Source organism: Eublepharis macularius, chromosome 6, assembly GCF_028583425.1.
Source record: "Eublepharis macularius isolate TG4126 chromosome 6, MPM_Emac_v1.0, whole genome shotgun sequence".
NCBI classification, from domain to species: domain Eukaryota; kingdom Metazoa; phylum Chordata; class Lepidosauria; order Squamata; family Eublepharidae; genus Eublepharis; species Eublepharis macularius.
This window is the reverse complement of record NC_072795.1, coordinates 65,517,907-65,783,545: the sequence shown is the minus strand read 5'-3', so window position 1 is coordinate 65,783,545 and position 265,639 is coordinate 65,517,907. Positions and strand designations below refer to the sequence as shown.

The 265,639-nt window shown below is 43.9% G+C and overlaps 4 protein-coding genes across 10 annotated transcripts; 2 read left to right on the top strand and 2 right to left on the bottom strand.

Annotated features, from left to right (window-relative positions):
• The first annotated feature begins 1,390 nt into the window (after positions 1–1,390).
• Positions 1,391–35,535, top strand: LOC129332680 (solute carrier family 2, facilitated glucose transporter member 9-like). The gene is made up of 12 exons (XM_054983910.1): positions 1,391–1,426; positions 10,051–10,149; positions 17,477–17,637; positions 18,483–18,607; positions 20,840–20,985; positions 21,982–22,114; positions 23,021–23,208; positions 25,909–26,019; positions 29,025–29,126; positions 29,967–30,042; positions 34,179–34,306; positions 35,290–35,535. The coding sequence occupies exons 1-12, from the start codon at positions 1,391–1,393 to the stop codon at positions 35,533–35,535; spliced, it is 1,551 nt and encodes a 516-aa protein (XP_054839885.1).
• Positions 35,536–115,384: 79,849 nt separating this feature from the next.
• On the bottom strand, positions 115,385–131,322 carry POLL (DNA polymerase lambda). Of its 6 annotated transcripts, none has more exons than XM_054984054.1 (9): positions 131,266–131,322; positions 128,273–128,439; positions 127,693–127,990; positions 126,842–127,025; positions 125,439–125,747; positions 123,735–123,908; positions 122,878–123,006; positions 118,723–118,891; positions 115,385–117,933 (listed from the first exon to the last, which is right to left on the bottom strand). In XM_054984054.1, the coding sequence occupies exons 2-9, from the start codon at positions 128,385–128,387 to the stop codon at positions 117,569–117,571; spliced, it is 1,743 nt and encodes a 580-aa protein (XP_054840029.1). In that variant the 5' UTR covers positions 128,388–128,439; positions 131,266–131,322; the 3' UTR covers positions 115,385–117,568. The 6 variants fall into 6 exon arrangements, with proteins under 6 accessions (XP_054840029.1, XP_054840031.1, XP_054840030.1 ...); XM_054984056.1 differs by having other exon boundaries at positions 122,878–122,955; XM_054984055.1 differs by having other exon boundaries at positions 127,693–127,987.
• A 38-nt stretch (positions 131,323–131,360) lies between these two features.
• On the top strand, positions 131,361–139,751 carry DPCD (deleted in primary ciliary dyskinesia homolog (mouse)). 2 transcript variants are annotated; one of them, XM_054982372.1, is made up of 6 exons: positions 131,361–131,440; positions 131,944–132,024; positions 132,720–132,844; positions 135,755–135,888; positions 138,749–138,851; positions 139,577–139,751. In XM_054982372.1, exons 1-6 carry the CDS (start codon positions 131,377–131,379, stop codon positions 139,679–139,681), a joined length of 612 nt encoding a protein of 203 aa, XP_054838347.1. In that variant the 5' UTR covers positions 131,361–131,376; the 3' UTR covers positions 139,682–139,751. The 2 variants fall into 2 exon arrangements, with proteins under 2 accessions (XP_054838347.1, XP_054838348.1); XM_054982373.1 differs by lacking the exon at positions 131,361–131,440 and adding an exon at positions 131,471–131,593.
• Positions 139,752–147,043: 7,292 nt separating this feature from the next.
• On the bottom strand, positions 147,044–258,761 carry FBXW4 (F-box and WD repeat domain containing 4). The gene is made up of 9 exons (XM_054982370.1): positions 258,438–258,761; positions 245,907–246,002; positions 242,660–242,845; positions 241,205–241,337; positions 225,696–225,790; positions 170,385–170,450; positions 148,548–148,688; positions 148,240–148,381; positions 147,044–147,665 (listed from the first exon to the last, which is right to left on the bottom strand). The coding sequence occupies exons 1-9, from the start codon at positions 258,659–258,661 to the stop codon at positions 147,552–147,554; spliced, it is 1,197 nt and encodes a 398-aa protein (XP_054838345.1). The 5' UTR covers positions 258,662–258,761; the 3' UTR covers positions 147,044–147,551.
• Between the last annotated feature and the right edge of the window lie 6,878 nt (positions 258,762–265,639).

Below are 265,639 nucleotides of genomic sequence, written 5' to 3'. Positions count from 1 at the left end.
GAAAGCACTGGTGTTTGGAGATAAGGGGACTGGGGTACCAGGTCCAGCACTCCTAAGAGAAAGAAACAGAAATGATACTAGAGGAGTTTTTAAAACTCAAAAATAACTATTTTAGAAGGGAAAGGTCATGTGAAATCTGGTAATTCAACATATATATCTCTGAGGGAAAATCAGAACATAAACAGACCAGTTCTTATGCTCTTCACAGATACATAAAGGCTTGTATTTTGAGGCTTTTGTTCCCTTATTTTTCCACAAGCATTCTAGTGTCCTTTCTTTTAGTATTCTCTTTCTCTTCTGGAGTTAGGAATGCTGGTACCCACTTTCTAGTACCCCAATCTCTGTATTGTCGAAGGCTTTCACGGCCGGAGAACGATGGTTGTTGTGGGTTTTCCGGGCTGTATTGCTGTGGTCTTGGCATTGTAGTTCCTGACGTTTCGCCAGCAGCTGTGGCTGGCATCTTCAGAGGTGTAGCACCAAAAGACAGAGATCTCTCAGTGTCATGAACTACAATACCAAGACCACGGCAATACAGCCCGGAAAACCCACAACAACCACCCCAATCTCTGTTTGTGCAGCCTTTCCAGGTTTTAAAAAAATGTGCAATCTGTCACACCAACAAAAGCCCTGCATTCCAGAGGCAGAGCACAGAAGAATGTGTGTGAGACCCATGGACATGCATGTGGAGCCCACCTCCATAAATGTGAATGTGAATCTGTCAACAGGTGCAGCAAGACAGTGTGAGAGGACAGCCTTGCGAGGCCTGCAACTTCCTTTTCTCTAGCCCTGTTTAGAACATGGATCTGACCCTCGATCTCTGCAGAAACACCTTAGCTTCTCAGTGGCATCTGATTTTGTGTTTTACATTTTTAAGCTGCCAAACCCCACAAACCTCAACTTCAGCCATCTTCCAAACACACAGAGAGTTAATAGTGCCTCGGGCAGCTGCCTGTACAGGGAGGTCTTAGCAGCTCTAGCTCTTGTTCATATCTCTTTTTCTCAAACAGCCTAAGTGAATCACATTAACCATCATGTGATTGCATGCTGCCTCTTAAGGCTTAGCTAAGGAGAGCCTTCCACCCACCCACCCCCCGCCTTTTTCTTCCCCTGTTTTACTGGCTTGGCCCAACGCCAGTAGCGTCTCAAAACTATGTCCATCATTTGATGAAGTCTGGCGGATTACAGCCTCTCCCTGGCCTGGCACTCTCTAGAGGGCCTTATAGAATCGAGCATTATTTTGCTTTGTTTCCAGAAGCTTTCTTCTCTCTCCCTCCTGAGACAGTTCCATTCATGGGTCACTGAAATGAGCAAGCACACCACAGCCAAACTGCTTTACTTCGTTTTGCATCATACTGTTTGGACATAAGAGACGAAGCGTTACCTTTCTCAAATGGATGACAAACCCTGCCGCGGGAAGATGACTGGGGTAAGTCATTTCCAGAGCTCTCAATATGCCAGAGAGCTGCCTCCTTCCAGTCTGGTCTGCTTCTGCGCCTGGCATTCCTCAAGGAATTAGTCAAGATTTTAATTGCACATGACTTGAGGATGCTGGCAAGGGCTATATTCTTAGCTACTGTGCTTTGGGCTATGTGGAGTGACAGTTTCCTGCTCTCTTAAGTCTGGGGCTTGATATCTGGCTGAGGTATCTAAAGCAGGGAGGGAGTATTTTCAATCCAGATAGAATTCTCATCCAATATAAAAAGTCTTTCCAGCTGAAGTTGCAGATGTGCATCAGCCATGCTGCTGGGTAGATCTTTTAGTAAACATTACTGCAACCTTGGTGCATTTCATGCCCCATTTCACTCCGCCTGTTGCATGTTTTTCTATTATAGAAATGAAGCTTGAAGATTGCCAGTCTTGCTTCTAACTTTGCCACCCAACAAAGTTCTTGTTTGTCATGTGTAAATTTCCTTTGGGTTTCTTTAGATTTTTCTAGATCGTGGGTTCTTTTTAATTTGCACACATTCTCAAGGATTTGTTTTATGCCAATGAGCAGCTATTATTGTTTGGGAGGGGGTGGGGGGTCCTTTCAGGAGAGCAATCCAAAACTCTTCCTTTCCCCTTAGAGGTTTAAATTCATATATCTTCCCCACGTGAAGTCCTGGGCTCAAAATAACTCATAAACTAGAAAAGCAGAGAAGTAAACCTAGACAGGTTGCAGTTTTAAAAAAGCAGGTTCCGTTTAGCCTGGAATGCTGATAACCCCTGGTTTATATAGCTCAGAAGGTAGAGGGCAGATTGACCATCTCCCACTCACTACAAAGCAATCCTGAATTCCCTGCAAAACGATGCCAGCCTGGTTAGTTGGTTCCATATGAATGTAGCCATGTCAAGTCCTAAATGTGTGTGTGCACGCTCTCAGCAATATTGCAAGCCCTTCTTCAACCCGTTTCTATATGAATAGTATCCAGTCTGAGACTGTGGATACTTGAATGCTGGGGAATTTTCTTCTATCTGTTCCCATCCAATGACTAGCTTCTCTTCAGAATATATTTTTATTTCAGTGCAAATTTATCCAGTTATTGGGGCGGAGGATCTACCTGTATGTGTCCCTCCTTTCCTTATATGCAGTAGGTGTCATTTTCATTACTTAGTCAAGTTGTCTTCACTTTTGCTGTAAAAATAATCTATTCTGGCTGGTATGGCCACATTCAGATATCATGGAAAACTTCTTTTTGCACAAATGAAGCTTGTGTATCATGCCCATGTGCTCCCCTTCTGCATGGAGAGAGTTTGAAAGTTTCCTGATTTGGGAAGCAGTTCCATCTAACTCCTATTTGCTGTGATGTTGAAATGCAGGTGTCTGCATTTCAACATTCATTTTATTTTTATTATTTTTTATAAAGTAAAGATTTTATTTAAAAAGAAAAGAAATAACAATAGAAAGTACGTAGAAACTTATACATGCACTACATTTGAATTTAGATGATACAGTATATTTAGAGTATCTAACAGCACAACAAGATTATATAATATTTCTCATTCCCTCTCCTTAGTTGCTTATACCTAAACTTTAATATCAATAATTTTTAATCAGTCATTTCTCCTGTGTTTTATCTTTATAACATAATTACCTTAATTTATCTTAGTTTTAACCTAAGTAATCAACAAAATCTTTCCATTTTTTCCAGAATTCCACTATTAGTCTATTGTGCACATAAGTTAATTTGGCCATTGATGCATATTTGTACATTTTGTCTTTCCACTCTGGCATGTCAGGGCACATCTGTTTTCCATTTTGTTGCATATAGCACTCTTGCAGCTGTCACCATATATTGGAAAAGATCTCCCTGTTCTTTTGTAACATTATTCTGTAAAATGTTTAGTAACATATTTTTCAGGTTTAGCTCAAATCTGAGCTTGAGAATCTTTTGCATCTCCTCTTGTATCTTTATCCAATATCTTTGTGCTTTCTTATATGTCCACCACATGTGATAAAATGTTGCATCCGTGCATTGACATTTCCAACACTGTCCACTATAGTCCTTACTAATTCTCGTGATGTCTTTGGGGGTAGTATACCATCTAAAGAACATTTTATACCAGTTCTCTCTTAACAACTGACAATCTGTACAGTTAATATCTTTAGTCCATAGATCTTCCCATTGATTCATGGGAATAATTTCTCCAAAACTTCATCCATTTTAACATACAAATTTTCACTTGCTCCATTTCTGTGTGGTATTGCAGTAAATTTTTTGTAAATTTCCCCTAATAAATGCTTCAGGTCACCTCTTATTAATGATTCAAATTCTGTTTTTTCTCTTAATCTACCGCCTTCTTTGAGAGTTTCTTCTTTAAACCTAGATACTGTTTGAAGGTACATCAGCCATGGAATATTTTCCCCTTGAACTTGAATTTCTTGCCAAGTTTTCACATTTCCTTGCTTGTCTATCATAGATTCATAGCTGAGCTGATCAATTTTGTTTCTGGTGGTGGAGTCACAGTGAGCATTTATGGGCAACATCAGTGGTGAGATTGGTGGGCTCAATCTATTTCTGCATTGAAACTATATTTTAAATAGTCCATCTCTTAGTATATGGACCCCATCCTGCTTTTGAATGGATTTTAGTGATTTCTTAAGCCATAAATAATTATGAATCCCTGTTTAGCATCCGTTGTCTCCAATTTGATGTGTCTTCTACTCTAATTTATAATCCAATTGGTTATCCAAATGAATGCTGCCACCTGGCTATACAGTTTAATATTCAGTACTGCCAATCCTCCTTGTTTTTTGTCATCCTGTAACATTTTAAACCTTATCCTTGGTTTCTTCCCTTTCCACATGGAGTCATTTATTACTTTCTGCCACTTGTATAAAATCTTTTGCTCTATATGAATTGGGACCATTTGGAACAGGAAATTCAATTTTTGTAGTAAATTCATTTTAACAGCAGAGATTCTTCCTAGCCATGAAAGGAAGTCTTTGCAAGTCTTCAGTAATGCTTGCCCACACTTTTTGATAATTATCCTTATATAGGTTCTCATTTTGTGATGATACATTTATTCCTAGATATTTTACAGGCTTTGCAGTGATGGCATAGTCCATTATTTTTCTTCTCATTCCTCTGTCCTTGTCGAAAGTAACATTATCTTTGTTTTCTTTTTGTTCAACTTATATCCAGAGTACTGTCCAAATTTATTAATATGAATATAATATTAATATTTATTCCATCACATAAGTCAAAGAGTTGTTTGGATTTGTCACTGATACAACCACATCATCCACATAGATTTTCATTTTATATATCTCTTTCCCCTCCTTTATTCCATCAATTCTACTGTCTTGCCTGATTCTCACCACCAGAATTTCCAAGGCAATAATGAACAGTAATGGTGGGGATGGGCATGGAAGGCTCCAGCTGGGCCATGGCCTGCCCTCTCGCTGTCTCAGTGCCCGACTGGAAGTCCACGGAGCAGGCGAATGACCCAGCCATGCGCCTTTCCTGGAACTGGTGCAGGAGCTGGCCAGGCATGGTGGCACATGCAGCCTGGCTGGGTCTTGCGGGTCTCTGCGTGGCTGGGATGGTGCATGCCCATCCCCGGCTCTCCTGGGCAGCACAGCACAGGGATCTGGCCGCTAAGTTCCCAAGCATTTTTCAAATAGTTCCTTAGGTGGTTGCCTACTTCCAATAAAAAAGCTTTCTTTCAATTAAGACCCTCATATCTCCATTCAGAATTAAAACAAGATCATTATATCAGCACCCAGAAGAAACTCAGAACTGTAAATCACAAACATGAGTAGTTTGCTTCCATGGAGAGAACCTGATTTATATAAGTTCTGTCTCCCAAACAACCAAGTAAAGCAGTGCTTATAGTTTTCTATTTGTTCCTTATATAAATTTCTTATATGAAGTAAAGAATTACAAGAGGAAGGAAAGGATCTAGCACAATCTAAAAAGTATCTAACAGAAAATTATAGAAATGATCCAGGCTGGTTTATCAGCTTTCTCAGCTGCTTGGCTCTGTTCCTACTGGTTGTTTTCATGTCTTCGGAGCTCCAGGGATTCTTCTGCCCTCTTGTTAGAAAGAGCTAAATAATTCTCCACACGTGTCCCTTATCAGTAAGGGACAGGTTTCAGGTTGTTTTGTTCGCAACCCTACCTAGCAATGCAGCCCAGGACACAGAGCCACCTCAGGAGCTTATCTCAGGGGTTCCTTGTCAGTCACCGTATTGGATCAGAGTCCAACATTCATTTATTTAGTGCATTTCTATTAGTTTGTTTTTGTCCACAAACAGAGATTCCAAAACATGGAGTTTGATTGAAGGCTTCCCAAACCAGGAAGCATTCAGTCTTCCTCTGCACATAGGATTGCCAATGTCCCAGTGGGGCCTGGATATCACCCAGAATTACAACTGATCTCCAGATTCCAGAGGCCAGTTCCATTGGAGAAAATAGTTGCTGGAGCCAGGGCTGGATTCTACAGCATTATACCCTGCCTTCTCCAGGTCCCACCCTCAAATATCCAGTAATTTCCTAACCTAAAGTTGGCCACTTTATTCTTCACATGAAAGAAGAAGGCAGGGGGAGGTAGCATACAAACCATGTTCATTTCATCATGAACAGAAAGAGTTTTTTTCTAAACAGGTGTATTTGAAGATGTGGATGTGGATGCTAACCACTCATTTTCTGTTTTAATATGAGTGAATATTTTTAGCTTTAGGTTACCTTCCTGAACACACCAGTCTCTTCCATCTTTCCCACAGGTGTTTTGTATTGTCTAGATGAACATTTGTTTAAGACACCCAGAGGCTTCCAAACAAATGCAAGATGAGTACCTTCCTCCTTACAATCATACAGATCTGCTCTGAGCTTCTTCATGCTCACAAAAATATGTTTAAGAATTTCTCATTTTTCTTACTGGAACAAAATTATTACGGAAATATAGCTTTAATCATTTTCAAAACTGAGGTTTCTCTTTGAAATGGAAGGTGGCATTTTCTTTGTAAGACTGCTTTTTAAATTCCAGAGTGAGATGCTGAAAGAGAAACTTGTTTTTGCATTCCTGACAAGAATAATTACACATGCCTGAAATGGATTACTAATCATTACTACTAGTCTAAATACTGCACCATTCCTCAACCTTCTACCAAACCAATATAATGCATTACATTATGAGCATACTATTTCTGTTTATTTTCATATTTGACTTATGTTCTCTCTGTTTCTACTGAAAACATTTAAAAGTACTTCTTAGATTTCCCCTTGGCTGTTCAAGATGTCTGCCCTATGCTTGCACACTCTCTACTTGTTCTGCCCAGTCTATTTCCAGATATGTAGATTAATTATTCTTTAGGGAGCTGGGTGGTCAGATTCATAAACACTCATATTAAAACAGGAAAAGAGTAGTGAGCATCCACATTTCCAAATTCACCTGTTTCTGCTGTGCTATCCAGTGCACTGTTACATAGCAGGAATTACCTACCAGGACTTCAGTTAGAAAACTAGGCCTATATTTGTCATGATTTCTGAGGTATGGCCTTTTCCCAGTTTCTCCAGGGCCAAAGCTGCATTGTAGAAAGCCGCCTCACTGGCAGAGCTGTTACCTCCAACTGGCCTGTATGTCAGGAATAGCTCCAAGTCTGGGATGGAAAATATGGCCCCTCATGAAATGCTCCTGTCTCCTTGTGCATACAGACAGAAACCTGGAGGAGGGACGGGAGCACAGCTGTTTCACACTCCTTGAAACCCTATTGGTGCCAGTGGCTAGAGTTCAAAAGGAATTTACATGTCTTAAATGAGCATGAAAGAGTCATTCTTCCTCCTTGCACGTTCTTAATCTGGACTAAAGAGAAGCTGTTTTCAGAGATCTTTTGAGATAGTTTTATACTTTGAATTCCCTGTGATTCTGAATACCTTAAAATGAATTCATTTTATTTTTAACTGCATTGCAATGTCTTGGATTTGGTGCACAGTATCTATTCCACACTTCAATATTTTTCTGTGTTATATTATTCTGGAAATTAGATATTTTAAATTCTGCAAGAAGCTGAAGCCTCTTTAGATGCCTAGAAAAGCTGAAGTGATAAAGTGGGTTTTTGCTGTGGAACAAGTTTAGTAGGCTAGTGAACACTCAGGACTGCTAGGGGCAGGGGATCCCCCACCCCTGGTTCCTGTTTCCCACAGTCTCTTTGATGGTTGGCAGGAGAAGAAAAGTTTTTAAAATTGCCATTGGCTGATGACATTAGATCATTGATAAATATATCATTATGTAGGCCCCAGAAACCTAATTAAAGGATTGCATGTTTGGGCCATTAGCAGAGTCTATCGTTTGGCACAGGAAGCATGATTATAGGTGGTTGAGAGCTAGTTCTGCTGGCTGGTGTGTGTGCAGGATTGAAAATAATAAAATCATACACTTGCTTTATATTTAGAAAATAAATGAGAGTTCTTTATTGTAGGAACTCCGTACTCTGATAGGAAAGGAGGAGAGACAGATCCTAACTGCCTATCTAGTCTAAGGATGGACATGGATGCTAGGACAAGGCCTGCATCCATGCTGACAAGATGGAGGGAGGAGAAGGAGAGAGTGTTGCTTGGAACAATGCCAGAAAGAGAGAAGTGAGAGGGAGGAATCAGGAGGAGGAAATCCTGAGAATAGCAATCTACATATCAAAGGACAGTCAGAGCAGTAAACAGAGTGCCCTGACCTCTCTATCTTTCTAACCCTTTGGTTTGTCCCGCTCTGAAACCTGAGGAGAGGGACAGGACTGAATTCTCCTCTTCCAACAACCATTTCCACAGAAAACCAAAACATGACATCTGCGTGCTCTAGGCAGAGTTTCTGGCAATTCCTAGAGCACAGACATCACTTCGAAGTTTTCTCTGGTAGTGATGTAATGCCATCTGGCTAACAGTGCCCCCCATGTCCCCACCCCCTCCCAGACTTCTGTCAGGTGCTCGTCTATGACAACCCTACAAATACTTCATCTTGGCAGCACTAGGTTCTCTTACTAAAACAATATTTTAACAATTTTATTTATTTGTATATTGTTGTATTCAATTCCGAGATATGATCGATAGATAATTAATGTATCTCTCTTATAGTATTGTATACTACTGATTTAGATTCTGATCCTGGATCATCATCATCATCATCATCACCACCACCACCACCACCACCACCACCACCACCACCACCACCACCACCACAACAACAATAATAATAATAATAATATGCTTATTGCTTTTCCGGCCGAAGCCATAAGCCATACAAACACCAACAAAATATGAACTGTACACTTGAACATACCCAATTCACATAGACATAACTCGTCATTATCACTTTAAACTATCAAAACTCATGAAAATCTTGTTTCTTTATCACCGTGGCTAAAAAGGAAGCCACTATAGCAGAGGTTTGATTGTCAGGAAAGTTATCAGACAATAACACTGAGATTGCCCAAGGAAGGAAGGGAAGCTTTTCTTTTAACATAATAGGAATAATAAATCTCTCTTTCCTTACTCCACTTAGGGCAAAAAACTATTATATGATCCAAGGTCTCTAACTTTCCTTGACCACATTCACAAACTCGTTCAGAATAAGGGAGTCCAGAGAAACGACCAGAAAGCACTTTAGAGGGGAAGGAGTTAAGTCTAGCCAATGTGAAGGCTCTGCGTTGAGCTGGAATCTTTAAAGAATAGCAATAAGATGGAAGAGCCTCTGGGGGTGAAAGTCCTAGGGATAAGCCCGAACATGCACGTCTGGCTCTCTGGAGAGTACTGCTGTAATCGAGATCCTTTAGTTTTAATTTTATAACTCTTAGGGCCTTATTTGTCTGTAAAGATGTTATATATTAATAATAAATTGAACTGAATTAAGTAAATAAATAAGTTAAACTGTCTAGCTCTTTTTTGTGCTTGTTAAAAGTCACCTCAGGCCTGGTTCTGCATGTGAGAAGTGAGTGTGATGTTTTCCTATCAGCTTTTTTAACAAATAGATTAATAATAAGTTTAATTGAGCCCAAATTCCTTAGCACTTGGGCCACTAATTCTGGGTAGATATTTTTAAGTTTAGGCTGTACATTTTTATTTTCTAGTCCTCTGTGCGTTATTATAGCTAAGGTTGCCAACTTCTGTTTGGGAAATTCTTAGAGATTTAGGGCCAAGCTACACATGACGAATGACACTTGAACGGCAAGTGGATTGAGTGGAGGGCAAGTGAACAGGGAGAAATACACTTGCTGTTCAAGTGTCATTCGTCATGTGTAGCTTGGCCCTTAGGAGTGGTGTCTGGGAAACAAGTATGTGATTCCATAGTGTCCACCCTCCAAAGCAGCCATTTTCTCCAGGGGGACTGAATTTTGTAGTCTGGAGATCAGTTGTAATTCCAGAATAACTCCAGGTTCCACCTGGAGGATGGCAATCCTACTTGTAGCTCTTGATTCTTGCCTTCTGGAGTTTTTTTCAGTCCTATTTTTTTAATCATCAGTGTTAGTAAGCTCAGCAGTCTAAGACAACTTTTGAGAGTGAGCTGAGTTATTTGGAGTTTTCCATGGCCCGTTTCCATTCCTTTCATGTCTCACATGCATATTTCTGTCCCTTCCAGCACCTCACCTTCCCTCTGTTGGCTGTTACACTTCTGTCATCCTTTGGATCTTCCATGCTTTATGGCTACAATCTGGCTGTAGTAAACTCCCCAGCCATGGTAAGATGTTTGCTTAATCTTTTGGAAGCCTGATGGAGTCAAGGAGGCTACCACACAAAACTCCAAGTTAGGCATATTAATGAAGTATCCCAATACTAGATGTATTAGATAGAATTGCCACTGAACTGATGCTACCTCTAGGGAACAGTGTGTGTGAGAGAAATCATTTTATAGTTTTTGCCCCTTGTTTGATAAAAGGGGGTTGGGTAGGAGTTACAGCACAGAAGGGATGAGGAACTGCTCTTCCAGTCACCACCATGCTTATTTCTTGAAGGATTTTGTAAAGTATCTCATAAGAAGTGCCTGCCTTTGTTCAGGCATATGCTATCGGTAGCTCTACTTACACTGACTGGAGTATCAGGCTTGGTTCTGATTCACAGTTGAATAACTGCCTATTCAGTACCACATCCTTCTTCCTAACAACGTTACATCAAAGGTGGCAACTTTGGCGGGCTCCAGACTAGACATGGGCACAAATGGGGTGGGGGGGAACTGGACACGCTGTTTGTAGTTCATTGCTGTCGACGAACACAAACAGACGAACAGTAACAAACATGTCCCATTAACTAACATGTTCAGTCTTCGTTGTTCATGGGGGCCAGAACGGCCCATGTTGGACTTAGAGAGCCCATATTCACAGGGAGTGATCAGCAGGCTCTCCTACAGCCATCACCTAAGTTTGGTCAAGATTGCAATACGGATCTTGGACTTATACATTCCCAAATCTGATGCCCACAGGAATCTCCCATTTGATATAATTGGAGCCACCAGTTGACTTTGGCCCCGTGTACAAGTGGTGGACTTGAAGGCAGGCTGCCTCCCCTCTGCGGGCAGATGCTGTTGCCGCTCACCGGCAGCACCCCCCATGTGCCCGCCCGCCAGGCCTCCCAGAAGCTATTTTCCGCCTCAGTATAGAGGTGGGTGATGTTTGTGGCTGCTGGCCCCGGCAGGCTGGGGCAGGCAGTGGCATGCCCCCTCCCCTCTAGGGGGAGGGGGTGTGGCCATTCACCAGCAGCACCCCCCGTATGCCCACCCACAAGGCCTCACAGAACTTGATATTTCCGGTGTAGGCCGGAAGGAGGGTGATGTTTGCGGCCACTGGGCCTGGCGGGCTTGGAGAGGTGGTGGTGTGCTGCCTCCGCTCTAGGGGTGGGGTGTGTGGGTTCTCGCTGGCAGCACCCCCCTGTACCTGCCCACCAGGCCTCAGAGAACTTGCTATTTCTGGCATAGGCCAGAAGGAGGGTGATGTTTGTGGCCACCGGGCCTGGCGAGCTTGGGGAAGCAGTGGTGTGCCACCTCCCCTCTAGGGGGCGGGGTATGTGGACACTCTCTGGTGGCACCCCCCCTGTGCTCACCCACCAGGCCTCCCAGAGGCTGCTTTCCGCCTCGGTATAAAGGTATGGTACAGACAGGTTTTTCAATAGACAGGTGCATAGCTGTACAGGATAGAGGGATGCGTGGATACATTGAATACCTGTATTGGATTGACAGGAGAGACAGATACCATGTACAGGGATATTGGGGAGACAGGTGGATTGCATAAATATCTGTGTTATTCTGTCATTAGAAAGTTGGAAGGAAACAACCAAGGGTGGGAGGTGGAGCCTGCCCCTAACATGTAGAAGCGGAGGCTCACGTGCCGGCCATTGAGGTGGTGGAGGATGCCTTCCCCCCCCCCACCGTGGGGGAGGCATCGGTTCCCCAAGGAAAGGGGATTGTGAGCAGACTGGTAGGTGTCCTCGTGGGGAGTTGTGGGCTGCCCCCTACATCACCCACCAACCTGCTTTCACAGACACGGCAGTCTATTCAGCATCAGCACCCTATGGAAGACAGCAGTTCCACATAATCCACACCACTCAGAGAAACTTCATCTGTGCAGGCAGTAAGTAGTGTAGGCTGCTGCCAGTATTACCTTCCTTCCCGCCTTCATGAAAAGGACAGGATGGACAGGACAGGAGAGGTTGCAGGCCAGAGGCAGGGTGGTTCCAGAAAGGGAGAGGTCGAAAGAGGGAGAGGGTACTTGTATGGGAGAGGAGGGCAGAGGCTTCCTGGCCGCATTGCCGAGCAGGACCTGGAGGACCCCAAGATTTGCGAGCCATGAGCCGAGAAACGCACTGAGCTTCTCTTCGGCGGCAGTGAACGTCACCCACCTTCCTGCCTTCGCAGAAAGGACGGATGGACAGGACAGGAGAGGTCGCAGCGGGGTCGGGACGGTTCCAGAGAGGGAGAGGTCGAAAGAGGGACCAGGTACTTGTACGGGAGAGGAGGGCAGAGGCTTCCTGGCCGCATTGCAGAGCAGGACCTGGAGGACCCCAAGATTTGTGAGCCATGAGCCGAGAAACCCACTGAGCTTCTCTTCAGCAGCAGCGAACATCACCCACCTTCCTGCCTTCGCGTAAAGGATGGGATGGACAAGACAGGAGAGGTCGCAGGTCGGAGCAGTTCCAGAGAGGGAGAGGTTGAAAGAGAGACTGGGTACTTGTACGGGAGAGGAGGACAGAGGCATCCTGGCCACATTGTGCAGCAGGACCGGGTCGGGGGACCCCAACATCTACCATGTTGGATTGCGCAGACTGCTGCTGGAGAGGCTTGTCCACCCCTCCTGTGTTGAACTGGAGGCTACTGCCAACATCACTCACCTTCCTGCCTTTGCAGAAAGGATGTGAGTCTCAGGACCCATTCCTCCCATGCACAGGGGGAACAGCAGGTTCCCATGGATAGGGGTGCACTGTGCAGCACAACCATATGTGCAACAGCTCGACCTGGTCGAGACCATGGATCAGAGGGATGACCTGACCCAAGCTGGCCTCGTACAAGCACAAGAGCTCGGTGGCCTCCTTAAAGGGTTTCAGCATCTGGGACATCTGGGCAAGGACTCTCCATTCCATGGAGCTGAGGCTCAGCTCCTCTCCCCCCCCCCTCAGAACGTCTGCAGATGACAGGATGTCCTGCAACGGACCCTTCTGCTCCACCAGACAACATATCATGTCATAGGTGGAATTCCAGCGGATGGGCAGGTCCTGAAAGAGTTGGTGCTTGGGGTCCTCCCTCCCCCTGCCTCTGGAACAGCTCGCGGGAAGAGTTGATGTTGCGGGAGAAGTGGGAAGCGATGCGGCGGCAGCTGTCCAGCAGATTGCGTGTCCCCAAGGTTCCCTCGTCCCAGCTGTCCCTTGGCTTGCTCCCCAGCCTGAGCACTTCCCTCATCACCAGGTGCAGCTTGTGCGTCATGCACACCAGGCCCAGGAGGGATGACTCTTTCAGAGCTGCCAACATGTTGCTTCCAGCGTCTGTCACCGTGAAGCCACAGACAAACCCTCCCCCCCCCCAGCCATCCACTCCCTCAGTGCTCCCTTTACAGTCCTGGCGTTCTTCCCGGTATGGACCTCGTCCATCTTCCATGTCTGGAGAAGAACTACCCTGTAGCCTGGTGTCAAGAATGGCACCTTTTCCCGGGTGCCAGTTCTTGGCCTGGGGCGGCAGAGGTCCTCTGGTTACCACCAGTAGGCAGTGATGGCAAGGTAGCCATGATGGCAGCCACTCCAGATGTTGGCCATGAAGTGTACAGTATGGCCTTTGGCAGCTGACAGCTCCCTAAGCACTATATCTCGCACAGACTGGTAGAGGGCAGGCAGGACTCAACACCCAACGGTGTGCCGTGACTGCATGGAGAACCACGGGGCAAAGTGCTGAAGCAGACTTTGGAAGCAATGCCCTCCACAACAGATAGGGGGAATCCTTGCAGGGCAATCGTCTCTGCCACGACATGAATGCCCACCTCCTGAGCCCTTGACCTCACCCTTTTCAACAGCACTATCCCTGACCCCGATAGAACAACCTCCCCAAGGGCAGCCTGCCTGACCGTTCAGCTCCCACCAGCAGCACCCTTGGGGCAAGGCTTCTTGCTTGGGGTGGATTCCGGTGACCCTCCCACTGATCCCAACTCAGAGGAGCTGGTAGCCCTCTGTCTCCTCCCGCCAGATGTTTCACTGGCTGAGGACGGAGACCACAGGACCGGGTGGCGCGTCTTCAGGTGCCTAGTCAGGACCGTCAATGACAGGTGCTTCAGGTCATTGCCCCTATGCACCAGGCCATCACAGACACAGCACCGCTTCACACACGAGACAATCAGAAGGGCCCGAAAGTGCCTCCATACGGAGAGTTTGAACCGTGGCCCACTAACTGTTCCAGGGGAGGGAGGACGAAGGGTTACTGGCTGCACCGCAGAGCTGGCAATGGTAGATGGAGTGAGGGGTGGAATGCAGGCAGGGACAGCACTGGGAGTTTGAGATGGGGACAGGATGGATGTTTCATCGAACCCCAACCATTCCTCCATGGATCCCTGACCCCCCTCCTCCTCAAACAGTTTAAAGAGTTCCTCCTCCCCTGGCAACAAGAGCTCTTCGGCCTCCTCCACAGCCCCGCAGGTGATTTTTGGGGAGCGGGAGCCTCTGCTGCCCCAGAGCCCTGCCCAGTACTGCTTCCCACAGGGCAACCGGGACAAACTTTGCACTTTTCCCCACAACCACCCTTGCCCCCCACCCGAAGCCTCATTGTGGAGAACACTGTGAGCCCTCAGCTGAGGTGCCCGCTGAGCTTGGACCCAGGGCCTGCCAGCAGCCCTGGAACTAGAGGGAGGGGCTAGAGCCCTAGCCCAGCACTCCCAGAAACCTGACCGGATCAGGCACTAATAATCTGGGTGAAACCTCAGCTGAGGTGCCCACTGAGCTTGGCCCCAGGGCCTGGCAGCAGCCCTGGAACCAGAGGGGATAGATCCCTATCCCACCCACCATACACAGAAAAAATCCCAGCTCCAATGCACTCAATCTCTCTCCCAAAAGGCTAGAAACAACTCTGTCCCACTCCACTGCCTGCTGAAACTGAAAGCCAGAACTGGGAGCACAGTGCCCTTTTATAACCAGAGGTCTCATAGAGAAAAGCAGGAGCTCTGTGGTTGGCAGTCAGAACTGCCTAACAGGGTTTGCAGGGATGAGATTGGAGTGCCCATGGCTACGGAACACCCACCTCCCCCCTGGTCTCTGGTCCCATGTAACCAATTGTAACCAATTTGGAGCTCCGCACTTGGAAGGAAGACCTGCTCATCAAGCTAAGTTGGGCTTAGATTGGGGTTTCCAGGGCAACAGAAGGAGTGTAGACAGAGTTCAGGCAGTCTCTGCCTCCATTGCCAAGGAATTGATTCAAGGTGCCTGACTGTCTGGCTTCACGAACAGCGGATGAACACAACGAACCAGGCTTGTGATGACCACTTGTTCGTTTACAATGGCGCCTCACAAACAGCTTGTTCGCGAACAGACGAACGGGCTGTTCATGGGGTTTTTTTCATTCATATTGCTGTTCATGCCCATGTCTATTCCAGACACAAGGCCTTTTCTGTTGCGGCATCTCACTGTGGAACTCCCTCTTCATAGAGATTGCCCGGCACTTAACTTGAAATAATTTAGCTGTCAGGTAAAAACATTTTTATTCCCCCAGCACTTCTGTTGATTTTGCCCTCACCTTTCCTCTTATGCTCTTGGTGGCCCTGAAGAAATACTGCTCTTATTTAATTGTAGCTTTATTTGTAGTCAAATGCAGCTTTTATATGAATTGAATTTTACTCTTTTTAAGATGCTGTGATTTTGCGTTGGTCTTCTATTGTATCTTAATTGTTTTTGATTGTTGGAAGCCGCATCGGGAGTGGAAACTGAAAATGCAGGGGGTCAGTGTTTTAAAGAAATAAAACACAACGGCTAGCACTTTAAAAGCTCTGAATGAACATTCCATCCTGCCCCCAGTTAGAATAGTGCACTGGAATGTCACTTATCCCAGTGGTGGGGCGGATAGAGAATGGAAGAACAGCCACTAATTGTTTGGATATAGTCATTCACTTAAAACTACACACCTGTGAAATAGATAATACAGTATTGTGTCATTAAGGCAAAGCTGAAATAAAGCTCCTTGGTCCAATGTGGGGATATGGGGAGGGGGCTGATTTAAAACTGGTATGTGACAGTATAGCCTCAGTTGACTGTGCTGGAAAACTCCCCAGACAGGAATGAAGGATCAAGTGAAACGGCTTTAGGTCTCTAGAAATTATACAATTACTCTCTTTATTACTTCACTGTATTCTGAAACTCATGCCCAAATTTTCCAAATGCTATGGCTTTCAAGGGACTTCATCAAGGCCAGCCAACAACAACAACAACATTCAATTTATATACCACCCTTCAGAGTGGCTTAATGCCTTCTCAGAGTGGTTTACAATGTTATCATTATCCTCACAACAAAACACCCTGTGAGGTGGGTGGGGCTGAGAGAGCTCCTAGAAGCTGTGACTAACCCAAGGTTAGAGTCCCATGCTCTTAACCACTACACCACTTAACCACTACATGGTTGGCCTGGGACAATTCCAGCTTTTGAGGTCCCTATTTAATATGACAAAATATGTATCATTTAACAATAATCACATCTTACACCAAATCTCCTCTTATTTGCTTAAGTTTGTAGCTTTCAAGCTGAGATAGTGTATCACATTTTGGTTCAATAGGGGGTTCATATAAACAAGTTGTGAAACTCAAATGCTAAAAATTAACCACTGTCTTTATTTCAGGCCTAAAACTGTCAGTTTGCCTGATCTGGTGGGCAGTCTTCTGCAATTGGGGCCATGATTCTATCACCACTCAATGGAACAGTAGGAACAAAATGGGGAGAGGGGGACTGGCATCATGCAAAACCGTGACATCACTTCCAATTTCAAACTAGGAAGTGGCATCATGGTGTCATGTAACACCCTAGAATTTTCCCAAATCTTCACTGTGAAAACCATGGAGTTTAGGGAAATTCCTAGACCATCATTGACATCATTCATGATGTCTCTTCCAGTTCAAAACCAAAAGTGTTATTAGGGTGCTGCGTGACGCCAGTTTTCAAAGTCTCTGCTAGCACTGTTGTGGCCCTTTTGAGCCCTCATGGCCCCTATACTAGATTTATTCTTCATAAAAGAGGCATAGTCTTCCCTTAATGCTGTCCTGGGGTATCAGACACAGCATTAAACTGAAACAGGAACTATGCATGTGGGCATGTGCACACAAATGCTCCATACAGCCCTCCATCCCTTTCCAGAAACCATACCTTAGTTAGGAAGCACATCTTTATGTATCTCCAGACCTTGCTAAACTTTATGTATCTCCAGACCTTGCCTCTCCATTCTGGATGCTACTTTTCACTCCTAACATCACAAGATTCCAGCTGCTTTGTGGTGAATATGGGCCTAGAACTCACCCAAATTTCTGACACCCCCTTCTCCACATTACATCTTTCTCCCTTGCAGCACATCAAAGCCTTCTATAATGCCACATGGTCCCAGCGATATGGGCAGGGCCTGAATCAGGGCATGCTCACCCTCATGTACTCCCTGACTGTCTCAGTCTTTGCCCTGGGAGGCCTAGTGGGGTCCTTCCCTGTTGGAATGCTGGTCACACGATATGGCAGGTAAGAACAATGCCAAACAAAGCTGTGATTCTCCAAACACAGGAACAGAAAAAGGTGAGTAAATGCATCATATAATTTGTGAGAAAGTAAGAATTCTTGTTGGTGCCTCCAAGAAGTTAGGCTTCAAAATGTGTATCATGAGAAGGAAGAAAGAGCTAAAACTGAGTGTAATGATGTAATCAAGGCAGAGAAGAATTTGAAAGGAGAAGAATTAAAAATTGCAGACAGTTTCTAATTTTGTTAAAGGAAGAGTGGGTTGCATCTGCCCCCAGTAATGGTAACAGTGGCATCTTCTCTTTTTGTCTCTGCCATTCTATATTTGTAAAAGTCTACAATCAGGATAAAAATACAGTTTTAACAACTGTATTTTTATCCTGATTGTAGACTTTTACAAACCACTCACTCCTTTTCCATGGCTATCAATTTGTAACATGGATTTGAATTTGGACTATTATCACATTTCATCCTTCCCACAAGACCAATTTGTACGTGTTCTTGTGAATATCCCTACCTCCTTTTAATCTCTGAACATCACAGCCAATCAGTTCATTGGGGGATCACTCTGTGACATATATTCTGTCTGGCTACTCCATTCTTGCCTACATGTTAAGACAGTTATCAGAGGGACTGAGAAGGAGGAGGAGTATCCTTGCTCCTTTTGGATGTCAAGGAGGAAAGGAATGACGTAACTGTCACAGATTCTTGGGGCAGCTGGTTTTTATGCTACACTGGAAACACTGGGGCTTGGAACAGCAGTGTTAGAGAAATTAAAGAGGAGAAAATTCTGAGGTAGGATGTAAAACTTTCTAATGTCAAAATATCTCATTCAACGTCCTCTCTAACAGGAACGGAACCTTGATAGGTAGCAGCTTCCTTGTCTTCCTGGCTGGTGCACTAATGGCGTCCAGTCGATACCTGGAATCCCCTGAGATGGTCATCATTGGGCGTTTCATTACTGGAGTCCACTCTGGTAGGCAAGGCCACTTTCTCACCATATTTATGGGAGGGGGACATACAGAGATATCCAGTTGCACCAACATTCAGGTGTAGTTCTCACGATCAGTAGATGAAGTAGGTAAGCCTATTTCTGAATTGCAGCTGGGGTTCATATGACTGAAGTTGCTAGATATTAAAATACATATATCTTTTCACATAAGAAACTAGTCAAGTCAGGGATCTAGCCTGACCCTGGTGGGAACATGCTTGTTTTCAGTGTGTAGGATTTCCCCCCATAGTATTTCATCATGTAATCCCCATATGATGAAGTGGTACAATCCAATCCAGAAATATATTTGCCTTCTTATCACTTGAATGCAGCCAGACTGATTTTTTTTTTTTGCTATTCAGACAAGGACAAGGAATGATTGTGCCACAATCACTTTTTACCACGTTATTGTTCTGTCTGTGTGCAGGGTAAAAGTCTGCACTCAATGTGAAGAGGAGGGTTTAACACTGTCCCTTTCCTCAGGTTTTAGAGGGGGACAAAGTTAGAGAGGTCAGGGCATCTGTTTTCTCCTTGAACTATCTTTTTTTTTTAATATGTAGATTGCCAATCTCAGGACTTCCTCCTTGTGACATCCTTCTCTTCCACCCTTGGTCACACAACTATCTCTTCTCTCCATCTTGCACCATGGATGCAGGACTTGTCCTGCAATTCATGCCTATCCTTAGACTAGGTTGGTAAATAAGCATCTATCTCCTCTTTCCAATCAGTGTATGGAGTTCCTATAATAAAGAACTCTTATTTCTTTTCTAAACCTAAGCTAAGTGTAAGTTTGTTATTATCTCTCACACACTTGCACCAGCCAGGAAGCTCCAAACACCCATCACATTCTCTCTGCGATTGGTATATGCTGCCCAGATTAATATAACTTCCAGATCCAGGTTTTTTAATAATTAAAAACAAACACACTGTTGCATGATTGTTTGAAGAGATGTGTCATGGTTTCCCACTTCCAAGCCATCGTCCACCCCCAGGTTTCATCTATTCCTTACCTTGAATCTCTGTGTTTGCGTCCATTCACAGTATACGTCTTGCAATTATTATTATTTTTTGTCACTTCTTCACGATCCCATCACAGGCATTTTCCCCTTCACACTGTTCCAAGCTTATCAGGTGAATTATTCAAATGTAGCTTTTATTAAGGAAACAAATCCAGGTACAAAATTTGGGAGGAAGAGGTACAGAAAAAGCATGAAGATTAATGCTAGGCTAAAAGGTGTTGAATGTGAAGTAATTGTGGCAAGTTTCCTGGACTTGGCATGGTTTTTTATAGCATAGTAATAGGTTAGTGGCGGGCAATCTCCCAGGGTTTGCCCAGTTGCCTGCCAATTGCTGGCAATCAGCAGGAGGTGGCAAACCACCCCTCCCCCAGTGATCACCCACCACTGGCAGGCAACCCAGGGAAGTGTGCTCTGGGTGCTCTCCCAGCAGGGTGCGATGACATCATTTCCTGAAGTGACATCATTGCACCAGCTATAAGTGTGCTCCTGCACTTCATTGGGGCCTATTCCCAGATGTGACAGCAACTTTGTTCTCTTCAATTGACCGGGTAATGTACAGTCATTGACAGCTTCTTCTTAAAGTCATTGCTGTCTCTTTTGCTATGTTGAACTTGACTTCAAAAAGTTCTGGTTTTTTTATCCAGGAGTTAAGCTCTGGCCTTGAAAATGCTCACCAGTTGTTGAATGTGAATCCTTCTCTGTTTAATACATTTTCTGCATTGGGCTGCTGCTTGTGAAATGTCATTTCATGCAGCCTTTGTACGGCACAGAAAAACATGGCTGCTTCTTTAGAATTAATGTGTTTATTTACTCCTAAAAACAGGGCTTTTTTTCTGGGAAAAGAGGTGGTGGAACTCAGTGGGTTGCCCTTGGGGAAAATGGTCATATGGCTGGTGGCCCCGCCCCCTGATCTCCAGACAGAGGGGAGTTGCGGAGGACAATCTAAACTCCCCTCTGTCTGGAGATCAGGGGGCGGGGCCACCAGCCATGTGACCATTTTCAAGAAGTTCCGGAACTCCGTTCCACCGCGTTCCAGCTGAAAAAAAGCCCTGCCTAAAAATAATTAGCTCACATTACCTGAAGCTCTGAGGCTACTGGGTCTGCATTGTCTTGGCCTTGTAGAATCTTTTCCCCTCCTTTGCTTCATGTGTTCCCAGTTGCCATTGGTCCTCATGCCACCTACCCTCCTTCCTCTCAGGGATCTGCCTCAGTGTTGTGCCCATGTACCTTGGAGAAATTGCCCCTAAGAATCTGCGTGGCTTCCTGGGCCTTGTACCAAGCATCTTCATCTGCTTAGGAGTCTTCTCTGCACAAGTCCTGGGCCTTCCAGAGCTGCTTGGAGAGGTAAGCGCATGCTAGCCCACGCTGAATGGCTGCGACACAGCCATCTCCGTGCCCCTTATCAGCAATCCCAACTTAGTTGCTGTCAGAAAGTAAACTATACTGTTCAGTCTACGCTAGCATTTTAATAGAATAAAAGATGGAGGATACTCTGTCTCTGCCACAGGGGAAGGAACTGCTGCCTTCAAGGATTATACTGGAGATAAATAGTGAAGAGTCCAGTAGCACCTTAGACTAAACCAACTTTATTGTAGCATAAGCTTTCAAGAACCACAGCTTTCTTCGTCAGATGCAGAGATAAGCAATGTTGAATTGGAGGGGGAGTGCTGTCAGCCCAAGCATAATGTGAAGGACTTAGGGTTGCCAACTCCAGGTTGGGAAATTTCTGGAGGTTGGGGGAGGAATCTCAGCAAGGATGTGATGTCATAAAGTCCACCCTCCAAAGCAGCCATTTCCTCCAGGGGAACTGATCTCTGTAGTTTAGAAATCAGTTGCAATTATGGGACATCTCCAGGCCTCACCTAGATGCTGACAACCTTAGGAGGAATGGATGTACTTTACTGTGGCCCAGAGGGTTGCAGTCATCCAGGGTTACAAGCCCAATACTATGGTATGTTCTGTTTATGTCATTTCATCAACAAAATATTTTATGACTAGTGTATATGATTGCATGGACTGTGGGCGTGTGGTGGAATCTGTGCCACAATTTAATACCAGGCTTGGAGAAATTAAGTTTTGGCCTTCATTCCAGTACTTTTCTTTCTCTCTGTACATGAAGGTTGTGTAGATCACAACCTTCTTTGCATTTAGAATGTTGACCCTTTACATTTCCTGTAGTCTGGCCCCAGGAAACGAAAAGCAGGAAGAAAGAGAGAGAGAGACCGGGGAGGGGTGGCTAAAGAAATTTCTGCTAACCATTTGTGTTTCAAGTCCTGCCTCACATGTCCTCCTCCTTGCCAGCATTCCTCCCACCTCTTGGGAAACTCTTTTCCCTCCTAGGATCCTTACTGGCCTCTCTTCCTGTCGGTGGTGGTTGTTCCTGCCTTCTTGCAGCTCTTGCTGCTGCATTGGTTCCCAGAAAGCCCTCGCTACCTGCTTATTGAGAAGAACAATGTCCATGGGGCTACTGAAGGTGAGTGGAATGTCTCCCACTATCCACCTGCAACAGAGATACACTTGTAGTAGCCAATCCTAGGTTCAGGGGGAAGCAGGCCTCACCTTCTCCAACACGTGTCAGATTTGATAAGACTAAATACCAGATTATTTGGGGCAGCTCCCCACCCCAAGCCCAGTGGGTATAAACCATCAAGCTCTGCTTGCTTCATTCAATACAGCACCAGAGGCATTGTTAAAGGCAGCATAAGAAGGAAAGGAGCAACAGCCTGGGAGTAGAGTTGCCAGCCTCCAGGTGGTGGCTGGAGATCTCCCAGAATTACAATTGATCTCCAGGTGACAGAAATCAGTTCCCCTGGAGAAAATGGCTGCTTTGTAGGGTGGACTCTATGGTATTATACCATTCTGAGGCCCTTCCCCTCCCCAAACCTTGCTCTCTTTAGGTGTCACCCCCAAAATCTCCAGGAATTTCCCAACCTGGACCTGGCAACCCTACCTGGGAGAGAGGGAGACTCTGAGCCAGTCCCTCTTTCTCCTTCAATATAGTTTTTTACCTGTTGAGAGTTATAGAAATAGGAGTGTTTTTACATGTTTGTACCTTCTATCTGCCCTCCTCTAGAGCAGATATGGATGACTTCTCTAGTTCAAGGGCACACTATTCTCCTAAAAGTGGCCCTAGTATCAGAAGTGATCAGCTCTGTGATAAAATTAGCACCTGTAGCAGTTAGTGTACATGAGTACATGTATCCAATAATAGAATTTTATTATAAATACATAGTTAACCCCCCACAAAAAGATATAACATTAGAGTGTGAAATGTGTACACTTACAAATTGGAAATGTTTTTGGCATTGGGCAAGCAAATTTGGAGCTACTATTTGGCCATTACATCATTGTTCTCATCCCATTCACCTTATCATCACAGCCCTGCGCTGGTTTCTTGGCAAATACGATGTGGAGGATGTCATTGAAGAGATGCGGGAAGAGCAGCGTTCACTTGCTTCTGTGAAGACTGTGTCTGTGTGGCATCTGCTAACAGATCGTTCTGTGCGATGGCAAGTGCTCTCCGTTGCTGTGATCAACATGGGCATGCAGCTTTCAGGAATTGATGCAGTAAGAGCTGCTTAACTCTGCTGTGGGGCTGCAGGCTGGGTCCGGGGAACAGTAAATGCCTACTGGAGTGAGGGGGTGTTTGTCCGTCTTTAAGCATGCAGTGGTGCATCCATTCCTAAAGAAATTATGTTGGATCCAGGAGAGTTGAATAAGTACCGTCCAGTCTCAAATGTACCATTCTTGAGCAAGGTGATAGTAACCATATCACTCTAGTCTTGTTCCAGGTACTCTGGCTCCCAATTTGTTTCCAGGCCCAATTGACATTTACCAGTGCTGATACTGACATTTAAAGCCATATATGATTTGGCTCCAGCATACCTCAAACACTGCCTTCTCCCATATGAACCAGACTGTTCTGGTAATCTTTGGAAGCCCTGCTTTGGGTGCCCTGCCATCTGAAGCTAAACAGGTGGCAACCCAAGAAAGGGCCTCCTTGGTTGTGGCACCAACATTTTGGAACTTCCTCCCCTGGGAGTCTCGTATGTCTCCCTCTGCTGTTGTCTTCCACTAGCAGATGAAGACTTTCTTGTTATGTTTGGCATACTCAAGAACTTACTGACATTCTTCTAGGTTTTTATATTAAGTCTTTGTATGTTTTTATTGAAATATTATATATTATAATACAATAATAATAGTATATACAGTTTATTTTAAATGTGTTTAATGTTGAAATGTTTTAATGTTTGATGTTTGCCATTTGGGAGCCCTATATGGGTGACAAAGCAGCACAGAAAGGTTTTAAATAAATAAATAATAATTCTCAAACACTTGTTCCATCCACAGATCTCCATGTTGCCTCTCTCTTTTGCCTTCTACATCTTTATACTGAGTGGTGTTCTTAACATACTCCTTTTGTCATACTTATATCAGTAGACCTATCTATCTACAGCATCTCTCCTAGCTGGAGCTGAATAAATCTGAGCCACCAAAGACATGATTCGCAATTGAGGGAAAATTACCCACCTCCAAATTATTTCTTCTCCTTTATGTGATGTGCTAGGTGATATTGTGGCTGAACAGGGGTCCAATGGCATGTTTGAATGGTGGCAGTCTATGTGGTACAGAGAACAATGACCAACATTCAAAATTATAAAACATTTATTAAAAATAAAATGTCAGCACAGCAACAGATTGAGAAAACAACCTGAAAGAAATGTGTAAACACACAGTTCTTCTGTATCACATTGTCTTCATGCCCTAGCTGATCTTATTCTAAGGCAGGGCTTAAAAGTTACAGTACTCTAAATGCTTCCCATTACCTTAGTATCTTTGTTCAAGCAATGGTGGCCATCAGCTGAAGTTCAGGTATGAGAGCTCCTCTCTAGATGGAGTCAGACAAAAAGAAACCTCCCCCTCCATGCCAAAGGTTTTTATTATTTTCATTTGCCCACCCATCTACTACTCCCTGTAGTCAAAGAAGCCTTTCATGAAATCTCCATGAAGATACATTTTAGCCTCTTAAAACTCTCTAGTCTCTGTTCCCTTCTAGGTGTCAGCTTCTTCTAGCTAGATGTGAGAGCTGGCCATTTCATTGTCTCTGACCAGGGAGAGCATTAGCAGTTCTAAAACATTGCTGGTAAGGCTGGAGAGCAATCAACTTTCTCGCTCCTGCCTGTTCTCTGGTAGGATAGAGAACTTTTTAAAACTAAAGGTGAAGTCAGTGTACAGGCCAAACCTCCAAAGTAGACTGTACTTCTTTACCATGTCTAGAAGATCATTATTTCCATTTTACGAGTGGAGTACAGAGAAACACTATCTTGTTTATAGCTACTCAACCCTTACCCCCAATTATATTCATTATTTATCTCTTGTTTGCATTAAACTAAACAGAAATTGTGTATGGGAGCTTATACATGTGTGTACAGTTCCAAACTCTGTATCAGTTCCCTACCTTCCTAGATACCTGGGCCGTCGTCACACGGGCTTTTATTTAACGCTAAAATGGCGCTATTTCCCGGCAAACACCCACCTTATTCCAACACTGATGCGATTTCCTCATTGCTGTTTTTTGCTTGATAGTTGCGATATTTTGCGCCTCAGTGTGAATGCCTCACATCGATGTATTTCGCCTCGCAACGTCCTATGCCCTCCCTTCAATCCCAGAATCCATTTCTTCCTGCGACTCCCCTTTTTAAAATTTTATTATGTCCTTATAACGCCATAACGACATAACACAATGAAAACTTTCTGCTGAAGTAAAAATGACTCAATTGCCATGGCAGAGTCTTCAGCGATGGGGATCACGTCAGACAGGGAGTTTTCTGCGGGCAAAGGGCTATTTATATAATTTCAAAGTTGGAAAAACAAAAGGGTCGTAATGTTTTGCTCTAATGGAATGTTTATATGCTGTTATTCCGTTATAGCGGAATTAAACGCCAGAATAATTTTAAAAAGGGGGGGAGGAGCTGCTTCTGCGTGGTTAGAGAGAACAGAACAGAGTGCTTCGGTGTGGACAGCTGGTGGCGCGAAGAGCCGTTAGGTGACCCAAAGAAACGTTACTGTGCCGATAACAGGTAGGACGCTATATGCTGTAAATTTAACGGAAGAGATGCCCGTGTGACGTCGGCCCTGGTATAATTATTTCCAGGATGGACCTATCATTTCTATATAACCAAAGAGAAGAAAAGTTGCCAAAATATATAAATAAATATATATAAATTAGGTTTGCTTGAGCTCATGGCTTTTTCTCTTCCTCAACAGATCTGGTTTTATACAAATGTCATTTTTGAAAATGCTGGCATTCCTGATCCAGAGATTCCCTATACCACTGTGGGCACTGGAGCCATTGAGGTTGTTGCTGGCTTGATAGGTGTAAGTGTCATCATCATTATATACATCATATAATAAAACCACATTAAAACAGATAAAAGCATACAATTTAGTACAAAAGACAGCAACTCTAGATAGCAACCCATACTGCCAAACCCAACCTAGTACATCCCATGGGGTGGGAGATGATGTACAACATTAAGCAAGTTGGCAGAAAACCAGGGGAAGGGGAGTTTCAATCCCCCCCTCAACAGGAGACCAGCAAAGGAGCTTGCCCACACCCCAACCTCAGCCATATGCCTGGTGGAACATCTTTGTCTTACATGCCTGGTGGAAGGATAATAAATCCCACTGGGCCCTAGTTTCCACAGACAGAGAGTTTCACCAGGTTGGTACCAGGACTGAAAAGGCCATGGCCCTGGTTGAGGCCAGGCAAGCATCCTTGGAGCCAGGGAGGGACCACAAGCAGCTGTTTATTGGCCGACCGAAGCACCCTCCGTGGGATATATGGTGAGAAGCAGTCCCACAGGTATGTTGGTCCCAGTCCGCTGAGGGTTTTTTAGGTTCTGGATTGGGTGCTGCTTGCCCTTATGGTGATACAGTTCTACGGCTACACTTTGGCCTCTGTAAATTAATTTGTGTGTCTATTTTATAGTGAGCTGGGACATTAATCTCCTATCTTAACACCAGGCCCTTTCCAATGTTTAGGGCACACCCTTAGCCAGCAAAGATTGCTCTCTACCATTCTTCAACAGGAAAGAAAGGACTGGGCAGGACTGTGTTGTTCACTCTGTGCTTTTAGTTTTAATGGTTATTTCCTTATGCCAATAATAAGGGAAAGATTGCTGGGCTGGATGAGATATCAGAGAGTAGCTGCAAAATAGATCTAGCTCTGAGTTTGTAGGCTAGAGTGACCTCCACTGGCTGCAAAGGGTCAATGCCAGGTAAGGGAATGAAGAAAGCTGTGGACTGGTATAGATGAGAGGCCTGGATGATAGCCAGAGATGCTCAGGGCATTTTGGAAGGGAAGCTATGATCGCATTTTAAGAGGATCAAAAAGTGAAGAAATGCAGTTGTGCAGCTGTTGAGTTCAAGGTGAAACTGACAAAGAGGAAATTAGTAATGGTTAAATAGGGATTTGAGGAAAGTAAGCTTACAGGGTGGCTGTAAATGGAGTGGAAGGAGAGGAATATCCCCAGTGTCAGCTTTGCCTGGGAGAACTAAGCTGGATCTTTCACTGAATCATGAATGGGTCCCCTTGTCACTGCCTGTTCCTAGCAGAGAGCCCTTTCTAACACTCATTCTCATTATCCTCTCATCTTGCCCCCCACTGCAGCTGGCCCAGGAAAAAGGTAGCACTGCTCACTAACCTGGCCTCCTTTTACCGGACACTGCAGGGTGGCTCGAATCATTTGCAGCTCAACCTGTTCTTCTTCTTGGCTGCTTCTTCTCCATGAATGAAATAGTGCTGTCCTGGCCAGAGCATCAGATAGGGAAAAGGGTGGCTGGCTGGAAAGAGATGTGCTTGGAAAGATCCTCTAGGTGTCTGTTATTCTCCACTAGTGGTGGGGGGAATGGAAGAGGAGGAGCGTGTGGTAAGCGTGATTGTCTGCAGAGTGGAGCTCGGTTTTGTTTCCTCAAGTGGGGAACTTGTGAACTTGTCCTTAGACTTCCCGTGTCTAAAGAAAACGTTAACATAGGGGTAGGTGGCATCAGAGGCTGTAGGTGTTGCAGGGCCATCTTCTCACAAACTCAGGGGTCCAATCATAATGCAGTTAGTCATAGCCAATCAGACTTTTTTATCCCTGGGAGTCACTTAGGCACTTAATTATATACATTATCCTTGTCATTGAGAGGAAGAAGGGTAATCAATGGCATCTTCTACCTACAAAGAGGGACTTGTCAGTAACACTGAAGTACAGAAATAATTTATTGAGTAAATAACTCGCTTCCCTCTACAGGAAGAAATTTGTAACACTGACTTGCCTTGGAAGGTGATTCAGAGGGCTCTTCTGATTATTGTTAATAGCCCATAAATCTGCATGGAGCAGACTGGTAGAACAAGAGCTTCTGAGGGAGACCAGAGTCACTGTCAAATGCAGATGAGCTCAACTACAGGCTCACTGGTTGCATCAGATAGGCAGTCTTTTATTTTTTGGTCACATTAGACCGGAAGAATGCCTAATGCATCTTGAAATTACCTCTTTGTAACAGAGGTGTTACACTCAACTCTGCCACGGCCTCTTGATTCCAAATCTCAGCATAGCTGGGACAAGTTTTCAGCCAGATATCACCCAGGACTGTTTAAGTGTCAGACCTGAGCCTCCCACTATTCCACAAATGCACAGCTCCCCCGCCCACCAACCGCCTTTGCTGCCCATCAGCAATGCCTGACTCCGGCAAGCTCATCGCTCCATCAGCCTGATTGCTCCTGAGTGCCGACAAAAACGGCCCCCAATGGATGCACTGAGGTTGGTTATAAAATTACAGGCATTTGTTCTGCTGTCAGCAGCTTTCCTGCTTCGGCTTCCTTCTGGCAGCTTCTTTTCTCCCATCCTGGCAACTTCAGGCTCTTGGATCCCAGAGCACCCCCTCCCCTCCTCCACCAGATCCAGTCCCCTCCTATAGCTGGACCAGTGCCAGGGTCCTATCTTCCAGGCCACAGCTAGTCTGCTGAACTCCATTCCTTCTCCATAAATAGATTCATAAAGGACTGTGCCTGAGCCTCTTTACTATCAGCTTGAATCAAGCAGGTCCTTCTTTCAGATTTTGAATCTAATGTTTCTGGTTCTTTATACCACCTGCATTTAATGTACCAGATTTCAGGCCCTTCCCCACACAAGAAATAAAACCAAGGAGTAATACACTCTTTGGATTTAACATATTCAGGCTTGGAATGCATAACTTGGCACGCTCCCATTAGTCCTTCACTGGATCCCACCCTCTTCCTTGGTCTGAAGCTGAACCCCCTAATGACTAGACATCCGCATTCTGGCCCCCATAGACAAGCAGAGGGATGCATAACTAACTTCTTCACTTTTTTGCAGTGTTTCACCATTGAAAAACTGGGGCGTCGGCCTCTCATTATCATTGGGTTTTTCTTCATGGGTATCTGCTGTGCAGGCATCACCATGTCCTTGGAGCTGCAGGTATGAACATCCTCTGAGCTATGGCTATGCTTGTCACATACATTGGTGAAAGAATCCCTGCCAGTAACATACCCCCACCCTACCTTATACATGATTTGGTGGTCCTCAGTAGCTCCTTCCTGTCCTCTGTGCAGCTCTACACGGAGAGGTTCCACTGGGTTTTCTCTTTGCTCAAACACCTTGACTCTTCTTTAGAGTCAAGGTGTTTGAGCAGGTGATAGTAACACACCTCTAGCTTTTGGTTGTTATTGTTTATTTGAATTCTGTTGCCCGCTGGACTGGGGACTTCCTCAGGGTAAGTTATCATGATTTAATCTGTTCCTAATATTCCTAAAAATGTTATCAAGATCTTTGTTGCTAATGTTCTTGTTTTAAAATATTAACTACTGTTCGATTCTCTGATTTTTAATTTTTGCTCTTTGACCATTTAATCCGCAACTATTCTATTGTAATGTTTTTATTGTGATTGTTTTTAATATACCATATGCTGCTTTAGATGTTAGATAACAGTGGGGTGCTAATGTTTTAAATAAATAATATATGTGACATACTTCTTGAAATATGTGAATCGTGAAGTTTAAGTGGGGGTACCAGGAAGGGACAGAGAAGCTCAGAGCTGGGATAGTAAAGAGCTGTGCATCAGAATGTTAGAGCTAAGGTGTCCAGTCAAACAGGCATAGGATACCCTGCATTATGCAATCTGGAACTGAGTGTTATCAGTGGAACTGTTGCATGTAGAATTGGCTGGGACAGTGGTGGAATCTGAGAGCAGGAGAGAGGCGGAAGATACCCAGTAGCACTTCTGCGAACTGTTCTGCTGACCGACTATTCTTCCTGCAGGCTACAGTGTCCTGGATGCGTTACGTCAGCGTGGCATGTGTCATTGGGATCATTGCAGGATTCTGCATGGGACCAGGTGAGTCCCTGGTGGCAGTTTGGAAAATATCCAAGGAACAGCAGTATGTCAAACCTGCCCTTGGAGTTCATGGGGTGTCGGCAGAACTGTGGGATTGGGGAGTTGGGGCTGAGACATCAGAAGGCCATTAGTCAAGCCAGAAGGTCCTCAGCCAAGGATGAAGGCCATCAGCCAAGCCGAGTCTGAGGATCTCAAGAACAGGACTGTGTGGGACAAGGGATGAGAAGTGAGTCATAGAATATAGGTCAAGAAGAGGGTCAGGTCCTAGGAAATGAATGGTGAGGAACTTTCTTCTTTTTATTAAATAAAACTTTCTTGTGAACTGTGCTGTGTGTGCATGCTTTACACACTTAGATTTGGTTGACGAAACGTAGGCTTGGCTGTGGAATTTCGAGCACTCTAAGGACAATGGCAGGAAGTGATCTGTGCTTTGATATGGTTCTGTGGCCTCTTGTCACACCCTAGAAGCGGCAGGATGTGGATTGTCACATGAAATTCCAAAGGCCCAGTGCCATCTTGCTGTGGATTGCAGTCAATTCCTTTGCTTGCTGCTAACAAAGGGATAAAAGCACAGCACTCTAAATATGATGGACGAGGTGGTTGCTGGTTTACCCAATTGATGTATTAGTGCAGCCGCCAACAGATCCATAACTCATTGTCGGCCCAGAATTTATTCGCTGTAATTACATCTTTAATTAGGATTTTAATGGCTCATTGTTCACAAACAATGATGAATCTGACTTTTAAAATAAAAATATCTCTCTTCCCACTTCGAGTGATCTGTGAGCAATGCTTGATCAGGGGTTCTCGTAAAACTCCCTGGATGGATTTTTTGTTAAAGTTTTATTTTTTAGTAATTTGAGGAAGGAAATCTATATGCTCTTGGAAGAAAGGGATGGTGCTTGAACTGCCACCGTCAAAAAAGGCTGTTCTTAGTACACCAGAGCAATTAGTATGGACCTGGAAAGTTACTGAGCCAAAGGTTTTCACTCTCTGTTGGATAGACAAAAGAAGACACTGGTTATCAGAATGTTGCACCACTAAGAGTACAGCTGAGCCAAATCAGAGGTGGGGAGGAGACAATGAACATTGGAGGAGCATGAATGTGTTTTTCCATGCTGAGATGTGGCAATGAAACTACAGTACCTTTCCTCTAACACTCAGTTCAGACTCTAGTTGCACCACAAAATACACTGGACTGTATGCATTGGGTGCACATTGTAAAGCACATTCATTCAAGCATACCACCCTCTGAGAACAGTATAGTGTAGACAGGGCCAGAGCCAACCCAAAGATTTTGGGGACTCTAGGCCAAAGGACTTTGGTGCCCCACAGTTCAGGGAAGCCACCACCTGTCCTCCTCAGACTGAGGGAAGGCCGATGCTGTCACCCTCTCCCCTCTGCATCATAGAGAGGTCACCCCCACTCATCATGCCACCCTCACTGGGGCCAGGGCTGTGGCTTGCTGTGGTGCCATGTCTTCCAACAGAGGCAGAGGTAAAAACAGTTCTGGAAAAGGACCCTCTCTCCAGCCCATCCATGGGCCTGCTCCTCAACAAAGAGAAGGAGCCTCTACTACCACCCCCTAATGGAGGGAGGGAAATAGCGGGCTCATTGTGAGCCAACCCACTAGGGCTGTGGGCATCACCTGGGGCTGCTGCTTGCTGTGGCATGGCTTGACACTGTGGATGGGGTGGTGATAGGGCTAGTTTGACATCCCCTCCATTTCAGGCACCCTAGAGAATCACCTAGGTGTGCCTAATGAACAGGACGGCCATGGATAGGCCACATACACACTCAGATGTATACATCCATGTACATCCAGTGTACTTATACATGTGCATCTGCATGTGGTTGTTTATCCACAGTAATACGTATGCTTGAATGCATCTTCCAACATGCATTCTGGCACAGTAAGAGCTGGATCAGGATTTTAGACAATGCAGTTTGGTTTGTTCTCATCATGTCATTACGTAGCCAGATCTGATTGGCTCCATCCAGCTCAGTTTCATCTGCTCTGATTGTCACAGCTTCTGACCTTCTGAAAGGTCCTTCCTACTTTAGCTGCGTGCAAAACACCTCTTTTCCCACTGAGCCACAGTGCCCTCCTTTATATGACACCTGATTGGCTGGGATCAAGAGAAAGAAGGAACAGATGTCCGCTCGCCATTCTTTGGTATGCGGCGTACCTCAGGGGGCGATTCTTTCCACGATGCTATTTAACATCTATATGCGCCCCCTCGCCCGGTTAGCCCGCAGCTTTGGGCTGGGTTGTCACCAGTATGAGGATGACACTCTGCTCTATCTGCTGATGAACGGCCAGTCTGATCTCACTCCGGATTCCTTGGCCTTGAGGCTGTGAGGGTCTTGAGGCTGTGACAGTATGGTTACATCAGTCGCCTGAAATTGAATCCCCTGAAGACGGAGGTTCTGTGTCTGCGTCATGGAGCAATCGAGCTGGGGACCCAGCTCCCAGCCTTCGACAGGGTATAACTGAAACCTTCGCCGACAGTGAGGAGCCTGGGTGTGACCTTGGACGCCACACTTTCAATGGAGGCCCAGGTCACGACCGTTGCCAGGTCTGCTTTTTTTCATCTTCGACAGGACAGGCAACTGGCGCCCTATCTTTCGCCCTGGGACCTGGCCACAGTCATCCATGCAACAGTCGCCTCCGGGCTAGACTACTGCAACTCACTCTACGCTGGGCTGCCCTTGGGTCTGACCCGGAAGTTACAGCTGGTCCAGAATGCAGCGGCACGCATCCTTACCAGAACGCCAATCCGAGCGCACATTCATCCTGCGCTGTGCCAGCTGCACTGGCTCCCAGTGGAGTTCCGGATCCGGTTCAAGGTGTTAACCTTGGTGTTTAAAGCCCTTCACGGATTGGGACTTGCATACCTGCGGGACTGGTTCTTCCATTACATCCCCTGCAGGGCATTGCATTCTGCAGACAAACAACTCCTGGTGGTCCCCGGCCTGAAGGACATCCGTCTGGCCTCAACCAGGGCCAGGGCTTTTTCTGCCCTGGCCCCAGCCTGGTGGAACGCTCTCCTGCTGGAGATCCAGGCCCTGCGGGACCTGTTACAGTTCCACAGGGCCTGTAAAACGGAGATGTTCCACTGGGCCTTCGGCTGAGTGCCAGCGGGTGTCCTCCTTCTTCCATCTAAGACCGCCACTTCTTCTGGGGCTGCTCTTGGCCATCTGCTATTCCCGTATACGGACTCCCAATATTTGTCTAAATAGGCTGCTCCTGGACTATTTTAATTATTTTTTAAAAAAATATTGTTGATTTTATGTTTTTGTGATTTTAATGTATTTTTTAATGTTGTTAGCCGCCCTGAGCCCATCTGTGGGGAGGGTGGGGTATAAATTGAATAAAATAGATAAATAAATAAATATTAACATTTTTTGAACAAATTCACACACACACACACACACACACACACACAAAGGATCGGCAGTGAATTTAGCAGGAAAATTGGGGAAATAATGGTTTCAACCATGCATGAAAAACAGCACAACATTGAATGTAGGGGGCAGAGGATGTTTTTTGCACTCCTCAAGGGCTCTTCTGCCTGAAAAAATATTCAGAGATGAAGACTTGGTGCAAATCTATTTAAGCTGGCCTCTTTTTACAATTGCTGTTCTAATTTGTCTCTGCAAAAAGCAGTGCTTTATAAATATCCCCTCTCGTGCCAATAAGAAAGGTGGGCTGTAAATAAAGAAAATAAATAAATAATCATGTAAGTATGGCTGTTGTGGGTTTTCCGGGCTGTATTGCCGTGGTCCACTGAGAGACACTGAGAGATCTCTGTCTTTTGGTGCTACACCTCTGAAGATGCCAGCCACAGCTGCTGGCGAAACGTCAGGAACTACAATGCCAAGACCACGGCAATACAGCCCGGAAAACCCACAACAGCCATCGTTCTCCGGCCGTGAAAGCCTTCGACAATACAATCATGTAAGTAATTGCAATCTTTTGGGAGCCTAGGATTTAAAATTGCTTTCTTCCATTGAAATTGAAATTCTTCCATTGAAATTGAAGAGACCCCGGTAGGATCCAGTTTTGTCTGGCCCTACAAGCAGCGACTTTGTCTAAAGCCCAGGTTAGCCTAAGCCATGTCTTTCTCATGCAGCCGGTGTCCCCTTTTTGATGACAGCTGAGCTCTTCAAGCAATCCCATCGGCCATCTGCCTACATTGTGGGTGGGTCCCTCAACTGGCTCTCAAACTTCACTGTTGGCTTTGTGTTTCCATTCCTGCAGGTAAAACATGGCACTTTGGGTGGGTGGTGGAGTAAGGATCTGGGGACAGAAGTTCTTGTGTGATAAGTACTTGGATAACACTGAAATGGCCAGTGTGCTGTATCTTATGTCTGATCCAGAGCAGTGTAACACCTTGGAAGAACAGGGTTTTCTATCTTTATGAACTGAAAGCAACAAACAGGTGGTTATAATATACACTACAACTGTAGATACTGAAAAGGGACACAAATTACTACAGAAGAAAACAATGGTGCCAATGAAACATTAAACTGGGTTGTGTCTTTCCAAACTTCATTTTATGTCTTATACTGAGCCTCCAAAAGAGCATGGGAGGGCCAGTCAATAATATTTAGACGACAGGGAGAGAGAACTTGCAACAAACCCCAGCTGGTCTTACCAGACCACTCTATAATCCAGGTAGCAAGAATGCACCAGATAGCAAACCAGTCCCACTTCAGGCAGCGTGTTTTATAAATGGTATTCACTGCCTCAAGACCAGAAATCGTGTGTTCTAAAGGTGACTGGATCTTCTCTCAGATAAGCAGCATTGGAAAGCTACACTGGAGGAGGGAAAGATCCCAGGTTGTTTGCTGCAGGGCAAGAAAAAGATGCTGGCATTTCTCAGGCTAGAATTGCATCTCTGGCTTGACTAGCTGGCTGCCATTGGAGCTTGCAGGCACATGGGCATCAGTTGGAGGATTTATCTGTTCAAAATCATGCTAATTTATTCCAGTCACCTTCTGGCTCCAAATTTTATGGCTGTGCATTCTAGAATATCAGCTTACCCTGCTGGTGAGTCACTGTCAGTGAGGAATACATCAAGACTCTGCAATGATTAGGAATGGTAATCATGTCTGAGTGCCCTAAAATCCTGAAATACTGCTTCCAGTTGTGTTGGACATAGTGAATGTCTGACGGGACTGGGAAAAGCCTGGGTTTGTTTACCTCTGATTGTCCTGACTTTGCATTTTTTCCATCTCTAGATGTCTGCTGGTGCCTTCTGCTATCTGGTCTTCTGTGGCATCTGCCTTCTGGTTGCTTTGTATGTTTATTTCATTATCCCTGAGACCAAAAACAAGACATTTATGGAAATCAGCCACATCTTTGCCTCTCGCCAATCCTTCTTCTCTAGCTTGCCTGACTATGTGAAGATGGTCAAGTTCAATGGCTATGGTGCCTTGGAGAACAGCTCCCTGGAGTTCTCCCATTCTGAATGCAGCCCAGCATAATGTGCTCCCATTTGCACTTTTTGGACAGGGCTGTCCTTCCATTTGGGAAGCCTTAATCTTCTGCCATTAAGCAAAAGGAGATGAGAGCTCCTGTTGATTCTCTTCCTTTAGTGCCTTTCCTCCTATCTTGATCAACAATACAAAAGGGAGTTTGGAAGGACTTGCGAAGAAGTCTGTGATTTGAATCTAGTGAGGCTGCCTTCTCTCCCCGCTCCCCCCAGCACTTTCCTTCTCCTGGAACCTGGAAATCAAAAGAGCTAGCGGACAACTATTTTCAGGAAAGTGGTCTAAACAAACATTCTAGAAGGTCAGAAGTAGGCTTTATTTTCTTTCTGTTGGATGAAAGTTTAGAGGGCTTTAGGAAGATGTACTGATATACTTGCAAATTTGGACTGCCTGTAGCCACTCTAGCATATCAACGTGCAGTTTGAGACCATAGAAATAATCTATGAGACAGCTCTCTCATACTGCAACTAAATAGCAACCTCAGAATCTCACTGATAATCCAGCATAAAATTTACATATATTTCTAAGTGCACAGTAATAGATATACATCCCACATTTGTCCCCAGTATCATGTGTACATATGCAGTCAGCCGTTTAGACACTGATGAGCCCCCCCACACACACACACTCAATCAAGATCAGAGGTTTTTTAAAAAATCCTTTCAGATAGAAGCTGAAATAAATTTCATCACACAAGAAGAATTTATCTATACTCTTCCTAATCCAGTAAATACAGAGATAATAAATGAGACCTACTCAGAACCTATGCCGTCCTCTGTTAAGAACAATCTGCTTTGTTGATATAAGGAAATAGGTCCAGAACACAGAAGGTTGCAGCCCAGGTCTTTCTGGTCTAGTTTTATGAGTGTGTTGGCATCCATACATATCTCTACAGTAACAGACTTCAGCAGCTTGATTGCTAATCACTTTCCTTTTTAAAAAATGAAGTGAGATATTGGCTATTGTCTCTCAATAAGAAGAGAGAGTAAATGAGGCAGACTTGCTCTTGCCTTTCTAACCTTGCATATCCTAGGCAATGGAGGGTACTGGACCAGGTGGAGGTACCTATGTGAGAGACTGGGCTAGAGGTACCTATGAAATGGTTTGTGACTTTAAACTATTTCCATCCCGTTGGTGAATTCTCCCTTGTGTAGAAATGAAGCAGGGATACTGGCTGTTGCCCCAAGTAAAACCAGCCCTTCCAGATATCGATTGCTTTTCCTCCTCTCCATTCAACTTCTTTGTCACTTTCTTCATACTTTCATGGTATTGGTAATAAATTCAATTTACTGAGATTTTGCAAAGCAGAAATACCGGGCTAGCTCCTCTGAACAACAAATGTATTAGGAGTGAAGTGAGGGACTTTTGCTTTTTTCCCCTTGCTCACCTGTTGGAATAAGAGTGTGTACCATATGTTTTGAACATGAGGGCAGTTAAGCAAGTATCTTTCCCACACTATTGCATGACATTTGGAATGTGCAGACATTTTGCCATTCAAGAAGGTCTGTCTGACTTTGAAGTTAGATGTTCAGTGATTATTGGATGGTTAGAACATACTTTCTGCGTATGTTCAGGGACACTTATTTGATGCTGAGACTTGGCCCAAACTAAGTAAGTAAAAGGTAATCCTGAAAGAATATCCAAAAGGTAGCACTGAGAAAGGTGTATGCATAAAGAAAGAGAGAAAGACAAAATAATGTGGCCCAGGGAAGGTATGTTAAGAGGTACAGGATTGTGACACTGTGGAAATGGGCATGTTTGCAGGAAGAAGAAAACTTGCACAGCACTTTTTTAACAAAAGGCACACATTTGTAGGAAAGGGGAATGGACTGTATCTAACTTGAATGAAGTGCTGAGAAGCTGCAACATGTAGTAGAGGGCAAACTGTATGAGAGAGCATTAGTGTGAGTTATATGACACAGAGCAAGGAAATCCCAGGAAAAAATGTTTGTATAGAAAAGCCAAGGCAAGGTGACATGAGAATCATCAATATATCGGGGAGGCACAGGCAAAGTATGCAAATATCCATATCCTCTTTGTGTGGATTAATACTGAATGGGTCTCGTGCTCCAGACTGTGATTAAGGATGAGTCTCAGGACTAGAAGAAGGAAATCTTTGACATACATTGTTGGCAAGTGATGGGTAAAAATGCCTTGGCTCAATTTGGAATCAGACCAGCAATTATGAGCTTTCTAGGTAAGAGCCTGGAAAAAGCTTTCCATAATGTTAGTGTGCCCATGCTGGTGGTACGACACACACACACAGCCACAACAAAGAATCACTACTTGGAAATTCAGCCAGCCCTTCTTCCCAAGATAAACACACCCAAGAAGACTAAGAGAGAGTTTTAGGCATGGATGGGGGGTGGCAACTGCATAAAACATTGGCAAGAAACAGTAAAGAGACTCCAGTAGAGGAGATACCCAATTGTGTGTATGGCATCAGTCTTCATTATGACACATCATAAGATAGTAGGGCTATCTGATGAAAGCAGATATGCTCCTTACTGTCTGGATTAAAATTCCTGTTTCATTCCGTCAACCTTATTATGTTATGGTAATCCAAGAAGTAGAGGAAGTGGACCATTCATGTTGTTCTCTAATCACGCTACTGTGCACTCCAGATGGCTGTTACTACTCCTCAATAGGGGCTACTTCTCAGTAGTGGAATCTGATAAGAGAATATTTGTCAGGTCAATGGAACAAGTGAATGGATCAAGCCTTACCTCTGGAATGGTGACATAACAAATTCGGATTGACCAGGGCTTTTTTTCTGGGAAAAGAGGTGGTGGAACTCAGTGGGTTGCCCTCGGAGAAAATGGTCACATGGCTGGTGGCCCCGCCCCCTGATCTCCAGACAGAGGGGAGTTTAAATTGCCCTCCGCGCCACAGCGTGGAGGGCAATCTAAACTCCCCTCTGTCTGGAGATCAGGGGGCAGGGCCACCAGCCATGTGACCATTTTCAAGAGGTTCCGGAACTCCGTTCCACCGCGTTGCAGCTGAAAAAAAGCCCTGGGATTGACTGGATTCCAGGGCCAGGTTGTATGCCAGGTAGACAGTTGGTGAGAAGCTCCCAGTGCCTGAAGCAGCCCTACTAGGAAAGATCCTTGCTGAGTCATGTCCAAGAAACAGAGGTTAAGGCAGTGACTGTTGAGCTGGCAATGAGGTGAGGCATCCATGTGTTGGCTAAGATAGGAGAAGTGGAGGGTGACATTCTGGTTCCTCTGGTAGTGAAAATGCACATCTTGCTCCTCTGAGACTTGGATGTCTGATGGGACCATATATAAAAACAGAGGAATGATGGACCAGGAAGGATTCCCCTATGGCTCAGTAAGGTGGGGTGTGCAAGCTCAAGGAGAAAACATGTAGCTGAAGATGAATGCCAAGGACAAGATGCATTCCTCCTCCTCCTAGTGCCCGAGCCTTATTATAGCTAGTAATCTGGGAAAGATTGCTTTTACAAGACTGACATGACACAACACAAGGTCCATCTCTCCCAGTATGAGGCAATGCACAGCCTGATATCATATCAGCCTTGATTATCTGCTCCCTCCATAGGATCCACACATCTTCAAGAACTCAGGATTTCCCTATCATTTCTTCAGCACTCTGGAATCGTTTACTGGAGGATGTGCCTGAAACTGTTCGTTAATCATCTGTCGGTGCATACAACAACTTAGTAACAGTGGGTGTTTCTGGATTTTGATTTGTATTTTTAGAGATGCTGAAGTAGGTCTTTGGAGAGCATTCTTTTTGTGTGATTCTTACTGTTGGAGATTTCGTCTTTTCAATGCATGTATGTGTTTTGATTTCAATGTTATTTACTGTAAACTGCCTTGAGTTTTAGAAAGGTGGGTCAAATTTTCAATTTTTTTAAAAATAGAAGATAGTGATTTTTAGCAAGGGGGTGCCTGTTGGTTAATGTAGTCAATAAAAATCTAGGTGTACTGTAGTACATAATGCCTTTGTCTTGTATGAGTCAAACTAATTTACACAAGCAAAAATGCACATGGGCTACCTTTCCCTTACCTATATCCAACGTGTGTCTTTGTTGTATGGAAAACCAAGTGGGAGAAAATGTCTCCTACCATATTTTTCCCCTGAAGGTCCCCCCAACTTGCGCTCAGGTTTCTGATTAGTAATGGAACAAGCACCCCTCTCTTCAGATTGTAAGCAGAACTTTTGAACACTTGAAAAATTGTTTGCTTCCAAATTGTTCTAAATAATATTGCAAATGTTTTGCGCCTGCACATTATTTCGTTGCTTTCTTGCAGCTGCCTCTTTCTCCCTCCCCTCCAAAGTTCGCTCAATCTGCTTAGCAGAAAAAATGCCTGACATAAAAAGTGCTTTCTTTAATGGAGGAGGAAGCTTGTGGTGATTGTCTCACTATTTTATGAACCTCATCCATTCCCTGAATGTTAGACACTTGGTGCAACTTCTCTCTTAACTATAAAAATAACAGTGGCCTGATCCAAAAACATCATACTGCATGGTCTTTATATTTATTTTAAAAGTTATATGTAGTTATACTCCACCGTTCCCATTCAAAGTAACAACTTAAGGCAGGTATAGTCTTGGGATTCCAGTCTCTTGAAATGTCATCTCACTTGAATCATTACTTTCTTACCATTATTTATTTATTCTGTGGAATTTCTGTGCTGCCTCTCCTAGTGAACCTGCCCAAGGCCGCGTACAAAATAACATAATAAAAATAACATTAAAAGTTATAAATTAAAACAGCATTAAAATGCTCAGCTAGAGAATAAAAAACAACTGAGCGGCTTAAAACGAATTTAACAATTTTCAGACTAAAAGCGTACTATAAAATTATTATAAACAAATCAACCACTTAATTAAAAGCCTGAGTAAACAAAAATGTTTTGGCCTGGCACCTAAAAGCGAGTTACATAGACATCAGGCGAGCCTCAAGGGGAAGGGCATTCTACCAATGAGGTGCCACCGCTGAAGAAGCTGTGTCTCTGGCTGTCACCCATTTCACCTCTGAAGGAGGAAGTGCAGAGGGAAGGGTTTGTGGGGCAGATCTTAACTGGCAGGCTGGACAATATGGGGTGGAGGCCATCCTTCACATTGGCAATACCCTAAAGTAACTTTCTGAGCTTTCCCTTTTACTATTGGTACTATATGTGAATAATGTTGATGCATAACAGACTGTGGAAGAGAGAACAAATTGATGTTGGTTTGTGGGTGCACAAGGGAGCAGCCTTGCTGAATCTAAGCAGATCTGTGTCTTGTTAGTGCTTGCGTGAGAAACTGCTGGAGAACCCTCTGTAAGTTCCCTTGAAATCCATGAGGAAGAAAGACAGGATATCAATGCAGAAAATAAATCATCATCAATGTAAATATAACATTAACATTATAGACTGGTTTAAACACAGATTTAAGCCTCAACGGTGAACATAGCCACAGACTGAGAGCCAGTCTTGATAAACATAAGAGAAGATGTACATCTTAGAACTCTGTCCTATACAGTGGCTAGGTGTGAGGCAATTTGCTGTAGACAAATAGAGAAAGGAGGAGGATTAAGCACCTCTCCCCCCTTTCCCTCTCTATTTCATATTATCCCCCGCTACTTTTTGTTAGGAAATAGGGCCATGGGGGGAAGAGTTTTTGCATGCATTTGCACTTTATTCTAGTTCAGTCATGAGATCTCTTGAGACAGAGTTTAAATGCTCCAAACAGTAATTTTCTTCATGCTGAATGGATTTACAAGGAGTGACCACTAGATGTCCCTGTTGGTCAGTAATCTCAAATAGATGCTTGCAATAAAGGGCTTAGGCTACAATTCAAACTGAGCATACTTATTTAGGATTGAGCTAATAGAATAGCTACTGGTTTGGCAGAGTAGGAATCTGCAACAATTCTCTGCAAGGATGAAGAATAGACAAAGGAGTGGGGGTTATACTGGTGGGTCCTAGGCTGAGTCACTGACAGGACATTGGAGGAAGATTTAGGAGAGTCGAGCGTCTTAGGGGGCATGGAAACAGGCAAGACTTGTGATTTGTTTTCATAGATTGTTTAGGTCTAGGTTGGCCTTGAGGGTAGAGTGAGTCTTTGATGGCTTCTGGTGGTTCTTGTTGGCCCTGCCTCCAGACTCTTTTCCAACTTTGCTGATGTTGCCATGCTTCTGGGCAGGAGCATCAGCTATGTGAAAAGGTGGGGCACAGCATATTGAACAGAGTAATATCCCCAGCAGCCATTATTACATGCTGCTGTAATCTAGCTGGAACACAGACAGCTTGCTGTCATCCTATGGACAGAGATGCCCTGACCACATCCATACCCTGAGATTTACAGCACAATCCTAAGAAGAGTTACTCCAGCCTAACCCCACTGATTTCAATGGGCTTAGACTGGTGTAACTCTTCTTAGGATTGCACTATAAGTCTATGATCTCCATTCAGAGAAAATTGTTGCAACTGACTAATTTAGTGATACTCAGTAACTTGGGAGGCACCAGTGGCTCCTTGGCATGTCATCTATGGCTCCTCTGACCACTATTCTCTGTGGCACCCATCCTGTGTTCCAGGGCAATTTCTTTAGAAATCAGAATAATTTTCATCATTATATGGGTCCAAGATAAAACTAACAGCTTTATTTTTTAAACACAACTGTAATGATGATCATATCAAGGTTATGAAGATATAAGAGTTCTGTGTATGTTGCTGGGGTCAACATACACAGCTGAATGAGGTGGTGGAATGGGACAAACCAATGTTAAATGCCAGTCCATAAAACAAAATTCCTTGCAAGTAGAAATCTAAGCATTGAAAAAGGTTGTAACCACCCCTCCTGCTGCCGAACTAGGGTAATGCTTGAAGGCAACTTAACACAGAGAAGCGTTTATTTTTAAACATCCAAATAAAGAGTTCTGGAGAACCTGAAAGCTTGCATGCTTTTTTGTGTCATCATCACTATGACTTGCAAGCCTTTCAACATACTTCCGAAATACAAGGGCTAGAGATCAGCAGGGAAGCTAAATTCAACAGCTCTAAGTGCTTAGAGCTACTCTGGTAATTAAAAGGTTATTATAATTATTCCTTGGAGTGGTGCACAGGGCATACAGTAGTCATGTGGCTCTTTTGGCTGATGGCAATTGTGAATGTGGCTTTCCATGATCCATGGAATGAATAACATTGTACTGACTGCAAAAATGGATGCTTCTCTTGACTGTGGCTCATGTCAGCAACCATCTACTTACCCAGTTGTGGCTTGTGCTTACGGTTACTTATACAAGCAATCCTACAAGACTTTCCCTTTTAAAGATATCCTTGGTTCAAAAAGGGCCATCTGCTGCATCCACACCTCATTGGATATTGTGCTATCATTGTGCTATAGCAATCATTCACTTCCTGGAAATCCAGCCACAAATTATATTGCTATCACACAATACCCCAAGATGTGTGGATGCAGCCTTGTGTTAGAAGTCTTGCCCACCCTTCTTATCCAGGTATAATGATGGACATGATCTTTTGGTCACAGCCTTGTCTCCTGCCTATGGAATATGGATGTATGTGGGGGTTAAATTCACTAAATTCAGACATATAGTAGTCTCTCTCTCTCTCTCTCTCTCTCTCTCTCTCTCTCTCTCTCTCTCTCTCTCTCTCTCTCTCAGGAACATATTTGCTTCTCTTACCAGATTGCCAGACTCCCTACAATGCTTGTGACTGAGATACTATGCCATAACTGCTTTGAGGTGAATAGCTTTGCAGTTTGGGACCAAACTCTGATCTGTTCCACTTGCATACATTCAGCCTGTGAGGTCCAGGATGGTACAGTGGTTAGAGTTTTGGACTAGAATCTGGGTATCCAAGGTTCAAAACCTCACTCTGCCATGGAAGCTCACTGGGTGACCTTGGGCCATCACACACACACACAGCCTAAACTACCTCACAGGGTTGTTGTGAGGATAAATGAAAGCTGCTTTGGGTCCACAATGGAGACAAAGGCAGGGTATAAATGAAATAAAAATAAAAATAAAAGGCTAAGTGACAGTGTCAGGCCTAGAGGTGAACTAATTATAGAGGAAAGAGGACAACATAGGTCTTGAACATAAAGTGCTTGCCACATTTCAGAGCTAAAGGCGCAGAGCTACACTGCGATGGAGCCAGGCTGCTCTTTCCCCATCTCTTAATGAAACAGAAAGCAGGCCACACAATACTTGGATCGTATGGTTCCCTCCTGCTGCCCCCCATGGAGTGGTGTCATTCCTAGAAGAGGGGGTGGGGCGATAGAGGAGCGGCTCCCTCGGACCCTCCCCAATTGCTCTGTTTGCCACTGAGCCAAGCGGTAAATATGTGCAACATTACATATGTATAATGGAATGTAAATAATCCCAAAAAGTGCCTTGTAAATAGACTCCAAGTTTATCCTTTATTAATGAGCCGCTGAGCATCCTGCTGCTTTAGAGCAGCAAGGCTTTCATAATATCAAACCCTAAATTACACTTGGTGTCTCTCATTCCCTGCAAACGAGAATCATTTCAGGCCTCTTTGCTGCTTGTATTTATTTATTCATTTATTGATTTTTGCCAGGCTGAGCCCAGCATTCTCTGCGCTGCCATTCAGCAGTGTTGCAACCTCTGTGAACTGGAACTCTTTCCCCAGAGCATGCACAACGGCAGAAGCTAAGGGGGAAAGAGAGGTTGCTGCCTGCTCCCTTGTTCTGTGCTTGCTAGATCTAAGGCCAGATGCACCATCCATTGATGCAGCTGAAAATACTTTATGCAGACCAAGAGAAGAGTGGCAGGGCTGACATAATCCCAGCAATTCTTCCTCCTTGCCAGGCCTTATGCACATGCCAGCATAGCAATGGCACTGCTCTGAAGTGCGGTATAGCAGTTAGAATGTTTAGGCTTGGGAAGCCTAAAAGAGGAGCAGCTGAACCACCCACACCTAAGTGGCCCCCCCAGCCCAATCCAGAGTGCCCCACCTGGACTGACCCAGGACTAGGAGGTAGAGATCAGCAGCACTGGCAGGGCAAACCAACTCCGTTGAGGTGGAGCCTGGTGCACCTGCGGCTTTGTGCTTTTCAAACCGTGTTGCTTTTATTGTTCCAGAAGTGGCCACCACCACCTTTTCCCAGACCCTCACGGCTTTTGCATTTTTTAAAAAATAATGATTTTTGCAGCAGATTCTCTGAATTCCCAGCTTTTATTTTTTTTAAAGTAAGTTTCTAGCCCCTTCCTTTGTAGAGATATAAAGGAAAAGGCACATTTCCACAATGGAACAGGCTAGAAGCTAACTTAAAAAAAATGAAATCTGGAAATTCAGAGAATTTGCTAAATGTATTGTTGCAGTGGTAGGGCACTATGATGCTATGAAAATGATGATTAAAAAAAAAAGTTAGAAAACAAACCAGGAGGAGAGGAGAAAGCGAGGAGAGGAGTGGTTTGGTTATGGTGAACATCCAGTCATCAAAAAGTGGTTGGAAATGGGTGAAAATGGATGGGACAACCAAAACTGAAACTTTATGTACAGGGGGAAAATTAATTCAAAACTGGCTTCCAGAAAAAAGATCAAAGTAAAAGTGGTCTCAAAAGAACCAGGAAAAAAACTAGGAAAACCCCAAAAACCAAAGCGAAAACTAAAGTTTAAAAAAATGCATATGGAAACCAAGGAATAAATCAAAGCAGCTTGGGGCCAGAATCAATGGGGAAAAGCTATCTCTGAAAAATTGGAGAATGGGTCTTTGGGGAGTAGCTATGGTTCACTGGTAAAACATTGGCTTTGCATGCAGAAGATCCCAGAAGGTCTCAGGTTCGATCCCTGTCATCATGTCTTGTTACAAGACTCAGGAAACAGCTGATGTGAAAGACTTCTTCCTTGACACCCTGGAGAGCCACTGCCTTTCAGAGCAGAGAATTCTGACCTAGATATATTAGTGGTCTGACCCAGTATAAGGTATCTTCAAGTGTTCATTTAATTTTGCACAAAGTTGTGAAGTTAAAATTGTAATTTAACAGGTCGGATACACTATGTCATGATCAGAACTCTGCTTATGGACTGGAGGCGTCCTACTTCCTGATGCAGCCCAGCGTACCCCCTCCCAATACTGTCCAGGGTTTCAAGGAGCCCTATGGCCTAGTTTGGGAATCTGCAGCAGGAGGGCGAAAGGAAATTGTTTGTTCCACCTCCACTGGTGAAGTGCCCTTCTGGTGTCAGAAAACTTAAATCTAAGCCAATGTTTTAAAATGTAAACATTTTTTTCCTTCGAAATGTAACTAAGGCAACTTTTGAAAATAGAAACACTTGTTGATGAATTTTAAAGCAATAATGTTAATTATGAGATTGCCAAATCCAGTGGATTTGTACATCAAAAGAATAGTTGCTAAAAAATGTTCCAGTAAGTATGAATTCAAAAAATTTGCTTGAAGATTCCCCTCACACACAAAGAAATATCAGTTTTAGTACTAACAGCATATAGGCAATTTATTTATATATCTATTTATTTTTACTTACTTACTTACACCTAGGGTTGCCAGCCTCCAGGTAGTGGCTGGAGATCTCCTGGAATTACAACTGGTCTCCAGGCCACAGAGATCAGTTCACCTGGAGAAAATGGCTACTTTGGGGGGTGGACTCTATGGGATTATGCCATGCCAAGGGCCTTTTCCTGCCCAAACCCCACTTTCTCCAGGTTTCTCCAGGTTTCACCCCCCAGATCTCCAGGAATTTCCCAACTTGGAGCTGGCAACCCTACTTACACCCCACCTTTCTCTCCAATGGGCACCCAAGGTAGCTTACATCATTTTCTTCTCCATTTTATCCTCACAACATCACTGTGAGGTGGGTTAGGCTGAGAGGTTGTAACTGGCCCAAGGTCACCCAACAAAGTTTCCATGGCAGAGTGGGGATCTGAACCTGGTTCTTCCAGTTCCTAGTCCAATGCTCTAACCACTACACCACACTGACATCCAGTGACAGGGTACTGATTATACAAGATGCATTAGCTAGACAGAAGAGGTGGGCCTGCTGTCCTAGTCAAGGCTCAACAGGAACAAGGAAGTGGAGATCAAAATGCTTTTCATGGAAAATGAAGGTTGCAGAAAGATATTCCCTAGCCCCTGTTCCATCATAGGGTTGCCAGATCCCGCAGGAGCCAAACCAGGAGGAAGGGGGGTGAGGCAGCGGGGTACTTACCTTCCCAGAAAGCTCCCTCGGTCCCCTATCATGCCAGAAAATGACATCATTTTCTGGCATGATGGAGAAGCTGCAGGTCATGCTGAAGCCAGATTCATTAAAATTCACCTCCAAAGAAGCAATTTTGTAATTAATCTGGCTTTAGTGCAATCACAGCTCCTCCATCACACTGGAAAAGGTCCTTTCCCAGCCTGATGGGGGAATGCTGGAACGCTTTTCCCCTCGTGCCTTCCTCCCCCCCATACTGGCCAGGTGAGCAGGGCCAGGGGGGTGGCAGGTGGGGGCAAGGGATTTACATTGCAGCTTGGGGGGCTGGCAAGCCTACTCCATCCTGTTTTAGGCTCAGAATTCAAATTATACTATCTGTAATTAACTGAAACAGATACATAATTTTTTTAACAAGGAAGGAAGGAAGGAAGGAAGGAAGGAAGGAAGGAAGGAAGGAAGGAAGATTGATGGATTGATGGATTGATGGATGGATTGATTGATTGATTGATTGATTGATTGATTGATTGATTGATTGATTGATTGATTGATTGATTGATTGATTGATTGATTCTGTGGTTTAAAAAAAGGCTTACCAATTTTTCTAGTACATTTACCCTGACCATCCTTTAGGGAAGCTGAGTATGGATTTGAACTCTGGTCCTCCTAACGACCACATCACACTGACCACCATCTCTAGAAAATCTTTATGGAAAGAACCTTTTCAAGGAAGTCCTTCTGACCTTGTAGCATAAAATGCAGAAAAATTATACAGATACACCACAGCTGAAATCTTTAGGAATCCAGACAAAAGGCATAAGAATTGAAAAAAGCAATTATGATCCCTAACAAAATCTAAAATAAAGGCCATGTAATACTTTTTTTATTAAGACTTGTCATAACAACACTACAAAGAATGCAGCCTTTTGAGGGATCTACAACTCTTCATCAGACTAGATCTTATAAATAAAAAATGGGATGGGGAAGAAAAATTGATCTTCCAAGGTCCCATTGTCTTCATCTTGGGCAGAATGTTCACCGGATTTCAGTGCGTACAGGATCAGGCTGTGCCCATGGCATCCCAGGAAGAAGGAGTAAAAAATTAAAATCATTCAGCTGAAAATACAAGAACCTAATTAAATGTTTATCAGATGTCAAACAGAACACCTGGATTTCTTAAAATGTCCTAGGACATTTTCACATGGGAGGTTTAAATTGATTTTTAGCATCTTGAGTGCTGTGTACTTAAAATGTCCGATGCAATGCAAAAGTGCATCCTGGCCAATGTTCTATATTCAATAAATATTCAGATCATACTTCCTGCATTTGATTGGGTGCCTTAGAGTCACCCTTTCTGGTTTGAGCTCAGAAAAGCCGCCATCTCTATATTATTCAGAATGAGGTGGTAAACACTGAGCTGGTTGCAGCTGTGGATTACAAATAGGGATCATTTTAAAATGTTCCTCCACTGAGCCCATATTATAAGCTTACCACGTGTAATAAACAAGTATACCAGATAAAAGAGCAATGCTCAACTTTTCTTCACAATTGTGCTTGTTTGTTATAGATGAAACTTTTTATGTGTATGTGTGTGTGTGTGGGGGGGAATACTAAAATGGGATCCCACCCCTCTTTGCAACCTGAAATGGTTGGTTCCAGAATAACATTGCATCCTCCATAGTCAGAGACTTTATGAGGGAAGGCAAGGCATTCTTTCAGTGAGGTACTCAATGCTGATCCCTCTGCATAAACAAGAAATATGTTTTAAACTGATGCTCAGCATTGCTTAACTGTTTTGCTTGCAATTAGGGATGCTTGAATATACCCTGGTTCAACTCATGTTGTGCTCACTAAACATGAACAGGTAGCTGTTTTTTTTTTTTTTTGGCAAACTGGCTATTTGGGAGCAGATTGAGTCTGTTTGGGTTATTTTTCATGTATCCAAATCGTATAGTACAATGCAATCAGCAGAATTTCACCTGTGCATGTTGCTGCCCAGCGCTGAAGGGTGGCCGAACGGGAAAGGAAGCAGGGGCAACAAAAAAAACCACAGAGACAGAAAATGGATTTAAAAGAAGGACACAACTTTATTGAAGTACAGCATTAGAAGCATTGGCAAGCATAGGGATCAGATCCCACATCAGCTGACCCGCCTGTCAGCTGATGACCTCCAGCCCCCACAGGCCCCGGCTGTGGAGGGGAAACCAAGGGATGGCAGTTAGCAGGGTACACTTGGGTGTATGCCCCTTAGTGTTCCCCCTGCCACTTGGGAGTGAGCCCTTACCGGCAGCCCCCTGAGCTGGGCCTGCCTCCTTGGCTCACTCCCAAGATTCCTTATGGGAATCCCCCAAAATGGGAGTAGATATGGCCCTCAGGCCCCATCTCTCCCCAGAGGGATCGGATCCCAATGCAACACCACCACAAGAGCCCCAAAGCGGCTCCCGTCAAAGCTCCTAACCCTGCACCCAGCCCAAGAGTCCATCCTGGATATCCTGCAGCCATAAGTCCTGCCCCCAGCTGGATAGGTGCACACCGTCGGGGCGGAAAAGCGCTTCAAACTTAAAGGATATATCAGGGTGCAAGATCAAAGACTCCCTGCCTCGCAGATGTAATGCCTCATGGCCCTGGCCAGTCTCTGTCTTATTCTGTCCACTTTTTCCGCACACCGTGCCCAGCGCCAACAGCGCCTCTCTAACAAGTCTGACCAAAAGAAATAGGTTTTCAGCAAGAGCCTCATGAGGTGATCCAGGTCTGCTGTCATAGCGCGCCTCAGCTCGGGCCCTTCCCACCCTCCCAAGTTGTTCTCTCCAAGCTGGATGACCAGTGCATCCAGAGGACCCCGCCAATGGACTTGCCTAAGCACAGCCGGAACCATTGACTCCCATAGCATTCCCCGTGTGCCTATCCAGATGACTCTGATAATGTTGTCCAGGCCAAGATGTCTGCCCCATCCTGACGATGCCATGTACACTCCAGCCCAGTGCACAATGCTGTGCCCGCAAATCCAGACTTACTTGCAGAGACCTGCTATGGGATGAACAGTAAAACAAGGATCATTAATGAACCCCGCCGCGTGATGTGCAAACATAGGATAGGTAAGCTGCCGACCTCCAACACCCGATGGCCTAGATCTGGGGAGCCCTCAGGCCCCACTCAGCGGCTGAAGTGGCTGCTCCAATCCTGAAGGAATGCGTCCCAAAGTCCTCTGGGTTGAGGCCAGCGGCTGCCAAGCAAGACCACAGCACCGTCGTGAATTGGAAGCAAGAGACAGGGGAAGTGTTAGCATGGAGGAAGAGGGGACCTCGGTGGAGTGGGGGCACTGCCAGGTATTCCTTGGTGGCTCTTACTGGGCAGATGGAGGTGTTGGAGGAAGGCTGAAGATACAAACTAGCCCCCCGCCCCAGCTGATCAGTTTTGGAATGGCGGATCCTGATGCACAAACCCTGGGGTGAAATAGTGATATCACTCCTATTTAAGGCCTGGCCAGAGGCGTCAGCCTGGGATGCTACCACTAGCTCCCCCACCCAAAGGGCCCCAAAGAATGTGAGAAAGAAGGCTGCTTGGAAGACACGGGCCTCAAAAGCCGATCAGCAGACACTGTGATCTAAGCCCATGATATCCTGTAGCATAGGTGGCGTGATGGGCTGCCGCCTGTCCGGGAGGGGGGGAGCCAGGCATTTCCAACCCTCAATGGCCCATTTAGCTGTGAAACAGTCGCCCGGGTCTGGAAAGCCCAGGGCCCTGCTAAAGAAGGAAATGGTGGCGAGATCCCTCCGCATGGTTGTGGGAGCCCGCCCCAAGTCCCGCAGATGTGCCAGGTAGCGGAGAACCAATTCCTGAGATGTGGGCCAAGAAGCTGCCCCCCCCAATCCTGGCCCCAAAGGCCCAGAAGTGCTCTACCACCGACGAGTAAGCACGGAGGGTGGAAGGGGCCACCAAGCTAAGTAGCCCCTGCATCACTGATTGCTGCCAAGAAGCCACAGGTCCTTGGGAAAGTCCTCTGGGTTGTGATGAGCTGCTGGCGCCAGGCTGAAGAACCTCCCCATCTGGAATCGAGACAAGGCGTCCGCAATGCCACTATCCACACCTGCCACATGCCGTGCTGCGAACATAGTGTTAGCAGAGAGACAAGAAAGAACAAAACGGCACACCAAACGCATGACCCGCTCAGAGCGAGAGGACTGCCTGTTGACTACCTGGACCACTGCCTGGTTATCACACCAGAAAGTGATCCGCTTGTCCCTAAGAAGATCCAGCCATATGACCACGGCTACCAAGATAGGAAAAAGCTCGAGGAAAGTGAGGTCCCCTAGAATGCCCTCGTCGGCCCAGGAAGGGGGCTAGCGCTGGGCTCACCAATGCCCCTTGAAATAAACCCCCAAACCAAGACTGCCCGAGGCGTCCAAGTGGACCTGAAGGTCTGATCTTAGGTCCCACAAGCCCTGCCACATGGAAATCCCATTGAAGTCTGAAAGAAAGTTGAGCCACACCATGAGGTCTTCCTTAATGCCCTTCATGATGCGGATATGGTGGTGGGGAGGAGAAACCCCTTTGGTGGCATGAGCCAGTCTTGCACAAAAGGCTCGCCCTGGGGAGACCACCCGACAGGCAAAATTAAGGTGGCCAATGATGGACTGTAGCTCCCTGAGTGTGCATTTGCTGCAAGATAAAGCAGATGAGAGCATAGACAGCAGGTGGGCCAATTTGTCAGCTGGTAGGTGAGACATCCCAGCGACTGAGTCCAATTCAATTCCCAGGTAAACCAAAGAGGTGGAGGGGCCCTCTGTCTTTTCCTGCACTAATGGCACCCCCAGGTGGCTGGCCAGGTCCTGGAAAATGCGGAGCCGGCCAGCACATGCTGACCCCCCAGGGAGGCCCTGATATCAAAAAGTCATCCAGGTAATGCGTAATTGGGGGGGGGCATGCACGCTTTTGCTGCCCACTTCAAAAAGGTGCTAAAAGTTTCAAAAGCCGCACAAGCAACGAAACAACCAATGGGCATGGCCTTGTCCACGTACTACCCACCCTGAAACTTAAATCCCAGCAGGCAGAAATCCAAGGGGTGGACGGGCAATAGCCAAAACACCGATTGCACGTCACACTTTGCCATAAGGGCACTCTGGCTGCAGGACTGGACCAGCCTGACAGCGTGATCAAAAGAGGCATATCTAACTGAGCAAAACTCCTGTGGGATGGCCTCGTTAACGGACGCACCCCGTAGAAAAGACAGATGATGAATAAGGCAGAATTCCCCAGGGGCTTTCTTTGGAACTACCCCCAAAGGTGACACCCTTAAGTTGGGCAGAGGGGGTGAGGAGAATGGGCCTGCGATGCACCCCGCCGCTATCTCTTTGGTTAGCTCGGCCACCACCACCTCCGGCAATTCCCTGGCAGATTTCAGGTTGCCCAACGTGATGGAAACCCGGGGGCTGATGAACGGTATGTGGAAACCTGCATAAAACCCTCAGACAGATAGCGGGCAGCCCACTTATTGGGGTAACAGAGGAGGAGAGAAAACAGAGGCCTGAGCCTGATCGGGGTGGGAGCCAAGCCTGCAACTCCCAGCATGAGACTACTTATTGGCGGAGGAGGCCTGTGCAGCACCAGGGCTGGATCCTCCCTCCTTACGGGCACCGCTGCTGGAGGACTGCTTCGGGCGAAAGGGCTGGGGGGCAGTATTACCTCAGGGGCATGATGGTCGAGGGTGGGGGCCAAAACAGGAGTCGCAACTATGGTCATATTTGCACCTGGGTTGCTGACACCTGCCCTGATTGTATTCCCAACAGAGGACCCTGCCCCTGTCCCTGCGGCTGGACCCCCACCCTCCACGAGACCCATCAGTTCTGCCCTTAATGTGGGGTCCCTCCAGCCACAGCTATAGCTTCTAGCTGATAAGGTCCCACCTGGCCCTTGGGTTATGTGAAGCCTTCTTCCGGAAGGCCTCATCATATTCTATAGCAGCTGCCTCCTCAGCCAGGGCCCTAGCCCTAAGGATGTTTCCCTGATGATTAGGCAGGTGCCAGCCCCGGTCAGGATAGGCCACCTGCACCACCCCCATGTAGACCGTGTATCCCTCCAACCAGTTACTGAATGAGTGCTCGACCAACTCTCCCTTGACCCCCTTTCTATCCTTCTTCGAGGAAGGGGCGCTGCGGCCATCCTCTGCCTCCGGCCTTATGAGGGCAAAGACATCTATATAGTAGACATCTAGAATCCGCTCCCTAACCTTGCATGACAGGTGAATACCCGGGGGATCCTCATCATCCATGAAGGATGAAATGGTGGGAGGGAGCTCAGAAGCCTGCCCAGCAGACCAAACCTCACAAGGATCCCCTTCTCCCACAACTTGCCCTTTCCTATGCCTTAGAGCCCATGAAGGGAGATCTGGCACCTGGGCGGCCACTCCCCAGTACTCGTCCCCCGGGGCTTCCTCCTCCTCCAAAGAGGCCGTACCTAAGGATCCCTCGCTGTCTGAATCAGCACTGCGCCAGTATGACTGCCACGATTTCTTGTGTGTTTTCCTCTTTCTCTTTGCTCGCTGCCGCTGCTCTGGGCTGGTGGATGTCTCGTTGCTTGATCTGGCTTGAGCCTCCTCTGCTCGGCCCTTGGTTGCTCTGCTGCACTTGGCTGTGGGTGCTCTCCCTGCCCTGGAGCCCTCTCCAGGCTCCTGTGCAGCCTGGGCCGCCCTGGGCCCGGAGTTCCCCAACTGCTCAACTTTAGAAGTGAGCAGCTCCAGTGCCTTGCTGATGCCTTGCAGAGTTTTCTGCTCATCCTTACTGGAGCCCCGCTGGTTCTCTTGGTTGAGCCAGCCAGCACTCACTGCCTCCCAGCTTTCCGTTGGCCCCTGGAGGCCCCTGCTGAGGCTGTGGCCCCTGCGCCATTGGGCCATCCCGACGAGGCTGGAGCAGGCTGTGACCGGGCTGTTGGGCTCCTACCCCCCTTTTTCTCCCCCCCCAGGGCCGGAATTGCCGTTGTCCAAGCCCGCGGGGGGCATGAGGCAACCCCGGCTGGCTTGGACCTTCCCCCAGCCCTACCCAGCTTGCTAGCCTGCTGGGGCTTGGGCAAAGGCCTGGACACTGCCCTCTTACTGCCTACCGCTGGAGCCATGCATGAAGCCCACACAAGCCGAAAATGGCCGCTGCCACCACTTTCGCCTCTTTCGCTCCTTGCCGCCAGCCGCTGCTTCTCCTTGCGCTGCTGGTCCCTAGAGCTGGCGACTGCTGCTCTCCACAGGCAAAGTCTCAGCTTGCGCCCGGGCCGAATGCTGCTGCTTCGTGATTTCACGTGATTTCAGCTCACGCAGCAGCACCGCCCGAGCGACCTCTGACTTTGCTTGCTGGAATGGAATGAGGCAAGGGAGCGGGGCCGCAGGTTTAAATAGCCACCCGCTGGACCAGAGAGAAGCCCAGGTTCCCCAGGTCGGGCAGGCCCTGTCCCCTGCCACATGGCTGCCACTGATTGGCTGGCTGCGGGATTTGAATCCCATTGGGTGCGGGCCCCGGAGGAGCCTGCGAGATGAAAGCATGGCGGCCGCCATGCTTCTCGACCCCTCCAGCCGCCCTGCGGACGGCAAACCGGCCACCCAGGTAAGTCTGGGGACCGATGCTTCTCACATGGCACAAGTCCTAGTTTCCCCTTCCATCAGAGGCTCTCTGCTCACCCTTCGCAGCCAATCACATAAATAAACAATGGGCAGTTTAATCAGTCAGCCAGTGATTACACAAACTGTCTTTTTGAAAAATCCATGTTATCATTGACTTTATTTCACAAGTGCATTTTTACATAGCCTTATAGGAATAATTCCCCACCAGCACCACCTGAGCAGACCTGACTATCCATGACCTTGGGGGAGAATTCTTTTTACTTACTATGCAGATACAAAAATAGTTTACAAGACTGAAGGAAATGAAACTCCACCACCATAACTATTGAACAGCCACAAAGCTGTCTGGCAGTGGTTCAAAGTGGATGGTAGACAAGAGAACAGATCCAAGGATTGGCTCACAGGTGATTGCAAATGTCAAACACATGATGTTGGTCTGTTAAGCCTGTTCATCATGAAGTTTGTGGTATCTTTAGTTGCAAGTGATTGGCTCAACTTCCCTCTCTTTCTTCAGCTATACAAGGTGAATTCAACAAACCACAGTAACCAAAACAGCAGCTACAGTTGATCAAAATGAATGACACTAGTGGGCATTAAAATTATGTAATGCATTTTTAAAGTCAAAAGTGCACAAAGGTTCTGTAGAGAGGGCAGGGAATTAATGGCTTCTTCCTATGGTTGACTGTATCCCCTGCCCGCCCACCCCGCCCCCGGATAGCAGGGGGATCAGAGTCCCCTTCTCCTGTTCCACTCTAGAATCACAGTGAGTGAGGGATGCTCAAGTGATCTTCCCTCATGTCACTATGGAAAATTCTAACAAAAATATTGGCTAATGTTGGAGGGTTTTTTTCCCTTAAATGTTCCTCTCGCTTTTTCTGACAAATCAGCCCGATCTACTTGAGGGCTTTGTAATTTGATTCCTTATTCAGATCTGAACACTTTAAAACAGTATTCCTACAAGGTAACAAGCAGCAAATGAAGGTTTCCCATTATTATTAATTATTAGTTTCAATTACTGATAATTAGGGCAACATGGGTGCTGAATACTGGAGCCCAACACTATTCTAGGGGCCAGCACTTTCTTGGTAGTCTGGAGTCTTAATCCTTGGTCTCGTGGTCTAGCCGTTCTCTATATGATCATCTTAATGATCCCTGCAATAAAGCCAACCAAACACTGCCACATGGTTATCTTGAAGAACTTTTCCAAGATCCAGATACTTTTGTCACTTGTCCTGAAATGGGATAAGTTTGCTTACAACTGATGTTCGAAGTGTTTGGTAAACAGTCCTCAGCAAAATGAGTTTCACAAAATATGCCTAAGACAATGTTTTCTTAAATCAGCACTTCTATGTCAGCCAAAGCTGCGGTTCCTTACTTAATTGCAGAGGTTGGGGGGCTTTCTGTGGCATTCAGTGATAGATAGGCACTATAAACCAAGAAGCAAGTTAATGCAGCTGCAAAAAATGCCTTCTACAAACTCAGTGTAGCTCGGAAGATGACCCCCTACCTTGACTTAGTAAATCTAGCTGCCTGGAATACACCGTGGTAAATTTGAGTCTAGAGTAGAACACTTTACATAAGTCTCCCCACAAAGTGAACTAAGAGACTCCTGTTAGTGCAAATGCCATGGCTCTATTATTATCAGGAGCAAGATGGAGCATGAATATTACACCCATTCTGCAGTCACTCCATTGGCTTGTCCATCTGTTACAGGGCTCAATTCAAGGTTTTGGCTATCATATACAAAGCCCTTTGTGGCCTTGGTCCTTTGTATCGACAGGACTGCTTCTGTCCCTATACTTCGCCATGGCACCTATGTTCATCTGATCAGGGCCTTCTGCAGATGCCACCATACACGTGGACAAAATCAGTAACTATCCATGCATTCATATTCTCTGTTGTGGCCCCCACTTTATGCAATGCTTTGCTTGAAAAGGTTATGAATGTTCCCATTCTCCTAGGTTTCCACAAATTATGCAAAACCAAATTATTCAAGAGGGCTTTATTACACAGGTAAGGAAACAGTGCTGTAAGGAAATGGTTCAGAGAGATGGTTTGGTAAAAGAATGGGAACTGTAGACTATCTGTATACTGTCTGTTGTTGTAAGTATGCTCCTACTGAGTAGGTTCTGCATTGTTTAATATGTCATGATAAATTGCTTATGTTTTGTTTCAGCATTGTGTCAGCTCTGTATAGGAATGCCCCCACAAATTTATGCTAACCATGCCCTGTTGTATTGTTTATTGAATCTCTCAACTGTTGATTGTACTGACTTACACTGTGTAATCTGCCTTGAGTCTCAATGAGAAAGGTGGGCCATAAATAACATAAACAATCAAATCAGAGAAAGTCCCAACCAAGCTAGATATGTTTCCATTTTTTTAAAAACTGGAACCATGCCATTTCAGCAGGGCTTTTTTTCAGCTGGAATGTGGTGGAACGGAGTTCTGGCACCTCTTAAAAATGGTCATATGGCTGGTGGCCCTGCCCCCTGATCTCCAGACAGAGGGGAGTTTAGATTGCCCTTGGCGCGGAGGGTAATCTAAACTCCCCTCTGTCTGGAGATCGGGGGGCAGGGCCACCAGCCATGTGAGCATTTTCACCGAGGGCGATTTAAACTTTTAAAAACTCCCCTCTTGTTTCAACTGACCCAAAGTGATGTCATTGTGCGGTCCTGAGCTCCACCACTGAGTTCCACCACCTCTTTTCCCAGAAAAAAAAGCCCTGCATTTCAGAGTCATTATGTAAGCTGTCTCAAAACCTTGTAATGTAAGGAGCCTCTCCTCCATTTCAGTCAATGGGTAGAGGCTTCTGATACTTTACCCTGGATATCCGTGTGGTGGAAGAAGGTGTATTTACCTCATGATCTCTTGCTGCTCCCCCAAGATTGTGTACCAGGCAGATAGCACTAAAAGAATTTATTACTACACCAAGCTGCCTCTCGGAGTTCAGTCATGTAGGAGATGTCCCATTATATGGGCAGTTGACTTTAATAGTCATTGTGTGCTTAAAGCACAGCAAAACAACAGTGGGGGGGGGGGGAAATCCCCACTTCACACTTAGATGGCCCTTCCCCCTCTCCCCAAGCCCTGCTAGTCTATTTGCACAGTAAATTAAAAATATGAATCACTTCTCTGTACTGCCTCCCCAAACACTCATCCTGTCAGGCTCTGGGTTGTCTTCATTTGTATTACCTTAATTTAATGTTAATTATGTTCTTCATTTACAAAGAACAAGCATTTACACTCCCCGTCTGGGGATACGCTGCACTTACCATCTCTAAGGATTTGGCTCAGGGAAGAGGGAGGGGAAGACTCGTTAGCACACCATGCAAGGTAGGAGAGGGGACTGTGGATGCGTCCCTCCCTCATCTGCAGCTCTCCCCCTCTGCTTATACCGCAAATGGACTTTCTTGATGAGAAACACAATTATCTTTCAATTTATGAACTGGTGTCTCTGAAACTGAATTGCAAAGGGCAGACAGTTAATGGGAAGGTATTGATTATTTTGGGAAAGGTGGGTTAGGTGAAGCCCTGTGGTCAACACAGGGTTATCAGTTTGGATATAGTAAAAACAAAATAATTGTCTAATTGCTGTTGAGATTAAAATGTCCGCTTGGTCAAATCTCAGTTTAAGCATTGTGATTGCTGGACCACATCCAATCCTACCGTGGGATTCCTGGTGGTACCAACATATAGCTGATATGCTGGGATGTAAACATGGGCGACTCATAACATCAAGCAGGGACCTCACAGCAAAGCAGAAAGCATTTCAAAAGCAAGTCAGACTGGGAGAAGCGCTTACAAGAGGCTGGTGAGGCCCCTGAATGGAGGACCCAGAATCACACAGTTTGATCCTTGGGGCTGACCAACCACCAGACTCTGTGGACACTTCACCTAAAATTAAGCACCTCTGGATAGTATAGCTCTGTGAATTGCACCTGACAAGATGTTTACAGTTCTTAAAGAGGCTGAAATGAGTCCTCCTGCTATATGCCACTTCTACCTTGCTGGCCACCACCTGTTTTTATGTACCATTTTGTATGGCTGGGGGTGGGGGTGCCAATCTATATATGCATAGCCATTGCTGATTCGGTTTCGTTTTCGCAGCCATGTCGGACGCTCCTCTCGGCAGGTCCGAGAGGAAGCGGCCGAGCCGCCTGGCCGGGCGGCTGATCTGCAAAGGTTAGCCCCCAGACTCTCAGGCAGGGAGTCTGAGTCCGGGACGCGGCGGGAAGAGCCCTCTGACAGATCGAGGCAGGGGGTAAATTGCCCGTTTGTCCCTATGGAGGCCGGCAGACGAGTGCGGCACCCAGTGTGCTGCCGGGCTATGGAAAACGGCAAGGAGCAGGATTAGGCGAAAGCCTGCAAGTAAGCGAATCCCTTCTGTTACTACAAGCGCATGTGAGGAGTGGTGGGGTCTGAAGGTTAGAAGACTCAGATTTTTCCCCCCTCATAGAGTCTCGGAAGATTGGCGGTTCCCCCCCCCCTAAAATGGCAGCGAAAAAGCAGAGTCCTTTTCTTGGCAAGTCAGTTACGGCGGCCTTGCAGAGGGGCGAGACGCTTGAGGAACTGGTTAAAAGAGCGGTTATGGAAGCCATAAAACCCTTTGTTGACAAGCTGAATGAAACAGATCAAAGGGTGGGCTTAATTGAAAGCGATGTGAAAGCCATTAAAGAAGCAGCGGGGGGGGCAGAGAAGTCTGCCCGGGAAAGTGCGTCACTTACGAGAGCAGCGAACAGGGAATTAAAGTTGGTGGAAAATCAGCTGATCGGATTGCAAGTGGAGCGAACACAAACCATTTTGCGTCTCCAGAATGTTAAAGAGGAGGAAAAAGAGAATTTATGGGATCTCGCCTCGGAACTTTTAGCGACACCCGCGAGGGCAACTAAAGAAGAAGTGAAAAGCGCCATTTTGGGAGTCCGTTGGGCATCTTCAAAATATGCAACGAAGCGGCAGCTGCCTCGCGAGATTGTTATCGAGTTTTCATCTAGGAGGGTCCGGGACAGTATCGTATATAATTCATACAATGCGGAATTGGACTTTCTGGGAAATAAAGTCAAGATATTGAAGGACGTTCCATTTTTAGTGCGGAAGAAAAGATTTAAGTACAAGATGTTGGCAGCTCTTTTGAGGGAACGGGATATAAAGTACAAATGGCTACTCCCGGAAGGAATCGGGTTTAGTTATAAAGATAAAGCTTACAAGATTAATTCGGAAGATCAGCTAAGGGATTTTGTGGATAAAAATTCAGAATTTGGACCAGACACCAAGCAAAGAGAAGAGGATTCGAAGCCTGAAGGGAGGGGGGAGGCAATGAGCGCTCCGGCGGTAGCTGCGCAGAGGGAATTGCGCCCGAGGCCCAGGGGAGGGAAAAGTTAATTTGAACTGTAATTTGTAATTTGTATGATCAACCACTCCGTCACTATTTTATTAAGCTATTTTTTACTATGGCAGTATGAAGGGAAAGTATTGAAATGTAGTGTTTAGTGTTTGTAGGTCACCTTCCCCTTTTTTCCACCCCTCCTTCCCTTTCTCTTTTTTCTCCCTTCTTTCCCATCCCTTGTGCTATTGTAGTCTTTTGTAGTTACTGTTTTGTAGGTTATGTATGTATGTAGTAGTTTTGTATGTTAGATATTGAAAAATAAAAAATATTATAAAAAATATATATATGCATAGCCATTGCTATTAACTTTTGAAAGATTAATACCAGAATTGCATCTTTTTTAAAAAAAAAACGTTTCTGCCAACTGAGGGTCCCCTCCAGGTTTGCCAGTTTCTTAATGATATGTGTAGCTGGTCTACTGCATGGGTTTTCCCGTCCACATAGGGCTAGCTATTGGCTGTTAGATACTGAGATGCTGATTTAGTGAAAGTATTTTCATAATTATTGCTCATCATCACAGAAGATTATATTTGCTTGTGTTGTATAGTAGTTAGAGGGTTGGACTTAGTCCAAAGACACCCAGGTTCAAATCCCTGATCAGTTGTAAGATTCACTTGATGATTTGGAATCAGCCATCAACCTAACCCAGAAGTTTCCAAGACAGTGCCTGTGGGCACCATGGCACCCATCAACATCCTTCCTGGCACACGCTGAGTGTTTTGAGGAAATGGGTGGGGCTTTGCCCAGCAGAGCTTCTGATTGGCCGTTGGAGATCTGATTGTCTGTACAGATCTTTAAAAGCATTGTTTCAGCAGCAGCTGCCAACACAACACAAGAATTTTCACTGTGTGAATGAAGGTAAGATGTGTTTATGCAAGAAAATATTTTTAAAATAATGTGTTCATTTTAAAAGACATCCTGTTAAACAAAGTTTCTGCATGAAAAGTTGAACTATTTCTATTAGAGTTATACATAACCTCACTCCTTGATATTTTGTAGTTGACTCTTCCTCCCATGGCAGCCATTTTATGTTTGTGTCCTGTGGCAGAGCTCCAAATGTGCCTGCAGGCTTTAAAAAGGTTGAGAACTCCTGCCTTAACCCCACATAAAACTTAAACTGATGCTTTTCAGTGTTTGTGCTGAGCAGGAACAATCTACTTTAGGACTGTACAATGCTGAACTGATTTGGCAGCTTTGCTCCTGGTCATCATGCTGTCTCCAAGGCATTGAGCAGATGCTTGTTCTGCTTCCTTGAGGAAGCTGTCCACCAGAAACATGCTTTGAGATCTTCCTTGGCACTATTGGCCATCAAACCTGTTCCTTTGGGTTGCAAGAGGAGATCTTACCAAGTAAGACGAAGATGGCTTGTTCTTGCAGGAGTGTCTGTTTTCTGCTGCTGCCGGGTCTATCTGAGAAGCAGCCACTGGTGGGACAACTTTATGCTTGTGATCTGGGATGGCCAGCAGTAGTTGGAAAACTTCCAGATGACCCACCAAATGTTTGAGGCGGTGGTGGCATAGAGGAAGGTTACTGTACCAAACAACCACCGAATGGGACCCCATCCCACTGGAAAGCAGGTGGTGGTCATGTTGTAGTAGCTCGCCAACACCATTACCTACAAGGAACACAAGAACCATTTAGGAGTGTGTCTGTTTACTGTGACAGAAATAGTTCTGGAGGTCTGCTTCACCATGAGATGGACCTCCTTTGGAATACCATTTGCCTGGGGACAGAAGTAGACCAGGTAGGATTGCTTTATTTTCATCTTCTCTTTTCCAAATGTAGTTCAGTACTGTGATGCAAATACCGCCTTTCTGTTGTAAGGTCGTTGTCATTTTATTTCTATTTTTGGGTCCCCAGCACCAGCAAAAGGCTTCCAATTTCTCTGCAGTACTATGCTACAGTAATTTTAATTTTTTTAAAAAAATGAACAGCAAAATTACAGTGCTGCTATTCCGTCATCTTGTCTACTTGGGGATTGCCATGCTAGTTGTTGAAAGCATTACATGGTGGTTTGTACTGGTTTGCTATGCAGATGGTAGGAGTGGTTTCCAGTTAGTGGTCAACCAATCAGTGCCCAAGAAAGGGAAAGGCAGGGAGGAAGAAGCCCTACCAGAGTAAGATTTCTGCACACAAATAAAATTCTTTAACACTGGCTTAACATTGGTTTAAAAACAAGTCGGGGTATAAGGGCAGGGGGGAAAGTTGGGGGAAAGTTGATTCTGCCACTCATTTGTCCTTTTCACGTGTGGGACTCTGGAGATCAAGAAAAGCAGAATGGGATCTGAATTGGTGTAAGCCAACCATGTGGAAGAAGGCTTTCACGGCTGGAGAACGATGGTTGTTGTGGGTTTTCCGGGCTGTATTGCCGTGGTCTTGGCATTGTAGTTCCTGACGTTTCGCCAGCAGCTGTGGCTGGCATCTTCAGAGGTGTAGCACCAAAAGACAGAGATCTCTCAGTGTGAGATCTCTGTCTTTTGGTGCTACACCTCTGAAGATGCCAGCCACAGCTGCTGGCAAAACGTCAGGAACTACAATGCCAAGACCACGGCAATACAGCCCGGAAAACCCACAACAACCATGTGGAAGAAACCTGTAAGTGCTAATGTGAAATCTTTTAGACTACCTCTTTATGTATTTATAAAAAGAGTGGATTTAAGTGTGAGAAACATACTAGGACAACAAGATTAGTTCTTAGTCTGTGTCAGATACTCTATGACTGTCAAAATACCTCTAGAATCATAGAGCTGGAATGGACCACAAAGGTCTTCTAGTCCACTCACTTCCACAATGCAGGAAATTCACTGCTACCCACCTCTACACACACACTCCCACAGTGACCCCTGTTCAATGCCCAGAGGAAGGCAAAAAACCTCTATGATTCCTGGCCATCTGGCCTGGAGAAAAATTCCTTCCTGATCCTAATGTGGCTATTGACATTACCCTGAGCATCAAGTAAGGGGCATGAAAGCTGAGTGCTTGGTCATCCTTTCCTGCCCTCCCTCTCATGATCTGTCTACATTCATACTGAATCATAGAATCAGCATTGCTGACAGAAAGCCATCTAGCTGCTGCTTAAAAACCTCTAAAGAAAGAGACCCCACCACCTCTTGAGGAAGCCTGTTCCACTGAGGAACTACTCTTACCATCAGGAAGTTCTTCCTAATATTTAACTGAAAACTCTTTTGGTTTAATTTTAACCTGTTGGTTCTTGTCCTACCCTCTGGATTGTCAGAGAACAATTCCTCTTTGCCCTCTATGTGACACCCCTTCAAATATTTGAATATGGTTATCATATCACCTCTCAGTTGTCTCCTCTACAGGTTAAATGTACCCAATTCCTTCAATCTCTCCTCATAGGACTTTGTCTCCAGACCCCTCATCATCTTTGTAATCCTCTTTTGGAAACATTCCAGCTTGTCAACATCCTTCTTAAACTGCAGTGCCCAGAACTCAACATTACTCCAAATGAGGCCTAAACAGAGAAGAGTAAAATGATACAGTTACATCATGAGATCTGTACATTATACTTCTGCTGATGCAACCCAAAATTGCTTTTGCCTTTTTAGCTGCTACACCACACTGCTTACTCATGTTCAGTGTATGGCTCTAGATCTTTTTCATACGTACAAGTCTTATCCATCCTATAATTATGCATTAGATTTGTCTCTACCTGCAAATTTATGCGCATCCTCCTATTCCTTCATTCAAGTCATTTATAAAGATGTTGAACAACACAGGGCCCAAGGCAGATCCTTGAGGTACTCCAAGATGATGAAGAACCATTTACAAGCACTCTTTGGGTATGATCAAGCAACTGACTACAAATCCATCTAACACCAGCAGTATCTGGACCACATTATACCAGCTTTTCAAAAGAATATCAAGTGGAACCTTTCAGCCTTACTGAAATCAAGATAAATTATCAGTGAAATCCTAAGCAGAGTTACTCCAGTCCAAGCCCATTGACTTCAATGGGCTTAGACTGGAGTAACTCTGCTTAGGATTTCACTATATGTCTACAGCATTTCCATGATCCACCAAAGTAGTAACTCTATCAAAAAAAGAGATAAGTTAGTCTGACATGACTTGTTCTTGGAGAACCCATGCTGGCTCTTAGTAATCACAGCCTTCTTTTCTAAATGTTCAAGGAATGACTGCTTGATTATTATTTCTAAAAAACTGTCCATGTATAGCTGTCAAGCTGACAGTTCAGTAGATAGCTGGATTCTCCTTAATCCCCTTCTTGAAGAAGGGACAACATTTACCCGCCTCCAATCTTCTGGCACGTCACTATTCTTCAAGAATTCTCAAGATTATAGACAGAGGCCTCAAAATTACATGAGCAAGTTCCTTTAGTACCTTAGGATACAATTCATCTGGCCCTGAGAACTTGATTCTATTAAAGAAGTTTACGTTCCACCCCTAGTTCTCTTCCTAACACCCGTGAACTATAAATGCATTTTATGGTACTCAATCATAATATTCCTCTTGTCAATTGAAAATGGATTTTATGCTTCAGTATGCCTTGGTTCTGTATAAACTGTCATCTCCAGATGCCCTCAGTGAACAGAGTGTAAGAAAATCCTTGCAGAATCAGGCCAAAGGTCCATTTAGTCCAATATCCTGTTTCCGGTGGAATCCAGACAGATTCTTGGGTGGGACCATGGCTCCATGGTAGATTATCTGCATTTTCCTACGATAGATCCCAGGTTAAATCCCTTGAATCTCCACTTTTCTTTTCTTTTTCCACCCCCCTTTGTCCCTTCCCTCTCCCCTTTCCTTGTGATAGTCTGGTGTAGTGTCTTGTAGTTATGAAAATAAAAAAAAATTTATAAAAAAAAAAGAATCTCCACTTAAATGGCTCAGGTAGTAGGTAGGGTGAAAGAGACCCTGGAAAGCCACTGATAGTCTTGATCTGCCGGAGAAGATCAAACTTGATCTGCCAGAGAAGCCTATGAGCAAAGCTGGCAGACATCGGCATTTCTTCATTTTTTTAAAAAAACTTTGCAGTTAATGATATGGCTATGATGGCTAATAGATGTTTGACAGACACATGAATGTCTCTAATCCTCTGTGACAGACAGAGCCACATCCAATCCTTTTTCAGTATCTGCCAATCCCATTTGTACCCTGGTGATCTAGAGAAAAAGCTGAGGGGGGGCAACAAACAGGGCCCTCAGAACACTTGGCGGGAGGAGGAGCAGAGAGGGAAAGAGATCTGAGAGATCCTGCTCTGTCTTCAGTCACCTGAGGTGAAAGTGGACTGTGGTGGCCTGGTGTTGGCACAAACTAGTATGGATCGCATATGTAGTCTTTCTAGGGTTGCCAACTCTGGGATGAGAAATTCCTGGAGATTTTGAGGCAGGGCCTGGGAAGGGTGGGGTTTGAGGAGGGAAGGGACTTCAGCGGAGTGTAATACCCTAGAGTTCCCCCTCTAAAGCAACCATTTTCTCCAGGGGAACTGATATTTGTAATCTGGAGATCAGTTTTAGTTCCAGGAAATGATTCGGCCCCACTTGGAGATTGGCAACCCTAAGTCTTTCTGGTTGATCGGAAAGCTAATGGGTGATCAAAAGAGTGATTGGGGCAGGATGGGGTCTTCAATTTTAAAAGGCTCTAGTGTTCATCTGAAAAATTAAGAAACCTCAGGGGATGGTGGCAGTTCCTGGACAAGTCAATGGATTGATTGTTATGTGTACATATACCCATACAATTCAGTGGTGTAAAGTTGGTCCTGAACCTCCCATTTATGCACACACACAAACACACACACACCATAAAAACACCTTTTTCTTGTTATGTTCAATTTCTGTTCTCCTCCCATGTATTAAGGGTTGAAAAGGTTTTACTGAGGCAGGGAACGGAGTACCTCAGGAACCCATCATCTAAGGTAGCTAGCAGTAAATATTGGCAAAGACTGACAGGCCACTAAATAAACAGTGCTTTGGCCTCTTTCACAGGTGTACTTAGTACTGTAATGGGGAAGTACGGTATGGGCACATAGTCCTCAATTGATCCCAAATCAATACATGCTACCACTGAGGACAGTGGCACTGAGCTGTGGGGGGTGTTCCCATCAAAACTGTTTTAACACCTTGTTATGGGCTCAGCTTCAGATGCTGAGATTTCCAGTCAGTGAGCTATGATTGACATGTTTCCTCCCCCCTCCCCTCAATGTGGCTAGCCTGAAATGGCAGTTGGGGATGTAATGTTGGGGAGGCTGTCAGTTGGAGTTGGAGAGTAAACAAGGGAGTAAAAGGAGGGTTGGAGCCTGGCTTTAGACCAGAGAGGATCATCCAGAGAATCCTCTGTGAGAGGAAATAACGTTTGTGAAACACTTTTAGTCCTAGGACTAAAGTGGCAAAAACCAGCACTAACTCCTACTTAGACTCAAGAGATCTGGGAATTATAGAGGGCCAAGGAAGTGGGTATAGAGGAGTCTCCCCTAGGGGTGTGCAAGGAAAAAACTTTCGGCTTTCTTGTTTCGGCATTAGCCGAAACAAGATTCTCTATCGTTAAAGCCGAAAGCCGAAACAAGAATCTCTTTCGGCTTTCGGCATTCTTTCGGCATTCTTTCGGCATTCTTTCGGCTTTTTTCTATGGGAAAATGCCTCCGTCTTCCAGGACGCCTGGAGGAGGCATTTTCCCACCGAATAAGCCCAAAATTGGTGGGGACCTTCCTCTAACCCTTCTCTAACAACCACCCAAGTTTCAGACAGATTGGACTTTGGGGGGCCATGTTATGGCCCCCCAAAGCAGGTCCCCCCATCCTCCCATAAGAAAGCGAAGGAGCAGCATATTGTTAGCATGCTGCTGCTAATCTTTCTTCATTATTTCCTATGGGGAAAAAATGAAGAGGCAGGCTTCCTTTGCCAGGGGTGGCATTTTGCATGCAAAATGCCCCCTTACCCTCAGGGGCCCTTCTCCCACCCCTCCTCCCACCCCCCACCAAGGCTCAGCCTGCTCCCACTTGGGGGGGCCATTTCATGGCCTCCCCAAGTAGGTGCTCTAATCTCTACCACTGACAGCTGGGGGAGGCTTGTCTTGCCAGGGGTGGCATTTTGCATGCAAAATGCCCCCCAGCCCTCAGGGGCCCTTCTACCACCCCTCCTCCCACCCCCCACCAAGGCTCAGCCTGCTCCCACTTGGGGGGCCATTTCATGGCCTCCCCAAGTAGGTTCCCTCAGCCCCCAAAGTCCACCCCTCACAGCCCCACACAAACCCAATTCCCCCACAGCTGCCACACACAGACCCAAATCCCCCCAGTAGCCCCTCACAGACCCAAATCAACCCCCACCTGCCCCACACCCACCATAACCCCAGGAACAGGCTGGCCTGCCCTCCCCTTTTGGGAACCCCTAAACTCTCTTTCCCAGGGCAATTCCGCACAGACAATGCGGCGCAATGGTGGCAGTGCCAAATCGTCCCTGGGAAAGAGCACCTGCCCTGGCACACAGACAACCACCCCCCTGACCCCCCCACCACCTGCAGAGAAGGCTGGCCAGCCTGCCCCATTGTTCCCTATGCTGGGAACCAACCTCCCATCAAAGAAGGGAACACACACACAATGATTAAGTTTAAAAAACCTTTATTTTATAATTTTCAAATTACAAGTGGTCAACAAATCACAACATATTACACTTATTGTCCCTCACAGCACAACACAACACAATTAACTACACATCAGAGAATCTTAAAAACAATTTTTCTTTTGAAATGGACAATCTGTAAAGTTTTGAACATTTCCACAGGTTACATAGTGAGCGGGCACAACAGGGCATGGAAACAGAAGCCCACACTAGACAAGTTGATCATAATAACTATCAGCCTAATACAACTCTCCCTCCATAACATGACTTAATGGGGGGGGAACCACTGCAACAAAATCCCCCCCAACCCTCTGGGGCCCTTCTCCCACCCTTCCTCCCACCCCCCACCACATGCATTCCTTGACAATCAAGAAATCTGGAGTTAAATATAATGTGCATGTAAGTCCCTCAAAGACAGAAGCAATATGGAGGTAATGACCCATTTGATTTCCACAACCTCAGACACAATTAGGGATCCGTTTCCCCTTGGTGGGGGATCCCCCACTCTCACCTATCACCCCCTGTCACTGCTTATCTGGCTGGAAGGGGGAAAGTCAGGGAATGAGCCTTCAAGGTACGCTCCTGTGGCTGCTGCCGTGATGTCACTGATGTCATCTGGCTGCCCTGAGAGTATTCCTGTGCTTTGCAGTGGGCTGATTTGGGCCCTACAGGCCAAAGCAGGATCACTTGTGGCCCAAATCTGCCTGCTGTGAATTGTGCGTGCTCCCCAGCCTTGTGTGATGATCACATCACTTCCTAGAACAGACATCATCATGCCAGAGCATTGCCATGAAATGATCATGCGTGTGTGAACAGACCCTAAGTATCCTGTAGGCTTCAGTGATGGTATAGTCTGTCAGTAATGTTTTCACACACATTATAGAGAGAGAGAGAGAGACAGAGAAGGGGGGGAGGCACTGAACCTAGATTATTTCTTCTATTTTACTGTCCCCTTCCAAAGCCAGGGTGGCATTGGCACAATGCCCCCCTCCCCCCAGCCAGAGCCTTAGTACCAGTATGCATTGACAGGCCCATGCATCATAGTCCTTTTTGAGACCCAGCCAAGTTGTGTGCCTTTTGGAGAAAAATGTTCAAGTTGCTGGTGGGGGTATGAACAATTTTTAGACATCCACTGTAGTGCAATGGCTAGAGAGTTGGTCTAGAATCTGGCAGACTCTGATTCTGTGCCTTGTAGGCTTGATGGATGTTCTTGGCTCAGCCTAAGTAAACAATTGTGTTGTGTTTTCCAGAGGCAGTCTAGGTGATTTTGGGGCCCTGGACAAATGTTCTGGACGGGGCCCCAGAACCAGTGCCGCCCCACCACTGGCTCCTTGCCAAGGCCAAGCAATTTGGTCACCTAGGCCCCAGATAGAGTGGGCAGGAGTGCGTTGTTTCCTTCCTCCCCCCCCCTCCACCTCCTCCAACAACTAAGAAGGCCATCGGTGGATGTAGTCACTCCAATGTGAGGCATGGAGCAGCTGTTAGCCTGGTTGTGATGAGGGTGAAACAAATCAAGGGAGAACAGCAATGTGTAAACCACTATAGGTTCCCATGGGGGAGAAAACCGGGGCATAAGATAAACCTTTAATTTGGTGGGGAGGGGGTATATACATTTTATGTGTATGTGTCTGTATGTTTTATGCATTCAAATCACTTATGGTGTACTTTAGAATTATTGAGCTCCAAAATATCCCAAAAACCTTGTCCATGTATTGCAAACCGAAGTCAATCTACCACATCTAGGGTATTCTTCTTTTCCCTACTGCCTTCAATTTTTCCTAGCATTATTGTCTTTTCTAGTGAACCTTGTCTTCTCATGATGTGACATTAATCAGTAAGCACTATCATCAACTGATATCTTCAAGGGAGAAAGCAGGCCTGATTTGGTCTGGAGGCCACTTACGTGTCTTTTTCGGAGTCCATGGTACATGTAAATTAAAACTTTCTTCCCACTTGACAGTATGAATGCGTTTTCTTCCTATGAGCTTTGTCTAAATTTTACTGTACTGATACTGCTCATTTGGCCAAAAGGCCTGCCCTTGAGCAATGCCACATTAAATACTTCATAATAAAAATATGTTTTTAAAACCATTTAAAAGTGTCTTTAAGTGCCATACGCTGATTTAAAAAAACATAAGCTAAATGTTTGGGAACACAACCAGATATGTGAATGACTGAAATGCAGCCCAATCCCACTGCTACTTAAAATCCATTTTTGATGGAGGGCTGGATTGTCTTACATTGGTGTCATTGGGCTTGGAATCAGGAACCTGGAAGTGTTCCATGGGGGCTACAACTTTCATGCCAAGGCTAAGAGGGTGGGAACGGGATCTCTCTGGGGTGGCAAACTCTGGCCTTGGAAGTTACTGGCAATTTGGGGGTGGGACTTGTGGAAAGGGAAATCTGAGTAGGGATCTCCCCCAGAATCCATGGTCCACATTTGCCCTCTAAAGAGATTGCCCTTGGAAGCAGCCAGTTTCTCTGTAGGGAACTACTCTCTCTAACCTGAACTCAAGCCCAACCAGGAGTTTGGCAGCCCTAGGAAAATTTCTGAAAAAGATGGCAAAGGAGGGCCAGCAACTGATAGAGGCATGGAAGCCCACACCAGGACAGTAGCAGGGGCCTACTTGGGCACAAAGGACGACCAGTGCTCTCATCCCCCATAGTCCACTCCTTACAGCCCCACACAAACCCAGTTCCCCCACCCCAGCTGCCACACACAGACCCAAATCCTCCACTCAGCCCCTCTCAGAACCAAAACCACCCTCAGCTGCCCCACACCCAGTACCCCAGGAACAGGCTGGCCAGCCTGCCCCATTGTTCCCTATGCTGGGAACCAACCTCCCATCAAAGAAGGGAACACAGACACACAATCATTAAGTTTAAAAAAAACTTTATTTTATCATTTTCAAATTACAAGTGGTCAACAAATCACACAACATATTACACTTATTGTCCCTCACAGCACAACACAACACAATTAACTACACATCAGAGAATCTTTACAACAATTTTTCTTTTGAAATGGACAAACTGTAAAGTTTTGAACATTTCCACAGGTTACATAGTGAGCGGGCACAACAGGGCATGGAAACAGAAGATGATCATAACTACCAGCCTAATACAACTCTCCCTCCATAAAACGACTTAATGGGGGGGAACCACTGCAACAGGGTCCAGCAGAACCTATGTCATTTCCTGTGGCTGTGCTTTCAGTTCAGACACACAAAGCTGAACTGGGCACTTCCAAGGCACTGGACAATGGTATTTCTGGAGCAGTTCTGCAGAGGTCTCCCCCCACCCCCACACCAGCCTCAGAATTTACCTGGGAACATCTGCGAGAGATCATCATTGGCCGGTGCCCATCCACCACTCTTCCCGCATCCCCCAACCATGCAAACCCAACATTAACATCAACAATTTTTTTCTGGTTTTTTTTTTTTAAACATGAACATTCAATCAACTTTTAAAAAACATAATCACAACATTTTGGGGTTTTTTTTCTTTTTTTTACATGAACAGAACATCAACTTTCAAAAAACAGTACAACAATTCTTCTTCAATTTTTTTTTTACAAGGATTTCATCTGATAAAAACACCTAAGCAATCCCTATCTAACCTGTTTCTCCCTCCAGTAGCAATCCATGTTTCTGGGGCATTATTTTTCATAATAAATTTGGTCCCACAGGGTCTGTCTCAGTGATGGGAGATGTTTTGAATACCCTAGGGGGGGCTTTCAAATTGCTGGGTGTTTTCCCTTTGCCACTGGTTCCTAACCACCCTCCCTCTACTGGCCGGTTTTAACTGTATATACAGGGTTTTATACAGGGGAGAGCGCGATTCCAAAGGATTGGACTCACAGAGGATGCAGGCCACAAGTTGGGCTCACCTCAGTCACTCTGGAAGTCCAGTCCTGAGAAATCGAAGAGGCGAGAGTTGACCTTCAGGAAGGTCAACTGCTCGACTCTCCATGGGAGAAGGCGAGTGCGATGTGGGCCGACAATGTCGCCCGCATGTGAAAAGACGCGCTCGCTCTCCACGCTAGTCGGAGGGCATGAGAGCAGCCGCTGCGCCTTGAGGGAGAGGTCCGGCCAGACCGACTCCTTCCTGGCCCAGTAGCTGAGCGGATCGGTGGAGAGCGACTCGCAGGGCTCCGCGAGGTAGTCCCTGACCATCGCCTCCGCCGGATCCTCTCTCACGGTCCTCACAACCCCAGAGGGGACGAGGGCCCACCGGAGCATCTCCATCTCCATCGGCACTCCGGTGGTGGCCTCGGGGGGGGCCTGCGCAGAGGGGGCGTCAGAGGGACCCGCACGGCAGGGCCCCTCTTGCGTCCCCCCTGTCGACAGGCGTCCCCTCTTGGCCTGCCTGCGCCTCACCCAAGAGCAGAGCCCGTCTCTGGCTTGGGTGAGGTTCCCGTCCCGCTCGGCGAAAGTTCCCTTTATGCGCGGGTCACACACGGTAGCCAACATGTATAACTCTTCCTTAGTGAGAGGAGTTAGCCTGGCAGCTATGCCCTGCTGCGCGCACCACTGGAACAAGGTCAGCACGGGGCGCGACCCGGTCTGCAAAGGTGGCCAGATTCCTCTGGAGCGTGTGCACCAGGGGAATGACCAGACCGAGGGTCGCCGTGTCTGACGAGACCGCCACAGTGAAGTCCTTGAAGGGCTTCAGGACCTCCACTGTCTGGGTGATGGTGAGCCAATCCTCCCGGCTGAACTCACCCACCTGACTCGCACCGCGGTTCTCGGAGAGCCACGCGTGGAGTGCGGCCTGCTGCTCCACCAAGCGCTCAAGCATGGCGCAGGTGGAGTTCCAGCGAGTGCTGACGTCAGTGATCAGAGCGTGCTCTGGCACACCTGTCCTGACCTGTGTCTGGCACAGTTCGTGCGTGGCCTTCACGCTGTGCGAGAAGTGACCCGTGAGCCTCCGACATTTCTGGACAAGTAACTGGAGTTCACGGGTCCGGGTATCCACGGGTTCCTTCGAGGAGCCCAACCCCAGCGCATCTCTCACCACTAGGTGAAGCTTGTGAGCGGCACAGTAGACGCTCTCTCAGCTCACTAGATGCGCCGCTGCCCTCATGTTCTTGCCACCGTCCGTCACCATGCATCCCACGGTGGCGGGTCCCTGGCCTATCCACTCGTCCAACTGTCTCCTTAAGGTGGCAGCGATGTTCTCCGCCGTGTGGGACACGTCGAGCACCTCGGCGTGAAGCAAGGCCTTGCAGTAGCCGGCCTGGCGGTCTCCCATCCTTCCCTGTCTAGCTGTGCTAGGCACCTACCCCCGGCCCCCACCCAGAACCGACTCGGGTTCCCACCAGTGAGCAGTAAGCGAGAGGTACGCTTGCTGCACACTTGGGCAGGTCCAGATGTCCGATGTGAAGTGCACAGTTCTCCTGGCAACCCGGGACAGCTGTGCCTTCACATGATCCCTGGCAGCCCTGTAAAACGAGGGCACCACCGATCTGCTCAACGACGTGCGAGCAGGGACGGCGTACCAGGGAAAGCAATCTCGGAGCAGCCCTGAGAAGCCGAAGTCTTCAACTACGGAATACGGTTGCCCATCCACTGCTATCATGTTGACGATGTGGCGCGTGATGCGCCTGCTCGCCCTCCGGATCCCCTCTCTGGGCACACTAGCGCCCTGCATACCAAGCATCTCCGGGAGAGAGGCTTGGCGTCCCTTTCCTGCAGGTACCCTTAGGGGGAGAGCACCAGAGGAGCCTGCCTCCTTCTGGCTAGCTGGCGGCCGTGCGGCGCCACTCGAACCCTCCTCCCGAAGAAGCACCGCCTGGTGGTGCCTCTTCATATGGTACCTCATCCCAGACGTGGAGAGATGCCACACATCTTTGCCACGGCTGACGCGCTGCCTACAATGCAGGCACAGGGCTGCTCGGGGATCCTCCGCTGTCTGGAAGTGCTTCCAGATTTCGGAGGAAAAGGGCATCCCACGCTTCCCAGGAGAAGCGCTTTCCGGATCACCCTGAGGCACCTCCTGTGAGGTGCTCTGGCCGGACACACCGTGTCCCACTCTCGGCCAGGCAGGTGGGGATGGACGAGGCTGAAGGGGCAGAGATGTGGGCTCTTCCACCACAGTCTCTGCCTCTTCCTCCCACATCCTCTCCTCCTGCACAGCCGCGAGAGGCCTGCTGCTGGCCTCAGAGGAAACTGGGGTGGACCGCCCCAGGGGGGGTCTCACGGGCAGTTCCTCCAACATCCTCTGGGTTCCTGGGGTGAGCGGGAGCGCAGGGAAAGTCATGTGCTCCGTGCCCATCCCAGGAGACACCACATGCTGCCCCTCCTCCAGCAGCTGGCTCGCAACCACTGGAGGAGGAGGAGCCTCAGCAGCAGGCCCCCGCCCAGTGCCAGCCCCTGCCTCACGCACCCAGGTTGGGGGTGGCCCTCCAGCAGCTGCCTCAGGAAAGAGAGTCTTGCGAACCCTCTTCCTGTCACCAGAAGCCAGGCTGGTGAACAGCAGCAGCACAGGGGAGGGCCTCCTCCGCTCAGATGGGGGGGGGCTGCCGCAGCAGTCCCCCTCCCCCTCCCCTCCTCCCCTCTAGATTTCTCCCTAGCCTTTCCCCCGGGGCCCCTCTCTGCTTTCCTCTCTGACATACTTTCCCCTCCCAAAATCTACCCTAACTAATCAGAAAAGATTTGGAAAACAAAGGTCAACTTTGTTTTCAAGACCTAACTAACCTGCTCTAAATCTGTGCTTCTAGTGGCTCTGTGACTTGGAGATGAACAATCAAGTGCCTTTTTAAGCAACCCTATTTATGTCAGGGAACCTGAGCCTGCCAATCAGCTGAATTCCTCTGGAATTGAGCTGGCCCTAAACCCCAATAACAGAGGTGACTAAGCCTTAAACACTCACACACTAGTATGCCCGGGCCGGCCTGGCACCACCACGGGTGCCAGAGATGGGCAGTGGAACCCTAGTTATGGGGGCACTAATGGGAAGCCTATTGACAGCTATTACAAATTTATATATATATATATATATATATATATATATATATATATATATATATATATATATATATATATATATATATAGAATTCAAACCTAACACTCACTCACTAATGCTTTCCCTGCTGAGTCCCTATTTAGTTTTTTAAAAAAAACTAGGCTTGGTTTCCCTAATAATTATGTTGAGGGCAATTATCCACTGATCACCTACCAACTGGCCTACCTACCTAAGAGACACTATTTAGCGGGACCAATGTATCTGTGGTATGTCGGTGTGGGGTGTGGATGTGGTGTTTTGAAGATGAGCCTCCCCCCTCCCAAGCTAGCAAGAACCCACCCCCAAGCCCACCCAAATGTGAACCCGGACTCGCTCACACTAACACCAGTCCTGCAGTCCAGCGATGTTCAGGCGGTCTTGCAGCTGGTCCTCCGCTCCTCCGCGATGCTGTCAAGAAAATTGGAAATGTTAACAGAGTCAACACCACACGCCGCACACGCAACCCCCAAAATTCAAGGCCCCATTGCACAAGCCAAGTCATCCCCCCCCCCCTGAAAGGCTAGGGCCAACCAGCAGCAAAACAAAACCCAGCAGAGCTTCTGGCCTGTGCAGGCCAAAAGCTGGCACACTCATTTTTTAGTCCTGTGAAACAGTAGTTCAAGCCCACCCCACACTCAAACTTGACAAATGAAACATGAAAGAAAGCAGGCACTGCAATCAATGCTGCCCCCCCCAACCCCCAAACAATGTCCTCTTGCCCAACCAGAAAATGCCCCCCCTAGCTCAAGCCATAAAGACCGAGCCAAAGCATATGCTCGCAGGTAGGCACAGCAGCAGACATAAGCTCAAAAAACAAATTTTACAACAACCCTACCAGTCCACCACTGCAGATGTCCAGCAATGTTGATCCTCCACGCAGAGATCTGCAGGCCGATGTCCACCAAGTGCAGTGCAGTCCAGAAGAGGTCCACCAACGATAAACAACCAGAATGTGAAGCAAAACAGTGAGTGCCAGGCCAGCAAACGGGAAGGGTTACCAAAGCCAAAGCAGCATACCTGTGTGTGGGCCGCAGGCTGGCACAGTTGTTCAGGACGGAGCCTGTTGGAAAGCCTTGGAAGCAGGGGGCCAGACACAGGAAAAAGCCCACACCATTCCAGTTTGTGAAGCAAAACTGTGAGTGCCAGGCCAGCAACCAAAAAGGGTTACCAAAGCCAAAGCAGCATACCTGTGTGTGGGCCACACAGTTGTTCAGGAGCCTGTTGGGAATCCTTGCAAGCAGGGGACCAGACACAGGAAAAAAGCCCACACCATTCCAGTTTGTGAAGCACAACTGTGAGTGCCAGGCCAGCAACCAAAAAGGGTTACCGAAGCCGGAGCAGCAGGCCTGTGTGGGGGCCGCAGGCTGGCACAGTTGTTCAGGACGGAGCCTGTTGGAAAGCCTTGGAAGCAGGGGGCCAGACACAGGAAAAAAAGCCCACACCATTCCAGTTTGTGAAGCACAACTGTGAGTGCCAGGCCAGCAACCAAAAAGGGTTACCAAAGCCGGAGCAGCAGACCTGTGTGTGGGCCGCAGGCTGGCACAGTTGTTCAGGACGGAGCCTGTTGGGAATCCTTGCAAGCAGGGGACCAGACACAGGAAAAAAGCCCACACCATTCCAGTTTGTGAAGCACAACTGTGAGTGCCAGGCCAGCAACCAAAAAGGGTTACCAAAGCCAAAGCAGCAGACCTGTGTGTGGGCCACAGGCTGGCACAGTTGTTCAGGAGCCTGTTGGGAATCCTTGCAAGCAGGGGACCAGACACAGGAAAAAAGCCCACACCATTCCAGTTTGTGAAGCACAACTGTGAGTGCCAGGCCAGCAACCAAAAAGGTTTACCAAAGCCGGAGCAGCAGACCTGTGTGTGGGCCGCAGGCTGGCACAGTTGTTCAGGACGGAGCCTGTTGGGAATCCTTGCAAGCAGGGGACCAGACACAGGAAAAAAGCCCACACCATTCCAGTTTGTGAAGCACAACTGTGAGTGCCAGGCCAGCAACCAAAAAGGGTTACCAAAGCCAAAGCAGCAGACCTGTGTGTGGGCCGCAGGCTGGCACAGTTGATCAGGACGGAGCCTGTTGGGAATCCTTGCAAGCAGGGGACCAGACACAGGAAAAAAGCCCACACCATTCCAGTTTGTGAAGCACAACTGTGAGTGCCAGGCCAGCAACCAAAAAGGGTTACCAAAGCCGGAGCAGCAGACCTGTGTGTGGGCCGCAGGCTGGCACAGTTGTTCAGGACGGAGCCTGTTGGGAATCCTTGCAAGCAGGGGACCAGACACAGGAAAAAAGCCCACACCATTCCAGTTTGTGAAGCACAACTGTGAGTGCCAGGCCAGCAACCAAAAAGGGTTACCAAAGCCAAAGCAGCATACCTGTGTGTGGGCCACAGGCTGGCACAGTTGATCAGGACGGAGCCTGTTGGGAATCCTTGCAAGCAGGGGGCCAGACACAGAAAAACAAGCCACACCATTCCAGATTGTGAAGCATAACTGTGTGAGCCAGCCAGAAGAAAGGCACCAAAGACACCCAGCAGAGCTTCTGGCCTGTGTAGGCCCAAAGCTGGCACACTCTTGTTTTAATCTTAAAACAGTAGATCAAGCTTAAAGAAGGCAAGCACAACAACCAATGCTGAACCCCCCCCCCATCAAACATTGTCTGCCCAACCTGTCCCCCAGGCCATGCCAAGAATAAACTGCAACACCTTTTTGCAGAGGCAGGCCACAGCAGCACATTGCCCAGCATCAAAAAAAATTTCAAAAATTTTAAAAAGGCCTACCAGGTGTCCTCTCAGGATGTCCAGCAGCACAGTTGATCCTCCAGACAGATGTCCTCCAGGCTCCAGGTGCAGTGCAGTCTCTCTTCTTCTCCTCTCTCGGTCAGCAGCAGCAGCAACAGAGGTGCTCCAGACAGTCTAGCTCCAAATTTAAACCCCCTGCTGCAGCCTCAGCCAAAGATTTAAATCTATTGGCTGGCATGAAAATACAGCAGAGGGATTGGTGACTCCTAAAGTCCCCCCTCCCCTGCCTTTCCCCACCCACACTCCAAGAGTCACCCTCCTCCTGCTCCCCCTCCCCTACCTGTTAGTTTTGTCGGGAATCTCTGCTGCTTTGCAAATGCAAAGTGCAATGCAATGCTTGCACCTTGCATTTGCAAGGCAAAGCAGGATTCCCTATCCTCCTTTGCAAGAGGGGTGGGGGGTGACAGAAGGAGTGAGTGATTCACTTCTTCTCCCCCCCTCCCCTCTTCTAAGAGCCTGCAGGAAGCCTTTGCTTCCAGCAGGATTTTGCTAGCTGCTTGCTAAGGCAAACGGCTAGCAAAAACAAAATGGCGATTCTCGAATGCCGAAAGAAAGCCGAAAGAAAGCCGAAACGTTTCGGCTTTTTTCTTTCGGCTATGCCGAAACATTTCGGCATTCCCCGAAACGTTTCGGCTTATCCGAAAGAAGCCGAAACACTTTTGTTTCGGCTTTCTTTCGGCATTCCGAATGCCGAAACGCACATCCCTAGTCTCCCCTTCAGTGCCAGCAACAGGGTTATAGCTCGTAACTATAACACCTGCCCAGTATCTAGTAAGGGTTTGTCTCAATGGAGCACCCTTAAGTCTGGAGAGGAGGGAAAGTCGTGCTGTGTCTGTGCTTTAAAAGGGAAACATTTGTGAAGCAGTGTCAACCTCTGAAAGAAGCCAGCAACCTAGTGTTAAACCAAGTGTTTTGTGCCTCACACCAGTGAAGTTGCTGTATAAAAACCTTTCTGTTACTTAAGTTCAAACATCTGCCTACCTGCCTTTTGATTTTAACCTTCTGTAAATAAACCTTCAGTTAATGTTTTGAACCTCCCCAAGCCTTGTATGCCAGTTTCTGCTAGAGAGAAGCGCAAACTCCTGATCTGTTCCCTACTAAGACTTGGCTGGGTAACCATTTTTAATAATCCTTAAGGGTGGGACAAGAAGGAAAGTTGAAGCTTAACATCAACCACGCTTCCCAGCCCAGTATACAGCTTCATAGGCTTAAAGAGGAGAAGTTTTACCTCAGGGTAGAGGAAGGTCAGCCTAAGCCTGAGTTGGACGTGGGTTTGTGGCACACCTCCTTCTACCATTCCAACCTGTCTCATCTCCTTTAAAGGGTCTGTAAGCCCACTGCTATGTCTTATAACAGTAAATTCCATAAATTAATGAAGAACTTTCTTTTGTCTATTCTAAATCTATTGCTAATCAATTTCACTGGTTCTAGTAGTTTGAGAAAAGTAGTATTTTTTCTCTGTTGTATTTCTCTTTATGCATTATTTTATAAATCTCTATCATATTGCTTCTTACTTATCTTTTTTCTAAAACAAAAGGTTGAAACAATTTAGTGTTTCATCATAAGAAAATGTTTCAGCTGCTGATTGTTGCCCTTTCTGCATCTTTTCCGATTCTGTTATCTCCTTGTGAGTAATCAGACTTGTGCACAGTATTTCAAATGTGTGCAAACCATAAATTTATATAAAGGCATTGTGCAAATGACCAATTTACATTCCATCCTTTTTCTAATAATCCCTGCTATTGAATTTGCTTTTTCCACTACCATTGCAAACCGCTGACATTTTCATTAAGCTAGCCACCAAGACTTCAAAATCTACTTCATAGTTACTGCCAGTTCAGACCTATCAGAGTTGTATGATCATTTTTTTTGCATTTAATAATATTAAATCTCATTTTCCATTTTGCTACCCATTTACTCCATTTCAAGATATCCTTTTGGAGCTCTCCACAGTCCATTTTGGGGTTTACCATCACAAATAGTTTGGTGTCAACTATAAACCTAGCTCACTGTGTCTGCTTACCCCGATTCTTGATTATAAATTAAATAACAATAGTGCATGTAAAGAGATCCCTCTGCCTATTTATCTCCACTGTGAATTATCCCTTCTCTCTACTTGATATTTTAAGCCATTATTGATCCATGAGAAGGTCCACTGTTTACTCAGATACCTTTGGTGAGTGATTTTGTCAACAGCTTTCTCTTCTAGATCATTACTAACTTCATGTTGCTGACACTTCCAAAAAATTCTAACAGATTAGCAAATAGGACTTCCCTTTACAAGAGCCATTCTAGATTATTTTATGTTTAATGTTTCTAGTTCTAATAGTGCTTCCCACACATTTATTTGGACTGATATTAGGCTATGGACCTTTAACTTCATCATTTCCCCATGCCTGTAGTTAAAAATTGCTTAAGATGGATTTTTGGCTTTCCTCAAATCCTCCAGTGAGGAAGCTAATTTTAGTGATAATTTCCATTTTTGTTGGAATATTCACTATGAATTCTTTAAGAACTCTCGAATATGTGCTGTCTAGTCCCAGTAACTTGTTAATTCATAATTTGTCAATTAGCTTTGGAACTTTATCTGTTGTCACTTCTAATTAACTTCAGATGCATTATCCTCAGAAAGAGATTTAGCTGTAGGTGTATGTCCCATCTTCTTCAGTGAAGATTAATACAAAAAAAAAAGCATTGAACTTTTCTGCAGTCTCCCTATCCTCATTCAGTTGGAAGAGAGGTTTCTGCAGGTCACGAAGAGCTTTGCTAATGCTGCCTCTTTCTATGAAGACTCCTCAATGAAAAAAAATCAGAATCCACTGTTCTGTTACATCTACCAAGGTCCCACATGCCCCTATAAGTTCATTCATTCATTCTATTTATAGCCCACTCTCCCCGCAAACAGGCTCAGGGTGCATCACAACAATATCAGATAATACAAATACAAGTTACATTAAAACCCTAAAATCAGATAAATACCAATAAATTCAAAGAAGAATCTGTCAGTTCTGAATAAAAGGCTGTTGCAAGACTGAAAAATGCAAATAGCAGGATAAGATCACATCCAGGATAGGCATGGTGGAACATGGACAGTCAGGAGGGACAACTCACCAATGCCTTAGCCAAAGGCTTCTGCTAAGAAGTCTAAGGGTGCCAATGGAGACTACATCAAAACTGAAGTGTGAGGCTCCAAGTCATAAATAGCACTGACCCTTTAAATTCTTGCTAAACTTGTAGGTCGAGATGGAACTGCCTGACAGTCGAGTTCAGACCTTTTGGACAATTTCTGTATGCCAAGGAGTCTGCACTGGGAGCTGTCCAAAGTCCTGCCCAGTTTGACCTACCCTGAAAGGTGAATACATATACTCCCTGCTGCTGGACTCAAGCCACAGGCTAAAGTCCACAAATCTTTTTCAGCACTTTGTGGGAGTGCAGGGGTGCTGAAACAGATTATAAGTCAAATTCACAGGTAGACACAACATACTTTTACAACCTGACAAAAGATAGAAACATTTTGGATCATCATCTTCAGGTAACAAGAACATTATTAACCTGAAGAGTTAAACTTTTTTATAAAGTTGACATCTGAGAAGGTAAAATGCTCACCCCATGGATGCAGAGTTTTCCTTTAGTCACAATGGCTAGTAGCCACAGATGGCCCTGTCCTGTATGAATGTGTCTAATCCTCTTTCAGAGCCATCTGTACTAGCAGCTACCATTACATTCACTGGAATCTTTGAAGGTAAGAGCAAATGGAATGGGAGCTCTGCAGGCAATCTTAGCTAAAAGACAGGTTCATATGGGAGCAGATGGTTCTTTCATTCCTGCTTCTTGCAATATTTTATACAAACGATTTGTATTGTGCCATGAGCTTTAGTAGGCCCTAGTTCACTAGATATTTATTTACTTCATTTATAACCCACCTTTCTCCCCAGAGGAGACCCAAAGTGGCTTACATCATTCTCCTCTCCTTTCATGTTTCTCTAATATATAACCAATGTAAACTTCAGTTGCAGCAATAGAAAACAATTTATTGTATCATGCTCAGCTAGTCATCATTTGGTCCCTGTTAAGCCAGGTCAAATAAGCCAGCTGTCTCAGGTACCCCTGCAGTTTCTGAAGTGGTCATAGGCTTGTGACATCCTATGACAGAGCATTTTGAGGATGGATGAGTTGTAAAAAGAGAGGTGAGTCACCAATACTTTGAGAAGATGATCATGGAGTACTAATCTGGAGCAGGAGAGAACTGCACGTGTTTGTAGGGAGAGCATCCTATGATAGTGGTTTTTGTCCCAGCCTATGAGAAGACCCTAAGCAAGTAATGACAAACATCTGAATGCTGTAGAGCAGCAGGGTAGTTAGGGACAATTATAGACCCAGTTATGTGCCCCAATAGAGAAAAGGGAACATACATGGCAACCTGTTCCAAATCTACCTTTGGCATCCTTTTGACACTTCCACATCTGGCTAAATTCTTCTCACTTGCTCCCTTAAACTCAGATTGAAATGTGACAGGTACTGGAACATTTATACTCATTGAAATGATTCAACTGAATTAGCATATGCAACCCCCCCCCCAAAAAAAAACAGTCTGAGGGAGAGAGATCAATTTTGTGCCTGCACCTGCAATGGTTCAGGCTGTAGTGTCCTAACTTCTTTCAAGCCAGCTCTCATTTCAAAGTCCTGTGTCCCTGGTTGCCAGTCATTTTGTCAGCCCCATCCCCACACTGAAATGACTGATATAAAACCTCTCATCGTTATTCAAAAGACTTCACATTCAGAAATTCTAGCAACAACTCAGTAAGGCAGACCAGTATAATTATCCCCATATTGCAGATTGGGGAGAGGGATGAGGAAGTGGCTTGTGTAAGGCTGCCCGGTGAATTTAATGGCCAAGCTGTGATTTGAACAGGGGTCTCCCTAGCACAAACTATTATGAGCGATTCCACAGCAGCTCTGTGCCTTTCAGTTCTGCCATAACAGACTTCCATCCTGTCCCTCATTCCTTCTAGTAGCCTATCCCACCTCTTATATGGAATTACAATATTAAAATAGGCAGGCACTAGTTTAATACGGGCATTGCAACTCAAATCTGTGTTGCTTTCTGGCTAGGAACAAAAACTAAGCCCTGCCTCTTTTATGCAGAAGTTATTTCAATTTCTACCTGCCCCAAACCTGATCTGAAATCTCCATTTACCATTGTGGCTTTGGATGGAGACTTGGCTGCCAAATCTGACACTCAGATGTCCGTGAATGGCCAACTATAATGTAATAGAGGAGTAAACACACTCCAGGGGAGGAGCGGATAAGCACACATGCTCTCACTTGCTTACATACACCCTCTCTCCCTCCTTCCCTCACTTATTAACAATGACCTTCCTACTCACCATGCTCTGGATTCCCCAGTCCCAAATAGCTTTTAAATGCACTTCACAATCCAAGCTGGTGCCCGTTAATAGGGCACATGTAACCACATACAGGTAGTATGTATACTCACGGGCAGCCTCATGCTCAGATACACACACACACACTCAAGCTGACAGCATGTACACATCTGCACATCCCACCCTAACATTTTAATTAATGACAATGGTGTTTTCTCTCCTGTCCCCTCCTCAGTGCTTTAATGTGTGTCCGTGGTCCGCTAGGTCCCCACAGCCATGGAAATATTAGCTTGACGGATGTGCTGTGTCGCCAGCTCTCCCTCCACGGGCCTGGCTGTCAGCTTGCGGATGATGACATTAACACAGGCAGAAAGTGATGACAAATGCCCGTTATCAGCGAACGAGGCCTGTGACAAATCGAACGCCGCCTCGTGAGCAGCCCCATTACGCTGTAATAAAAAAAGATGGATGGCTTTGCGTGCTGGGGCCTGGTGCTAATGCGATTTCGTCTGGTCTCGAAGGGTTCCAATTAAGGCAGAAAAGAGAGAGTGAGGAGGAGACCCAGAAAGCTCTCTCTCTCTCTCTCTCTCTCTCTCTCTCACACACACACACACACACATGTGCCCAGCCTCTCTGCCAACATTGCACTAATCAAGTCAGATCACCTTGAAGGAGCAGGATTGCGCACGCATGCGTGTGCCTTCTTACACACACACACACACACACACACATACTCTGAGGCTAGAGAGATTCCCAGTTCCAGGTGGGATCCTGAACTGTAGGGTGTTGTGGGAAGGAGGGAGGCACAGACAGAAGGAAGGCACAGATGGGGCCTGGGAAATGTATTTGTGTACCATCCTTCTGCCTCTGCCCAGTTTTGGCGCTGGCTCTCCATCAGGTGAAGGGCTTAATTAAATCACTGCCTCCAAGATCCGTAGCAATGACAGTGGGAGCGGGGAGGGGTGCAGCTCCTCACAGATGAGCATCATCTCCAGGAGGTGCTTCTCCACTATGCAAGGATACACGGGGATCTGTGGGTAAATTGTTTCAAATGGGGGTCAGAGAAGAAGCCATTCAGGCCAAGTTTTACAGGAAAATGCATGTTTTTCTTCAAGAAATGAACTGATGACATTTCTGTGCAATTCACCACATGGCTAGAATAAAGTTAAGATCAGGTGCATTACCGTTTTCATTCTCTATTATGATAATCCAAGTTACATGTTTTAAGTGAGAGAGGGATACATTTTATACGATCCTGTATTAATACTATACATTATTGATGAATACACTCCCCAATCACAGTGTTATAGTGTGTTTGAAATTATGGTATGTGACTAGGCAGCTATTGGTTGTAGTGACTTCAATGCTTGTTTTATTATTTATTTATCCAATACCACCAACCTTGTATTAGAAAGTAACTTTGTTCTTCACATAATTGCGAACCAGTGATTTCCCCCCTTTCTATGTGATTAAGGCATTCTAGTAACTAAAATGATTTTCAAATTCTAGCTCCCCAACAATTTTGCTTAGTAAAAATAATCCCCTCACCTAACTTTTTTGAAATGAAACAAGTTAAGCTGCAATACTTTTGAGAAAGAGAGAGATCATCTGTAATGTAAATTTTATTTTATCTTACATTATTTGTGATCTGCCTCTCTCATTGAGACTTGAGGCAGGTTACATAGTATTTATAATATTGGCATTTTTATTTTGTATTTTGTAATTGTGGCACTTTACAGACCAATGTAAGCAAAAGGAGCAGCTTTGACAGTAAGGACAGACATTAGGAGGAAGGAAAAGATGAACTAATGCGAATGTAAGCAAATGCAAATGCGGGCTTCATTTTGCTTGGGATGAGGCCAGAGGGGTGGAACCAAATCGCAGAAAAGGTGGGCTTTAAGAAAGGACTAAAAGAAATTTTCTCCCTTAAAAGAGCAACAGTAGTGCTGAGCTAAAACCTCTTGCCTTTCCTGTAGAGCCCTCAGGCAAACTGAGACTATAGCAGCCTGCACTTCATGTAAAGATTAGAGACAGCTGATCATAATCTCCTCTATTTGAGCCCTAATGGACTCCCTTTCTCCTAGAGCCAAGCTACAAGTGACGCCTGACACAGGTTGGACCCTTGTCAGCTTCCCTCAAGTTTTGATGGGAAATGTAGGCGTCTTGGTCTTACAGCTTGGCTCTCCATTTAATTGAAGTTTACAGAGCAACAGTCTATGGGAGGGAGAACATGTGGTCAGGAAGGGAGTGCAGGCACTGGACTCTCACCGGGCACCCCTCTTCCCCTCCACTGAGTGTGTGCATGTGTGTGTGTGGGGGGGGGTGTTCTGTGAACTTCAATTAAATGGAGAGCCAAGCTGTAAGACCAAGACGCCTACATTTCCCATCAAAACTTGAGGGAAGCTGACAAGTGTCCAACCTGTGTCAGGCGTCACTTGTAGCTTGGTTCATAGTTATCACTGCCATTCCTGAAGACCAGAGGGCAAAAAGGAAGTATCAGGCTCTCTTCCACCATGCCTTGATCCCGGCCTCACTAAGAACAGCTTCTCTGACCATCTTATATTATATTTTTATATATATGAATTTTAAATTGTTGTAATCTTTGGGCTGAAAAGTGAGGTAAAATAGAATGAAGGAATGGAAGGCAAAGTTCCTGAAGAGAATAAGCAACATGATGACTTTTGAAGGTGGCAGAGTTGAAGACATAAAGGCCCACAACAAGAATATAACAGGAAATAAGGACAGAAAGAAGTTGGAAAAAAACAAGCAAGCTTTAAATTATTAATTGGTTTACTCCATTTATACCTCACCTTTCTCCCCAACAGGGAGGCACTTAATGTGGCTTACATTGTTCTCCTCTCCTCCATTTTATCATCACAATCCTATGAGATTTGTTAGTCTGAAATGGTCATCCAGTAAGCTTCCATGGCAAAGTTGGGATTTGAAACAAGGTCTCCAAGTTTCTAGTCTGAGACTCTAACCACAACAATGGCTGCAAATTGCTAACGCTAGAGGAAGAAGGAATGAGAAGTCAGTGTAGGAATTTGAGGAAAGACAGCCTGTACGGTTGCCAGCCTCCAGGTAGTGGTTGGAGATCTCCTGGAATTACAACTGGTCTCCAGGCCACAGCGATAAGTTCACCTGGAGAAAATGGCTACTTTGGTGGGTGGACTCTATGGAATTATGCCATGCCAAGGTCCTTTCCCTCCCCAAAACCCACTTTCTCCAGGTTTCTCTAGGTTTCATCCCCCCCCCCGCCCCAGATCTCCAGGAATTTCCCAACTTGGAGCTGGCAACCCTAGCAGCCTGTGATTATTCTGGTGAGAGAATGAGGTGTGACAATGAAAGGCCATAGAGAAGATGTTTGCAAAGAAGGGGGCAGAAGTCACTGCAATCTTTCACTGCCATCTTTATGGCCTCCCCCCCCACCCCCCGCCTCCTTGTGGTCTCACACCTCGACAAAAGATCCCTACCATGTGCTCTGACCACGTCTCCTTAACATAGATTTCACTATAAGACCCCTCCCCTATTGCCTAGCAGAAAACTGATCATTAAAAGAAAAATCTTAGAAAAGTATATCTATCTCCATTGTCTACTTGCAGCTTCTGCTTTATGTTGCCAGTCTTGTGCCCTTCTGGCCCCCTTCATCAACATATGAATTGACATTCTGCTACCTTCTGCAGCCTGGAATTTGGAAGGAATTTATGAGAAAAGATATGGATTTCTCAGCTTTTTGACTGTCTGGCAAGGTGATTTTATATTAGCTTCGGAGTTTTCACAGAGTGCAAATCCAACATCCACCTCACAGAGATACCAATTTTTACACAGATACCTGAGGTGAAGTGTCATTTCACTACAACCACATTTCATGTGTAAAGCAGGGGTTGATATGAAGGGCCAGCGAGAGCAAGGGTGCTGAATGCTCCTCTGTGAGCCACTTGTTCATTCAGGCACTTATTTGCTAGACAAGCTTTGACATGAGCAGAGACGGCCTGTGGGGAGAAACACCAAGGTGGGGAAAGGGATGCCCCTCATTGTCCTGTTAAACTGATCCTGCTTTACACATTTGTGGGCCTCCTACTGAGCCCTGGGGCAGGACTACAGACTTGCGCCCTTATCATGCCTCCAGTTGTATTTCCTTAAGTGGAAGAAATGGTCTCTTGTTTAACTGAAACATCAGAATGGGGAGCAATAGCCCTCCTCCCAGCTAATGCTCCCGTCTGACCAGGAAAAAATGTCCAGTGCCTTTAATAGAGGTTTAATATGCATAAATGGGCAGCTGAAGCTTTTCTTGCCCTGGAGGTAAATAACATCGCCTTATAACTGCTGCAGATCAAACTGATATTAAAGGGACAGCTAGAGGGACCAGTTTCGAAGTTGGCAACCCTGCTCCCAGCTGAGGAAAGGGTGTACGTGTGTGAAACATTATCTGCCTTGAGGAGGTTCCTTGTAGAGGCAGCATAGAAATTTTCCAAATAAATAAAGTTTGAGATTGGAACAAAAAGAACTGTGATTATTCTGAAAATGAAACATTTGTGTTTGTGTTCATTCACTCTTTCTTTCTGGGTAACTGGGTTGAGTTAGCAGGTTACTGCTTTGTAGAAGTGATTCTTTGCCTCCACCTGTGCCTGACTTGTGTATTTGTAACTGAAGTAAATATTGTAAAGCCATTGTGTCTCCAGTGCACTGTTTCATTCCAAGGAAATATAGCATTTTCCTCTGGAACTTCTTGCTGCTGGGGAGAGCACATCACTATAAAATAGCAGATTAACCTTATTCATTGACAGGGTCTTCTGCCCATGATTTGCCTGCACATGTCTTCCTACTAGTTTTCAGGTGAGCCAAGGAGGGTGAAGGAAGGAAATAGATCATTAGAATGCCCTAAATCACAGGTTGCTTTTAAAATACTATTATGTGGCAGTAGCAAAGAATTTTTCTCTGCCTCCATTGTCTGTCTCTACAAGTTGTCATCCACCACAGATGCTCTGGAATGGATGAATGGCATATGGTCTTTGGAACCTAGGCTGAGTCAGCACCAGGTTGCTGTCATGAGTCTGGCATCTAATTTGCAGATGAAGTTGTTCATATTCGTTGGTTGACTTGGGAACTATTAATGCACAGTCAGGGTTTAAAGTATTACAAGTCTTACCTTGTGTATTTGCAGCATTTGCAATTGATGTCACTCAACTTCATCTGATGTTAATTAGTTTGCTGTTAATGATGAACCTCTGTGGATTTTTATTGCATTAAGTCACCTCTATTAATAATAAAATGCAGAAGTATTTTTAGATGTTAAATTCAGTGCCTTGGATCCTGTCTAGAATTCTCATGGTGCAGTTTCTTCACTGATTCCCCACTCCCTGCAACAGCCCCCAACAATCCCTGAAATGTTGTTTGAGGGGGATTGGGGAACCCTAGAAATAGCTTGGGTGTAATCTTGTGGTTTTTCAGATCCATGTTTGCGTGGATTTGCTAAGGTTATATTATATCTTATGAGGCAGTCATGTCCTTAATTTGGGTTCTACATGCCTCAAAAATAATGGTCTGGTTGGGGAACTTTAATTTTTTTAATAATATATTTTATTTGAGTTGAAAAACAATTAATAAGAAAAACAGTGATAAGAAACAATATTGAAAAAGAAAATAATTCTATAACACAATTATATAACTCAAAGATAACTATAAATAACAGCATATATAAGCTACAAATTATTTCTCTCCATCTCCTTACTTACTTATATTAGAATACATTATATTAAATTACAAATTCAATAACTAATTCATTGTGCTGATAATTGTTCTAATTTTTCTTAATTTTCAGCTACATAATCAAAGAAAACTTTCAATTTTTCCTGAAATTTAGGATTGGCCTATTGCGTATATAAGATGTTAATTTTGCCACTGACACATATTTGTGTAGTTTATCGTCCATTCTGTAAAATCTGGACACGATTCTGCCTTCCATTTTGTTGCATATACTATTCTTGCCACTGTCACATATATTTAAATAGTTCACTATGTGTTTTTGTAATATTACTTGGTAAAATATTTAATAACATAATTTTTAGTTCCAATGCAAAGCAACACTTTAATATCTGTTGCTTCTATTTTAATCTGATATTTCCTCGCTGTCTTGCATGTTTACCACATTATGATAGAATGTTGCATCTTGTGTCTTGCCATTTCCAACACTTTCCACTATAATCCTTATCAGCTTTTGCAATGTCCTTAGAAGTAATATACCATCTAAAAAACATTTTATGAGAACTTTAATTATTGAGAGTCTTCATATGGATTTCATCCATATGGATTTCATCTTGGTGTAATCTGATCTCTGAAAGTGACATGAGCAATTCCACTTGAGTTTACCTATATGCCATTACATTGGCTGTAATCCAGAATTAAATTTGAGCATGACAGCCCATCTCTAAACTGGAAGCAGAGCAACAGTCCTTGGGTCAATTAGAAAGAACAGTTTGGAAACACTTGTAATTTGTTGAGTCCATGCAGTAAAAATCCCCTACTCTCACCTTTAGCAAGTTTAAATTAATTCAAAATTCCTTTACATTGCACACTATTTGGAATTCAAATTATAGTAAAAGTAGCTATAAATTATAGGGAGGCCTGAGATGAAGGAGAACCAAAGCTGCACAGAAATAAAACAACTAACTGCCACTTCAACTACAAGATTCATAATCCTGGGCCTAAGATTTAACCAGCCTGCCAAGATGATTTCTTAGCTAGGCATCCTCTTTGCATGTCACCAACTCTTGCTGCTGGATCTGCCATCCCATAAAGAACATCCCATAAAGAACCCTTGCTGCTGGATCTGCCATCTCAGAAATCTGTGCTACATCTTGGTTGTCAAAGCAGACTTTCTGTGTGTACCTTCTGTGCTAGAAATTCTCCATAAAGATGAAGCAAATTTTGTTCCAAGGAAAGATGTGGAGAAATTTGTATATACTATGCAGAGTATATACTCTGGGAAATTAGCATATATGTTTATTTTTGCCTAATTTCTTCTGATTCTGCCAGTCATGGGGAACAGAGCATTGATTTAAATCTTGAAGCTAAACCCACTATAAATCCTACCAAAACTATTCTTGGGCTTTACAGATTTCAGCTACTATTTCTGACCCTAAAGACTGAAACCTGGCATGTTCTAGTACCAAATGTGCTTTTCCTGCGTTTGTATGGAATTGCAAATTAATTAATCCTAAGTAACATCACACCCTTTGTCCTATGCTGAGAAATTTCCCTTGAAAGCATACCTAAGAATAAAACTCACAAGCAAAGAAAACTATCTGGAGAAAAATGTAGGAGGGCAGGTGAGAAATGTAATTATGTCTGGAATGGGCAAAGGAAAACTAATTTGTCCCCAACACAATCTTGTCTTCACAGTATCACTGAGTGAGCATCATAAAGAGTGACACTAAAGACTCAGGTAAGTATTGGAGATATTTCTTAATTAGCAACCACAGTGACTAATCTAGCTATTTTAGTATTAAGATGACATCATATCGTCACCATCAGCCAGATGATCCAAGGAGAATTTAGCTCTGTCAGTTCTAGAGATGGCAGTCCATGGCAGATAGATCCCCAAACCCCGCACAGCAAGCACTCCTGGGTCTTGGATGAAAAGGTTTTATTATAGAGATCCATTAAGTTCACAGGTACATCAAAAGATGGGTAAGCTGGCAGGAATGAGGTTACAAACAGATGCACTTGGATATAAAGAGCATGATTCCCCCTTCCCCCTTGAGCAGTTAGCAAATAGGTGCGAAAGTCCCAAATTCTCATAAGAAACAGAATAGCTTTGTCTGGGCAGAGAAAGGCAGAAGATTACAAGGAATTCAACCCCCTCTGTCTCTTCCGAAGAGTTACAGTATAGTACAAGGTCAACAAGCAGACTCCAGAGATAACAGGTTCAGCATCAGTACTTTCATTTTCAGGCAGGCCAAAGATGGCATGAATATAATGGTTACAGGATATGAGCATACAGGTACACAGTGTGATCAAATCAATACAGGGAACAGAGAATATATGAATGGCATGGATGAATGGTATGCAGACATTGCTACAGTGGAAGACCTGGGTAAAATATAGAATCATGGACAGTGATCTGATGAATGCAAGCATATTGTATTCTGACCTGGATAGCCCAGGTGAGCCTGATCTTGTCAGATCTCAGAAACTAAACAAGGTCAGCCTTGGCTAGTAATTGGATGGGAGACCTCCAACAAAGGCCAGGGTTGCAGAGGCAGGCAATGACAAACCACCTCTGTTAGTCTCTTGCCATGAAAACTCCACCAGGGGTTACCATAAGCCAACTCTGACTTGAGGGCACTCTCCACCACAATGTATGTACGTATGTATTTTCTTATTCCTGTCTGGATATAGCTTTCTGAGATTATTAGTTTTCTGCTGCCCAGAGCATAATAAAATAGAGAACAGTTTTCCTTGTCTGAATAGCACTCATTTTGAGACTAAATACATGTGTGTATAAAGGTAGTCCTCTGTGCAATCACCAAGTCATGACTGACCCATGTGGGGACGTCGCATCACAACGTTTCCTTGGCAGACTTTTGTTATGGGGTGGTTTGCCATTGCCTTCCCCAGTCATCTACACTTTACCTCCAGGAACCTGGGTACTCAGTTTACTGAACTTGGAAGGATGGAAGGCTGTGTCAACCTTGAGCCGGTTACTTGATCCCAGCTTCCGCCAGGATCAAACTCAGGTTGTGAGCAGAGCTTGGGCTGCAGTACTGCAGCCTACCACTCTGCACCACGGGGCTCAGTGTTTATTAGTACATATGTGTGTATACTGGACTGTTAATGGAGTATGCATGTATTTAGAGTAATTATAACTTGTTACAAAAACATGTCATATAATACCCCAACCCCACTCCCAGTATCATAAGCAGGTCAGCTAGTCTACTGTCACTGAGATCCTCAACAGGATCTCCTACACAAACATGAACATTGTTGATCTTCACATCCAGTCAGCTCACACCCGTCTAATGCTGCTGACCTGCAGGTCACCCTTTATTAGTACACATCAGCCAAAGTGCAAGGTCACTGCAGAAAGGCACCAATGTAATAAATCACTTGCATACAGATAAGGGAATGAATCTAGAGTAGGAGAATAGAAAGGTCACGAGATGCAAAAATTACATGGGTTGCCATGGGATGCAAGTTCATTGCAGGTGTAGATGGTCTGAGATGATCATAGTTCATTGCAATTTATCATCTTGTGAAAATGGAGTAAATCCCAGCATCTCAAAAAGGAAGAACCTCTTATCTACTTGTAAATCCACCATTGTCAAAATCTGGCCTTGATCTATGGATGTGTACCTGATCTAAAAACATTACAATACTGTCCCTTATTTCTGAATGTAGGGTACATCTGTCAACTCATCCCACAATCCTAGTCTGGCACCACAGCACTAAACATGAAATATGGGGTGTATAAATTACAGGTGTACTGGATTTGTCCTTCTCCCTAAGGAAGTAGAGTTCTTTGAAGGAGGTCAGTTAAACTGTTGCAAAACTAATGTGTATGTAATATAGGCACAGGACCTGTTCCCAGAAAAAATGGAGACACTTTTGCCTGCATTGGGATTATCAGGCCTAAGGGAAATGCAGTCAGACAGGGGACCAGACTGAACCTAAGCAAACCAGCAGGTAGTGTATAACTGAAGGCATGAAAATGGTCTGATCCTCACAAAAATTGCAAATGTAAGCAAAACTTAAGCAGAGACAGACATCTGGCAGCTTGAAGTCTGCAACTAAGCTGTAAAATGATTTTATTAACTCTCCAGAAGTGCTTGCTGTGTTGGCTGCCCCATCAAACTTAGAGTACAAAGGATGTTGTGAAGACAGGCATATCTTTGGTTGCGGCTTTCAATCAGCTTCAGAAAGAGTAGATTGGTTGCATTTGTCACAAGGCATTTCTGCTGTTGCTGGAAGTGAAGGAGTGGGGCTTATTTATTTATTTGCAGCATTTATAGTCCGCCTTTCTCACTGTGACTCAAGGCAGATTACGCAGAGTAAGTCAATACAAATCAACAGCTGGGACATCTGATAAACAAGACAATTGGGTTTGGACTGCAGAAATTTGAAAACAAGCAGAAATCTCAGACAGCGCTGAAACAAAGCATAAACATTTATGTATTTATTTATTTATTCACTTAATAATCCGTTCTCCCTGCAAGCAGGCTCAAAGTGAATCACATCTGTTTTAAGGACATCAAATAAAACAGATAAAACCAGTAGCATAAAAAAAATAATTTACAGATTCACCCTCAGCAGCACACATTGCACACAGTCCCATATACAGCCATTCTGGGTTCACAAGGGCTGTTAACAATCATCAGATGGAACAACAACGAGGGAGGGGACATGCTCCCCCCCCCACTGGAGGCTAAGTTGGTGGCCCGCTTGCCTCAACCACCAAAGGCCTGGTGGAACAGCTCCATCTTGCAGGCCTGGCAAAATGATAATAAATCCTGCTGGGCCCGAGTTGTTACAGACAGAGAGCTCCACCAGGCTGAGGCCAGGGCCAAAAAGGCCCGGGCCCTGGTCAAGGCAAGACAGACCTCCTTGGGTCCAGGGACCACCAGTAGATGTTTGTCTGCTGAACGAAGCAGCCTCCGGGGAATATAGGATGGGACCCATATGTATGCTGGTCCCAGTCTGCTAAGGGCTTTAAAGATCAAAACCAAAACCTTGAACCTGATCCAGAATTCCACTGGGAGTCAATGCAGCTGGCACAGGACAGGTGTCCCATGCAATCAGAACAGAGTCCCAGTCAAAAGATACACCATTGTATTCTGGACCAGCTGTAACTTCTGGAACAGGCCCAAGGGCAGCCCAGCGTAAACTGAGTTACAGTAGTCCAACCTGGAGGTGACCATTGCATGGATCACTGTCACCAGGTTGCAGGTCAAAAGTTAGGGGGCAAGCTGCTTCATCTGATGGAGATAGCGAAATGCCAATCTGGCAACTGCTGCGATACAGGCCTCCATCGATAATGAGTCATCCAAGACTACATCCAGACTTTGAAGCAAGTGCAAGTGGTGTCCATTGAAAGATGAGACCTGGATCCCTGAGCCTGACAGACCATGGCCTAGGTACATCTTAGTTGAATTCATCTTCGTTGAATTCATCTCCGTTAAATTCAACTTCAGTCTGCTCTGCTTTAGCCATCCAGTTGTGGCCTCCAATGCCCTGGCCAGATCCAGATGGCTGTCCATCAACAGATAAAGCTGGGTGTCATCAGCATATTGATGACAACCCAAGCTAAAACTCCACACCAACTGGGCGAGGGGGCGCATGTAGATGTTAAATAACATCGGGGGGAATATCAGTCCCTGACGGACGCCACACACCAGTGGGTGGTGTGACAACTGCTCTCCCAGCTTCACCCTCTGTCCTGTCTGTGGAGAAAAGAGACTAGCCACTGGAAGACTGTCCCACAAATCCCAACATTGGCGAGGCAATGGGACAAGAGCTCTTAATCAACAGTGTTGAACGCTATGGTAAATATTTATTTATTTATGTAGAATGCATTACAGTAGTCTAGTCCCAAGGTTATTGTAGCATGGATCCAGGTGGTCAGATCAGCCATGCCAAGGTAAGACACCATCTTCTAAGCTAGACTGAGTTGGAAGAAAGCATTTTTTGCAGCTGAATTAAGTTGCTTCTCCAGCAGCAGTGCTGGATCCAGTACAACCCCTAGGCTCTTAACCAAGTCAGCAAGGGTCAGCTGAATCATATCAAAAGTTGGTTTTAAGTATAAGGCAGATAACTACCGATTTGAGTGGTTGAGGGAAGTGCCCTGAGTTAATAACTGATTTACTATTATCCTGGGATGCCAGGCCTCCCCGGACTTACCACCACTGGGTTCTGTGCCACTGGAGGACAATGTTGTCGAGCCAGGGCCACCCAGAGAGCCAGCAGAAGAGGAGGGCCTGACTAGTGAGCGAAGCAGGGGAGTCTAGGAAGTCACCACTCCGCTGGTTGGGCGGTCCAACAAACAGAGCCTCAGCAGCTGTAGCCATGCTGCAGTCAAAAGGAGAGCTATCCCAGCAGCAGCAGTTTTCTCTGACATTGGTGAGCGCAGCATGCCTACGAGGCATCTTGGGTGCACCGCCACCATCAGTGGCCAAGGCAAGACTGTCAGGAACAGCCCCAGCACTGCACCAGGAGAAGCCCAGCCAGCCCCAACCAGCAGGAATGCCCAGACTGAGCCAGGGGGAGCCAAGGGTGGGGGCAGAGGTGCCTGGGAGCCCCAGGTTACACAGAAGCAGAGCGGGCTGACTAGGTGGCGGGGGGTGGGGAGGATGTGAGAGTGCTGTATACCCCCTCCTTCCCTATTTCTGAAGCCTGACTGATGCCCCAGCCAGAGCTAGCAGGCCAACCTGGAGGGTGCACCCCCCAGGCCCCAATGCTCCCAAAGCAGAGCCTGACAAGTTGGTGGCCCATAAGCCCACCTGCTGCCCCATATCCTGGTGCCTGTTGGCTGAACCTCCCGGTCCCTACACTTAGCGCCAGATAAGCTTCAGTTTACACCCGTCCTGCCAGCCCTGACAGAGGAGGCTCTGGCTGTTTACATTGTACACCAACACCTCTGACACTGGCCTTGGAGCCATCCTTACCCAGGAGTGTGACAGGTTGGAGGTCCTCATACTGTTCCTTGTCAGGCTCTGCCATGGGCACTGCTATCTCGGGTGCCGGCATGCCTGACCTCGATTCTGGGAAGCTGTCAGGGACTGTGCGGGTTCCCACTCTGTGGAAGGAGGGGGTTATACATTACCCTCGCTCCCTCTCAGTCCACTCGCAGGCCTGCTCAACCTAACAGAGTCCCAGCTGCCTCTCCTGGCTCCTCGCCTTCCAGAGCCTCTGTCCTCCTTGCCTCCTCCAGGCTCACTCTTCCTCCTGTCCTTCACTGATCTCCCTCCTTTCAGCTTCTCTCTCCCCCAAACTCCTACACTATCCACCACACCCTGTGGGTGGGATTCCCTTATATGCCTTCACCCATTCTCGGTGCCATCTGCCAGCCATGCCTGCCAGCACTCTAGCCACAGCCCTGACTGTCCTAGGCAGCCACACCTGGGGCCGCTCTGCTGGCTGCTCTGGGCAGCCACACCTGTACCTTCTCTGCTGGCTGCCGGGCTTTCTTTGCTGCTTGCCTCAGGCAGCCCCACCTTTGGTTGTTTTGTTCCCAGCCTCGCCTGGTCCTTGCTAACCCCTTCTAGACTGCCTGCAGGTTGGGTGCAGCCCTGTGCTTCCTTTGCTGCCTTTCCTCCACTGCTGGTAAGGTTGCTGGCTGGCCTGCTGATAGCTGGTTGTCCCCTCTTCCTGTGCCTTCTCCCTCTGGTCTTGTCCCCTCCTGGTTGTCCTCACTCTTCCTGCCTGGGCTCCTGGGCTCCCACTGGAGGGTGGGGCTAGCTGGCTCCCACCTGCCCCGTCTGACCCTCTGCGGCTTGGGTTCTTCTTTTCCCCCCTCTGGCCCATTTGGGACTTGGGTGTCTGTCAGGGCGGCTGGGTAGCTGTCCCCTGGCTGCCTCCCATCCCTTCCTCCCAGTAAGTCCAGGGGTTGCACCTCAGACCCCGGACACTCCTCAGCAGGAAACTCCAGCCCTCAGATCAACACTACACCAAAGTAGAATGAGAGGCCCTGGCTGTCAAGTGGGTGGTGGGCACCTAGCAATATTACCTCACCAACAATCCTTTCATCCTCATCACCAGCCATGCCCACTTGCAGTGGCTCCACCACATGAAGGGTCATAACTCCAGGATCTTACAATGGTACTTCTCCCTTCTCACTTTTAGGTTCTTTATCAAGCAGCAGTCCAGTCCATGGCACATTGATGCAGACATCATGTCCTGATTTTTTGAGGCCATCCCGCCCACATCCTTGACAATGCCACAGGGGGGAGTCTGGGGACGCTGGGCCTCCCATCCCCGAACTTACCACCACTGAGTCCCATGCTGCTGGAGGAAAATATTGCCAAACTGGGGCTACCCAGGGAGCTGGCAGAAGAGGAGAGCCTGGCCAACAAGTGAAGGGGGGGCAGGGAGCTGCTGCTCTCCTCACCAGGCTGACCAACAGACTGTGCCTGTGGCCATGCTGCAGCTTCCAGGAGAGCTGTCCCAGTGGCAGCAGCTTCCTCCAACATCGGTGACTGTGGCCTGAGAGGTGCTCTCAGGCACACTGCCACCATCAGTGGCCAATGCGAGGCCATCGGGAGCACCCCTGGCACAGTGGCCAGGCCAGCATTGCACCGGAAGAGGTACAGACAGTCATCCCCTCCCTTGCAGGAATGCCCAGATTAGGCCAGAAGGTAATCAAGTTTGGGGTGGCAGTGCCTAGCAGCCCTGGGTTGGGCTGGTAGCCCCTCAGTCAAGGTGTTGTATTCCTGTATAGTGAAGCCAGCCTATAAATCAATCCTGAAATCCATCTTAAGTATGGAAAGCACCGTTTTAACAGAAGATTATATTTCAGACAGATTGTGTCTCATCCGGGAAAGATTCCAAATGTCATGCTCTTTGAACAGGGAAAACAAGGAATGTTGTTTCTATGGCAGTGTTTGCTGTAGCTTGCGGACAGAGACAAAGTCAATAATGGGAAAAGGGTCAGTATTTTGATAACTGTCCAAGATTCGGTCAATCTCTAAAAAAAGTCACAAAACCTAGCAAAAGAAGGGGGGTTGACGAAACCCAAGCTGCAGTTTTAAAAGAACCATCTTTTCTCCTTTTTCTGACTCTTAAGATTCAAGACGTTAGAATGCAGTAATTCTTATACTTGTCATCATGTTTCTGGAAGGGAAAGCCTTGAGTACATGTTAATAGTGAAGACAGTACAATTAAAAAAGAGAGAAATGAATAAAACTCCAGCAAGTAAGACCTTTGCTGATCTTTCTGAAGAAAACTCCATTCTGTCTTTCTGCAGAGTTAACCCAAGTCATTTAGAAATGCTGCCTTGACATTATCATCTCACTAACAGTAACCACATGATTGTTTTGTTGGAAAATACATATACGTGCAGACATATATTCACATATTCACGGTTCAATCAATCCTATTATAAATCTACATGAAATAACTCAGCAATCATTATGCATATATCACTATATATAGGCCTCAATCACATAGTTATAAGGAACTCAGGATATACTGAACCAAACAAAATGGAGTCTAAATGAACCTTTGGACAGCTACGTGGCAATGGGCTAAAATCTAGGGGTTTTCTGTTGACGCATGTTGTTATTCATATGAGTAATGATAGCAAATATTGAGGGATCAGAGTGACCTGATCATTTTGCAGATGTTACAATTTTTAGGTGATTTCCCCTGACAGAGACGACTATGAGGAATCTTATTGGTGGAGAAAAGTGGGGAGAGAGATTTCAGATCATATAAAGATGAGCAGTAAAGATGATGGAATTATTGAAGGAGGAGAGAAGTAAGGAGTTACTTCCTTGCTAGCTCTCTCCATTTCTTTTCAGATTGGCGAAGCTCTCCTACTCTTCCCATCAATACCCCATCAATCCCCAGGATTGGTAAGATAATTCATTATGCCTTATTGTATTGCTAGTACCATGCTGTGCTATGATTTTCAAGTTTTCTGTAACCTATACAAAATGATTTAAATAAAACTTACTAAATTTATGTCTTGGCTGTGTTGTATCCTTGCACTCTCTTCATTTGGGGAAAATCTGTTCAGTTCAAGATATGTCCAAGATCCCTCTCTCGCATAGCAACCTGGTTTAGCTGAAAGTTAAGCTAACAGACAGGAGCACATAAGTTGGGGCCTAGGAGAAGAGTGGGAACCTCCCAGAATGGCCCCTATTAGGGTGGGTCACTCAGATGGGCTAGGAGGAGAGTGACCGTGGGTCAGAGAGAGAGAGAGAGAGAGAGAGAGAGAGAGAGAGAGAGAGAGAGAGAGAGAGAGAGAGAGAGAGAGAGAGAAGCAGAGTAAGTTGACCACATGGCAGGGGAGAGAAGAAATGAGGGTGCTGTATGCCTCCCTCCTCCCCCAGTTTTGAGGCCTGGCTGACACCCCAACCGGAGCTAGCAGGTCGCCCCCCACCCAACACCCCCAAAGCAGACCCGGATAATGATACACATCAAGGGCTCGTTTATGCAGTACTTACATAATTTTTAAAGCCAAGATCAGCAAGGATCCAGTTCACAAGTAGATTCTGGGATCCTGTCAATACTCAATAAGTATACTAGACGTTTCTTCTGCTGGACCTATATTACAGCTGGCATTCAGTTCAGAAAGTATTTGTGTAATTTTATCAGCAAAAACTTTGTAAATGTGTCACAGCTCATTGTCTGTTCCTGAAATGGTAAAGGTTCAGATTGAGAAGTCAGCAGATGTCAAGATACCTTACCATTACAATGGTTGTGAACTAACTGATGAAATGGTTGCAGGGAAATAATGTTCCTTTGCTGCAATCATCACTGCTTCATAGATCTTACAACGGGTTCTATAGCATACTCTATCAGATTCAGTGAGAGTTTTCCACCAGCATCTTTCTATATGTCTTCCAGCCCTCTTTAGTTCACCCAGTTCCATAGTAAACCATGAGGCTGGCTTTTGTCCCAAGAGCAGAAGACATTGACAAGGAGCAGTCTTGTCAATAACTTCAAGGAGCTTCATGTTCCAAGCTCCCACTACAGCATCAACACAATATGATTTTGGAATCCAAAAAAATCCACCAGCCTTTGTGGGCAGGCCATTTTACCTGAGTTCCCCTTTCTGTGGAGTGTCAGGGCCATATTTACCTTTGCCTTCAGTAGATAATGGTTCAACCATGGTTCAAGCCAAATCTCCTATCCTGAAAGAAGACCCTCCATCAAAGGCTTAGTACAAAAGATTAAGTCCAAGATGTGGCCTCTTTCATGTGATGGTCCTTTCATGATTTGAGAGAGCCAAAGAGACTATAAAATCCTGGGATAGCCCTGGTAAGGAGCATCCATCATCAATGTTGAAGTCAGCCAGAACAATCCATTTCAGTTTCTGCTGCTGTAGCATAGTGGTTAAGTAATCGGTCTACGAATCACCACTCTCCTGGTTCAATTTACACTACTGCTATGAACTCTGCAGGTAGCCTTGGGTAAGCCACTCCTCTCAGCCCCAGCTCCCCAGCTGTATTGTGGGGATAACAACAACAACACTGATTTTGTTCACTGCTCTGAGTGTGGCACTAATCTATCCAGAAGGGCGGTATATAAGCATACTGTTGTCGTTACAGCATCACATCTGTGAGCACCTATTGTTCTAAGCCATCTGCTTCTGATCTTCAGGTATGTAACTGATGTAGCTGTCCATCTCCTATAGTGGGGAACCTTTCTCCACGTTGCATGCAATGGCTGGGTCCTGGGGAGTGTGCCATAGGCTAAGAGCCACAGAACAAGAAATGTTGTTCTCTCACACTTCATCTCACTCTAAGAGGCTTTGAAGAGGCTGCCTTTGAAGCTGGAGACACTGCAACTGTTCTCACCTTTAGCAAGAGGCAGGAAATGAAACAAGGAGCAAAAACTAGTCAGGGCACTTGTTCCTTGCCCCCAACCTAAACATGGATGAACCACCCTAATATGGACCTTCTGTTATTCTCAGAGTCATGTGGGGTAAGGCAGTGGGTTACGAACCTTCAAATAACACCAAACCCTGAGAGAATTTGGCCCTTAAAGTCAGGAAAGGGCCTTCAGCTAAAATAATCCATTATTTTAAAAACAATAACTGCACATATATACTGCTCTTTTAGACAGATTAGTTCCCTTCCCAGAGCAGTGAACAAAGTCGATGTTGTTATTATCTCCACAACACAGCTGAGGAGCTGGAGCTGAGAGGAGTGGCTTACCCAAGGCCACCTGCTGGCGGTATATAAGCATACTATTGTCATTACGGCATCGCATCTGTGAGCACCTATTGTTCTAAGTGGTCCAACCACTATACCACTTAAGTGGTCCGACCACTCAACCACTATGCTACAGCACAATACCTTGCCTTTACATTTTGGAACGCAGGAGGAAGAGGAGAGAAAAGAGCCTGACTGCTTTTTCCTGCTATTTCAGCATTGTTCTAACCAAAGGGATGCCCTTAAACGTTCTTTAACAAATAATGGCATAGGGATAACTGGGATATGCTGTCACATGGAGAGACGTCTGACATTGCCGATGGCTCAGCCTTACCTTGTCCTCTAGTTCCCTCTGGTGGCTACCAAGGCTTTGGCATCATATCTAGGCAGAGTTGGAAAGATTAAAAAGAATGTAAGGTTACCATAGTGAGTGAAAGAAACAGATACTATGAGCTTGAAATTCACTGATTCCAATCTTCCACAAGTCCTTTGGTTGGCTTTAAGCATCCCAGTCTCACTGCATGTGACAATGGTGACACTAACATGGCCTACAGAGTTTCTGTACAAATTACTTGATATACATGTGAAACATTTTGAGCAGTCTAAAGTGGCTTCATAAATGCTACATAAATCTTTGACTTTACACTGTCAGGTCCTCTAACTCAGCACTATCTATTCCCTTTGGCAATAGTTTTCCAGGGACCCAGGCAGAGAAAGCTCTTTCCCAGCACTTGCTCCCTGAAATCCTTTTAACTAGAAACGCCAGAGCTTGAACCTGGGATTTTCTGTATCCCAGGTTCAAGCTCTCTAGTGTCTTTGTGATGAGCCACTTTCAGATGTCTTTTCCATGCCTTTTGTAAATCAAAGTGGAAGCATAGTCTCGATCCCTGTACTATGGGATGTCACTCACACCTGGCTTTCTCCTTTTCTCTAGCAACGGTTTTTGATTAGATAGATGGTAGTCATTGGAAGGTGTAATAATGGAGCTTCTGTTGAACAGTAGCAAACAGTTAGAGCTGAGTGAGACATGCAAGTCATGTGATATCTGGTTGCCAGCGCCTGGCCCCAATGAATCTTCCCTCAAAGGCCGAAACAGCCCTGCAAAGGGCCCCACCTCCTCTCTTGCTTTTTACTATCAGAAACCAAGCCTGGAATGCTGGCAAGCCTATGTGGTACTCTACGGCATCTGTTTCTTAAAGCTACAAGCACTTCTTTTATTATTTTGGCTTTTTAAACCCTACTCTGTGTGGGTTTTTTTTTCTGATTTCAGATTTTTCTGCAAATCTGGGTCATTTGTCTAGTTTGTAGAAAGATCTGCCTTGTCCATTTACAGCTGTAATCTCCAGATTTAAGTATCATCAGATTTGGCCAAGTTGAGAATTAGACATATTAATGATGATAACTTGATAAGCACTATTATAGCAATGGCCAGAGATCAAATTATTGCACAGAGAGGGCAGTTAACCCTGAGATGTTACACATGCTTACACATCCACTATCTTGTTCTAAGTTTGTTTGGCAGTGCTGGAGCTTCATGGTCCTCGGTTTTGCAAAGAGTTACAGGGGACCACAAGAGAGTACACTGAGAGTACACTTACAATGACACTGCTAAGACTTTGGGAATTATTTCAGAAAAGACTGTCTTATGGCATCAAAATATGGGTCAGGTTGGGTATTAGTTAATGCTGTTTGCTTTTCTTGTTCCACTTGTTCAGAGGACCCATTTGAGACAATTAGCATTCACAGATGAATTGCCTCTCAATCTGATTAATTCACAAGTATTTTTCATTTAAACTGATTCAGATGTGCTTACATGTGCTAAATTTCATCTAACAGATTGAATGAGTAGCCCTGATAGGAAACTCACTCACATTTCTTTATGCTATGACATCACTGACCTGTGTACAAGTCTCGGGCTTTCATGGGATGCCTGTCTTTCCATACTGAAAAATAGGATACTTGCTATTAGCATCCTCCTTACAGGGAAACATAGCTGCTAGGTGTTCCTACTGGCATCACTGCTCCTGGCAATATCTGCCATGTCACTGGGTGGGATGAGAATACAATTCTGACTCACAGGGAGTCCAAGCGCCAATACCATGTCTGAGATGTCTGTCTAGTTTCTGAGGTCTACAACAAAATAAAGTCTTAATATGAAAGAGGACAAATCAAATATGATGAATTGGTAATGCATCAGTATTTCAGAAGAAACAAATAATCAACCTTGATTCACCAATCAAAAAAGACTAATTCGTTTTAGATGTCTTTCACATCTATATTTTCAGATTGATTGGATGTTATTTTACAGGCAGCTATAAACATGTTGGAATAATGAGGCAGGTGATTGTGGTGATGAACTATAATAGGAGCAGGAAGAAACAGCACTCAGACCGTGATTTTTAAGAAAGGGTTTTTTGCTGGTTGTGTATTCTTCCAGATGTATGATACACACACACACACACATGGTTTCAGCAGATGCATAAAGTGGTTCGGCTTTATTATTGAGCTGTGGTCTAAACAGGTAAATTATACCCAAGTAACAGCTTTGCTACGAGACCAGGGAACCATCGGAAATATTGCTGCAGCCATCACTGGCGCCCGCGTTGTAGCCCCCATTTCCTGTGATGACAAAGTGCTGAGTTATTGTCCTGACTGGAAAGGCTATGAGTTTGTAAACTCTGCTGTTTGTGCCACTTTTCCAACAAAATGAGAAACCATTGATCACTAGGTGGGTATGCTGTCAGAGGCAGGAAAGGAAAACAAAAGGGGAGCAGAAAGGCAGAGAGAGGTAATGGGCACTGGTGAGAGTCAAGAGAGGTTGAATTGGGCCAAATAGCTGCAGGTCTCAGGAGCTAGACACCTGTGTGTGTCAAGGAAATCAAACTCTCAGATACTTTCTCAAGAATGCTGACCATAGATTGTTAAGAATCCACATAGGGTGGCTCATCACAAAATGGTCACAAAGTTTGAAAATAAAAGGCTCATGCCACAAGATTTCTCTGCTTGGAATATTCATCTGCTTGGAATTTCGAACTGAGCCTCCTTGGCTTGGAAATTATTGTATTTGTAATTAATTAAACACAAGATCTACTTAGAATCTATGTGGTACTTTTGTACCTGCACAGTTGGCATGAGCTAGGTTAGGCAGCTGAGGCCAGTTGGTGGTGCTGTCTCAGAAGTTGATTACTTCAACCGCTCAGTGAAACTACCCATGTGAGATTGCCTTCAGCTTTTTGTACACAAAATGGTACAAGTTGCTGGAGCTACCAGTGCCGCTACCTCCTCATGCACAAGAGGATCTATTCTAGCACACATCGAGCAAATAAAGGGAGAGTCACAGGTATCAAAGCAATGCTCAGTCTTTCCTTGCTCCTATCCTAAAATTCAAGAGAACATCCATGCCCGAAAGAGGAGGATTAATTCTGAATTCTTGATAAAGGGTTCACAGAATTCTCTCATCACTGGCTTGCCAATTATGATTCAAGCTGCTGTGGGCAGTTTGCCCTTAACTACTTACAAAGGGGCTTGACTTGAAATTAACACAAGTATTCCAAGCACAGAAAATTTACTGTATGATAACATTTGTGCTCAGCCACCCTATTTTAAAATAAATGTTTAAAAAGAAGAAAAGTCACATTACCAAGGCTTGGCATGCACCTTTGACTTCTGCTGAACTGAACAGGCTTTAGAAAGCATCTTGTTTACATTTGCTAGCTCCAGCCATGAGCTGGGACTCTTCACTCTTGCATTCTGATCCCATAAACTGCTACAAAATTAAGCATGGGATTAGGGGAGAGAATCAAGGAGTGAAGCTGATCAGATGAGGAAGTGTAATGATGAGTGTAGCAAGACAGATGGGAAGTTGTGAAGAGTTATCATACAACGGAGATCACACACATTGGAGAAGACAAATACAGAGAAAGTGAAGGCAAATGATGAGCAGGGGAAAGTGTTCCACATACCACTACATAATGTGAATATCTGCACTGCCATCACATCTATAGATTAATGTAGCAATGCTGCCATATGTGACTCCCTTTTTCAAAAAACACATGAATTGCCATTGCTAGATCACATAATCCAAGTCCATTTTGCATCATTCTATCTGAAGTAGTTTTTAGCCAGATGTTCCTAGGAAGTTTAGAAGATAGTCCATGGCTCAGTGGTAGAGCATCTGATTGGTACATGGACAGTCTCATGTTCACCCCTCAGCATCACTGGCTAAAAGGATCAAATGGTAGGTAAAAGACCTCTGTTTGAAACCTTGGAGAGCAGCTGCCAGTCAGAGTAGACAATACTGACCTTGATAGATCAATGATCTGATGCAGTTTAAATTGGGTTTATGAGTTAAAGTTCCTGTTGTCCTCAGCATCCAATAATCAGACCTCCAGAAACCTTCAGAAGAGTTTTTATTCAGACTTCATTCAGACATCATGGCAGCTGGCCATTGATAAACCTCTGTCTTCTTCAATTTGTCTAATCTTTTATAAAGTCATCTGGGCTAGTAACAAATGTGATGAATTTTCTGTGATGCTTTGATAAAATACCATACTAGACTGTCCATCAATTTTCTGCTCTTGATACTGATAAAACAGGTGATTTACTGGCCCTTTTCTGCAGTGGCACATCATCTCTGAAACTCCCTCCCCACAGCTGTTCAGCTTTTGGTTAGATTATGTAGTTTGAAATGAAAGAGGAATTTTTTATTATCCAAAGCCTTTAGGTGAGTTGGCTAATTTTCTCCCTTTTCACTCTCTCTCTCTCTTTCCCTCTATTGCAGTGTTACCTATGTTTTTAACCACTGTCTTTGTTTTTAAGTTTTGCTACTGTTTCATGGTTTTACTTCCATTGCTGTGGGTTTTACACAATTATCTCTGGGAACTGATAATACAAGTTATACAAATGTGTGTGTAGGCCTACCTTGGAGCTTGTGCCCTTAGAGAGTGGGGTACAAATATTTTAAATGTCAGCACGGTATGACTCAACCAAAATGAAGCACTTTGAAGTTGCTTTCAGCATTGATTTAGGAGTTTAGCTAGGTTGTGCAAAAGATTTTCATTTTATTAGAATAGGGACCAGTCCATTAGCTGCTGGTTACCTGCTGCTTGCAATTGCTTGAACAAATTTGAGTTGCTACACTCCAAGAGTGTGGACATGTTTAATAGTTGCATCCTACCACATCTGTTTGAATCTGGTTTATTTTGGCTTTTGGGGATGTGTATCTGATTGGGTCCAGGTGGTAGCTAATGCCTTATTAAATGAGGGTTCCATTCCAAGAACCAAGAAACAGTCTTAAGACCCCTCCTGAAGAAGCCCTTTAGACTCAGATTGTGCCAGTTGAACTTGCAAATGCTCCCTTTTGGGGCATGGTGCTTGTGTAAGTGGGGGATGTGCAACATCTGGCTTTCTTAAGAGGAAACAAGAGTATCTAGATCCACTTCAGGCTGGCCTCCAACCTGGTTTTGGGATGCAAACTATTTAGGTGACCTTGAAGGACAATGTTAACTGCGAACCTGGGTTTTTTTCATGAATCTCTTGGCAACTTTTGATATCATTGACGATGGTATATGTCAGCGATGGCGAACCTATGGCACGCGTACCACAGCTGGCACGCAGAGCCCTCTCTGTGGGCACGCGAGCCAAGTTGCTGGATCGCTAGGTCCAGAGCTCATTTGGAAGGGGAACGCCTGGAACAGCGTTCCAGTAGCAGAGATCACATGGGTTTTGGCCCTGCCCACATGATTCCTTTTCCTCAACGCTGCCTCCCTGCTACCCGTCTCTTTAGCAGCAGGAAGCAGAGGCAGCAGCCAGGCTGCTGGGGCTGGCTTTCTAAAGGAGAGTAAGCTGCTTTGATTTAACTTGCTTTACTTTCATTCGTGACTCCTGAGTGAGTGAGTTAGTGAGCGAGCGAGCGAGCGAGCGACACTGCCTGCCTGCCTGCAAGCTGGGCTGCTGGTGTAAAGAAGGGCAAACTTCTTTGATTTAACTTGCTTTACTTTCATTCGTGGCTCCTGAGTGAGTGAGTGAGTGAGTGAGTGAAAGAGAGAGAGAGAGAGAGAGAGAGAGAGAGAGAGAGAGAGAGAGAGAGAGAGAGAGCTTGCAAGCCGGGCTGCTGATGTAAAGAAGGGCAAACTGCTTTGATTTAACTTGCTTTACTTTCATTCATGACGAGTGAGTGAGTGAGTGAGTGAGTGAGTGAGTGAGTGAGTGAGTGAGTGAGTGAGTGAGTGAGTGAGTGCCTGCCTGCCTGCCTGCCTGCCTGCCTGCCTGCCTGCCTGCTGGGCTGCTGGTGTAAAGAAGGGCAAACAGCTTTGATTTCACTTGCTTTATTTTCATTTGTGACTCGTGAGTGAGAGAGAGAGAGAGAGAGAGAGAGAGAGAGAGAGAGAGAGAGAGAGAGAGAGAGAGATGTTAATTAGTTCGGACAACTGTATGAGTTATTTTTTCTTAACTAAAATCTCAGTATTCAGGTTTAATTGCAGTGTTGGCACTTTGAAATAAACTTTTAGTAATTTGTGTTGCAGTTTGGGCACTGAGTCTCAAAAAGGTTCGTCATCACTGGTATATTTCAATCAGTTAACTGGGAGGGATACTGAAGACACCATACTCCAGTGGTTCTGTTCCGAGCAGGCTGATGGCTTTATGAAGCACTGCAGAATTACTACCTGACTCAGTGGCACTTATACTATGGGGTTTCATCTATGCAGGATTTCATTTTCTCCCCAATATTGTTTAACATCTGCATGCAACCACTGCTGAGATAATTCAGAGATTTGAAACTAAGTGTTATCATTATGCTGATAATACACAATAATGCAGAAGATATTCTGAAGAGATGCTTGGAGTAGGTAATGGGCTAGATGATGCCTGATAAACTGAAACTCAATCCAAAGAAGAAAAGAAATGAAAAGTCAGCCTGTTATTGAAGGGGATGTATTATCTCTGAAATACTGTGTTTACAAATTGGGGCTACTGTTAGATTTGTCACTTCAGATAAGCATATTCAGGCCTTATATGTGAATCTAACCAACTTTGGTTGATCTGTTAGCTGAATCCCTTTGTGCTCAGTGACATCTGGGTATAGTTATATATACTCTAACCCAGGGCTTTTTTTCTTGGAAAAGAGGTGGTGGAACTCAGTGGGTTGCCCTTGGAGAAAATGGTCACATGGCTGGTGGCCCCTCCCCCTGATCTCCAGACAGAGGGGAGTTTAGATTGCCCTCTGCACCGCATGGCGCGGAGGGCAATCTAAACTCCCCTCTGTCTGGAGATCAGGGGGCAGGGCCACCAGCCATGTGACCATTTTCAAGCAGTTCCAGAACTCCGTTCCACCGCGTTCCACCGGAAAAAAAGCCCTGCTCTAATCACATCTCTGGATCTCTGGATGTGATTACTACAATATAATCTATATATCTTTGAAGACAGTTTGAAAGTTTCGAAGAATGCAAAATCCTGCTGCTATACGGCATTAAAAACGTGTCTTGTTTTTTAAAAAGATTCACTGTTTGTCAATTCCTTTCTAAACACAATTGGAAGTACTGGTGCACATAATAAAATCCCTTACACGAACTGGGATCTGGTTACTTTAAGGCCTGCCTTCTCCCATGTGAGTCTATCCCACATTCCTAGTATATGCGTTCCAGTTCTTTGAGATAATGTTACCAAAGTATGTATCCACTACAGGTATCTGCAAAGAATCACTTGCTTGGCTGGATGCATTTAGACTTAGAATCAAGATCCTTTTTAACTACAGATGTAAACTCTTTTTTAGATTAAGAGAAGATCCCTTCCAGAATAAATGGAAGAGACTGGTTGATCAGAGACTGAAACAATTAGGCTTTACTCCAATTTTACTACTTTCTGTAGGAAGTGAGAAAACCACATTCCAAAGGGTCAAAAAACAGTTATTGCTGCTAGATTTCAGAAACACAAATCAGGGAGCAAGAAGGGTACGTTCTCTTGCCTATAATGGACTTGAACCTCCAGATACTTTACCAGCATATTTAAAGTCCATGACAATACCTCAATATCGAGGTATTTTCTTGGCTGCTAGATTGAATGCAGTATTAACTCCAGAAATGAAAGGTCTCTTTTTGAGAATTCCATTTTCAGAACATAGGTGTTTCTGCAATACAGGGAAGATAGGCACCTTGGCTCATCTAGTTATTGAATGCCCAAATTTCAGTGAGGAGAGACAAAGATGGATTGCTTTGATACTTGAGAAGAATGAGCTCACAGATATTAATCAGAGCCTTTCTTTTCTTTTATAAGATGAGATCGCATACATTACCAGGTCACTGGCATCCTAACTTTTAGTAATCCAGTCTAAAATTAGAAAACTTTTGGGAATGAAGTGAGATTCATTTATTATTATTATTGGTAATAGCAGTAGTAGTATTTTGGTTTTTGTTTGTTAATGTGGGATCAGGCTCAAAGCTATGGCCAAGAGAGCTGTACAGGGAAAGGAAGGAGAAAGGAAGGAAGGAGATAATGCACATACCAGTGATGGATAAGGCCTTTCATGTTCTAGCTACCACAATCCTCCTGGTGCCTTCCCTGTTAAATTTTAGGTGCTAGGTAAACCACTTTTATCTATCAAAGCAGGCCGCTTTTTGCTCTTGCTTAGATTGATGAATCATTTCTGTTAGGTGATCTCACTTGCTAAAGTATACATAAGAGTAATCTTATGTTCTCTTCTATTGCACTTTTTTTTAAAAAAAAAAGAAAAATGGATGCTGTTTTATTGTTACCCTGTGGATGTTTTTATTAGTTTTAATAATTTGACTGCTTTGTAATGGTTTTTTTCTTATATTTCAACTTTGCGCACCACCTTGAGAGCCTTAGGGCTGGGAATAAATAAAATAGGTCTTAAAATAGGTCAGATAAAAACATTCTCCCTTCTGGTCTTAGGCAGTGACTTGAGTTTTCAAAGTGGGAACAATAACTAACAATATGCAACATACCCTCCATAACATCTTTTGCTTTTGGATTTTACCAAAATGTCAACCCCATCCCAAGGAAGCATAGTCGTGAAGCAGAAGGACGTTTGCATATTTTTGAACGAACGTGGAGACACTTTGTCTATAATAGGGCCATCCTCCTAAAATAAGAATACTCACCCCGGAGGCTAGCAGCTTTACCCTAGTTCCATCCATCTACCAGCACTGAGGCGTGGTATGTGGTAAAGTGCCCTGTTAATTTTTTTACATTTTCATTAACGTGCATGACTCAGCTGTTAGCCCCACAGCCTTCCTTTACCTAGGCTTCGGGCCGGGATGCTGCTGACCGTTTGTGAGAACGCCCCAGGAGGTGGACTCTACCCTGGGACAGAGGTGAGCACACGGCCCCACTTACTGGCTCTGTTTTTAATTACCAAAGCTCCGATAGGCAGCAGGGATGGCGTCCGCTAGTTGTGCATGTTAATGAAGGTGCTTAATATTCATGAGTCAATATTTTAGGGCAGCGAATGGTTGTACAGTAGGTGCATATATGAATGGAAGTTTATCATGATTAGGCAAATCAAGAGGGAGAGCAAGCGGCAGGGGAAGGGAAGATGGATTTCTCCAATAAAATTAACTAAGGCCGCCACGGTATGTTCTAACCCCCCCCCCCCGGCCGCCTTTTCTCTTCCCCTTGTGCTTTGCTGAGCTCTCTCTTTCCTCAAATTTATGAGGCCAATTACAAAGATGAGCTTGGAAGTTTCTGGGAACTTCACTAAGTGCAAACGGCGCTCCCCGCTGTTCCCATCAAATTAATTAACCGAGCGCTATTGATGGCTGTCCGGCTCCGGCGAGAGATTTAGCTGGAAGGGGAAGCGCCGGCTTTGGATTTCTGGTGAATTGTGCCGTTTGGAAATGGAAAGGGCCCGCCCTGTGCTGCTACCGCCGCTGGGAAGTTGCAGCACCAAATGTAAGGGCGGGAGGCGGGAAAGAAGCGGAGCTGTGGCCAAAGAGACGCGACAGCAGGAACCAGGATTTGCACTTTCGTCGTCCGCGGGTGACGCGCCTTTCTGGGCCGCAGACTCCTCAGTCAGCGTGAAGGCCTGTTGCGCCCACTCAGTCCCTTCCAGGCGGGATTGGATTTGTCAGAGCTGCGGCGGGGAAGCCAAGGGCTAGGACAGTACAGGGGCTGCGAGTCAGAGTGGAGAGACAGCAGGCGAAATGGTTGCCGGCGGGGTTTTCTGCGTGTAGTATGGTCGCCAGCGCCAGGCTGGGGAATTCCTGGAGATTTTGAGAGTGGAGCCTGGAGAGGACAGAGCATGGTATGCCGTAGAGTCCACCCTCCAAAGGAGCCATTTTCTCCGGAACTGATCTCTGTAGTCTAGCAGTCAGTTGTAATTCCGGGAAATCTCCAGGCCTCTCCTGGAGGCTGACAACTGTACGTCCCCCTGTTGCTGCTTCGGCTGCCCTTTCATGGCAGGTTTCCCTGACCCGGTCCCTGACTGTGCCCCGCCCCGGCCTTTTTTAGTTTTGAGTTTTTTTTAAAAAAATCAGCAATTGCACATCGTTATAATCTGTTTAACAATACCTGCTGGGAGAGCCTCTTTTACAGTATTAGACAAGCTAGGAAGAGAATTAACTGCCAGGCCCAAAGGTGCAGCTGCTCATCAGAGCCCTAAGGCCCCTCCTTACTGTGTACAGTGAGCGCTTTCTATTTCTCTTTCTTTTAACAAGGAGACTAGTAAAATGTAACAAGGAGACAAGATGTACTAAATGTAATTTTATTTGGAGCTGGCCTTGTTTGGTTTGTTTTTGTCAGTAGTTGCATAGCTGGGTAATTAAATGCAAGCAATATCTATTGGATGGCCCTAGACGGCAGAGTGCTGTTTTCTGTAGGAGCAGAATACTAAGAATTGTTCATCCACCCCAGGAAGCCCCAGTCCACATTTGCATGGAATTCCTCTCCCAGTTATCTGCTACAACATTTAGTTGAATTTTAATTTTCAGGATCATCAGACTCAGTCTTTAAGCAGACATAAAAGCTTCCTAGACAAGGAACTGCAGCCCATCATCGAAGACCACCTAATGAGCTCCTAAAACCCATCTTAATTTCTGAAAACACACACACTAACACAGCATGGCTCAAACCTGCACCCAGTTCCAATGATCAACGAGTCCCGAGTTTTATGCTTCTTCACACAAGAGGTCCAAAATAATCAAAAAAGCAGTGTCCCTTGCACTGTCACTTCCAGAAATCTGTTACATCATTTTACAAAAAAAGATGCATGTACATGTGAGCAACAGGGACATACACATTTCAATCTAGCAATTTCTTTTGTAAACAGGAGCTCTGTTTTATACACATAATTCTCGTGTGTATAAATCCCTGTTGACTCAGATGTCTGCTGTGATTCCTAAGATGGTGAATCTTAAGATTCCTATTATGGTGATGTGTATGCTTAACAACAACATTCCATTTATATACCGCCCTTCAGGCTAACTTAATGCCCACTCAGAGTGGTTTACAAAGTATGCTATTATTATCCCCGCAACAATCACCCTGTGAGGTAGGTGGGGCTGAGAGAGCTCTGGGAGAGCTATGACACCCAAGGTCACCTAGCTGGCTTCAAGTGGAGGAGTGGGGAATCAAACCCGATTCTCCAGAATTAGAATCCTGCTGCTCTTAATCACTACACCAAACTGGTAGTGGATAGAGCTTTTTCCATCTCCCGCAATACTAGAACTTGGGAGCATTCACTGAAGTTATTGACAGATAAAAAGAAATACCTATGAAATATTGTGGGGCTTGTCCTGAATCCACTGCACATTAACTTTGTCACTGTATTGATGAGCTCCAGGCAAACAGTCATGGGGCACCTTGGGACCAACAACTTAGGTATTTGGTTGTTTGGTCCTGGAAGTAATTCTATCTGCTTCACTTACAGGTCCAGCTAGACAAGCTGAGTGGCAGGATTTCAGTGCTTGGAAGACATGGTGGCATCATGAGAGTTTATGTATTAGGGAACATCTGAGATGCTGTAAGCCAGTGCAAAAGATACTAGCCTCATTTGAACTTAACCAGGCTGCCAGTGCTTACCACCCAAAAGATCAAAGAAATGGATTCTTGAGGAAGAGCCAACAGGATCTGGATAGTATCCATGTTTGGGACAACTCATTCCCCTAAGGGGTTCATGTAAATGTTTCAGGTCATGCAAAAAGGGATAAACTTTTGCAATAGTTTACAGAAAGAAATCACAGCTATTTTGACAGTGTCATCCTATGCACCTACTCCAGTCTAGGTTTACTGAAGTCAAGGGTTGAAAGTAGGGCTATAAATTTTGTTGACTGGAGCAACTCTGCACAGTTTGCATTGTAAATGACCAAGAACAGTGAGATGAGTTGCACATGAAACATCTGAAGAGGGATACTACATTCAGATTCTAAATTCAAGTAACCAGGGAAGCTGAATCCCATCAGCTCAGCAGTGGAGGACTCTATCATTCCCTCTCCCCACCAAGTCACCAAGATCATTGTTTCAGTTGCCTTATTCAGGTTTGATCAGCTCAACCCTATACAGTCTTCTCAGCGCAGACCTTGTAAAAGTATAACTGCAGGAGCAGCAGATAAAAACAAGAGACAGAGATGGTGACATCAGCACTAAGGAGCATGTGTTAAACTCTTTATAGTTTCTGCTACTTCACATACACGTTTAATAGATTTCAGGTGGTTAGCCCGATGAAGGGGGTTTTGACTCCTGAAAGCTCAAACCTTGGAAATCTAGTTGGTCTTTAAGGTGCTACAGGACCCTACTCTCACATTTAATGGGAGGGACAATAATGTGGAACCCTGCAGGATTTCATGAAATGATCCCAGTAAAATAAGGACAGTCAACACTATCCTCTAAGACTTAGAAGCAATTAACGTTTGGAAACTCATGTAAGGGTTGTAGGAAAGGCCAATGGAACCCGCATTGAAATACAAAGGATGCATGTTTTGCGATGTCATTATAGCCACTGGCCACAAGAGGCCCCCCCCTTCATTGTACACTTGATACAGTAGCAATGCAGTTAGCATCAGCGCTTGTGTCACCTGGAAAAAGAAGGGTTTCAGGGTGCTCTGTTACTATAGTGGGTTAGGACTGGGGAGACCAAGGTTAAAAAATCCACTCTGGCAGGATGCAAGAGAGGACAGTTCCTGCACATTTAATATCTGTACAGAAAAGGGAATTTTTCCAGGTAGTTTGTAGGGCACAGGTTACGTACGTGTATGGAGCTGTTTAAATGTACATAAAGTCTCCCTATCTACCATATATTCCCCCCCCCTCTCTCTCTCACACACACACACACAAATTCTTCTGCAGCCTGCATTTCTGTAAGTAGGGCTGGTTCTTCCTCTGTATTATACTGTATTTTTAGTGTGGTCTCCAACTCTGTTGGTGCCCTTCACAATGCTGCTTGGGAGTAAGTTCCACTGAACTATGACTTAATTTCAAGCTACACTTCCTATAATAAAAACATTTAAAATGATTTTTTAAAGATAAAACTGGTACTAGAGACCAGCTAACAGCTTCCCTGCATGTAATCCAGCATGACTGCCAACCAGATTATCAAGACAAAAACACTCATCAACAACAGCAAGGCCCACAAGTGTCACAGAACTGACCAAGCACAAAGACCTACCTTCCTAAACAACACACAGGTGCTTGGAATCTATGAAGAGTACTGGAGTACTTTCAGAATTGGTCTGTTAGACCCCAGAACACTTAATTACTTATTTTTAAAAATTCTATGGTTGCTGAAATGCCAAACACAGGAGTCAACCTTTCCTTATAAACACCAGAGAACAAGGGAAAAACTGGTGCTTAACTGCTTTTCCATGTCCTACCGTTTTAGAATACTTAGGGCTATTTATGGGGTAATGACTAGAAAACATGGCTGAATACGTCATGAAGTGGCAAGCACTCTGAATGGACAAACCTTCAGTAAGACAGGCTGACAGTGAATGTTGGCCAGAGGAAACAGCGTAAACATGGGATCTGCCCTGCGCTTTAGGAGTTCCATCCCTCAGTATCAGAGGTGCGTTATGTTCTTCTGAGCTTCAGCAATATTCCTGTAACGTGCAGCCACTGAAACATTCTCGAGCTTAGGAACTCTAACGTGCAGAAGAGTTGTTCCTTGAAGAGGTGGGGAGGAGAAGTCTATGATGCACAGAAAATACAACTAGTAGCTAATGGCTTTGACAACTACGTGTGATCTAGCGGTGTGAATTTTCTCACAGAAACAAGATCATCCACCCACCCCCATCTTAGGCCAAATCTCTTGGAAGCAAAAATCCATTATAAAAGAGGATTACACCCATCAGGAATGAATTGGGGCCCCTCATAAAATACAGGGCAGAGTCTCTACTGAGGTTTGGGAAAGTTGTGAGCATGCCACTGCCCCCATTCCCTTCCCTTCCCTTGCCACTTGGTTACCCAACTGCCCATCCCAGTCACTTGTGAAAAAAACCCCTTCAATGCAGGAGCTGGAGGCTTTGATGATTTAGAGCTAGGGTTAGTGCCTGGGTGTGAATTGTGGCTCCCTGCCACCAGCACAATTACTGACAAAGGACAAAGAAAAAAGTTATCCCTTCTAGACTCTGATCAAGGGGGTGGGGAAGCTAGTAGGAATGTCATCAATGAAACCATCTAGCCTTACCATTGGGCAGGCCAGGAATTACCTTCCGGTTCCCACAGTTACCATGTATTCAACTGAGCTCATTTTCTTAAAAACCAAAAATTAACAATTCAGACAGCAATCAATTTAAGCAAACTTTCCCGGTACTATTCACATTAAAAATGGTGGTAGGGCTTCAGAAAATGCAATATGGTGTCATCAGCCCCAAGCATACTAGCCACAGAAACCAGCTGCAAACAAGCACTGTTCTTCATTGGTTGAGCTTCTGTATACAGTTTCTTGTTCTGCATTTCCCTTGTAGATCTTAAATAGTCTCTTCTCTGGAAAAAAGATTTTTTCTTTTAAACCAGATCAAGCCACCCTTTCAGTCTGTTAAATTAATCAGGTTTTCATCACAATTCCATCGTTATTCCAACCAAGAATGTTATTTATAAAAGAACTTTTAAAAATGGGAAAAGATTTTTATTGCCTTTCAAAGACTACAACATTATTTGTTTCCAACAGTAGTGAGTATAAAGGAACAATGTTAAATACATCCACTAGTGTTAAGCTGGAGCCTTAGGATATATTCAGGAAAGTCTAGAAACTTAACTGTATAAGAACAACACTGCTGAATTAGACCAAGGCTCTAGCTAGGTCAGTATTCCAAAAGTGGCCTACATTATTCCCCTGAAAAGCCCACTCATATGGCCAGAAAGCCATTGTCCTCCCTGCACTGCTCCATTTAGCCATCACAACTCCTAGCCATTGCTGGACCAACTCTCCACGAATCTGTCTAATACCCCCCTTTTAAAGTCATGGGCCATCAGCACGTTACAGACATTAATTACACATTGCATACCATGGATGACAACAAGTACTTGTTACAGGAGGGGATGAAAAAGCTCTGGATCCAGTTTCTCCACAAGGTTTGGTCTTTCCAGCTGGGATGACACTTTGTATTTATTTATTTGCATTATTTATAGTCCCCCTTTCTCACTGAGACTCAAGGTGGATTACACAGTGTCAGACAACACAATCAACAGCTGGGACATTCAACAAACAATGCAATTGGGTAACGATTTCAGAAATTTGAAAACAAGTAGAATTCCAATAGAGTTGCATCCCGCCATCACCCTGCTCAAAATTTTAGTTCTATATATGATCCAGAGCAAAGATGTGTCCTACAATTTGCATCCTGGGCTATCCTTCTTTGAGGTCTTTTAAGCAGGGACTAGATGGCCATCTGTCAGTAATGCTGATTCTGTGACTCAGTATGAACTTAGGCAGACCATGAGAGGGAGGGCACCAATGGACAAACCAGTGCTCCGTTCTGGTGGCCTATTTTATGTGCTTAAGGTAATGGTGATTGCCACTTTGGAGTCAGGAAGGAATTTTCCTCCATGTCAGATTGGCCAAGGATCCTAGATGTTTTTTCCTTACTCTAGGTATCTACGTTTCTATATCATACAGGTACAAAAGGCAGCACTGGACCAAAATTGCAGCTTTTTAGAGAGATGAAAAAACTAAGGTACTAGCCCTCAAGGTAGTGAAGACAGGCTTGGAAGCATGTAGGCAATGCCTGGACAGATTTCAGTAACATAAGCACATCTGAGCAGCAGTTCTGGTGGTCGGGGTAGGACTTCTGAGCCCTGCTAATTTAATTAGTTATAATTAATTAACACAGAAATTGGTTTATCTTAGTATCTTGAACTTTTAGCTCAAGCTACACCTAAAGCATTCCTGAAACATGTTCCTCCAATTTCCTTTTAAAAGCCAGATAAACTGAATCTTTCACTGCCAATTTTTCTTAGCGCTAATAAAGCACCTTCCTAGTTATTCTGTCCTAATTTGCCCAGCTGTAGTGTCTATATTCCATACAGCAATCTGTCTTTACCCTCCTTATGGGTGTACTGACAAACAATTCCTAATCCTGCAAGGAAAACTACTTCTATGATCAGTATTTATTATGCAAATAAACACATCTATATTAGTGGTGGGGCAGTATTACCATTTGGGAAGTCTTCAATTGTCTGAACACTTTAAAACCCAGCCTATTTACTTCATTTATACCCTACTTTTCTCTTCAATGGGGACCCAAAGTAGCTTACTTCATTCTCCTCATCTCTATTTTATCCTCACAACAACCCTGTGAGGTAGGTTAGGCTGAGGGTATGAAACTGACCCAAGGTTACCTAGCAAGCTTCCATAGCAGAGTGGAGATTCAAACCTGGGTCTCCCAGATCTGAGTCCAATACCCTAACCACTACACCATGTTGGCATACTAGCAGCTTTCACAGGAACAATGTCTTTTGCAAAATGTTTTTAAATCTATAATTTAAAATCTATGCACTCCCCCCATTCTTCCTATTAGACCCTTTAAATGGCATTTCCAGTGTGCAAAATGCTTTACAATAATTTCCTCATTCATACTTATACTAATCTACTGGAGTGAGATTAGTGACCTCAGTACAATCAAAGCCAGTTAAATACATTCAGAATCTTGGGCTTTTCCCAAACAAGAAACTCAATGACCAGAAAAGAGTTCATTGTTTGCCTTGAGTACACACAAATATTCATTAGGGAAACCAGATGAGCCTCTGTGTTGAAGGGCACTGTAAGAGCTGCACGCAAACCCATCACTTTCTTCCATTACCAGTCCCTCTCATGTGGTTCCCGAAAAGGAAGCCCCAAATGCATAAATACATCTTTCTCAGTGACAGTGGGAAGAACAACTCCAGACCCTGTTTTGAGGCCACCAGGTCCTCGAACTACACCACTGTTGAGGGCATGCTCCGACAGACTCATGCCCTTTGTCCTGGCCAAAGCCCGCATAGAACGGTTGAAGTGGGCTGACCCTGTGAAGTACAGCAGGGCACAAGCAAACTCAGTGTAGGGCACCACAATGATGTCAAGACGCCGGTGGCGATGGTCTCGGCCTGGCAGACAGCACACTCCCAGGTACTTCTTCTGGTTGCCATTGTCCTCTTGACTCACCAAGTCATCTGTAAGAAACCCTAAGAAGAAAGGCATAAATCACTGAGGAGATGACAGGTTGTCTGGATGACTGCAAAGGGCTATAATCCTTCCCCATTTCTAAATTTGTTCTAGGGTTCCTTCCTTGCTAACACCAGTACCGGGCTTTGCCTGACCAATATCATTTTGAAATGATCCTGGGAGATACATTGTCACCAGAAACAGTTCATGGTGTCCTACATGAGGTCCTGCACTACTCTGTCAGAGTTACTAGCATTTCTGTTCCTTCAGGGACATCTCTAGGCCAGTACCTTGGAGATGGGCAAGACTTAAAGGAATGGATGGAGAGATGTGTGATCTTGGCACATACAGGCCAGAATGAACCTGGTTGGTAATTGAGCCACGTTCTGCTCACTATGGGCCTCATGTTAATAGGATGTAAGAACAGATGAAATTCCAGCAGGTCTTAACATCTCTACAAAGGAAAATCCCAAGAACTGAATAATATGTACTGTTAAAATTATGGCAAGCCATATAAAGTCTCCCTGTGTATGATCTTACAGCTCTCCATGCAAGCTGCTGTATCAACAACCATTTATATGTTCCAGCTGTCTTTAAGAAGAGGGTAAGTTAATTCCACCTAATAAAACATCAGAAATTGATGCTTTCAGCACTACAAATAACTGTCAGACCAACTCAACATACTAGCACCAATGGCTCCTCTGGGTTGTTATCCTTGCTATTTCAAAGGGCTTCCACAGCACAAAAGGATGCAGCAGCATATGCCAGTATTCCTAACCATTTTATAGTCCATGCTGATATCCTCATACCAGTTCTCCGAAGACTCTCAAGCAGTTTGCTGAATACTCCTTGGTGAGAGTGCCCATCTGGGTGGGTCACTAACACATCCACATCACCACAGGTGGACTTGCCCCGTCGGAATGAGCCACATGCCACACACACCAGTCCAGGTTTGATAGACTGGGCAGCTTCTCTAACCTTCAAGAAAAGAAAACGTCATCGTCATTGTCACTGTCATCGTCATCATCATCATAACTGTGCTTATATGCCACTCTTCTAGACAGATTACTGTCTCATCCAGAGCGGTGAACAAGTGAGTGTTATTATTATCCTCACAATACAGCTGGGGAGCTAGGGCTGAGAGGAATGGCTTACACAAGGCCACCTGCTGAGCTCATTAAAGTAGTGGGAATTGAACCAGTAGAGTGCTGATTTGCAGCAAAACCACTTAACCACTGTGCTACAGCAGCTTAGAGGGATGTGAAGCCATATTTCTGCTTATTCAATCTGATCATTATTGATGGCTCTGGCTTGTCCAATCTCAACACAGTGGTCTATAGCACACAGCACAGAATTCTGGAGAACAGCAGCTTCTGCATTCACAAAAAAAGTTTACACCCTGGAAGTAACCTCAAGCAAGACTCAGCTACTCAGCATTTTATGCAAATAATAATACTTTGTGCTACCATAATCCAAATCCTGTGTGAGAAAGCTGAATTCAGTTACACACATACATTATGCAAATCAAACAAAAGTACATTTAATTTCTTATTCTGAATAATGTACTTTACTTTGGCTAGACAAGGGGTTGAGCAAAGACCTAAGACGTTGCTTTGCCTCTTGACTACAGAAAATTGTGTTCAGCCCCATTACAATCTCATGGAATTCACTAGAAATTCACCAGGTTATCTTAAAAACTACTAGGGATATACATCCCAATTTTCCTTTTAAAATGAAATAATTCAGTATGCTGAGTCTTTGAATCATAGAAAAACACTTCAGCTATGTTCTTTTGCAGTCTTGCAGGCTGACAGCAAAAATCCTTCCAAACAAGAGATGTTATCCTGGCTGTACAGCTGGAGACGCAGATTCCAAACGAAGTGCTTTGTCCAAAGTGACAATAGGCATCAGTGAAGAAACAGGTGCACAAAACCTTTGCTGTTGTTGTTTACACAGGAAGAGAAAACAAGAGTAGTAGTAGTAAGGTGAGTGCGCCATAGTAACCACCCCCAGCTCCAAAGCCACTCAGATGAGCCAAAATGACAAGCTGGCTAACTCTGGCATGGCCTTCTGCAGGGCTTTTCAGAAGTTCTGCCAAGGAGAAGCTCTAGAGCTGTAGAGCTGTGTACAAAGTCTAGAGCAGGCAAAGTGCTGGCACTCTCAACCCTCATAGCACAGGAGCCATACCACCCCATCCAGCAGCTCCCCTTCACTGACTCAGCTCTGATGGCTCCATTAAAGAAGTATTTGATGGTGATTTCAGTATACAGGGTTATGGGTATTAGGATGCCAATCAGACCAGCAGCTGCAAATCATCCATCTTAGTAAACAGAGACATGACTGCCAGATCAGAACATAGTGGATGAAGGGGGGGGGGGGCTGCTGAGTGTCCCTTGTCAGTGTCCAGGATCATCCTTCATTAGTGAGGGATAAACCCATTAACCTTTGCCCCACAACATTTGGAATAGCCTCATGGCTTTTCTAATGCAGATCTCTTCCCTCTGCCTGTTTTACATCATCAATGAGGTTTTCTTGAAAGCAAGCCAGCACCACACTGGTGTATCCCACCACCTTGGAACTCAAGACAGACAGCAGCTAATCCTCTCATTCTCTCCTCTCTTCTCCAAGGGGGGCAAAGTGATAGGTAATCCCATCAAACCCACAATAGGTCAACTCCCAAGCGCCAAAGTTCCCAAAAGAACTTTAATCCTGAACAGAGGGTGATGCTCTACCTGGCAACTAGTATTCTTCTGGAGCAAGCACTGTGACTGAGTGACAGTGTCATGCTGCCCAGTGCTGCCATGGTTATTTTGGCAAGCAGGGGAAGCAACGGAAAAAGCACCAATGGCTTAGGCCCAAGAGCCTGTGCCTTACAATGCAAACATTTTTATTAGTTGCCTACCAGCCTCTATGAGGCCACGACCCAATCCCAGTTGAACCCACAAAAGAGAAGGAAAAGGGACAATGCCAGCAAAACTTCCTTTACCCACCATGAACGTAAGTAGAGCGTCCAACATCCTGTTTCACAGTGGCCAATCAGTTGCCCTGTAGAGTCACCAAAGAGCATAAAGACACTGATGCTGCCTCCCAACACTGGTGTTAAGGGGTTTGCTGCCTCTGTTTATGGAAGGCTCCCTTGAGTTACATGGCTAGCAGTCACTGATGGACTTGATGACTCTAACCCCCTTTTAAACTATATATGCTCATGGCCATCACCACTTCTACTGGCAGTGAATTCCACAGTTTAAGTGCTCGTTGATTAAAGAAGTATTTCTTTTTATCTGTCAATAACTTCAGTGAATGCCCCCAAGTTCTAGTATTGCGGGAGATGAAGAAAAAGATCTCTCTATCCACTACCAGTTTGGTGTAGTGATTAAGAGCAGCAGGACTCTAATTCTGGAGAATCAGGTTTGATTCCCCACTCCTCCACTTGAAGCCAGCTAGGTGACCTTAGGTCAGTCACAGCTCTCCCAGAGTTCTCTCAGCCCCACCTACCTCACAGGGTGATTGTTGTGGGGATGATAATAATATACTTTGTAAACTGCTCTGATGTGCGATGTGTGCTATTAATTTATCCTGAAGGGCAGTATATAAATCAAATGTTGTTGCTGCTGTTGTTGTTATACTCCATGACATGCACCACAGGAATTCACAAGATGTTACTAAAGCACTGCCTTTTTATGATGCCCTCTGTGGACTGATTTAAACATGATACTGTCATGTAAGAAGAACTTATCCATATTCTTAGTCATCTCAATTAAACAACACCGCAGTGTGTGCAACATTAGGATACCAGAGCAATGCCTGCTCAGACTATGAATCTCGGTTGTTCTAAACATGCACGCAAAGCATCTGAGAGCCCAGTGTTGATGAGATGCTGAACATGTAAAAGATCACATGGTTAAGATCTTCTTACATGCCAACAACATGTTCAAATGACATCCAAGAACTCATTTGCAGAAGGATGGTATAACAAGTCACGGGCTAACAAAGACAGGGATGAGAGCTGCCAGTTTACAACAGCAACATTAAGAAAGGGAAGTACTTCAAAGATAGACTGAATTATAGGTTAGCTCAAGAGAAAGTTAACACAAAGCTCACAGGTTCTGCAAAGCACAGACTGTGGCAATCCATCAGCTGAGAGACAGCGTAAGACAGGGCATGGCTTTTCTCCATTCTCATTTCATCTGCCAGGAAAATCTAACCATAAGGAACTTCACATTAAACACAACTCATGTAAGAACACTAAGCATGAAGATGAAGCATGCCCCAACAGTCAATTGTCCCTGATACACACTGCAATCTTGTCTCCCAGGGAGAAATGATCTCTTGAAGTCACTGTGGGATTGGATCCACATGGAGATCATAGTCCCATTCCTCTCTTTCACTCCCAGAAAATTAAAAGATCATCTTGCCTTTGGTAAAAACTTTGATAAAGAGTAATGGTTCCAAGCTTAGGGGCAGAGTATCCTGCAGCAATGAGTGCCAAACTTAACAGCCAGGAATGACGGAGACAGGAATTAGCCTGAGCCCTTTGCCAAATAATTAAGCTCCCAATTCAAGAAGCCAGTCTGATCCCCATTTTTCATTTGATGCAGCATCTATGCCTCCAAGAGTACAGGGCAGACCCAGTTTTGCACACACGTGCACATACACATTCACACATACATCACCCAAAGCTGGTTAGGAACAGAAACGCAGCCCATACAAGCAACCAACTTCTATGCAAAACTGAGTAATTAGCCATCATGGCAGCTTAAAAATAAATAAATAAAAGTACGTTTTCTTTGGGATTTACTAAACTGGAAAGTAGAAGACATTTAGAATATTGATGTCACCAAGTCACCAAAAGAAAGACATTAAGTAGATTTTGCATGTGAACCAAGCACCACTCAACTTTGGTGAAATGAGAGTATCACCTTTTGGCCCTGTTCACAATCCTTACATGAAAATGAGATACTCACAGTCTGCTCAATTTCTGCAGCTTCTTCCCGTGGCATGCGTTCCAAAAAGTCATTGTAGTGCTTCAAACCAATAGCCTGCTGGGTGGTGAGAGAGGCCTTCATGCGGATGTCATCCAGATTGCGAAAACCCTACCCAAGCACATGGGACACTCAGACAGACCGCTTCTGATAATTCCTCCTCTAAGAGATACTGTTTGTTCCTATATAAACCTGAGCTCTGTCACGTGAGACTGGAGTAAGGAATCAGGACAGACTTCCTTATTTGATTATCCTATCTTCAGCTTAGTATTTGCAAACCATTTGTAGCGGGGAAAGGGTACCTCCCCGCATGTGAATTATTGCTTCTTTCAAGTAGGGCACTACCAAAACCAAGCTGTCAAAAAGAGAGTATTTCCAAGGAAGAAAGGCAAAAGATTAACCAAGATGGTGACACTACATAGCTCTATCGCAATAAATAGTTGGGAGATTGAAGAATGACACAATGTTGCTACTAATTACAAAGAAATTAAGGTTGATATACATAAGTATCGCCTATTCCCATTATGAACCATTCCAGTGATCTTCCGAAGCCCTACTTCGATCTGTCTCTCACCATTGTTGTCCCCTGCTTAGTGAGTGAAGACTTCCCCCAGCCTCCTCTCAATTTTAACCTGAGTGATAGCAAGGATGGGCACAAGAGAGATTTGCTGCTTAACCCAATTAGTTGCAAATCTCCAATCTTCCTGGCAAGAAAACGGCTGTAAGTAAGATGCAAATTCCTACAGATTGCCCTAACATTTGTACCACAATGCAAACAAAATAGGTAACAAATACAGAAGAAACTTTAGCAGTGCCTCATATTGTTCAGAGAAAATTACCTGCTGGTACCATAGCTGAGCCGTCTTGACTCCTGCTCCCCAGATATTGGAAAATACTTCCAGTACTGACACACTCTCATTTATGTGGTCCAGCTTGCGTAGATGTCCACTCTCCAGGATCTCCACAATCTTCTCTGCCATCTGCTTCCCAATCCCAGGGATCTTACAGGCTTCCTGGAAGAAACAGTTGGCCAGAAGAAAGGCTTAAAACCTGATCCACTAGGAAAATTTTACATATTTGTAGCTTAGATAGATTCAAGTTCAGAGGCAACTTAAAGGACCAACAAGATTTTCAGGGTATAAGTTTTTGAGAGTCAAAAAGGAGCTTTAACACTTGAAAATTTGTACCCTGAAAATCTTGCTGGCTTTTAAGGTGTTACTGGACTTGAATCTTGCTGTTCAACTGCAGACCAACATGGCTACCCATCTGAAATTATATTTGTAGCTTGCGTACCAAGCTTCAGTTTCCAAGTAAGGGAATCCTTTACAAGGGCAATGAGTCTTTTTTTCTTCCCAGTAATGCGATCTCAGAGCTTGTCTGTGAGATTTTTGGTGGGCAGAGTGGGGGAAAAACTCCAGCAGTTTTCATTTTAAAACACAAGGATTTCTGTGGCATAATATTGCTTCTGAAAGAGGTCAAGGTCTGAAAAAATTCAAGAAAAGCCTGTTTTTGCCCAAGAACTATTTTTCAATTCTTCTAAAGAAAAATTTGAAATATGGGCAAAAACACATTTTAAAAAAATCTATGAAACAGTTTCTCTTTCGGAATGAGTGAAATGCTTTTAAGACAAGGTTTTACTCATTCAAAATGTACAATATGAATATTTTATGTAAGATAATTTAAAGCATTGGTAACGATTCTTGTGTATACTACATACATACTCAAAAGACAATATAGTGTGTCTAATAATAAACTATTGAAAAGGTCAGCGCGCTTTAAAGTTTAACTCAACATTTTAGTGGCTGCTAGTCCTACTGTTACTGAATTATATTGTTTCTGTCCAAATAATACACTGGTTTTTGTTTGGTACAAAATCTGTGATTTCTATTTTCCATTTTTATTTTTTCCTACCTCTCGAATTACAAAAACTAAGATACACAGGCTGAAGATAGCATAGCATGCAGCAGTTTGTGACTCTTTTCAGCACTGGCTACTCAGCAATTCCGCTTGTAGAAAACTAAGGCATTCATACTTGTAAATTTCAGAAATGTGCCAAGTGCTACTTTTTATATGTAAACTAAGTTATATACTTTTTATAGAAGTAAAGTAAGTATAAGTTTGAGAAGACAATATTGCATATATTTCATTTTTTCTTCACATTTCCGTTTTCCCCAGAAAACAAAAACAAAACAAAAATCCACGGATGCAAGATGTTCAGAAATTTTATTTCTCCACTTACTATTGGTACAGCAGCCCAAACCATAATTCAATAATAGTAGTAAGCAAGCAGAGGCAGGCTGTAAGCGCCTTTGCTCTTACAAACTTGCAGAGCAGCAGAACTCCTAGCCCAATTCTACAATGTAAACAACAACTGGGAGCTACGCATGTGACACAGAAAAGAAGGAAATTGGCTACCCCACATATTCAACAACTATTCCCTTTGCATTGCACTTACTCCCATCAACAGGAAGCTACTGATATTTGAAAGAAAAGTAGAACTGTACATGACAAAAATTTCAAGCCCTTGCTCCTAGCCTAGTTACCTGGTAGGACATGACTGGTTTGGGGTAGCTCTTGAGTGCATTAATGGCTTTGGAGTAACCTAAAGCCCGCCACTTGTCCCCCTGGACAGAGTAAGCTTTTGCCAGCACCTCCAGCTTCTCCGTAATGCACGGATTCTGATTAATCTCCTTGCTTTCAGAAGACAGAGCACAAACCCATTTTCCAGTGGGAAATGCCATTGAAGAGTCTCCAGAAGAAATGTTCAGATCTCGGCCTGACCTCAATGCCTCCAGCTCTCCTTGAGCGATGTCAGGGTCTTCCCCTTCACTTCCCTCATCATCAGAGGCCCTCTTTAGACAGAGACAGTACAGAAAGCAATAAAATACAGCCATCACAATTGGCTCACAATGTTCCAAGCAGACAAGACTCTAAAATGCTAGGCACTGTTTAGTCCTAAAAGGTCTATACCAATACTTAGGCAGGACCAGTGTGAAATGCAATGAACATCAGTCAAACTTACATTTGCACATTCCCCTTTTCTTTCCCAAGTTATAGTGAATATCTTTTAAGGATAATAAGCCACCTCAAGCAGGTCTCTGGAGAGGCAACGTATAAATTTTCTAAATAAATAAATAAGGAAATGCAAGTGGCTGTTGGGTGAATAAAATGCTGTGGCTACTCTTAGATTATCAAATTGAGTATGCATGTGAACATGTATGAGGCATGTTGTCCTAACCTACAGCAGCATGATAGCAGCATACTTTACTTCTCCATCCTGCAGCCACTAGAGGGCAACAACATTCTATAATGAACAAACTGGGCATTCTTTTGACAAGGGAACACAAAGGATGTAATAGAGTAAAGTAAAAAAAAAATAAAGTAGACATTCATTAAGTTCTGGTCAAGATGCAGTATGTTTTTGCTATTCAGGAGTTATACACCACAATTAAATAGCCTACTAGCTGATGTTAATTTTGAATATAGGTCTCTTAGCCCACAGCAGAAAGAGATTAATGTTTGGTTGTCAAATGGCTGCCTCAATAGGTTTGCAAACCCAGATAACCACATGATCAGATAGCAGGCCATGCATCTTAATCACGGAAACAACTTGCTAAATGTTCTTTATTCATTTTCCTATAGTTCATGGGTAGACGAAGCCAAGCTTGATGCTGATCCACACCCAGAGTAATTCAGGAAAGTACATATTATGAACTTTCAGGAGAGGCCCACCTACAACAAGGACACAAGCTTGTTTCATTTGCCCCTTTCAGAAGAAACATGTAGCTGTATCTATACAGTACATCAGCTGTTTGTCATCATTCACTCCAAACACTGAGAGTATCCCTTGACTCTAGATGGAGCTTCATACTAGTTTGATTATTAGGAAATCCCTGGCCTAACCTACAAAACTGCTTCAAACCACAAACGTGGGATGCCCACTGACCAGTATGCAAACACCTGCCCCTTTGGCTTCCCACTGTCCTGTGGAATTTGCTGCACTGCAAGGAGAGCTGAGCCCCGTCTGCGATTCAGCCTTTAGCTCCATGACTGCACCATCCATCTGGCACTGGATCTTCTCACCCAGAAACTGTGATTGCCTCTTTGATACGTCTGCCACATCCAGGTACCTGCCAGGAATCAATATCCAACGGAACTCAGTAACTGGATTTGAAGACATCCAATGGCTTGAGAAAGCAAAAAAAGAGGGAGCTTGTGCACTATCTCTGTAGCTAAATGTCCTTGCACCTCCACATGCCACTAGCAATGTTAACCCACCCTGGCTTCCTGTATTCATAAGGCACTGTCAATACTCCTCAGTTATAACATGCAGCTACCTGGTAGCACAATCTCTTTTCTTATGATTTTTTTTTTTATAAATTGTAGGTTTTGCCTTGCACTAACCCTAATTTGTTTTTCAACTTGCAGTAAACAGTGTGTCTGATTATGAACCAGATATACTGTTTGTTGCAAGTCATAACAAAAAATTCACTAGTAGAGAAACAGATACCACAATTTATATTCATTATTCAATTGGTGATATGATCAAATAACTCAATTAACTGTATTTGACTAACCCATTAGATTGTGGATAAAAGTATTGGGACATGTGATTGCAATGTATTTCATACCTCTGCTTTCGCTAGGCCAGGTACACAACTTTTTCACAAAACAACATAAAATCAAAATAGCAGGGAGGCACAACACAACTTTGCTCTGTGCATTCCCATCCCAACAGAAGAATTTAGTTTCTATCTACAACTTGGACTGAATAAAGTATACAGAAAAGACTTCTACCTTTCTGGGATGAAAAGACTGTAGCCACTGGTGCTCAACATCTTTTGCTCTGCAACACATGAACTCAGCCAGGAAGCCTTCACCAGTTGCAGTCCTGGGGGTAACTTGGCTAGTTTGAGGAGCCGGAAGGCCCTGTTACAATCCATGCCTTCATCCAATATAACATGTGTCACATCTGACGAAAGCTGGCTGCACACACTCCCCCCATTTTGAATGATCTGCTTGCGGAAGATCTCAGCCCTGGCCTGGCCCATCCCTGCTTGCAGTACATAGGCCATGACTGGTTCCAACCACCCTGCTAAGGAAAACCATAGAGAAAGAGACTCAGTGGAGTGGAGACTGATTTAATACCTCACAAGAATCTGACAGTTTGAACTCATAACTAATATATAGAAGGCTAACTGTTCTGTGGCATGTAGCCAAGATGTTACCGCACAGTGATTCAACTGAACTCTTCAGGGGTAAAGCAGCTTCTTGCAAAGCAAACTCTTCACCCATATTAATCTAAAACACAGCATGGGCAAGCCATCACATAATCTAAGTCCCAGAACAAAGACAGGGAAGGAAACAGAAGACTCACGGTGAACATTTCTGGTTTCTTCTCCTTTCAAGACTTTTGTGGGGCCCACCCTCTGTGAATCATCTTTGATCTTCTTTCGTTTAGGGAAAGCTTTGACAATTCCTTGAAGCTCCATACAACACAGATCTCTCTCTCAATGCAGAATAAGTAGGCTTACTAAAGAAAATCTTGAAAATACAAAAGTTTAGTTACTAAAATCATACACATATGTTTGAGCAATTTCCTGACTCTCCCATCTCTGAAAGATCAGCCATTTTGTGATCCATGACAACAACTGTTTCACAAAGCCCTACAAGAACCTTTAGTCCAGAAGTAGCATGTTTAATGGAATACCTTAATTCTGCAATGATCTTTGCTTATGACCAACTCTAATGGCAAATAACCAGCCAGAAAAATGAGAAATACAATAAGGTAACTTGAGTTCAGCTGAGTGTTTGGAGGATGCTATATATATTCTACAGTAAATGAGAGCCTGGAGGGCAGGGGCTCCCACCTGAGACCTAACATATTAAGATTAAAAATCTGGTAGATGCAAAGATTGGTTGGCATGATTCTTTACGTTTCACTTTCATAATAGTGCTGTCACTTTAGGAAACCGGGTTTTGGTATCATTGGATATTACAGCAACAGTGGTAGATGAATGGAAGAGTGTTACTCAAAAACAAGTTTACCCTAGAGCAATGATACTCACTCAATGGCTCTGAGCGCCATTTCCCAATTTGGGCAACAGCCCAATGTTCCAGGAAAATAAGCAAGGTCATTGCGCTGGACTATTTGTATTTGGCAGGAAATTTCCACTTTGAAACAGGGACAGCAGGACAGCTAAACTGTAAGCAAGCTGGCTAAAGGGTGTGTGTGGTGATTTTACACCCTTTTCTCCACGACCAGCTTGCCTTCCTCCTCTGGGCACCCTGGCAATCTCACTCTTTCTCTTGACCTGCTCTGTGCTTCATGTGGAGTCAGCAAGAAGGCAGAGAGAAAAGCATTTATCTTCACTCAAGATCCAGAAGAATAATTGAATTGGCTATATATATTTAATATTGATAGTTGTATCTTATTACTGCATTACAAGTTTGGTGGGGTGGCACAAGGGCATACAATAGTAACATGATTCTTTTGGTTGATAGTAATTGTGTATGTGGCTCTCCATGAAAAAGTCAGTACCGTTGCACTAGAAACTTGAATTAGAGGGGCATCTCCACTTTCACAGAGAAGGAAAGAAATTTCAAAAAAGGGGAACCAATGTAATCCAGAGGGTTGACTGTTACATTTGAAATAGGGTGATTTAGGATGGAACCCTAAACACATTCACTAGCGAGTAAATCTAAATAAAATCAATTATCCTTATTTCTAAGAAAAGGTGCTAATGATGGCAGTGAAGGATTTAAACACCAATTTAAAAATAACTTTTTAATTTTATTAAGTTTGCTTCTTTCTTCTGTTTAAGATTTTGTATATCAATGGTCAATACTTTTAAATTTTGCATCACTTGTAGTTATAAAAAAGAAAATTAAGGGTTTTTTTAATGCAGTCACTAGTAAATTTGGAGATAAACTAGCAGAGCAAATTCTCCCTACATCCTGTTCTTTAAAATAAATATTCAAATTGCAGAGTTCTCCTGTCACATTTCATCTTTTTGACATCTTTGTTATACTGTTTTTCTGTTTGTAGGAACTACATTTCCCAAGTGGGGAATATCCAAAAATGTATCATCATCATGACACTTTTGATATACACGATTTTTCTGTGTGGGGAAAAATATGGCAGCCCTAAATGTAGCATTTTCTAAAATGTGCGCCATCTACCTCTAAAAACAGAACTGCCCAGGATAGCATTTTCATAAAGGGAATAGGAACCTGGAGCCTGCTTGCGGGGAGGGTGGAATATAAATATGATAAAATAAAATAAATAAAAAAGGGAATAATGCAGGAGGGCACTTCTTATAAAGGTAATAACAGGGACATTTTATGTAAAAGTCTTAAGATAGCTCTTTCCCTTCCACCTTCATACTGCACTGTTTATTAGATGTGTTATACTATCTTTATACCATTGTTCTCTAATTGTGAAACCCATTGGACCCTGTAATTTGTGAAACACAAGCTATTGTATTACACTGTCTCAATTAAATTGTTCTTTAATTGTGTAAACCATTTTTATTGCATTGCTGATAACATGTATTGTATTGGTCTTTTTGCATTGTTCACCTTCAGGATCAACAAGAAATGCAGATGATAAAATGCAGTAAGTTAAAGCATGACTTCATGCAGGGACACCTAGAAGCTAATTGGGAGAACATATGTTTCCCCGTTTGAGAGAGCCCCTAAATACCACAGCCTGGAAGCCCTGCCCCTACTCCCAAGCCTTGGTTTTGTGACTGTAGATTCGGTGAGAAACTGTGTGTTTGGTGACACCATAGGCCTGATTCTCACATGTAGGAGAATGTAGTAAAATGCTAAGGTAGTAGAATGAACTGCCCCACTTCAGATTGTAGGTGGAGTTTCGGGTTTGAAATGCTCCTGTACTTAGGGGGGAAAGTCCGTGTAAACAGAACAGCGGGGGGAAGGGGGAGCGGGTCCCGATTTTCTCCGTGCTGTGCTAATTTTCCACTTGCACGGCCTTTAAAAAAATGTAAAGCATTCAACGCTGGAATTCACCAGTCTGAAAGCATGCTATCATTTCTACCACCTAGTTTATTCTCCTCTATGTGTGAAATTGCCGAGGTTTCTTTTTAACCCGTTTCGCGGCTAAGGCCGGCTAATGAAATGTTGCGAGTCTGAGATGGTGTAAACGATCATTTGATGGTGAGCAAAGAAGAGGCTGCCAGGGCGGGCCTCTCCTGTGCTTTCAACAAGGAAGAGACCTGGCCTGGGAAGGGCCGTGGGGGCAGCCCAACCAGAACCCAAACACCCTTCTCGTTTAGTAGCGAGAACGATAACAAGGCCGCAAGCTAAGCGGGAGGGAGGCGAGATTTATTTGCGTTTTATTTCACTTACCGAGGAAGAGACTGTGGGAAAGAAGGGCGCGAGCCCAACATTCTTTTCCGGGTCGGGTCAAGCGAGGCGGAAGTGTAGGCCGGTTGCCCTGGAGATGCGTCAATCTGTGATATGGCCGGGTCCAACTGGCTGGCGCAGTTGCGTTCAGCAAGCAAGACAGCCTTGCTGGGGGACGGTAACTGGAAGGGGGCTGCGCACTGGCAGACGCTGGAAAGAGACGGGGTTCGGGGGAGAGGGCTCGGCGAGATTAAGTAAGAGCGTGGGCGTAATGGGGTAGCTGAACCCCTTGGAGATAAACAAGGCGCCGGCCTCTTCAGATTGTGAAAGGGTAACAAGCAGAGCAGCGGTCTCGACGCTGCACCTCTCCTTCCTTGGAAGTTCGCCCCACTGAACACGTGGGACTGACTTCTGTAGAAGCATATCATGCTTATTTGGCATACGTTGCATTCCGTGGAATTTACTTCCGAATAAGAATGCACAGGATAGACGAATGAAGGGCAGGGGGTGGGGGGAGGAGAACTGGAAAGCGTTGGCATCTGAAGGGTGCAAATGTTGTAGCCAAGACTTCTGTGGTCTCCACCTAAACCTCGAGTAGGCGGGAATGGGGCGATAGTGGTATGTGGTGGGATCAATCGCCCACCTTTTTCTGCAGACTCACTCACCTTCTGTTCTGCTTAGGTAAGCGAAAAATCCATTACTTGTTTGACAATGGAAAGGAGATGGCTGAGGAGTATGACATGAAGACCAACCAGCTGCTTTGTAAGCCAGTTTATTTGTTTAGAGTGGATATTGACAATGAGAGCTCATGCATAACACGGGGTAGAAAATTTAGCAAGAGTAGCAATTTAGCATTGCACATGATGCAGGTTTGCAGGAACTTGATATTAATAGTGAACAGATTTCCATCCAAATGTTTATTTTATTTGAGCTTTCATCCTTCTTAAAATCAAGGGGTTTTAGAAATATTAAAAATATCAGTAGAGTTAATAAAAATCCTAGCAATATGACCACATAATTTAAGTACAATACAATATTAACACTCCAAAGAAAAGATCATCTCAGCAGGCTGCATGACACTATTTTTGCAGCCTCTGTGAAACAAGAGAAATAATTTACGTGTTATGGAAACTTGTGTGACTTTTTTTACTGTCCTCATAAAATACCAATGTTTCAGGTTTGGGGGAAGCAGAGTAGAATCATCTTTAATATCAGGAGGGAATTCATACTTAATATTGTGAGACTTACGTATATATACTCCAAGGCAAGGGTGTTCTACTATGTACTTTTGTTTTACTTGGTAGAGTTCTTCATAGCTGGTTTTGCCTAGGTTTCAAAACCACCCACTGAAGTAGCATCTCCTCTGACCTTAAAAGCATGAAGAGAACCCCCAGTATGCAGAGTTAGCTTCTGCTGAAAATTCACTTGAAATTTTCCACCCTTTCCTTTCTCTGCAGTGAGGAAATGGAGAGAGAAGAATGCTCTGGGGGCCTATGGTAACTGGCAGGTTGAAGTGGGAGAGCCAGCTGGGCTTGCAGTAGGAACCCTTGATTGTGAGCTCATAAAGGAGAGTAGTACCAATGTATGTATGCCATATTTCATATGTATGCCATAACATTTCAGTTTGGTCATCCATTCCAAGATTGTAGTTTAAGAGGTAAAACATAAGTTTCAGGATGGCAATGTGTAGCTCAACTATGTCATGATTATATGTGAAAGAGAAAAGGGATGTTTCTGATAGTACTTCCTTGGTTGAGAAACTGGATATAGTACCCTGCTAGCTTACTGGGTAGTATCTTAGTCCAGAAACCAAGTACTGGTAGGGACGCATAACGCTGCTTTACACTAAGTCAAAACATACTATATATGCTAGTATTGTCTACTCTTGATGGGCAGTGGATTGCTTATGCAAGGATTTCCCCCAGCCCCTATGGTCCTTCAACTGGAATTACCAAGAAGTGAATTTGGGACCTTCTCCATGCAAGACAACTGGCCCTTATTTATTTTATTTATTTATTTTTTCAATTTATATACCGCCCATCCCCAGGGGCTCTGGGCGGTGAACAGTTAAAATCAATAAAAACAAAAACTCAAATCAATATACAAATAATAAAACAAATTAACAAGGTGCAGTGGTGGGGAGAACCCTCCCCCACCCCAAAGGTGGGAGGCCGACATGGCACCGCCCCCTTCAATCACCGAATGCCTGGCGGAACAGCTCTGTCTTACAGGCCCGGCGGAATGATAATATGTCCCGCTGGGCCCGGGTTTCCATTGACAGAGCGTTCCACCAGGCTGGGGCCAGGACTGAAAAGGCCCTGGTCCTGGTTGAAGCGAGGCGGGCTTCCTTAGGGCGGGGACCGCAAGTAAATATTTATTCGCTGATCGAAGCGATCTCCGGGGAACGTACAGGGAGAGGCGGTCCCGAAGATATGCCGGTCCCAACCCACTCAGGGCTTTAAAGGTAAGAACCAACACCTTGAACCTGATTCGGAATTCAACCGGAAGCCAGTGCAGCTGGCGCAGGACAGGTGAGATGTGTGACTGGTAAGGTATACCAGTCAGGACCCGTGCCGCCGCATTCTGGACCAGTTGTAGTTTCCGGATCAGGCCCAGGGGTAGCCCAGCGTAGAGTGAGTTACAGTAATCTAGCCTGGAGGTGACCGTGGCATGGATCACTGTAGCCAGGTCCTGGGGCGTCAGGTAGGGGGCAAGTTGCCTGATCTGACGAAGATGGAAAAATGCAGACTTGGCAACCACCGTGACCTGGGCCTCCATCGATAGGGAGGCATCCAGGAGCACACCCAGACTCTTTACCACTGGCAAAGTTGCCAGTGGTGTCCCATCCAGGGCAGGGAGCTGGATCCCAACATCTGGCAACCCCCGTCCCAGCTGCAGGACCTCCGTCTTCACTGGGTTCAATTTCAGCCTGCTCTGTTTCAACCATGCCGTCACAGCCTCCAAAGCTCTGGCCAGATTGTCTGGGGCTGTGTCTGGCCGGCCGTCCATCAACAGAAAAAGTTGGGTGTCATCCGCGTATTGATGACAACCCAGCCCAAACCTCCGCACCAACTGGGTGAGGGGGCGCATATAGATGTTAAATAACATCGGGGAGAGTATCGCCTTTCCAAAGTCAACAGTTGTCACTGTTAGGCTGGCCAAGGGATATTCTATGTTAACTTCACTGTTCAACATTAGTTGAACAAGGGCCTAGGTAGGTCTTTCAGGATAAGGAACAAGCATATAGATACTCCTTGTGGTATCCTCAGCATGTCTCTGTTGCTCTACCTTATTTTCCCTGCTTCTGACCTGAATCTATGATATCTTCCTACCTCTACCTCTGTGTCATATCTAATATGAAAGTATGAACCCTGTGCAGATTTTAAAAAATGGAGGATGGCACAGAGTGCTTTGACACAGGTTTCTGTAAATCCGGGGAGAACCTCAGGTTTGTAGAAAAATGCCTAACTTTAAAAAAAAATCTGGGTGCTAAAAAACCACAACACAGTAAAAACACCATCTGTATTTGTGCAGACATCATAGGGAGAAGACGTTAGGTGGAATTTAGAGTTGGTAGGGTGACCCAAAATGATACTTGAAAACTTCTGGTGCCGGTATAAAAAAATAATTTTACATGAGGGAATTGTGTCCAGGGAGAGGGAAGGAGATACCCAGGGGCTGCAACGGTTGTGAAGGAAGAAAAGGAGAGAGTAGGTGGAAAGAATAGGCAGGGGGTGGAAAGAAAAAAATATTGGGGGAATGGATAACCAGCAGGGCGTTAAAAGAACACAAGACCAAGTGGGGGGAGCAGAGTGGAGGGAGGGAACAAAGTAGGACAAGCCACATGGAGCAAGAAAAGAAATGTGGGAGCTAGCAGAATGAAGGGGATAGAATTCCTTTCTACCCCAATTCTGCCTCCTGTTAGACTCTAATTTGTGTATCCTGAACAGGGCCTGGATGCCTTGAAGTGATCATAAATGCAGAGCATCAAGAGTGGAAAGCATCCCATATTTATGCTGACCATGACCAAAATAGAAATGTATTGTTATGAGCATGGGCCAACCTAAAGGGGCTCAAGCCTTAATATTGCTACTTAGATCTAACTAACAAGACCAACTACCTAAATATACAAAGCTAAGAATCCCCACATATGCCATCACAATTAAACCTTAACAGGGCTTTTTTTCTGGGAAAAGAGGTGGTGGAACTCAGTGGTGGAACTCAGGACCGCACAATGACGTCACTTTGGGTCAGCTGGAACAAGGGGGGAGTTCTTAAAAGTTTAAATCACCCTAGGTGAAAATGGTCACAGGGCAATCTAAACTCCCCTGTCTGGAGATCAGGGAGCGGGGCCACCGGCCATGTGACCATTTTCAAGAGGTGACAGAACTCCCTTCCACCGTGTTCCAGCTGAAAAAAAGCCCTGAACCTTAGATTACTATTTATTCCTTTTGTGCAGCAGCGGGTTAACTTGCATGTTCTTTTTCTGTAGCCTATCTTTATGCGAAAAGATACCAAGAACAGCTTCCAGTGGCGGATTCGGAATTTGCCATATCCTAAGGATGTCTACAGTGTTTCAGTGGAGAAGGATCAACGCTGCTGTGTTATCCACACAACAAACAAGAAGTTAGTAAGCACAGTGAGCTAAGTTAACTTAGGGTAGGATAGAGTTGGTGTAGATTGCCAGCTCAGATGTTTTCCAGGCATGGGAAGGCAGAGCTGTAGCTCCTACCTTATGTATGACTGAAGCAAATAGATTTCTTTCCCTTTCTCCCACTTTTTGATGAAGTACACAAACTTGGGAACAATACATTGCTTTTTCTTTCTCATACCTTACATGTTTTGTGCTTACCCCAATAGTTACCTAGAGGTGGTGCTGTTGACAAAGAGCACTTCTGTTTGGCCACTAATTATTCATGTAAGTTAAGATTGTTTTGAGGGCAAAAAAGTAGAGGGATAAGAAAGACCAGGAGTGGCCAGGAGCTATCACGTTCTTCAGTGGTGACCAGAACAGACTAACCCTTTGGGCCCTCCATTGTAGTATCCTGACCATAACTAGGCAGGTGCAGGAACAGATTCTTACTGCCTCTCTCCTTGAGAGGTACAAAGACACTGAAGTACTTGTTGATTTGAATGACCCATGAATATCCTCATTTTTCTGCAGAATCACAATTTTATGCTGTTTTAAAGTCCCCAACAAAAGTACATTCAGAATGGACAAAAAAGTGTTTCTTCACATAACTTGTGGAATTTGCTACCTCAAGATCTAGCAGTGGCTTTAGAAAGGGATTAGGTAAATTCATGGAGGACAAGTTTATCAACCTGTTTGGCATGAAAGCTATAAGGAATCTCCATATTCAGAGGCAGTTTATCTTTCAATATCAGTTGCTTGGAGATGAATGGTTTAAGAGGGCATCACCTTCATGCTCTGGATTTTTCCTGATGTTTCTGACAGCCACTACTGGAAATAGGATGCCGGACTGTTGCATCTTTGTTCTGATCCTGCATGTTCTTAAGAATTTCATCCCTAGCAAGGCTCATTAGACTTCATGCCAGCAGCTTTTGAGAATTTTTTTCCAGAAAGCTTTTAAGACTATAGCTGGCTATCAGATTTGTGTGTGTTGAATGTATTTTTAGTTTATAAGTTGGATGGCTATACTGTGGTTATAGCTTCAGGTCTGTAGCCTTGTCAGTCTGCAGTAGAAGAGCAAGATTCTAGGGGGAGAGAGGGGGGTAGTGTCTCTCTCTCTCTCTCTCTCTCTCTCTCACCCCCAAGTGAGCTTAATTCTCAAAAAAATCTCATTGGTCTTTAAGATGCTACTGAACTCAAATCTTGTAGTTATAGCTGTACATAATTATTTTATTACAGACCTTAGTTTTATTGGAATTTACCTTGGGGACAAGATGCTCCAAAAGCACCTGACCATTGTGTTTATGGTATAATTTTTACAGAAAAGAACAGAAATGGTTTAAATCTGATTTTGGTCTTCCATACAATTGTTCTACTCGTACTTTTACTGAAACTGGGCATTTTCTTTAGGGCAAATACTGACTTGATATCCATGCAAGTTCTTGTGTTCTTGGTATAGGTCCTTTCCTGCACTGTTGGTGGTATTAGAAGATAACAAAGATGCAGGTTTTTTGCAGTGAAGAGGAGTCTTCTTTGCCATTCCTAACTTTATGATAAACATGCTTAACCAATGACACTGTTATTGCATCTCTGTGGCAAGATGAGAGAACACTGAATATCTACTTTGCAGCAATTAAAGGCACAGAAGGCCTTCCAAAAAACAGTTGCCCTAAGAGTCCTCCAAAAAGAGAATACTGCCACCCCTTTAAGTCATTCATTGTTTTCCCCTTCAGCTACAGCAAAAGGCTACTCAAGTGGGATTTGCTCCAGCCCTTTTGCTGTAAAACAAATCCATTAAAGCAAACTTTTCCAAACAGGCAAAGCCTCCTTGGCCACAGCAGAATCAATTATTGAAGGGCGAGGTAGCAGTTAACATTATACTGGAACGGGGTAAAGCAGCAGATCTCTTCCCTTTGATCTTTCAGATTTTAGTTGGAAGCCAGGCCAGGTATTTTTACCCTGCTGGGGGGGGGGGAGCAAAGTCGGTGTTCCCAATGAGGGCTCCGTAGGTTCTTTGAAACACTGGGCTTTTCCTAGGATCTGCTTTTTTATTGTCTCAATCAGTAAGAAGTTAACACTTCCTTAACATGTCTTTGTGTTCATCTAATCTTTGCTGTTTAACCTTTGACACCCCCATTATTATCCATGTCTGCCACCTTTCCCAAATACATGCAGAAGGCTCTGAGCCCTGCGGTAACATTCCTCCCAAGCCAGCAAAGCAGCCAGGGTTGTTTGGCTTTTGTATGCATTCTTGTTAAGGCTTGGACAATAAAGGGTTCATAGTAGTTCAAGCAGTCAACCTCCAAGCAAAACTGGCTTAGGAGAAAAGGACTGCTTCTGGATCTGACATCAGTAAAGAAGCTCTTCCATTCAGCACACCAGAAACAACTTAATATGAGATACGAGAAAAGTTTATAGAGAAACATTTCCAAGTATCAGACTAAATGGCAGCAGTGTAAGAAGACAGAAGATAAGAAATTTGCTTATGGTTTGCAAATGGTAAGGAAGGTCAGTAAATGTGCCATAGCATTTACATATGCCAGTGAAAATTCAGAATAAGCTGGCATTCCAGCTCAAAGAGTTCTCTTGCTATCCATCTTCCCTGTTCAGTTTGCCACCTCACCATGTACATGTACATGTACCAGTCTATGGTCACATTTGGAGGTACTCAAACCCTAAACCCTGGCATGAGCAAAATACATTTTTCTTCAAATGTACAGTTATCACCCTTTTTATGTCAAAATATAATTCAGATTTGTTTAAGGAAGTAAGTCTCTTTATTATCATTGCTGAAGACAACAGAGGAACAGCAGAAATTGGCTTCACCCTCACATTCTCTCCCATGCTTTCTTTCAGGTATTACAAGAAGTTTTCTATTCCTGATCTAGAAAGATTCCAACTGCCTTTGGACTGCACTGCTCTGAGCTTCACACATGCCAACAACACATTAGTGATCACAGTAAGTATCAATAAAGCTAATTTTTCAGCTGGCAGCTATTTTTCCAGTCAAACAGAACTTATTTTAGCCTTCCTTTTTTGTATCAGCTTATTAATAAAAGTGGGATAACAGAGAGAAACAGCCACTTTGAGCTATGTGGAAAAGTAAAGTATTAAATCCTTAAATAAGTAAATGTCTTCAGAACCACAAGTGACAAAACTAAAACTATGTAAAGCTCTTCAGACATAGCCAGGAAAAAAACATAGAATACTATTCCTGCATCTGCATCAGAGTTCAAGCAGTAGTACTTCAGAAGCTGTATATATACTTCTGCCCACCAGCAACTGCCTTTTTAAACTTATTCCCTCCTTGAGCTGTGCTGTTTAGTATAAAAATCCAGACGTTTTGAATATATGAAGGAGGTGCTATACAATTAAATTGAAGTGCACAGTTTGTCATGGACTGTTTTAAAGTGTATGTAGTAGTCTTACTGGGATTAAAATTAAAGCAAATCCCCAAAGAGGAGACAATTTATAATGCATGTTAAACAAGATAGATTTGAGGTACAATCTTATGCTTTGTCATCAAATCTCATGTGTCTGAAGAGCCGTGGTATATTTCCAGGCAGTCCAGTGCCTTCACTCATTTATTTTACCATGTTTAATGGCCACTTTTAAAAATAATTCAGAATTAATGTCAGTTGAATTTTGGATAGTTCACTTGGATAGTTGATTTCTCTTCCACAGTATCAGAAACCACAAGAGATTCTGGATGCAGAAGAGGAACTACAAAAGGAGCTAAAAAAGATCAAGGCAGCTAATGATGGAGATGGAGAGTGCAAGACTCAATAGTTGTAGAACTTCCTATCTGTATATATTTTGCTACTTTTCTTTTACAAATAAACACACTGACTGGAAGTTATTTGGGGAACAATTTGGTGAGCTAGATCAGTGTACTTGGAAGGAAAGTTTGTCACAAATGTCTTTCTCTTTAGCAGCTTCCTGGCATCAAGCCAAGGCGAAAAGCCAGTATCTTAGGAGTCACGCTCATTATAAGTGTATTTTTTATCCTTCTTGGTAGTCAGAAGTTTCCATATAAATCAATATCACTTCCAGAATTTAAAGGGAATGGAAGATTTGTATTCACTTACCATGAAGCTTCCTTTCTTGGTGGTCTTGGGAGTGGGGCAGTCAAGACTGGTGGGAAGTAGCTCCTCATCTTTTTTTTTTTTTTTGAAAAAAATTTTATTGGGTTAGGATCAAATGTTTACACATTACAGTCAATATTCCCATTTCCCAATTTCTAACCCCCTCCCTTTCCTCCCCCTTTTTGTTGACTTCCAACAGTTTTCCAACCCTTTGTCCCTTTTCCCGGAAGTAGCTCCTCATCTTGTAGGGTCTGTCGAATTAGATGATCCCTTAGGGGAGGGGCTGTTCCCTGGCCTGCCACTTCTTTCCAAGCCCGTGATCCCCTGAGTTTGTAACGCCGGACCTCCAGAAGTCCTGTTTCTGTAACTCTAAGAACGTATTATAATCCTAACGTGACAACACTACAAACGTGAAAATAGGAGAACTTCCAAAAAACTATGATAAACATCCTATGAACCCTTTCTCCTTCTATCAATTTCTATGCTATGCAGGGTGGGTTTAGACTGACCCACTCCCAGACCAGCGAGAAAGGAAGCTTCATGGTAAGTGAATACAAATCTTCCATTCTCCTGTGGTCTTGGGAGTGGGTCAGTCAAGACTGCTGGGATATGTATAGCAGTAATCACCCTGGGTGGGTTTCTAATTTCTGATTACACAGCGTGCTGCAGCACCCGTCTACTGAAAGCTGCTTCCGCTGAGGCTATCTTGTCTACCTTATAATATTTCGTAAATGTATGTGTAGATTTCCATTTCGCTGCTCTACAGATCTTTTCTAGTGATGGGAAGGCCCTATAAGCCACTGACGTGGCTGCTCCCCTTAGAGAGTGAGCTGTGATTCTCTGTGGTGGCGTCAAGTGTCTAGCTCTGTATGCTGCAGTTATACAGTCCCTAAGCCACCTGCTTAGCGTAGATGTGGAATCCTTCTCTCCTAGTGAAGCCTTTCTAAAGGAAACAAACATGTTTTCATCCTTGTGTATGTACCTAGTCCTATCAGTGTAGTAGCTTAGAGCCCTCTTAACATCTAACTTATGCCATTCCCTCTCCTCATGCTTCGGGTTATCACAGAAAGAAAGAAGCACTGTATCTTCACCCCTATGAAAAACAGAGTTGACCTTGGGAATGAATGTCGGGTCTGGCCTAAGAACAACTTTATCAGAGTGAAAAATACATAGTTCAATGTTCACTGATAGGGCTCTCAACTCAGAGACCCGTCTAGCTGAGGTGATCCCCACCAAGAAGACTGTTTTAAGTGTTAACCACTTGAGGGAACAGGAAGCCATCGGGTTGAAGGGTTCCCTGGTGGGGGCCTTACCACAACATTGAGATTCCACGTTGGGAACCTGTGCACCTGCCGAGGGTTCAATAAGGTAGTCCCCCTTAGAAAATGTCTAATATGAGGGTGATTGATCAGAGATGTCCCTTTCTTCGACCCCCTGATGGCAGAAATGGCTGCCGTCTGTCTTTTAAGGGTGCTTGTGCTGAGTACTTTGTTCAGGCCTTCTTGAAGGAATGCTAAGATCATCTTAATTGGAGCAGTCAGCAGGTTGCTAGATCTATCACTGCACCAGCTGCTAAAGGTCTGCCATGTCTTATTGTAACTCTTATTTGTTGAGACTTTCCTGGACGCGAGCACTGTCTTAATCACGTCATCAGAATATCCTAAATCCATCAGCTATTTGCATTCAATTTCCAGGCCGCTAGGTTGAGGAGCGCCAGGTCTGGATGCAAGTGCTTCCCTTGCCGCAATAGGTCTTTCCTCTGAGGCAGTCTCCATGGTTCCCCTTTCGAGAGTCGCATCAACTCCTCGAACCACGGTCTCCATGGCCAGAATGGAGCGATCACAATAACCTCCACTCTCTGCTGAATTGTTCTTTGCAACACCCTGTCCAGGATCTTTACTGGGGGGAAAGTGTATAATAGTGCCCGAGGCCATTCCTCGCTTAGGGCATCCGTCCCCATCACGCCTGCTTCCTTTCCTCTAGAAAAGTATCTTGGGACTTGGTTGTTCTGCCCTGACGCAAATAGGTCTACTTCCAGCCTCCCAAACCTCTGACATACTTGGCTGAATACCTCTTCGTTTAGATTCCATTCTGCTTGATCCACAACGGTCCTGCTCAGCCAGTCCACTATTGTGTTCTGAGTACCTGCCACATGAATTGCTTTTATGGATCTCAGATGTTTTTCTGCCCAGGTCATAATCTGGCAAAAGACCTGTAGGCTGTTCTTGAAGATTCTTAACAGCTCCATTTCCATCTGGAAGATGGTCTACTCTCTGCAAAATGCAAATATGGAAATATGAAACATGAACTATGAATAGTGATTGCTCTTGTTCTTTCACCAGTTGGCATATGAATATTTTCTATGAATGATCTAGTTCTTGATTGTTGGTTGTTATAATTGTACTGTATTACTTGGGTATAGAGAATTGCATGATTTATATTTTGCACTTTAAAACACTGAAAAGGATTTTGGATAAATATCTATATTGTGTATACATTTTTGATTCCACCTCCTTGACTTTGTAGTTGTTTCAGGTCATAATCTCCTCTGCTTCTCTGTTTAGTTTCCTGTATCTGCTGCCTCCTTGTTTGTTTACATATGCTTTTGCCGTCATGTTGTCGGTTTGCACTAAGATGTGTTGGTTCAGTAATACCTCTTGAAGACTCCACAATCCCAGTTTGATTGCCCTCAGTTCTAACAGGTTTATGCTGTTTTCCTTCTCTCCTTCCGACCACAGCCCCTGGGCCATCTTGCCCTCAGAGTGTGCTCCCCATCCTGACAAACTTGCATCTGTTGTCATTACAAGCCACCTCAGATCTCGAAGAGGTGATCCCTCTGTGAATCTGTCTGAAGCCATCCACCAGTTCAGCTCCCTGACAACCGTGGCTGGAACCCTCTCACTTTTCTGCCACTTGTGGGAGATAACTCTCTGATATGGCCACAGGAAACTGTAGTGGTCGGGTGTGAAATCTGGACCTTTGTAGGATGTCTTGGCATGACACCATCATCCCCTGGAGCTTTGCCAATTGCATCACCTGTATGGTCTCCGCTCTCTGCACCGCACATACTAAGGAGGTTATCTTCTGCTGTCTGTCCATTGAAACGAAGGCTTTGTCCTTGGTAGTGTCTATCACCACCCCCAGATGAAGGAGCCTCTGTGCTGGGATCAGGATGCTCTTTTCTCTGTTCAGCATGAAACCGTGTCTCTCCAGACAGTCCACGGTTCGTTTCACTGCCTTCACCCACTCCGAGAATGTCGGGGCTTTTATGAGGACGTTGTCAAGGTAAGGGCAAAGGGCTACTCCTTGTAGCCGGAGGTATGCTACCAGGGTAACCAACACTTTTGTAAATACCCTTGGTGACGACTTCAGACCAAAGGGTAGGGCTCTGTACTGGTAGTGTTCTCCATCGTACACGAATCATAGATACTTCCTGTGGGATGCTCAGATGGGGACGTGGAGATAGGCCTCCAAGAGATCTATGGAGGCCAGGAAATCCCCCTCTTGAATGGCTCCCATGGTAGATCTCAGGGTTTCCATCTTGAACTTTTTTGACTTGATGAACTGATTTAGCCACTTCAAGTCCAATATCGCTCTGACATCCCCATTCTTCTTGGGTACGATGAAGAACACCGAGTACACGCCCCTGTTCCTGTACAGCAATGGTACCGGCTCTATTGCCCTTATATCCAGGAGGTGTTGAATAGCTTCCTTGATTTTGAGATGCTTCTGTTCCAGTGAATTCCTTGGTATATGTAACGGATGCGACAGCAGCTTTGTTTGAAACTCCAGGGAGTAGCCCCTGGATATCGTTTCCAGGACCCACTTGTCTGCAACAGTAGTTTGCCATTGGGTCGCAAAATCCTGTAGCCGCCCTCCAATTTCACTGGTGGTCTGTGATAGCCATGCCTGGCTTGCTGTCTTTTGTTCCTTCATTTGTTGTCCAGACTTGCGAAAGGAGAATGTCTTGTTGTCAGTTCTTGATCTTGACTGCCATTGGCTTCTGTATGTCCTGGCTCCACTTTAGTGGTGAGGGTGTTTGTAGTCATGAAAGGAGTGCCTATCTCTCGCTTTCATTTCCCTTTTCTTGGATGGAAGGACTTGCTTTTTCTCAGCGTCCTCTACCAGATACTTGTCTAATGCTTCCCCAAAGAGTTTCATACCTGTAAAGGGTATAGATGCCACCTTGTTTCTGGCCGGAGGGTCTGCATCCCAATTTCTCAGCCACATGTTTTGCCTTGCGGACACGTTGAAACCCATAGCTCTACCTGACATTTGGAAGGAGTCCTTTGTCGTGTCTGCGGGGAATGCTGCTGCCAGGGCTATCTTCGTCACCTCATTCTTGGTCTCCTTAGGTATGTCTGTGCCTGCTGTTGCTAGATCTGAAGCCCAAGTGAAGATTGCCCTTGAAAAAAGCGATGCAGTGGCTGAAGCATCCATGGGTAGTACAGCCGTAGTAGCCAGGCTGGTAACCAGGTCATCCACGACCGGCAATTTAATCTTCTTCATCGCTTCTGGTGTTAGGGAGTAAAATTTACTTAAAACCTTTTTTTGGGGAGGGGGGGGTATGCCTTAATGGTATGCCTCGGATTTAGCTCGGTTATCCCATTCAGCTTGCAGGATGCTATGAAAAATAGCCGGCAGTGGAGCACCTGCTTGAGTGCTACCTAGCTTTGGGAGCACTCTCTCCAGGCCCTGAGGGAAGGCTGGGTTTGGCTCCTCCTTACCAGTCCGCCGCCTGTGCAATCTCCAGGGTTCTCAAGACTTTAGGCAGTAGTCTAGGATATACGTCTTCTGGGAAAATCCTGGTTTAAGAAGGATCTATTGGTTCTTCCTGTTCATCAGAAAGTTCCCCGTCTTCACTGTCTGTTGCTCTGATAGCCGATTCTGATGTAGACCCTTCTAAGATGCTAGAATCCTCTTGCCTGCTGAGAATTGACCCTTTCTTCCTTTTTGGCTTTGAAGAGGCTGGGGAATGACTTAGCCTTGGCCTCTTACCAACCCCCGTTTTCAATGATGCCTTCTTGGGGGGGGGGCTCCTGCTCGTTTGCCACCCTCATAGCCTCTTTGACCTCTTTCCTTAACTCTGCCGAGCCATGCCAGATTATTTTTAGCATCTTGTCCTGAGAGGTCTTGACCTGAGAGGTCTAATTCTGAGGCCTCCTGGCCGTCCCCACTAGTGCCAGGTAGAGAATGGCTTGATAGTGGTGAACTCACCAGGTCAAGGCTGCCTCTGAGGCCTTCTGCCCTGCTGGGTCCTTCAAGGCCTGCCTCTGTTTCCATTCCTGCCAAAACCTCACTTCCTGCCTAAAAAGGAGGGAGAAGGGGGGAATAGTGGAAGGGGGAGCGAGAGGCAGAGAGGGACAGAAAATGGGACCATTTTAGCACGCAGCCAGTCAGAACTAATATGTGCTCCAAACTACCCCAAATGAAAGGCTCGGCCTTACTTGCAAGTAGCATCAGCGCTCCACCTTCCGCCCCGTTACTCTGAAAGGGCGCTTACCGGGGTGCCAAGGCTCAGGTGGGAAAGTCTCTCACTTGCTGCCACGTGCGTGGTGTGAGGGAAGGGCTCCATCCCGTTCTTCCTCCGACGCTTTCTTAGTGCCGCGTTTTCCCTTGACTCCACAGGTGCCTGTTGGGGAACAGCCGCTTTCGTGCTTTTCTCCCTCGGGGTGGGGGGGCATCAGCCCTGTTGCACGCCTATGCTGCCTCACTCTATGGAGCTAGCGATGGGGGGGGCAGGCCCTTCCTTATCCCCGCAGCTGCTTTGTTCTCCCCTCATTTAAGCTGCGTTTTCCTTGTACTTTCGTCTTCTGTCTTCTGCTTTTTTTTTTTTTTTTGGAATCATCATTGCCAGAGCTCGGCAACACGACACCCTGCAGGAGCAGGGCCTTAAAAAACTGGCGGGCCAGGGAAGAGCCCCTCCCCTAAGGGATCGTCTAATTCGACAGACTCTTCAAGCTGGAGGAGGAACTACTTCTCAGCAGTCTTGACTGACCCACTCCCAAGACCACAGGAGAATGAAAATTTTAGGTTTGTTAAATTTCTTATCATATCTGTGTACTGAACAATTGTAGATGTTGGGCCAGGATTATTTTTACTCCTCCTTTTTCACTCAAGAACATTTCCAATTGATTCAAAGACAACTTGGAAGTAAGAACATAAAAGTGTACTTAAAATGTAGTTGAATTACCTTAGACTTTTCAAGGGAGATTTAAATAAATGTTGTATCAGTTGATGAGTTTTCTTTCTTTGCATCATACTGGATACCAGTCCACTTATGTCAAACATTACGCATTACTCTTACTGTAAAATTGCTAATTTGACCACTGTGTGGTATCCACTTTTTAAAAACAAAAGCAGATTCCTGTATGATAACCTACCAGACCTTACAGTTGCCCTGGTCTATCTGAAATCCTATCTTCCTCCTGCTTTACTCAAACAGCTTCCTCCAAATGTTTAAAAAAGTAGAATTTTTTTTTTAAAAAAATCAGATAACAGAGACACACACTCCTGTCATATGATACAGTCAGAGCAAATACAGGCCCCATAACTCCGTGTAATGAATATCAATAACCTGTAATAAGATACTCAAGAAGTGTATCATATGAGTGCTGAGGTGTTTGCTCGAAGTGATTGACAGGGTCCAGAGTGTCTTGTTATTGCCTGGGGGTGAATGTTGTACTGTGGATAAATGATTCACCGCTCTTACCCTTTCTGGCTGTTTTTGTTGAACAGGTTGGCATATTTCCATCTCTGGCATGAGACCTGCAGCTCAGGGATGTTCACAGCTTACCCAATCTCCAGTGGCAGTGATTCAAGGTTGAAACCAATGCCAGCTACAAGCCCCACTAGGCAATGGCCTTGCCCACTTTCCAGGAACATGTGATGGGTGCCACGTAGGAAAACGGTGCTCACTGTGAGTGAGCATCAATGCTGTACAAGGAATTACTTGATTAATGGATAACCAAATCAAGCAATGTGATGATCACATGCCATTTACTGATTTTGAACTTCAAGAAGTTCACGATGACAGATTTCTTGTGTTCCTCTAACAATTTATTGAGGACATCAACTTGACAGCATCATTCCAATTAACCACTCTTTGTGTATACCCAGACACTGATGGTTAAATCTGGTACAATTCATACATCCAGCTAAGGCATCAAAAGGCAGTGATGAATGTCAGTAAAGCAGCAGGAAAAAGCTATTTTACTGTCTTTGCCACTTCAGTGTCCAGATTACAGCCCTTCCTGGCCCATGTAAATCCAGCACAAGGTTTATACTCCTAAGGTTGGACTTAAAGCATGCAGAAGCCCCATACTGGATACATAGAAACCAGCATGCATGTCTCCAAACAAATTTTCTGAATACAGCCTTCATTAGAAATTACTTTTTAAAAAACACAAAAGATGTACAAAATAAAAAGCTGGAAAGAGACCATAGTCTTTATTGAATCCAAAAGGCAGATGAACTCCTACTCCTTAGCACTTAGTACGACTTTCAGTCTGCTTCGTTTCAAGAAATTTCTTTCATCTTAGTGCTCCCCGCAATGGGTATCATCCTCAGCTAGGTCAAGTGGTGAAATCAAGGACATGCAGCGCAGACGCCAGGGTGGCATATAGGTGGGTGGTGCTGAAGCGTAGGCAGTACACAGGACTGCTGATTGGTGATGACAAAGAAAAGCTCTGCAAAGCAGTAAGAAAGATTCTCATAGGTAAGAGATTTACCCTGTTCACCAGTAACAGCCAATAAGAAAAAAGCAGCCCCCATATGACTACACTTCAGTTGCACTTCCTGCTTCCTACAATGACAAGGGGAGTGCTGTTGTGGCAGATGGATAATACAGCCAAGATAAGGCAGCAGAATTCAGTCCTGGGAACGAGTGGAACCAGTGTGCCCCTGTGGATCTTGCCCTAGAGACCCAGAAGGCACTGCATGATCTCTTTCTGAACAAAACTACCCTTAGGCAAGAGCAACTGCTTGGAAAATTGCCACTAGGGAGATACATTTTAGATGTCTTTGCAGTTGGACTAAGATCCCAAAGACACTCTTCACTTCAAGTCCCCAAGGACAAGTACTGCCTAATAAACTTTACAGCGAAGCAGGTATTTGAGCTCAGGTCTTCCTTATCTATGCATTATGCCATACTGGTTTCAAGAAAGCAACCAGAGGAAGTAACATCGCTCATTATTCTCATGAGGTTCCTATGTATACCTCAATCCCCACCCCACTTCTGGGAACATACTGCTAGTGCCTTACCTGTAAGCACCTATTTTGCCGTTTATCCCAAAGGCGGACCACACCATAATAAGATGAGCCACTTGCAATCATGTGGTTCCCATTGCTCCTTATACAATACAGGGCACTGTCATGTGGCTCTTCCCATTTTTTGACACACTCCCTTTGGAAAAAAATACAATCCCATAAGACAGAGCTTTGGAACGTTCTTCACCAAACACTTGTTCTCTAGTTCTTCAATAGGTAGACTTGATAACAGAAGCTACATAAAAGGCAGATAACAAGAACCTTTTCAACCATCTCAGAAACCAGTAAATCCAAAGACTAACCTTGAGCTTGTCCTTAAATCCCAGTACCGGATGTAGGTATCATAACCACAAGAAAGCAAAGTGGAAGGTGTTTCATACAAAATATCCAAGACTCCAGCACCTCGGTGGAAATCCGTTCCAAGGCAGGTGACCAATTGTCCACTGAAAACAGAATCCAACAAGGAATAAATTAAGGTACCAGGGTATCTACAGTATCTTATGGAAGGCTTTTGTTCTCAGTGGACCAAAAGTTTGTGGAATAAAAAATTAAATGATCAACCAAATGTAATAAAAATTGAGGTTAGTTTTAGGCTAATGCAAGAGATCACTCGTTGCAAGAAGTACAGTATCAGTACAAAGAATAGCTGAACTTTCACTGAAAATGTAAAGACCCACAGTTATTTAGCTCTGGCCCTTGCAGATGAGAAATGTGTAGTCCTTAGAGAAAATCTGGAAATTAATTTTCAGCAACATGATAGATAGTACTTATTTTACTAAAATTATATCCAGCTTTTCCAAGAAGAAACTGATTCAAACCAGCAGCAACAGTAGAACAGGCTTCCTCAGGAGGTGGTGGGCTCCCCTTTGGAGGTTTTTAAGCAGAGGTTAGATAGCCATCTGACAGCAATGCTGATACTGTGAACCTAAGCAAATCATGAGTGGGAGGACAGGAACAGTTACATCAATGCTTTGTTCTCATGGGTCCTTCTTGCATGCCCAGGGTAAGGCTGATCGCCACCTTGGGATCAGGTAACAATTTTCCCCAGGCCAGTTTGGCTAGGGATCCTGATGGTATCTTGTCATCTTCTGGGAATGGAGTAAGGGTTGCTGGGTGCATGGGTGGGAGAGGTATTTGTGAATTTCCTGCATTGTGCAGGGGGTTGGACTAGACCCTAGAGATCCCTTCCAACCCTATGATTATATGATTTACAAGGCAGAACAAAACTTGAAAGAAAAAGAAAACCCTAGCAAACTACCCAGCTAACCAAAAACATGCCAGAAAAAGAAGCAGTGCCTGCACACCAACTGTGTAGGTACCAGGTAGGAAGTCCATATAAGTGGCACCACTGTGGAGAAGGCCACCTTAGTCCAGAAAGCAGCATGGAAGGCGTGTGTTATCGGTCTGATTAAGTTACAGATTTAATCCAGCAAGTGGTGCTTTCAGATACCTTCAGCAGAGACTGCACAGAATCAAAACAAGTTGAAATTGGGTAGTGCTACCTAATGGTTGTTACCTTCATTCTGCAAGGGTGAAGAAGGAACAAACGATACATAGCTGACTGAAGCACAGTTATACCTATGGGACACCCATGAGGATTTTTGTCTATTTGTAGAAACATGCTGCTCCCCTGAGCTTGAAGTGCAACTGCATGGTGAACAGGGAACTCTGCAACTGCATTTGTGAAGAGTCAGGCACAAGACCTCCTTGGTAGCCTGAAGAAACACTTAATTCAGTGAAAAACTTAGAATATGTTGGAAACAATCGTGCTTCTCCAGGAGCTCTAAATGCATTGTCCTAGTGCTAATAGCCCTAAGCAATCCTCTCTTGTCTACACATACCTACACAGCAAGGAAATAGTCTGCTAAATCCCACATTACAGCTCGGAGATCACTGATGAATTGTAAAAGCAAGAGTTGAAAACTGAAACACAGCTCTCAAAAAGCCTGTGTGCTATTGAGGTAAGCTGCCTTCTACAGCCATTCTTAGGACAGTTATTTTAAAGTACATGCAGTATGTTTAATTAAACACCTGAAACGCTATGAAAATGGCAAAGAAACATATTTATCAGGCCCATGCATATGCCAAGGAACCAGGATTGATCACAACTTCACGGTCACATATAACAACAACTTAACACCCACTCAGAACAGTTTACAAGGTATGTTATTATCCCCACAACGAACACCCTTTGAGGTGAGTGGGGCTGAGAGAGCTCTGGAAGAGCTGTGACTGAACCAAGGTCACCCAGCTGGCTTAAAGTGGAGGAGTGGGGAATCAAAACCAGTTCTCCAGATTAAACTGGCTATACACGTTAGGACAACAATTGTGTATTTGCTGCCTGTAATGTGTGAAGCAGCCCTTGGTTTCCAGTTCTATCCACCTCTGAACAATTCAAGAGATGATGCTATTCCCAAGAAACATTTCCTAGCTTACTTTATTACAGGCAGCTTCTCCACAACGTAGAAGTATATTCCTGAGTCATCCTGTTACTCCAAGACTTGCTCCCCTTTCCGCTGTATTCAAAACTCTCAAAGAGAGTCAGGCTGTACACTCTCCAGAGATACTTCAAGCATTCAGAAAACCCATCCTTGTGGCCCATTCAAAATGATTCTGTTCTTCTAGCAGCCTCTTGCATGTTATTCTAGAAAGATAAAGTCACTTTCACCTAAATCATTCTCAGTGGTGAGATCTCTCTGTGCATGCCAAGCAGCCAAATTCAACCTGAATATTTGCTAAGATATCTAAGCCTTGGCCTCATGCTAAAGACACTGAAAGGGAATCAGAGCACACACTCACCATCTGCACCCATCTTAATCAAGCAGTATTACTAAGGAAAAACTATCCAACGCTGTCTCAAAGACACCCAGTATCACAGCTGTGACTCAGGTTCCTATGTTTTTCTGGAGCTCTAACAGCAACATAACTGCGGAGCTGGAAATAAAGCATGGCTTCTGGGGCTGCCCCACAGAGGTTTTATGTATGTGCCTTGGGTAAGGCACCAAGTGGTCTCCTTTGTCGCTTACAGCTACGGGCTCTGTTTATTATAGACGAATGAAACATAATCCAGAAAGATGGAGGTGTTCCATGCTGGAAATAAGGCAGATTTGGGAATAGGTGTACAGCCTGTTCTGGAAGGAGTAACCCTCCACTGAAGGAGCAGGTGTGATGTGCTCTTGGATGCCTTACTATCCTGGCAAAAAATGGTCAGGGGTGTGTATTTCCAGTTTAGGCTGGTTCATGAGCTGCATCCATTCCTGCAAACAGCTGATCTGAACACAGAATGCATGCTCTAGTAGCATCCAGATTTGACTACTGCAACATGCTCTTTGAAAAGCTGCCCTTTAAGATAGTTCAAAGAACAGTTGCTAATTGGCTTCGAGTCCCAATTCAGATGCTGTCTTTGATCTTTAAAGCCCTAAACAGTTTCAGTCCACAGTACCAAAAGAAACATCATCACCTACATCAACCTGCCTAAAGCCTGAGATCAATCAAGTCTCTTTTTTTGTCTTCTATAGAAAGATGAAAATGTTTGGATTCATTGATCAATGACAGCATTTTAAAAAAATATTTAGATTTCTTCAGAATTGTCACAAACCTCCTTGGGTGTCCCTAAGGGGATTGAAAGGCACATATAAATCAACTAAATAAATCATAACAAATCTAATGAATATATACTCCATAACTGAGGGCCAATATGCTCTGTCCTGTTTCCCCCTGCCCAACGAGAAAACCCGCTTCTCGCTCAGATAACAGCATCCAATGAAGCCCATTCGGCCACTATAGACCCACATGTTCCCAGCCCTCTCCTCCCCCCCCCCCCAACGGTCTAATCAGAACTGGACACAAAGCACTGAAGGCCTGCTTTTCAGCCTGCAGCACTGGTTCCCGCTTCATGGCACAATGCAGCCTCCACCCCCTAAAGCAACTCGCACCTCCCCCTCCCTTCAGTTATTTTGTTACTTTCTGCTCCTTGATCCTGTATCAGTCTTTCTGGGGCACCCGAGCTGAGGCCTTAATTCCATCTGTAATCTGGGCTAAAGCCCTTCAGGGGTGGGTGGGTGGATAAAGACCACACAATAGGCAAAATAGAGTCCCAGGAGATGTTCAAACAAGTAAACACCGTTGTGTCAGAGGAGCAAAATTGCTGAGAAAGCAGATTAGCAGCAGCAGCATTGGTGTCCCCCAGATCAGAAGGTGAGCCCTGCTTCGCTCCCCAGAGCCAACACGCTTCCATGATCACAGTACTGGCGGCATGCTGGGGCCAGCCCATCTCTCCTAGTCACTCTCCAAAGAGCAGCTTATGGAGAATAACAATTTCTTTGTGGCTGTGTAATTCCCTCCGTGACCGTGACTGTGGGCCACTCCATCGGACTGCAATGCCAGGGCCTTAGCAACCATTTAACAAGACCAGTCGGCCCTAGCAATGCTCCCCCCAAAGCAAACCTCTCTGACAAGCTTTAACATCAAGTGCAGGAATTAATCCTCATCCCTCCCCACCCCTAAAACCTGAGTCCAGGGGTGCTGTGTTATTGCACTTACTTTGTGTTTCTCAAGGCAGGGAATTGCTGGACAAGTTCTTAAGCCATTAACCCTTCGAGAGAAGGAGGGCAATTTGTCTGTATCTGGAGGTAGGTCAGGAGGTGAAGACGTTTACAGGATCAGGGCAGAAATCAGAGACAGAACTCAGAGAGAAAGGAAACTAGGTGAATACTTAGGAGTTTAGAAAGGGAGAAAAGTAAGGGAATTGGGGTCGCTGTAAACTACAGATGCCATGCCTACTGATGCTAACAAGTTATATGTTCATTCACACACACACACACACACACACACACCAAAGACTGTCTACATTAGGACAGACTCAGAATGGGAGTTGTGGTTCTTGTGAGATCTAGACGTAACCTCTTGGTTTTGCCACATTCCTCATCCAAATAACTAAATGGTTAGACTTCAGTTTCCTACTTGTGAAATATGAAAAACACATCCATCCTTTAAAAGGAGACACACTTGAGAGGGTGATTCTTAAACTACAGGACAAAGTAGTTCAGACATACATGTAAGGTGAGGATGTTCTCCTGCCTGTTGTTCACACTGACCAAGATATAGTAGTTATACTGCAGCTGTCCAAGTCTGAGAAACTGCTCAAGCAATGGCAACTGCTAAAGCAATGGCGCTTTCCCAAAAACTCTCATTCCTTTGATCTGAGGGGCTGCATATAACTTTCTGCCCCACTGTAAACATTTGCTACTCAGTTACTTTCCATGTTGAGAACCCTGCTAACAATTGCTAATAGCAGACCCTGGTAGCTGCTTGAACAATACAATCCATGGAGGTGCTTGAAATCCGGGATATCAGGAAGGTCGGTGGGGTAGATAGTTGAGTAAATGCTACCTAAACAACAGTAGGCTCATTTCTACATATATTTACTCACTATAATTTTTCAGCTGGCATTGTTCTTCACTGGGACCATCCATAAGGTATATCAAATGGACAGGGGTACCAAGACTGTAACTAGATTATAACAAAGAAAAGATTTAATACTAGTTAAGATATATAAAAGGGGGTCTTTAAAAGTGTGACATATTTATGGATGATCCCACATCAGAAATGAAATCTCATAAATGTAGCATGTTTGGTGTGATTCCTCACTTGACAATATGGTATAAATGAACATTGTCAGGCCTTCCCACTTCGTGGAAGGATTTACCTTACACTGCCTATATACTAGTCAATTACTGGGCAAGAACAGCCTGTTTAGGACTGCTCTCCCAAACATTATGCCTTGGCAACTGAGCCATATAGGCTCATGGTAAAAGATGCCACTTCTGTCACAAATTCTTAATGTCTGCACATTCCAGAACCACCTGGAGGGATGGAGCCCAGTTACCTCAAATCTTTACACTTTCTAGGCCTCTTGTATATGCAGTTTCATACAAAGAAGCATTTGTGTGACAACGGCCTTAAGAACATACACATTTGTGTGTCACCATTCTCTCAGATTTGTAGAAATCTGTGGAAATGTGTCTGCTGAACTGAGGCATGCAAGCAGCTCACCATGCATATTCAATTCCCAATATACGTAATCATGGCAAAAGATCCCAGTTCTAGCACATTCACTGTACACAAAATCATGCATCTCTTTTCCATCACAAAAACACTGTAGGAAAACGGTCATGTGTCAAGCAGTTCTTATGGTCACTATAGAGGGAGAAAAACAAAGCAACTACCAATACCACCATCACCAAAAATTAACTGGAAAGAACCAGAAGGAAACAGCATACTCAGACAGAACAGATGAACACACATGAAGCTGCTTTCTACTGAATCAGACCACTGGTCCATCAAGGTCAGTATTGTCTACTGAGGCTGAGATTCTCAGCTGATAACCATCTAATCCCCTTGGTACCATTACTCAGAAATACAGCACCTTTTTAATACTCCAGAAATTAAAAAGAAAATAAAAAGAAAACCAACAAACCTTGAAAATACAATGAAAAACCATCCTCCTTATTTGTATAAAGAGATTTCTGTAATCTGCAAAATTTTAAATTCTCATTATTGGAAACAAGAACCAAATTATACAGTTTATACAATTAAATGGGAAAGAGATTTTGATTGAATGCCAGACCCTTAGGTTTGGTCTTTGTCCCTCTTCAGTTCACCTTCCACAAACATACAAGAACTTCAATTTACAATTTTTTAGTGTCATTTAATACCAGACTGCAATATTTTCAAATACAGTGTATCATATTTGAATACTCTGCAGTCTATCAGAGTTACACATTGGAGAAAAAGTAATAAAATTAGCCTTTCATATTTGGTGTACATGTATTAATATCCAATGTCTTCGGAATTTAATTATGATTCATATACACTCTCCCCACCCTGAAAGGATATTCCATTCCTTTAAATACAGGGCTATTGTTTGGGAGTATAAAAATGACAAAATGATCCCCAAAGATTTCATAAATTTATTGCTGGTACCAACAGTAAATAACTAAAAATTGGAGAAAAAATGCCTTACTACTACTTCAAATTGACACAGAAAAATTTAAGAAAATATGGCAAATTTCATCACAGCTAAAGGGAGACAGACAATCCTAACTATATATCCAGTTTTACTTTTTGCAGATCATATGATAAAACCTATAAGACTTAGTCCCATCTTTGACTTAATTTTTTTTATAAAGGGGGAAAAACATTAGTATTTTAAAAGTATAGTTTGTTAGGCAATTTTGATGATATACAATCAAGATGCTATAAATCTTGGCAGTAATCTCTCATCTTTTTCAATGAACAGCTTGTTTTGTGTATATTGTGGGCACTTTCATTTGGGTCTATTTTTGTATTAAAAGAGTAAAAAATATTATAGGATTGGGGCTCAATTGCTTAATCTGGGCTAGTCTCATCTCGTCAGATCTAGGAAGCCAAGCTGGGTCAGCCTTGGTTGGTAACTGGATGGGAGAGACCACCAAGGAAGGCCAGGGTCACTATGCAGAGGCAGGCAATGGCAAATCACCTCTTGTTGGTCTCTTGCCTTAAACACATAAAAGATTGCCACAAGTCAGCTATGACATGATAGCACTTTCCATCACCACCATCTGCAGATAAGTACTGAATGAGTGCCAAGACTGATAAAGTACTGAATCTTGGGGCTTTATACAAGTACTGGTATTGCCAAGAGCAAAACAGTTCACATCCAGGCTGGTCCATTCTGTGGCATAGCCTCTTAAGATGGCATCTTTCATCCACTTGTCATAAGTGGAACTTCATCCTGCTAGTTGGAATTCTTAAAGTCTTCCCTCCATCAGCACTAACAAGGCATCAGTTATGTTGGTATCACTGCTTTCCGGTCATATTGTCTCCAAAAGATTGCTCTAAGGAATATGACTGCTAATTTTGTCTGGCCTTTTTCCAGGATTATCTTTGGCAGGGTTCTGTTGGTTCAAAAGGACTGAGACCCATACACTCTCATTTTTCTGAGAATGCCTATGTTTTCTTCTTTTCTTTGACTTATATGAGTTATTTCATCAAAACTGTTCCCAAAGTGCTTTCCTCTCAGAAACAGCCACATGGTCACATTAGACTTTGATAAGGTGTTTTCAACCACAAATGGTGGTCAGACCACCATTTTAGATACCATGGCCCTTGTGGAGAACTTCACTGAGCCCAAGTTAGCATCAGACATAAACACAGCCACTCTCACTAGTCTGCTAATCTCAGAACTGTCTCATAAATTTCCAAAGCCACATAAGTGATGCTCTTGTCATTAGTAAGGTACCTGCTGCTTCTTGAAAGGACAGTGCCATTGCCTCATGAAATTTATGCTGTATCACTTTGCTCCTCATCAGTGGCATCTTTGAGCATTCCTTCAGCAATGCAATCCTGGAAAACAGGCTCACCACTGGTGCCTCTGCCACTAGAATCTTGAGCAGATTAGACATATTGGGAAGAAAGGTATAGATCCTTTTTGCTTCTCCACTTGTGTGCCATGGTATGAAGAAGTTACCTGTTCTTCTTCAATTTCCATCCTAAAGAACCTTGGAAGTGGAAAAGTTAACCCTAGTTCCTTTGTTGCAGACAATACTTTGGGTGGCCCCTCTTCTTCCTCTTAGGTCCTCAGGTTTTATTATCTTGGAAGGGACAGAGCTGCACAATTTTTAGTGCTCTGTATAGCTGTGCTGGAATCTCTTCTGAAGAAAAAAGATATTTAATTTGCTGGCCATGCTGGGGAGGTGCATTTTAAGACAACTCTACCTCTTTTCTGTCAGGCTAATTTTTCAGAGGCCTTTGAATCTCTTTATGAATCTTCCCCCTTCTAATAAGAGTGAAAGAGAAATGGATTGTCTATCCATGAGCATGGGAGGGGGGCATGGCATGTAGCACTGGTGGGCCGGAAAGAGATTTTCCTGAGGCCCAGGCTAGTCTCCATGTTGGCTAGGCATGGAGGAGGGGCAATGGAGAAGGACAACTGCTTACCTCATTATGCCTTTCCTAGAGAGTTGAGTAAGGATTTTTGTTTTGGCTCTTTGCTCTTTTCCCCTCCTCCATCTGATTGTTCACAAAATCTTCCAGCCACTATTGGAATGAGGGGGGAACACTACTGGGTTTTCCCCAGATTGAGCCTGACTTTCCCTGGTAGACATAGCTTCCCACAGACTCTGCCTTTCTGGAGTCTAAAGTCCATGGAGCTAAGGCCTGAGGTAGGCCTGTAGGCCTTTCCCATTTTGTTTAGGTGTAAGCATTTCGGCACCTAACTATGCTTACTGCCTTTCTCATCACAACACCAGCAGTATCAGAGAACTCAGGTGAGAATTTTGTTATCTTTGAATTATGAGATTTATAAAATGGATTATAAAGCTTTAAAACCACTTTGAATGTCAACAGTGTTTGTGTGTTTTTTTAAAGGCAGGAAACGTGTTCTAAAATTTTTTTTTTACCTAGAATTGAATTCCTGGGGTTTTTTAAAGGAAAAGAAAGGAAAAAATACCACCAAAACAATGATGCCCAAAATATCACCACCTATAGCCAAGTTTTGCTGACCCATAGGAGTATATCGCTACCTTGATATGTCAATACGTTGAGAAGGAAAAAAATTAACAGTGTACCTGTTGGACACAAATCATATGCACAAACCAATACCATCAAATTGTGTCTTTATCTGAGGAACAGGCTTTCAGAATTAGCAAGCAGTCTATTGTTTTATATTATTTTATTAATAAACTCTTAACTGTGAATCAGCAAGTATTCCTGGCCCATTTATAAATGAACCAGTGTGAAAAGCGCTCTGGGGTGTAAGAATAACTAGTTGCCTGTGACAAGTTTATTTTTTAAGTCAACTCTGGACAGCACCTTGCCTATAATACCCCCTGTAGCAGCTAGAGGCATGTGTGCCTTTAGCTTCAGCAGGGGTGGCAATGATGGTGGGGATGGAGAAAGCTTTACCTTCTTTTCTTCTGGTGACTCTGAATTGGCCCACACACACTTTAAGGGGTGCAATAAAGAGATACAATTTCTTTACTTTTCCTGGCTCTGGGACCATGGACGTTTTTTTGTTGTCCGGGTTGTCGTAAGGTTAAGTTCAGAGGATAAACTGACATGCTTGCTATGGGAAAAAGCCAGTTTTCTCAAATAAAGCCACAACGGTGCAAAAGAGACCCCTCTGGGGCTTTTATTTAGGAAAACAAACAGAAATGGCACCAAGCCCTTCTGCTTTACGGGCCAATTTAACTATCAAACTAACTCTCTCCCTTCCAAAGGCAAGGAGGGGAGAGAGACACGGCAATATGACAATAGCACGAAACATTCAGGGAGAAACAGACAAAGCAAGCTGTCTGTCTCCTTGTCTTTCTTGTCCAGGGTTCTTTTTCTGAGCACACGTGTGTTCTTGTAAAAACGATTAGATTGCAATTTGTATAACATGGTGACCCCCAAATTCAGACGTTTAACCCCTTTTCTCTGCAAAGAATGTGAAGAATGTCTAGAAGGTGGGGGAAATTCTCTCAGATTCTCTCAGCCAGCATGAAGAACCGGCGGGGAGTTGTGTGGGAATAAGCCCCTGTATAGCTTCTTTTAGAACAGACAGCACTTTGGAGGTCTCCTTCAGCTGGCAGACAGAAAAAAAGGAAGGAAAAAGAAAAATGGAAATCAAAACAAAGCAATCTGTTTAAATGAGCCAGCCCAAACCAGAGATGCGGGTGTTGGATGTGTTTTTGTCTCCCGCATTTAAGCGTTCTTATTCTTTATAGTTTGTCAATTGTTTTGCAGCCTAAGGGAAATAAAGACAGTCTTAGATTCATGAACATGAGGTTGATTGGAGTTGTGACTTTCCACCCACAGATACTAGAAGGTTGAGTTACAGGTATTGCAAAGATGCTGTGGAAGCATCTAAAAGAGAAGCATGAAAGTGCCAGAAATCACACAATTCCAAGTCAGATCAGGAGTCGATGCTGCTTCCTTATCCTTACAGCAGAAACTTCCAAGGCTGCAAGGAAGAGCTAAAGCAGCTCAGTCTGCACTTAACTCATTAAAATTGAGATTCCATGATTAAAAAATAAATTCAAATTTCAGATAAAGGTGGTGAGGACTGAGGCACAGAGAAGTAGTGCAGTGGTGCAGTGGTGCAGAAATGGTGCAGTGATTAGTATTGCAGTGGTGCAGATTAGTAGTGCAGTGGTGCAGTGGTGCAGAAGTGGTGCAGTGATTAGTACTGGACTGAAATTAGGAGACCTAGGTTTGAATCCTTGCTTAATCCATGACACAAAACTTAAAACAAGCACATTTTTAGCTACCTGAACATTACATGCCTGAGAGTTATCTTATGGTTATAGAGAAAACCTTCAAGTCAAGGCTCAGAGATGCCAAAAGAGGGTTTTAGACAGCGTTTCTAAAGGTCAAGGAACGTGGATTGTGCACCCTACTTTTCTCATTTTCCTCCACTGCCTCGTTTCTCCTGACCTTTACTCTCAATTAATCCTTCCATGACCACCCCCGTAATCCTAGATCTTATCAAAAGTTTCTCAATACTATGATAATATAAATAATTCAGTTTAAAAACTCATTTATACATATGTGTACATTTTATTTTAAGGATATAATTAATTGCTGAGGGGCAGGAGGAAGTTTGGCATATATTGTACTAAGCCCTGGATATTAGTATTGGTGATATTCAAAGAGCCTATACAATTATTAGAGATGGACTCTTACTTAAATAATGTATTTATTTAATGTCCCCAGAACGCAAAGAAGGCACAACTGATGATTTACCAACCTCTACAAAATTTGTTCAACATGTCAGACTACCATACGTTCAGGCAAGTGTTTTCTCAGAGTCCGCTTGACAGTTTAGATACCCATTGGCTATACTCTGCCTTGTTAATAGCTAATGTCTAAAGCTTCAGGTAGGACAACACAATCTACCTTGCTCACAAACCAACACCTAAATGATTGAAAAGTCAAGAAGAATGTGTATAAGAATGTGTATAAACTCTGGTCAAGATTCTTCATTCATTTCCATGAATATTGACATCATCAACAACAATGCAAGCACATCTATTCTTTAGAAAAACTTCATATCTGCCCTGGCATACAGGGAGGCATTAATGCCATAGTAAATTACATTTTCTCTTACCTTGGACCTAGCATGAAGATTCAACCCCATTGGCCTACCTCTGCTCAAAAGCAAACTTGAGAATCTGTGTATGCATCTTCTGAAAAACTATGAACACATAGTACTGAACCGCTCAACTATTTAAAGATTTGCCTACTTTATAGCTAGGGCTGCAAGACTCATGCTTTCTAATATATCAAACAAAACCAGAATACGCTTGAACTGATATTACAAAACTGAAAAATTGTTAAATGTTTAATTAATATTATATTTACAGTTCTAAAAAAATCCCCAATACAATACAAAGGTTTTGTTCTTTTATCTTAATTTTTAAATTAAGTTTTAAAATTCAAATGTTTAATCAATATAAAGTACCACTAATTGTGTCAGAGAAGAAAATGGCAATCCCAACACCTCTGAAGAACTGTAGGTCATATTTAAGAGGGAAGAATACTAAACTTGATTCAACAAGAAATCAAAAGCAACAGGCAACGTGATAAAAGAAACAGCTGAAGAACCAAATGTAATGTGGAGGTGGGTAAATTCTCAGCAACCTTTCAAACCCTTAAGTGTAGTAATGGTATGAGGAACTGTATGGAGAGTAATGGAACCGACAGTGTCTGTGGTGGAAAACCAGTTCTAAAAGACTGCCATTCTCAGATGGACCCAAAGAAGCTGTCTTTCCACAGATCATATGGGTGTAAGTGGCAGTGGAGAAATGGCTGTCGACAGTTCTACAACCTCCGGAATTTCACCGTTGGAAAGGGATGGAATTGATGCAGAATGCCATCTGGAGTTGGAGATGGAGTTCTCAGAACCCTTGGTGGACTTGATTCAACGGACATAGCTGGAGCTCAACAGGAGGACTTTTTTCCTCTCTTGCAACTTCACAGTCAGCTGATTCATCATATTTCACCTTGAATTTAGCCTTTTTCATAGATGGCCCTGACTGGCACCGAGGTAGAACCATCAAAGAAGGGACTGAAAACGACTGGTCATTCTCAGAGGTTATAGGTGCCAAGCATGCTGGAGGAACCAAAGAGGCCCATTCTGGGTACTGTGGTCCTTTATCTGTGGCATTATTCTCGGAGTTGATAGTGCCCTTCAAAGCTGATTCTCAAAGAGCTGCTTCCAGTTGCAACGTCCTTTCATGGCACACTTTGGGTGTAAACTGTTTACAGACTGCACACTGCAAGGTGTCATGGCCCTCGCCCAGATAGCAAGCATTTGTTGTGCCCATCCGATTTGGCCATCATGGTACCACAGCGTGTACACTTCTTGAAGAGAGCCTTCAAAGCCAAGGGACTGAAGACCCTAACTCTCATCAAAGGAAGAAACCGAGGAGTTTAGCAAAGAAGTGCCCTTTGTCAATGATGGCTAATGAAGAACTGAGGGTGGCAGCCGCTTGTTCCACCTTTCTGTTTCAGCATTTCTTCTACTCTATATTGGATTCTTGCTAATGCTATGTCTTTGTAAACTTGTATTTATTTACCCAATGGCATTGTTTATGGAAATGTCCTTGACATTGTATGGAAATGTCCCTGATACTGTATGGAAATATCCTTGATACTGATTGTACTAATCTCACACTGCGTAATCTGCCTTGAGTCTCAGTGAGAAAGGCAGACTAAAAATGACATACATACATACATACATGGCTAGGTGAGCATCTCACACATTTAGGAGTTTGGGAACATCTGTTGCTGGCCTGTGCATGCACAGTTTCCAGATGAGACTGCACAGAAGGCACAATGATGAAGTTCTCTTTCCCCAATAGCCCTGGGCAGTAGCTGGGTGAGGGGAAGTATTTATAGGGAATGGGCTGCCTGTCTGGTGGAACCTCTGGGAAGAGGAGAGAAGGGACCCTGTGAGGATTTGGGTCAAGGTCTTCTGCCTACTAGAGGTTATACAGGTGGCTGGTTGTGGTTGCCCTTAACTGCCTCTGAAACCTGTATAGGGAGGTATAAGGTGGGTGGTAGTGTGTAAAGGAGTTACATAGTCCTTCAGGTATGTTGGTCCCAAACCATATAGGGTTTCAAAAATCAACAGTAGCACCTTACATTGTGCCCAGAAACAGACTTGGAGCCAGTGTAGACAGGGCTACACCAAGTCCCTATGACGCACTCCAGTCAACATCCTGGCTGCAGCATTCTGCAACAGTTGAAGTTTCTGAACACTTTTCAAGGGCAGCCCCATACAGAACGCATTGCAATAATCTAATCTAGATATAACCAGAGCTTTCACTACAGCAATTGGATCTTTTCTGCCCAAGAAAGACCAAAGCCAGCTAACCAGTTGAAGCTGGTAAAAGGCACTCCTTGCCACAGCTGCCCCTGCTTATTCACTAGTAGGAATGGGTTCAAAAGCACCCTCTTCCTACAGACCTGTTCTTTCAAGGGGAGTGCAACCCCTTCCAGAATAGGTGACACCTTAAATCCTGGGTCAGACCTTTCGTTCACTTCCAACTTGTTAGGATTAAGCTTTGGTTTTTATTAGCCCTCACGCACTCCAAAACTGCCTCCAGGCACTCCTTCAGAGTTTTTACAGCCTCTCTGAGATCAACTGGAAATGTAAGATAGAGCTGAGTGTCATCCGCATATTGGTGACAACTCAGCCCAAATTTCCAGATAGCCTCACCCAGTGATTTCATGTAAAGAGCATAAGGAACAAGATGGAACCTTGTGGGACATATCTGTTACCACATTTTAATTATTTAAAACATTATATTAACATTTAGATTACTAATGTAATTTTTGTATTGTTTCTATTGCTGTTACCCACTTTGTGTCCTAACAGTATTGGGAGAATGGTGGTATATATAATTATTTAAAATAAAATATTCTGTATGTATTTAAATATTTCATATGTTTGCAGTTTTCTGCATCTGTGGTGCTCAACTGCAATACATAAAATACATATACATATGAAAAACCATCCTGAATTTCTCCATATACCTTTTTTAAATCTATACCTGCATGTGCTCATGCACACACACACTTCTTAACTGACTGCAACTACTGTATCAGCTCTCTATAGATATATAAAGGACCTTCCCTATACACCTGAAGGAGGAAAAAAATAGATACCAAAGAGGCAAGGAACAGGAAACTGAACTGGATGAGAAATGAAGATCTGTGGCTTTCCTTTCACATATGCTCCCCGTACTACCTCCTTTTTTCCCTTGGCAAAGATAAATGAAAAAGAAAAAAAGCCTCAACCTTTGTCCATCCGCCCACTGCTATTACCTAAGGGGGAAGGGACATTTCCAAACAACCCAAAACCACATGTGTTCATACACAATGACTCAAAAGGCAGGGTAGGTAGCAGACCAGCCCACTTTGTACTGCTAACAAGGGGAACCTAATTACAGGAAGAGGTTAAAGAAGGGCAGATAAAAGGGATACAAAATTTCAACATCTGTTGCTATAAAGGGATAAAAAGTAGGGAAAAGCAAAGGTGTTGGTTTGGTGTCAGAGATGGCATGAAGTCAATTTCAAAGAAGTAAGAAGATTGAGACCAGAAGAGGAAAAATTAGAGGGTTCTTTAAAAAATAAAAGCTGTCACAAGTACTTTTAAGAAAGAGATTATTTACGAGAGAGAGAGAATGAATGAATTAATGAATTAATGAATTAATGAATGACTGCTGGAAGAGAATAAAACTAACTTTGATTTGTGTTCACAGGACCCTTGTTGAGTTATGGGATAGAGGTGTATTTTAGAGTTCAAGTAATCAGTCTTCAACAATGGCCTAGATGTTTTTGAGAAGGAGTTTAGTATCACACATCATTTTTTGAAAGTGTGCATACATGTATGTATGCACACACTCCATATACTTCCCTTGTTAACCTTCAACCTCTGAAAGTTTATATTTAAACTCTTGCAAGGGGAAACATTGCTATTGTTCCTAACATTCATGAACTTGTCTGGTTATTGTTTTGAGTCTGATATGTTCCAGGAAATTAAGTATGGGCTGTGTAAAAAACCCTTGCGGTTTAATGTTTTATGTAATAGTACCAGAGAGCACCCAAATAAGTTTGCACACCTTTAAACCCCTGAAAATTTTGTCTTCCACCCTTCTCTTTTAGTCAAATAAGTCTTGTACATGTTTCTTTATTAAGCATATATATTAAGCTAACAAGTACTAATAATTTAACCTTGTTTTCCAGAAGGAGGCCTTTTGTACATCTGATACTTACGCATGCTCTTCTCGAGCCTCCACACTTTCATAGTACTGGGTATGTACCAGTTAGCGTTATATAATCTGCACCATTCAAGGTTCTCAGCAGCCTGAAATATTCTATTGTGCATAACAGAACATCTTAACTTTGACCTGCTATAGTATCTGAATATTGGTCATACCTAGAGTATTTTATGTAAATTGCACAAATGGCTATCCATTTTTTTCTAAAAAAACATCCCTATCCCGTACTTCTACTGAAAAAATAACAAAAGGTGAACTCAGAATAAGCAATAATGGCAAAGGTCTTATACAAGTTATCAGTGAAAGAACTAAAAGGAATGCTTGGTCAATGCACAATCATTGCAGGTTTACCTCACTAGGTAATTCTGCCCACGGAACATTAAATTGTAAGTTTCAGAAGTTGTATGCTTCCCATCCCTTTGAGGGTGAAAGCCTCCTAAATGCCCATAAGACATGATGGTGTTTGGTGTCCAAACACCACAGCATAGCTTTTCACACATTTAAAGTGTTAGAAACACAGGGTCAGAGAAAAGCAAAGGTCTTCCCATCACTAAACAAGCCACAAACAGAAGCTACAAGTTTGGTGTCATTTTGTAGCATGTTCTAACTTTCTGAAGCAATGGATCAGAAGGAGAGGGACACAAACATCTCCTGGGAAAACAGCACCAAAGGGCAGTTTAGCTAGAAGGCTAGCAGCAAAGAAACTTAGAAAGCACAAAATGAGTAAGGCAGCAGAAGATATTTGGCAACCATAAGGCCACTGTTTGTCTTCACAGGATAAAAAAGAACAAGGAGATGACATTAGAGATGGGCGCGAAATACGAGCCAAAGTTCATGACAAACAGGTGGTTCGTGGTTCGCAAACTGGCGGTTCGTCATCAGAGCCCATTTCTGACGAACCGCCACGAACTTTAGGCTGGTTCATTTGGTTCATTTTTTGGTTCGGCACGGCAGACAGCCTGGCACCAATCAATCAGTTTCCTAAGCAACAGGGGGATGGACTTCCTGTAGATCTTCTGCTGACCTGGAAGTAGCCTTCTGCTGGCCCAGAAGTTACTTTCTGCTGACCTGGATGTGACGTTTTCACAAACCAAACGAACCGGTTCACGAACCAGGGCAGATTCGTGAAAGTTGTGGTTCGTGAAATGTGATGAACCACGAACCGCATGGTTCTTTTTTTTTCCGGTTCATGACCCATCTCTAGATGGCATTAAGAGATGGCAGTTAGACAAAGATGTCTGAAAGGTACATGTTTCTTTGGCAATTGTCCTTAGATCTCTTCTTAAGTTCTGCAGCTGAATCACACTGATGAGGCCTCTAATGACATGGAAAAACAGCATGCACTACCCTAAACCAGGCCTAATATTTTGGCCTAAATGTTCTAATGTAAGGAGACCACATGAAAGCATACCCCTTTGTTTCTAGGAATGTGAACTTTTGGGACTGTGGAATCAGTTAACACATAGTCTATTCTATTATCTCTTGCATATTAAATGAAATGGTCCTGACTTGAATAGCTCAGGTTAGCCTGATCTCATCAGATCTCAGAAGCTAAGCAGGGTCAGCCTTGGTTAGTAACTGGATGGGAGATCTCCAACAAAGACCAGGGCTGCAGAGGCAGGCAATGGCAAACCACCTCTGTTAGTCTGTTGCCATGAAAACCCCACCCGGGTTCGCCATAAGTCAACTATGACTTGAGGGCACTCTGCACCAACATTACATGAAATGCTTGGTAACAAAATTACCAGTAGCTGCATTACAACTCCAGAGTGTAATAAGTGAACAAAAGCCTATATACAGTGAATGTGTGTAGCTATTCAGCAATGACAACACAGATGAGCTCAGAAGAAATCTCCAACCTTTAAATGAAAGAAGCAATGAAGTAACAATGGGGGGGGGGATTTCCACAGTACACTGCATACAAAAACCTCAGTACAAAAACCTCAGAGTCATACTTTTGATCCTTTCCCTCTGTATTCAACCTCCATTCACCATCAGTCATTTCCCGTGGAAGGGGTCCCACCAACTTACAATTAATATGTCCATGTGAGATAGCTAAACTATGTAGACTTCCGCTCCTCCCCATGTGAGGCCTGAGAAAGGCATCCCAGTGGCACACTGCATTCCACTACAATAAGGAGGAATCCGTGACACTCAGTAGCCATTGTAGGTGGCATCTTATTGGTTGGATTGTTCCAGGCTTTAGCTCTGCTTGTCAGTCAGGCTTTTGCCTTATTGAAAGATCAAACTCTATCTTCCCTGTTCATTACCTTAATCCTGTTTTCTGCCCAGCTTTATTATCTGTGGAAGCTTCCTTGGGAAAGGCAGAGAAGGTGACATGGCCACTCCTTATCTACTCCCAGAGGCGACTTCTATTTGAAGTAACCTTCGACAAGTTCAAGAGCAAAGAGAGTGGGGAAGGAGGGGCAAATGAGCAAAAGCCAAGCTGAATATCATTCATTCTTCCACCTAAACACACAGATCAAATTGCATGCAATTGTTTAACACAAAAAATAGTTAAATTAGTAAGCCACATTGCTAAACAAATTCTACATGAACACCAAACTACAGGAAACTTCCTCTGACCATGCACTGCTACAGAAAACAATTCAACAATTCAGTCCTCAAAGACTGGAAGGAATGAAAAGACTGTTAATCCTCACAACCCTGTTATGCAGTTCTGTGTTATACTAATTACAGAATGGGAAATAAAGCAAGGAGACAGCATCCTGCCCAGTGCCACCCAGTGACCTTTCAAGGCTCAGATATAATTCAAATCACTGTTATATTATCCATTGAGTCATATATCTGATAGAATGAAAAAGCCCAACTGATAAGCTATAACATATGATAACAGCACCAAATATAGGGAAAGGTTTGTGATTTATTTGGTGTATTTTTATCCCACCCTTCATCCACAGAGTGCAGGGTGGTGTACACCATTCCCCACTCCTATTTTATCTTCACAACAACACTGTGAGGTAGAGTTAGGCTAAGAGAGAGTGACTGCCCACAGTCAGTCAGTCAGTCAGTCAATGAGCTACGTTGCAGAGTGGGGATTTGGATCTGGGTCTCGTGGATCCTAGTCTAACAAACTAACCACACCACTGTGCATACATATCAGTGCATCTTGATTTAATATTACAAAGGAAAATGTGTACCACTGGCTAAGGAAATTATTCTCAGAGCTCAGTAATTTGCCTGGGTGCAGGCGGGGGCGGGGGGAGCCCTGACCTGGATAGCCAGGTAAGCCTGATTTTGTCAGATCTCAGAAGCTAAGCAGGGTTGGCCTTGGTTAGTAATTGGATGGGAGACCTCCAATGAAGACCAGGACTGCAGAGGCAGGCAATGGCAAACCACTTCTGTTAGTCTCTTGCCATGAAAACCTCACCAGAGTCACCATAAGTCAGCTATGACTTGAGGGCACTATCCACCACTACCAGGGAGAAAGAATGAAAGATAATCCTCTCTTTACATACAATTCTCTGGGAAACATACGAACAGCAAAAGAGAAAACTTAAGCAGTAGCTGAGAAGAAAGATATTATAAATGCTCACAGTGGGGTTGCAACTGTCCTAATTCTCAGGAAAATTAAAGCAGAAACACTAATAGACTACTATTAATTGAACATTTTTAGCATGCATGCACATGAATATAGGTTGTATGAAGCATTTAGAAGTAGAATCAGGGATAAAGGGATGTGTTTTGGATTGGTTTAAATGATTTTTTATGGACAGGATCAGAGGATTCCTGTTGGAGACCAGTCATCATCAATATGGGACTTATCCTATGGGGCTTCATAGGGCTCAGTCTTATCTCCCATGCTATTTAATCCAGTTTTGGAGTAGGCTGTCATCAATATGCTGATGGTATCCTGCTCTATATTTCTTTAACTAAATTGTCTAGTGATACTCTAGATTACAGCATCCATTAAAGTTGTGCTCCACCAGGGTTCCCACAGCCAGTTCTCAAGAGAACAGTAATGACTTGCTGGTGTGCCTGATTAGCAAGCCAATAAACTTTTCTCAAAACTGGCCTGGGCCTGCTCAAACTTCGAGCCTGAACCAGAGTGTTAACCTTATCCATTTGAGAAACTGATGGGGGGGGGCTTTCCTTACACTAACATACCTCACAGGGTTTTTGAGAGGATAAAATGGAGAAGACAAGAACAACTTAAGTAGCTTTGAGTCCCCACTGGAATATGAAAGTAAATAAACAGTAAATGTACCAAATGTAGACCATACACTGAACATGAGTCAGCAGTGTGATGTGATAGCTAAAAAGGCAAATGAGCTTTTGGGCTGTATCAACAGAAGTATAGTGTCCAGATCATGCAAAGTGATGGTATCACTCTACTCTGCTCCAGTTAGACCTCACTTAGAGTATTGTGTTGTTTGGGGCACCACAATTTTATGAGGATATAGACAAGCTGGAATGTGTCCAGAGGAGGGCAACAAAGATGGTGAGGGGTCTGGAGACCAAGTCCTATGAGGAAAAGTTGAAGGAGCTCGGTATGTTTAGCCTGGAGAGGAGATGGCTAAGAGTGTGACTACAAGTGCCTTTTTCACGTGGAGAACACTAGATTTTTCTTGCAAGGTTATCTGGGAAGTGAAGTCTGAGTGGTCTTTCCCCCCTCTCTGTTAGAATCGCTGCCTGAAGAGCCACAAGAGGGCTTCGTTTGGGGGAGGGCAGCTGCTAATTTCTCCCAGGGCATCCTACAGGCTGCCTGCTCCCGGGGAGCTGCTCTGGAGAAAGCCACCGCGTTGGTGAAGCTCCAGCCACAGCAACAGTGGAAGGATCTGCTGCAGATTCTTCTGCTGTCACTACGGCTGGAGCTTCACCGACACTGCCGCTTCCACAGCAGCTCCCCGGGAGCAGGCAGCCTGCAGGACGCCCTGGAAGAAAGTAGCAGTTGCCCGCCCCCAAATAAAGCCCTCTTGTGACTCTTCAGGCAGCGATTCTAACAGAGAGGGGAAGGACCACTCGGACTTCACTTCCCAGGTAACCTTGCGAGAAAAATCTAGTGTTCTCCACGTGAAGAAAGTCACTTGTAGCTTTGCTCTGAGAGGTGATATGATAACTATCTTCAAGTACCTGAAGGGCTGTCATTCAGAGGATGGTGCAGAGTTGTTTTCCATTGCCCCAGAAGGTCGGACCAGAACCAACAGGTTGAAATTAAATCAAAAGAGTTTTTGGCTAATCATTAGGAAGAACTTCCTGACAGTTAAGCGGTCCCTCAGTGAAACAGGCTTCCTTGGGAGGTGGAGGCTCTCCTTCTTTGGAGGTTTTTAAGCAGAGGCTAGATCGCGTCTGACAGCAATGCTGATTCTATGAACCTATGCAGATCATACATGCCTAGGGTAATGCCAATCGCCACTTTGGGGTTCGGATGTAATTTTCCCTGGGCCAGTTTGGCTAGGGATCCTGATGGTGTTTTGTCATCTTCTGGTCATGGAGCAGGGGGTCACTGTGTGTGTGTGGAGGGGGGGGGAGTTTTGAATTTCCTGCACTGTACAGGGGGTTGGACTAGATGACCTTGGAGGCTTGTAGTCCATCTATTTCTATGTCATTGGTCTGTCATATTTCTAAGTCATTAGTTTATGTTATATGTCAGGGATCACCATTCCCACTTGTATCTGACAAAGGGAGTTTGACCTTCAAAAGCTTTATAACCTGGAAATCTTGTTGCTCTTTCATGTGCTACTGGAATCTATGTCATTGGTAAGCATTATCTCTGAGCACCAGTTAGCTCACATGGTTTCTCAAAATATTCATACCATAGGCAGATTTTCCTATTAAGTCATTTCCAAAGTCACCAAAGATTCTTACCTCCCCAAGTCCCAGATTCTCAAAGGTGAAGTATGTCTGCAGCATGCTGTTCCTGTCACAAACGAACTATTAGTAAAGGAAGAAAACAAAACAAAGTTAGGCATATCTTTCTTGCTCCACCAGTAGGTATCTGATAAACATAACAGAGGGCAGTTGCCAAGACATTTGAGAGAATCAGGAATACCATACACACAGCTTTCACATCCTGATTATCAAAGGCAAAAGCACACTAACTTAAATAGGGATGCAGGTGGGGAGCAGTACAGGTCAATATACTGATATTTATTTATGAGTGAAAAATATGGAAAAGTAACACCAGCTTTAGCCTGACACTAAAATCATGCAAGTATATAAGTCATGGCAGCAAAAGGGAGGAAATTATGTCTCTAGTATTTTTTTTTAATTTTTATTTTTAGACAGAACAAATAAACAATAACAACAAAATATACAACATCAATGGTGGCAAGTCTACACGCAAGTTTCTATGGAAGGTCCTCAAATATCTAAAAATAAATCCAAATGCAATTGTCGTCTGTATGTCATGTATTCAAAGGTTGCTAAAGTTTTAAGGTCCTCAATCCACTGAACTACAGGAGGTAGGCATTGTCTTTCCAATGCTGTAATATAAGTCTTTTAACTACAGTTAAGAGCATGGAGGGTCCATTTTCTTTGACCATCACTTAGGCTTCAGGAAACAGGCTAATGGTTTAGAACTATATAAATATCTTCAAATATCAATGAGTATTCTAACACAAAATTAATATGAGTAATGACTTCCTCTCAAAAAGACTGAATACATCCAAAGCATCTGCTTAAGAAATGTGTCCTGTAATTTACAATGCCAGCAATTAGAGTCTGTACTTTATCCTTTTCTAAAAAGGTGCTGTGGTGTCCAACATACCCTGAACATATTTTTGTTGAATAAGTCACATCTTAAGATCCACAGAAGTGACAGGTATAGCATTTAAGGCATTATCCCATTGGTTTGACAAAACTGGGCAATCTAACTCCTTATTCCATTATCCCTGAGAGTCTGCATATCATATTAATTGACATCAAATATTTATAAACTGTATATAGGTTTTGTTTTCTCCATTGATTTAATAAGAGTTTCCAAAAGCAAGGAAGACACCAAAATACTCCGTATTGCAGGGTCATTTTTAAATACCAATAAATGTTTCAATTCTAAATATTGCCATTAAGCAGAAAAATGCAGAAACTCATCATCATAGTCTATCAATTATCTGTCTAGTATCATCATAACAATGCCAGTGTAAACTTAAAACAGTCCCAGCCCTCCTAGCCTTTTCCTTTAGATGACAGAAACACTGATCTGCAAAACCCATTTCAAAATGAATAGTCCAGAACCCACACACAACAGCTGAACCTCCTTCAGAATTGCAGCATCATTCACATTGTTTCCCAGTACTTTAGATGGGAAGGTTTATGCAAGCACACACAATAAATTACCAACATGGTGAAAGCCAGCATGCTCTTGTGGTTGAATGTTAGAGTAGGATCTGTGAGGCCCAGGTTAGAATCCACACTGTGCCATGGAAGTTAGGTAATCTTAGGCTGAGAGAGAGTGACTTGTCTAACCTATCTCACATAGGGTTGTTGTTGTAAGAATAAAATGGAGCAGGGTGAAATAATGTGCTAAGCTGATTTGGGGGTCCATTGTGGAGAAAAGTGGGGTAAAAATATCTAAAAGAAAATTGGAACCATCATAGTGCTCCTTCAACCTATTTAAACTTAAACTGACCATACTAAGGACTGCTTCATTTTCTTTTTTCCCATCTCTGTTATGTAAGAAAATATGAACTTTGTAATGTTTACATGGCTGCCCAAGTGTATATGGATCACAAGGCCATCTACTATACCAGCTTCATAATGTATCTACATTTCATGATTTAAAAAGGAAAGACACAGGTACAAATTAAGCTCCTTTTCCAACATAGAAATTCAAAAATAAAGTGAGAAGGGCTTCAGGTCCAGTGAGACAAGGTTCTGTAGAGTCCTGCAGTAGTTACCCATTTACAAAAATGATTGAAACAAATCCATTCACAGGCTAGCTCCAAGATCAAGCTCTACCTTCTTTGATTTGTAAGCCTAAAGGAAGTTTTACAAATGGCATTCAAAGAGTTACTCTGGGAAAGCTCAAGGAAAGCCACTTTAATATAACATTTATGTGCACTGGACAGGTGCCAGTTTAAGACCCAGATCAAAGAATTTGGTTTTCTTGTGGGTAGGCCTAAAGCACATTCTACTGACCAACAGACTGGAGGCCCAAGCGGGCTATCAAAGATGGAGATGTCAGGACACCAATACGTTCTTAAGTATAGAGCGGCACATCAATTAACCTCCAAGTTAGCAAGCAGCACTGTGGTCCGTGGCACTTAGAACTACAAAGCTAGGTGCTGAGTTTTGTCTCTTCGTTCTCTTTACCATAAGCCATTAGAAAATTGTAAAGCCAATTACCGTGGTTAGAAACATAATAGCTGCTCGGAAATCACTGAAGTGGGCAATTGGGTTTTTAAGGAGTTTTTTTGCTCTCTCCCTTGCTTAACACAGACCTTTCAGGAGAAGGTATGCAGTGTCCCTCCAGAGTCTGAACAGGTCTAAATTAGCATCAAGGTATGTCAATAGGAAAGGAAAAGTGGGTGGAGACCATCAGCACTAATCCCTAACACTCTGCAGGTACAACTTCAAGTCAGTCTGTGGTAGGGATTAGAAATTTCTCAGCAGCCTGCTCCCAAATTGCTCCTCAAGGCCACTTCCCTCCAGCTATGCCAGTTTTTCAATACACTCTTCCATCCTGCTATAGAAGAAGTTATGGAGCTCTCATAATCTGAAAGTTTAATGTTGAGATTGAAGAGTGCTTCCAATGATAAAACTATTTAATAGCAAAATTTGTATGCCATTTTGCAACAATGTGCAAAAAACAAAAAGACACATTAAGTATAACATTAAAATTTAAAAACCAAGATCAACAGCATAGCAGAATGCACAGTAATTAAAACAGAGCAGAAATAATAGGGCAGGAGCCAGGAAATAACCTCAAAGTCATCCTAAGCAGATGATTTTGGGTGCTCCCAAAAGTCAGTAAAGAGGGCAGAGCAAGGCAGATTTCACAGAAGAACTTCACAAAAGGAAGACATTCCGGGGTTCTGGAGTGACCGCAGAGAAGGCCCTACTACACACGTAAATCAATCTGGCATCCTGGTGAGACTGTATTTGGAACAGAGCCTCTCCTACTGCTTTTAAATTACAAGTAGGTTCATATGGAAATGGACACTTCAGATATCCAAACCAGCCATTACAAACTATTTATTTTAATTTCCTAGAGCATGAAAAACATTTATAATTTCAGTTTCCTGAAACTTCATTCCTGAGGAGAAAAAGGCCTAGAACACAGAGTACTTTCATGTAATTAACTACAAGAATATCTTCCTATAATGACAGCAGGAAGCATCCATAGAGGAAACAAAGAAGCAATCTAGTCATGAATAGCAAAAAAACAAAAAACAGAATTTGCATGGAAAGAGGAACAACAATTCTGTAGGGCAGCATTCTGAAATGAAATATAGATTTTAAAAATGCCATTCAGAAGAACGCCAAGGCGGGCTCTTCTTCTGTGAGACATGGTAGTACCATCATGGAAGAACAACCCATCACACCCAATAATCTTTCCCTATACAGCAGAGTCTATATTACAAATGTCACTGTTGGCCAAAAGCAATTTGTATGCAATTACCTGTGTGTCTGAATCACCAAAGAGGTGGACAGGGAGAGCAGAGGAACTATTGTGTGGGATGGCCACCCTGAGGTCCATTTGCTCATGCAGCTAGGCAAGTCAAGTGATGTTTGGTTTCAGTCTGCCTGTTATGAGAAGGAGCCCTGAGGCTGGTGGTGGCTTTTTGCAGTCTTAAACTTCACCTTTGCCATGGTGTCACTGTGCAATCCTAAGCAAAGTTATACCCTTCTAAATCCACTAAAGTCAAAGGGTTTAGATAGGTGTAACTCTAATTAGGAGTGTACTGTTAGTGACCATAGGCAAGACAGTCACTCTCAGCCTCCATCAGCAACATGAGAATAGCACTATGGACCTAACTTACAGGTTGTGCCACTTTAGGCACTGTGAAAAAATGAAATATAAATATTTTACATAAATAAATCATATAGAATTATTTCAGCAATACTGTACATGAAGTACTATAAAATACTAAATAAATGAAACAGCAACAACAAAAGACAATGGTTCACAGTGAACAGCTGCTTATTCCAGCAGCATATAAAGGTGAGAGACGTGCATACTTTGCTTGCTTCTTCTAAAGTCATTCACATTTTACTGAAGCAATTCAGAACAGGAAAGTTTATATATGTGTTCTCACAAACATATATACAAGCACTCTGTCTAGTCCTCATCTAGCTACAAATACCATATCAGAGATGACTATCCTCAGTCAGAATACCTAATTTACCCAAGTGTTAGTAGCAGAGTATAGTAGCCAAAGGCAGGTGCCAAGTCAGTTTCTCTTTAAAAAACTGTTCTGTAATTATTAAAGATATCGGTATGTTTAGTAGGCAGTGAGATGCTCTGCCTAAATGCCAAATGGGGCCATTTTGCTTTTCTAAACACTCCTTCAAGCTGGTCACAAGTCTTCTTTCTTGGTAATTATGCTAAATAGCCAGAACTATTAGTATTATTATTATATTACTGGTGTGGCAATAATAAAAGGTATATAATGAAGATAAGTGATACAATCTGGATTGTTTATAAAGCATTTTGGGAAAGATCATACACGTTCTGCAAACCCACACAATCGGGCATTTAATTTTTATCTGACCCAGGTCTGAATCCCCATTCTGCCACGGAAGCTTGCTGGGTGATGCTTGTCCTGTCACATACTCGAACAATGTAACTTCCTTTGGCTCCCCATTTGGAGAATAGTGGGGTATACTTCTCATCTCTATGGCTGGTTAGAAAAGCAGATACATGAGCAGGGATGAAAGAAGTCCAGGGGGAAAAAACTTATGGTGGAGAGCACTGATGCTAGAACTAGTATATTAATATTAAGGGTTTTTTTAGTTGCTGTTTTTAAAACTATTTTTAAGATTGTTACAGGTTTTTATAGGCTTTTAAGTTTATCATTGCTTTAATATACATTATATTTCATGATGTTTTACTTTGCTTTTTTCAATTTGATTGTAAGCTTCCACATGAAGTATTAGGTTAAGAGTGAGAAAATAAAATACTTCCAACATATTCAAAATTCTTTGAAAACTGGAACCATAGGAGCAAAACTAAATAAAATATAGTTCAAAAACTATTTATTTATTTAATTGAATTTATATTCGGCTCTCTCAGAGCGGAACACAATAGTAGATACAATAATAAAACATGACAACATAAAATATAACATCAGGTTTTGAATGTAACATTTTGGTTGTCCTGACACAGAACTGACTTGAGTGGAGCAAATTATATATTTCCCTAGATACACAGTGCACTACATGTCCAATAGAAGTACTTGCTTATACTCGCTGTTAAGAAAGATATAAATCCAGTTTGCCACTTTTCTTCTAAACATTTATGTAAATGAATCCCAAGCGCATGGAAGCACCATTCTGAAGCTGGGCACTCACATGAAGCAGCTGCCATGCACTGAACCAAAATGTTTTTCCTGCAAACCCACATTTAGATAAACTTGCAGCAGCATGAAAATAATTCAGCTAAGACTACAATAGCTTTATCACACAAAAGGACTCTTACCTGGAAGCTCCCATACAATCAAATTTAAAGCAGTGACCGCAAAAGCCAATCTAGATTAAACTGATCTAACACTAGCCAAAATGGATTTAACAATACCTTCCCCATCACAACAAGCGTTACTAAATATGAACAGATACCATAACAAATTTCCAAAATATGTAGCCATGACGTTATTATGTGTTGCAGGACCAGGGCAAATTGTTTTATTCTAAACTCTTTGCATGCAAACTCCCATTTCTCAGACATATCTCTTTAACCATTTCTCCATTCCATCCATTTTATCTCATTCCGTTCTGTTGACCAATGCTCCCCCCACCCAAACCCAGGCCTACTTTGCTCTTTACATATGGGGCTCTGTCCAATACATCCAAGCTTCAGTCCCATCCTCCTCAAACCCTCCCCCTATCCTATACTCTTTAAACTGGAAATTGTTATCCCATTTTGGAAATTATTCTATATGAAGAATCATTGAACCAAGAAACAAAGAAGCTATTACTTAGCAGAGTCCTGCAGCTGGGAGATGGGGGGTACAGCAGAGGGGGCTGACAGCAGTCTTGTTGGAACAAAGACCCTGGGTGTGGGAGGAGAATGTACTAAAGTGTCATAAATGAACAAGGGGAGGAACTGAGTACAGAAAGTGGAGACCAAAGAGAAGGACACTTTGCTTGTCTCTCTCAACCACAGAGCTACAGCAACCACACAGGTCCAAACTTGAGCAGCCTTTGAGTCCACGTCGTGGACACACTCTGGCAAGGGCGGCCACCAAAGCTGTCAAATCCTTCACCAATGTGCCCATCAATTGCTTTCAGCTCTTCTCGACCCGCACTGGCATTTTAATTACTGTTGGGTAAACTAATTTCTTCAAATGAAGGCAACTCTGCCTAATAGAATATGCAGGCTCCCTGACCTCTGACAGGCAATGACACAGGATACAAAAGGAGGCAGAGGAAAGCTTTTTTAAAAAATCAGAGCCTTATTACTCTCTATTACTCCAATTAGTTAAGCTCCAGTGCTCTGAACTGGGAGGAAAATTGCAATTAAATCAATTTTTGATGGTCTGGAAGTGGGTTACCGAACCGCCTGGCCTGTGAAACACTGATATTATAGCAGCAAAGGTCAAAGTCTTTGTCGGCACCTGTGCCCACCCCCCGCCCCCGCCTATCCTGCCTCTTCCTCCCCACTGCTCCTGTGCCCCCGTTGAAGTGAATCATTAGAACATGTCATGTCTTATCATGCCTGCTACCACCCCTACTAACTTAATCAGTGGACATCATTATAGAAGATAACTCCTGCTTTCTGAATTTAGTGCTAAGGTGACATAAACTTGCTGTCTCCCCCCTGCTGCAGAGTTATGGGGAGGGTCCCAATAGTAGCAATGCTGCAAAAGTCAAAGAGATGGAGCACAACTCAGTCAATGGCCCCCAGCACAGCCTTCACTCACCATGGAGCATTTCCAACTGTGCAAACTCATCCAGAGACAACTGGATGAAAACAGAAAATTCTTCTTTCCCAGGAAACAACTAGAGCTATCATCAGTTTAATTTTAATTTACTGATACTAAACCTGCCTCTATTTATGAAGGTTACTACTTTAAAAACACAAGACATCAAGAGGGCCTGATTAAGACTGAAAGGTCAGAATCTTTAGCAATAAAATGCTACATTTAGGATGCTGTAACAACCTCTTTGGACTCTGCCAAAAATTACATGCAACAGAAGGTGATGGTAGAATGGACTGTACCACTTGCAGTTGCAGACAGAGAATACTATTTTTTAATGCTCCCAGAGCCCGCACCTAAATAGGGGTGGTAGGGGAATAGGGTCTTTAACAATTCTTTATTTACAGAGAGTTTACCATACAAAATGTATGTACAGCCTGAACTGGTGCAATCTATTTTACTATCTCATTCAGCCTACACTGCTTCCACGTGGCTACAGTTTTCCATGTTCCTTTTGTTGCCTCTGCAAATAGCAGGGCATTCCCAGCAGCAATAAAGCATCCATACTGCAATTCTGCCCATATTTTCCTTGTCTCAATCATGTCTTATCATGCCTGCCACCACCCCTACTAACCTAATCAGTGGACATCACTGCTATACTACCACCCTGAGCAGCCAAGGGCTTTTTTGGACTAAAAAAATGGTAATTGACACTTTAGTAGTATGCCACCTTAGCGGTATGCCAGTTACTAATATGGCTACACAAATGCAATGCTGCTGTGTTTAAAGGTTGCACACGTATGGGCCAATATACTGGGTACACACTTTTTGAATGTGACACCAGCTGCATGGAATACTTATCTGGGAAAGGCATTTTTTGTGGACCAGGGTCTGCTAATTACACTGGGCTCCTTTTTCACTAACGCATAGCACAGAAATGATTTTTTGGGCTCATTAAAACAGCAAGTTCCTGTAGCGCACAGTTTATGGTGGTGATGAAGAGTGCCCTCAAGTCATAGTTGACTTATGGTGACCCCTAGCAGGGTTTTCATGGCAAGAGACTAACAGAGGTGGTTTGCCATTGCCTGCCTCTGCAACCCTGGTCTTCATTGGAGGTCTCCCAGCCAATTACTAACCAAGGCCAACCCTGCTTAACTTCTGGTGAAATCAGGCTCACCTGGGCTATTCAGGTCAGGGATAACACACAGCTTATTGCAGATCTCAAATCACACAGTCAACTTTTCCCTGGAAAAGTACAGATGATTGATTTTACAATAATTCCTGAGAGGTGGTAGTGATCAGTATGAGCTGAAACATCCCTCACACTGAAATAGGACAGTTGGAAATGCTGGAACCAGTTTCCCAATCCCTGAATTACATCTATCTATATGTCCTTAATTTTTATCTGCAAGCCACCCAACCCTTCAACTACAGCACTCACTGTCTTGTTAAGTCCAACTGAGATCTTGAAGTTAAGATGCAAAGTAGTTTTTTTGCTAATTTAGTGTTAAGGACTGGTAGTAAATGAGAAAGTCCATCACTTTAGCAGAATGGTAGACAATAAGCTTATTAGCTTCTGGTCTCAAAATCTTTACATTCATAGATCTATGCTCCTTCATCGTGCGGTTTTCATAGATCTCTGCCAGCTTTTGAGTAAACTTCTCTCTAGGCATGCCTCATAAATTGTAGACAGAAGAGTTATACAAGAACTTTGCCCCCCAAGAGATGGAGGCATTCAACATAAAAAAGTAACAAACCTTGGGCAATGTGAGAATATATTTCCAGGATTTACAGCATTTTCCTCCACAAGAGAAACCTGCAGGGAATATCAACACCACAGGCACAGAAGGATAGCAATAACTCAAGTGTGTGCTACCCCCCTACCCTGATTGGAAAACTGGCTCCTGGGAAATAGGTGTTTGCATTTCATACTAAGGAGAACATTGTGGAAATACTGAGAAAGTCATAATTCTGAAGACTAGATTAGAACAGAGATATTTTACAGCCAGCTTGGATGGAAGACAGAGCCTAGTTGTTTCATTGTTTCATGACTGGATTACTGGTTAGAATTATCCTCTTTATAGTCTTTAGCATACGTTGCTTCTGTTCATGGGAATTTGTTCCAACTCAATCTTCTTAAAGCAAGGGTGAAAACAAAGTCTCAGAGGCATGATTGCCCAAGTGCCTAAAAAAACGGTCACCTTCTAACAATCTGAAATATTTATTCAGTGCAAGCCTTCATCAAGAATGTGAAATATTTTTCTAGCCTTATAAAAATATTAAACAGACTTGAGCCTACTGTTTCACCAAGGCCAAAAACTCCACCCATAAGCATAGCATTCCTTGGTTACTCCTAACAATTCATGGATGATCAATTTATGATCGTCTTCAAGGCTGAGTTTTTGGGTTTTTTGCAGCCAATAGTCTTGTAAGAACTTTAAGTGCCAGAGCTTTAATTTTTCAAAGCATTACAAGCCTCATCATTGTAAATAAAGGATGATATCATGGTTCAGCTTTAAAATTCAAACATAAGTATTAAAATTCAGCTAGTGGTAAACTGTTACACTTCCTAATATAGGAAGCATACCATCAGGCAGGGTTAATTTATCTATTGGCACAAAAATGTTCTCAAGGCAGTATTAAATAGTCTGTTGCCACTCTCCCTTTCCAATTAGTCCATTCCCAAATATAGAAAGCTAAGCTGTTCTGAATAGCAGAAACAGGTGACTGCCTTGAGGTAGCTTAAAACAAGAGACCCTTAACACTTCTGGTATTGTTTATTTATTTAATTTATAATTCACCTTTCTCACTGAGACTCAAGGTGGATTACACAATGTAAGTCAGCAGGATCACCGGGATATTCAATAAACAATACAATAGGGCATGCATTGCAGAAATTTGAAAAGAAGCATAAATTCAGATACAGGAATACAGAGATGAAACATTATTGAAAACAAACAAGTAATTTGAACACGACATATTAAACAACTCAGAAACTATGCACTAAGAGCATATCTACATCAACAGACAATTTGTAACGGAATGTTTATCTGTGCCTCATTAAGGCTTCCAAACTGTTCAAATTAAAAAATTAATCTTATATTCTGAGCAGCATTCAGAACTTGAAGGGAGATCTGGAAACAGTTTTCACTCCTTTTAGAAAAACTGTAGTTCAAAATAATTTATATGGTTCCTCTGCATTACTCTCCCCACCAAGATACAGAGACTTCTTTTAAGAGTTTAATGATTTCTTTTATTAAAATAAACTAATCTTTTTAATAAATCAAGATATCAAAATATAAATGCTTATTAAGATAAAACCTACAAAGATAGAACAGATAAAGGCTACAAGAATTAAGTCTCCTAACATTTTTCAATTGAATCTAAGTTCAAATCAATCAGATTTACTATGAAATGCATTGAAGTTCCCATAACACACATTACAAAAGTTTCTCAGCTAGATCTTCATGAGATTTCTTGCAACAAATACCCTGAGCTGCTATCTGGGTTAATACTTCATATGTTATCATGCTGAAATCGAAGATCTTTTTCATGTAATAGCATAGATAAACTATGGTTGGTTTGGTATTAGATTTAATTAATTATTCATATTTTCAATCATGTGCATAACTGAATTATTCAAAAAGGCTTTTTACTCAGATCAGAGGAAAGCATTATAGGGAGGAGTCTAAAATGCTTCGCTAATGAGTTAGGGACCATAGACTTCACCACTACTTTGCCTTGAATATTATCTGTTGCTCGAATATGCACTCTTATACTACTTATACTTCATGTTTATCTAATGTCAATCCTAGAATTGATTATGTTCTGTTTCAGCAATTCTTCAGCTCTGTACTGGATCCTTGCTAATGCTACATCTTTGTAAAATCCTATGACATAGTTATGGAAATGTCCTTAACACTGTATAGAAATGTCCTTGTTGCTGTTTGGAAATGTTCCCGATACTGACTGTACTAATCTCACACTATGTAATCCGCCTTGAGTCTCAGTGAGGAAGGCGGATTATAAATGACATAAATAAGTAAATAAAAAATAAACAAATTCTGCCTAGCCAAAAAGTGTCACTATGTCCAGCTGTGAGATAAGAGATATAACTCAGTAAAGATGAGCGGAAAAGTTAAGTGAGTAGATCATCATTGGTCCATTCTAACAATTAGAGAACATTTATTTGATTCTATCCAGTTTGACGAGAGAGCCAGTTTGGTGTTGTGGTTAAAAGCAACAGGACTCTAATCTGGAGAGCCAGATTTGATTCCCCCCTCCTCCACTTGAAGCCAGCTGGGTGACCTTGAGCTAGTTACAGCTCTCTGGAGCTCTCTCAGCCCCACCCACCTCACAGGGTGTTTGTTGTGGGGATAATAATAACATACTTCGTAAACCACTCTGAGTGGGCATTAAGTTGTCCTGAAGGGCAGTATATAAATCAAATGTTGTTGTTGTTCACTATTTTAAACCGGCTGTCAAATGTGAAGGAACACCTGTGTAGTTATACAACATGCTAGGGGAAAAAAACAGGGTTGCACTTACCTGTAACTGCTGTTCATTGAGGTCTTCTGTGCAGGCACACATGGGACTGCGCATTTGCAGGCCTCCCGATCAAAGGTTCTGTAGCTTTAAATTTCTCCAGAAGGCGCACGCTGCCTCCCCGTGCGCAACCGCGGCTGTTTTCCCGCCTAAACAGCCTATATTGGGAGGTGCGGTGCCCTCCACCCTCAGTTCCTCTTCTACCGCCGACCCCCAAAATAAGGAGCATCCAGCAGGGAAGGAGGGAGGGTATGTGTGCCTGCACAGAAGACCTCAATGAACAGCAGTTATAGGTAAGTGTAACCCTGTTTTCATTGTCAGTCTTCTGGTGCAGTCCCACATGGGAGATTACCAAGCTTCTTACTTGGGTGGTGGAGCCGGTTTAACGAAAAATTGATTGCAGTACTGCAGTGTCCACTGCCATCTCCTTCTGGTCGAAGACGTTCAGGGCATAATGCTTCACAAAAGTGTCCGATAATGACCATGTCGCTGCTTTCAGATGTCCTGAAGAGGAACCCCCAACAGGAGCACCATCAACATCACCTACGACTTCGTGGAATGTGTGTGGACATCCACTGGACAAGGTAAGTTGGCATGTTTATAACAGAGTAATGGCACGTACCACCCATCTAGCAATGGTCTGTGAACTGGCTTTCCTTCCCTTCCTTGGGCCCACATAACAAACAAAGAGGTGTCTATCTAGCCTAAAGCTTTTAGTGCGATCCAGATAGAACAGGATCGCCCTCCTCACATCTAGCATGTGTAAGGCCCTCTCCGCATCAGTAAAGTGGTTAGGGAAGATGATGGGTAGGGAAATGTCCTGAGGCAAATGGAACTTAGAAACAATTTTGGGCAGAAAATCCAAATTTGGCCTAAGGGTAACCCTTTCCGGGTGAATCAAGAAGGGCTGATCTGTGCAGCTAGTTCACTTACTCTTCTTGCTGATGTCATTGCCACTAGAAGAGCCACTTTCAAGGTCAGCATCTTCAAGGGGGCAATCAGCCAGGGGCTCAAAGGGTTTAGACATTAACATTGTAAGTACTAATTGCAATGACCATTGTGGAACTAGTTTCCCCACTGGGGGAAACATATTCAGCAAACCTCATAAGAATAGTTTCCAAGCATAATGAGAAAATACCGTCTTTTTATCAACAGGCTCATGAAACGCCAAAATGGCAGCTAGATACACCTTTACAGAGGAAAAGGAAAGACCTGACTTTCTGAGTTCTAATAAGAAGTCCAATACTATTGGTAAGTAGCACGTAACTGGGTGACCCCCTCTATCTGACACCCAGAGTGAGAACTTTCCGCATTTGCAAGCATAAGATGGTCTAGTAGACAGCCTATTCACATTAAGCAGTACTTCTGCCACCTCTGCTGAGAGGGGTTCTATTGCCAAAGAAGCCATGCCATCAGATTGAGTATGTTGAACACATGGTGGAACACATGTGTTCACAACAGTAGATCTGGCACCAGAGGGAATTGGTGAAAAGTCTGTTTCAGCCGCTGAAACCAAGGCTCTCTCGGCCAAAAAGGTGTCACTAGCATGGCAGATGTTCCTTCTGCCTGCATTTTGCTTACAATCCTGGCAATCAGAGGTATGGGGGGAAATGTGTACAAAAGACTCCCTGACCACACAATCTGGAATGCATCCACCAGAGAAGTGGGCTCGAGGCCTCCCTTTGAACAAAAGAGGGGAGCTTTTCTGTTTTCTCTCGTAGCAAATAAATCTATCTCGGGTCGACCCCAGTCCCGGAAGATGGGATCGAGGTATAGGTCATTGAGCAACCATTCGTGCATACCTGTGCCCACCCTGCTCAGCCTGTCTACCATGACATTTTCTGGTCCGGGTATGTGAATTGCCTGCAAGTGGACATTGTGGGCTACAGCCCACTCCTACAACATTATAGCCTCGCGACATAACGAGCGGGATGCCATTCCCCCCCGTTGATGTAGCACATTGCTGTGCAGTTGTTCGTAAGCCCAGTAACATGTTTTTCTGTGACTATATCTGAGAAGGAAATTAAGGCGTAAAACACTGCTCTCAGTTCCAACACATTAATGTGCAGGTCAAGCTCTGCAACCTCCCAAACGCCATGTGCAGTTAGGTCCCCAAAATGTGCCCCCCAACCCAGGGAGGAAGCATCAGTGTTCATGGAGACATCACAGCCGAGAATATCAAATTGAATGCCCTGTAAGAAGTTAGTGTCATTCAGCCACCAGTTCAAAGTCTTAAGCACCATCCTGGGGATTGAGAACTTCTCCTGAGAATGAAACCCCAGGCGGTAAAGAGAATTAAACCACAACTTCAATTCCCTCATACGTAATCTGGCTAATGGAGTGACAGCAGTTGTTGAGACCATAAGGCCAAGTAAGGTCTGTATTCTCTTGACAGATTGGAAACTATGTCTAAGGCAGGTCCCAATCACACCCTTCAGCTTCCAGGCCCTTTCTGATGGCTAAAAAACCCTACTTAGGAAACCATCTAATACGGCCCCTATAAATTGGATGGTTCTAGCAGAAGTGACCTTGGATTTTTTCTGATTAACTATAAGGCCTAACTCAGAGCAGGTCCTTAATGTTAGATCCACCTGTCGAAGCAGGCCGAAGCAGGCCGTGACAGAGCTGACAGTAACCAATTGTCCAAGTACGGGTATAGTGAACAACCCAGTCATGCATTTTGTGAACATTCTAGGAGCTGTGGAGAGTCCAAAGGGCAACACTTGGTACTGATAAATTGCACCAACGCATGTGAATTGCAGGTACTTCCTATGCGCAGGGTGGATCGAGATGTGAAAATACGCATCTTTCAGGTCCACCACTGCGAACCAGGAACCAGGGGGCAAAAGTGACATTACCATACTAAGTGTAGTCATCCTGAACTTCCGCAACCTTATGTGCCCATTGAGCTCTCTTAAGTTCAGAATGGGTCTAAACCATCCATCTTTTTCCTCCACTAGGAAGAATCTAGAATCCCAATTGATCGACTCAATCTGGAACCAACTGAACAGCCCCTTTGTCAACCAAAGCTTGCAGTTCCACCAGAAGTTCCACCTGCAGAACAGAAGAGGATTTAGTAGGAAGGTGCAGACACGGAAGGTAATCAAACTCAATTTTATAACCAAATTGTATTATATCTAACACTCAAGTATCAGAAGTAATATCACGCCAAGCTGTAAAGTAAGAACAAAGCCTGTCGCCAAAGGGTTTCCCTTCATTCTGAACTAGTCAGAACTGCTTCTGGTTGTTCTGCTGCTCCTCCACCAGCTGGGAATGAGCACCATGCTTAGATCCATGTGAAGACTTTCGCCTAGGAAGAGAGCCCTGGCTCGGCTGATAGGGGCGGTTTTGTGGATACTGGTAAGGCTGGTAGGGGTGGAAACGGTACTGCTTCCCCTTGTAGTATCGCTGCTTGAATTGCTGCCTTCCAGATCCTTATGAGGATGAAGGGAGGACTCCATATGATTTCACAGTCAGGCAATCCTTTCACTTCTGCAATAAATAGTCATCCATTTTCTCGGAAAACAATGTCTTGCCCTCAAATGGCAGATCCTCCACCTTGCCTCTGGTTTCCAGTGGTAAGGCTGTGGATCTGAGCCATGTATGACGTCTCAGGATCACTGCTGCAGTCAGAGCCCTGGTCGCAGCATCCACTGAATTCCTCCTTGCATTAATTTGATGGCGGGCAAGATGTGGCGCATCCTCTCTGATAGCCAAAGGTTTCTTGTCTTCTGGGAGCAACTCGTGAAAGGCAGCCACTTTACCCCATAGGAAGATTTGATAAGCAACCATCATGGCTGTATAGATGGCAATTTTGACGCCTAATGCCGTGGAGGCATAGACCCTCCTGCCTAACGAATCCAGTTTCTTCCCTTCCTTGTCCGATGAGGTGATGTGTGAGCCCTGTCGCTGCCTGGACTGCATCTCCTCGGTTACAAGTGAGGAGGGAGGAGAGTGGACTGACAGAAAGGGGCATGACTCATCTCTGAACTTGTAGAGGGGCCTCTGCCTTCTTTGATGTCATGGCATTGGAGGCAGGTTTCTCGCACACGGACTTCATCAAATCAGCCAACCCTTCAATAACTGGAAAGGTGATGCTGGCCGAAGTTCCAGAGTAGATATATTATAAGATTTTATCCTGAGGCTTAGGGTCAGGAGGAGTGGTATCGAGTTCCAATGCCTCTGCCATGCGCAGGAGCTGCTCAGAATATGAACGAAAATCATGGTTCCAAGGTTCCGCTTGGACTGCCATACCCTTGCTCAGGCTCTTGGAGCTGGAAAGTCATTGCCAATCCCCAAAGGGAGTGAGATCCCTTCCTTGCATCAGAGCAAGTGCTTGCCGAAAAGAGGGATTCCGTATAAAAACGTTCCTCTACATCTATGCCCTAGTGGTCGTGAAAATGCTGGTGGTATCATGGAGAACAACCATGCGAGCAGCATCTATCGGAACGTCCCAAACAACAGCTCGTCCTGGAAGAGCGCTCCCTCGGAATCTCTCCTTCTTCCTCTGAGGAAGAGGATGGGGATCCGAACCCCGTAAAGATTCGGTATTTCCGAATCGGGGCCAGTATGTTTGCCCGGATTTGGAAATACCAAATCAAAGCTTCCCGAAGCGACTCAGGTTGCTTTGGGGCCTTTTTAAAGGGCTCCCTCTCACCACTACCCCACTTACCTGGGACACCCTGGCAGCAGTGGAAGCGGCAGCACAGGTGGTAGATGCGCCAGCTGTGGCCTTCCCTGCAGCCCTGTTGGCCGCAGCAGATGCACCTGCTCCGGCCTTCTACACTGACCAGCTGGCCACTGTGGAGGTGGAAGCGGCGGCACGGACAGTGGAGGCACTGGCTGCGGCCTTCCCTCTTGCCCTGCTGGCCACCGCAGCGGCAAAGGTGCCGGCTGCAGCCTTCCTCGTCATCCAGCAGGCTGCTGTGGAGGCGGAAGCAGCAGAGGCACAGGTTCCGGCCTTACCCAGCGCCCAGCTGGCCAATTTGGAGGCAGAGGAAGCAGCACGGGTGGCGGAGGAGCCGGCTCCTACCTTCGGGAAAGGTAAGTGGGGTTGGGGTTGCGGGAAGGGGGCTCAGGGGGAAAGTGGGGTCTCACTTTGGTATGCTCCAAATCATAACGAAGCTTACCGAAGCAATTCTGATAAGCCGCTTCGGATTTTGAGTTATTCTGAATCTTTTTTCTGCTTCGGGTAAACCTGAAGTGGGAGAACTGAATATTTCCTCGGTGCACACCCCTAGTTGGGAGCGCTCTCCTACTTACCTGCTGACACTCCCTTCTACAGATTTGGGGTGTGTGCACGCATGTGCGCGTGCGCATGCATTATTGTGCTTCAGGAAAATCTCAGTGGATCAATGGCTTAGACTCGGAGGGGGACTAAAGGTTAATGCTGTTTTTCATTGAGCATAGAAACAGCAGCCTTGGAGCCTTGCTTCCCCATCCCACCCCTTGAAAAGAACAGTGTGTGTTTGCAAGTGTGTGGCCAATGCATGCACAAAACCAAATGGATCCGTTCCAAACTAGCACTGCTGAACTGGAACAAACTAGTAATGAAATGGAATTATTCCAGAAACCCCCAGAACTGAAGCTTTCTTGGTGCACACCCCTAGTAGCCAATGGAGTGACTGCAGAATACAAGTAATAGCCATGCTTTGCCTAGCTTCTGACAATTGGGCTGTAGCATTCAGCACCAACTGGAGTCTCTGAGTTGTTCTTGAAGGTAGACCTATGTAGGGTGCATCACAATAGTCTGGTCTCGATGTTACCAAGGTATGAATCCAGCTGGCCAGATCAACCATGTCAAGGTAGGGGCCATCTTCCAGGCTAGAATGAATTGAGAGAACAGTACTGGATCCAGTATAATGTCTAGGCTCTTAACTGAGTTTACAAGGGTCAACTGCACCCTACTGAAAGTGGGCAGTGCAAGGAGCTACCTGTATTGGAAGACTGGACTGGAAATATAAGCTTTTAAACTATTAAGAAATTTTAGGTTGTTTGTTGGACAAATGAATCCAAGCTATTGCAAGTTAAAGGAAAATACTAAAAAATAAAATGTCTAATGAATGAAAGAGATCTATCATGAGACAAGGCTTTTATAGTCTGTCTTGAAAACTCAAATATTCTATTTGAGACCAAGTTTGAATGTTTTGTAGAGAAATGGCACAAATGGGCAGAAAAACTAGAATATACTGCCCATGTAGAGTCTTTGGCATACATACTTCTCTTAAAAACCTTGACTTTTGCTCTCCAAATGCCTGCTAAGGTTATGGCTTTGAATAAAAGATAAAGAAAACATAGGCTGTGGCTGGGAAGCCATGTGTTGGATACAGAAATCTCTTAGCAGAAGATGATGACAGTCACAGATCTTCTCCACATTCCCCTCACCCACCCACCCAGCCGCCATTTCTGACTCCAGAAGGTTGATTCCCAGGGTTGTGGAGACCCATGTAAAGTAAAAAGTACATGGGTCAGGGGGCTGCAATGTGGAAGGAACAAAATTACTATTCTTACTTCTTCAATGAACAGAGATCCTCTGACAGCAAAGGAGAAAAGGGGCAATTTCTTCCCTTTTCATCTGCAACTTTCCAGGCTGCAGAGGAAGGGGAAAGCAAGGAAGATCCACGATCCCGACACTGGATCCAACTCCATATAAGTAAGTCATATTTGATCTTACAAATTCAAATAATATTTTTAAAAGAAACTAGATATTAACCATCTAGTATTTTCATATATCAAATAAAGAAAATAAAGCTGTTTTTTTGGCTTTACAAAATACTGTTTCTGTACCGATCTATAATAATTTACAAAACAAAATTATTTATTAGATGTATGCATCTCACACTTTCAACACAAGGTTCTCAAAGTGACTTGCAAAATTTAAAAAATACTATAATAGCTTTTCCTCCCTTCTGAATATATTAGGATCTGTTGATAAGTTTGGAATGGCAGTTACTCGGCTGGTACTCAGCCACTTCCTTCCATGATGAGACAGTTCTGCTGCACTCTTTTTTATAATCTGTGTTGTAATTCCTTTACTAATGTTTGGGTTCTGACATAAAATAAGAACTCACATATGGAATTTGTATGAAATGTCTGCAGGATGGAATTGCCTGAATAAAACATGAACTAAATAAAGAAGGTCTTTGCTGTGTTCTTATCTCATTGGCAGATGGCACAGACAGGGAGGAATCCCTTCAGTTCCCAATATATCACCTTCACTAGTGTAACGTGGCAGTTAAGAGTGTCAGACCAGGATCTGAGTGACCCAGTTTTGATTCCCTGCACTGTCATAAAAACCTGGGCCACTCACATACTCTCTGCCTAATGTAACTCACAAGATTGTCGTGAGGGGGAAAATTAGAAGAGAGGGGAATGAGGTAAGCCACTTTGGATCCCCATTGGTTGGAAAGGATATAAATGAAGTAAAGTAAAACTAAAGTAAAATAAACTAACTAAACTAAAATAAAATAACCTCCAGGCACTTAGGGAAGCCTCAATATATCTGCCACAGAAATACATTCTTCTCCAGCAGCTACACAGAGATGGCAAACAACCAACAGATCCAGGAATATACAATTAATAATCAATTCATTTTTCTTTATGGACACTATAATAGTGCAAAGGTGCAGATGTGCAAAGTGCAAAGATAATGTACAATAAATATAATAAATACAATAAGATCTCTTGTTTCTTCTGTCCAAGTGGTCACAAAGTAATAGCAATGTCCAAAGGGAATAACATGAAAACCCACAATGGGGACTAGGCAGAGAGTCACAGTACTAGATGGGCGGTGACCCCAGTCCAAGTTGAAGAGAAGTCCAAATGTGCCGACGGGATTATGCGTGCATCTTATACAATTCCCGTTTCGTATAGATCATACTTCTTCCTGGGCACAATTAATTCTGGACTGTAACAAAAATATAATCTTTTTAAAAAAAATTTAAATTTTTTTAAAACTTTTCTTTAAAATTTTTTTAGAAAATCCAACAGAATTCCATTTTGCATACAAACACCACATACTTACTGGTCACCATTTTGCTAGTTACACCGATGTGACTACTCATAATATTCTTCCCAACTTCAATACATCACGGACATGAATATACAACCATAATAACACAGACAAGAAACATACAAGGAAAGGGATCTCTTAAATACATAGTTACAAATTAGTTGATTGACATAATTACATCCATCAAAATACATCCTAAAGGACAGCAAAACTTACATGAATCATACATCCATTAAATATCCTGAAGGGTAATAAAACTTACATAAATCCTACATTACCTAAGCGCAGCCTGTCCTAATGTAACATTCTATATATGTCTCTGCCTAGTCCCCATTGTGGGTTTTCATGTTATTCCCTTTGGACATTGCTATTACTTTGTAACCACTTGGACAGAAGAAACAAGAGATCTTATTGTATTTATTATATTTATTGTACATTATCTTTGCACTTTGCACATCTGCACCTTTGCACTATTATAGTGTCCATAAAGAAAAATGAATTGATTATTAATTGTATATTCCCGGATCTGTTGGTTGTTTGTAGTCTTCACTATCCGGGCGTTTCCCTTGTTTTGCTCATCGCTACACAGAGATGGGACAGTAGAGGAAATGTAGGTTGAACTAAGAGTTCTATAGAACTGCAGACAAAGGACAATTCCTGTGCCACTGCTCAGATGGGTCCACATTGCCCTGCCCCCACAAGCACCTTACAAGAGGCTCTGAATGGCATTGTTCAATTTTTCAAAGCTTGCTAAGGTGTAAAGCTCCAGCAATTCCTTTTGGAGACTTATTTCTTCTTTCCTTCCCCTGCTCCCCACTAGGTACATTCAAGGCATTCAACAAGTAGGGAGATTGTGGTGTGTATGTGGGAATCATCCCTCCCTCCTCAATGAAGGCATTTCGTTTCCCCGCCCAATGCCAAAGAAGGGCAAGAAAAAAGCCACAGTTTCTAAGAAGTAGTTCGCTACCCTGGGTGAAATTATGTTCCATTAATTGCCTGGTGGGAATAGTTTATTTGGGGAAGGGGGATTCCCTCCCCCCCCCCAGGAGTAAATTGGTTTATTGAACTTCAGTGGGCTTTCACCTGGAGACACTGGTAATTACTCCCTTTATTTTAAGCTCCTACCTGTAGCTTCACACTTTGGGCTGGACTCACTCTGCAGGGGGGCTTTGTTCACACTAAATACAGTCCCTGAACAAATAGCCCCAGCAGCAGGAGCACACAGCAAAGTGGTAATTTCCAGCCCAGCATAATTAGCCAAGGTTCTTTCAGCCAATGTCACTGAATGGTGAGACCTTGCCAAGGGAGGGTGTGTCATGTGGGAATGGCAGGACCAGACACGCATGCAATATGTAGACAAAAGCTTCTTGGGGGTCCAAACCTGTTTGGGAGGGGAAGCGAAGAGAAGCAGCAGCACCATCCAAAGAGCTCTTTGGAAAGACCAAAGCACAGGTACTACTTCAGAAAGGCACTCCCTCCTAGCTTTTGTCCTGGCTTAAAAGGAAGAAATGAAGGCTGTGCTCCCCTATGGAGATGTATTAATTATCTGATCCTTACAAGGCAGCATGTAGAATAAATTACTATTAGGCTGGAGCAAAGGAACTGTGCTTGTAAAAACAGTACTCAGTTGCAAATCAAAATAAATCAAGATTTGTTGTATAAATTTGTAGTCATCTCCTTGAAATGTGAGGTGTCTATATGTAAGATATGGTGCCAGTGCCCTCATATCAAATAAGCAATTACCCTCACCTCACTTCATCATGGAGGATGTATCATTCTATGAGAAGAGCAGACCATGCACCACCATGGAACCTCTGAACTAAATCTTCAAATTTAAACCATACTCTCCCTGTTTTCTGTCACCATTTTTGACATACCAAAACACAATGTTTTCTAACATATATGACTCTATGCCATCTTTGATATACAACAAACACCTTCCCTAATGTGTCTTAGAAGATGTGTGTCAAGGCTGATAAGACATGGCTGGAGCCTCATTTTAAGGTCTACTCTTTGGCAGTGACAGTGGCAAAGAAAACATAGTTTTCTGCCACCATAGCATCTTACTGTTGCACTGCAATGGTGTTCCAGGTAGTCAGGGGCTTTCTACATCTTGCCCTCTGGAAGGAAACAGCAGGTATCTTGACAGCTTATTGAGACCGGTTTGATAAACCTGTTGCAGATATCATCAAATTTGATCCAACCTGGACTCTACATTAAAAATAGAGAAGGTTCTTAACACTTCCGTTCATCATGTTCATATGGGTATCTTTCAGTTAATACCACCTGAAAATAGAGATATGAGGCCTACTACCTGCATGTTGTATCCTTGGCTAATAATATTTGCCAGGGGAGTTTTGTCCTAATGGATGGCAAATATTAACATGTCAGTGAAAAAAAATTAGGGGAATGAACTCTCCAACAGAAGCAATAAGAGTGGAAACACTGGGCCCAAGCTGTTACTTAAAAGTAGAGGTGTATTATCACCCACCTGATCAAACCCATGGGTTTCTATGAAACCCATGCTCTTAACCACTACACCAAACTGGCTCTCCAAACTGGCTTTTCCATCTTGAAATCAGCCTTAAAGGTTTCATAGAATCATAGAGTTGGAAGGGGCCATACAGACCATCTAGTCCAACCCCCTGCCCAGTGCAGGATCAGTCAAAGATGCTTTAGGCTGATCCTGCACTGGGCAGGGGGTTGGACTGGATGGTCTGTATGGCCCCTTCCAACTCTATGATTCTATGAAACCCTTGAGGCTGATTTCAAGATGGAAAAGCCAGCTTGGAGAGCCAGTTTGGTGTAGTGGTTAAGAGCATGGGACTCTAATCTGGAGAGCCAGGTTTGATTTCCCACTCCTCCACCTAAAGTCAGCTGGGTGACCTTCGGCTAGTCACAGTTCTCTGGAACTCTCTCAGCCCCACCCTCCTCACAGGGTGTTTTGTTATGGGGATAATAATGACATACTTTGTAAACTGCTCTGAGTGGGCATTAAGTTGTCCTGAAGGGTGGTATATAAATCGAATGTTATTATTATTAAAAGGAAATAACGAAGATGACTATAGCAGATAATGCTGTGATACTGAGTTGCTTCAAGTACCCTCAAATTGAATTGGTAAACATGTGTTCAAGTTCTGCTATAGCAACGAGTTCCCTAGACATCAATATATGACAGTGCACTGGAACAGTTGGTCATAGAGGACAGCGATTGTGGACTTGGTTCTGAGCAGGGGTCAAGAACTTGTGCAAGATGTAGAAGCTGTTGCACCAGCTGGGAACAGTGATCACAATGTTATTAAGTTCAGCATTCTTACCAATGGAAAGTTACCCCTAAAGTTCAAAACAGTTACATTTGATTTCAAAAGAGGGAACTTGATAAAAATAAGGGCAATAATAGCTGAAAGGGAAACACAAGAGTGTCAGATCCCTAGAGGATACTTGGAAGCTATTTAAAACTACACTAATTGAAGCCTAGATAGAATGCATTCTGCAGATCAGGAAAGGTACTGTCAAGTCTAGAAGAATGCCTTCATGGTTAACAACCAAGTCAAGGAAGTATAAATGGCAAAAGGCTTCTTTTGAAAAGTGGAAGGTCTGCCCAACACTGTCAAGAGAAGGGAGAACAGGGTCTGGCAAAAGAAATATAAGTCAATAATTAGTATATAAAAAGAGAATTTGATAACTGGATTGCTAAAAATATCAAGACAAACAATAAACATTTCTTTAAGAGCCAAAACACACGTTAAGAAAAACCTAGGTTCAGCACGTGTTCTCTTACCTCAAGGTTTGCCGGGATCTGTAGGAGTCCTGGAAGCTTAAAGTAGGCGTCCTGGAAGCTTAAAGATCTGTAGGGGTCCTGGAAGCTTAAAGTCCTGGAAGCTTAAAGGATCTGCAAGCGTCCTGGAAGCTTAAAGGCGTCCTGGAAGCTTAAAGCTTAAAATACAGGCGCCTGTATTTCCCTTTCCCTTTTTGCTGCTCTGTAAATGCTAAACTTTAAGCTTCCAGGACGCCTACAGATCCCAGCAAACCTTGAGGTAAGAGAACACGTGCTGAACCTAGGTTTTTCTTAACGTGTGTTTTGGCTCTAAATATATCGAGTGCAGGAAACGAGCACAAGAAGCAGTTGGGCCTTTGCATGACCAAGGAACAAAGGATTGCTAAAGGAAGATGGCCAAGAAGCTAAACTTGTATGTGTGTTCACTGTGGAAAAGGTGGGGCATGTATCTACACCACAGTCACAGTTTTCAGAGAGGCTAAAGGATTTATTCAAAATGATGTGATGAAAGATGAAGTTTTAGACTAGGGGTGTGCACTGAGAAAATTTCCATTTCTGTTTAGGTTCCAAGGGTCCTGAAATATTTCTTTTCCATTATTGATTGTTCCAGGCGGACCAGTGCCAGCTCACATCTGATGTTTTTTTTTTTTTCATTTTCATGAGTTTTGGCCTCTTGCACATGGACAAGGCAGGCATTGGCCACACATGCATAGACCAGGGCCGGATTGACGGGGGGGGGGGCAGGGGGGGTAGTCTGCCCCCGGCACCGCCAAAGAGGGGGCGCCAGGCACAGCTGCCAGCCTCAGGAGCACGTGGGCGGCAGGACAGGGGGTGTGCAGCAGGCAAAAAGCAGCACGGGTGGCTGGGAGGCTGCCCACGCCATTCGACTGCCCCACAGGACAGGGGGCGCGTGGCAAGCAGAAGTGATGTCATCACACAGCGCTGGTAGTGCACGCACACAGTGCACGCACACAGTGATGTCATCACGCAGTGTCGGGAGCGCACGCAGTGCACACAGTGCATGTGCAAGTGGCCAGTCTTTGGTTGCCCAGGGCGCCGGCAACCGTAGATCCAGCCCTAGCACAGACACATGCCATTCTTTTTAACAGGGTGGGGAAACAAAGCTCTGGGGTGGGTGTTTTTGCAAGCAACAGTAACAAAATTGTACAGAATACAATCCTTCCTCTAAACCGTTCACCCACTGAGTTTGAGAGCATGCAACAGGATTCTGTGTTTATAGACCATGAAGAATGCTTGGGGAAGGAGCACATCAAGGTGAGTTTTGAGCAGCTGTGCATGTCTGCACACATTGTTCTTTTCAAGGGAAGGGAGTTGGGGGAATGAAGCTCTATTCATGCTTAATGAAAAACCATATTGTCCCAAAACCTGAGAAGGCGAGTGTCAGTGGGAGCACAGAATGGTGGGAGACTTACAGGCCAAGCGACACTGGCATGGCACGCAAGCAGGAGAGAGCTGTATTTTGGAGCCTGTCAACTGGCACAGCACAGTGATTTTTTTTTTTTTACATTCCTGCTTTAGTGACAAAACCAATTAATTATTACCTTTCAGTGCTGCTGTTTTGCCATGTTTTCCTGGGCCTTGTAGTTTCATTCCCACTATGAGGGGTGAATCCTCCTCACCCTAATCTGCTTTGCAGCAGCCTGGAACTCCCTCTGTTTAGATATGCCTCTGGCCTGTCCTTGGCATTGTGCATAAAAGCCCGCAGAAAGGGAGTGCTAGATATTGGTTTTTCCTTCACAGGAAGGGAAGTTGAGGGAGGATGGCCCTCTTTTTTCCTAGTAAAAGTAACTTTCCCACTAAAACCATTAACCCATAGTTGAACGAAAATGAAGATGAAGAAATCACAGGAAGTCAAGTGAGTCCCATTGGTGTGCCAGAAAATTAAAAATCTGATCAGATCAGCCCTTCCATGTGGAATACTGATCTGTGAGTCTAATGCACACACTTGCTACCTCTGCATTATTTAACACTGGGTTAACAGTTTTAATTAGAAAAGCCCCAAAATACAGAAGGCTTCCTGGGAAAGATGAAATTCTTCCTGGTGCTCCCTGACTCGTTATCTTTGGAGGACTTCTTTAGTCACAGTGGCACTATGGCACCCAAGCAAAGGACAGCAGCAGCAGAAGGCCACTGAATAGGCATGAACCAGCTCCACATGCCTAGGACCTCCTCAGTGCAGCTCTCCTTTAATAATTCCTTTTCTTTCCACTTTTTACCCTAATCTGCATAACATGTGCCTTTGCAACAGCCAGGGACTTGGACACTCACACTCCCATGCACAGCCGTATGGATGTTGCTGGCTTTTCCTTGCATTGTGCATAACAATGCACAGAAAGGGATGATGATGCCAATGCTGGTGCTGAAGGTACCATGCTGTTTGCTGCTTCCCTCCCTGGTGCAAAGCAACCCTTTTGTGATTCGATCCCTACGAGCCACTCAGTGCCAATGCCATCACCCAGAAAGTGCTGATGAAAAAATTCACCTGTGCATGCAATGCACATCTACTTCCTGTCAACAGAGTTAACACTAAGGGATCAGCCTCTTCCCTTCGGATCCATTTGGTAGCAGGATAACTTCAGACAGGTGTGTGTGTGTGTGATGTGCTATCAAGTCTATGAAGGAAAGACTTCCAAAACGTCTATCATTAACAGACTTCCTCAAATCCTGCAAACTGGAGGATGTGGCTTCTTTTACTGAGTCAAGCCATCTCATTTTAGGTCATCCTCTTTTCCTACTGCCTTCCACTCTTCCTAGTATTATTTCCCAGAGAATCTTGTCTTCTCATGATGTGACCAAAGTACAATGGCCTTATTTTTGTCATTTTAGCTTCTAGGGAGAATTCAGGCTTGATTTTATCTGGTACCCACTTATTTGTATTTTTGGCTGTCCCATGGTATCCGCAAAACTCTCCTTCAGCACCACATTTCAAATGAATCAGTTTTCTTCCTGTCAGCTTTTTTCACGTCCAACTTTCACATCCATACATAGTAATAGGGAATACCATAGTTATACCCCAGAGTTAATGGCAAGGGATCAGCCTCTCTTCCTTGGATCCATTTGGTAGCAGGATGACTGCAGACAGACTTGCCATTAGGGAAAAAAGATGCTGCCAGGCAGCTCACCATTGCCTGGCCTGCCTGTTTGGCCATTTCACAGGTAAGAGCCAAAATGAAACACAAACTTTTTGGCGTGCAGGGTGGGGAGTCCTTACAGCCCTGTTTCCCCAATTTGTTCTACCATTCCAGAAACTACTTTAATAAGCTGAACCAGTGATTTGTGTGTGTATTTTTGGCTCTTTTTAAAAAAAATGTACATCCCTATTTTAGAACTCTTAGACAAACTAAAAGCCAGTAACTCTCCAGGTCCTGATGCCATACGCCCAAGAATGAAATCAAATGTGAGACTGCAGATCTACTAACCTGAATATGTAACTTGTCACTAAAATCAGCCACTGTACCAGAAGATTGGAAAGCAGCAAATACTACACTAATTTTTAAAACAGGACCCAGAGGGGAACCATGAAATTACAGGCCTGTTAGCCTAATATCTGTCCCAAGCAAATCAGTAGAAACTGTAATCAAAAACAGATTTATTAGTCTCGGAGAGGAACAAAGCCTGCTGAGGGGAAAATCAGCATATCTTCTGCAAAGGAAAGTCCTGCCTCATCAACCTTTAGAAGTTCTTTGAAGAAGTGAACAAGCATGTGGATAATGGTGACCCAGCATGAAGTGAAGGGGGGGTGGGCATTGCCATCTGCTCCATGCCTGATCCCAGATGGGTGACGGGGCGGGCATTGCCGCCTGTTCTGCACCTGATCCGAGCTGAGTGAAGGGGGGCAGGCATTGCCACCTGCTCTGTGCCTTATCCCGGGCAGGTGAAGAGGCGAACATTGCCGCCTGCTCCGCACCTGATCTTGATCTTGGCCGAGTGAAGGGGGGGTGGGCATTGCCACCTGCTCCACTCCTGATCTTGGCCGGGTGAAGGGGTGGGCATTGCTGCCTGCTCCGCACCTGATCCCAGCCAGGTGAAGAGGGGGTGGGCATTGCCTCCTGCTCTGCGGCTGATTCCATCTGGGTGAAGTGGGGGACCATTGCTGCCTGCTCCATACCTGATTCCAGCAGGTTAAAAGGGGGGTGGGCATTGCTTCCTGCTCCATGCCTGATCCTGGCCGGTTGAAGGCAAGGGGTAGGAATTGTCACCTGCTCCGCTCCTGATCCTGGACAGGTGAAGGGACAGGCACTGTCACCTGCTCCTCACCTGATCCTAGCCAGGTGAATGGGGGCGGGCACTGCCTCCTTCTCCACGCCTGATCCTGGCTGGGTGAAGGTGAGAGGCGGGCATTGTCACCTGCTTCACTGTTGATCCCAGCGGGGTGAAGGGGGTGGACATTTCCACCTGCTCCGCTCCTGATCCCAGCTGGTTGAAGGGGGGGACAGGTATTGCCACCTGCTCTGCTCCTGATACCAGCTGAGTGAAGGTGGGGGCAGGCATTGCCACTTGTTCCGCTCCTGATCTCACCTGGTGAAGGAGAGAGCAGGCATTGGAACCTGCTTTGCTCCTGATCCAAGCTGGGTGAACAGGGGATGAGCATTGCCATGTGCTCCGCTCCTGATCCCAGCTGGGTGATGGCGGGGGAGTGGGCATTGCCATCTACTCTACTCCTGATCTCAGCTGGGTGAAGGCGGACGGTGAGTATTGCCCCTGCTCTGCACCTGATCCCAGCTGGGCAAAGGGTGGGCGGGCATTGCCACTTTCTTCCCTCCTGATCCCAGCTGGTTGAAGGGCAGGTGGGCATTGTCACCTGCTCTGCTCCTGATCTCAGTTGGGTGAAGGCAGAAGGCAGGCATTGCCACCCGCTCTGCTCCTGATCCCAACAGGGTGAAGGCGGGTGATGGGCATTGCCACCTTCTCCTCTCCTGATCCCAGCTGGGTGAAGGTAGAGGGCGGGCATTGCCACCTGCTCCACTCCTGATCCTAGCTGGGTGAAGGCGGGGGGCAGGCATTGCCGCCTTTTCCGTGCCTGATCCTAGCTGGGTAAAGGGGACATTGCCACCTGCTCCTCTCCTGATCCCAGCTGGGTGAAGGCCGGGGGGAGGCATTGCTGCCTGCTCTGCACCTGATCCTGGCCTGGGCTTCCCACCATGGCTGGAGGTCTGGCTGCCTCATCTGGACTTCCCTCCACAACAGTGTCCTCTGGAGGCACACCAGGATAGCACGTGAGTTGTCCTGAATACACTTAGCCTTTTATATAATAGGATTATCCCCACAACAAACATCCTGTGAGGTGGGTGGGGCTGAGAGAGCTCCGGAAAGCTGTGACTAACCCAAGGTCACCCAGTTGGCTTCCAGCAGAGGACCTGGGAGACCCAGGTTCAAATCCCCACTCTGTCATGGAAGCTTGCTGGGTGATCTTGGGGCAGTCGCATGCTTTCCGCATAAATTATGTCACAGGGTTGTTGTGAGAATAAAATGGAGGAGAGGAAAACAATATATGCTGTTTTGGATCCCCACTAGGAGTATAAATGAATTAAAATAAATAAAATAAAACAAATAAAATGTAGGTCAGTGTAAGGTGACGCTCATTGGACCAAAGAAATCCCAACTTCAATACATGCTAACGGATTCTGAACTTGCTGAGACTGAGAGGGAAAGAGACCTTGGGGTCATAGTGGCTAGCTCAACAAAAGTGTCAATCCAGTTTGCTACAGTACTGAAAAAGGCAAACTCTATGCTGGGGATTATTAGGAACAGGACTGAAAATAAAATGGCTAATATTATAAATGCCCTGTATAGATCTATGGTGAAGCCTCACTTGGAATTCTGTGAGCAGTTCAGGAAACCGTATCTCAAAGAGGCCATTGCAAAGCTGGAAAAACTACAGAAGAGGGAAAACAGGATGATTGAGGGGTTGAAGCACCTGAAGAAAGGCTGAATAGTCTGGAACTTTTAATTTTTTAAATGAGATGACTAAGATGGGACATAGTGAGACTTATAACATTATACAAAGGGCAGAGAGAGTGGACAGAGATAATACTAGAAATACTGGAATTCAAAATATCCAAAATACTAGCATTCAAGGACAGACAAAAGGAAATATTTCTTTACACAATGAATGTTTGAAACATGAAATTTGCTGCCAGAAGATGTAGTGATGGCTACAGGCATGGACATCTTTAAAAGGGGATGTCACATCCTTCCTCACTCCAACACTCCAGTAACTCTCTCTCTGGTAAGTTGCCCCATATAGGAAACTGAGGTTGGGAAGCCTATGCTATATTCTCTCCCAAGAAACATTGCAAAGTAGGTGCTGGAGTCTCTCTGCATAGCATGCCACCACCCCTGCATGTTAACACCCCCAGTATCAAGGGTCATCCCTTATTCAAGGGCAGTTGCCCAGGGGTACAACTGCCTCCAAGAGGTATGTGGTAGTGCTGGCCAGCAGTCGGAGTATACAATGAGGAATTACTGCAATGATCTTTACTAAGCAATTTTATTACAACAAGGTACAACTCAAGGTAAATGCAGGCAGAGACTAAGGATACAGGCTAATGAAAATAAAGACAGAAAAGAGTTTCTAGCAAAGAGGAGAGGTTTGCAGATGAGTGTATCATGCCATCTGCCATTGCTTACAGAAGGGCACATACACATGGACAAATCTTTTGAGACTCCAGCCCATGTGGGCTCTAAAGATAGTTACCCAATCTCCTCTTAAGGTTCTGGGCCCCAAAGGCCCGAGAAATCCCTTTGCCCAACAGCAAGTGACTGTATGTCAAAGGGTACAGTTTTTTTGACATATGGATGTAAAAGAACTTCCATTGGAGAAAGCAATGCAGTTCCCAGGACCGGGCAACAAGCCTGTCTCCCAGAGATTCCTTTGTCACAATAAATATTAGGCTAACCAGGATTAGCCAGAATCATGAAGGATAGGCCTATCAGAGACTACTAGTTATGGTGACTAAAGAGAACCTCCACATTCAAAGGCAGTAAACCTCTGAATACCAGCGCTAGGAAACAAAATTAGGAGAAGGCCTTGGCTACTATGTCCTGTTGGCCTTCCAGACTAACTAGTTGGCCATGATGTGAGCCATGATGTTGGACAATATTGTCTGATCCATCAGGGCTCTTCTTGTGTTCTTAACTCTGCTGTCCATAACTTCTCCATTTCCCCCAATTTTTCTGAGAATCAGAAAACAGAGTATATTCTTGCAGGTGAGAAAGGGTGCTTCGTAACAAGTGTGTCTAATGCACATGCAGTCCTCCAATTCCAGAGAGACACTCAATTTTCAATAAAACTACTAGCCAAGTCTGTGTAAAGTATCCCAGTGTTTTTTTTGATAATCATTTGATCCACCCTTCTTTGATGTCATAGCAGTTTAATTAGACCCCACCATACCAGCACTCTGAGTACCCTTTAGACTTAACTCCGCCAGGTAATGATCTGGCCATGACAATTGGGATACACTGTAAGCTCTTCTACCTTCAGATCAGCAACCCAAAACAGCAACCACCATTGCATGCCCCCCACCAGAAAATGAAAAAGGCCATATTAGGGGATAGGAAAGGGGAGAGGCAGAAGCCCCATGGGCTGCAAGTGGGAGAGGAGAGATAGGAGAGGAAGAGGAAACCAAGAGGAATGGAAATTGAGTGGTAAAAAAGGTAGATGGGAAGAAATCAGAAACAAATATAAAATTGAGAAGATGGGAAGCGGGGCCAGCAAAGACAGGAGACAGCAGGAGCTAGAGCAAAGATGGGAGAAACAGAGGCAGTGTAGAGAGGGGTACCAGTGGAAGAATGGAATTTCCCCTCTCCAGAAAGTCCTCATGGGTCCCCCTCTTCTGTATAAAGGTATCAGATTTCTCCAATGCAGTGCAGCATGCCTGCTACTGTCCCTCACTAAGAGAGGACTTGGAAACACACATATGAAAGCCACCTATATTCCCTTCATCTCTAGAACAAGTTCTTCCAGCCTAGGACTGAATAGATGCAGGTCAATCTGCAGAACATAATAGAATGAAAACAGATTGCTTTTCTCACACTAGTGGTAGTGGTAGAAAGCGCCATCAAGTCGCAGCTGACTTACAGCACATTGTGGTATTTTTAAAGCAAGAGATGAACAGAGGTGGTTTGCCATTGCCTACCTCTATGTAGCAACCCTGGATTTTCATGGTGGTCTCCCATCCAAGTAATAACCAGGGCCAAACCTGTTTAGCTTCCAAGATCTAATGAGATCAGGCTAGCCTGGGTCAAGACTTTCCAACACCACCACATGGAAAAAAGCTGTAATGCAAAGAACAGGTGTGACACTAAATAGATGCTCTTTACTTTGAAATTTCAGAATGAGTCTCAAAAACAGACCCAAGAATTAAAAAGCAACCTTGCAGTTATGTTCAAACAAACTGCCCCTTCCAATTATCTGGTTTTCTTTCTTCATCCCTCTTTTAGAGTATAGGAGGAGCAACAGGCATGGTTTCTGCCTTCTTTTCTGAACGAAACAAGTTGATGATGATAATTTTTAAGCCCCCAACCATGTGCTAATAAATCTCCAACTTAATCGTCACCTCTGCACAATTTGTGCTCCTTTGAGGAAATGGGCTCTCCCCCGCACCATTTAGCAGCCTGGGCCTGCCAACCATGGAATAGTCTTTACTGAACTCTCCTCTGACAAAAGCAGGTACTGCCATCTTATGAAATGGGAAGGAAACACAGATTTGCTAATTAAAGATAAGCTTGGCCACTCCAACCCATTCCTTTATTTTACCATGTCTGATTTCTAAATTTATCAGCAAAAGAACTTAATTAACTGAACCACTGGGTTTTAAAAACAAAACAGAAAACAAGACAATGTTTCATATTTACATCAGGCTCACTTAAAGCATTTTAAAGACTTCAGTAAATATAACTCCCTCCAAGTACGCCAATATCACTTTCCTCACCTTAGAGATAAAAGACTAAAAGAACACAGGCATTGCTGGCCAAGTGAGCTAAAAAAAAAATTAAGGTGAGATTTGAACTAGGAAATTCATGGTCGGAGTTTACACAGCACCAGCTCTCAACTGCATCATTACCACACACACTGTTAAACAAATCCTATACAGAGGCAAAGTTTAGTCTTTTAAATATATAATTTAATTGCATACATTAAAAGCCTAAGTTGTGTGTCCTGGTGGTTCACTTTGTCCACATACTCTAGCATGCATGCAACATTCTCCCTTCTACGTCACACATTAGATCACTTTAATTAAAAAATACAGTAAAGGTATAGGAATGAGCAAAGATTGCAGGCAAAAGGAATATAGAAGAACAGAGAGAACTGCCACTCTTGGACAGAGGAACAAATACAGATGTTTCTCAGAATCCTTTTTAAATATCTGGTGGCACAGCAGCAAAAGCAGGATACAATAATAAATGTGAAGACAGAAGTGGTACAACAACTAGATGTTTCATGTTCCATATGTACATGTGTTGCTGGTATAACCTACCTCACATCACATACCACCTATAGCAGTTTTTGTTGATGCAAGAGAACCCTGGTGTAGGAAAATCTGAAGATTCCACTACTTAACTTACTAAACAGCTCGTTACTATAATCGCTTCAAATACATGGCAAAAGTCTAAGATTTTCTAAATATGTTGCAGCTGGCTAGCTCAATATTTGCTACGTGGTAAAGTGTCCTTGCTTTATATTCACTTGTCAAAGAAATTAGTTCCTCCTATGGGTTCTTCCAAACACAAAAAATGGAAAAGTAAAAATGGAGAAATATGCAAACATTCTTCTTCCACTCAAACCCACTGGCAATGGTATACATAAAAGCTGACACTAATTCCCTTTTAATTTTTATAAATACAAATCAGTAGGTTTAAAAAAAAAACCAGAAATGATGTAAAGAGGCCAACCACCCTCTCCTCTTCGAAATGAATCCCTATAATGGAATGCCCTGCACTCCAATTAGGAAGAAATGCTAATTTTCTCCACTTGAGCACCCCCTATAGATGTATCTAATTTGTTTCAATGCTTTCATCTCTCCCCTCCATTGCATTTTCATTTAAAGGTTATGATCTGTTTGTGCCCTTCACGCTGCGCCCTGACAAGACACCCCTATGAGAGGGCTATGTGCCCTCTGCAACCTTTCTAACCTCTGTCCTTAATAAAAATCAAAGCTATTTTCCTCTTGCATGGTGGAGGGTCAAGGAGGAGAGAAGAGAGGAAAATCTAGAGCAAAAATAAATCAATAATATTGGGAGGGGGATCCTAACAGATCTGATGCTCATCAATTCTCCAATATGCATGAAATAAGGAGGGCAATGTTTTTTAGTGGGCCAGTTCTTATTGGGGGGTGAGTGGGAGTGTTTAAGTTTTCCAGACTTCACTGGCAAGAAGTCAAATTCTCTTCTTTTTGGTATATATATCATTGCTGAGATATTAACACTGCCAAAGAATAACTCTAGACTGCTGAGGTGTGACCACAGCAAGAGGCTTTTAGGATTATGCTTGATGAATGTCTTGAGTCTTGACTTCCCATCCCAGCGAAAAATTTTTGCCAAAGGAAGTCTAAATTCTATATGCACAACAGATAAAAACAATTTTGCTTATGTATCCTTGCCATCATTTACTTCATTTTTAAGATGCTTTTTTTCAAGGACTGGATGGTAGGTTGAATATACAAATTGGTGATAGATGGACAGTTATGGGGAGGAGACATAATGGGGGGGGAGAAAAAGAAAATTATACTCACACTTATGACCACCTCATAATCATTAAAAGCCCTTTCCACCACCATCTTGTTTCTGAGCCTTCATTAACAGTGCAATCTTATGGTGAGTTACTCCAGTCTGAAGCCGTTGACTTCAATCTTTTCATTTTATTTTATTTTTAAAAAGGAAGATTGAGGTTCTCAGGATGCCAAATGCTGTGAAGACTTCTGAGTCTATCTGGTGAAAGCCTAAGCCTCAAATACAGGACTAATATGGCACAAAAGAGTGCAAAAGAACATTAAACAATGTCTCATCAAAATCAGTCCCTGGTTTTGAAAAAAATATGTTGTAATCATGAGCTTTGGCATTCATAAGCTGCAGACTCAGGTCTTATGTGATCATACCTGCCTGTATGCTTCCTATGCCTTTTTGGAGCCTAATGAAAAGGACACACCCACATTTATGTGTTACCTTCTACATTATAGTCTTTTTGCTTTCTGTGCAAGTGTGTGCCTTCAAGATCAAAGAAGAAAAAACAGGGGTCCTATACCCTTGATTGCTCAATACCGTTTCCAGCAAAGCTTAAAAAAACATTCACCATGGAAAAGAAAATTTAAGCTTCAAATAAGCAAGTCATGCTTAGTTCATATTCTTGCTGTGTTACTGTACCAACCTCTCTAGGGAGATCCCTAGTTCAGATAAGGTTAGTAGCTGAATTATTTTATTTAACTTGCCTTTTAAAACATCAGTTATATTGTGTTCCTTTTAAAAAAACTTGACATGAAATAGTATCAGAATACAGTGTAAACAAATCCATGCTTACTTCTCTTAAACCTAAATGAATGATTAAATTAAAGCCTATTTTAAGAGAATAAACTAAGGGGGAAATATTTCTAATGCCAAGTGTTATAAATACGACATAATATGATGTGAATCGTATTTATTGTTGTGCCATTTCTGTACATTTAGGATCTGTCAACTAAACACTAAACAGCACAGACACTATCTTCCATGTGATGGAGAAGCACTGTTCTGCCCACTAACTGCCAGCCCTTGTTTCTGCAAATTTCTTAAAAATAAAGTCTCAGAGGGCTGTATTGTAGAGAAGGGGTTTCAGATGCTCCCTCTGCTAATGAGATAGGAACCACAGACTTCACCGCTATAGACTTCATCACTATGTTGTATTGGATTCCTGCTAATGCTATGTCTTTGTGAACTTGTATCTATTTACCCTATGGCATTGTTGATGGAAATGTTCTTCAAATTGACCGTACTAATCTCACACCGTGTAATCTGCCTTGAGTCTCAGTGAGAAAGGTAGACTGTAAGTAAGTAAGTAAGTAAGTAAGTAAGTAAGTAAGTAAGTAAGTAAGTAAGTAAGTAAGTAAGTAAGTAAGTAAGTAAGCAAGCAAGCAAGCAAGCAAGCAAGCAATCTTGCTTAGCATCCTTATGCCACAGTGTTTTAAAGTAGCAGTTTTGCATCCAAACAAGCATTATCCAAGCTGTGAACACAATGCAGTGGACACAGGACATTCAAGGAATGAAATTATAATGAAAATCTGAACATTTTAAGGAAACTGAATAAAAACAGTGGAACACATCGTCATATTACACACATTTTTATGGTTCTTAAAAAGCATCAGTTTCCCTTCTAAACAAAATCTCTCTGTGTATACCTCTCTCTTTGGGTCAACTGTGCAAAAAGCTTAGTATTTGGATCGCAAATCTAATGCAGCTTTCTCTCACACAGGCACTTGAGAAACTGAAAAAGAAAGGTTCAAACCTCCCCAAAGGTACAGCAAGCCTGCAAACAGACTATAAAACATTTTTACTTCTGACAAATCCCCACAAACTTAAGCAGAAGTTGGGGCTGACTTCTGTGGAAGTGTGATGCTTTGGATTGAGCTATTAAAGTCTGCTCAAGCATTTTTGTTCAACTCTGTTTTTATTATGCATAGGAACCCTATAGAGTGCCATGCCACCAGTAATTAATCTTCCCTACCCTGTAGAATGTAAAAGGGGTTTCATCCTTTTCTCTCTTAAAAAATGTGTTTTTGATGTGTTAGAGAATGATATAAACATTAAGCTCCTTGAAGGTCAAAGATGCGAAGTTAGAGGCTCGAAATGAAAACCTAGTTATTTTCTTGAAAAATGCACTGACTTTTACATAGGGAACTGGAATGAAATCACAATTGCTTCCAAACTCCAGTTAAATTCTGTAGTGTGAATAAGGCTGCCTAATTAGAGGTTCTGAATTAGTCTCCAAATTATTTAGTTGCAAACAGATATGTTTCAATTGTAATAGAGAGCCAGTATGCATGTTTATTCAGATGAAAGCTGGAAATTTGATTTAGATTTGTGATTTACAATTAGCCATTCTTGTTGGTGATTTAAATCACTGATATGAATTGCTTTAATTGAATCCAAACCATCCTGACCCTATATTAGTAAACCTTGGTAACAGATTTCAAGACACATGAAATGATGGGAACTCAAGAACAGCTGCATGTCCTTGGATCTGACATGCAGCAGTTACAAGTACGTCTACTAATCATGCAAACAGAAACGTCTGTGGATTTCTCCTTCTATCAAGGGTGCTAAGCTAACAGGGTAACAAAATGTTAAGAGCTCCACCTCAAGTCATCTTCATACATCTTCTCACTCTGACTGCCAGCCAGTTCTACTCACAAAATGACTATCTGCTGTACTATGAAAGTATTTAAGTTGCTGCCCCCCCTAAAAAACTGGATAAAACAACTAAAATGTGCCAGCCTCCAAATCCCATGTAAACCTCAGTACCCCCCCAAAAAACAGAAAACACAAAGCTTCACTCTTCTCCACTTTCCCTTCCACGCTCCCCCCTTCTATCTAGTCCATGTGAACAAGCGTCCAAGTGGAAACAAATGTTCCAATGGGGCCTGCTGCCTTTCATCTAGGAAATGCCCCTTGCCACTGGAAAATACATGCATTGTGTGAAAATATTTTAATATATTCATGTGCATTCCAATAGCTAGCAGGCACAGAGGCATGGAGGGTGCTAGTACAAGATATGCTGCAATAAGAATGCCACCTGTTCCCTCGATGCCTACAAGCATGTAAATGATGGGAATATATAGGACAGGATGGGCGCCACTGTTTTATTGTGCTACAGGATGATTTTACTAATTACTTGCTTAAAATCTAAAGCCATGGGCCGGTTCTCCCTCCTCTCCCCAACAAAACAAAGGAAATGGGGAGGAGAGTTAGAATAGTAAAGAGAGAGAGAGAGAGAGAGAGAGAGAAAGCAAGGGATGAATTTCAAAGTTTCTCCAAGAACTGGAAGGGAAAAGAAAAGCAGAGTCTGATGTGAAATCATAGAGGTCAAAGGTGGGCCTCCCTCCCTTGTGAGAAAGCGGTAAATCAGGCCGGTTTATCAAACGATCATTTTCTTTTGAAACTGGGAGGCAGCAGCTGGGACAATTCTGCAGATGTGCTTGATGAGTTTGGGACAAAAATGGGCCACTCTGCTCCCCCTCCTTTCTTGAGCAGCTCCCAACAGGAGTTGCTTCTCCCTTCACTGCCTCCAGGATCCTCCCCTCTCTTCTTCAGTGGTCAGCTGAGACCTCCAACCACTGATCGCTTTTGTCTTCTTAGCCTTTGGACACACTGGCAAACCCCTTTATGAAACCCCAATCAAGACCCCCATGTCACAGGTATCTAGTAGAGATACCAGGCCCTTTTCAAAGGGAAAGCGACAAGGAAAATATGCTGAGCCCATTGTCTTGAGTAACACTAGAGATGAAAGCGACTGGCCGCTCTTTCAGCCAAGACTGCCTGCCAATCAACCCTACTTATTAAGGTCACAATTTGACCTACATCTAATCAAAGATTCATTGGCCTTGTATCAACAGTGGAGAGACATGTGTCTCCACCACCCACCCACAATTGCAAGTGTCTCTCCCTCCAACCTACAAACTTACTCTACAGTCAACTGAGTCATGCCAAGGTAAGTCACCAGAACATTCACTCAACAGAAAAAAGAGCATCCCCCCAAAACAGGGAGGTTAGTTCAAAAATAAGTCTTCTGGCAACTGCTGTCTTGGCCAGCTGAGAAACAGGGGGTATAAGACATACAGTAAGTTTCAGCAAAAGTTGTAACTGATGCATACCTTGCATACACTAATGTAGTGGTACTCATTCTGCAGCTTGCAGAAAGCCACATTTACAATTATCATGAACCAAAAGAACCACATTTACTTTCATCCCTGTCATGATGTGCGCACCTCAGGGAGGCTTGGAGGTTACCTGTACCTCTGACGGTTGCTTTTTCAAGGTGGGAACCACCTGCTAACCAGAAGCCTCATCAGGCAAGGGCCTTGCCCACTTTCCTGAAGCACAAAGCAGGTGCCACATTGTTGAATGGTGTTCAGAGGAGCCACAGGTAGCATGCCAAAGTGCCACATGTGTCTCTCAAATAACTGAGTATCACTGCCACTGCACTAATGAATCCGGTACAAAAGGAGACATATTAGGCTCTTCAGTCATAATGATTTTGATGATCCACCTGCATGTAAGGGTAGATCACACCATGTGCAATCCTTTTGATACATGTGGTCACCATCTTGTGTAAATATGGCAAAGTGTATTTTTCAGCTTCAGCATGCACAAATGCATATGGCCAAAAATCTGGGTTTCCTGTCATACACAAAAGCTGGAACATACTTGTGTTGCTCTATTCACACAAAGTGGCAACCACACATACCAGAATCATGCTCTCCTATTATGCAAGGCTGAAGTGCTAAACTGTAATGACTGCAGGGCTATAGTGTAACCTACTATATATACAGGATTGTCCCCAAAACCACTCCTGAGCCTCCCCTCAAGATGTATAATACAGAATTACCCCAGCAACCATGAAGAAGATACTGTTCTCTTATTTCCTGGACAACACTATCCATGTCTTTTTATTTTCCCCACTACATCAACTCCATGCTGAAGTAATTAAAAACAGTGAAAGTGAAACAATGGATATTGCTGGCAGAAGATCTCTAGCATCTCCAGTTAAAGGATCTTATTTAGCAGGTGTTAGGAAACCTCTTTCTCTGCCTGAAATTCTGTAGAACCACTGCCAATCAGAATACAATACTGAGCTAGATGGACCTATAGTTAGCATAATGCAACCTGAGTATCTGCCTTAAATCAACAAATAAATATTTACCTGGCTGTACCACTAACATTCTCTACTCACCTGCTGCTTGCTGGCAACTATATTACTGCTCTGGGTTATAACGTGGCCAGAGATGGAAATAGATGCAACAGGCTTTCCTCTCCAAACATTACTACAGAAGTGGCTAAAGGACACATCCACTGAGCATTTGTATATGGGCTTCTGGGGTCTATTTCTTGGCACTGACACCTGTGTAGGAGGTGTACACCAGTACTATCTGCAGACCAGTACTAACTGCATGCACACTGTATGCCTCATGAAAATTACATAGAACAGCAAGTTTTTAAGAGGCTGCTTCTCTCAGCCACTTTGTAGTAAAGAGGCCACATATAATAACCTTGTGTGCAACCCCTGGAGCTAAAAAATGAAGTTGCATTTGGCTGTTGAGCCATGAGTTATACAGGCTTGCTTCAATTTGTCATATTTCATGGATTGAATGAGGCATGCTTTAGTCTATGAAAGTTTCTGCTATAGTAAATATTAAAGAGTCCAGTAGCACCTTTAAGACCAACCAACTTATTTGTAGCAAAAGCTTTCAAGAACCACAGCTCTCTTCGTCAGATGCATGATGCATCTGACAAAGAGAATTGTGGTTCTCAAAAGCTTATGCTACAAATAAGTTGGTTGGTCTTAATGGTGCTACTGGACTCATTAGTATTTTGCAACTACAGACTAACACGGCTATCTCCTCTGGATAGTAAATATTGTCAGTCTTTAAGGTGACACAAGACTCTTTTTGGTTTTTACTGTAACATAGCTGCCATTATGGATTTTTCCAAGAAAAAAAACCAGAATTAACTGTTCCATCTGAACAAACCAGCAGCTCCTAGAAATGTTTCTGTCACTATGCTCCTTCACAATCACTAAAAACAACACAGCAAAGATAACTAGCTACATAGAAAAATATGCCACATAAACAAGCTGTTCACATGAGCCAACACTAGTTAACCATCACATAATCACCTCTGTAGCACCTTCAGCAAGTGCAACACGCCAGTGAAGATAAAGATCTTCAACAAGACTCTCTCATCACAGACAAGTAGCTGACAGTCCAAAATGAGCATGGAAACACAGAAATTCAGAGACCAATTTAGTTTTCGGGGCAGGTCTTCACAGTGCCAGACGAAGAATGTGTATGCCCTGTGTCCTACATTAATCACAAGCAAGAATAGTTTTAATGGCAGCCCTGCAACTTGATACTGCCAGCACCTGCAGAGAAACAGGCTGGCAGCTTTCACCTCCTTGTTACTGTAAGTGTCTGTATTTGTGATCAGGTTTCCTAGAACTGATGCAACATGTGGGCTCCTAAAACCATTCAGCCACATGAAACTGCTCACTAAATGATGCTACTTTAGAGGGCAACTGGCATTATATGGCCACAAGGCCAAAGGGAAACAGAAGTGTGTGATTGGCTTTAGTAATATTTTCAAGTTTGCTTCAGGTGATTAACTACGTTGGTCTGCAGTAGAACAAGAAGAACTGCGCCCAATAGCATCTTAAAGACCAACCAGATTTGGGAAGTCAAATCTGAAGGGAGCCTGATTCTCTAAAGTTAATATCCTGGAATTCTTGTTGGTCTTTAAGGTGCTACTGGATTTAAATTTTGCTGTTCGTAAGTGCCTTGCTTATAGTTGCTTCACACATTACATTGGAAGCAAAAGCATATTTAAAGTTCAGCATGTATCTATTTCTAAAAGAAATGCAGCAAACTCATACTTTACAAGATATAAAAGAGTACATGATCAATTTTTAACATGCACCTACTACAATATGTGAAGCTGCCCTTAGAGGCCAGCAGCAAACACAAAATTATAGTCTTTTGACAGAATGGCCTTTTTATTTTCAAAGTTTAAAAATGCAGTCTTGGAGTACTTCATACTGAGCTCCTTGAGGTGCTCAGCAAGCTTACACAATAAGTAGATCTAGTTTACAAATGCAGAATGCAAATAGTAAGCTGTCATCTGCATGTCAATCTCCCTCCAAGTCTATGTCTTATACACCCTCTTCTAGACTATATAAGGGGCCTGAAAGACAATCCTGACACATACACTTGAGCCTCTGAGGAACTCTCCATAGCTACCCTGCTAATCATGTCATAATGTGATCACTTCATTGGTCATTAAGCACCAAAATGGTGATGCAAGTTACAAAAATTAAAGTCCACTCCCTAATTTCCTCAGCTCACTAATATATGATTCTAAAATTCATTTCTCACAAAGTTATCCACACCACAGTTTACTATATGAAAATAGAATCTGCCAGCATTGCTGAGGGAAGTGGAATAGAGATAGTCTTCAACAACACTGTATATTACAAATTTGATTTCCACCTTCCATACACATCCTTCATCCCAAGTTCTTATTTGAAGAGTAAGGAGTGTCCAATGCTATTTTACACCTGAGGCAATCACATACCAAACAGGCCCCAAACAAGTCTTTGAAGGAGAAGGGAGGAGAAAGGGGGGTGGGGAGGCAAGAAACATGGACAACAGCTCTCTAATTGAAGGAAAGAAGCTTCATCCTGCTGCCTGGGTACCTGTGCTGGTCTGTTGCGGATTCTCTTTGAACATTTGTCAGGTCGCTGCCCTTCAGAGAGAAACATGAAAAAAAATAAAGCAATGATTGCTATTGTAACTGACTGGTAAGGCTGCCTTGCACGAGTCAGGCCATGAAAAGCCTAGTCACTGAAAAACAAACCCTTAATTTAAATGTTAATGAAAGTGCTGTGGAGACATCAGAGGGTTACATTTTCTGGAAGAAGCAGATACACCAGCAGTAGGATTTATGGCCTTTGTTGCCTCCCCTCTTGCTATCCCTGCTTCATCAGGCAGTGAAGTTTAAAAAAACTTAATTTTAACATTAACTCCACACTTCCACCCTGGGATGCAATTGCTAAATTATCTGCTAGCAAAACACTGATCAAAGGTGGAAAAACAAAGGCACACTGCACAGCCAAGCAAAAGTAAACAGCAGCTATGGCCCAGGAAAATTAACTTCTTTCCCTCCCCTTGGAAGTTTGAAAAATGGAGAAGATCACTGACTGGAAATGGAAACCTGCAGTCCTATGACTGCTGGACCTCTGAACCGTAATCAATGTGACAGGAGAAACCATTGCGGGCATTTTTGCCTTGACTGCGCAAAACTGTACAAGAGATGGGTTTTTTCCTTGGCCTCAGCATGATTCCCTGCCCTTGAAAGTAAGAAATTAAATCACAGAAGATGGAGTCAGGTAATGCAACAAACATAAGATATCGGTGGGTAGATAAAAGATCACCATATGACCATGGAACCAATGTTATACGAACAGCTTCAACTACAGGTTGTGAGCAATATAAAATGAATTAGATTTTTAAGACTTGCCTTGTATGTTGGTTCCCTATCATGAAGATTTTGCAGAAGCTTATGAGCAAACTAATTTTGAGAACTGGATTAAATAGGATAATAGATTTCCTCAAAGGACAAATAATTATGTACACCCCCCCCTCCCAAATCCTATTATATTGTTTATGGAAATGTCCTTGACACTGTATGGAAATGTCTTTGATATTGATTGTACTAATCTCACACTATGTAATCTACCTTGAATCTCAGTGAGAAAGGCGGACTATAAATGACAAATGAATAAATGTACCCAGCTAATTGGAAATAATTAACAGCAAATATTTATACTACATTGGTGAGCATGGAAATGATTTATCAGTGAGCATATCAGAAAAATTAAGGATTAGCATACAAAAAGGAGTTAAAAGATATCTGCATACAAGAAATTTTGGGAAGGATACAGGATTTCACAGGTCAACTTTATAGAGGTATGGCATCCTTTTATTATACTGGAATAGGATTAAACCAGATGAGAGTGCTAAGGAGGTAATTCTGAGTTATATTTGAGCTCTATGAACTTGTTTGAAATAGATTATGGAAACTCTTGGAAGTACAAACCTTGACTAGGGCTGCCAACTCTGGGTTAGGAAATTCTTGGAGATTTAGGGGTGCAGCCTGAATAAGCTGGAAACTGGGGAACAGACCGACTTCAGTAGGGTATAATACCATAGAATCCACCCTCCAAAGCAACCATTTTCTCCAGGGGAATGGAACTCTGTAGCCTGGAGACCAGTTGTAATTCTGGGTGATCACCAAGCGCCACCTGGAGATTCGTATGATGTTCCCTCCTCTTTCCCTCTTCATAGTCCTTAAACAGCAGATATGGCACTACAGGCGTTTTTAAAATTCAGAAATAACTTTATTTATTTTAGAGGGGAAAGGTCAGGTGAAATTAGGGGTTGAAAAATTCTGAGGTAATTCAACATAGATATCTCTCAGGTAAAATCAGTACATGCACATAATTTAATTCTTATGCTCTTCACAGATACTTATGTTTAGACGCTTTTGTTCCTATATTTTCCCCCAAACACTCTGGTACACTTTCTTTTAGTATTCTCTGTTTCTTTGGGTTTAAGAATGCTAGTACTCACTTTCTAGTACCCCAAACCTATTCTCTTCAAACACCAGTGCTTTCCTTCAGTTTTTTTAAACTGAATCTTAAGGTCTCCAAAAAGCAGTTTCTAACCGCACCTGACCAGGGATTTCTTCATTCTCCAGAGTACCTCACTGTTTGACTGAGTAGGGAAAGTCTCCTCTCCTTATAAGATCTATCCTCTTTATTCAGCCCAAATAGAAGTCTGCACCTACTTCCCAAACTTCCTTGCCAACTTCCCCCCAGTTCTCCTGTTTTCAGTTAGGACTCCCTCTCCCAACTCCTTCACACTAGATTTGTCAGTCTATGGAGAACAGGATACACTGAAATTGACTCCCACCCCTTGCAACAAGAAATCCAATCTCTTGAGTTAAGGTTCTTTAATGAGATATCATAGCTTCAGCATATATATGTCCATAGGTCACACAGAGGCAAGTAAAAGCATCTGGCTGTACACAGGTCTCTTGTTGAGAATGACGTATGGAGTGCTTGCTACAAAGTTTCAGTCCCTCTATGTACGCCCCCCACCCTTGGTGCCCAAGCAGCTGGGTACAGTCGGTGGGAGAGCAGGATGGAACTGTCCCAAGGCCACTGTGGTGAGCCATCTCAGATAAGAGTGCAGCCTTCCCAGGAGCAGAACAGCTTATGTGAAAAATAGACACACACACACAGGAGATGATTGCAATAATTCAGAAAGATGGAGGGACTGTGGGCAGCAGACCTGACAAGATTCCTCTCAGCTAGGGCTGAAAACAGACCCTTCTCTTTCCAGCTCATGATTAGAGATGGGCACAAACAGCATTACGAACGAAAAAAAGCCACGAACACCCCAATCTTCTGTTCGCAAACAAGCTGTTCGTGAGGCCCTATTTTAGACGAACAAGTGGGCGTCACAAGCCTGGTTTGTGCGTTCGTCCGCTGTTCATGAAGCCAGACAGTCAGGCACCTTCAATCAATTCCCTTGGCAACGGAGGCAGGGACTGTCTGAACTCTGTCTGCACTCCTGTTCCCCTGGAAACCCCAATCTAAGCCCCAATCTAAGCCCCGAGCACCAATTCTTCCAGGACCTACCCACCTGCTGGAACTCCACCTACGACATGATAAGTCATCTAGTGGAGCAGAAGGGCCCGTTGCAGGACATCCTGTCATCGACGAATGTTCTGAGAAAGGGAGAGGAGCTGAGCCTCAGCTCCAAGGAATGGAGAGTCCATGCCCAGATGTCCCAGTTGCTGAAACCCTTTAAGGAGGCCACCAAGTTCTTGTGCACGTACGAGGCCAGCCTGGGTCAAGTCATCCCCCTGATCCATGGGCTCAACCAGTTCCCGGCCCAGGAGCTCAAGGATGAGGAAGAGCTGCTCCCCAGGGTCAGGGACTTTGTGAGGAGGATCCAGGCACGCGTGGCCGAGCGCTTGCAACCTCTGCACCACAAGGTGCTGTACCAAATGGCCTCCCTCTGTGACCCCTGGTTGAAGGGCAGCAACGCCATGCAGGCAGGTCAGATGCAGCGCTGGGGAAAGGAGCTCCACAGAGCGGTGCTCCATTTCCAGGCAAAGAAGGCAAGATGGAGGGAACCAGGCAGGGCCAAGGGGCAGGTGGCAGGGAAGGAGGAGGAGGTGGGAACAAAGGCACACCAGGAAAGACCCACCCAAACGGGCCCACTCGATCTCTGGGCCTCATTGGTGGGTTGTGTGGTTGATCGCAGCACAGTCTCTCGCAGTAGAGGACTCGGCGGGGGCCATGGTGTGAGCATACTTTGCAGAGCCCGCCCACACACACCCCCATTCCAACCCGTTGGAGTATTGGGTGAGTAAATCCACCGTATGGCCGGACCTGTGCATTGTGGCAACCAACATCCTGTCCTGCCCTCCCACCAGCATGCAGAGCGAGCGAGTGTTCTCCCACCTGGGAAACCTCCATCCTCATAGCACTCGTCTGCACCTGGACCTGGTGAACATGTTGACCTTCACCAAAGTCAACCTCCACCTGCTGGGATATCCCTCCGTGGACCTGGACCTAGCTGGGCTCTGAGCCACCCCGGTCTACTATGGTTCTAGGCCAAGCTCCTCTGCAGCAGGCTCAAGATCTCCAGCCTGCTGCCTGGCTCCAGGGCCAAAGCTACTCACTGCTACTACCTGTCCCGTGGCTGCTCAGGTCAAGTTTCTATTAGTGGTGTCCGGGGTCAGCAGCCCAGCCCCCGGACTTGCTGACAGGCAGCGGCAGGGGGCAGCCGGGAGACAGCAGTTCAACCGCTCTGTTTGGCAAACAGAGCCAGAACCTGCCTACCCCAGGGGGAAGAGGCAAAAGGCCAAAGCCTCCGAAGGCTGGAGGGAGCAGGGAGAAGCCAGCTAGTCCCACCCCCCCAGGGGGAAGAGAGGGGGCTAAGCAGGCTAGAGGAAAAGGGCCAAGGCAGGGGGAATAGGGACCCAGCAACAGCCCAAACAGAGCCCTTACCTTCCAAGGAGGAGAAGCAGCCACTACAGCCCAGAGCCACCCCCTAGCTAGAGGACAGCAGCCTGGCTCAGGAGGTGCTAGGAGCCAAGCCCCTCCAGGTGGAGCTGCCACAGGCATTCTGGGGGAGGAGATGGGTAGCCCCGCCCAGCATCAATGAGCAGGCAGCCCAGAAGCTGGCCAGGGCAGCTCCTCGCGAGCAAGGCCAGGCATGCTCAGCAGCACAGAAGCCGGCTGGGGCAGCTCCTCGCGAGCAAGGCCAGGGAGACCTCAGCTGGGGATGGCTCGCATTCAACCCCACCCTGCCAGCAAGGCAAGGAAGCCAAGAAGGGATTAGTGGTAGGAGGGAAACACCTGAGGGAAGGCACAGCTGGGCCAAGTCAGGAGAGGGCACAAGCCTAGAAGGAGGGTGGGGCGGGGAAAGGAAGCCCTATATAAGGTGGCTAGGAAGAGCTCTGAGGTGGTGGGTGTGAGTAAGGAGTGATGATGTGGAGTGAGAGCAGTGCAATGCAACAGTGGAGGCTTGGAGGAGAGTTCTGGAAGGAGGAGATGATGGAGGATGCAGAGGGTAAGCAGGCCAGGTTGAGCAGGCCAGTGAGTGGACTGAGAGGGAGTCTGGGTGATGTATACCGCCCCTCCTTCCACAGAGCAGGGTCCTGCAGTATCCCTGGTGCCCCTCTGATGTCAGGGCTGGCCCAGCTGGGGCCCCGCCCAGCAGCGGAAGCGACAAGCCCTGACAAGTGGTAGTGTCGTGCTCTATCCCCTCTCAGTTCTCGGGGCTGCTTCCAAGGTCCAGTGCCAAGCTCAGTGGTTTTCTTGGCTCATGGCTCGCAAATGTTGGGGGCTTCCCAGTCCTTCTGCGCAATGTGTCCAGGAAGCCTTTGTCCTCCTCTCCCTGACAAGTTCCCAGTCCCTCTTTCAACCTTTCCCTCTCTGGAACTGCTCCGACCCTTCCTAACGACGTCTCCTGTCCTGTCCATCCTGACCTTTCCATGAAGGCAGGAAGGTGAGTGATGCTGGAGACAGCCTCCACTAAGACACAGGAGGGGCAGACAGACCTCTCCTGGAGCAGTCTGCGTAATCCTTCACGGTGAATGTTGGGGTTTTCCTTCCCAGTCCTTCTCCACAACGCGGCTGGTAACCCTTTGTCCTCTTCTCCCTGTCAAGCTCCAGGTCCCTCTTTGGACCTCTCCCTCTCTGGAACTGCTCAGACCCCTCCCAATGGCCTCTCCTGTCCATCCCGTCCTTTTCGCAAAGGCAGGAAGGTGGGTGGTGTCTGCTGCGGCAGCTTCCGGGCACAAGGAACAGCTCAGCTGCTGTTGCACATGCAATTGTGCGGTACTGTGGCCCCTGTCAACGGCACCAGCTGTTCCCTCTGGGCAGGGGGAATGGGCCCCACTGTGACCAGTCACGTCCTTTCCCAAAGGCAGGAAGGTGGGTGATGTTCGCTGCTGCCACTAAATTAAAGTTGACATAGCAGCTTATTTGTTAATAGTGGCCCTAATGAGGGCAAAAAGGCAGGGTATAAACAAATTTTAAAACTGTGTTAAAAGAAAGTATTTTCTTTTTTACAATATCCGTATAATTGTATCAGAGAAAACAAAGTAAAATTAAATCAATATTTTTCTCCAAGCAAGTTCAATTTGTTGATGTGGTAAAAGAGCATGTATCTGCATGCCCTCCAAAAATGCAAAAGCAGTATCACAAGACTCAAGTCATGTCAAAAATCTAAAGCTACTGCATCAAGCAACCAGAAGATCAGAGTCAGGGATGAAACTATCTAATTTTCTTCATAAGGAAAAAGAGATGCAGAAAATCAAGCTAGAAAAGTTCTTGCACTTCATTGTCATGAAGAAAATATCTAAAGAACTTTCTATAAGTAACATCCCTGTGAGATTTCACATTAAGAGTACCATTCTATTTATGGTCCATTTTAGGAAGCAGTCTGTTCTACAATTCAGCTCCAGCTCTGCAAATCAAGGTGGGATCTTGTCAGTGCTTTTGCTGCTATCAGTGACATTGTTAAACCTCCCTTACAGTTAACACATACCTCTTCAGTTTCTTCATTTGAGAAGAAATGTTAATTACAGAAGAAACAAATACTCCTATCACTATATTGCCTTTATAAAGTTAGTAGTATCATTGGGATATAATGAAATTTTAAAAATCTAGTCCTAGTCAGTGTATACTCAGAGCACTGCTGCGATATAGTACGGCCTCAGCCTTATTAGCCCACAGAAAAGAAGAATGTCTTAGCAAATGAATCATACTGCTCTGTAAGCAAACTTCAGAAGCAGGCAAGGGAGGGTGCACAGAATTTGGAGAAAGTCAGATGCATATCCTACTTATGCCATACATAATATCTAAATCAGCCTGCTCCAGTAGATTTTCAGCCTCCCTATTCATCTGGTGGAGGCAACATTGCTGTTTTATAGATAACATTACTTCTGCTTTCAATTCCATAACAGAAGTAGCAGTATCTCAATACTATGTCCTAACTAAGCAGAGACAAGTCTAATACAACCCACAAATCTACTCTTAATCTAGATCATAAGAGAATCTGGACCAACAGGTTGAGAATGAAACAAAAATAGCTGTCAACAATTGCCAATGAACAATAATGCTTTGCTCCCTCAGAAAGGCAACGTAACAGCCTCCTAAATGTATGCAAACGAGCAAAGAAAAACAGGACATTTAAGCCCCCCCCCCTTCCAAACTAACTTTAATCAACAAGACTACATAAATCAAGTAGGAGAGAAGGGAAGATCAGGATCTCACCCTGTACCAGCAAAGCCCCCCTTTACACCCCAAATCACTCTCTGCTAGGATGGCAGCAACATTTTTTTTTGGAAGAGACAAGTTTATAGGTTAGTGGACACCCTTGCTCTATGGAATTTTAATTAACTTCTCCCATCATCAATATGTTAAAGAGCAAGGGTTCTATTATACAGAGTCAGCAGTGTGTTCTAAGCTCTTGCTATATCAGCCATCAAATTGAAGAATTAATGACGTGGCTAATCAGCTCTAATACTTAGGGGGAGGGGAGGAAGAGAGGTGTGGTGGGATCAGCAGTCTCATAAAACAAGTGAGTGATCCAAACCTGTTTGCTGATGGAGAAGTCACTCTGCACACTTCCATTTATCACCCAGTGAGGAGAAAATACTTTAGGTAAATATTGTGACAGAGAAAGCATGTTCACTGCAGGGAAAGAAGTCAGTGTTCTGACAAGAGGCCATCCCTGCAGGTCATCACTTAGGAGGATAAAGCAGTGTGCTGTAAACGGGCTCTCCTGGCCACTGAAGCACACTCAATGGGAAGAGCTCTGAACTGACAGACTATAGCCTTTCATTCTGATTGAGCAGATGCAAGCAACTCTTTTAACAGATGCAACTAGAGGTTAGCACTGGCTGTACTGGGTTCTTATGTCGAAATGGGATGTTAGGCGCCCTGGCAAGAGACGGACAAGACTCCTTGTGTTTTAACTAATTCAAGCAATGTAAACTGGGAAGGAAAGCCAGAATACAGACCAATCACTACAAGGCCAAATTCTGCCTCGATTATTTTAAATACTGGAATAGGTATACATCTAATGCAAGGGATCCAAAAACTTGTGAAAAATTAAGCTTTGCTCCACATACAAGGAGAACATCATAGGACAATTCACAGCTCAAAGATCAGCTATAATTCCAAACAAAAAATGAGTTTAAATTGGAATACAATTGCTTTGTTCCAACCTGCTTTGTTAAACCAGTCCTCAAAATATAACATGAGCCAGAGTACAGAATTCTTCAAAATACAAGGCATTGCAAGGCATTAAGTAGTACCTTTTTATTATTTTTGTATGTGTAGCAGCCTTCAGTTCTTATAATCATGCACATCAACCTTCAGTTTTTAAAATCATAAGAATAATGGCTATTTGATAACTAAAAATCACTCGTCAGGGCCATTTAATTTCTGCCATGCATTCCTTCCAATAAACTTATTTGCGTCATTTATAGTATTATAATATTTATAATATTATAATTAAATATTATAATATTTATTTGCCTCATTTATAGTCCACCTTTCTCACTGAAAGGCAGATTACATAGTGTGAGATTAGAACAATTAGTATCAAGGACATTTCCATACAGTGTCAAGGACATTTCCATACAGTATCAAGAACATTTCCCATACAGTGTCAAGGACATCTCTATAAACAATGCCAGAGGGTAAATAAATACAAGTTTACAAAGACATAGCAATAGCAAGGATCCAATACAGAGATCCAATACAAGGCCATGAAGAGCTTTGTATGTAATAACCAATACCTTGAACTGAGCACGGTAACTGATGGATAGCCAATGGAGTGAATGTAGGATGGAAGTGATGTACATACTCCTGCTCACTCCTGATATCAGTCGAGCTGCAGCATTTTGCACCAATTGGAGCCTCTTAGTTAACTTAGATAGGAGGCCAATGTATAGTGCATTACAATAGTCAAGTTTTGATATTACCATAGCATGGATCCAGGTGGCCAGGTCAGTTTTGTTGAGATAAGAAGCCATCTCCCAGGCTAGAGTGAGATTGTAGAAAGCATTTATTTTGGGGCTGCCTTAACTTGTTTTTCTAGTAGTAGCGCTGGATTCAGTATAACCCCTGGGGTCTTAACCGAGTCTGCAAGGGTCAGACAAACTCCATCGAAAGCGGGGAATACAATGTTACCATAGCATGGATCCAGGTGGCCAGGCCAGCTTTGTTGAGATAAGAAGCCATCTTCCAGGCTAAAGTAAGATTGTAAAAAGTTGTGGGTTTTTTTGCGGCTGCCTTAACTCGTTTTTCTAGTAGTTGCGCTGGATCCAGTATAACCCCTGGGGTCTCTTAACCAAGTCTGCAAGGGTCAGACGAACTCCATCGAAAGCGGGGAGTACAATGTCTTTCAAGGTCTCTGCCTTCCCAACAAGCATCACTTCAGTCTTGTCTAGGTTCAATTTCAATTTGTTATTTTTCATCCATTTCACCACAGCTGTCAGGCAGAGGTCTAAGATTTCTACTGCATCCTGTGGGGAGCTAGATAGCGAGATCTAGAGTTGGGTGTCATCTGCATATTGATGACACCCAACTTCATAGCTGCGAATGAGTTCCCTAAAACATGGGAGATAGGACTGCGCCCTGCAGATGTGGTCTTAATACATCAGACTGCATTTACAGGAGCCCAGTTATGGTCATAACAACAGCTATGTGAGTGACAGTGCTATCACAAACAGTTACACCCTTCCAAGTCTGCTGAACTCAATGGATTTAGAAAGGTGTAACTCTGCTTAGGATGGATGGCACGGTTAAGTTTAGTGTTATCCAACATTCTTACAGAAGATTAGTACTCCCCCAGTAGGAGAAAGAAAATTAAATTAAGTAATTCACCAATCCATTGTAGCTTCTGAGGATGCAGAGATGTTCTTTTAATTGTACACTATCAGCAGAAAAGGCAGTCTGAACAAGAACCAAACTATAGGTCTTTATAATATAGTATTTACTACCAAGGCTGCAATACTAAGAACACTTTCCTGGACCTCATCGAATAAAATAACATACTACTGAATAGACCTGCTTAGGATTGCTTCCTGAATGTGTTTTGCTTTTCTTTCAGAAGTTGCCAGAACTACATTCTTAGTTCTATTACTTGAATAAATCTCACAGAGGAACTATATGCATAAAGAGTACCATTCCATTTTGTTACCCTTCCATAGACCTGGTGTTCCTAGACTTTCACTCTGTCTATCTTACAACTGTACACAAATAATTTCTGTAATTAACTCCATAATTGCTGCATAAGCAGTCTGCCTTTGCTGCAGCTTTCCATTGCCTCCATCTGCTGCAGGGTTCTTCCTTTCAGCTAAGCCATGATTAAACATGGGCATGATCCCCCCCAAAAATACCGATCAAGCTGTTCATGGATCCACGCTGGTGACGAGTCCAGATCACTGATTCACTCCGATCAAGTCCCGTTTCTGATCTGAGATCTGGGATCGGAGGGGCGCCCCCCCCCCCACACACACTTAGAGCAGATGGGGGGGAAGTTTTTAACCCAGCAACAAGCCGCCTCCCCCTCAGTGAGGGGACGTTTTCTCACACACACACACATGCACGCACTTAGAGCAGAGGGGGGGAGTTTTTAACCCTGCGACAAGCCGCCTCCCCTCAGGGAGGGGACGTTTTCTCTCTCTCACACACACGCATGCACTTAGAGCAGGGGGGGAGTTTTTAACCCGGCGTTTTCTCTCTCACACACACGCACGCACGCACTTAGAGCAGAGGGGGGGGAGTTTTTAACCCATCCCTGCCTCCAGAGAGAGAGAGAGAGAGAGAGAGAGAGAGAGAGAGAGAGAGAGAGAGACCCCGTCAACAAGTTTCAGCCCGCTTTTTAAAAAAAGCAGGGATAGAATCCTCCATCCCACCCAATTTTAAAAGCAAGCAGCCAGTCTTCCAAAAGCATATTTTAAACAGGAAGAAAGTAAAACCAGGATCCACACGGATCCTAGCGGATCCTATGGTTTTTTAAATAGGAAAAACACAAATGAAACATCAAATCACATACCAACTTCTTGCAAAAAGCAGGCACTGGGCTGAGAAGCCATGAGGAGAGAGATATCTCTTTTCAGTTAACTCTTTCAGCACTGAACGAACTCAGGAGAGGAGCGCAAAACAGCTTGATAGCTGCTCTCAAAGCAAGGGGTTTTTGAAAGAGTTAACACTGAGAAAAGCTTTTCCTCGCTAGGGGAAATATTATCAAGTTTCAAACAGAGCTCAGGCATTCCCCCTGCCTTCGTTGCCAGGGGAACAGATTGTTGGCGCCTGAATGTCTAGCTTCCCGGTCCTATCACAATCGCCCCGGAGTCCCGACTGCTGGATCGTTTGTCGTGGAAGACAACGATCCACCAGGTCACGATTGGGAGATTGCCATTATTGTGGGGGGGGTTTGATCTTAATCCAGATCGTGCCCATCTCTAGCCATGATCACAAAAGGGTATATTAAAACATCCTTGTTTGTTTACTTTTTGAGCATGCAGTTATGTGACAGTCACATCCACACCCTTAACCAGGGCTCATTTCGAGGGGGAATGCACAGGAACGCAGTTCCGGCAGTTCCCCAAAGAGGTCACATGTCAGGTGGCTCCGCCCTCCTGACTCTCGGCCATTTTGGGCCCGTTTCGGCCTGGATTGGGGCCGAAACAGCCTGGATCAGGCCTCTGACAGGTTGTGGATCACTCTCCTGCTCATCAGCAGCCCGATCCTGACCATTTTGGGCCCTTTTTGCCATTTTGGGCCCAATTTTGGCCCTGAATGGCCAAGATTGTGTCCAAAACAGCCAGCGTAGGAGATGTCAGGGGGTGTGACATATGCAAATCAGTTATACTAATGACATACTTCTGGCGATGGCAAGAGGTGTGGCATATGGTAATGAGTTATGCTAATGAGTTCCTCCAGCTCTTCTTCTATGAAATGACCCCTGCCCTTAACACCTTGCATGTTACCTGATCTTTCAAGTAACTGATTTGCTACAGTGCCTCTAGTTCCTATTCAAAGCCCATTCTATATTCCTAGTGGTCATGATCTCGTTCCCCACCATAAATCCTATTTGACTTGCATCTTCTCTGCAAAGCAGTGGATTTTGTATGTAAGAAAATGCATTGCATTGCAGACTGGAATGTGGCCTCAATCTCAAAAACAGTGTGCAATGTAATTAATGATGACAGAATTAATACTCTCTCACTTATACAGATTCCCTTAACTGTTGAAAACATCTCACGTCATTTTTCTTTATCTTTCGGGGGCAGATGCTTTCAATAAGTGCAGTTTCTCACTATACAGATTTTTATGCAGAAATACTAATGCAAGCACTGAAAATTTTGTTTTTTAAAAAGTCAATGAACAATAACAAAATTGCCTCCTCCCACAAACACCTCTCAAATGGGTATGAAATTAAACTAAACAAGATGCCAGAAGGTTTTTCATTAGATCTCCAGTTCATTTTCTTAGAAATAGTAGAGGGAGGGGGGTTCGTTCAAATTGAGGTTGTGGCACGGTGAAGAAAATGTTTAGCTTTTCCCATGCACTGTTTTTTTAACAATAAGTGCCTCTTCCTTCTCCTCCAAGCTCCTATTTATATGGCTGAGGGAAGCATACAGGTTGCCTGGTTTCCTCTAAAGACCAAATAGTATGTGTTAGAGGACTACATGAGACCAAGAAAACAACACCGGATTTAACTCCCTCTCCCCCATGTTGTGGTACTAATCAAAATTCAGTGAGGGCTCTGTTTCTGATACTAGAGATCTGTTTGTGCAGCATCTTACATAGGTTGCCCCTCACTTACATAGTTTGACCCTCACTTATTGTTCTTGTAACCACTGCATGCCACCTGAATATCATTGTCTAACTAAATAACATTGTCAAAATGAGACTTGTAACAATAATAATTTACATGGACTAAAATGTGGCAGTAGCAAGCTTTAAGTAAATATATAAAAAGGCCTTCTGTTTTCATTTTAATATAATAACCAAATTCTTAATTCCTAGTTTCATGGTGAAAAAAGTAAACACATAAGGAAGCTTCTGAAATAGGTTTATAAACCAGAAGCAGAATGGAAATGGTATCTGATGAGAAAGAGCATGGAGTTCTACATGTGTAATTTTTATTCCTTGTATCTCTCTATCTCACCCACATCCATAATATACTACAAGCTCAAACTTTCCTTTTCGAGTTGTTAAGAAAAAAATTAGAGCAAATCCCTCCACCTTGAAATGAAGTCTTCAGTTGACATTTTTCAATACATTCTTAATCTGCGTAATTCATAATTTTTTCTTAGAAAAATAAGGTTTTTGGATGGTGATAGGCAGCTTGGACAATAAATAATCCGAGGCGATCATGTATTAAAATGCATCCTCTTACCTTGACAATGGACTAATAGCAATAGACCAGACCCGATCTTCAGTCTGTATGGTGTGCAAACATTGCCCAGCTCTGCCTGGTGATAAAGACCAAACCTAGAAAAAGGTGTAAATATTGTTAGTATTCAAAAATTATTTCCTCCCCACATAATTTTTTGATAACCACCACTCTCCACCACCCCAGGCCATAGCATCAGAAATCTTCTCCATCACCACATTATTTTGAGTGTAAGCTCTAAGCAAATACATTATTTAAAGCAAAGATATTACAGAAGAGACTAGCAGCAAGATCTGTTCAAAACAGTTTCAGTTAAGGCTGTGGACAAGGAGAGGGATCGTCATCTGAAATGTGTCCATTCAAATGGTATGGGAGCATAAAATTAGATTTTATCTGTCATCTTCACTCTTTGTAAGTCCTTCCATAGGCAAACTTTTGAAGCCTCCTTCAAAAATATTGAAACCTGCTTCAAAAAATATTTTCAAAAAAACAGCAATACTTGAAGGGTACAATCTTGTTCTTAGCACACTTTTTGTACTACTGATAAAATATGCATGAACTTCTTAATGCATATTTTGACAGTACAACAATATGTATTTTATCATCAGACCAAAGTAACACCAACCAACTGATCTCCTATTTTCTGGATTCGAAAATTATCGCCTCGGGCTCCCTTTCTACCTAACTCTTCCCCACCACACAGCCCCACAAAGTCTTAAAGGAGTTTCAAAGCTGGGGATGTTGTATTTGTTTGTTTGTTGATAATGCTCAGGATTGTAGGCTATTCAGTGTCAGTGGGGAATTTGTCACCTAGTGTCAGAAAAAGGAGCAGAAAAGCTGAGCTCCTTTAATGCATCCCTATCTCATGCAAGTTAAAAATATTGCTGGGAGCATACTATCTGGTGCCTATCAATGAGGAATGTGCATTAGCAGCTACTCAGAGCTCAGCCCTAATCAACACTCACCATCCCTCCAAAGCACCCAATGCACTTACAACTCCCATTAGAGACCTACTCGGGATTCCCTTCCAGCTAGGAGTCAACACAAGGAAAATGTCACTTGGTAAAAATAAAAGCAATTCTCTATTCATAAGGATCAGGATGGAAGTGTTAGGTGAGCCAGGTTCTATTTCTGCTTTTAAAAAATGTGTACAACTAAAGCTGAATTCCCTTTGACTTTGAGGGTTTTGCCCTCAAGGTCACAAGATGCTTCAAAGGTTCAGTTGCAGGAGGGCAGGCACACTTGGCCATCAGAAGGAAAAAACCTGTAGTGCAGAAGACTGAAGTATAGGAGTTACATTCTTATTCCGATGAAAAATTATGAGTTGTGTATACTTTATACAAACCGTCATCTAAAACATAAAACATCCACGCTCAACACTAGAAAATAATTTAGTACCCAATTCAAATCACAGTTCAATGGAAAAGGCAAAATTGAACTCAGTGGGGCATATCTCTAAGTAATGCATCTTGGATTAAAGTACCAGCTTTACTTCTCAACATATTAATATTTCAATAGACTGTATAGGCCATAATTCGCACAAGAGAACCAAACTACCATACTTCCACCATCTTATGAAGTCTATGCATACTTCCAAATTACATTGCTCATTGTCAGGATATATCAAAAGGTAGTCAGTTTGGAACCAGCTTCCCTGCTGCATTCCCTCACAGCCACCTTTCCTTCTCCTGCAACATTGGGGGATTTTTTTTAAAAAAAAAACAATAGCCAGATTGCTTTAGCACTGCAATGTTATAACAATCTATCTATTAGATCCTTTGAACTCTCAGCTTTCATTTTTTTAAAAAAAGTCTCTGGCTCTTTTAATTTATCTCTGTAACAGAAGAGGCTAAAGATGTTTTTTTTTTTAATGAAAACTCGGAGTTTAGAGAATGTAATCATTATAACATTACACTGCTATAGTGATCTAGCGATTGCTGTTTGTTTTTAGTGGCCCTGATGGTACAGGGGAGAGTGGCAGTTGCAGAGGAACAGAGCAGGTAAAGTGCAGGAAACCCTTTTTCTGAAAGCCCCATTGCTGCTGAGCTGAATTGGCAGCTGCAACAGGAAAACTACAAGGAAATGCTGCCATATGGAAGTCCCCCTCATCTCATTATGTTTAGTCGCACCATCTTACGAATAAGGACTTTTGCTGACACTTGCCATCTGTGAAAGAATTTTTTGCCAAGGTACCAGATAGCTAGATGGCCTGTCTAACTGCTTTCAGTTCAAGCCAGCTGAAGTGGTTCCACTGGATCACATGAATTTTGCTAACTGGTGGAGGCTAAATACATTCCTAATGCCTGCCCCAGAAACAGGCGACAGTGGTGATTTATTAAGGTACATTAGGAGAAAGTATGTGAAGCAGAAGCTATCAAAAAATGAGACTGTCACAGTGCTAAAGTGTCCGTCATCCTAGCGTCTTCAGAATCTCCTGCCAAACTTCTATAAGCTACCCTAAGTAAGTAAATCTGCATGGCCTCCACTAAGCTAACTATCACTTTATATTCTATGTCTATATAATCTTTTAGACTGTCTGGAGAACATAGTTTTTTCTCTTAAAAATGATGGGCAGATGTTGTCCAACTCACTGGGTTGGGGTCAAATTCCCCAGCAGAGATCTTATTTAGAAAATTTACCACCTTGCCTTTCTTGGAGATATTCTAAACAATTTACAATAAATAAATACAAATAATACAAACGAGGCATTTCTGCTATAACCCTGCAGTCTAAAACTCTTCTGATTCTTTTACTAGCATTCAGTCCAAATCTTGCTTTTGGGACTGAAGCCAAAATTCATTTGCTGCTGTATAAGTACATCAAAAAGTGTCATCTGAAGATCTGATGGTTCTCTTGAAATTCAAAAATATCATAAAAGGCTTCTCTGACTGTTACTAAATATTCCAAGACAGTTACTGATGACTAGAATGCATATTCCTCAACATGCTCGTCAAATGGCCAAATCCTTTGTTTAGTGCCCCATGAGAAGCTAGCCAGTTATGACATTGTTCTGTTGGCTGCACAAGAATGAATAATTGCATGAAAGTGATCTGCTCCTCTAGGAGAGTGGCCCTATAGATGTTCCTGTTCCTAAACCAAGATTAGGAAAGGCTGTGAAGTATAACATAGGAAAAGCAAAGATAATGATGAATTCCACTTACCAACCCATACAAGTTCAGAAAGACCATCCATCCCAATCCTAGTAACAAGAGTTTACAGACATCAAACTCTTCTCTGTCATTTGTCTTTTCTAATATCCCATGCCCAAAGTGCTAATGTAAAAAAAAAAGATACTGCTTCATTGCATAACTGACACAATCATTTTCAGAAGGCAATACACCATTGGTTCAGCCTCCAGTGGTTCAGTCACCATTGGTTCAGCTAAATTGCACATGAACACAGATCTGTGAGAATTGTTGCCAAGGAGACCCCCCCCCTCCCCTGTTCTGAGGCCTGCCATGAACTGTGTCAGTTTCCTGCATTGCTGTTCCTAAAGTTACACCAAAGACTCTGTTCCAGGGCAGCACTGCCTGCGCCCGTTTCCTGATTACCCTGCTTTTATGGACTATGCTACATGTGCCTGTTTCCTGTCTCTGTCATGGACTACACTGTCTACACACTGTTTCCTGCCTCCATGGATGTCTGCCTCACCTGGGCCCAGAGCCACGCTGTTAGCAGCATGGTGCCAGCCGGGGAGACCCTCCTCGAGGCTGGCCAGGCGCCCCCTGATCAGTTCCCGTGGGAAGTCTCTCGCGGGCCAGCCACCAAGCTTGCCCTCGCTATCGGGCAGCCTGCTAGCAAGCCCTAGTCATGCCCAGGCGGCAGCCATGTTCCCAGGCAGCCAGAAGACCAGCCTGAGCAGCCTGCTCAGAGAAGCCATTTCGTGGAAGCGTGCAGACCACGTCCGCAGCGGCCAGCCTCGCCCTGCTCTGCATATCTCGATAGCTGCCCCGGAATGGAAGCTAAAGTGCCGGCTGTCCTGAGCACTTAATGGACGCATCTCAAAGCAACCTCCGCATTCCAGAGCTGATGACATCGAGACAAGCCCAGCTCCCTGGAAGATCCATTCAACCCGCCCAGCATTCCCCCTCCCTCCTTTGTCCCCTCTTCCCGAGGTGTCACAATAATATATTCAGATTCTAAAGTGGCCCATCTAGGGTAGTTGTAGAACCATTAAACCTTTGTTTCGCCCGTGAGAACCACAGGGAAAGGCACCAGCCCCAGGGTACGTTTTGGGGTATTTAAGCCGGCCTCCCTGGCCATGAGGTGCGCGTGCCATTCCTATCCTGACACCCTTGCTGTCACTCTCTTTGGATCTAGTGCAGGCATTAGTCCATCCCGTCTCGCTGTTACGTCTTTCTTCCACGCCATGACTAGGTGACTATACCCAGTTCCGTCGCTCTCAAGTGGGCTCTCCTGCTCATGCAACCATCTCTATTTTTCCTACTCTATATTTCTTAGTTCCTCATATGTACCTTGTATGTGTGTGCTAACTTAGGCATACGCAACACTATTTAGTAAAAACACGTTTTATCGTTATTAGTCTGCCTCTTTATTAAACGAGTGTTCTGGAGAGGGACCCTGGTATATATTGGTTAAGATCCACACTAATTAAACCCAGACTGCAAGCTAATATCCCCTTTTAAAAGAGCAGTTCTGGTAACAGAATCTTGCATTTCGCTTTCCAGCTTTCCATACCTTTCTAAGGAGAAGTGCTACAGATCTAAGCTAAGCATACCTATGCCTTCTGTTGTGTCCTCTCACAGCTTACAATCAAGCCCAATAACAGCCCTAAATCCATTCACTCTCATCATGTAGATAGCTATAGCCAGGCTAGTTGTGTTATTAAGACATGAAATGTACCACTCTCCCCTTGTGGCAGTAAAGTATTTGAGAGATCATGCACTGAACATTACAAACAATTCAATGGAGGAGAGCCGGTTTAGTGCAGCAGGACTCTAATCTGGAGAAGCAAATTTGTTTGCATTGCACAATAAGAGCACAGAGCACTTTATATTAAAGAGTTTATAGAGTTAAAATCCAGTATAAGTTTATGCAAGTATATTGATTGTGAAGAGAGTTTGTGGTAGGGCGTTTCAGAATAGTTACTCTCTTTAAGAAGCCTCTTTCACTTTGTAAACGCTAATCTGGAGAACCAGGCTTGATTCCCTACTCCTCCACTTGAAGCCAGATGGGTGACCTTGGATCAGTCACAGCTCTCTCAGAGCTCTCTCAGCTCCACCTACTTCACAGGGTGATTGTCATGAGGATAATAACAACACACTTTGTAAACCGCTCTCAGTGGGCATTAAGTTGTCCTAAAGTGTGGTATATAAATCAAATGTTATTATTGTTATTATTATTATAAATGATAGTCAGAAATGGACAGAACCGAGACTGTGACCTTGCTGAATTCTAGAACCCACAATGATCTCCCTTAGCCTAGCCCTGCCTGCCCAGGTCACTAATTTCCACTCCACCTTCCATAAAGGTGCCATTCTCTGCCTTGAAAAGTGCTGACTCTGAAAAGTATTCTGTTAGTAGACATAAAAAATATTTTATTAATTATTAATTACACACTACTTATTCTACATTCTAAGAACATCATTACGCTGTTCTGCAAATGCAGCATTACATTATTCACCAGTTCAGAGTTTGGGTCTTGAAAGAGATAAAACTGAAAGGATTTGTGGGTCAGCAATTAAAAGCATTCAGAAGAAAAACAGCCTGTGTTTTATAGATTACAGCAAAGCTTTTTACTGTGTGAAAAGCTATGGAGAGTGTTAAAAGAAATGGGGGGGTGCTACAACATCTGATTGTTCTGACACGCAACTTATACTCTGGACAAGTGACTGCTGTCAGGACAGAATATGGGGAAACAGAATTGTTTCCAATTGACAAAAGTATCAGACAAGGATGCATATTATCTTCGTACCTATTCAACCTCTATGCAGAGTATAGCATAAAGAAAGCTGGATTAGACCTAGAAGAAGGTGGAGTGAAAATTGGTGGAAGGAACATAACAATTTCAGATATGTAGATGACACCACATTACTGGCAGAAAACAGTGAAGACTTGAAACAACTACTGATGAAGATTAAAGGAGAAAGTGCCAAAGCAGGATTACAGCTGAACAACAAGAAGAAAAAAGTAATGACTACTGAGGAATTAGACAATTTTAAAGTTGACAATGAAGAAATTGAAATAGTTCAAAATTTTCTATTCCTTGGCTCAATCATCAACCAAAGGGAGACTGTAATGAAGAAATCAGAAGAAGATTGAAACTTGGAAGAGCACCTGTAAGGGAGCTAGATAAGATCCTTAAAGGTAAAGATGCCTCTCTGGGAACCAAGATAATCCAAACTATGGTATTCCCCATTACTATGCACGGATATGAAAGCTGGACGCTGAAAAAAGCTTACAGGAAGAAAATTGATTCATTTAAAATGTGGTGCTGGAGGAGAGTTTTGTAGATATCATGGACAGCCAAAAAGACAAATAAGTGGGTACTAGATGAAATCAAGTCTGAATTCTCCCTAGAAGCTTTTGTGCAGCAGTAGAACTAGTTTTGCATCTGCATTCACACACCCTGGCAGCTATCAATTGAAGTAATTCAAGCCTTTTGTGTAACCCAGAAACTAACCATTGGAGTCTTTGTCCTAACTGCTAGGAGGACTCTCCTCCACCTCAGGGCACATTTTACCTATAAAGGTAAAGCTCTGACCCCATTCAAATCGTGCAAGCTTCAAGGATGCTGCTCCCTTAGGGTCTCTTCTCTAAGCCTCTCTTCCTTTGAACACATTTCCGGATCCACAAGCGCTGTTCTCTTGAGGTTTGCCCTAAGCCTCTTGCCTCGCCAAGGATGCTGGCCGTTTGAAACTCTCTCTCTCTCTCTCTCTCCCCCCTTACCACAGATTGGACCCCTTCTCCAGGATAGGTATACTTACTCCCTCTCGCTCTATTCCCAAATCTCTGGCTATATTTCCTAGGACTCTGTGTGTGCGTGTGATTATCTTCCCCCCAGTAATTGGTGTGTATGTGCATGAAGTTCTTGTGTTCAATCAAAATTATTGTTTAATATTAAGCACCAGACTCGCTTGTTCTATTGTTGGAAGGGACCTGGTATACAAAGGGGATTGATCCAAGTTACCGGCCTCTTGCATAGCCATTCTCCTTGCTAGCTAATTCCCCCATAAATCATATTTTCACAAGGAGACCATTTCCAGTAACAGTGCCATTTCCTCTACCTGGGTGGAAGGGATGGGGGCAAAAGGTCGGTAAGTATATTTCCTGGTGTCAATGAAAGGTGGAGTTTACCTTGGGAGTAAATATAGGATCTGGTCTCAAGACCACTTTGTCCTTGTGGAAAGTACACAGGTTGAGGCTGACTGACAAAGCTCCCAATTCCAATATTCTTCTCGGTGACCTAACTGCAGTAAGGAATAGAGTCTTCATCTGTAGCCACTTGAGAGGGATCTCATTAATGGGCTCAAAAGGAGAACCAGTGAGAGCAGACAGAACGATATGTAGTCTCCAGGTTGGAATCCTATGTGCCTGTGGGGGGTCCATGAGGGAAGCTCCCTTAAGGAACCTGGAAACATGAGGACATCTAGAGATGCTGAGACCTTGGTAAGATGGCAGTATCATCGCTAGGGCAGCTGTTTGGCATTGCAAGGTGGCCACGCGAAGTCCGTTAGAGTGGCCATCCTGTAGAAAGAGGAGCATGGATTCCAGTTTGGGTTCAGCCGTGTTGATACCTTTCCTTTGGCACCACCTAATGTTAGAGATCCTAGTGGTACATGACCTTCTAGATACTAGCAATGTGTTGATCACCTGTTGTGAATATCCCAGTTGTGTGAAGTCTTTCAGTTCAACCTCCACGTGGTCAAATGAAGCCATTCCAGGTGTGGGTGCCACACCAGTCCCTAGTGAAATATGTCCCAGGAGACTGGAAGCTTCAATTGTGGAAGGGGGAACCACTGGTGCAGTCAAGAACCATGGACGTCTGGGCCAGTACGGAGCAATGACTATGATGTCCGCTCTCTGCTCGCTGATCTTTCTCAGAAGTTTCAGGATAACCAGAGTGGGTGAGAAGGCGTATAGCAGGGTGCAAGTCCACTGTGAAACGGTTGGAGACGAATCCTTCTCTTCTTGAAAGATGACGGTAGGAGGACCAGGAGGATCCCCTGTTGCCTCTGGAGAGTCTGGGTAGTACTCTCTGGGAATGAAAGCAATTACTTGACGAGGGCCTCCTGTCATTCCTATAGAATGTCTTGAGGAGTGCCTTCTTTTTGTCCTCCATCTCTATCAGGATCTAGTACAGCAATTCTCCAAACAACTTGTTGCCATGGAAGGGATAAGCAAGGACAATGGCCTTGGAGTGATAGTCGACCTGCCATGCCCTCGGCCACAGAGATCGTCGGGTGGCTACTGCCAAGGCCATGGCTCTGGAGGATAGGGAGACGGCATCCAGAGTTGCATCAGTCACAAAGGAAGTAGCCTTCAGTACCCTATTAGCTCCTTCTGCAAGGCATCGGTTGTTAGGAGGAATGAGTTGTAACATCTTCCTTGACCACACGATTGACACTCTGGTGACAGTGGACGCTATTACAGACACCTTTTTGGCCATAGCTGTTGCTTCGTGTGCCTTTCTCAGGGCGAAGTCCACCTTCTTATCCAAGTTGCTGCATATTGAACCTTCCCCTTCCACAGAGAGGAGGCTGCCTATAAGGCTGTCACGGGGTGTCTATGAGCAGTACCTGTAAGAACTGGTTTGTAAAAAATGGTAAGGAATACGATTTTCTGACCATCCCTGGGGAAGATTAGTTAGTCATGGGCTTGGTCCATTCTGCCCTTAGCTGCTTTTCAAAAAATTCAGGGAATAGAAACACCTTTCCTAAGGTGTGTGAATTCCTTATTCCCTTTGGGCCTGGACTTGGGCTTAGAGGGGGAAGTGTTGGATTCTTCCTCGGCCGAGGCCTCTTGCAGATCTAGGGTGGTTTTAGAAAGAAAGTAATGGTAATCCTCCATTTTGAAAAATCTCATAGACTGTTCATTGGCCTCCAGATCCTTCTCTTCCTCATCAGAGAGGATATCTTGTCATCCCTGTCTATAGAGTCATTGTCATCATAAGTGGGGGAGACCCATTCAGAGTGGTCCCCCTCGTAATAAGTAGGCTCTCCCACGGTAGTAGCCTCCCCATGTTTCCTCCTGACGAGGGAAGAGTCATAGAATAACTGACCCTTCGTCCTCACCCGCTTTATACTGGAAGTGACCTATTTCCTCCCTTACCACCTGTCTTAGGACCTCTATGGTCCTTGGGTCAGGACATGCCCATTATGCCTCCAAGTGGCCAGTCTTGTCCCTGGAAGTTCTTGACCTCTTGGAATGGGCAGCAGATATGACTGCGTTCCTCTGCCTTTTGCCTGGATACTGGAAGAGCGCTAGCTAGGCCATGATTGGCTGAAGCACTAACTGAGGCCAAGAGTGCACTTGCTAGGCCATGAGTGGCTACTGAGCTGTTCTCAGAGGATTCAGCACTAGGGAGGACCTTGGTGGCTGTTGTGCTGCTCCTGCCCGAAATGCCAAGACGCCGCTTTTAGTGCATTTAATGGCCTTCTGGGCTTCCAGCTGACAAGAGATGCAGGAAGTCGAGGACCCAGTCTCCTCATGAGTTGGACCAGAAGACACTCCAAATGGGCCAGATAATGCACCACAGTCAGATGGTGCTGCGACAAGGGAGGCTGCTAATTCCCCCTCCTAAAGAAAACCGTCCGCCGTTGTTGTCTCCATGTCCTCTGCAAGCTAGCGTTTCAGCCAGAAGGGTATTATAAAATGGCCGCTGCCGCACGAGAAAGGAGCAGGAAAAGAAAAACAGACCTTCGGACACTTACCGTGAAGGGTCCTTCTCCTCTGAGGAAAGGAGGACATCTTGGGTGATTCCCACCGTCCAATCAGGGAGGCAGGAACTAATTTTCTTCCTCTTCCTGTCTGGTGTGTGGGACACCCTCTCTTCAGTTCAGGTGACTCCACAGAGCAGTAACACTGAATTTATCATTCAGCAACTGTCAATACTGATAGAAAAAAGACTTGTTGCATTAACATGTACTGTAAATAAAGCATAACCCAGAACAGGTAGAAGAATGAGGCAGCAGGATAGAGGAGGACGAAGACCTGGGGAAATGTCCTCCATTCTTCAGAGGAGAAGGACCCTTCACGGTAAATATCCAAAGGTCTGTTCTCCCTCTGAGGTGGAGGACATCTTGGGTGCTCTAAAAGCAGTTTCCACTTTCTGGATGGGATGTGGTCTTCATCCGAGATCATGCGCTGCAGTACTTTTCTACCACAGGCGGTGTCTGCTGGATTTAATTTGTAGCATATGGATTTAATTTGTAGCATTTCACCAAGGTTGAGACCAACAACCATGTTGCTGCCTTAGAGACTTCTACAGAAGTGTTCCTGTTTAATGCTGCATTGGTAGCAGCGCTCCTCACAGAGTGAACCGTTATTCCATTAGGAACCTTTATGATGAGAGCTTTGTGAGCTTCGATAGTGTATTGGCACCTACGGCTGCTGAAGGCATTTCCCCCCCCCCCCCCAAATTGAGGGGAGATATATTGATGAACAGTAAAGTCTGACTTTCTGATTTGCACTGTTCGGGACAGATAGGCCTTAAGCATCCTTCTGACGTCTAGGTTGTGTCAGAGCCTCTCCCTAGGATTTTTAGGGTATAGGTAGAAATATGGTAGCCTTATCTCTTGCAGCCTATGGAATTTGGAATATACTTTTGGAAGAAAGGTGCAGACAGTATGAAGTATCATCTTATCATTGTGAAAGATACAGAGTTCAGGTCTGACTGACGGTGCAGTTAGGTCTGAGATTCTTCTGGCAGATGCAACCACAATGAGAAAGATGGTCTTCATTCTCAGCCTTCTCAGGGGAATGTCCTTGACCAGTCCAAATGGATGTTTGGTCAGGACTGTGTAAAATGTCCAGTGCTTTCCTCCTGCCCCACTGAGTGAGGGCTTTCCAAGAGGAATGTTTTCTGGATGCTAGGAGAGTGTCGGCCACCACTTGGGAATATCCCCATCTTAGGAAGGTTTCCCTTTCTATTTCCACATAGTTTAGCAGAGTGAGTCTACATGAGAGTGCCAAATCAGTCCCTGCTGTAACATGACCAGAGAGGTTGGTAGGATGAGAGGCAGAGATATCATCATCTGCTGGAGTGTGAAAAAGCACAGTCTGCGGGGCCATCCAGAGGCAATCACTAGCACTTCTCTCCCTGTTCCTTGATCTTTCTCAGGAGTTTGGGTATTACTGTAAGGGTGGTAATGTGTAGAGGAGGCCTGATGGCCACTGTGATGTCAGAGCATCTGCATGTGGGTGGAACAAACCTTGTCATATACCTTGGTAGTTGATGGTTGTGTTGGGATGCAAACAGGTCCATGAGAGGTGTTGCGAAGTGTGATGTTATCCATTGAATGAGATCTTTCTTAAGGGACTTATTTCTCTTGTTGAATGGTCTACTTGCTCATGTATTCAGTTCTGATTGAGGCTAGGTGACCTTCCTCCCAGGTAAGTATCCTTGTCACCTCCCTGTGCCGCCTCGTGGTCTTGGATCCCCCACTACTTGTTTATATATGTCTTGTCTGCAACCTTGTCCATACAGATCAGGATGTGTGAGTTCACTATCTGATCTCTGAACTAGAACAGGGCATTCACATTTCCAAGACGTTGATAGGAAGACGAGCCTAACCTGTAATGCTTGCATCTGTAAATATTTAATCTGAAGTGGAACCTGAATGGGAAGATCTGTCTTCTCCTTGATCTGTTGTTAATAAGATCTGAGAAAGGTCTGAAGCGGTCTTGCATGTAGATGATCCCAAGGTATCACATTGTTGTTGGCCACTAGCAAACCCATCAGTTTGGGTAGTGTTGTGAGGTGATTTTGCACTCTGATGACAGTCTCAGCCAGCTGTTTGGTCTTCCTGATCTTTTCTTTGACGAGGGATAGACAATACTCTTTTGGTGATTATGATCATACCCAGCTTTATGGAAACTGAATGGTGAACAAAGTGTCGTGGTGAGATTTTTCTTTTGAGCTTGATCTGATCAAGAGATCATCCGGGTACAAGTGAACATGAATACCTCTCTCTCTGAGACATACAATGGGGTTGATCAGGAGCTTTGTGAACACTCTTGGCGAGGTGGAGAGGACAAAACAGATGGCTCAGAACTGCCAACTGATTTTTTTCCACGTGAAATCTTAGGTATTGTTGATGGGCTGTCAGAATCAGTACATGGAGGTATGATTCCGTGAGATCTGTAGATGTCATGTATTCTTCTGGTTGAATGGCCTCTGTGACACAGTCTCCATCTAGAAGTGACGCAATTTGATAAACTTGTTCAAAAACTTGAGCTCTAATAACACCCTCCAGGCCCCATTCTTTTTAGAGAGTATGAAGAAGACTGAGTAGACCCCCCCCCCCCAATCTCTTTTGTTGTGAGGAACAAGCTCCACTGCTTGAATGCCTGGAAGGTGTTGGATTACCTTTTGAGTTAAGATTTTGCGTAGGGGAGAGATGACAAGACATTCTGGAGGGTAGCTTTCTAATTGTACAGAATAGCCTTGTGAGACTATTTCTGAGGTCCAGACACCTGCCTGCATGTCGACCCAGGCTTGATAGTAAAGAGTAATTGGCCTCTCACAGGGACAGCTTGTGAGTCTTGTCTTAGAGATCTTGGTATCAAGGTCAGATCTCTTTCCATATATGGAGGACTATCTATTTGATCTTGGGACAAAGTAAGCATTATTCCCCACAAAACAGCTGGGGAGCTGATACTGAGAGGAATGGTTTACCCAAGGCCATGTAGTAAGTTCATGGTAGTAGTGAGATTTGAACCAGCAGAGTACTGCATCACAGTTCAGTTACTTGACCACTATACTACAAGTGGGTTCTTGAAAGCCCCCCACCCTTAATCTAGGACTGTCTAGATTAACCCCAGGATGGTCGTTTGGAATCTTATTTGGACCTTAGTAGAGTATGCTATGAATAAAATGGCTGAGGGCCAAGGGATCGCCTCTCAGATTGTTTGAGTGTTTTTGGCAACACCTTCTTTTGTCCCGGGTCTCAACCCAGATCTTTCCCAGGGCATCCCCAAATAGCTTGTCTCTCTGAAAGTGGTAAGCCAGGATGATATTTTTAGAGTGTAAGTCAGCTAGCCATGCTCTTAGTTAAGGGTGCCTACTTGTTACTGCTGCTGAGACCATAGCCCTGGAAGAAAAAGTACCTGCATCCAGGATGGTGTCTGCTTTGAAGGTACTGGCCCTTTTCTGAGGTGCCTTCCCTAGAAAGAGACTGTTTCCCTGGGTCTGGATTTGGTATTCCCTGTCTAAGGGTCCTCCTCCCCCGAGGGTAATTCTTGCAGCCCTAAGACTGAGAATGTCTTAGGTAGTAAATATTGGTAAGTCTCAAATTCAGATAGCTGGGCTGACTGTTCTGGCATGGATATTTCCTCCTCCTCCTCCTCCTCCTCCACATCTGAAGGAATTCTTCCTTCTCCTTGTAAATGCTCTCCGAGGGCAATCCCCCTGCTCGGTGGGGATCCCTGCCTGTTAAACATTACAAGCTACCTTATTCTGACTCAGACCATCGGTCCATCAAGGTCCGTGTTGTCTACTCAGACTGGCAGCAGGTCTCCAGGGTCTCAGAAGAGGGTTTTTTCATCACCTACCTGATCTTTTTAACTGGAGTTAACAGGGAACAAACCTGGATCCTTCTGCATGCACAGCAGAAGCTCTTCCACTGAGCCACAGCCTCTTCCGTAGAGGAAGGAGGAGGTAGACACCACACCACTATTAACAGAGGTTTCAGCCCAGCAGAGATTATATATTTCCTCCCTCATGGTTAGTCTTAGGAAGTTAAAAAGTTCAAAGACATAGGTGGGTTTGTACCCTTTATATGTTACCCATCCGATGGGGAGAGTTCTGTTGTAAAGGCAGAGCTAGAGCCGAAGGGAAAAAGCCTGCCAGGAGGTTGGCATGAGCGCATTCACGGTGGCACTGGAGCTGAGGAGATTCCTGGAGTCTTTTCCCACCAAAAGCCTGGGCTGAGGTAACACACCGACTCCAGCTGCAGAGCAGGAGCGTGTAGTTGTTTCCGGCTCCCGCTCAGTGGGACAGGCAGTTTGAAGCTCTTCTGCAGCTCTAAGGCCAACTTGTAGCCGGGAGACCGCACAAGCCATGGAGGCATGTCAGTGCCGACTCGTCGGGGGGAGCACGTACAAGCCTGGAGGCATGTTGGCATTGGATTCATCAATCCCCATTGCGTTCGACGCGAATACTGGGGAGCATTTCTCTCTGTCGTCTAGGAAGTTGTCCTCAGAATCCCTGGTGTCCATCTTGTAAGCGACTGCCCCAAATGGCTGCTGTGATCATCTCAGTCAGCTAGGGAGAGTAGTAAAAGACAGGGGAGGACAGCAAGAAGATAGGGAGGAACTATGAAAATTTAAGTCAACGGAGTTTGAAAGACAACAGAAAGACAAGATTAGAGGAAGAGAAGAGCAAAGGAGTAGGAATGAGAAAGTGAAAGTGAAACTGAAGTCCTAATAAGCAAGTAGCAGAGCTGGTCTGCTACTACACTGCTCTCCCTGGAGGCAGGAACAGAACTGAAGAGAGAGGGTGTCCCACACACCAGACAGGAAGAGGAAGAAAATTAGTTCCTGCCTCCCTGATTGGATGGTGGGAATCATCCAAGATGTCCTCCGCCTCAGAGGGAGAAAGGCTGGTTCCAAAGGTTGGAAACGCTGTCCTTCAGGAGGCAGAAGAAGGAGAGTAAAAATAAAGGAGAGGAAAGGAAAAGCCGAGATGGGGGAGTTTTTTAAAGGAGGAAGGAGCGGGGAAGAGAGAAAAAGGGGGGTAGAGAAGAGAAAGTAGATAAAAGATGAGGAAGGGAATAAATCAGAATAAATCAGAAAACGTCAGAAGAGGCAATATTCAGAGAGGTGCCTGCATAGCTGCTCCCCTATTGAGGCAGGAATGAAACTGAGGAACAGGGTGACACCCACTGGAAGACAGGAAGTTCAGTTTTTTAGTTCCTGCCTCCCTGAACAGAGAATGAGAATCACTCATCTCAAGATGTCCTCCACCTCAGAGGGAGAAGACCAGATTCTCTGGAAAAGTCAATAATGCTAGGAAAAATGGAAGGCTGTAGAAAAAGAGGAAGACCTTAAATGAGATGGCTTGACTCAATAAAAGAAGCCACATCCTCCAGTTTGCAGGAACTGAGCAAGTCTGTTAATAATAGGACATTGTGGAGGTCTTTCATTCATAGGGTCACCATAGGTCGTACGCGACTTGACAGCACATAACACACACACCCAATTAAAAACATAAAGTGTGTGTGTGGAGGGGATAAGAACAGAACTTCTCTGCTCTATCTTACAACATTCTTTCCAAACACACCCTTAGCAACTCTACAGGTATAGTTATAGAGGAAGGCATATGAGCTCACCTTTGCTGTTCTGTCCCGGGAGCCACTCACAATGATGCCCCCTTGACAGTCCACACAGTTCACTTCCTGTTCATGTGCCAAGAACTTGAAGCTAAAGGAGCTATTCAGCTTATGAAGGGCTATATTGCCGTCTCTGGGGAGGGGAAAAACATATGAGAAGGTCCATCTCCATGGAGCAACATCACAAGGCATGCACACCTCTGGTGGATGGCTTTACTTTCACATCAGAGAGAATAATCCTAAATTTCACTTCAGATTATACTTGATTACCATCAGAAAAAATGTGCATACTAGATTTGGGTGTGCTCCAGAAACAGAACACAAGCTGCAGTATATACAACCATTTCTTTTTCTCTAAATTAATTTCCTTACTTTACTTCATAAATCCTTTGGCCTTTGTCCACATACATTCAAATCCAGAACAAAGTTATGTGACTAGGAAAGCTCTCATCCAAGACTGAACTCAAAAAGAGACATTACTGCATCAGCAACAATAACAGAAATTGATACATAAATTATACCTGCTACTTCCAGTTTATTTCGAGGATCCATATTCTACAAGTATTTGGTGCTTTTGTTTCTCTAAACACAATACACATACACATACACATACACATACTACTACTACTACTAATAATAATAATAATTTACAGTCCATCTTTCTCAGGCTGATCCAAGGTGGATTACATAGCGCAAGTGAAAATACAATATACAATATAATCAACAGCTAGGATATCTACTGAGCAAAGTACAGTAATGAACAACAGTTAGGGCATTCAGTGAAAGAGATGGTAGTAGAAAATTTGAAAAACAAACATGAAACCAAGCATAGAGAAGAAACCTTTCTGGAAAAAAGGATAACAAAATTGCATGACATGTTTAGCAACATGGAAACTCCATAGTAGGTGCATGTCTACATCAGCAGACAGTATCCAACAGAGAGGTGTACAGTCCCTGTCCCTAGTGATGCATCTCTCTGAGCTACTTCTTAGCACACTGTCCTATAATCTGGAAAGAAAGCCCTCCTGAATAATTCAGTTTTACATAGTTTGAGGAAAGCCAGGAGAGGAGGAGCTTTCCTGACCTCCTCAGGCAGGTTCAGACAGTTCAGCATGGTGCAGTGATTAAAATATTGTGCTAAGAACAGGAGACCGAAGCCATAAATCTGTCAAATTATTATGGGCCAATCACACTCTCCCAGACTTACCTACCTCATAGGGTTACCATGAAGATAAAATAAGGAAGGGAGAACCAGGTATGGCACTCCACACTCCTTGGAGGCAAGACAGGATAAAAATGTACCAGACAGACAGATTCTCTGAAAGAAGCCAAACACATAGCATAGAATCTCTGGAAGACAGTTTTCCTAGCTCTGATTCAAGTATACCCATAAACAAATGCTAGATGTTCAACCACCGTTACCCTCTTCCCTTTTTCCTACAACAAAAAACTTACCCTCCTCCACTGACAATGTGACCATTAGCGAGCACAAAGCGGCACACATCCTCCTGATGCCCAGAGAAGACTGCCTGAGGACAGCGTTGCAAGCTGGTGTTATTGGGACGGAGCCAATAAGCCTGAATATCTTCAGCCTGGGATATGTAAAGATACTCAGTATCTAGCTGAATCCAAGGCATTAAACTGGAGGGGGAAATGTTTTTTATATTAGAAAGTATGCTGAGTGTAACAAGCATCATACATTAGAATTCTTGGTTGCCTCTGAATTTAAGATCTTTCCAAATACTTTAAAAAATCCCAATTATACCTATGCCAATGCCGATCCAATCACCAAGTCATGAGGAAGTAGGCTATCCTTGCTGTGGGGAGATATACGCTTGCTTGGCATATTTAAAATAAAATAGGGGGATGTACCTTCCAGCATTAGAGAGAAGGAAATGCAAAACATTCAAAGAACTATTTGAAAATATTGTACAAACAAATTATCCATGTAACGACAAGTACTGCTGCAGGGGAGTTGGGAGTATAGCCAAATTTTACAAATTTAAAGAAAAATGGGAGGAAGAGAGAATAGCTCAAATAATGTTGGAATGTTACAGTACAAGCAAAAGAGATAAATGCATACATCACCAGGCAGCTACCTGATCTAATTCTGTCCAGAGTTAAAGGTGCAATGTGGGGAGGGAACATTTAGGGAGCTGACTAGCTGCTACACTGGTGTACTTCTAAAATATGCCAGCATAAGCAGGAGTTGCGCCAACACAGCACTCTGGCACTGTCATGCCAGTCCTGGCCACCAATGCTGCCCCACCACAGTCACCCACTGGCAGGCACCAACATAAATCCCTGTGCCGGTGTGGAACTGTGCAGGCTGTGGGGTGTAGCAGGCATTAACTCCCTAAGCTGCTCCTGCCCAACACTGACCCCAACACTGACAGAAAGTTACAACTGCAAAAAAACACAGCATAGCACTGGGAAAGGCTAAGCACAGGATGCTGATTATGGCCGCAACCAAACACTTCCCTCCCCATTGGTGGATAAATTCCCTTCTTGGCACCCAATCACCCTCCCTGCCCCCAGCACTATATAAACCCCAACCAGGATGCCCCATAATTCATTAGGTAAGGCATGAAACAGGAGTCTGTTCAGAACTTTCTGCTGTGTGGACTTAAAAGTATGCAGCATTGCACTTTGGTGGCATGAGAGGCACAGAGAGGGGACTTACCACTGAGGGGGCACTTAACACTAACACCCAAGAGGGAGAGCAAAGGCCATACTGTGTGGCTAACACATCTCATTGCAGAACCCTAACAGATACACCATCTCAACTTGAAGGCACAACCATACACAGACAGGTGAGCTGCAGTGGGGATCCAGATGCCCTGGCTCAGGGGTCCCAATCCGCCTTCCTCATTCCAGTCATATGAGGCCAGGCACTGTCCCACAGTGCTGGCCTCCACAGCCAAGCCAGTGGTTTGTGTGCATGGGGATGACCTGAACCAGCCCCTTCCAGAGCAATATCATGCAATGGGGCATTCCCCAGGGGCATGTTCATGGGACAGTTACCTATGATGGCAGGGGGCACAGATGCTTATAGCCCCACTCTTGGCTGTTTGCACACTCCCTTGCAAGGAATCACCACAGACGGGGGACAGGGCACAACTGTGGGTAAGGATGCCGGGCAGCCTCTCTACCGTATTACATGGATCAACTAGCCCTACAACCCTGAGACTCATTCCCTGGTAGGATCAGAGCCCAGCACCAGTAGTGAATTGATCATCTGCACTAGTAAACCACTTCCTCACAAGATCAGTAAGTGTCTACGAGATGGCAACAGCAGGTTCCTCGGGGAGTCTCCTGGCCAATGAGCCACACCATGGAGATGAAACTGCAGATCTTACCAGAGCACCACGTGCATGACAATGGTTGGCACAGCATTTGTGTTAACAGCCATTGCTGCACACTTTTCCATCCTGCATCTCTACAGGTGGTGAATCAACAAGGAGATGTGGGAGCATGACCATTGCAGGCAATGCTAGTCCACTCAGTCATTAGTTCTAAACCAGCTAATAGAACATCTCTTACTGCTCAGCTTCCTGACAAGCTATGCTGCCTCAGCCACATGCATGTTGAGCTAGGGATGGTTCAGCCTGTCTCCACCAGACCCCTAAGAGCACCTCGCAGAGACACAAGTGCCAGATTGCTCAGAGGGTACTGGCTACTTAATTGATCAGGCTTGTTCATGATTTGCTATTCAATAAAGTTTTGGCTGTTCAACTAACTCTGTCCCTATCTGTAAGTTTGGGAGTGGATGAGATCAGCTACATGCCCCTCCCTACATCAGTGACTCTCCCTTAGGACTGTCCCCTTCGCACATCTAGGAGGGTGGGCTCTCAGTTAGGGATGGCCATGCTGGAATCACTGTGATTAGTCTATTGGGTGCCAAAGGACTTCTGTTTTAATCAGCTGCGAAATGTTGCAGGGGTCCACAGGCACCTTGGAGGCTGAACCCATGGACTGGTCCTAACCCTCTTCCCATGCACACTCTCAGCAGCTCACACAGGGCCTTGCTGCTCTGGCATGGGAAGAGGTCTCTATGTCTCTATCACAATACTGCTTGTTTCTGATAAAGCACACAGCCCAGTGGTGCAGCATTGAGGATGCCACAACAGATGGTTGTGAAGCACCCTCTCTGCCCATTTTTGGGGTCAAGCATGGCAGCCAGTTGGCTGGTCCATTTCCACCACCACCTCAATTTGTGGTGGCAGTACATTCACTCTGGGACTGTGACCTGTCTCTTGCCACTCCTCATGTGGGGCCCAAGGGATAACCCCATGGTGCATGCTCCCACCCCTGGTGTGTACTGGGGCTGTGTCCTCACTGCTGCCTCCCTGTGCCTGGTTCTTCCTGTTGTGTCTACCACATCCATGCTGTCATAACCCTGTAATGTCTCTGGGACATGACAACATGATTGCTAGAGAAGCCAGAACAGTTGTGGCCCATACACCCCCCCCCCCAAGACTTTTGGCCACCTCCCAGCCTCTGCCAAAACCCTTTAGGGAGCTGTCTAGTGGCACTGTAACTATGCCAGCTGCCTCTGCCACAGCAGCCCTCAGGACTGCGCTGCCCATAGTGTATAACCTAACAGATGCTAGAGCTTAATGGAGACCAAAATGCAATGTACTCTAAAGACACAAAGCCAGTTCTGGTTGTTGATACTGATATAAGAGAAGAAATCACTTGCTTGCGCTTCCATTTTAGGAGCAGTTTCCTCTGACAGCGCCCATGTCTCCAGTTCTGAGAAACCCTGACCCTCTCCTTCACTGGAACACCTTCCACTCTGCAGAGAGAGAGAAGAGAGAGAGGTCAGTCCTAGGTAGGACTCCATCAGCATACTGACATCATATAAGAGATGACTGTGTTTCAATGCTGGAACTTGAAGAGAGACATATCCAGCAAGAACACATTTGCCACTCAATACCACTGAAATGTTTGGGAAAGATACTACAGGCAGAAAACAGGTAGTTGACTACATCTAAACTATACTGACTATCTAGTTGTCACCTTTCTACTTCTTTGTTCCATCAAGTTTGTGTCATCTGAAACCATTAACACAGTAAAGCATAACCTGTAGTTTAGGAATTTATGGAAGGGCAGTGGCTCAGTGGAAGAGCCTCTGCTTTGCATGCAAAAAGTCACAGGTTCAATCCTTGGCATCTCCAGTTAAAAGGACCAGGTGGTCATATGAAAGACCTTTGTCTGAGACCATGGAGAGTCACTACCTGTCTCATTAGACAATAGTGACCTTGATGGTCTGATTCAGGGAAACTTCATGTTTGAAAATTACAAAACAGGTCATCAAAGCACCACAAGTTAATTTTACTACAACCTTCTAGCAGACAGCTGCATAATGAACATATAAGAGCATATGAAGCTGCCTTGCATCATATCACTGGTCATGTCATATCACTCCGAGCAGTTGGCAGCTGCTCGGAGTCTCAGGCAGAAAGGGGTCTTTCCCCAAACCTGCTGCCTAAGACTTATTAAATGGAAGGTGCTAAGGACTGAACCTGGGAACTTTTGCATGCAAACCATGTGCTCTACCACTGAGCTATGACACAGCCCCAAACAATAACTGTGCCAATATAAGAAAAAGAATGTCCAGAATAATGGAGAACCCATGATCCTCAACCTATATAACTGATGTCAGAGCCATTTTTGAGATTTGTACCAGCACACTTTTGCATACACACACAAAAATCATATGATCGATATAAAGTCTAATAAAACAGTCTAATAATGTAAAACAGATGTTCCGCCAGGCATATGGTTGAGGCCAGCACTGGATCCATCTAATTAGCCTCCCTGCCGGTCACCTATCAGTGGGGGGGGGGAGCATATAGTCCATCTGCCTCCCCATGCTTGAGGAGTTAGAGGTTCACCAACCCACACCTCCACCCTTTTCTTCCCTTGTGTATGGTGGGCAGGGAAAGGGGGAAGGGTGTCTCATTTGGAATGTGGATATCCATGAGATGTTATTTTATTGGTTTTACTTATTGTATCTTATTTATGATTGTGACCTGCCCTGAGCCTGCTTGCGGGGAGGGAGGGCTAAAAATCCAATAAATAAATAAATAAATCCATGGAGTCACTTTTATGAGCACAGCACACTCTGGTTATAGAATTTCCCACTCATGAAACTGTCCCTGGGGCTTCCATATATATCATTGCCAAGTGTTGTACTGCAAATGTAAGCAGACCACTATCATGGACAGAGGGGTTATGCAAATAAGCCATTAACACACATTTCCATTGCTCAGTTCACTAATGCATCCTGATCAATATGGTCAGTAAAATTTGACTAGAGCGTTAGATTTGGATATGGGAAAGTCAAGTAAGTTCAAGGGCCCATTCAGCTGTAGTACATACCAGTCATGATCTCTAACCCACCTCACAAGGTTGCTGGGGGAGGGAGTTAACAACAATCAGAACTCACCAAGACAATAAACTATATATGTCCAAACTGATCCTGCAAACAATTTCTTTTTTACTTTGAAAGGCACCTTTCACAAAACCCATCATCAACTTTTTAAAATAAGTCTATTATGATTTCTCAAAATAAAGATATTAAGCTACACATTTTCCAATTTAATGATGATTTCCCATCTGGTACTGTATCAAATGCTTTGTTGAAATACTACAGAAAACTCAGTTCCTACTCCACCTTCTTTATTAAAGAACTACATTTATCTGTTCACACATAACTGTTCAGGTATAGTAAGTTTAACCTTAACTGGCAGCCTTGACACACATCCTGATGTTCCTAACTTTGAATGTTCATTTCCTAAATAAACATGAGATTTTTTTCTCATTCAAGCAAAAGACTCAATTTTGAAGCCACACATAGAAGCTGTCATCTCAAAGTGTGAGACTGAATCCTGACATGCAAACTTAAGATCAGAACAAATTCTCAGAGGTTAAAAACCGATACCATCTGCCCCAGATTTTAAAACAAGGGAGTAGCTACTCCAAACAGTGTGGAGGACATACAGATTTAATTTTTGAAGACAGGAGAATGACTAGTGTCTAAACTTAGCACCTAGTGAAATGATAAAGCAAAGAAAGAGAATCCCTTAAGAACTCTGCATGAAAGAAAACTACTTTAAAACAGGCATACGCAACAGTGGGAGGAATAAAACTGCAGGAATGCTTTTGTCTGGACTATGAATTCCAGCACTAGGCTCACAGGCACCGACTCTTCAAATGCACGGCAGGTTACAGCACTAGAGCTATTATGGCAGTTTATTATTAACAAAAAATGGAATGGATTTTTGTTCTCATGAAACAAGAAAGGTGAATTCAGGCTAGTTAGCTACTACCCGCTTCAATGGTGGTAACCTAAATAGATAGCAATGCATTTGATCACGTTAATCCCTTCCCTCCCCACCTGTTGTTTCCCAACTGTAATTTTTTTAAAATATGAACTCATTGTACAAGAGACTTCTCAAATACCTTTGCTAGCACAATATATAAACAACAATACTGCAGCCTCTAACAGCATCTTGGGTTGACCTTCAAGTTGCTATTGTGATAATATACTGCATTTTCTCTCCTAATAACTCAGCCAAAATACCTCCTATTTTATATATTATATTGTTTCTTTAAGGTTATAGAGGTCTTCTAAACTGGTAAAATGAAGCAGTAGCTCGTCTGAACCATTTCTAGTACAGACTAAAGTTAATATATAAGTAAGTCAGTCTCCATTAAAGAACTCATGGGTCTGTTCTTCCATGAAACACGGGCACACCAGCACATGGGAGCAATTGAACTAATCTCATCTCAAGATAGGGTTGCCAACTCCCAGGTAGTGGCTGGAGATCTCCCAGAATTACAAATGATCGCCAGGAAATAAGAGATCAGTTCCCTTGGAGAAAATTGCTCCTTTGGAGGTTGGACTCTATGGTATTATAGAGGGCCATATTAATCCACGGCTGAGCCCCTATGCTTTCAGGTATTTTGGGCCCCCTTCAGCACTTTAATCTTTCACTCCACTATAACTGACAGCCTGGTACAGTAGGTACTAGACCCCAGTACATAGCCCTATATGGCTTCAGCCTAGTCAGCCTTATGAATAATACGGCCATAGTATTATATTCTGCTAAGATACCACCTCTCCTAAAACCTGCCTTCCTCATGCTCCAGCCTGAAAATCTCCAGGAATTTCACAACCCAGAGCTAGCAACCCTGTCTCAAGAAGAGAATAGTCTAGCTGGCTTACAGAGGTCAATATTCAATGCACTGCTACTTGTACCAAAGTCTCACTGAAATTAATGGGATTTATGTACTGAATTAGGTTAGATCTGGGTCAGCTCTAAAAGGATAAATAGATGCTAACTGCGACCATAAATTCAATCTCATACTGAAAATCAGAGGTTCCCAACATAGCACCCATGGGAACCAAGGTGTCCACCAACACTCTTCCTGCTGCTCACTTACTCAGTGTTTTTAGAAAGTAGGTAGGGCCAGGTGGTACTTGTACCCAGCAGAGCTTGTCATTGGCCACTGGAGATTTGATTGGCTATGTAGATTCACAAACATTTCTTCAACAGCAGCTGCCACCACAGCACAAGGATCGTCACTGTGTGACTGAAGGTAAGCTTTGTGTATGCAAGAAAATATTTTTAAACAATCTATTCATTTTAAAAGACATCCTGTTAAAGAGGGCTTGCGCCTGAAATGCTGGACACTTACAATTAAGAGTTATGCATAACCTCACTCCATGACATTTTGTGGTTGGCTCTGCCTCCTTTGGCCTATGTCAGAATTCCAAAGGTGCCCATAGCCGCAAAAATGTTGGAGGCCTCTGCTAAAAATGAAATAATATATCTTGCTCTGTCTCAATCAAATTGCAGTTGAAGTCATAGTAAGCTAATTCTTATGGTTAGCAGTAGAAACATGAACTGGGAACTACCGCCAAACAACAAAAAAGTCTGCAATCCGAGATTGGCTAGCCATTCCATCCATCAAGCAAGAGACTGAATAGATGATGTCTGGTTCCCCATTAGCTGCGGGGGCTAACAAGGAAGAAAGCTCTTTTCATGCATGAGTGGAGAGAACTCAAAAACCAGAGGGCACAGAACAGATTCAAAAGAATGGGCAGAGATGCATAGTAAGGTGCAGCTTTTCAACAGTTTCTTTTCCATTCCTAACAACTCATGCTACAACAAATTATACTGAAGGGGTATTTATCACTAGCCACAAGTGGTCTTTAAATTCCATGGTACTCAAACCAAAACAGTTGCCATAGGGCAACTTTTCAAATACTCGATACTTTTTAATATCAGATCTATGCTATTGGTTTTTAAATAAGCCAATGGCATTTACAATCTGATCTTCCATTAATTTTCATAAGCACATAAAGTATGCCTTATACCAAACCTGCTACCTTTCCTCCTGGTAATTTAAAGCAACAATTCCCTTTTCATTGTCTTAAGCACAAAAAGTAAAAGGCACATAAAATGACAAGTACAGTATAACTGGAATTTCTTTTTCAGCATAATTGCTTACTATAAAACATGAAAAAGCTTGAAAAGGCACATAGTAGAAGCAAAGGAAGACTAAGAAACAAAAAACAAGTGCACCAAGGACCATAGCTACTCTTCTCACCTATCCCTCTTTCCCAAGGAACTGCATTGTTTAAAAATGACAAAGCACCCCACAAGGGGGGGGGGATGAGCCCTCTTGAACAAACATCTTTGTGACTGTTAATGCATGGAGGAATCTTTAACCTGGCCCTGAGGCCTGGCCAGACTAGTGTTCCCAGCTCTCCTTCTATTGCCTGGGGCTCTCTTCCCTCCCTCCTCTCTCTCTGCTCCTCAATCCCCCTCCTCTTTCCGGCACTTTGTCACCATTATAATTTGACTGCATTCCTGGGCATATGACCCACTTTAAACAAAAACACACACAGACTTCCATCTCCTAAAAACTTCCCTACAATTTTACCATCAGGAAAAGACAGGGAACAAGTTAGCAGACTCTGTGTTCTACCTCCTATGCATATCCGAAATTGAAAAAAAATTATGTCTAGTGAAAATAAAAGATGGACTTGTGGCTTTCAACATCAGTTTCTATAAATCCATACCAAGAAATCAGATTCTGCACATATATTTTGATTTATAACATGTCCCACATCTGCAGAATAAAGCTGTAGTCTTATTCACAGTTACCTAGCACTGCAAGCTGATTCTGGGGGACTGCTGCCAGGCTTCATGTCATTTGTGCTCTGGGCCCCCACAACGGTCCACTTTGTCCTCCATGCTGTTTAACATCTACATGAAACCAACAGGGGAGATTTTCTAGGGATTAGCAGTGTGATGCTGCCAGTACGCAGATGACACCCACCTCTATTTCTCTCTAACTGAGAATCATGTGAGTTTACAGAGATTGTGAACATCTGCTGAGTGAAGGCAATGGGTTGGATCAGGGCCAACAGACTGCAGCTTTGCCAGAACAAGATTGGGGCGCCCTTTGTTCAAGACAAAACTGCTCCTGGATTAAGAAATCAATCTGTTTTGAAGGGCAGTACACTCTCCCTAAAGCAGCAGATTTATTGTTTTGGGCTGCTGATGAATTCTGGTCTACTGATAGAGGCTAAGGTCTCCCCTTTAGTATGTAAATGCCTTTTACCAGCTTCAGGAGATACGCAGCTATGAGTATTCCCCAAAAAGCGTATTTGGCTAGAGTAATCCATGCCCCGATTACATTCAGATTAAGGTTACTTTAATGCATTTCATGTAGAGTTGCCTTTGAAAACTGTTCAGAACTTTCAATTGATCCAATATGTGGTGGACAGGTTGTTGTCAAGATCTAGATATAGGGATTGCATCACCCCTATAATGAAAGAGCTGCACTAACAGTCTATTTGTCTAGGGGCAGAACTCAAACTGTAGGACACATTTAAGGGCCTAGATGGCTTAGGACCAGAATACTTGAGGGACTTTCTCCTCCCATACTGGACCAGCTGGTCCTCCTAAACCATCTCCTTGTGCTCCTGCCTGCAGCAAGGAGGGGAGAGGCACACTTTTCCAGTGGTGACACCTCATGCCTGAAATATTTTAGACGTTTTTGTTCCATTTACACAGCTACGTGACAAATCACTCCTTCCTGGGTTGCACCTCCTTTCTTCCCCTTTATCTCCAATTGAGAAAGCCAAAATATCCCGTGAGTCTTTTCTGCTAGTGAATATACAAGCTATTCAAGCTGCTTCAAGCAACCTGTGCACTCTCAACAGCATAAAAGTTATTACCTTACACTGCCTCTTCCAAAACCAGATGCTAACACAACAAATAAGCCTAAATCTAGTAAAGCACTATGTTAAAATGTTTACAGAGACAGGACTGTACTTGAATCAAATAAGGGAGCCGGCCTATCATACCCTCAGGCGTTCTGCTGTCCCCATTAAGAAGAGTCAGAAGCTTTTCTTATCTATCATTTATCCGCCCTGTCACTCTGAAGAGCTCTCTGCTCTACTGAGCTTCAATGTACTTCAAAACTATTTTGTTATTTTCTAAGGGTCCATATTTAAGAAAAAAACAAACGACAAATGTTCCAAACTAGAAGATACTAGGAAAAAAGCAATATAGACGACATTAAGCATATAAAATATTTTATTTCAGTTTTTTTCCCTTTCAGATTGCAGGTTACTTGTGAAATGATTATAGAATGATTCACACTGAACCTCTTAATTTGTGCATTACTGCTTGCAATTATGGACAATTTACTCCAAAGGTTTCAATAGACAGGCAGGCAGGAAAGTGAGTTGGTTTAGTCTGAGAGAGAGAGAAAGAGTGTACACATTATTGTATTATCACTTGCATGACATGGCAAATTCCAAACCTCTTTTGTATGAATCATTCTGTAACCATAAACCAAAATTAACCAACCACTTGGATCATTTCTGAAGCAGTCCTAATATATAGGAGTTCTGAGAGCCAAATGAAATGGAGGACATCCTTCTCACTCCTTATTTCTAGATCAATCACCACATAATATCATCACATTTTAAAATGTCTCTTCACAACAACTGGAACTATAATCTTTTTTGGGCTGCTGTTACTTTAAATAAATCATAGAATAATCTCCAGAGGTCTAGCTGTGCTAGTATGTTACAGTAATTCTTGCAAGAGCCCATGTATTAAAATGCATTTGGGTATCTTGCATTAAATACCTCTGGTTACACCTCTTCCAATCTGTATGCCACTTGGAATTAAGCTCCAGTGAGTTTATTTACAATGTTCCGAAGCAGCACATATGTTTTAAAAATGCTCCCTACATAGCACAACTTTTATTTCACCAGGTTCCTTAGGCCCTTCTGCAATTGCACTACTAGGCAGTCTCCTACAAGCAGGTCCATAATGCTGCTTAAACTGAAACATCCCACTGACCTCCCCCCCCCCCATACATTTAATAGGAGTGATGCATATAATAGAACAACCCATTTTTCACATTTAGACCCTATGTAAACACAGAAACAAACTAGATGTGATGGCATCCTCATGTTTGCCATGGGGACGCTGCCACCATTCTAAACCGATTTAAAAATGCCACAAGAGCCCAATCAGGATCAGACCCACAGTATGGCAGACTGAGGCACTCTTCCCCTCCCGTCATCCCCCGCAGCTGTTTCAGTACTTGCAAAGGCACAAGGGGGGAAACTAGAGCACCTCATTCTTCCATGCTGTGGGCCCTTGAGACATTTAAAAACCACTTTTAAATGGCAGTGGTGGCTCTATGGTGGACCATCACATCTAGCTTGGCCCCAGGTAATTAGACATTATTCCCACACACAAATGCACAACTGCATAGCAGCCTCCAGAAACTTAAATTTGTACTTTAAAAAACAAACCTATCCTACTTCCAACTTGAAGCAGCTTCCAATAATCAATAAACACTCTACAATAAAATACACAAAAACAGTGGCAACAATACAACCAGTTCACATAACCTCATCCCAAACAGGAAATATACATATTTGTAAACCCAAGAAACACAGCAAGCCAGAACCAGTGGAAATTAAAGAAAACCTTCCAGAAACCATCACTTTAATAATCAGCCAACAAAACAAAATCAGTCTGCTGAAATAAAATCACCTTGCACATTCTGCAGAATCTAACCTGAGAGGGTTCTTTACACACTTACTCTAATAAGCCATTACTTAGGATGAGGTCTACTATTAAAAATCCAAATCTACTAATATGCAGCAGAGGGTTTTTACATGGACACATTTCTAAATCATTGTTAAAATGCAAAAGGCAGGGTCAATATACTCTTCAATAGATTATGGCATCAGTTAAACATCTGCCTAAAATATACTTTCTGTTTCTATCTACCTACACATGTACATGTTAGTAATCTGTGGCCTGTGAGGGGAAAAAAAAACTTTTGTAACATCTACATTCTTAGTCTTCAAGAGTCCATTCTTTTTACCTACAACCAGGCAACTGTTAATTTGCTACTATTTTAAGCAATGTATTGGCTTATCCCCAACAGCCTTATGCTTTTTAAAATAAAAAACCAAAAGTTCTTTCTATGCGCTTTAATCTCAACATTTCTGGGATATAGAAAGAAGCAGAAATTTCTCCATCCATTTCAGGGTAGAAACATGTTATCTGTGCAGCACATGGTTTACAGACCTGAAAACCTGACAGATATGTTATGAGTTAGAAAAGAGAGATGGGAGGATAACAATTAGATAAAAGAAGAGTGCAAGTCAGCAATTATGAAATCTGTATGTTACAGTTCTGCATAATTTATGCTAAATTATTTTGGAGGCAGAACATCCTAATCTTCACTCTATACAAAGCTGTATGCAGAAGTAAAGCTCTTCCAATTTCTGAAGCTTAAGGACAGTTAAACTTTTTGACAGAAGGCATCTACATGTGAAGATATGCCAGAAAACAAAAGGTGGAGAAGAGATGAGGGTTGTACACAGGCATCTACATGTGAAGATATGCCAGAAAACAAAAGGTGGAGAAGAGATGAGGGTTGTACTTAGACAACCACACTGGCAGCAAACCACTCCTTAGTACTACTGCCAGTAGTACCACTGTACAGGAGGCAACAAGGGGCATAAGCCACACATACCTATCACTTCCTCCTATGCTGAAGGGCCCAGTGGCACTGCCAGGAGCTTGTTTTAGTGCCAGTGGCACTCCCTCAGGAGCTTGTTTTAGTTCCTTGGGCAGAAAGCCAACTTAGCACTGCAGGAAAAATTGTTTGGCAGGGTTGCTGGGACCTGTCTAGGCCAGGGCCAAGCTTTTTGTGCCTGTGGGCATGTTTAGAATTCTGACACAATGTAGTGGGCGCGACAACACAATGGGTAACAACCACAAAATGTCAAGGAGTGACATCATGCATAACTCTTAACAATAGCTCTTCAACATTTCAGGCAGAAGTTCTGTTCAACAGGATGCCTTTTAAAATGAACATATTGTTTAAAGATATTTTCTTGCAAAAACACCTTCAGCAATACAGTACTATGTTGTGGTGGCAACTGCTGTTGAAACAACTTTACAAAAATCTGAACAACCACATCTCCAATGGCCATTCAGAAGTCCAGCTGGAAAAAAGTAGTATCTTGCCCTGTCCAGTTTCTGAAAATGTTTGACGGGCCAGGAAAGGTGTGAGTGGGCAACATGGCACCATGGCTGCCACACTGAGGACCCTTGGTTTAGGTTATAAAAAAATTATTAGCTACTAACATATGGCCATAAAGTCAACAAATACGATTCTAGCATTAAAATAGGACATTACCAAACCAGGAAAGGCCTAGATACCTAAGGAGCAAACCTAAGCAAGTATTCTCAGAAGTAAGTTCATTTTATTCAGTAGGGTTTACTCCCAAGAAAATGGACAGGCTTAAAAAAAGTCCTCCCAAAATTGCTAATGATTGCCTTCTGGAAACAATGTACAACATAATTCAGCAAGCCTTCAGCAAGCTCTTCATGGCCTTGGTCCTCATATCTGTACAACCACCTCTCCCTATGTTCTGCCACAACAGCTTTGATTATCTAAATAGGGCCTTTTAAAGATCATCTGAATAGGGCCTTCTGCAGTTGGGCAAAATCAACAGCTGCCCATATACGTGTGTCCTCTGTGGTAGCCACCATTTTACGGAATGGCCTGCCTGAATCAGGAAAGCTCCCATTCTCCTAGCTTTCCACAAACTATGCAAAACTAAATTATTCAGGAGGGCTTTCTACTAAGATTATAGGGTTGTGTCATAAGAAATAGCTCACTGGGTAATTTTGGGCCAGTTACACATTCTCACCCTAACCTACCTCACAGGGTTTTTCTCAGGACAAAATGGAAGTGAAGAGAATGATGTAAGCTGCTTTCGGTCCCCACTGTGAAGAAATGCAGGGTATAAATTAAATAAATATAACTAAAGATGAAGTAGGATGGTTGGTGGGTGGGTAGGACAGAAAGAAGCAGGGAAAGGTGAGGTTATTGGGGTGCCCAGGAGGGAAAGAGGAACTAGTGTGGGGGTCACATGTGTAAAGGAGCACTACTGCCCTGGTATGCACTCAAACCAAGCAACTCCTTCAGTGAGCAGCTCATACTGAATGCAAAATGTAGAAACCCTAACCATTTCCACTGCTCACGTGTCATATTAATGCCCCAGCAACATTTCAAGAGGAATCAAAATCCAAAAAATGAAATCAGACCAAGTTTTCCAGCCACTTCCATGAATGTTTAAAAGTTCTCTCTAGATGTTTATGCTTTCTCCAACAGCTGTACATTCTCCATAGCTGACTGAAACTTTTTTTCCTTTTCACTTTGGAAATAAGAGCAAAGCTCCTGCCAACTACTGCACCTGTTGTATTCTACACCTGACCGCTCCTGGATCCAGCATAGATTTTATTTTTAATGAAAAATAAAAAAATCATTTCCTCAGAAGGAAACACAATATAGCACAGCAAGCAGATTCCAGGTGCTGAAAAGTACAACAATCATACAACTCTCACCCCTGCTGATTTCAATGCAACTAGTGCCTGGGCCACTAGTATAAAGCAAATATCACTCCATTTTCTACACCGCCTCAACCCCAAGTCCTTACTGTTCCATTCAGAAGGATTTTTTAAAGAGATTAGCAAAATCTGAAGAGGGTTAAGTAGTAACCCAGGAGCTATTTACACTGAATATATAAACCACTGTTTTATATAAACACATATACACCTGTCTCACCCTGTTGGCTCACCCAGCTTAATAAAATCTATTTTGACTGGCAACAGCTGTCCATGGGCCTCAATACACCTTACATTTTCCCCAGGTCAGGCTGAGAGATATGTTCCCTGCACTTTCCAGGCATGCACAGGCCCAATCCAGGTGAGAAGAACAGCGTAAGAGAGAGGATTTACTCAGCTGAGGGGCTCAGAGATCTACATTATCCCTAGAACAGCCAATGCGGTACAGTAGTTAGCCTAGTTCCATACCATACCAAATCTAGTGGATAGCCTAGTTCAGATCCCCACTCAACCAAGGAGCTTGCTTGGTGACTTTGGCCTCTGTCAACCTAACCTACCTCATGGGGTTTTCACAAGGATAAAACGTGGGAGAGCCATGCATGCCACTCTGAACTTCTTGGAGACAGGGCAAGGACAGGAATAAAAATATAAGTCAAATAAGACACAGCAGACTCACGACAGCTACTATGGCCGAAAGCCTTTGTACAAGTGATACTAAAACCAACATTTGAATTTCCGTTACATCTAAGCCAAAAGATCACGCTGACCAGAAAACCATTTAAAACGTGACTGTTCCCCCCCCCCCCCTCTGATGCATTACTGACATTTGAGATTAGGATGTCACTTGTGGGGAAAATATGTGGTCTTGACTTTAACCATTACCATTAGAAGAGGCCAGGACAACAAAATAGAACGACGTGCTGCCTTGACTATACAGTCAAACTCTAGACTGACCACGGGTTCCATGAAAGCCTGTCTAAAAAGTCTCCGACCAGAGATAGCGTAATTCGGCGCTTTAATAGGTTTTCATGCTAATAACAACTCCCGCCCTAGACCTCCGTCCACGCGCGGAGCTATCGAAGCTCCTTGCGGAGCTTCTCTCCCTCCCGCGCCCGCTGCGCTTCCGGAACGCCTCCTTTTCTCCTGACAGGGCGGGAGGAGTCTTAAGTTACAGGGGCGCCCCTGAACAACCGGGTAGGCCGCTTCTCCCCGTGTTTTCCCAGCTCGCCTTTCCCGGCCTAGGCGCTTACAGGTCGGCGCCGAGCGCACTGAAGCCGGCGTTGAGGCAGGAACAGGCGAGGCGCCTCCACAGCGCATCCCTGGAAGTGAAGCGACAAAGGCGGCGGCAGGTCTGGCCCAGACGGCCCAAAGCCCGTACATCCAGGTACGAGCAGATGAGCAGCAGCAATTCCTCCGGCAACACCCACAGTGGACAGCGAGTCTCGGCCTCCGAAGGGCTGCCCGGCCTCCCCATGAAATGGAGGCCCTGTTGGCCCAGGCCCGGCAGCGACAAAACCGGAGCTGCCGCTGCTGGGCCCGGGTAGGCCGCCGCTTGTCGGGGGCGGCAGTTTCTCCCCGCCCGACCGGTCAGTCACATGGCTGTGTCCCGCCCTCGGTAATGAATTAATTAAATGGCTTGGCGAAAACTTCAGTTCTCTGGAGCGGGCGAGGTAAGGAAAGGGAACAGGAACGGAACTCTCCTCCGCCCTGCACACACCTTTGTCTTGTCGGAGAAGGCCGTCGCAAACTGCGATCGACCCATTTTTTTTACTCTGGAATAGTCCAGTTGAATGCAGGCCAAGTGTTAATGAATGGGCATCGTTAAAAAAAAAACCGCGTCCGGCTGAAACTATAAGCAGTGGTGGACTGAGATGGCAAAAAGTCCCTGGAAAGAGCCCTTCCTCCTCTCCACACTCCCCCCCCCCCTTCAACAAGGAAGGACTCCCTGGCCTGACAGCACTTATCATGCAACTTGCTTGGTCTGGGAGACCCTGATTAAAATCACAACTCTGCCATGAAGTTTGCTGGGTAACGCACACTCTCAGCCTAATCTACCTCACAGGGTTGTTGCAAGTATAAAATGGGAGGATGACATACAATGCCCTGAACTCCTTCAAGGAAAAGTGGGATAAAAATGTACTCAATAAATAATACTTTAGGTACACCAAGACAATACAGGTATTCAGTTTAGTAGGGTTGCCGGAGTGGTACTTCATAATTAAGGAGTCGCTGTGTTTTTGTAGTATGTTGCCTATGAAAGCTTGTAGCACAGTGTTAAAAGTCTAAAATGGAATTGCTGTCTCTTTTGTGGGGACTGAAACTCTGTGTCTTTAACATCTGCATTAATTGATGCTCATAATTGAATGCTATATAATTACTCAATGCGCTACATCCAAAAGTAACCCTGTTCTAAGGAGTCACCATCTTTTTTTGTCTTTGGGAATGTTTTGTATGCCTTTAAAACATCCTACAATTCCAAAAAAAATTTCCAGCAATAAAATAAAAGCAATTTTTATGTCTCAATAAGATACACATTTAATGAAGAACTTCTGTTATTCATGAAGAACTTCTGTTGTATTCTGTAGCTTATGATACTCTGGAATAACAAATGATACTTTAAAATAAGATGATTCTTAGATGAAAGAAGCCATGTTTCTTATTTCAAACCAATAAAGTTCTATTGTGTACCTGACAAATAATTTGTGATCTAAACTAGTATTCATCTCTGTGGTCCTCTGTCTACCATCTCTATAAGAGGTACAGATGTTGAATGCTGCTTCACTGGTATGTAAACAAAACTTATTCCTGAGTTCTCACAGAGGCAGAGAGTGACTAATGAAAATCAATAATAAATGCCTGCCACTATAACAATTGTCTGTATTTGAGGATTTGTATATTGTAAGGATTCCTATGCACAGAAAGGTATTGTTCCCCCTATGGGATCTTGGTCTATATGGAGAAAGCCTCTCAGTGTAAAAAATAGAAAGCAGTTTTTCGCAGTGTGACCCCAAATGCTGTGCTTTTCCTTTCCTCACAATAGAAAATGGCAAAATTGTTTCCTTGGTAAACCCAACCATTGAGAATTAAGCCTGGTCTGTTTGTATGGCTACAGTAATGGTTCTGTTTCTTGGTCACTCTGGAATGTAATAGAATATTAAGAAATAGGTTTATATAGATAGGTATCCACAGAGACTAACGATGCCATCCTAAGAAGAATTCCACCCTTCTATTGAAGTCAATAGGCTTAGAAGGGTATAAGTGCTTAGGATAGCATTGTACATGCTGCCCCCCTCATTCATGGTAGTGACAGATAGAGGCAGGGCGGCTTTGCTCCTCCTCTCCAGTCTGCTTTTCCTCCTTTCTGGGCCACCTTGTTCAGACGGGGAGGGGCAGCTCCTCCCTTCTCTAAAATGGCTGCCTCCATCTGTTGCCCTGCTAGGTCTTTCAAAAATGTTTAAATATTTTTCTGCAAACCTGTTAGAGGATAGGAAAATACTCCTTAACTCTACTCTGCCCTATTCTGTGGGTTTTTTGATCCTCAGGGGGCAAGGGTCAGAATTAATTATATAATGAAGTACATACATTTGCAGGTCACAGGAGGCTACACAGAAGACATATTGTACAGTATTTGGATAATCAGATTACTTTGAAAACTGAAGCTCAGTTAATGAACGTCACATAAGAATAATGAGAGATTTAAGAAGAATGAAAGGTTAAATGTTACACATTTAACAAAAGAAATATTTCTATATTCAAACAGTTTGCTATCAGTATAAGACATACACTTTTCTGCACCATGCTTGACTGGAAGCCTGCTGTTATGCCATTAAGACCTCGTATTTACTGGTACTCTATCGTATTCATGGATAAGAACCAAAGAGGTATAGGAGGATCAAGAGTATGGGCATACTGGTTGGATTTGTTGTCTTTTTCTTTGAAAAGTAAACTCTTGTACCATATCCCACACTTTTAAAATGTATTATTATAAATCTATAAAATTACATTCAGCAGTACTGATAAAAATAAAACCAATACAAATTTCTTTTAATATACAATTGATAAGAATCCATTGCTGAGCAAAATGTTTCTGTGTATTTTTCTTCCTTGTATCATCTTGTTGTAATATTTAACTATTTTGAAAGTTTAAAAAGTGATCTGCTATATGGCAAGGAAAGTTGCTATTCAAGTGATATTACAAAGGTTTCTTGGATACACAGAATTAGTTGAACATATTTCTGGATCCTGGCTGATACACATACATGCATAGATATACACATAAAAACATATTCTGTAATCAAATCTCTATTTCTTTTGCTCTGGACCCCCTACAAAGAGAAGAGACATATGAAGTAAGAAATTAAAAGTGGATTCTGTGGGGCAATTTGAGATAATAGAATCTGAAATGATTGAAGACTGCTGAAATTAGGGGTTCTCTTCAAGGAGCACAATCGCCAGGCTTATACTGAGCATTAGTTTTAAAGTGGCTCATCAGCAATCTCTGCAAGTCATGAACTACCTGGATGACTCCTCTGTTTCATTCCAAGCTTGCAGTCGTAATTACTATAGTGACTTTCCCTTATAATTAAACAACCTTATCTTACAGAAACAATTGACATAATGTGCATTGGATCCTTAAACTTTCTGACTGATGCAAATTTGTTCGAGGAGAATCAACAGATAGGCTAGATTGCCTGTATGCCCTTTGCATTTCTATGGGTTTATATGTCAAAATACAGGCAGTCTAGAAAGCATTTCTCCCATCCAGTCAGTGTGCTGATAAGATACTCTGTCCCTCCCCTGCAACACTCCGTTGATAGAACAGAAGCAAATATTTTCTTTAAAATGTTCAGGCTAATTATTGCTAAGCCCTAGCAAAATGTTCTGTGCTGCAACAGCTTTCTGCCATAAAGTGGGTTCAAGTGAGATTGCTTTTAAGGGCATGGCTGAAATGGGGCAAAATATGGCCCCAAAACATGTAATTTGAATTACTAGTGTTTGCAACAGGGCACTGGTTTCCCTATATCTGAGCAATATGCTTGCTTGCAGTCCCTTTACTTTCTTCCTTAGAAATGAATAACATTATTTATAGGGAAAAGAGAGTAAAGTTGGAGGTAAAAGTTGCCCATATCTCACATATTCGTGACCCCAATGTAAATGGACCAGGCACATTTTGTCCCAGCAGTCCATAAACTTCTCTCATAGAAACAAAGTAATTTATGGACTTTGGGGGGGGGAATGTGAGGAGTGAAATAGGAAAGGCTTTTTCAGAGACGATGGGATGAAGGGTGGTGAACAGGGCTCTGTACTTCATGCACAGAAACCTTTGCCTTCTCCTGCATGTCCTTGTCATGATGCACTTCTGCTGTGCATTCACCACCTACAGAGGAAGCTTGCATGGATGACAGTGTGAGGAAGCTGGCCCTGCTGTTCCTCAGATTGGCAAAGGCAGCTTTTGAAACTATTAAGAACCCTAGGAGCTGCTACCATCGCTGAATGGAACAGGCATGACACTGGGTCTGGAAAACTGACCCACTTCATTTCTCAGTCTATCAGAAGCATCATTTGCACCAAAAGAGAACTATACAGCCTGGTAAAATGCATCTTTACATCCTTGGCTCAGTTGACACTCTTCTGCTAAGGTTGCCAACAGGCCTTGAGAAAAACGTCGTGTCCTTTTAATAGGGAATTAATGGAATGTTATTTACAACACCAAAGTAATACCTCAAATATTATATGGAGCAGCATAGATAGACCATTTATACAGTTCTTGCTCCAGATACATGGCATACCAAAGTATGTGGCAGGTACCACTCAGATTAGAATTGGGCCAATATTCCATCGAAACCAGAGATTGGATTTTGGCTCTGAACGTGAAACTTAATATTGTCAGAGAATAACAGCTTACAGTATTATATGAAAATTACTTCTCCAGTGCATGGAACCAAACAATAGAAGGAAAATTGCATGCCATACAATGCTCAGAGGCTACAAACGGCACTACTTGCAGAACTAGGAGAGTTTGCTCTTTCTATGGGGATTCCACCAAGTCCACCTCCTGGTGTATTTGTTTAATTAACTGTTCCAAAGTATAGATGGCAATTATGCTTGCAAGACTAAATGCACTACTAACCTCTGCAGTTTCTGAAGGACGCATATTGGGCATACCTTTCTCAGATAGATACTGTGGCTGTGGCTCAGGTGCTATTGAATCTGTAAGTCACATTCTATTTGAATATTCTTGGTACAACAAGGCAGAAGTGGATTGATCCCTTGAAATTACAATGGATAGAGTCTACAGTAGATATTTAACTTTCTAAATAATTAGCAGATCCAAGAGTAGACAATTTACTTGTTTTAGCTAATTTTTTAGTTCAGGGCATGAGAATTAAAGCAACTCATGGGAAGTAGGCTTTTCTGTATCTTGTTTTGACCTTCTCTGGCCTGAATTCTTCCTTTCTTCCTCATATTCCCAGTTACATTTGATAAATACTACTTAAGACCTATAGGTGAGAGGAGGAAAGGAAAGAAGGAAGAAATGTTATTTAACAGGTGATGTTATTTATCTCCAAGAAAAGCTTCAGCTGCCCATTTCTACACATCAAGTTTCTATTAAATGAACAGGTCTTTTTCTCCAGGCCTGTTGGCATCCCTATATCTCACCCATGTTGATTCCCATCCCCTAAAGCTAATTTTTGAAGTGGATGGGAGGTAATGAATACCTATTTTTTTTCAAATTTCTGCAATCTATACCCTGTAGTGTTTATTGAATTTCCCTGCTGTTGACTGTATTGAATTACACTGTGTAATGTGCCTTGACTTACAGTGGAAAAAGGTGGCCTATAAATAATAATAATAAGTTGTAGCTACAAAATCGGTTGTCATCAATATGCAGATGATATCTAGTTCTGTATCTTGCTATCCAAATCCTCTGGTGATGCAGTAGAGGTATTGAGTCGCTGCCTGACAGCTGTGGTCAAATAGCTTAAAGTGAAACTGAACCCTCAGAAGATGGAAATAATGCTGGTTAGGAAGGCAAGAAATTTTGAAGGACATTGTGCTCCCCACTTTCCATGTAGTTCAGCTGACCCTTGCAGACTTGGTTAAGAGACTAGTGGTTATACCGGACCCAGTGCTGCTGCTAATGAAGCAAGTTAATGCAGGTTCAAAAAAGGTCTTCTAGCCTAACTCAGAGTCAGCCTAAATGGGCAGTTTTTTTAAATGTTAGGTTCAGGTTCCCTAGACGCAACTCCGGTTCCCCGCAGTAACACAGATGCTGTGGAGAATGGCTCTTAAAAATTAAAGGAGAGCCCAAATGGCCTTGGAATGCCACTGCAGGGGAAGGAAGATTTCTTGCCTCCCCTCCCCCAAGCTGTTCCCTTTGTGTCAAAATAGCACAAGGGGAGGGTATTTCTCTGTTTTTACTTCTCTGCATGCACAGAATACACCACACGGAACCGCAAAAATAGAGACCAATACCCCCGCCCCCCCCGCCTCGCTATTTCAGAAAACAGTTTGAGAGGGGAGAAAGGAGCGCTTCGTTCCCCTGCAGTGGCATTCTGAGACCATTTTGACTCTCCTTTATTTTTTAACAGCCATTCCCCACAGATCCTTTGTCAGGTCTTGCCAGGTATGCACCCATGCACTTCACTGCATCACTCAGGTGTATGAGTTAAAGTTACTTTATTAAAGAAGAATACCAGTATCAAGATGGTCAGACACGGTCATTGGTTGAAGTGATGCAAGGTAGCAAAGCAAGGTTAATTACAGGGCAAACTCCCAGCCCCCAGTGGGAAAGAAAGTCTGTTAGGATTTTGGTGCGCTGGATCGTGGAGCCAGGGGAGAGGGGAAGAGGGAAAGGATGAGCTCTGCTCAGTCTCTTAGGAGGTTGATGCGGTCTCGGCTGGAACTTCAAGGCCATGTTCACAGGCTGGCCAGGAAATGGTAACCAAAACACCTGCAAGATAAGCAGCTAGCAACCAGTCAGCAAAACAGGTTCCCTCTGCATGTTCACAGAGGTACACAACACACTGCAGCAAGAGATTCATAATGCATGACAGATATGCTGGAGGCGTATCTGACATACTGCCCCCCCAAAGATTCTTCCAAAGAGACCCCCCCCCCAGTTTCTCCGGGTACTTTTTGTGAAACTAACGTACAAGGTTAGGAGCATTCACATTGGAAGCCTTTACCCACTCCACATTACTCTTGTTGAAATGAACCCATTGAATTAAATAAAATAATTCAGTTTAGAGTCCAAAACCTCCTCAACTTCATAGTGCAGTTGGCCATTCACAATGAGGGGTGGGTGGGACCCCCGGATCTAGATGCCACACGTCAGGGTGCGGAGCCTTCTTCAGGAGGCTGAAATGGAATACAGGGTGAACATTCTTTAGGTTCTTTGGCAGTTTTACTTCCACAGTCACATCATTGATCACCCGAATGACATCAAAAG

Bases quoted from the DNA above. Each gene is read 5' to 3' on its own strand.
- LOC129332680 (XM_054983910.1), top strand. From the start codon at position 1,391: ATGGATGACAAACCCTGCCGCGGGAAGATGACTGGG. The intron at 22,115-23,020 runs GTGAGTGGAATG...TTATCATCACAG, and splicing joins TGTCCATGGGGCTACTGAAG to CCCTGCGCTGGTTTCTTGGC. The intron at 23,209-25,908 runs GTAAGAGCTGCT...CTTCCTCAACAG, and splicing joins AGCTTTCAGGAATTGATGCA to ATCTGGTTTTATACAAATGT.
- POLL (XM_054984054.1), bottom strand. From the start codon at position 128,387: ATGGAGCTTCAAGGAATTGTCAAAGCTTTCCCTAAACGAAAGAAGATC. The intron at 127,026-127,692 runs GTAGAAGTCTTT...GATTCCTGGCAG, and splicing joins AGTCTTTTCATCCCAGAAAG to GTACCTGGATGTGGCAGACG. The intron at 123,007-123,734 runs GTAATTTTCTCT...GTGCTTGGGTAG, and splicing joins CTCAGCTATGGTACCAGCAG to GGTTTTCGCAATCTGGATGA.
- DPCD (XM_054982372.1), top strand. From the start codon at position 131,377: ATGGCCGGGTCCAACTGGCTGGCGCAGTTGCGTTCAGCAAGCAAGACA. The intron at 132,025-132,719 runs GTAAGCCAGTTT...CTTTCTCTGCAG, and splicing joins GAAGACCAACCAGCTGCTTT to TGAGGAAATGGAGAGAGAAG. The intron at 135,889-138,748 runs GTTAGTAAGCAC...GCTTTCTTTCAG, and splicing joins ATCCACACAACAAACAAGAA to GTATTACAAGAAGTTTTCTA.
- FBXW4 (XM_054982370.1), bottom strand. From the start codon at position 258,661: ATGGGGAGGCCGGGCAGCCCTTCGGAGGCCGAGACTCGCTGTCCACTG. The intron at 170,451-225,695 runs GTAAGAGGATGC...CTTTACTAATAG, and splicing joins GCTATTAGTCCATTGTCAAG to TTCGTTTGTGACAGGAACAG. The intron at 147,666-148,239 runs GTAAGGCACTAG...ACTGCTTTGCAG, and splicing joins GGCAAAATAGGTGCTTACAG to AGCTTTTCTTTGTCATCACC.